The sequence below is a fragment of the Lepidochelys kempii genome, chromosome 6, assembly GCF_965140265.1.
Source record: "Lepidochelys kempii isolate rLepKem1 chromosome 6, rLepKem1.hap2, whole genome shotgun sequence".
Lineage (NCBI taxonomy): Eukaryota > Metazoa > Chordata > Testudines > Cheloniidae > Lepidochelys > Lepidochelys kempii.
In genome coordinates, this window is record NC_133261.1 from 74394531 (window position 1) to 74607878 (window position 213348).

Genomic DNA, 213348 nt, shown 5'->3' on the forward strand with positions numbered 1-213348 from the left:
TGATCTTGAGAGGTGCAGAGTGCCTCTGGCAAGTGCTAAGCACCTACAATTCCCATTTTTAATTTTTTATTATTTGTTGTACAGTACCACAGTTAGGGCCTGATCCAACACTCACAGACAGCAGCAGGAGTCTTTCCATTGACTTTAATAAGCATCTAATCAGGCACCTAGAGAGGGAGGATCCAATCCTGCAAACATTTATGCACATGATTATCTTTAATTCAGAAGTAGTTTCTTTGAAATCATGGTAGCAAAGTGAAACCCTTATGTAAGTGTTTGCAGGATTAGGGCATAAAATGAATTTAGCTTGCAGGATTGGGTCCAGACAATGAGAAAGGTGGGGACAGAATAGGCTGTCAGATGAGAAAAGAGACAACATCTAGTAAGAAGGAGAAGTGGGATAGTAAAAAGGGATGAGACAGGTTTAGAGAAGCAGAAGGTAAAGACAGGAGATGGGAAACAGAAGGAGATAGATGAGAAAGGGGAGGGGGAAGAATAAACTGCAGTTTATATAATAGTAAGTTAAATGTAAATGAATCGTTTTCTGATTCCAGATTTTTTCCATAGGTGAAGTAAATGATGAGAAATCTTTACTTTCTATAGAAATCAGTAGCATGCTATAGAAATTCTTCTCTATAGAAAGTCTCTACAGAATTGGGCCAGTTCCCTAGAGAAAATGGAATTCTACAGCAGAAGTCTGTGAGAATAGAGAGGAGAGAAAGAATAGGCAGAGGAGGGAAATCAATCTGACCGCAGGGGGCAATGAATGACATGTACCACCCTGACACACACACACACACACCACAATCAGAGTTGTATAACTTTCTTCAACAAGTTGCTTTTAGACTTTTTAGGCTGTGAGCTTGCACTGTTGCAGAAGAAGAAGAGAAATGCTGAATGGACATACAAGCTTATGTTTGCCCAGCTGACAATACAAACTGAGGGCCACTGCTCAGGTCTCATTTATCACAGGGCTTTCTGCCTTCCTTGGGACAGAATGAATGGCCTTTCAAGGGGATTTCCATGGCCTTAGAAAAATTAGGGATGCCAACTTCCTAATCACACAAAACTGAACACCCTTGCCCCACCCCTTCCCCAAGGCCCTGCCCCTTCTCTGAGGCCCCACCCCCATTCACTCTATCCCCCCCTCACTCCCTTGCTGGCTCTCGCCCACCCTCACTCACTTTCACCAGGCTGGGCAGGGGGCTGGGGGTGTGGGTTCTGGAGTGGGGCCAGAAATGAGGGGTTCAGAGTGCAGGAGGGGCGCTCCAGGCTGGGGCAGGGGGTTGGAGTGGGGAGGGAGGGAAGGGCTCCAGCTGGGGGTGCAGACTCCGGGGTGGGGCCAGGGATGAGAGGTTTGGGGTACAGGAGGGGGCTCTGGGCTGGGACTGAGGGGTTCAGAGTGCAGGAGGGGGCTCAGGGCTGGTGTAGGGGGTTGGGGTGTGGGAGGGGATGAGGGGTGTGGGCTCTGGAAGGGAGTTTGGGTGTGGGAGGGGGCTCAGGGCTGGTGTAGGGGGTTGGGGTGTGGGAGGGGATGAGGGGTGTGGGCTCTGGAAGGGAGTTTGGGTGTGGGAGGGGGCTCAGGGCTGGGGGGTGGAGTAAGGGCTCTGGAGGGGGGAGTTAGGGTTCTGACCTGGGACAGGGGGTTGGGGTGGGCTCTGGGAGGGAGTTAGAGTGCGGGAGGAGGTTCCAACCTGGGGCAGGGGATTGGGATGTGGGAGGCGGTTCAGGGTGTGGGCTCCAGCCAGATGGTGCTTACCTCAGGCGGCTCCCAGTCAGCAGTGCAGCGAGGCTAAGGCAGGCTCCCTGCCTGCCCTGGCTCCACGCGGCTCCTGGAAGCGGTGGCATGTCCCCCCTCCGGCTCGTGGGTGGAAGGGCCAGGGGGCTCTGCGCACTGCCCACGGCCACAGACGCTGCCCATGCCAGCAGGCGCTGCCCCTGCAACTCACACTGACCACAATTCCCAACCAATGGGAGCTGCAGAGCTGGCGCTCAGGGCTCAGGCAGCGCACGGACCCCTGTGGTCGCCTGTGCGCTCAGGAGCCGGACTTGCAGGCTACTTCCAGAAGCCATGCAGAGCCAGAGCAGGCAGGGAGCCTGCCTTAGCCCGCTGCACCGCCAACTGGACTTTTAGCGGTGCTGACCAGAACTGACAGGGTTCTGGTCAAAAACCAGATGCCTGGCCACCCTAGGAAGAAAAGAGTGTTTTTACTTTGCTGTCAGAAACATTTAAAGAGAGAGAAGCCCCTGAGACCTATGTCTTTTAAAATGTGGCTACGTTCAGAAAAAGGCCCAACAGAAACACCATCTCAGTGAATGTTTATTCTCTGTAAATGACTTCATTATCAAACTTGCTCAGTTCAAAGTGAGCAACACTTTTTTCTATCTATCAGCAAACCATGCTGAACCCAATGAACCCTGCAGTCTAATACAGACCAAACTCCCTTACCTGGGATGGAAGTTTAGCTTGTGTGAGGATTGCATGATCAGGGTCAAAGCCTGAAAATCAAGCTTGGTTTTTTTCTGCTTCCCACAACACAAGTAACAAAGATTCTGAAATGACAGAACTCAGATGGCAATTTGATTGTGATAAGGCAGAGCATAACAGTATTTGCCAACCCCAAGCAATCAAAAATCATGGTCCAGACCCACTAAAATCATGACATTTCTTTAAAAATCAAGAGATATTTTAAAAAATAATGGGGCGGTATTTGCCTTCTGATTTCTGAGTGCTTTAAGCTACACTCAGTTCATGTTTTCAAGCTTCTCACCACAGCCGTGAGGGCTAAACAGTTCTTTATGTCAATGGAAGCTGAGATGCACATGCAATCTCTTGATTCCAGTAGGTGGGGCTTGAAGAATAAACACCAAATCACAAGACATGCAATAAAAACATGAAACTTAGTCACACTGATTAATATAATATAATAATAACATTACTTATTACTTAACAGATAATAAAGCACCAATAAGTTTGGCCCAATCCAAATGGCATTGACAGCTTCAGGTCCTGCTCCTGCAAGCTCACCTGAGTGAGAGGACCTGTGTGCCTGCATGGAGCCCCACTGAAGTAAGGATCCACCCATGCAGAGCAGCTTGCAGGACTGGGGCCTAAGAATACAACTTATTCTGCAATTATTTTGTGCTGACAGTAGTATCAACATGTTTATTGTAGTAAAATAAGCAGAAATGGCTCTGAAGATACATCATGGAATAGATATGGGCAGTAGATATATAAAAAAGCTGTTCTCCCACCACTTTTCTAAGCGTCACATCAGTCTACCACTGAATGATTGTTCTCCACTGATCAGAATGGAATTTTGGGACATTTTTTCCTACAAATGTCTCAGGGACGCCATCATACATGATTTCAGATAAACCTCCGTGTATAAAAATACCATCATGTACGTTAATGAGCAGAAATTACTGACAGAATGTCTACCCCAGGGGGTCCAGTTCCCAGGTAAGGAGTTTGTCTCAGTGCTATTGTGGCAGCTCTATTAGCAGAATGCAGCAAGGTCACTGGTATAACTTGCCCTCAGTTCACAAATTTCCATTTCAGACTCTCTGTCTCTGTCTTGGTTTCGGTCTATTTACTCGGAGCCATTTCTTAACAATGTCTAATTTCCTCAAGGAATCCCTCTGAGTCCATTCTCTCAGATACGCTGCCATATCTTTTTTTTAAATCACTGAAAGGCACAAATATCCTTCCTGAGCTTTATAACCATCTAGCTGGATTATAGACATGAATTTCAGTTACCATACATTTTTGCACTGCTGGGGTTCCAAAAGTGCAGCCTTGGGGGATCTAAAATGTGGCCCCCTAACCACCTTCACCCACAAGATGAGGGTAAAGTAGATTGATACTGTTTTTTACTGCTAATAAGAACAATCAACAAGCATTTTTTATCATGGAAGATACAAGCTATGGGAATTGTGGTGCATTCATTTTTTATTTATATCACTGCACATGCAAATTAGATGCATCCCTCAGGTGTCTGGCAAGTTGCTGATGTCTGACAGTTGGTGTCGCAAAATTTGTACATCTCTAATAAATAGAAAGCTTTATGTTGCTGTTTTGTAGCAGTTTCTTCCAGGTTGTCTGATTTTCTAAGGTGGGGAAGTAGGCTTAATTAAATTAGGATTCAGTCCTTTATTGAAAATAAAAGGAATCAGTCCTTTCTCTTTCTCACTTGATAAGGATACACAACCCAAGCAGAGGTGCCTTAATCCCGCTGTAATGAGGAGCAGGATCAACCCTTCATCAGGCAAATAAAAGACTATGGAATGGACTTTGGAACTGGAGCCATAAAGAAATGTATCAGTGTTTCTTGGAGAGAGTGCACATTATTAGCACATAGATCTAGCCATGTCACTTGTAAATAGCCTCTCAAAAATCACTGAGAGTCTGGAGCGTTAAACTAAAGAGGATATCAAGGCCCAGTCAAGGGGAATGTTATATTAAGATCTCACAGTAACTTGCCTCACCTTTCTGGTAATCGGTTCCCAATCTAACCCGTCTCCTGAGTTTAGGTTACAAACCTCAATAACTCTGTGGCAGTCTTGACAGCAATTAACATTACTCAGCAGCCAGCTGGGTTTTAAAATCTCCCTTCCAAGTGATCTTGTTACCTAGGTTTTAAAGACAGCATGACACGGTCATTTTGTATCTAGGGGTCTGATCCTGCACTTTTGAAATCAATAGGAGTTTTACTATTGACTTCTATGGAAGCAGGAGCACACTCCAGGAAAGCAATCCTACAAGCAAGTAAAACAATAGTAAACTGCTGACTGTCTCCCAAATCCCAAAGTCTTTTCCTACCTGGTTTTGATATTGTTATGGGAAACAATGGATGGAGGGGGGTTGCCCAAAGGTACCTTCTGAGAGCTTTTCCTCGGAAATTAACCCCCCTTTTTCCTCCTGATTATTTAGTTTAGCATATTATGCACAAGTATCACAACAGTGTATTTCAGTGTTTCTCTTACCCTACTGTTGGAGCACTCAGACTTCAAAAGCCTATGGGAGTCTCATAAGTCATTTAAAACAAACAAACAATGGTTTTGTCTGAAAATAACTAGCTGCTGTTGGACTCTCACATCACTTTCAAACCCAGCCAACAAATTCCCAGCTCATCTGTTATAAGGACTCTACTGTCAGAGTCAGAACCACTGCCATGGAAGTGGCGGGCAGTGCAGGGTCCTAAGCACAGTGGGGTTTGAACAGTAAGATTGAATGAATGTAAAAATGAAAACATGATTTTTGGAAAAAACTGTTTCTCTGTAGTGTCTCTTTGCACCCTGTTCCCCTAAAATTACACAGTGTATTTATTGCTTTACATGCGTTAGAGATGTGAAAGACTTACTACTTCTAGGTTTCAGAGTAACAGCCGTGTTAGTCTGTATTCGCAAAAAGAAAAGGAGGACTTGTGGCACCTTAGAGACTAACCAATTTATTAGAGCATAAGCTTTCGTGAGCTGAGCTGTAGCTCACGAAAGCTTATGCTCTAATAAATTGGTTAGTCTCTAAGGTGCCACAAGTCCTCCTTTTCTTTTTACTACTTCTAGTGACTCCATTCTCCTATTTAACCAACCATAGCAGTGGTTCTCAACCTTTTGGGGTTCAGGACCCATTTGTAAATGTTTATGGCCTATCATGACCCAGTAAATAGTCTGGGGGTTGAGGCCCTGGGGTGGTTTTGATTGGAGCCCACCCCCCAGAGGGGGGTGGGATTGGGTCCTGCAAGCCACTCACCCCACAGTAGCAGCTCCTGTACTGCGGGGATGGCTGGGCTTGGCTCTCCGTTCCAGGCATTGCAACCTCGAGGGTTGCAGCGCCACTCAGGTTTGACCCCACCACCCTCGCTAGACCAAATTTGAGTGAGTGGAATTGTGACCTGGCTCATGGGATTGCAGTGCTATTCACTCAAATTTGGCCTACGTGGACTTTCATCATCATGACCTGAGTGGTGCTGGGACCCCACAGGTTGCAATGCCTGGAGCAGGAAGGCAAGATCAGCCAGTCCCACGGGACAGGAGCCACAGGAACTGCCACATGACCCTTTGAAACATTCTGGTGACCCACTTTTGGGTCCTGACCCAGGAGTTGAGAAACCCTGCTCTGGAGAATATTCTTGAGCAGTCCAGTCTAGTTGGGAGGCAACATGGTCTAGTTGATAGGGCACAGAACTAATAGTCAGGAGATCTGCATTCTCTTCCCAACTCTGCAGCTGACCTGCTGTGCTACTTCACCTGCCATCCTTTGTCTGTCTTCTCTATTTCGACTGAAAGCTTTTCAGGGCAGGAGCTGTCTGTTACTACTTGTCTATACAGCACCTGGAACAATGGGGCCCTGTTCTTGGTTGAGGTCTCTAAGTGCGATACAAATAATAAAATAATAATAATAGCTTTAAATGACTCAGGTAGTAGGCTCAGGGCTTCCACCACTTCCTTTGGGAGATTATTCAACACTCTAAGAGATCTCATTCTTAAGAATTTTCTTCCCGACGTTCAACCAAGATCTGGCTTTGGTTTAATTTCATGTCACTGGTTTTGTTTGTTTTTTTTTTGGGGGGGGGGGGGGGGTTGGGGCGGGGAGAGTTGGAGGATTTTTTTTTTCAGTATTCTTAAATCACAGGAATACTGACTATTTCTTGCGTGTGTGTGTAACTCTGGTAGTTTGGTTGTAAGAAATTTCCATTAAAAATAAACAGGGGGAAAAAACAAAACCCCAGAATAACTCGCTGAATGATGAAAGCGTCTTAAGGAATTCCCAGACTTCTCCAATAGGCGAAGAACAGGGCTTCAGCCTCATCTCCCCCCTCCCCTCCCGCCACCCCTAACGTACAGATGGCATACAGGCTCTTCCATATAACTGCAAAATGTAGCAGGTCTGATTCTGATCTCACATCAGTTTTATGCTGTAAACAGCAAGATGAGGCCTGGCATGTATTATCTGCTTACATCTCATGAAAGTTTATTGACTTCGGGGGAGTTCCCCTTTCTGAGTGGGTAGACTGGCTAGGATAAGCATGATGAGAGAGAAAGGAAGTGGAGCCCTCTACACACTGACCTGAGAGCCCAGTAGTTACATTTTGTACCATGCAGTGTATCTGGAGAGCCCCGTATTCATGATATGGGTGGAGGCAGCAAGTTCTCTGCAGCAAGCCCTGAGGGCCGATTTCTCTACTGCCCGCCTCTGGCCCCTAGAAAATACCCTCAGCACAGAAGGCCACACAGGTCAGCATACAGGGTAGGTTGGAGGTGGGCCAAGAGGAAACAGCTGTGCCAAAGCATTGCCTGCACATGAGCTATTATTCAAGGGGGCCCTTATCTACACTGGGAGCAAGGCAGGTCCCCAGATGGGCCCAGAATAAAGGGAATGCAATGGTAGTCCGAAGCCACTTTTGCCCTGAAGTTTGCTATGCTGAGCTGAGTGCAGAAATGGAGTACCAGAGACTGGGTCCCTAATTGCTATCCTTGGATAGAAAACTCTGCTAAAAGGATGGATTGATTCACACCTACTGCAGACAGTGTTGTGTCCTGGTACAAAGGAGGTCAAAGGTCCCAAAGGAAAAGCACCACATATCAGAAGGCCTTTAATCACCTCCTCCAAAGACCTGAACATTGTTCTTGACTGGAGGTTTAGAATTTTCCACAAGAAGCCCTTGCTGCCAAAAGTATGTAAAAGGACAAAAGCACTCCAGGTGTAATGTGGAATTGGGGAGATATCAGTGGCAATCCATTCCTTCATAACTTGGGCCTGATTTTCAAAGGGGCTAAACACGTCACAGTTCCCACTAAGTTCAAATGGGGTTGTGAATGCTCAACATTTCTGAAAATCAGGCTTAAGGTATGTCAAGTTGGATACCCAAAAGCTGAGATACCTCAAGTAGGGTGACCATTCATCCTGTTTTGGCTGGGACAGTCCCTTTTTTAAGCCCTGTCCCAGCTGTTCGGATTTTTTTGGCAAAAGAGGGCATTTGTCCTGGCAAGAGCAAAGGGGACAAATGCCCACATTTGTCAAAAAAGTGAGGTGTGGAGCGAAGGAACGTGCAGGGGCTGATCAGCAATGCCAGCCTGGTGTGGGGAGTGGGGGAGGCAGAGCTGGAACAACCTGTAACAGCATTGCGTGGTGGGGGGGAGGTGGGTAGGCAGGGCTGGGGTGAGTGGCTTGGGCCAGCCCCACGAAGGCGGGGGGAAGAATTTGGGTCAGCCCCATGTGGTGTCCTGTTTTCCCTTTGGGAAATATGGTCACCCTATATCTCAAGCCACTATCGACTTTTAAAAATATTGGCCTTGACTTTTTGGTGCCTCAGTTTCCCCATCTGTAAGAATGGGAATACTATTTATTAGTGCTGTCAAGTGATTAAAAAAATTAATCGCGCTTAATCGCACTATTAATCACACTGTTAAACAATAATAGAATACTATTTATTTAAATATTTTTGGGTGTTTTCTACATTTTCAAATATATTGATTTCAATTACAACACCAAATACAAAGTGTACAGTGCTCACTTTATATTTATTTTTGATTACAAGTATTTGCACTATAACCCCCCCCAAAAAATAGTATTTTTCAATTAATCTAATACAAGTACCATAGTGTAATCTCTTTATCAAAAAGTTGAACTTAGAAATGTAGAATTATGTAAAAAAAAACCAAAAAACAAACCTGCATTCAAAAACAAAAACAAAAATGTAAAAGTTTAGAGCCTGCAAGTCAACTCAGTCCTACTTCTTGTTCAGCCAGTCACTCAGACAAATAAGTTTGTTTACATTTGCAGAAGATAATGCTGCTTGCTTTTTGTAAATGTCATCTGAAAGTGAGAACAGGCATTTGCATGACACTGTTGTAGCCCAAGTTGCAAGATCTTTACATGCCAGATGTGCTAAAGAATCATATGTCCCTTTGTGCTTCAACCACCATTCCAGGGGACATACATCCATGGTGATGATGGGTTCTGGTCGATAACAATCCGAAGCAGTGCAGACCAATGCATGTTCATTTTCATTATCTGAGTCAGCAGAAGGTTAATTTTCTTTTATGGTGGTTCGGGTTCTGTAGTTTCCACGTCGGAGTGTTGCCCTTTTAAGGCTTCTGAAAGCATGTTCCACACCTCATCCCTCTCAGATTTTGGAAGGCACTTCAGATTCTTAAACCTTGGGTCAAGTGCTGTAGCTATCTTTAGAAATCTCACATTCATACTTTCTTTGCATTTTGTGAAATCTGCAGTGAAAGTGTTCTTAAAATGAACAACATGTGCTGGGTCCTCATCTGAGACTGCTATAACATGAAATATATGGCAGAATGCAGGTAAAACAGAGCAGGGAACATACAATTCTCTCCCAAGGAGTTCAGTCACAAATGTAACTAATGCATTATTTTTTAACAAGCATGGAAGCATGTCCTCTGGAATGGTGGCAGAAGCATGAAGGGGCATGTGAATGTTTAGCATACCTGGCACGTAAATACCTTGCAGTGCTGGCTACAAAAGTCCCATGCAAATGCCTGTTCTCATTTTCTGGTGACACTGTAAATAAGAAGAGGGCAGCGTTATCTCCTGTAAATGTAAACATACTTGTTTGTCTTAGCGACTGGTGAACAAGAAGTAGGACTGAGTGGACTTGTAAAAATCTACATTTACAAAATCTACATTTGTAAGTTTCACTTTCACAACAAGGAGATTGCACTACAGTACTTGTATGAGGTGAACTTAAAAATACTATTTCTTTTGTTTATCATTTTTACTGTCCAAATATTTGTAATAAAAAATAATAGACACTGATTTAAATTACAACATATATGAAAATGCAGAAAAACATCCAAAATATTTCATAAATTTCAATGGGTATTCTATTGTTTAACAGTGTAATTAAAACCGCGATTAATTTTTTAAATCATGATTTACTTTTTTTAGTTAATCGAGTGAGTTAACTGTGATTAATCCACAGCCTTACTATTTATGCCTCTTTCCATGGTACGTCAACATCCGTGGATGACTGCAAGGTATTACCATTGTTGTAGCAACCCCTGTCAGTTTGATGTCATTCCCTAATCTTACAAGCATACTCTCTGCTCCATTAGCCAAGTCATTAATGAAAAATAATGAATAGTACCTGACCTAGGACTGACCCCTGCAGGGCCCCGCTAGATACACCCTCCCAGTTCGATGAGGATGGTCTTTCAACCACTTGCGCACCCCACCTTATAGTAGTTTCAGCTAGACCACGTTTCCCTGCTTTGCTTATGAGCCCGTCATAGAGGACTGTGTCAAAGACCTTCCTGGCCCTGCAACCCCTCGGGCTAGCTGTAGCATTACAGCAGACGGAGCCTCCCTTCACCAGCCCTGCTGTGCATTGTGCGCTTCATGAGGGGCTGGGGATTTGCCCTGCCTCCCTTACTCTGGTTTACATGGAAGGCTGCACATCAGCGTCTGTCCCTGCTGCGGAGGCAGCGCGGGGGGGCGGGGGGCGCTCTTTCCGTATTGGCTGGTTGGCGTGTACGTCACTGGGGGGCGGGGCTCCTATCAGCTGTTTGGGGGATGCCAGGAAGCAAGTGTATTTTGGAAACAATGCGGCGCGGCGGCGCCTGAGGCTGCAGCTTGGGGACTCCTCGCTCTGCCCGGGCTCGGCGCCCGCGCCCCTCCGGCGGTGCCCTGCCCTGCCCTGCCCTGCCTCCCCTGCCACAGGTGAGTGCCCGCCGGGCCGGGGGCTGCTGCCGGCCGCCTTCCCGCTGCGGGCATGGAGCGGAGCGCGCCTCAGCTCTACCGCGGAAGGTGCTCCCGGGCGGGTCGGTCAGGAGGTCCCTTTTCACCCCGTGCTCCCCGGCTCCTGCCCTATCCGGGGGGGCAGAGACCCCGCACGCTCATGGCAGCGGCTCCGGAGCTGCTGCATGGGGGCTCAGTCCCGGCGGGCTCTGACCTAGCAGCCCGCCTCTGGTCCAGGCGGGGCTGGCTGGAAGGGGGCCGTGGATCAGGAGCCCGAGGGTGGTGGGGAGAGAGCGAGCCTGTGGCAGCTTCTCTCTCTGGTGCCTCTTGGCTGGGCTTGGGGCCGAAATCGAGCCATCCCGGTTGCAGCAGTTTGTGCCATAAGGGCCAGGAGTCAGGTAGGGACTGAGAAGGGTCGGGACCTGCACTTAAACCCATGGGGTTTGCAGTTACCCGCCTGGAGCGGGTGCCTTCCGTTCTCCCCGGTCTGGGTCCTGGAGACCCCAACCCTCATCACCTCAGCATGGAGAAATCCGCACTCTGTTGGTACCGTTTAGTTCTTCCAGTTCACTGCGCTGAGTGACCTTCTTCCCCCATCCAGGAAATGGCTTCCCCTGTTGGCATCAGGGAGATATTTATATTGTCCCCAACTGAGCCTGGGTGACATCTGTTTCTCTCTGTTCTGTGAGCTCATGAACCCCAAACTGGTGAGGGGGAACCTTCTCGCCAGTTACTCTCTGACTATAAACTGTACCTCTTTCACCAGAAAAATATTTGCAGTATCCTCAGTCCTAGTCATCTTGGTATCTGATTTACTTAAAATAAATAAAACTCCTCTTCTGTTGAGTTTCCTCAACCTGATGTGATCACTTCCTTATAGTTAGATTCATGCAAGTAGCTGTTGAAAAATACTTGTGCCTCTTTGGCAGTGAGCTAATTCAGTGAATTGATCACAAAGCAATTATTCGGGCACTTGGCAAAGGCAGAGACTTTTAAAAAATGGTGATTTGCATAAATGTTAATAATCATAAAGAAACAAGTTAGTGCTAGCATTATTCCAAAGCATATTGCTTTTTGGAAACCGTTACCTCTAGTCTGAAGTGCCTGTATAAGACCATGGCTCGTACATACAATGCTGAGTACACTCGTGATGCTAGAAATTATGCTAGTGTCCAATAGCCCAGATAATGTGTTTCCACTATTGAATCTCTTCTGGGCTTTAAAGTTTCTGTTTTAAACCTTGCTGGCCTCAAACATTGTATTTAAGTCCTCTGTACGGGTATAACTTTGCAGTACGTAAGCCCACAAAGGGAAGGAAATGAAGGAAAGAAATATGGTAGTCCTAAACTTAGACCAGCCAACTTTGTTTTGGGAAGCAGGCAGAGGCATGTGTATGTTGAACCCTCCCTCTGTTTTTACTGTCTGCTTATCTTGAGAGTAGCCTCTGATACTGTAATGTATAAGAATTCCACTGTCAGTGTACTCAGGCTTTCTCAGATAGCAGGTTTTCTTGTCTCCTCAGGAGAAAGCAGTAGGCAGATAGAAGGTATGATACTCCATGCATTTGTGCTCCCACAGTCCTAAACAACCCTTGCAAACTCTGATTTGTTTGGTGCATCTCCCTTTGAGAAACTCTATTTTTGCTGTTCTTGTTTTTGAAGGAGCTAGCAAACTTTATTTTGGGGTCATGAAGAAATTAAGTGGCTTTAGGGTAGGTGATGCTCTGGACTTGTCAAATGTCTTCTTCTTTGGGCCTCAGAACAAAGCATGAGCTCATCTTGGCCCACCAGAATAGGATGTGGACTAAGATTTCTGACTGTTCTGAAGCCCCTTTTGTTAAATGTTTTGTGTACCTAGTAAACTTCCTGGCTTTGGGGTTTGTCACATTTAGCTTTTTGTACCAAATGTAGCTATAATTCGAGTTATACATTTTAATGCTATTTGCAGTTGTAACCTCTTTTTGAGAGTGGAAAACCTTATTCCTTCCCATCTCTGTATCTTCTTTAGGACAGTGGTGTCCTGAGTTCATATTTACATGGGAGGAGGTACATGTGGAGAACGGTGAGGGAAGTACTGGATAGATTCTTTTTATTTCCTTTAAGCGTAGGATTCCTTTTACTAGTCTGCCATTCTGTTAAGTTTTGGTCAAAACCAGAGCAAAGGAGATGTGAAGAGTTGAACTTCACTTGTTAAAAACTGGGTGGAAATCCTGGGGATGGATCTCTTAGGAGACTGTCTTCAAATAGGGTTAGATGCATAGATAACAGGAAAGGATTGCTGGATTCATTGGCCAGGCTGCTTTTACTTATCCTGTGTTAGCAGAAGCTCTAAAAGAGTGGTTTTCATTTTCCTACCCTCTTTTGCCTGGTGTTAGGACATAATGGGGCTCAGGAATATACTTTGACGTGTATAAAAGCACTGCTTGCGATACTGACATGACCAAACACTCACTGACTTCTGTAATTCTAGGGTGAACTAAAGGAAGGGTGTTTTGGATAGATTCTGTAGTAGTGAAGGGTACATGGGGGTGGTGGGGCTGCATGAGTTTTGGGCATTTGCTTGGTTAGGTTGTGGGGCAGGGAATGAAGTAACCAGGGGTTATGGAGTGTTTGACAGAAAGCAGTATTGACAAGACTTATGGTTTAATGGCAAGTCTCTTACTATTTGGTGTAACCTAAAGGTTCTGAAATCAGAAGACAAATGTAAAGATTCCCAAAATGTATGTGTGTGTGGAGGGGGTTGGCTATGCAGGTTGGATTTGCTTTTTAAAACAATGTCCCTCTGTCTCGCCATGACTATTCTTTTATTGGGGAGGGAGCAGTCTTTAAGACTTCCAACCATATGTGGAGCCTTTTTGGCTTGCAGAGCTGTCTCTTCAAGGGCTCCAGAACTTGACCACAAGGCCTTAATTATCAGCTTATTTCTGATCTTTTCAGGTCATGTATGCATTGTTTTAGGAGGAAAAAGCTTGGGGAAGTAGGGAGAACTGTGTGTTCCTGGATGGAATTGGGGGTGAGGGGGTTATTCTGGACTGCACTCTGGTTGTATCTTAGCCATTTTTTCAAGTGTTCATTTGTTGCAGGAGCAATGGATCCCCCCAGCTACCTAGAAGAGGACTATTCCAGCTTGGACGGGCTGGACGATGACGTGTTTCACTCTGACTTTGGACTCACAGGTCAGCCTGGTGAGATGACCCCTCCTGGCATTTTCACACAGAACCAATCCTACAGCTGCCTGCTGGGGAGGTTTCAACTGTTCCCACTCACACACTGCTGTGGTCCAGGTATCAGGCATGCTGAGCAGCAGGACAAGGCAACCCAAACACTCAGTCCATCCTCTTCCACTCAGGATGTCATGTTGCCATGTGGAGTCACTGAAGAGCCCCAGAGACTCTTCTATGGTAAGAGCACTCCAGCATCACTAGCTTTGCAGAAGGGAAAACTGCCCCTCTAGCGCTTCCCCTCTTTCTCCCACTGGACAAGAGAGGGTTACTTATTCTGCTGCACCTGAAAGAAAGACAGCTCTCTCTGCTTCTCACCCTTGCCTACTCACTGCAGGAGCTGTCCCTTTTCTCACTGCTTCTGCCATTCGTTAAACACCAGCTCCTTCCCCCCCCCCCAATTCCATTATAAAGCAGTTGAAGTTATTGCTAGACACCTACAGCAGCACTTAAGGCTGAGACCCTCCTGCAGGCTTCAGAGGGCGATCAAGTGCTTCCCTCGCCTCAGTGCACATTCTGCCAATTTGCCTGCAAAGAGTTAAATCTTCCCTTTCTCCAGGCTGCCCAGGTGAATCTTGTCATGTGGATGGGACTGCATGAGTGTTGTCAGTGCAGAGACAGTAAACACAGAGGTTCAGATGTTGAGAGTCTTTTGTTGGGCTCTTGGCTGAGAAAAAAGTTGTCAGATAAATAACATGAACAGACAGTTTTTCAGTGGTAAAGAGGTAATTGGCTTGAATTTCTATTAAAGCTGAATTGGCGACATGAATCATTCCTGACTTACATTTCAGGTTTAAAAAAAAAAAAGCCATTCTCTCCCCCCACCAACAACTTTGAGTCAAATTCTGCCCTTGTATCCTCACATGTGGCACCTGTTATAAAGTGTATCCCAAGGTGAAACTTGGTCCTAAATGCTGGGCGGTTATGAGTGATGCCTGATTTGGAAGCTGCAGCAAGGATTATGCCAGGAGATTATTGATGTTTAGGAGGGACATAGGTACTGCATAAGTGTAAGACTGTCATTCCAGATAAAATCCCAACATTGACTGAACTATAAACAAGCCTGATCCATGTGTGAGAGCTTTCCCTATCTCAGTGTGGTTTTTTTCTTTCAGGTCACTCGGTTATGGGAGGAACATAATACACTCTGCTGGATCAATGTAAATCTACTTAAAACTCTGAGTGAATGTTTTACTGAATACTTAGTATGATTAGTCATTGTTTAGGCTGCAGAAACTGGACTTTAGCCTGAGTCAGAAGTTTGCAGTTACACAGGTTTTCCTTCATGATGTGTAATGGTGAGAAGGGGAACCAGGCTTTAAGCTGGGAGACCAAGCCATTGAGCCTTCTCATCTCTAATGTCTTGCAGGGAATGCTGGGTACCGTTTACATGTCCCCCCAGTTGGCTTTGCATTGAATCCACATCTCCAAGAGGAGCCTCGGGAAGGTCAACGGGAAGCACGTGCTGAGGTTCAGATTGCAAGGAAGTTACAGTGCATTGCAGACCAGTTCCACAGGCTCCACATACAGAGGGTAGGCGCTCTTTTTGGGGGGAGAAGGGGATTTGGTTATCCAGGTATGGCATCCAGGAGCCTCTGGCTCATCTGACCCTTCACCTCCCATCTCTGTTTAGTCATTGTCCATGCTGAATACACACTTGTGCCACTTGTTGTGACTAGAGTCTGCACCGTGAGCCAATCCTAATCGATGTCTGTCATATTTTGGCTAATTTCCATGCCACAAAAGGAATCTGTATGACACCATTCCGCCCTGCCTTCTAATCTCTGAGTAAGAGGGAACTAGAAGTCCCTGATCATCCAGGGTTTAGAATGGGCATGTCCAAAGTGCAGCCCAGCGCTGCCCTCCTCTTTGACATGAAGGTAGCTAACAGAGTGCACAGGCTCTAACGTGCAATACCTCATCATGATTTGAGCAGACTTCCACTAAGATCAAGGAGTGCTACATGCTGGAACTGGTAGCTGCTGATGCCTTCCTGTGGTCTTCAGAGGGCGAATGCTTCCCTCACCCCAGTGGAGTCATTTAAAGGTGGGCGCTGCTTTGGTCTTACTCAAGTTAGGTGAGGAATTTAGCTCCTGGAGAGTTGCTGGGATGGCCCTCGGTTGGGCAAAGTTTGGGTTCACTTAACTTTTGGAGATGAATGGTCCCAAAGTTTTCTTCTCATGACCCAACAGCAGAATTATTAAGGGAATGTTCTAGAAAGATCAACTGAAGAAATGTGAAAGTTGGCTGTCTGGACTGTAGGATGTCATTCTGACATCAGAAATACCATATCACAAGTTATTTTTGTGCATTGTTTGTTTATTTCCCCCCCTTCTAAATAGCACTCTCTTACTAGCTGTCCCTGTCTCACTGTGTGCTTGCTTCTTACAGCAAAGGGAAGGGTAACGATCTTTGCTGTCAGGGAAGCAGTGGAACTGGTTGTAACTTGACCCTTTCCATCTGGGGAGTGTAGCTATCCGATGTCTTTGTCAGGGAAATGCACCCAAGAATGCCCCCCTCAAAAAAACAAAAACAAACCCAATAGAAAATCTTGGCCTGTTCCCTCCCCTCTCCCCCAGGCAAGAAGCGTGTGCTGCTATGGCACTGCGAGAGCCATGCGACTGACTGCAGTGCAGGACATACGTGGGGAATGACTGAGCCAGGAGACTAGAATTGAATCGAATCGCGTGTCAGCCAAGCTTGTGGGAGAGTTAGTAAACAAAAGCATCCGCCTGCACCACCAGCTCCTGCAGCCAGCCAAGGAGGAGCTCCTGTGTCTTTGTTTGAACTGGAAGGACAGACAGTTGAAAAGGAGGGGGAGCTGTTCAACCATTTAAAAAACAAAACCAAAACCAGGTGTGAGAAATCTCAGCCAGTGGTTCTGCAGGACTTGACACTGGGATAGGTATTGACATTTAGAACTGCTCAGGGATTCTTTTCCTTGGGAGAGGGGTAGTACTGAGCCCTTGTGTTAATGTGGAGCTGTGCCTTCGACCACATAGAGTTTTAATGTCCTATCTGTGCCAATGCATTCTCTTCCCTACTGACCCTGCGTGGAGGACTTCCTTTGGCTGTTGGCACAATCCATAAATAAAGTCCTGTGCTCTTCTGTGCCTGCTGCTTAAAGGGCAGTTAGTGCCTAGAGACACACGAGCTGGCTCATGATGGGCTGTGGTTTGTCCTTTGGGGCAGTGGAAGGGGCAATCTCTGAGAATAGGAAACCTGAGCTGCCATTTATCTGTAAAGCTTCTATTTTGCTGTGAAACTAACCCCAAAACTGGGCGCCCTGTTTCAACAACTCAGAGTCTTGGTCACAGCCCACGATTCCAGGGTTATAATAGGAAACATTTAGAATATCATAGCATAGTCACAACCACACCTCCTGAACACCTGGAACAAAGAACAGAGCCAGTGGGATGTTCTTCCAACAGATATGAGTGTTTGGTGGATCCTGAGCTGGCAAAATAGGTGCCAGTTGCTGCACGAGTATGTAGGAAAAACTTCCAGTACTGGAGTTATTTGTCCTTTTAGCTGTTTGGCATATTCAGGCTTTTTATGCCTTCATTTGATGCAGTGATATATTCAAATAAAATAATTGCGTCTTCATCCCCAGTATGGAGTTACTACAATGATGTGATATTATGTAGCACTTCATGGTTTTACTCTTCAAAGTGCTTTTCAAATGTGGGCTACTATAGAAAATATTTCCACATGCAGGCTCTGCTACTTAGAATTGCTATGGTCAGTCCATGGTTCTGCAGGGCCCTTTTCAAACTATGCACAAGGGACCTTTAGTTCTCTCCTCACTCTTGCATGCCCCATAGTGCCCTCCATTTGTTTAAGGCTCCATACCTTCTGGTAATCTCCCCTCTTACCCCCCACCCCCCAATGCCCCCACCATGTACCAAGAAACCAGGAGGTGGAGCTAAAACGCAACTTTCTGTGTGCAGGAGAGACACTGGAGAACTCTCTTCTGGTTTACTGGAGGTAGACTGGACATGAATGGGAAATCTGGGATGTTGCTGTGATTGGTAGGTTGCGTGCACGCATATATGCTGTGCTGCTCGTGTGTGAGCACCTAAGTCACTTAAACCTGAGTTTTACTTGCTGTGATAACTCAGTGGAACACTTTAGCAATTTCCCACTGAAAAGGCACTTACTGAACAGGCTGCAATTTTGTGGGGTCCAGTTTTATTCTATCCCTCCCTCATCCCTTAAATCCAACATTGGCTACTGTGGACAACTGTAAGATCATGTCACAGAAGGTAAAATTGTCTCTTTAGGAGTAAAGACCTAGTAGCCCAGGACAGTTCTGGGCTTTATTCCAAGTGGAGCCACTGACTTGCTACATGTCCTCAGACAAGTTTCTTGACCTCTTTGTGCTCCAATCAAGTCAGCTGGAAGATTGGGTTAAAAAAAGCAGCACCTCAATGAGAACCAGATGCTGAATCAGAGCTGAGCTATCGTGGGTAAATAAGTACATTACAACCAACAACAAACCCCCTTCAAACACATTGGAAATCTCACCGTTGATTTAGGTGTGCTGACCATGTTCAGAAAACAATGGGACCTAGCAATAGAAATTTATTGCTACCCTATTTGGAAATTCCCCATGTATGTTAACAAATTGTCTTGATCTAATTGTGAGGAAGAAAACTGTGATTGGCCTGAGCATTGGCCCTGTGTATGAAACGTTTAGGACTAGATCCATACTGGTTGTGGGCAGGTCTCTGGAAATGAGCCCATTGCAGTAAAATTAAAAACAGCAAAATAAATTCTTCCTCCTGAAAACTTTCCACTTGAAAGTGAAACTTGTCATGTTTCACATATGTTTTTTCTTATACAAATTCATCATCTGAAGCCTTTCTTGAAACATTTTGGATTATCCATCCATTAGGGAGTCTGTGGTCTAAGACCCTCCAGTATAGGCTGTAGGCACAGGACATTCATTGTCCAAGATTTATCCATCCCTTTCTGCATCACAGTTGCTCACGTGTCTAGTGATTTTTTTTTAAATTTTTTTACTAAACATTTTTCATCAAAAATCCTGATATGTCAAAACTGAAACTGTTCTGGATCATTTTCAACAAATTTCCCATTTGGGGGATTTTTTTTTCAAAAGTTACCAAATTGTCAAAACATTCTACTTTAACACTTTCAAAATGAAAAGGTTAATTTTTGGTTCAAAACTGATATAAATATAATATAAAATATTTTTAGAAATATAATATATAGAAAAAAGCTTGAAATTAAATTTTTTTTAATGTTATCAAAATCCTTCAACATATTTTGATCTTTTTTTTTTTTTTGGAGGGGTGGGGGTTTGTTTTTGTTTTGCAAACATTGGAGACTTTGACTTTGTCTTGATTTGGGATGGGGGAAATTCTAGACCTCTCAAAATTCTCTTAGGATAGGGAAACTGTTTCCTGCTCTGTTCTAATTGCCAATGAAGCAGTGAGTAGAGGGTAAGAAAAGGCCTCGCTATGGGAAAATTGAGAGTTCTACATAAGTAACTGCAACAAAGGTTTAGCTTGGGATAAAAAGGGCCTAAGGGGGTGTCCTGGGGAACTCTGGAATAGCAATGGGATTGCAGCCTAAATATATGGTGCTTCCCCCACAGTAAAATGAAATAATAGTGCAGGACACCTCAAATGATGTGGGATGAATTTCAGAAAGTGGAGGAAGTAACCAGGGGACAGCCATTTTAGAGTTGATTCTAGCCAGCTGGGAGGAATTGGTTGCAAATCTGAAGCAGGAAGGCAGTTTGAGTAACGTGATCATGAATTTATAGATTTCATGATTCTAAACAAAGACAGGAGTGAGAGCTGCAGAATTAGGACAAAGGACTTGAAAAAAGCAGACTTAAATGAACTTGGAGAACTGTTAAGTAAAGTCCCATGGAAAGAAAATCTAAGGGATAAAAGAGTTCTGGAGAGCTGGCAGTTTCTCAAGGAGACCATATTAAATGCACAGCTGCCAACTATTCTGATGTAAAGGAAAGATAGGAAGAAGAGAGAGAGGCCAACATGGCTCCATCAGGAGATCTTTAATTTTCCAAAAAGTGAAATCACGGAAGAATTGCTAGGGAGGAGTACAAAAGAATAGCACATGCGTGTAGAGACAAAATCAGAGAGACCAAGGCACAAAATGAGTTACACCTAGCAAGGGACATTAAATAACCTCTTCCTTGTTGCCTTTAAATACATTAGGAGAAAGAAAAAGATGAAGGAAAGAGTAGGTCCTCTACTTAGTGAAGAAGGAAAATTGTTAATTGATGACATCAGGAAGGCTGAGATGTTTAATATCTATTTTGCCTCAATCTTTACTAAAAAGGTTAATGGTGACCAGATACTCAATACAATATAAACAACAAGGGGGAAGGAATGCAAACCAAAATAGGGATAACAGGTTAATTAAGTTAATGTATTGAAGTTGGAAGACCCTGATTAAATTCACCATAGGATACTTAAGGAAATAGCTGAAACAATCTCAGAACACTAGCTATTATCTTTGGGAATTCATGGAGGATGGGTGGGGTCCCAGAGGACTGGAGAGGGAAAAACATAGTACCTGTCTTTTAAATAGAAGACCAAAGGGGACCTGGGGATTTATAGAGCAGTCAGCCTAATTTGATACCTTGAAAGATATTGGGACAAATTATTAAATGATCAACTTCTAAGCACCTGGAGGATAAGACATTTTTACAGAATAGCCAACAGAGATTTGGCAAGAACAAATCATCCTAAACCAACCTAATTTCTTTCTTTGACCGAGTTACTGGCCTAGTAGATGGAGGGAGCAATAGACATAAATCTTGATTTTTTGTAAGGCTTTTGACACAGTAATACATGACATTCTCATAAGCAAACTAGGGAAATGCAGTCTAGATTAAATTACTATAAAGTGGGTGTATAACTGGTTGATAGACCATACTCCGAGTAGTTATCAATAGTTTGCTGTCAGACTGGAATGGCATATCTAGTAGGATTCTGCAAGGGTCAGTCCTGAGTCTGGGACTAGAAAATATTTTCATTAATGACTTGGATAATGGAGCAGAGAGTGCGCTTATAAAATGTGCAGATGACACAAAGCTGATTGCGTACACTTTGGAAGATAGGATTAATATTCGAAATGACCTTAACAAATGAGGAAATTGGTCTTAAATCGACTGGTTAGGTGGTAGTATTGCTGAAAAGGATCTGAGGGTTATAGTGGATAAACTGAATACGAGTCAACAATCTGATGCAGTTGTGAAAAAGGCTAATATTCTGGGGTGTGTTAGCAGTGTCATATGTAGGACACCGGCAGTAAATCTGCTTTACTCAGCACTGGTGAGGCCTATGCTGGAGAACTGTGTCCAGTTCTGGGTGCCACACTTCAGGAAAGATATGGAAAAACTGGAGAAATTCCAGAGGAGAGCAAAAAAAATCAGAAAAGGTTTAGAGAGCCTGACCCAGGAGGAAAGGCTTAAAAAAAAACCCAAAAAAAAAAAACAACCAGGCATATTTAGTCTTGAGAAAAGAAGACTGAGCAGGGACTTGATAACATATTTGGAGACTTAAGGACTGTTACATAGAGGATGTGCTCAATTGTTTTCCATGTCTGTTGAAGTAGCACAAGGAAAAATGAGTTTAATCTGCTGCAAGGGAGATTTAGATTACATATTGGGAAAAACTGTCTAACTACAAGGGTAGTTAAGCTCTGGAACAGGTTTCCAAGGGAAGTTGTAGAATCCCCTTCACTGGAGCTTTTTAAGAACAGGTTGGACAAACACCTCTCAGGGATGGTCTAGAAGATTTGCTTGGTCCTGCCTCAGTGCAAGAGGCTGAAGTTGATGACCTCTCAGGGTCCCTTCCAGCCCTACATTTCTGTGATTCTATAAACAGTGCAGGACACCTCAAATGATGTGGGATGAATTGCACTCACATTGCCTACAGCCTTGTTTTGTGATAAATAACTTACAATTTTTTTTGTGCTACCATAGGACCCCAAGGCACTCTATAAACTGAAGTGCATCCCTTTAAGAGTCATTGGGGACAATGGTCACCAGTAACTCAGCGCTTTTCAGTCATTACCACACCGTGGCATCTGAGATACTGCAGCTATTTCTTACTCTAAAAGTAGTAAAATCCCATTTTACAAAGGGGGATACAAAGGTAGTGACTTGCCCAAGGTGGCAGAATGACAGAGGAGCAGACCACTGAATAGGACCCAAGAGCTCTGGTTCCAGTCCCTTGCTCTGACTGCTAGATCTCACTGAGATCTCTCTAGGGATGGGGGTGATGTTTGGGTTGATTATTAATTGAGGAAGAAAGCAGGGGGTGTATGTGTACAAGCACATTTGTATGTCAATTAAACTCTCTAGTGAAGAGACAAAGTGAGAAACGCAAATTAAATTCCTCCTTGCTCCTGAAGAATATCCTATTAACTCTTTATGATCTTTTAGTAACTATTCTTGTCACTGGCAAAGGGAACTTGGTTTATTTACAAACAAACATTTTCTTTACTCTGCTGTATGCTGTCCCTTTAAAGCAGCAGAGCTGCTTTTATTCACCCTGATTAGGCAATGTGATGTAATGCAACCCCGTGATGAAAGGGAGCTGCACCTCTGGCAGCACAATGAAAAGTCTCCGGAGCAGACAGCCTCCCCTTGCAGGAGGGCTTGCAACTTCCAGGTTCAGAGAGAGTATGCGTGAGAGATGGGTCAGTTCAGCAGTGTTTGCTCTGCAGCCAGCTCTGTTTATATCACTCTCTATATTTAGCCTCTGAGTCATCAGAACTGCTGACAAGAAGCTGAACTAACCACAGGCTCCAGTTCTGCACCTGATTGCTTGTCTTTGTGCGTTTCCAGTGGAGTGGGGGCGTGTTGCTCTGTTCAAAGTTCCATTTCAGTCTCTTTGGGTATTTTCTTGCAGTAGATCTGAAAGGTTTACTTTTACCTCCTCTTCTACTTAATGTCTATATCTAGAAATAGGGAGACTAGTCCTGCCCCCTCTGCCCACTGTCTTCATCAGATACAGAAACTCCTTTGTAACTTCACCCTTTGTGAGGAAAGGATCTGTATAAAACAAAAGTCAGGCAGACCCTGATGCATATGCAGTAGAATGGATTATGAACAAGGTAAACCTAGAAAACAGGACTCTAGTAGCTAATCTTTAAGGTCTGGGTTAAGCCATAGTTCTCCTGACAACCAGCACCATGTCTCCAAATGGGAGGTTTAGTTTGTTTCACCCCAAATCAAATCAAAGTTTTATTCCAACCTTTTAGTAAGTTTAGTACTAAGTAAATTAGAAAATCTGCCTCCACTTTGACTGAAATTCTCCACGTGGGAGTACTCTGCTGATGTGAAGAGCAAAGGCATATTGGGCAGGCAGCACCCCACATGCTAGATTGGGACACTTTTTCAGAGAAGAGAAATTTTCCCACATCTCCTAGGGTTCAGTTTAGGGAGGATGCGGTGGGAGTGTCAGTCCTTAGCTGACACTTCTTGTCAGGGAAGGAGCTTAGGGAGGGTTTTGGCATTTTGGACCCCTGCAACGGATTTAGAGTAACTTGTAAAGGAATCCTGTCCCAATCTGTATAGATGGTGGTTATGACTTAGGGTCTCGAGGGCTATGGGCATAAAGCAGCAGCAGATGGAAAGATCCCATGAGTCTTGAAGAGCCTTTATTCTCTCTCCACCCTGAATAGAAAACACAACTAAATAACCTTGCCAGGTTGCATAGGATAGGAAGCCCTGGGGCCTGGGAAAGTACTGGCCAGCAGTTGCCCTTTCCAAGTTGAAAGTCAGTCGGTTGTTGCCATGGTTTTTGTCTGCTTCCACTTCCTGTAGGCTCAGCTCAAAGAGGAAAGCACAAGTAAATGGTGGTGGTTGTTTTGAATTAAAAAAAAGTCAAGAAATGATTAACCTGCCAAACCTTCCCCCAAGCTGGAGAACCTGTCTTTTTAATAAAGGTAGTTACTTGCCACTCCTGGCATCCCCTTTGTGGTGAGCGTTGGTGTTATTCCTTCCACTGCTCCTGCAGTTGGGCGTCTCTTCAACTTGTTTCCATGTGTCTCCTCCATCTCTGCATTTTGAACCCCCAAATGTTTAGTGGCTTTCTCTCTGTATGTTAACTGGCTTCTGATTTGTGCATGATAAGAACCAGATAGTGCTTGTGACTACTTCTCCCTCTTCCACAAATTTAATTTCTGCATGATGGTGCCATGGTGTCCATTATAGGAAGGATCTATCTTGCCTTCCTTTCAGAAATGCTGCATTAATTTAGATGGAGTAAGTGGCCCAAATGTGTTAACATGACAGTCCCTGTCCAACGTTAAACAGTGTTTAACAAGGTTTAGGGCTTGGTACACAGAGACCTCAGCCTGCTTAGCACCATGGCAAACATGCCATTAAAAATCTTTTTTTAACCTTTTATTAAAGATAAAGAAAAGAAGGGAAAACAGTTGAAGCATTTGAAATTAAATAAGGCTTTATTTTAACACCCTCCCTTTTTTCCCCAGCCCTGTTAACTGGAGAGAGTTTTTAGAAAGAAAAACTGTCAGTCTTAGATCAAAGAGAAAAGGAGTACTTGTGGCACCTTAGAGACTAACCAATTTAAGTTAGTCTCTAAGGTGCCACAAGTACTCCTTTTCTTTTTGCGAATACAGACTAACGGCTGCTCCTCTGAAACCTGTCTTAGATCAGTGGTTCTCAACATTTTTTCGTTTGCGGATGCCTTTGGAAATTTTGAATGGAGGTGTGGACCCCTTTGGAAACTTATTGTCTGTATGTATAGTTGAATTCTGTTGTTACTTTTCAGTCTGTCTTTTGCGGACCACTAAGACATAATCCGCAGACCCCCAGCAGTTGGGGGACCACAGGTTGAGAACCACTGTTTTAGGTGGTATCTAAGATGGTAATAACTGTCCTTGGGGGAGGAGCGGGGGGAAAGAGAAGAAGTGAGTTGAGATAGCAGCAATTACAACAGCTCCAGCCTGCGGCTAGAGTCCAATCCTGGTGTATCCCAGGTGGTGGTTGGGATTCAGCTGGAGCTGGTAGAGGTGGTGATGTCATCTGGGTTCCTCTCTGGCTTGGTCTGGTCAGGACATTTCTCAGAATCTGGGTGACGAAGGCCTGGGTGTGGTGGGAGCGGCAGCAATGTTGATGAAGCTCACTCTGGTAGCCTTCATCTGTTCTTCCTTATTTTTCCCCACAAAGTGTCTTTCTTTAAGGAACCAAAAAGGGAGTGATGGGTGAAATAGCCCATCCTCTCATTATTTTGTCCACCAGTTAGGCTTAATATCTAACATGCCAATTTTGGCTTATTAATTTCTGGACCCATTTTCTTGTTTCCCAAGGGTGATTTTAACACAATCCTTGAGTTACATTAGAATCATAGAATATCAGGGTTGGAAGGGACCTCAGGAGGTCATCTAGTCCAACCCCCTGCTCAAAGCAGGACCAATCCCCAATTAAATCATCCCAGCCAGCCCTTTTGGTTTAGATTGTCTTCCTCTCTTTTTCATACTGTGACGTGTTGGATCACAGAAACCCCCTTGGGCTGCCAACTGATGTGTCAAGACTACTTCTGCCCCTGTTTTCCCTGCCAGCTTGAGACTGCAGCACCCTGTCTTGCTGAGCCAGACACACCAGTCTGCTCCAACACAGACCCAGGGTCTGAACCACGTGCCCCAAAGCTGCAGACTAACTGAAAGCAACTTAGGAAGTGTTCCTGTCTGACACTCAGATGCCCAACTCCCAATGGGGTCCAAACCCCAAATAAATCCATTTTGCCCTGTATAAAGCTTATACAGGGTAAAACTCCTAAATTGTTTGCCCTCTAGAACACTGATAGATGCACAGCTGTTTGCCCCCCCCCCCCAGGTATTAATACATACTCTGGGTTAATTAATAAGTAAAAAGTGATTTTTATCAAATACAGAAAGTAGGATTTAAGTGGTTCCAGGTAGTAACAGATGGAATAAAATAAATTACCAAGCAAAATAAAATAAAACACGCAAGTCTAAGTCTAGTACAGTAATAAAACTGAATACAGATCAGATCTCACCCTCAGAGATGTTTCTTTCACAGACTGGACACCTTCCTAGTCTGGGCACAATCCTTTCCCCTGGTACAGCCCTTGTTCCAGCTCAGGTGGGAGCTAGGGGATTTCTCATGATGGCCACTCCCTTTGTTCTCTTCCACCCACTTATATATCTTTTGCATAAGGTGGGAATCCTTTGTCTGGGTTCCCACCCCTCCTTCTCAATGGAAAAGCACCAGGTTAAAGATGGATTCCAGTTCAGGTGACATGATCACATGTCACTGTAAGACTTCATTATCCACTTGCCAGCCCACAGGTATACAGGAAGACTTACAAGTAAAACAGAGCCATCTACAGGTAATTATCCTGGTTAATGGGAGCCATTAAGATTCCAAACTACCATTAATGGCCCACACTTTGCATAATTACAATAGGCCCTCAATTATATTTCATATTTCTAATTTTAGATACAAAAATGATACATTTATACAAATAGGATGACCACACTCAGCAGATAAGCTTTGTAATGATACCTTACAAGAGACCTTCTGCATGAAACATATTCCAGTTACATTATATTCATACTCATTAGCATATTTTTATAAAATCATATAGAGTGCAATGTCACACATACCTTTTCTCATCAATGTTTTTTATTATAGGTTATTGTGACATCTTATGAACTGTCACATACTTGTTACAGTTGAGCTCATAATTAGAGTAAATTTGCAGGCAGTAAAAATTACAGTAAATTTGCAATTATCACAACACAATCCTATTCTGAGTGTGGCAGCAAGAGAATGGAGCTCCTTCTAAATCAGTCAATTTTCTCTCTCCCACTATTTTTACTTTTTCGCAGGTGTATTATTCCCTAGTCATTAGGCGCTCACGAGGTTGTAGTGTGACTTCCTTTGTCCCCTCCCATCATTTCCTTTTCTAGCTGGTTTCAGAGTAGCAGCAGTGTTAGTCTGTATCCGCAGAAAGAACAGGAGGACTTGTGGCACCTTAGAGACTAACCAATTTATTAGAGCCTAAGCTTTCGTGCGCGTGTGCGCTCTCTCTATAGATAGATAGATATATAAATAAAATACAAACACACAGATAAGTTGTAAGTTACTATACAAACTGTGAGAGGCTAACTAGTTAATTAGTACTTTTGTAGATTATCACTACAAAAGTTTTTTTTCACCTGCTGATGATAGCTCATCTTAACTAATTAGCCTCTTACAGTTTGTATGGTAGCTTCCAACTTATCTGTGTCTGTCTGTTCCATTCTGTGCATCCGATGAAGTGAGCTGTAGCTCACGAAAGCTTATGCTCTAATAAATTTGTTAGGCTCTAAAGTGCCACAAGTCTTCCTGTTCTTTTTTCAGCTGGGACATCATCCATGATTTCTGTTGCCTTGGGGAATGTGACTTCCCAGTCTTACTAAACTCAAATCTGTTTTGGGGTAGCACAAATGTGCCTCTAGCCACCTGGAACTAAATGTAGCTTTCAACAGTGAATCAACAACTGCTCCTCGGTTGCAAGTGTTTTTTGCTTCTTTGCAAGAAGTAGCAACTTTTTGCCAAGATTTGTACTGGCCATTAAAAAGGGACGCACATCCTAGACACACATCCACTGATGTTCCTGTTTACCAGTGTTGCCACTTACTACCAAATCTTTGTCCCACTGACTTCAACAAAAGTTTGGCCACTGACTCTGGTGGGAACAGAATTTGGTCCTTGAAGAACCACTTGGGGTAAGAACTATGAAGCAAAGCAGAGAGCGACTGACACCCATACTGTGAACAAAGGTACATGGTCTTCTACAAAAGGTACCACCAATGGTACTTTCTCTAAAGAAATGTATGTGTGAGACAGTTTGTTTTGTAAGGAAGGAATCCACAGCTGCTTCTCCAGCATGGGGGGAAAAAAAAACCAACCTCTTCATCTACCAATCAGCTGCTACCTGTGATTCTAAGAGCCACATCCAAAGTGACGCATTTTGTCTTTAACTGTGTATCACATCCCCTGAAATCATCTTGAGCCACAGACTTGTATCCAAGGGCAGAATATGAATAAAAGTGCTTTGACACAAGAACTGGGATGCCGATTGGTTGGTTGACAGATGTTTTTATATATGAGACATATCACTTATTGTGCACACTGTGCAACACCCAGTAGGATATTGATTATCGAAAACATCTGTTGCCAATTCTTGTCCCTATTCCATTTTTGGCACACTTCCTCCCTCCCATCATGGCTCTTATGTTCTTTATTAACTTGTTTATGTAAAGGCATCCTGGCTGATATGAGCATGGTTCTGGGAATGGAATTTAGGTTTGTTAGCTGACTGTTGCTATATAGCACACATTTCTCGTAAAATTACCTTTCTTGTGACTTACTGAAACATCCATGATAACAGCTTGGACAGAGAGTCTCATAAGGATATCCTCCTTAAAAGGCTGCAGCTACAACAGGAAGCTGTTTCATCTGCCTCAACCTTTGTGTCACTCTAGTGTATAACTCTCGTCTGCTTTAGTCACAGACTAGTTCCCTTCTAGAGTCATTAACAGTTTATATTTCCCTAATATTTTCTCCCAGAGTAAGGTTACGAAATGAATTACTTTTGGCAGGGATATTGTGGGTTAGAATCAGCCTTGGGAAGAATATAAATCCTGCACCACGAGGTAGTGATGGGTAAATCTCAAGGCTGTGTGACTGAGAAATCCAACTGGAAATCTCATGAACCGGCTCTCCTGATATTTCTGGTCCTTTCTGGCAGGCAAACAGTACCTTGGAAAAAATCCTCTCTTGTGATATTTGAGTATTTTGCTCCCAGTTCTGGCAGAGGCATGTTACTTGAATTTGAAAAGTTACTTGAACTTACTGAAACTTCCAAGAAGGTCCTATTCAGGTTTGGGTAAGTTCTTTTTCTGAACTGGCTTTTCCATCCTTACTGCCGAGATCATCTGCTATCTTCCCTCCATGTCTCTTGTCTCACATTTAAATTGATACCGTTGATTTTTATCTGACATTCATCCTGTCACTGAGGAAGTGATGCTCTTGAATCTGACTAAATTGGAAAATATAAAAAGACAGTGAGGTCTAGAGCACGGGGACTCTAAAGATCTGGGTTCTATGCCTAGCTCTGCTGCTGGCGTGCTGGGTGACCTTAGGCAAGTCATTTCACCTCTCTGTGCCTTAATTTCCCCATGTGTGAATTGGGAATAATGATACCAACCTTCTTTGTAACACACTGAGATCTGCTGATGAAAAGCTTGGTGGCGTTATTTATTTTATTAGAGGGAGAAGGTGAAGAGCAAAATAAGGGAAGAGGGGGAGTGCAAATACTAAGTATGTGCCCTTCTTTTGCTGCTTTGACATAAAAAAAGGCTTGAGAGTTTTTTGTTAATAATTTAATACAGGGTTTTTTTGCACATTACCTACTCTGATTTTTTCCCCCACCTTTGTTTTGCACTAAGATGGCGTTTTCCTAGTGTTTAACTCAAATGGGTATCAATGAAAACAAACACAGAACAGAGTCTGGATAAAATAACTTCCTTGCTCAATCAGGTTTCACTTCTTTAGTTCTTGTGATGTCAGATTCTACTAGCTCTCCAGCTGTCCAGTGAGTCTTCCAAGGTAAAAAAGGCCTGAATTTCTGATGTATAAAAAGTAAGTAGGAAAAGCCATTTTTTGGTGGGAGGAAATAATTTCAGATTTCCTTTGCCCATCATAATAAAGCACAAACACATAATTATTTTTCTTCTGAAGTTTGCCTATTGAGCTGTGGGAAAGTGAGAAGATAAACATTTAGAAACATAATACATTGCATAAGAAACTCGAGCAAAACTCAAGGCAACCTCCTACCTGAAATAGGGCAGCAGTGTATGGGACTTGGTTTCATATGTACGCTAACCATTTGCGCCCATGTAAATGTATAGCAGTATAAATTGCATGCACTTTAAACTAGTGCACCTCTTGCCCCAAACTAAGCACTTTGACAAATGTCACTTGAGCAGATGGGAAAGGAGTGCCACCAGTTAAACTGTTCTATGTTCCAAATTTATTTTTGAGACAACTTAAGGCTATCTCTTAAATTTCTCTCCAGATTTCTTAAAGACCAGCCTATTTGTTTGGTCACAAATACAACGAAGTAATAAATCTTGATGAACATATGAAATCTGCCTGCATTTCCTTTGGAGCATCTTTAGTTTTTGCACCAGCTCTTTCCCATAGTTTGCTAAGTGGTGGAGATGGGGAAAATCTATTGCACCTTCATATATACTACAGTATGCTTACGGCAGGCTACTCTGAAGACCTTATTTATAATGCATTTGGGTTGGTGGTCTCAAATGAGTTGGTGAAAACATGTTTTCTGGATATGCTGTCAGGAGTCTTGGTTGCACATGCGTGTCAGAATAGGTTCTGAAATGTGGCTTGGGGTAGGGGAAGGAAGAGAGATCTCCAAAGTTTCTGACAAAAAGGAATGTAGGGTTGGTTATAAGAATAAAGGGAAACCAAACGCATCTGCCTCCTTAAGAACATTTTAGGGGTTCATTATGACATTAACCCAACACTAGAAGATAGTATTGTCAAGAGTTGCATGGTGGGAATGTTCTCACCTATGAATGTAACCACACTCTAGGACAGGTTGCTTGTGGATTTTAAGCCTGGGGCTGTTTGGAACGAATGATGCCAGTCTCCCGAATGGCTGTCGTGGGCCATGTTCTGAACAGAAAGACATTGGCACATTGTAATTAGAACAGTGTAAACCCTCCTAAATCTGGGGACACATTTAAGTCTTGTGGAGAAGAATAAAATATTGAACGAACTGCTGCTGGGTTAGGGAATCCAGCGCATATACTTTCCAAGGCCTAATTTGAGTGCATTTGAGGTTCATGTTGCACCTTTTCTGCAGTTCTAGTCTCCGGAAAGCATGAGCACAATATAAAGAGTTTATTGGAATGTTTTGGATATTTCTCTTGAAACAATTCTAGTATGCAAACTACAGCTAAGGTGTTCTCTCTTTTTCTAGCTCATGCTTATGTGAATTTGCCCTGTTGGACTAATTAAAGTTGAAACACCTTGTTTATATAGAGTGCTTCAGTACTCTGTAATGCTCTCATATGCTAAGGTGAAGTTGCTGTAAACCAGCTTTCTATTCCTTGTCTGCTTGGGATTTTTTTTTTTAAATGGTCACTAGCTTGGCTTAACAAATAGGTAATTCTGGATGAGAAAACAAGAACTGGCCTTTTAATTGAAGGTTGGTTAGGGATGTGAAATAGTATCCCAGATTGTGCAGTGTAAAGAGAAACCCACCTGTTTGTATGAGATGCCATTAAAGAACAAGGGGGGGGGGGGTATAATGGAGAACACTTTCAGAGAGGTGATTACATATAACAAAAGAGGGGACAGCATTCCTTCCCAAAAGCAGCATTATGAGGTCTGATGTCCCCTGAAACTTAACTTTCAAACTTCATTGCTTGACAGTGGGACCTGAAATAACCTCTTGCTTTTTTCTTTCTTTGTTTCTTTTTCTCTTTTCTCTTTTCTTTTTTTTTCTTTTTTTTTGGGGGGGGGTAAGTATGTTCTTGCTTAAGGTTTAATTGGCTCCAGTCGGTAGGAAAGGGCTCCAAGGCTGATTATTTATGGCTTACTGTCAAAAGTAGCTATAAAAAGGGCAGTATTATCTTGGAGATGCTGGGAAGGAAAATGTGATGGGGGGGAGGGAGTGGGGGAGTGTGTGCGCGCACGAGTGTTTTCTTGTACTGGATGAAATCAGAGTTTTGCTGCCTCAGCAGTGTGGTTTAAATTGAAGATTAACCCTTTGACCTTCACGGTGTCAAATCACTTACAGATGGATCACCAGTTACTTTTTTTTTTTCCACTTTTGGGGTGAAGAAGGGGGGTAACTTTTTTTTAAGAAAGTTGTTTGTTCATGCAGCTGGGCCTTTTGAGAGGCTCAGAAGCCCATCTGATTAAAAACAGCACTTGGCTAAACTCTGCAAAATCCTGCAAGCAAAAAAAGGTTTAATCCTCTTGTGCACAATGCATAAGGGTCTGCTCTTTTTTTTTTTTTTTTAAATTCTGATGTTAGAGCTATAATTATTTCTGGAGAACTTATCATTCTCCCCACCCCCTACCTCTTCTCCCCTCCTTCCCCCCCCGCCCCTTGTCGTGCTGATGGGATTAAAGTGTCTGCTCTTGAAAAGTAACTGAGTTTTTATTGGAAAAGATAAGTGGTATGTTGCAATTGTAAAATATAAATAACCTTGTTTCAATCATTCTCCTTTACAGCATCAGCAGAACAGAAATCAAGTGTGGTGGCAGATCCTTCTCTTCCTACATAACTTGGCCTTAAATGTGGAGGCGAACAGGAACCACGTAGGTCAGAGGTGAGACTCCTCCACCTGTTCCAGGTCACATCCAGCCTGCAGGGAGCACTGAACAAACACTGGTCTGGGGGAGAGAGACATGCACACCGCGGGCCGGATGTGAGGACTTTGTCAAACTCTTACTCATCTTCTCAAGCTTTTTTTTTTTTTTTCCCTCCCCCCCCCCCCCCGGGACTCTTCTTTACTGCTTCGTGCCTGATGAGGCTGGGAGCGCTTGTCCAACACTGTTGAAGGAAAGTCTTAGAACTTAGATGTGTTTGGTAAAGCTTGCTGCTGATTCCCCAAATCAGTAACCTCTATGCAAGTGAGGCAGGTAGTAGACAAACAGGTTCCTCTGCTCTGTTTTTGTTTTTTAATTGATAGAATGCAGCATTTTGTAATTTTGGCTGCTAGTTAATGATGGTGTCTGGGACTGATGGCTCTAAATGTACTTTAGGCTACTTCCGGATTAGAGACACTTGACTCCTCTATGGGATAACTTTGAAAAAAGTTCTTTTTAGAAACAATTACACTTAAGTAGTTTATGTACAGCAGCAGGTGGGTCACTGTTTGTTTATTTCCCTGAATTTTATTACCAGGGAGATATGTAAAAATCTAGCTTTGTTTAATGACTTAATTGGCCCAACTTGGGCCATTCTTCACATGAAGTCGCTCTTTGTCATTGCCACTAATAGATGGAATTGTTTCTGTTAGAGTCCAGAATCTTTCAGAAGATGTTGGTGACTCTTCAGTATCTTTGTGCAAAGGGCTGTTTGGTCCTGTACACTATATACTGTCCCCATAAACCAGGATAGAGCTGTTAAAGATGGAATATAATCTAAGCATCATTCTTCTGGAATTGTTAATCTGTATATTTTTGTTAGTGCTCTGGTGGATTTTTTCCCCCCTCCCTATCATATGCGCTGTTAAGAAGATTCAGATCCCAAGCATCTGATACGTTTGCTTCATGATTTGACTAGGAGATTAGTTAGTAATTACTTTGAACCCCTACACTGCAGGTTTGTACAAGTGATCGGTCTATTCTAATGAGTAATACTGGAAGTGATATTCGTGTACACTGACAACAGAAATACTACTTGGAGTGATAGTTCATTGTCATTCACTTGTGACTGTCTGGTGTTTTTAAATCTGTTTGGCTGCCACTCTTGGAACAGGGATGGGGAACTACCTACCCCAAAAATTTGGGTTTCGTTTGTTTATGAAGTGTGAAATACTAAGGGAAAAGAATATAGACTCTGCTTTCCACAGACTGTTTCCATACTTGCCCAGAGCTAATTCTAAATCACAAATTATAAAACTAACACTAGGAAAAATCTTTCTGGACAGTTGCCCTTCAGTCTTGCTACAGCTGTCAACACAGAGGGGTTCTGGAGCTCCTGGTCTGCTTTGAAGCCTAATGAACAGTAAAGAATCACTGTATTGGAAGAGTTTTCTTGCACATTCTCCTTCCCCTCCACTTCCCCTCCCCCCCCCCCCCCGCCTTTATTTTTTCTTGCCCTTCAAGTCTGTTTCCATCTCGGACATTTGTAATGACCCAGTTACCATGTACCCTCAGTAACCCCATTAAAGTGCCTGGTAATGATTTGTAGCACATATTTGTATTTGGATGCTTCCCCTCTATTTCTCAATCCCATCTCTTGACTGGCATTCTGCTTTTTCATGGCAGGAGTTGTCTAGCCCTCTCCAAACCAGCTCCCAGAACCCTCTCCGCTTACATAGCTCTGCTGCGATCGTTCAGTACAAATGGGGTTCCTCATGCAAACTGACTTTTTTGTTTCTCCACCCCCTAGCTAAAGCTACATTATGCAGAGTAATGTGTTCCTCTGGGATGGTCAGGAGTTCAGAACAATGATTCTTAAGTTAGCTTTGTTTCATTTTAGTTAAGCACGTGCACTATGGAGTTATGCAGTGGGATGTGAGTGGTACCTGTCATTGATTACTTTGTAGCGGTACTGGAAGCTGCTCCCTATTTCCTGAAATACCTTCCATGGCTCTGCAAAACAGAGTCACTTGGGGTGTGTGGTGCCTGGAGAACAGGGGTTTAAATAGGAAGCAAGCCTGAGGAGTGGGGTGAGCACAGACTGGATTGAGGGGAGTGAGCCCTCAGAATCTGGACCTTGGGGAGAGCCCCCTTAGAACTGAAGGTGTAGCATAGGCAGCAAGTGGAGCCCCCCTTTGGGGAAGTTAACCCCTGGCTCCATCCCTTCTGCCTGCAGCTGGAGCCCCAAGACCCTGTTGTCCTCCTCCCTGCTGCAGCCCAGAGCCACAAGACCCCTGCCCAGAGAAGCCCCAGGCATGCCCCTACCTTGGCCGGAGGAGCCCCGGGCTAGCTGCAGCCATGCCTCCACTCCCCTCCCCAGACCCAAGCAGCCTGGAGGAAAAGCGTCTCTTCAAAGATGCTTTTGATATGCCCCATGCAGGTTCTGGGGCAGCTGATGAGGCAGTATGTGCTATTCAGCTTCCTGGGTTCATCAGTAATTTCCCTGGAATCCAGAGAGATTACTGATAACCCAGGAAGCTGAACAGCACATACTTCCGGAACCTGCATGGGGCATAATAAAGCAAAAACTTCGCTGCCAAACCCCACAACTGGGGGTCCGGTTGCTGTGGCAGTGCCAGGGGAGGCCTATTATACCTATCACTCATGAGGTGTAGGCTTGTCAAGGAAACTGAGGGAGAGGGGAGTGGAGCTTTAGAGGTTGCAGTGGGGAAGGAATGAAATAAAGCTGTTAACCAGTATGGCGCAGACCTAGGTCATGCACACTCATTTCCCTACTGATTGGCTGAAATCCTTTCAACCGTCACAGAGGGGTCAGATTAATAACAGTCTTATGAAGTGTGCAAAAATTGGGCAAGCCCATCTGATTTTAGAACACTACTTCATCACCATATCAAGAAATCAAACTAGCATCATCTTTCTTCCTTAAATTCCAGCCTGGTCAGTTAAACCGAAAAGCAAATAAGTCTCCCTGGACTGCTCAGCCAACCACGACAGAAGTGTAAAATGGAATAGCAAGTTTGGTATAGGCACTTAATGATGGTCTGCCCTCATTAGCTTATTCTATAATAACACCCTTCTTAGTGGGGGGAATAAATTGCTGAAATAGTTTTGTAGTCCATCTAACTGTACAGAATTGTTTGGCTCACTGAGAGAGGGAGCCTTTCCTGGCCATGATGTCCACTGCTAGCAATGGATTTATCAAAACTGTCTCTTCCAAGGTCTTAAATTAGAATTCACTTGTTCTTGTATTTACAGTGAAGGCTGGATTATAAACCAGACTTCACTGTAGATACAGGACTAGTCCTAGACAAAGTCTGACTCCTGCAACATGCTGCCTTTAACTAGAGGTTTAACAACCACTGATGTTTTTCTTTAACATCTCATATTTGCATATCTTGGAGAAAGGAACCAGGGTTCTATCAACCCTAAACCTAAGGATCTTAATCTACTTCTTTGATGTCCAGGGGGATTCTGCTGTTGACTTCAAAGGGAGCAGGATTTGGTCACTACTTTTACCAGCTCATCATCTTCAGGAAATAATGGATTGTTATGTAGCATTGTCCCCTTCCATTGCCCATATGGAACATGTGCCCATTGTTCCATATGGGAACATATCAGGTACATTCAAGGGGTGGTTTTACTAACAGCCCTACTTTGCTTAAAGGGAAGGCTCATATTAATTACTATGAGCAACCTTGACAGGATATAATGCCCTTGATTCATCTCTGCAATGCCCATTCACACTAATGGGAGTTCTGCAGGTGGGTCAAGTGATACAGAGTATTAAGAGCTGACAGCAAAGCTATTCATAGTCATTCCAAAGAATATTGTTTTTAAATTGGCATTTGTGGTCATTTAAAAAAAAAACAAAAACCCAACACCTCCCTGTTGCTTTTGATTTGTTTCAGAAAGAAAAAAATACCTCAAGGAATTGGTGAGAGAGTGTTCAAGATCTCTTACAATTCCTAAAAAGCTCTTATGATCATTATTTCTTTGGTTTGTACACATTCACACAGGTAGAACACCACTTAGTTCTTGCCGATAAGGAAAAGCAGAAAAAGACTAAACACATTGAATGCACTGGAATGTAATTGTGTGTATGCCTGTATGTGTCTGTGTGTTTACATAAAAAGGCAGTCTGACATCCCCCCCACCCCTCCTTTTTTCTTCCACACCTCCCACCCCCTTCCCCCACAGATGGGAGGGTCTCTTCCTATGAATCCCATGCTGGAAGTTGGTTTCTGGGAAGTGAAACTTAAATCTGTAGAGTTTTTTAAAAGCCATTTTCCAGTTCTGTCTTCAGACGATTTGCTGCCTTTGGGGAGTGGAGGGAGGGGGTGGGAAGTGTAGATCTTTAAACTGTTTTAAATTTTATTATGAAGATTTTGCATGTACAAAGTTATCTTTAAAAATCAAGTGGAGTCTCCCTGATTTGTGGATTCATCCCCAGGAGAGCATCGCCACAGACTCTTCAGCTCCAGGGAGACTACTTTAGGCCTGCACCCCTCAGAAGACCACTCCAGTTTGGTTATACTACTCTGAGGAAAGGTTGAGGGTAGAAGGGGGATGTAACACTTCTCCCTTCTCACTGATGTGTTGTAGTCACATGATGTAAGAAGACAAACATGGCTATGATCTTACTAAATGGGTGCTTAAAGTTAGGCTCCTAGTGGGGGATTTTCAAAAGCACCTAAGAGAGTTTGGTGCTTTTGAAAATCCTGACACTAAATATGGACTTTTGGTGCCCAAAGTTAGACTACTTAAAAAAAAAAAAAAACAACCACCCCCCTCCTCCCAACTTGAATGTATCTCTTTCTTTTCCAAATCCTCTTCCTTTCCTTCTGTGGTATCAGAAATGTATTCAAATCTCCTCTGCATTTCTCTTTAAAGATCCATAGATGAGCATATTTTGACGTGCAGCTTCATTTCCCCCTGGACTTTTCTACTCTTGTTGGAGAGGTTTCATTTTTAAACTTTGGAGTAATTAATTGCCTCCAGTGGCTGCCTTGGAGAATCAAAAAGATGAGGGGGAGAGAGGTTCTCAATGTATTGTTTAAAATGCTCTTAACCTTTCATAGAGTGTCCCTGCTGAATGAATCTTATGTTCTCCCAGCTGAAGAAGTACAGCCGATGCTCTCCTGTGAAATCTTTGTCTAGACTAGTCCTGAAGTGCACACGCCCTCTCTGCCATGGACTGAGACCCAGTGAGAATGTAGCATTTTGTTTATCTTGGCTGTGTGCCTCCAGGACTCCTGCCTGTAGTGATGGTGACTGGGAGGAGCTCCTTTTTTGTATCTGTGCAGTATATTTGCTCTGTGCTTTCTCTCTGGTGCTTTTTAATACTTGGAATTTTTTTCTAATAACTGGTACAATTTTTAATAAAATTGTTAAATGCTATGTATTCTGTTCTTTTGCTTTTTGTATGGTTTAATGGCTGTATGACACTCCATTCTAGTGATCCGAACCTTCACAAATTGCCCAATAGGCCTGTAATTTGGTAAAATAATATGGAAGTACAACTTTGGTTGGTAAACTTTGTAAATGGCTGGTAGATCCATGTGTATACTCCCTGTTACCTACCCCATACCAACCTCTGCAGCTAAACCAAGATTTTCCTTTAATATGCTGTCTTTGTACAGGGGAAAAAAACAGGTTTTTCTAAGCCCACTGGTGACTGAATTATGAAATACGTGAAATATGAAGCTTTTGAGGCTGTATTATCACCACAGTACACTGGGCTTTACAAGGCTGTTGCTAATAGGAGCTGCACAGCTAAACTTTCCACTTCCATCCACAAAGTTGAAAATTGTATCTTAACACAGGTAACAATATGCTGCCTCCAGACTCTTAAAATGTGGCTTCTACTGGCTGTTTTTTGTACTTCCTATGCAAGCTCATTCAAAGATGATCAGGTGCAGGTTTTTATGGATGATTAACAAATGTATTTGCATTAATCTACCAAGGAAGATGCAGGTCTATACTACTAATTATGTATATTTTATGCAAATGAACGGTGACTCTAAGGGATAAGATGGTGTCACTGGTCCTAGTTGAGCTCCCTCTTTTGGCTACTCCCTAGACTGCTGTGAGGGAACAGAGCCTCCTGCTGCCTAGGTGTCTGTCTCCAGAGCCTGACTGGAGCTCAGCCACTGCCCCTAGGCACATACTTGAGGTACAGACCATTTCTCTAGTACCCCCTCTTGAGAGCTGGAACACTGGTGTTCACTTGCCTAGAGTGCTGACCCTTCAGACTCTTCTGCAGCTTATGCACCCGCTTCTGGAAGCCCACCAAAAGTGAGTGTCTTCTGGGTTACCATTTAACTCTCTCGGGAGACACGTGGCAGTTGTGAAGCATACAACACACGCAGACATTTTGACCAGAATCTAACACATTATTACTTCTTTACTTAATCACCTGAGAAATAGACAGAGTATAGATCATTTAGAAAACAAACATTCTAAATGCGGTGCTCCTCACTACTTCACCCTTCCCTTGCGGGACCAACTGTGTTCAGGCTGTAGGAGAGACTCTCATCGGGCCCCTACATATTGTTGAGTTGCTTCTCCCTCCTCTTAAATAGGAGAAAAATGGCCATTTGAGTAAAGCAGTTCCTGCCCTCTTAACTTTTTAGCCCCTTTATCAGATGTCCTGCTCAGCCTCCCCAGGTGATCTGACCCCTGGCAGGTGGTTTTGTTGCCAGTGACCTTCCCTGACAAACCAGTTCTCTAGGATAGAAACCAGCACTTTGTCCTTTCTGAGTAGGGGACCAGCATGATTTAACAACCCTCTCTTGTTAGGCCTTTGCCACTACTGCAGTTGGAATTTTGGTCCGACATGGAGGTGAAAAGACAATAGAAGACAAAGGACCACTTTTACAATAAGAGTTTTCAGCTTGGTAAAGATACATAGAGAATTCATAATCTCTCACAGAATTCATGAATTGTACAGATTCCCCAGGTTATCACAGATGGTAATGAATCTTCTCCCCCCCGCCCAGTTGCAAAGTCAAATTCCTGATTTCACTGAGCTAGTAAATTCACACTTATATTTGGGACCCTGATGTGTACCCCTCTGTGGAATTCAATTTTATTGAGTTCCTGTAAATAATTGGAGGAAATATTTCCATTGAATAATGGTAACCAGTCCAGGCAGGACAATGTATGAGTTTAATAATTTTAGTATACTTCATTAAAGCAATATTACTAGTGAGATTTTAATCTCCAAAAGGCTTAGGAAACTGAGTTAATATTCCCACTACAATGTTAAGTTGTCTTGTTTTGGTGTATGCCTTACAATAGGGTCTTTCATTTCATGAACACATGATGTATGCAGTAATATGAAAAGCAACATGCACATCTAAAATTATAGAAAAAAGTACAATTTATTTTCATTGTATTAGATTTGCTGAGAAATGTGTCCCCTGCCCAGTGTCATGTGATTATGAAAGAGCTTATTGTAATATACTCGTACAAGGGGACAGAGGTAAGATTGATGCAGCTGGGGGAATTAACTCTGAATTTCCTGACTCTTGTATGATTAAAATCTGAATTTTTTCATAATTATTTTATTAAAGTAAAATGTGGCCTTTAAAAACTAACTGTATGGTCGTAGCACTGACACGTAGCTGGAACAGCTGAAAGGGCTTTTACCTAACAGGAAACATAGGCTGGTGCACAAATGGCTGGAACAAAATCCTTCCTTGGAGATCTCCCAAAGGACTAAACCCAGCTTTGCTTAAGTTATGAAATTAGATGCTATCACAGCCTGTAGTCATATGACTGCAGCCAAGTGAGGTTTTGTTTTTTTTTAACTGTATACATTAGAACCTGGGGTGAAGAGAGATGATAAGATCAAGCATCAAAACCAAATCCAACATGCTCACACACAGGAGTACTCCCAGGATCAACAACAACAAGGTGGAGATTTCCTCCTCAGATCCTGACTAGACTTAAACGTGCATACTAATAAAAATTAGACAGAAGCAGAGTCCCTTGCACAGTCTGCTTCCAGCCACTGTCCCTTCACTTGTAACGGGGTGGGGCAATCGCGATATGTTCTTCCTAGGACGTATTTGCACCATAGTAACAGCTTTTAAAAAAATGTGTTTTAGTTTCATACTATTAACCTTAAATGGTATGCTTTAGTGATGAGATAAATAGTTTAAGTTAGGTTAGTGCTGCAGGAAAGTGTTTATTAAGAAGTGTTCGGCCTACCTATAAATAAAATGAGGATAAATACACTGTTCTGATGCTCAAAGTTCTTCTCTCCTTACACTACCAGATCCATAAAGCACTATATTCCCCTTAACTTCAGCAAAAAGAGGCACTGGAAGAATCTACTGCACTTAGTGGACTATGATTAAACATCCAGAAATTTTCAAAATGTAATACCTCGATATATGGCTAAAGTACTGGTCCTTGCTGAGCATGATTTACATGAATGCTGCCCAAAGCAAGCTTCTGTCTGCTTACACATCTGAATCATTCAGAAATAGATTGGTATTTAAAAGATACTTTAGAAAATCCATTCATTTCTGGTCTAGCACCAAGTCTTTTATGTTTATTTGGTTTGGGGGGGGGGGTCCAAAAAGTCAGTTTTTGAGACAGACCTAACTGACTGGGAAACAGTGGCTTAAAATGGGAGAGCTTCAACTGCATTGTCTCATTCAAGCAAACAAAAAAACAGCCAGGGACATTTTTAACCATGGGCAACAGAAGTGGCTTGGCCCCTCTGCTTTTGGGGGCATCACACAAGCTGAGCAATTTTCCACCACAGGTGAGGAGCAGAGGCAACTTGCCAACTAATTTCCTCCTTTCTGGCAGGTCAGGACAGCTGTTTCTGTTTGAATGATTATACATATACTTGCTGAACAGTAGGAGTTTGCTTAATGTCATATCATGACAAAGTCCCTGCCTCAAGGAGCTTCCAATACAAGCTAGGGAGCATTCAATACGTGTACAATACCATGTGATTGGAGAATGAAGTGGTATGTCTGAAAATGGAGGAGACTTTATATAAACATTTGTACATATTGCTAATTAGCATTAAAATGCTGCATGAAAACAAATATGCTTCCTTCCAACAGGGATTTGAATTAAAAAGTGGATGATAGTTCAGTGCTAATACCTACTTGTTGTTATATGCTACTGATGGGTGTTTGCTACTACTTTGACTTCCTTTACATCTGATGCAGGTATTGCTTTTTGTTATTTTGAGGTCCTGATGTCTGTCTGTCCCTTTAACAAAATTAAGTGTCTGACATCAATATAAATGTTCCATATGAAAGGTCTTTAAACCTTGATTTCTCCTAAATGATTTAATTCTCTCCTCTCTAAAATTATAATGGTCTCTTTTCTTTACTTATTGAAATCTGTGTCAGCATTCTCCCTCTCTGTTTTGCCTCAGGACTCTTGATGTATACAAAGGATCCTCTGTTTTTTCACTCTTAGTCACATGCTTAACCTCAATGCTGTAAACTAAACATCCACCCTCTGTGGCTGGAGATGACCCTATTTATGTCTGTAGCTCAAATCAAAACAGCAACAGTTGTGAAAACTGTGTATGATGGAGACAACTAGCTTTTAGTAAACGGACAACAAATCTCGATTTTTGGATAACTAAATGAGTTCCAGAGTTTATGGGAAACTTCAAACAGAAATAATAAGCAGGAGATGGCTAATGGGTTATATAAGGAAAAAGTTCTTTTGAGTCATTTTCCTTTACCACCCCTGGCGTTTATTGAAGATGATTTATTAGCATAGTTCTTCTGTGTGTTTGTTTTTAGGCAGTGTGAATTCTGTTTGAGACAGTGAAGTGACAGCCATGTTCAGGGGTGACTACTTTTAAATTCTTTAGTTAATTAACCACTGGTGAAAGGTGCCAGAATGATAGGTCTGAAGCATGAAGTCTTCTGTATCAACAGAGCAGGCAAAGCCCGTCAGTTATAGTTCAGGTTTCCTCCTCATACTGCCCTGCTAAAGTGCCACTCAACCCTGAGATGGCAGGACCATCTGTGTATATGAAGGGCTTTGGTTTCAGTACTCAGTCACTCTTCAACCTTTATGCTAAGACTGCCAACAAGGGTGCCAATTGTGGGGGGGCTTTTCATAAGGTGTACACTTGTCCATTGGGAACTGGCTGAGATGACAATCATATTTCACAAAGGCCATTCAACAGCCAACAGATGGTAACGTTTGGGGATAGCTTGGGTGGGAGAAGAAACATTTTATAGAGGAAGTGGGTCATAAACAACTGAAAAGCCTGAAGTCATGTTTAGTTCCATGCAGAGAGAACACAAAAGGACTTATAATGTCCACATACAAAGGACTATCGTTTTTTTTCTCTGTGTTTAATTCCCACCCATATTAATTAATAAGACCTCAAAAATAGACAAGGATCCTTCTCAGTGAGTGGTTCTTGCTCTTTTGCTACAACCTCTAAAGGTAGTGGGGAAGAGAAACATTCCTACAAAACACTCAAAGTTCTTCCAGTACAATCCCTTTCTTCCTCCTTACAGTCATCTAAAATGCTTTACCTTTTCTTTCAGAATTTGGCAAGAGTGCCAAGAAAAAACGTGTCTGTATGTTTTTAAAAAAGGATTTCAACAATCTCCTCAAGATCTCCTCTCTGTGACCCCATTTGCAGTTGCCGGCGGCTGTTTTACAGGCAAATTTTCTTGGCCACTCAGAATTTGTACCCTCTAGCACAATTCTTAGACCTGCTTTTCTTTAGTCAGGAATTCCTGAGGCTCTTCAGAAGGGTGAGAACAAATAACTTGCTCTGTCTTCTCCTCTGAGTCCTGATACAGACAGGCCGCTTCTGACAGTATTAGGTCATGTAGTCCATCCGCCTGTCAGTGCAGGCATGTTCCCTACAGCATATTCTCCAGTGCTTTGATTAGTCTAATTTTAAATGTCCCAAGTGACTGGCTTTCCACTACTTCCCTAGAGAGACTGTTCGACAACCTAATAAATCTCACTGACAGGATCTTTTCCCCAATATTCATCCTACATTTTCTCTTTCTTAATTGTATTCCACTACCCTAGTTATTTGCCCTTGTACCACCTTGTAAAGAGACAATACACTAAGCAACTGTTATAGCTAATACATGCTAATAGCCTGATCCAAAGTCCATTGAAATCTATGGAAAAACTCCCATTAACTTCAATGGGCATTGGTTCAGGCTCTAGAAAATCAGATCTACCTGGCCTATTCACCTCTGTGACAGATTAGTTTATGTCTGTCCATGTGTGGAGAAAATATTGGTAATATGGTTATGAACAATATGCATAAGTTAGTTTTCTCACTCACCTTGTACTGCTACTTATTGAGTCTGAAAGGGTTAATTTCTCCCTGAGGAGAAGGGGTAGTGAGGCATAGCTGTATGTCATGTGAGCCTGTCTGGATTAGATTTGGAACTGGTTATATTCTCAAGAACTGACTGGAATCAACACAGATGAATGGAGTGTGCTGGAGAGACAATAGAAGCTCCAACAACCAAACATTAGCTTTTAATGACTGGGAAAGGAAGGCAAGCTGAACATGGGAAGACAGCAGGGGCTGCAACTTGGGACAAATGGGCCAGGTGTGAACAGACTGTGTTTTAAGTTTCCGGCTACCCAAGCAGATACACCAGGTGAGAGGGAGACAGAAGATGAATCCCAGGAGACTATGGAACAGTGGGGTAATATGTGGGGCAAACTGACTTAAGCTTTGCTTTACCATTCAGACCTGCACTCTTGAATATTGTGCTACAGCTGACTAATAAATGCTGACTTGTTTATGAGGTTGCTGCTGTTACTTACTGGTTGCATTGCTCCCTGAAGGAGTAAAATTTGTAGCAGGAGTTTGAACTCATTTGGACTGGCTGTAAAGCCCCCGTGAGCAACAGGCATGCTGAACCCAGAAAGCCCAGTCTTGAAGTAATGTAGCCACATGGCTTGCCCTCATAAAAAGCTAAGCCAAGAGCTTTGCAAATAATAGGGGTATTCACAAAGAAACTCATAATGGTCCCTTCTGACCTTAGTATCTATGAAACTGTGTAAAGTCTGGGGCATTGCACACCCCTGTAATTCCATGACAATATGTCTGTATCAAACTACAAATCCCATTTTGTTTTGTGAACACCATTTTGACTTTAAAGTACACTGTACTTTCACTGTTGCCCATTTAACCTCCATCTTGAATTGGGCTTTCACGAGGTGTTAGCAGAGGGCTAACAATGGAGAGCAATCAGGAATTGTTAACCTGGATGATCTTCCATTCAAATTCCTACGACAATGAGTTGGCTATCTGCCCCCCAAGGAACCAGTTGTCCCAGGTGGGCATGTAACCATAGCAACAAAATACCTGATGAGTGACTTTGAAGCCACTCAGGAGAATCACCTGATGAGGGACTGGAACTTTTTATACAAGGAAGGCTCTCTCACTGGCCATTTGGGTGGAGACGAGAACACAAGGCTGTGCAGGTGCTAAGAAAGAATCCTGGACTTCCTAGAAGACACTGACTGAGACCCAGAGGGCTCTCTGGACACTGGAGGGAAGGTTTTGTCTACAGGTATTTATTATTACTCCCTGGATCTGTGTATCTCTTGTGCTTAAGTGTGTGTTAAGGTGTGATTGGTTTAGAAATTCCTTTGCAAAGTGTGTGTCCCCTTTGCTTTCACTGTCTCATAGTTCCTGAAGGAGGATACAGTAATTTTTTGGGTCCACAGCTTCAGTGGAGCTCTGGGAACATGCAAGGCTTGGGAGAGCTGGCCCTAGTTTCAGAGTGTAGACAGTTGGACTGCAGAGTCTCATCTTTCAGGAAAGCATGCTAGAGGATTGACACTGTGAAAGTGCATGTTGAGACCCAGAGACTGAGGCAGAGCCCAGACTCTACCCATCCCTAGCCATCCTAAGATGTGAGACCCAGGAGTGGGATCAAAATACAGTAACCTGAACAGTGTCCACTAGGGGGAGCACAATGTAATTGCCAGCTGTGTCTGATTTTCCCTTATGGCTGTAGTCCTACCTGGGACTACACTAATAATGTGATATCTAATACAGCACAAGGCCTTCATTCTATCTTCTTAGCAATCATGACTCAATTCACATGAGTAGAGGGCTCAAGTGAAACTGAACTGTGCCCACAAACAATGGTAAACTAATATCTATCACTCCCCATCTCACTCAAAAGCCACTTTAAAATGTCCTTCTATTTTAAGACCTAAAGGTCTATAGCCACAGCTTTCACCTTATTCCTGAGCTAAATGTCATTTCTCTAGACAGCCTCACACACAAAAATAACACTATCCACCTACGAAAAAATAGGCAGTTCTTAATACCTCTTTGAGCAAGTTACGCCACAGTGATGCTGCATTTCAGAGCCTGGATTGGAACAGCAAGAGTTCTCCTCCGCTGCATTGTCCAGATCCAAATCCCTGCTGTCGGAAATTGCACAGCTTCAGTGGTTATTTCAGAGAGGGTCTATTGAATCCTTGAAACTGTACAAGATGTGCCCTGGATTTATTTCTTATTAAATATGCATGTAATACTTACTCTTGGGTGTGCCCCTTCTAAGCTAGGTCTGGGGATGCAGAAGGGGGTTGCATTGCACACAGGTGCTGGCATGCAACTATTCTTCACCTTTGGTGATGATGAAGGTTGCCTTGTGGTACAGATATGCTTATTATATAGTCCTTGGAGCACGGCGCTTTTACACCATTCCCTACATGTACCGTATATCTTTATGCAAACCACACTAAGTGTGGCTCTCTCAAACCTCAGTGTGGTACAGAGGCTAATGAGTCTGCTATAGCCTTTGGGCAATGAAAGTCTCTTTTGGCTTGGGCAGCAGAAGCTCATTCTTCTACATCCAGAGATCCTGTGTTCAATCCCCACTGCCACTAACCAACCTGGAGTATTGGGTTATAAGTGGTGTCCCACCTTGGAATATGAGTTGGGTTGAACCTTGGAGTGAGCTTCTCTGGCTAGGGGAAATGTGTAACCCCTGCCCACACAGAGGCTGGACCACATGGGGGTTTGAACTAACAGGGATGGATCTTTCAGCTTAGACAGTAAAGGCTTATTCTCTTTGATCTGTTGTTCCCAGGGTTTGATTCCTGTTTCTGATGACCCATCCAGGAGCATCATGTTAAACTTGGAATGCCACTGATGTCCCAAATAGGCTGAAATCTCTTGATTAAAGGAAGGGTGTTTGGGCTGGGTCGCTCACCATATATGGTAATATGGTGCAGCCGTTAAAGAATACATGGGCAAAGGAAAGCTAGGTTTATTCCTGGATCTGATAGTGTTGTGTGATAGAGTAAGTGACTTGCAGTAAGTTATCTGGGCCTCAGTTTAGCCATCTGTGAATACTGATTTATTGATATCCCAGGTGAGGCTTAATCCCTTAGTGTGCAGGGAGCTTTGAAAGTCTCAAATGGAAGATGCTCTATAAAGATAAAGTAGTATTACTATAGTACAGGGGCTGGCAACCTTTGACAAGTGGCGTGCCAAGTCTTCATTAATTTAAGGTTTCACGTGCCAGTAATAAATTTTACATTTACAGGGCCCCCCCAACAGAACCCCAGGCTGGCAGCGGGCTGAGTGGGCTGGCGGCCAGTACCCTGGCTGGGAGGGGGCTGGGCAGCTGGAACCCCAGACCAGCAGCGAGGTGAGCGGGGCCAGCGGCTGGTATCCCACGTTGGCAGCAGGCTGACAGGGGCCAATGGCCGGAACCCGGCAGCGGGCTGAGAGGGGTGGTGGACAGAACCCCAGGCTGGCAGCAGCTCACCCGCTGCCAGTCTGGGGTTCCGCTGGCTCCTGCCAGCCGGGGTCCTGTCCGCTGGCCCCGCTCAGCCTGCTGCCACTCTGGGGTTCTGTTCGTCGGCTGAGTGGGGCTGGCGGCTGGGACCCTGGCTGGCAGCAGCGTGCCAGTAAAAATCGGCTCGTGTGCTGCCTTTGTCACGTGTGCCGCAGGTTGCCGACCCCTGCTATAGTACTTGGCACTTCCTTGCCTTAGAGGTGGGTTTTTATTTCTAATGTCTTGTCTCCTGAGAGGCAGGGGCCCCATGTGGTGCAGGTGAGGGCCACTTCTTTACTTTGCCAGGTAGTGCTTAAGGGGATATATTGATCGGTTCAGCAGCTTCTACAAGCCTAGCAGAGAAGCTGGAGGAATGTATGCTACATACAGTATAGAAAACTGCTCTCAGTGGTAATGGGCCTATTCTAGGACCTAAGCCCTTAACCTTTACAAGGAAAGGTGCACCAACAATTCAGAAACATACTTTCTTTTCAACAAATCTAGTGAAGACTTTAGCAAAAGTATGAAGTCCTGTATTTATCCTCAGAGCAAATGCTACACAGATAGCTGAAGTGCAAACTTCCTTAGCACCCCTCACAAAAAGATGTGGTCAAATTGGAGAAAGTCCAGAGGAGAGCAACAAAAATGATTAAAAGTCTAGCAAACATGAGCGATGAGAAAAGATCGAAAAACTTGGGTTTGTTTAAAGTCTGGAGAAGAGACGACCGGATAACAATTTTCAAGGACATAAAAGGTTGTTACAAGAAGGTGGGTGAAAAATTGTTCTTGTTAAACTTTGAGGACAGGACAAGAAGCAATGGGCTTACATTGCAGCAAGGGCGGTTCGGTCTTCTTAACTGTCGGGGTAGTTAAACACTGGAATTAATTGCCTAGGGAGGTTGTGGAATCTCCCTCATTAGAGATTTTTAAGAACAGGTTAGACAACACCTGTCAATAATGGTCTAGTTATTATGTAGTCCTGCTTTGAGTGCGGGGAAGTGGACTAGATGACCTATTATCCCTTCCAGTCCTACACTTCTATGATAATGCAACTTTGGCCCTGGCTGCAGGCAATCTTGCAATGATGCAAAAACTCTGGCCTTCACATAATTTTGGGGAAGCAAAAATCTCAAGAGAGACTTCACCATGCCTGAGAGACCATGAGTTCTAGTCCTAATTCTCACACTGCCTGATGTTTATATTTGAATATCCATCAAAACCTTATTATAAGCCACCATCTCATACCCTGAAGAGTAACTATCATTCATCCATTTCAGTATAAGATAACTGAGATCACTTCAAAGGAGCTAGGAACAGAATCCAAATCTGAGCCTCTTTGCCACATAGTTTTTCAGAAGGAAAATACCAAATTAGGTGTTTCGGTAACCCACACTAACACAATGCGCTTCTGTGTTTAGCAACAAACCACATGTAACAGTTTGACTCTCCTAGTGCTCCCAAGAGAGCTTCTTTAATTCAAGTGGTAGAGGTTCATGTTTTTATATCCAGATATCCCAGATTCACTCCAGGGAGATGACTCAAAGATGAGCGTGTTACATTTGGTTATGCTGTTTGTAGTTACTAGACTACAACCTGCTGAGCCAAGAATCCTGGTGCCCAGTATTCCATTAAATCTTTCCCAATAAACTTGGGAGAGTTGACAACCTGTAATTCTCTCTCTCTCCTCCACCCACACACACATACTGGGCAGGAAGGGCACAAGGTGGTCAAAACATTTTTTTAAATCAAGTTTTCTGAGCAAATAATGATTTATTTATTTATTTATTTATTTGGAGTCTGACTCATGATTTTTGAACTTTTGCTAATCTGCCAATATGTCTCAATCTTGGTCTACTGAGATCAGCTTTAGGTACAGAAGCAGTTTAGTTTTCATGCTGGTTCAATCCTTGGTTTGTCTTCTGTCTACAAGGATACCACTTAGTGGCAAATGTGGTGGTATTTGTGATCTGGACACATCTACAGAGAACTGTACTAAAACACCAACTCATGTCAGAGGCTCCCAAACGTTAGACAGCTAGTAGCTACTTTAGGTCCTTACCAGCCTTGGCTAGTTTTGAATATGTCCTCAACAGATAAATGCACCAAGACCCCATGCAGTGCTATTTCTGCCCCTACTTGTTTTGTTAATCAAGTGCCTGATAGTGTTCTCGGTGCTGAGAAGACACAGTCCCTGCCCCAAAGTGCTTACAATGCAAAATTAGACAGGAGTCAGCCCCGAATAGTGATTAATGTGACTTGGGAGGTGGGGGGCATAGAGAGCAGGAGCTTGAAGATACAAAAGATGGTCCTATAGGTACTTAGGTTTGTTATGTGCACATCCTGTTGGTCCCACCTGCTCTGCAGGTGTGTGCATTTTCTTTTGTAACCTGTGTTCAGAAATGGGCTTCATACAGGTGTCCAATGTGAGCCAAGTGACCAGAGCCTTGTTACCAATTTTTCAACAATACTTTTCAAAAATTTCTCCTGCATCAGAAATTATAACATTTCTGCACACACAAATTACGGGTTCTCCTTGAGTCATACTGCTAGAATGTCCATGCATAATAATGGCAATGTGGCTGTCCTTTTTTTAGCTCTGAGGGAGACAAATATATTGAATATTTTGAGACCAACATATTACTCATTAGAAGTAATAATGTAATGACTGAGAAACAGGTGGCTCCAAATCTTCACTTATTGGAAGAACTGAGACAATATCTTTAAATCTAAAGGAAGTGTTTAATAAATCAGTGTTTTGGGAAGGTATTTTCCTGAAGCTTCTATATTTAAGGAGCACAAAGTTTTCATTCTGATTTAAAGCCCTATAATTTTTTTCTGCTGCCTACCATCCTGCTCTGAGGTCTCCGTGTTACCATTCTATTCAAGTCATCTCCTCTCTGTAGATGCTAGTCTCTCCTTCTTACTCAGCAGCTCTGGATGTTCCTTTCTAGCTGACTAGAAATCCAGATTCCCCTTCAGGCTCCAGTTCTGTAATAGGTCTTTTTTTCTCAACCTCCTGTTCTGTAATTTAGGCTAAAACAGGACTCCATGTTTTTGTTGCTTTGGTCAACCACTATCCAGCTGTCCTATCTTGCCAAAGTCTCTTATAAGAATTTCATAAAATCACAGAAATGTAGGTGTGACATTATCCAGGGAACAATCTGGACCATTGAACAGCTGTGTCCCCTTAATTCTCTAGCCTGGGTTGCCTTTTACACTGCTTTGCTGTCAGAACATATACAAGTGGCCTGCTCACACAGCCTTCACCAAGCAAATTCACTCCCAGATAAATACATGAGCACTCTGAACATTACTCATGAATTACATAAAGGGTGACACCCACAAATTCTTAGTTCCAGCCTTGTCCCCCACAGAAATGTGTGTCTTGTACTGTCCGGCACACTACTAAACAATGCAAGCTCATAGAAAGTCTGTCATTTCATCAAAGGAAAATGATATATGCACCAGCCTTGTTATCCCAAATGGAGTTTCCCCACACTCTCTAAATCAAACATGCTGGTTAGGATAAAACAACAAGAAAGATATTAACTATCTTTATTAACTACAGAAAGATAGATTTTAAGTGATTGCAATGATGATGCATAAAATTCAAGTTTGGTTACAATGGAAAATAAAAGGAAAACACAAGCTAATACCTAACTTAACAAGCTAAGTGATCTTAAGAGCAAAAGGTTTTGTTTCACCATATACAGTAAATTTCATAGGCTGCTTTCAGCTTGGGGCCTCTCCCTATTAGCTCAGTTCTTTGAGAGTCGTTGATGTCATGAGGAGAGAGGTGAATGGGAGGCCACTGTCTCTCATTCTTATACCAGTGTCCCCTCTTTCAGGATTACCCCTAGCTGGGGTGCAGGTGAGAAGTAGTCTCTTGTGGACATGAGGTCTGAACTATCCCTGTGATGAAATATAAATTTCTTCCTGTGATGAGGTGTACATTTCTTGTGTACACCTTCCCATGTGGCTGGAGAATGGCTGCTTAACACCTGGCTTGGGTGCTAGTGTGTCTGTCTTTCTTTCTTTCTGAACAACTGGTCCGGGCCTACTTTCTTAACCTTGGAGCATGTTATAATAATGATACATTGCAGAATCTTATAACTTCACACACAATGTTGATACACACATTTTACCAGGACAATAATTATCAGCAGATTATGACTTTTCAAATGATACATCACTAGGCATAACTTTTATACAAAGTATCATAGTCTTGTAAAAGTGGGCAATAAAATAGTACAGACCCCACAGTATAAGGGACCTCAATACATCATCTACTCTAGCCCCCTACGTTGTGGTAGGACCGAGTAAACCTGGACCATCCATCCCTTACAGGTGTTTGTCTAATTTGTTTTTTAAAACTTCCAGTGATGGGAATTCCACAACCTCCCTTGGAAGCCTATTCCAGAGCTTAACTACCATTAGAGTTAGAAAGTTTTCCTAACATCTAACTTAAATCTGCTTTGCTATCTTGCCGTGTGTATTTTCAGTGGACATGGAGAACAACTGATCACTGTCCTCTTTATAACAACCCTTAACATATCTAAAGACTGTTATCAAGTCCCCCTTGGTCTTCTTTTCTTAAGACTAACTATTCCCAGGGTTTTAACCTTTCTTCGTAAGTCAGGTTTTCTAAACCTTTTTTCATTTTTGTTGCTCTCCTCTGGACTCTCTCCAATTTGTCCATTTCTTACCTAAAGTGTGGCACCTAGAACTGGACACAATAGTGCAACTGAGTCCTCACTAGTGCAGAGTAGAGTGGGACAATTACCTCCTGTGTCTTTCATACGACACTCCTGTTAATGCACCCTAGAATGATATTGGCCTTTCTCACAGCTGTCTCACATTGTTGACTCAGATTCAATTTGTGATCCACTATAACCCCCAGATCCTTTTCAGTAATACTACCACCTAGACAGTTATTCCCCATTTTGTATTTGTGCACTGATTTTATTTTTCCTTCTAAAGTGAAGTACTTTGCTCTTGTCTTTATTGAATTTCATCTTGTTGAATTCAGACCAATTCTTCAATTTGTCCAGGTCATTTTGAATTCTAACCCTGTCCTCCCAAATGCTTGCAACAGCTCCCAGGTTGGTGTCATCTGCAAATTTTAGAAGCATTCTCTCCACTCCATTATCCAAGTAATTAATGAAAATATTTACTAGTCCCAGACTCAGGACTGACCCTTGCAGGACCACACTGGATACATCCTCCCAAATTGACAGCAAACCATTGAAAACTACTCTTTGAGTACAGTTTTTCAACTAATTGTGGAGCCACTTCATAGTAATTTCATCTAGACACATTTATCAAGTTTGCTTATAAGAATGTCATATGGGACTGTGTAAAATAGTAAAAATAGTAAAATAAAGCAATATCATTTACTGCTTCCCCCCATCTGCAAGGCCAGTAACACTGTCAAAGAAGAAAATTAAGTTGGTTTGGCATGATTTTATTCTTGACAAATCCATGCTGGCTATTCCTTATAACCCTATTATCCCCCAGGTGCTTACAAATCGATTGTTTAATAATTTGTTCCAGTATCTTTCCAGGTATTGAAGTTAGGCAGACGAGTCTATAATGTCCTGGGTCCTCTTTGGTCCCCCTTTAAAAGACAACTATGTTTTCCCTTCTCAGTCTTCTGGGACCTCACCTGTCCTCCAGAGTTCTCAAATATAATTGCTAGTAGTTCTAAGAATACTTCAGCTAGTTTCTTAAGTACTCTCAGGTGAATTTCAACTTGACTTTCGAACTTGAATACATCTAACTTATCTATATATCCTTTAACTTGTTCTTTCCCTATTTTAGCTTGCATTCCTTCCCTCTTGTTAATATTAATTGTGTTGAGTATCTGGGAGCCATTAACCTTTTTAATGAAGACTGAAGCAAAATAGGCATTAAACACCTCAACCTTCTTGATGTCATTAGCTCTCCTTCCCCCCTAAGTAGGGGACTGTGACAGAATGCTGAGATCTGGATCAGCACTCTGATCACTGTAGCCTCAATTAGTTCCCCAGTTAGAGCTGATTGAATAATTAGTGAATCAGGAGAGACTGTGGAGGAAAGGAACTAATTAGCCCTCAGCTGAATAACCTGATAAAAAGACAGTAAGGCAGTCTTACAGGAGGGAGGACAGGACTAGCTGAGCCTCGAATGAAGGAGCTCCCTAGAGAGAAAAGGGGGAGACCTCCTTTCCTCCTACTTCTTTCAGTCCTTGCTAGGGCTCTAGAAGTTAAAATGGTGATATTGTACCCTACTGGTGTTTGTGAACAGGTTTAGAATAAAATATAGCCAACACATAAGACAAAAGTGGGTCTGAGGAAGTTCTGGGGCATCAGAAGACTGGGACAGAGCGTTGCCCTGTCAGAGACCTACACTTTCCTTTGACATTCTCTTGCACCTAATGTATTTAACAAACGGCGTCTTATTGTTTTTAATGTCCCTTGTTAGGTGTAATTCATTTTGTGCCTTAGACTTTAATTTTGTTTCTACATACTTGTGCTATTCTTTGTAGTCCTCTTTAGCAATTTGTCCATGTTTCCAATTTTTGTAGGATTCCTTTTTGATTTTCGGGTAATTAAAGAAGCTCCTGGTGGAGTCATAGTGGCTTCTTGCAATTCTTCCTATCTTTCCTTTGCATCAGGATAGTCTGTAGTTGTGTGTTCTTGAGAAACTGCCAGCTGTCCAGAACTCCTTTTTCCCTTTGATTTTATTCTCATAGGAGTTTACCTATCAGTTCTCCGAGTTTGTTGAAATCTGCTTTTTTTTAAAATCCCTTGTCCTTTATTCTGCTGCTTTTACTCCTTCCTTTACTTAGAATCATGAAATCTGTAATTTCGTGATCCCTTTCACCCAAATTGTTAGTAACATGTGACCCTTAGTGCTGGTAACTTCTTTAAAGTATCAGATTGAGGAAGCTGATGTTTGTCTGATTAAGTGCATAGCAAATCATGGAAGGGGGTGTTTTCTCACTAAGCAGAGAGAGATTTGCAACTTCTGATGAAATTTTCAAAAATGATGGCCTTTCATTTCCCCAACTCCTTCTGTGCCTCAGCTTCCCCTTAGGGGTCTCTCTCTGAGTTCTCCGTATAGTGGTAGAGAATCTTTGTTGTCTGTAGCAAACTTAGTTATGCTCTTCCTATTACATTTCACAGAATAAGTTTCTGCTCCTACTACCCGTTCTGTGTACTTCATACAGTCTCCTAGAAGATATTAATACAAGAAAGAGCCTTTTTCTAAAACCACTGACTATGGCCTTTGTTCACTGATCAAGGCAATACAGTGTCCTATATAAGGCAAGCCCTACTTAAAGAAAAGTAGAAACTGCAAGAGAACTGGGCATCAGAACTCTATCAGGATTGTAACACCAGCTTTGTCACTGATTCACTTTGTGGCTTAGGAAAGTCACTTAAGCTCAGATGTTTCAGAAAAGTGTGTGTGTGTAATTGTACCTCTAATTCACATGCATACTTGCTATGATTATATGTGCAATTGTGGTAAGTGCATGTAGAACTGAGGCACCCAGGTATACAAATGATCTTGAAAATCTAGGCCTTAACCTCCTTGTCTCAGTTTACCCATATGAAAAATGGCTGTGAAAACATTTAATAATGGAATTGTGAAGCTTCATTAATATTTTAAAATGTCTTGAAAGCCTAGGCTTAAAGGAAAATCATTATTATTTTTACTTCTGCTATTATTTACCATCTTGTTTAGCAAAATATCTTTATCTATTCTTGGTGCACTGAGGTTCAGATTCAACATGATGCTTAATGACTCCTGAGAGCTATTCAGCATCCTTAATCTGCATTTCTCAAGAAGCATCAGCCCATTGCAGGAATTAGTCTCGCACATTTTGGAGATTTTTTAAGTACCATATTTGTGTACCTGCAGAAGAAAACAAATTATACACAAAATGCTAATTCTGTGAACAGCACAGTGAGGGCCAAGGCAGAAGAGATGTGGGTAACCAGCAACATCTGATACAAAACTAAACACAAATTAAGCCTTTGCACAGCAAATAAAAATTTAAGTTAATAAAAGGAACCAGAACACATCAACCCCCTTCCCTCCACCACCCACCCACCCCTGGTTGTTTTTTTAAAAGGTCTGACTTTGAAGTGAATTACTGTTTCCAAACTGAAGCAGGTACATTTGCATCAAGCAGAAGCATGAGAATAAAGTCAGCAGTGAAGCAATATTAAAACTGAAGATTACAGACTGGAAATTGGGCTCAATGTAAAATCTTTTTTTAAAAGTTACTGTAACTATAAGCAAGAAGTGAGTGCCAGAGGAAATGAGAATTTAAGAAAATGCAGACATTTTGGCAGGGCTGCAAAACTGAAGGCTTTAAGGGAAGAAAACTCAGAGAACTGAAGGAAATATTAGTTGGAGAAAAGATAGAATTGTAGAAGCATCAAGCTTTGGTGAAAGAAATACGCCTGTACCCAATGCTTTACAATCAAAGGCACATACTGCATGAAAGTAGGCAGCCCTGTCACCAGCTGATCATGGGGGAAAATTTTAAGTGCAAGATTTTTTTTTTAACCATTTGAAGACTAAGCCATTCTGTACCATATAAACACATATGCACATAAAGAGAAGCATTCAGGGGAGTGGTAAAGGTGGGGGGAATCCAGTGATTTAAGGGTTAAGCTGTTGAAATAGTTACCAGACACCATTTCTGTAGAAATGATGAAGTTGAGATTTAGAAGATGTTGAAAGAATTGTGATTCTGAATGGCCAAATACACATTAGTGCCCCTACCTCGACACAAATAAACCACAGCTGCCTGGATAGCATAATTCCCCATGGTCTGAAACTGTATATGTTATTCAGAAGGATCTTCAAAAATAGAAGTAGTACAACGTGAGAGTCGCAGGGAAGCCAGGGATCTAGAGCTGACCCAGCAGGCTGCCACTCACTGCCTGCGCAAGAAAGCGGACATGGAGCCTACCTTTATCCAATGTAGCGCCAATGAAACGTGCGTTTAGGGTCTGATCCTGCTCTTGTAGATGCTAGCAGCAAAACAGTAGGTGCTCATATGCTACAGTGTTTTGCACAGTGTAAGAACCTTAGCAGAATACAACTCCCATTGACTTCCAGGAAAGGTGGGTTGCCCCTTGTTTAGGTACTAGTAGGGTGCCCACCCTTGTGGGCATGGAAGGTGGAGTGGTGGGTATCTGGCCTTACATGGGGCCACTCCTCAGTCTTTAATATGAAATATTTAATCATTCCAGTCTCTGTAGTTAATGAATTGCTGAGCTGTGCACTCAGTACTCCCCTGAGGCACCCATTTCTTTGCTGCTACATGTTTGAGAAATACTCCCTGCTCGGTTCTTTATAACATTTATTTATTATTCTGGTTTAGTCTTTAACTACCCAAGCATCAGCCCATCATTTACCAGCTGTCCACTTCCAAAGCTGCACTCTCTTCACTTCCCAACACTGCACCCACAATGTATTCTCTCCTTATGGGCTGTAAGTGCAGCCCCTGTCTTCGGTCTTATACAAAGCAAACATTACACACTAACTGCTACTTTTGACCTTTGCTTCTGGAACAGACATCTCCTGGCTGACAAACCAGACACTGAAGAAGAGGACATTTCACACCTATGCTAAATCACACTTAATGAAAACTGGTGAGTCTCTTGTTTGGGTCCAGCCAATTATAAGAACTCCCACTTCAGCAACTAGTTCAACCAGATGGTGTACAACCTACTACAGCACAGGACGCATTCTTTTAAAGAACAGATTTTACATGAATGTTGTGTTTGTCAGTCTGGCACCTTTCACATCTCTGCAAGCTGAGTCCTCCCCACAGAACAGGAATGACAAAGGCAAGCTTCCCCACGGTGACCTGTCAATATGCCTCAACCCTGACTTGGAGGGATCACCTCTAGTGAAGAGGGTGAAGTTTAGTCGCTATGTCTATTCAGTTATTGTCTTATTTTCTGAGACTACAAACAAGACTTCCAGTTAAAGTCAGTTGTGGTGGTGGTTGTAACATAGGAACAGCTGTTCACTAGGAAATGGACTACAAATTTTTTCACATCAGATACTAGACAGCCTTCAGATGGTATAGCAGTCTAGGCCAGATCTGAACTAGCAATCTAAAATGAAAGACTCTATATTCCAGCCCCAGTCGCTGAAGCTATTTGGGTTTGCTAGTGAACTTATCATAATGCACTGGCTAAAAATGTATTGTACAGTTGAGCTCCATGGTAGAGAATCAAACCTGTTCAGTGGCCTGTCACAGACACTATGCAAACAAAAGAGAATTTCCTTTGGTCCAAATGGTAGATGCCTGTGCTTTTGGTCCAGACTTCTTTCCTCACTATTGTGCTAAGTTCCAGGATGCCATGCACGTGACAACCAGGATGCAATAAGTGGCCACAATTTTGTAACATTAATGAGAAAAGCAATCACTGAATATGACATGTACAATGATGTCCCCTATATGCAGCTGGTAAAGCGCTTTGGGATCCTTCTCAACCAGGGCAGACATCATCTGTGCAAGCCCACTAGGTGTTTGCTTCAACCCACCAGCAACCTCTAACTTGTGTTGACTGAGTTTCTGCCAAATGGGTCTCATATAAGTCCCTGTGTTGGTCAGACATTTGGGAATGCAAAGAAACTGAACCCTGTAGCTCACTCTATGCAGAAGGATCCCAAAGCATTTTATAAACGGCTCTGGGTGGCTTGTAACAGCCGGGATAAAATTCCACCAACCGAGGGGTGGACGAGGCCCAGAGGCAGATCCCCTATTTCATGGCTTCATCAAGTCTGTTCTGATGTTGGACTCTCAGGCCATCAAGCCTTTGCGGTTGTGCAGGAACAGACCCAATGGCGAACGATTGCTGTGGTCGACTGTCTGGCTAAGCGCTGAAGAAGAAGATATAAGGATTCACTATCTGTATGTAGCTACCTCTGGGGTGGTATCCAGTAGCCATTCTGTGTAGAAATGTGCTAACCCCTTCAGAAACCTTGCCCCCACAGACCTCCTGATTGTCTCCCTCTTCCACTGCCACAGATGGAGAACAGAAGAACAGCCATCCTGGGTCAGACCAAAGGTCCATCTAGCCCAGTATCCTGTCTTCCAACAGTGGCCAATGCCAGGTGTTTCAGAGGGAATGAACAGACCAGGCAATCATCAAATGATCCATCCCCTGTTATCCACTTCCAGCTTCTGGCAGTCAGAGCCTAGGGATACCCTGAGCATGGCATTGCATTCCCTGACCATCTTGGCTAACAGCCATTGATGGACCTACTCTCCATGAACTTATCTAATTCTTTTTTGAATCCTTGTTATCGTTTTGGCGTTCACAACATTCCCTGGCAATGAGTTCCACAGGTTAATTGTGCATTATGTTTAGCAGTATTTCCTTCTGTTCATTTTAAACCTGCTGCCTACTGATTTCATTGGGTAACCCCTGGTTCTTGGGTTATGTGAAGGGGTAAATAACACTTCCTTATTCACTTCTCCACACCATTCATGATTTTCTAGACATATCCCCCCTCAGTCGTCTCTCTTCCAAGCTGAAAAATCCCAGTCTTTTTAAGAGCTACCTTCACTACTCAGGAAAGAGAGCGTCATTTTCAGTTCAATTGCATGTAGTCTTTAATGTGATACACATAAAGACTTTTGTTGTACTCAGGGATGAATTGGCTGGCACAAACAATGCAGGCAAATGCTAGAGCAGCTTATAGTATTAGTTTTCAGAAACCTGTATCCTTTGTCCAATTACCACTCCCTTCCACATACATATTTATAGTTGTCTCTAATGGAAATGCATGTGCAACGTGGTTTGCTGCAATGTCTGAGCATAAAATCTTCTATAAAATACATTTTAAAGTCATTTTCCCCTGCTTTCATTCTTTCGTCTCTTTTGTTCAGTCCTACACTACTTCCCCCTTTCCCTCTAAAATCCATGTTGGTGTGTCTTCCTTTTTCTTTCAGAGCCTGTTTTCACTCAGTCCAGTTTTTTTTCTGTTGAGGTTAGTAAAGTGTTCCCTCCTGATTTGCTATTTCTAGGACATCAAAACCCATACTAAGCAGTTATTTATTTCTATTTTGGTTTATTTAAAAATAGATCTAGAGCCCTGAGTGCATGTTTAAAAATTAACTAATACAATATACAAATTAGGACCAATGTCCAAAATAATGTAATGTCCTCCCCAATTCACCCCAAACTAGGCTTCCTATATGACTCAGTACAGCCCACCTGTCCCAATCTATCCCAGAAAAAGCATGGGAAATAAAGTGAACTTGCAGCATGCATGAGCTAAAGGTCAACAAATTTGGGCTCAAGTGAACCAGTGGGAGAGGCAAGTTATAGGGCTTGTTTACACTGGCAATTTACTGTGCTGAAACTTTCTCGCTCAGGGGTGTGAAACATCACGCCCCCAAGTGCAGCAAGTTTCAGCGCTGTAAAGCACCTGTGTAGACAGTGTCCCAGTGCTGGGAGCCACGCTCCTTGTGGGGGTGGGTTTTTTAGCGCACTGGGAGAGCTCTCTCCCAGCGCTGCACTGCGACAAACACAAGCCATGTTAAAGCGTTGCCGTCGCAGCACGTTAGCACTGCCAGTGTAGACTAGCCCATAGACTCTACCTCACAGAAGTACCCCTGCCCCCAGACCCCTCCCAGTTAAACTAAGAGGTATGTTGGTACCAGCATCTCAGATAATCTCAACCATTGCAGTATCACGCATCTGAGAGGAACCTAGGAGCTAACTGTTCGGGGGCTTATAAAGCTAAGAATAAACACTTCAAATTACATCCAGAAATGAACAGGGAGCATGAACAGTTCACACAGCACAAGTATAATGTGCTCCACACAGGAAAATACTGGTAAACAAATGAATGGCATTAGCTACTACACATATCTGGGCAGACTGCTTTGGCCTGTGGAAGAACAACACCACAGGAAGCAGCCCTTAGGAGAGTTGCAATGTATAAATAGCTCTGCTGACAGCACAACAAAGACTCGGCTGTGCTACTGTAGAGCACAGCCAACCATGGTATCACTGTGTCACTGAAACAAAACCAATGTGTTACCTGACGTGAAACCGTACCAGGAGTGGGGGCGGGGGTCAACTGGCAACCGCAGCTACAATTGCCAAACAGCACTGCAAACAAACATTACCACGGCAATGCAATGTAATGTCTTTCTGGGGACTCTCATAAGGGTAGATGCTATTGCAGGGCAAGATGAGCCCATGTGCACTTCTTGGGATTGTTCCCAGTTGATGTAACCCTCCCTTTCTTTCAGCTTGGACAGCCAATTGTTCTCATAGCTTCTGAAAGAATAGGAGTCAGGACCCCATCAGCAGATTTCATATGCGTGCCATGGTATTGATTGTTCATACACAAAGTGTGTGTGTGCAGGGTGGGAAGTGGTTGCTGATAGTGCTGATGAGCATGATTGCTGTTTTCACAGTAGGAGGCGTCTTACCAGTTTTGTTAAAAAGAACAAGACACAAATGAAGACATGGCCTGATTTGCCACTGCCCTGCTCCTTCTGTGCTCCTTTACACCTGTGCAAAGTGGCAGTAAAATGCTCCTATTCTGATCTGGCAGCACACGCCCCGCCCCCGGTCAATGATGAATCTGGCCCTTCGGGCTCAACAGCCATTCCTGTTTTAAATCAATGGGAGTTTTATCATTGACCACAATGGAAGGAAGATCAGGCTTTTAGTTTAGCGTTAACAGCTATTTCAAAATCCTCATGCTTTCCAACAACTGAAAGGCCCTTACAAAAACCCAAACAAACATTCACACATGCAACACTGGAAGTCAGCTTGAGTTACAAACACAGGAAATTAAATACAAAACTGTGTTACAATAGCATAGAGGATCTGACTTAAATCAACCCAAACAAGGGCATACACAGTTCAGGTTGCCACTCTGTCTCCCCCTTCCCCCAAGGGCCACAGTATGCATCCGATGAAGCTCACGAAAGCTTATGCTCAAATAAATTGGTTAGTCTCTAAGGTGCCACAAGTACTCCTTTTCTTTTTGCAAATACAGACTAACACGGCTGCTACTCTGAAACCATACAAACATTGTAGCACTTTAGATAATCCGCATACTGTTGCTACAGATATACCAGTAAAAGTGCTTTTATATGGTATAGCTATTCCCATTGGGGCCGGGTAGTAAGCTATAGCACTCTACGGGTGTCTCTATACTGCTGCCACTACAGCGGCACAGCGACGGAGCCGCCACTGTGCTGCTGTAGGGAGCATCTACACTACGGCGCTACGTCAACACAAGGCGGTTGCCCATCAGTATAGTTAACCCACCTCTGACAAGCAGTAGCCATGTTGACAGAAGAATTCTTCCATCGATTTAGATGCATCTACACCAGGCATTGCTTTGGCCCAACCACAGTGCTCAGGGCACAACATTTTTCACAGCCCTGAGTGATATAGCTAGGTCAATCTAATTTTTAATTGTAGAGTAGGCCTCAGTCACCTTTATACCAGCGTAACCGCATCCACGCTAGGGGTTGTCCTGGTATAACTATATCAGTACCCAAAAAAATCACACCACTAACCAAAATAGCCATCCCAGTACAACAGCTGTATGCGTAGACTGGGCCTTAGTGCCTTCCCCTGATGTGCCCTTAGACATTATAGCAAATATACTAGTGTCCTGTAACATCCCCTACCCATCTTAGCCCCTCCCCCCAAAATCCAAAGACACAGTTGCGTAGAGTTACCACATTTCTAATTGCTGGTAACCGGACCCTGAGGCCCTGCCCCCTGCCCTGCCTCTTCTTCCAAGGCCCTGCCCATGCCCCCACCTCTTCTCTGAGGCCCCACCCCTTCTCTGTCTCTTCCCCAGGCACCTGACAACCATAAGTGGCACCTGGACACAGAAGCCAAAAACCAGACTGTCTGGGTAAAATGCAGACAGGTGGCAACCCTACAACTCGGGTCAATTAAAGATAGAGTGTAGCCTCAGCTCTACATGTCCTGTCTTGTGGTTTTCTTTTAAGGCAGGAACTTAACCTAGCTTAGAGTTTGTATTTTATGTCCTTAGTTCTAGGCTACACACTTGCTTTTCTCCTTTTAGCTTCGATGAGACAAAACCAATCAAACATTTCATATGAGAACGTCGTTATGAGATTTCCTTTTATTACATTGTGCCACAATTCGGCAACTAGCTACCAGAGTTATCTGAGGCCATACTACTAAAAAAAGACTCACAAGTTCTGAACATTTATCTGGAGCCCTGCATAAGGTCACATTTCTACTCCAGCAGAAGGGCTTGCAAAGTTAAACAATGTCCCCTCGCTTGCTCTGTCTGAGTAAATACAGACCATATTGGAGTAAATAAACAGCCAGGCAGTGTCCCAGACAATGGGCCTTGGCGATGAATTAATAAACTCTGCCTCTTGCATTAGCAGAGTGTGACTGGAACTGGCAGTAGTCCCTGGCTGGACTCCAGAAACGATTATTACTAGACAGAGCCAAAGGAGACTTGGCACGAAGCAGGGCCCACAGCTGGAGATTAGGTAACAGAGTCAACGCTTTACAGAGCTGCCAGGGCGTTGGTCACCCTGTTTGAAAAGAGGGTCAAAATTTTGTTTTTGTGGCTCATATTCACATATACTGCCTACCTCCAAAACTCACACTGATTCAAGCTATAATTCTCAATGGATTTTTCTTTGTAGAACTGGATCTGTCATGCCAAACCCATAAAGCTACCAACACTACTGCTTAAACAAAGCATTATGGCATCCCCTGACATAAATGTGCACCATCCATTTTCTCCCTGCCAGCTGACATGAGACCCCATTTATCCCAAGGTATCTGATGCCCTTTAATGCAGGGTTGTGCCATATTGCAAAATGGATGGTGTCTCCATGAATACTAAGACTATGTCTTAGTGGGGAAAGGGGTGGCGAAGCTCCTTTTTTTTGTAAAGAAAAGCTTCATCCAGGCTGGCCTCTTGCTTCCTGGGGCTGACAGGACTTGGAGCACTACAGAGGCATTCGGATCAACCTCTGGGGGAGGAAGCACCTTATATGAGTCTGCAGTGATGCTTTCTTACTCATTTAAGAGTGGTGCTGTCGGACAATCTCTTGAGGAGAATCCTTGGCCCTCACAGCTGGAGGAAGGTCATCCCAAGGCACAGCCTTTAGGAAGAGAGTGGTAACTTGTAAATATGGAGAGCAGATTGTGGATCCTTAATAACAGAAGGTCCTCCCTCCCCCGACAAAGAAAACCGTGTTTGCAGCTGAGGTCTTTGCAATAAGTTAGGAACATTTTACCAACACCAAATATATCTTTCACTGAATCAATACTTACACACATGTGAGTAAAGACGATGATACTGACCTCTTCTGTAAAGCACTTCGAGATCTAAGAATGAAAAGTTTGATGTAAGAGCTAAGTATTATTGTTATTTTTTTCATGTTACATATCACACACTGGAAAATGTAGGGAGAAAGTATGGGACAGAGGCCTACTTCTTCAAGAAGTCATAGAGCAAATCTTAAAGCCACTTCTGATGCGGGGACGTTTGTGTGCAGCCACCTCCGTGCCAGGACTTAGAGAAATAATGGTTTTGTGTGAATGTAGGGGAGGGCAGTTAGTGGACTGCTGATCCCAAGCAGAAAGAGCTTCTAAGCAGAGATGTATGTGCCAGTTCAGTTGGGAAAAGAATAAACCTAAGGGCACAAAAAACAGAAATACCTGTTTGATGGAGCAGTGTTCCCTCCTTTTCTTACCACCTCCTAGGAGGACATTTGAACCAGTTTGGTGGAAATAGGAATAGGAAGACATGTTAAAGGAGCTTTTCTTTTCTTTTGACAATCTGTAGGGAGAATTAATCAGCAATTCTCATAAATGGTGCCCTGAACCTCTCTTCATCCATCCCTTACTCCAAAATGATCTTCTGTCTTTTGGTCATAACTAGAGAGAGGCTCAAACTAGATCCTGAAATTGAAATCCATCTTCTTCCATTCACATTTTGGTTGGGTATATATTTGGATTCTTGCATCAAAATCACTTTTGATTCCAGATTTTGATGGTTTTGGTTCCAGGTCAGATCCAAAACTAGGGGGGGCCTATTTTCTGATGTGCTTCTGGTGTGGCCCAAGATGGAGAAAATCTCACAAGAACAGCTGATCTTCATGAGATTGCCAACATTTTGGGTTGAAATCTCACAAGAAGGGTTTGCAAGTATTTGATGCCATCAAATCCAAATGCTAGACCTGGCTCAGCCTCTGACTCTAATCTAAACCATATGCACTGCAGAGCTGAATATCACAAGTGTGGCTCATATCTAATCAGACCACTCCTCTCTTCTACTTTTCGCTCCTTCTCTTTCATGTCCACAGTCTGACATGCTTTTCCTGCTCTCCGCATTTCTTCTTCTCGTATCTGGTATCTGTTTTTCTCTTCCCTCCTGTCCTCTAATTGCTTCTCTTCTTTTTTGCTACCCCACAATTGCTACCCTTTTCCCCCTTCCCTTTTTCCTTGCTCCCCAGTTGTTCCAGTCTCTCTTTTCTTTCCCCCCGCTTTACAGTACATCTTTATGCTTTGTTCTGATAAAGAGTGGGATGCAGCTTTTAAGATTTGTTTCTTGGATGCAGGCAGCACTATTTGCTTATGGCAATTCAGCTTCACTGAAGCTGAGGGATGGTCACTCTAAACAACCCTGAAAGTAATTTTTTTTAAGCTACATTTTACTTTGGTGAACATGGTGCTCATTAGAAAAGACTAAACTGAGGGAACTAAAAACTGATGTGTTCTATTTAGCTGCATAACACGTGGCAGCACAAGCTTTCCCCACACCAACCTACTTAAGAGTATCCCAAACCTGACCTGGACTGACCACCTCAAAGTAATAATACCACCTCGTTGTTATATAGCACTTTTCATCAGTAGTTCTCAAAGCACTTTACAAAGGATGTATGTTTCATTATCCTCATTTTACAGATAAGGAAACTGAAGCACAGAGCAGTGCATTGAACCCTGCCCTCCTGATTCCTAGTCCACTGCTGTATGCACTAGGTCACACTGCCTACACAGGATCATATTATGACCATGCTCATTCGCAGGGCCCTACCAAATTCACGGTCCATTTTGGTCAATTTCACCATCATAGGATTTAAATCTGAAATTTCATGGTATTGTAATTGTAGGGGTCCTGACCCAGAAAGGAGTTGGGGGAAGGGGTCGCAAAGTTATTGTGTGTGTGTGGGGTGCAGAACTGCTACGCTAACTTCTGCACTGCTGCTGGCGGTGGCTCTGCCTTCAGAGCTGGGCGCCAGGCCAACAGCCACCGCTCTCCATCCACCAAGCTCTAAAGGCCGCACAGAAGCAGGGCCGTCCCTAAGGGGGTGTGGGGCCCAGGACAACCCCCTGCTCTGGCCTAGGCCTGCCCCCACTCCAACCCTTCCTCCAAGCCCCCACCCACCCTGCCTCTTCCTGCCCTGCCCTGGCCCACCTCTCCCCGCCCCCATTCCACCCCTTCCCCCAAGCCCCTGCCCCGCCTCTTTCTGGCTTCCACCCCCTCCCTCGAGCGACGCCGGGAGCCAGTGGGGCAGAGCGGAATGGGGCAGGCTGGGTCTGGGTTGCTCGTTGTTGCCGGCACAAGGCCCCCTGCTTACTCCCCAGGCTGCCCTGGACCTTACGTTCCGAAGCGCAGGGCCCGGGACAATTGCCCCGGTCAGTCCTATAGATGGGACGGAAGTAAGGGTGGCAAACCATGACCCCTCTAAAATAAACTTGCGACCCCCCACAACTCCCTTTGGGGGCAGGACCCCCAATTTGAGAAATGCTGGTCTCCCCTGTGAAATCTATATAGTATAGAGTAAAAGCACACAAAAGACCAGATTTCATCCGGGGAGAACAGATTTCATGATCCGTGATGCGTTTTTCATGGCTATGATTTTGGTAGGGTCCACTCATTCAGTAGTTTGTGTGCTGAGACTGCAATCAAGAATCCAACTTTGTGCCAATTTGTGATCCGAGCCTCTGTCCACTACGAACTTCATTAAGGCCCCAAACCTATTTTGAATTGCTCTCTGCTCAGTAGCGAATGAAACAACTTTGGTTAATATCGACTTTAGTTGAAGACAAATTGACCCCCAATGGCAAAAAGCCCTATTCCCTTTTTATCAATCCCCTGAGCTATTCAATCCCTTGAAAGTAAGGGAGTGGAATTTTGTCTCTTATTTTTGAAGTTAAATACAAAAGAACTGCTTTCTGTTAGCCAAGAGTTAGATGTTGTTCTTTTCCTTAAATAACCCCCAATTTGATAAACATGGGCACTGCCTGCTGGTGCCTTCAAAGAGCAAGGCCTAGAGAGAAAACCCAAGTGGAAAATGAAATTCAGAAGAACTAATAAAACATTTTCTGAAGAGTCTGAATCTCCCACTCCAAAGAAAACAAAGAGGTCAAATGACCTTTCAACCCGATCCTTCTTTTTTTCTGAGACATTAAGAAAAACATTCTGAAAACAATGAGTTTTCATGCTAATTGTCCCTCCCCTACCTCCTAGCTCCTGCCAAAAGCAACATTTCAATGGCCATGGAGTGTGGGGGTTGAAAGCAAATGAATGAGCAAGGGAACACTGGCTTTCACACATCAATGACTACACTGTCAACCAGACCCATGGAGACTCAAGGTGAGGGAGTCAAGCACACAGACTATTACTGACTGACTTTTACTGAAGTGGGTACCTGAGATATTGTAATCAAAGTGGGCTGTTGAAAACCTTTGTCAACAGCATTCAAACTGAGAGGTCAAAGGGTAAGAAAAAGGGCTACACAGAGGTAAAGTGCAATTTCAAACTTAGCCCCTCTGCTCTGCACTAATAATTACCAAACATCTATTCACATGACTAGTGGAAATCTTCACAGATGAGATCTGTCCTAACCTAGGTCTATAATGATTTTGGTGACAATGTATTATTATTTGTTTGTATTACCGTGGTGCTTAGGAGCCCCAGTCATGGAGCAGGACCCCATTGTGATAGGCTCTGTAAAACACAGAACAAAAAGACAGTCCTTGCCCCAAGGAGCTTACAGGCTAAATTGGTGAGAGGACTGGTTTAAAAATAATGGAATGTGACAAAAAGTGGTGCTTTTCTATGCAAAAGGCTTCCTGGGCATTTAGCACCACTGTTTTCTTGCATTAGGAGCTGGAGTAGATCCGCTGTAACATGTTTCCAGAGGCAAAAGGAATCAAGGTGTTTCAGACTGAATTCACTCTAGCATCTGGATCATGTTCTACAGGGCAATCTTTTGGAATATTTCTCTGCAGTAATAGCACTGAGGTCTTCTAAGAGAGGTCTCCCCCTTTCACTTCCCAGGAAATGATTCCAACCTTCCAGCCCAATGGTCTACTCATATCCTGAACCATGCAGGGAACAAGAATATTCCTGACCCTGACACTAACTGGTTCTGTGATCTTGGGCAAGTTGCTGAGGCCTTCTCTGCGTTAGAGAATTTTTACAAAAAATCCACTGTTGCTCATGTTGGTGCAGCTGGTGTTAGCAAGGTTTGGAGCTCCTATGTAGACAGGTCTGTGCTCCAACAGCTGTTTTTGGTATTCTGCTGCTGAAGCTGGAGAGCTATCTGCATTAGGGCTTTTGACCTTGCTAACTCTGGAGCAGTTTCACCATTTTTGTAAAAATTCTCCAGTTTTAGACAGCTCCTTACCCTCTGGGTCCGCTTCCCCATCTGTAAAATATGGATAATAACACTTATGCAGCTTTGTAAAGTGCTTTGAGATCACTGGATGAAAGATGCTGTGAATGGTCTATAAGTGCAACATAACAGTAACTTGCTGTGGCTCCACTGAGACTTAAGCTATGCCTATATTTTCTCTTTTTCATTGTCAGTGGTGCTAACAAGTACAAGGAAAGAACAGAACAGTTTCTACACTTCTTTGGAACCACAATGTAAAAGCAGTGACCCTGGGAACCTACCTCATAATTCCCAATAAGCACATGAGTGGGTTTAGGTACTGGGTGGGAGCAGGGGAGGAGGTTAAGAAGGTTAAATAAACAATTCCTCTGGGACCTTTTTGTTACCTTTGGGATTTATTACTACTATGCAGTAGGCGTTTCTAAGGCAAAGTGCAATTTTGTGGTTCTTCATCAAGACTCACATTCAGTATATAAAAAAGAAACTCAGAGCTGAGCTTTTGTTGAGCAATGTTCAGTTCATTAAGCAATGAGTCAGCCTTGGTTTTGTGGTAGAGGATTCGGCTTTTCCTTAAAGGTGGGATCAAGATGCCCATTTCACCATAATTTACCTCTCATCTATGCCACATTACAAAATTCATATTTACCTTCATCCCACATAAACCCGATAATCTCTTACTTTTGTTAGTCTAAATTATTTATGTTAGAAATGCTGAATCATGACATTGAGGTTAGATAAAATGGTATTGAGGGTTAAAATAAAAATTATTCCCACATCACTGTAAGATCCCTGTACTATTATTTTCCTTGTGTCTTTATGTGTTATGTTTTGAATAGGGTTTAAGGGGTGCATTGACCTTGGTCCTCTGCACAGGGGTGAATTCCACCCTCAGTGAATTGAATGCTTGTAGATGGTGCTTGTTTAACAGTCTTTGGAATGGAGGTCTTTGGTAGACAACAAGAACCATATTGGGCCATAGTGCAAGCTTCCTACACATAGTCCTACCAATGTGCCAGCACCCTGTTACAGAGTGACCACCTCTCAGGGTGAGAAAGTAGTGACTCTCTTAAGTCCATTCAATCTTTGGCCTTATAGAGACTACAAATAAGGGGACAAATTGTAGTACTGTGACAAGGGCACCTGTCAGCCTAGTGATGGAAGAACCTCAAATGAGTCAGAGGTTCAATTCAGCTAAGCACCGCAATTTTGAAAGCATATCTGAAGCTTATTCTGACAGTCTGAATGTCCTGGTTTGCAAAAGTGGGCTAGAAATCTCATGAGAAAAATCTCTCTCGAGACTTCTAGTATTTCTGGTTTTTTTATCCAGCCAGAAATACTAGACGAACAGCCGTTCTCACTGTATTTTGGTACTTTGGCTTCCAGCAAGAAACCAGGTGTGCAGAGGCAGCAGTGAACATGAAAACTAAAACTTTATCATAATTTTTGAACCTCACAAAAGGTTCAGTTTGAGGTGAAGGTTAGGGTTAGTCTTACTTTTCAGAAGCAATTCATTAATTGTCCACAAAGAACTGGACTTAGACCATCAATTCATTTCACATATTCCAAATCACAGCCATCCCATAACAATTAAGTTAGATCATTACCAGTCTGGTGAGATTAGAATGAGTGATCCAGAGCAAAAGGTCTATTTCCTATCACCAATCACCTGAGCCACCTGTGTTTTTCATTTTCACATTGTCCTAAATTTGATCTCTGGCATCCTTTCTGTGTAATGAACTAGAGTCTCATCTCAACACACTCAGGCTGTCACTGCAGCCAGCTAGGCATTCTGACCACATTCAATGTTCTGTCAAATTAAGTAAGTAAAATGAATATATGCAACTAGATTCCAAAGTGATGTGTAAAGTGGTGCAAACTACATGTCAGTAAGTGGGTACAAGTGGGAGAAAGGGAGTCTAACTAAATGTAAGGTCGACCTCTTACTAAAACTTAGTGGGGATTTTTGGTTGGCCATCTGCCAGTACCAAAAGAAAGGGGAAGGGTTGATGGGACCAGGACCTGAGACTGACAGTCCCAGGGACAATGGGGAGAGGCCAACACTCCAGGTCAGCCTGATTGACAGGGTGGGCCGACTAATGAGGGAGTCAGGAGGCCAGGGGTCCCAACCTCCATGTGGGCTGGAGCCAGGGGTGAAAGTAAGTCCAGTGACTTACTGGTACGCTGGGGCCAGCTCTGGCTGCTGGAAGGGGCGGGGCCTTGGGCAGAAGGGGGTGGGGCTGAGGGGGTCAGAGCCAGCCCCAGCCCACCCTATAAGGTAAGTGCTCCCCCCTCCCCCACTGGGGTAGCAGCAGCAGCCTGGGGCTCCGGGGGCTATTTAAAGGGCCCAGGGCTCCCCTACTTCTACTGCCCCAGTCCTTTAATTAGCCGCCGGAGCCCTGGGGAAGCGGCGGGGCTCCAGCGGCTATTTAAAGAACTGGGGCAGCAGAGGCAGCTGGAGCCCTGGCCCTTTCAATAGTTCCTGGAGCCCCCGCTACCCCAGGGCTCTGGGGGCCATTTAGAGGGCCTGCGGCTCCCCTGCTTCTACCGCCCCGGTCCTTTAAATAGCCCCTGGAGCCCTGGAGTAGTGGCAGCGGGGCTCCAGCAGCTATTTAAAGGGCCGGGACGGTAGAAGCAGGGGAGCCCCGGGCCCTTTAAATAGCCACTGGAGCCCTGCAGCCGCTACCCCAGGGCTCCAGCAGTGGGGCTCTGGAGGCATTTTAAAGGGCCTGGGGCTCCAGCCACTGCTGGGAGCCCCAGGCCCTTTAAATTGCCCCCTGGGGAAGCCGGGCTGCCCCAGTACGGTGCACTGGCTCTTGCCGGTACGCCGTACCGGGGCATACCAGCTTACTTTCACCTCTGGCTGGAGCTGCCTCGGCCAGAGTGGGGCTGAGCTAAGGAGAGAGCAGGAGCCTGGGCTGAGCTGGGGAGCAGAGCTGCACCAGCCAGAGCCAGAAGGAGCAGCCCAGGGGGCTGGAGGCAGAGCAGCAGTAGTGCTGAGGCAGAGTGGAGCTGGGGCTGGAGCTGGTGTGAGCAGCTCAGAAGAGCGAGGGGGGACTATGGGCAGTGGGCCCAGTTCAGGGAGAAGCCCCAGCCAAGAGGCCTTGCAGGCCAACCTTGGAGGGGGATTGTAACTGTGGAGGAGGGATGGGGGCCCTGATGCTGGGAAGAGGGGCCCTGCCATCTAGAGACTGAAGGCGTGTGGCCACCGCCAGACTAAGTGTCTGACCCACAGCATCCCTGCAACATAACCAGGGCCCGGGCCGGAGGCCTGGGCCGTGTGAGGAACAGGCTGTCAACTTCCCTTACATTCCAGAGATGCTGGTTGTGATGTCCCCATGCCACAGAGCTGGGTTATGTGTTTTCCTTTAACCATTCCCATTTTTTCCTTATTTTTTAAATTGATTGCTGTTTAATAAAGCGTATTTGCTTGAACTATATGTAATGCCCAGTGGGTCAGGGAAGCATTCAGAATGGAGAGAGCACTATGGAGTGGGAACACCCTAGACCCTGACCTAAGTGACCATTGGGAGTTTAGCCCCCCAGGAATCCTGGGCCCAGCCTTGTCGGGGTTAGGATGACTCTTCCACACAGGAGAGTGAAAGAGGAGTCCTCGAGGTCAGGCAGGCCTCTAGGTAAAGGAGTGGGAGCGAAGACTCTGATCCTTTCACTAGCTAATTCCACCAAGGTAGCGTATAAGCCAGGAAAGTTACGCACAACAGTGGGACCAATCTGCCACTTACATAATTCTACATTTTTGTAACTTAAATGCTGATGGGCTGAAAGACAGAGGTGCATCAGGAAAAGCAACATGCAGGAGGAAAGGATTTAACTTATATTTTCTTACACTTTCTACCAACTTAAAAATCCCTTACGCCCTCTTAATGATGTGCAAGTTATATCACCTCACACATCACCTCTGACCTTGGCCCCTTGTTTCATGGTTTGTCACAGATGCTTAAGATCTACTAGTACCTGAACAGAGATAAATGAGGACCATATGGAGGCATATGATTGGACTCTAGTCCACACAACCTTCCAAAAAATTTCTCATCTTAATGAAAATGGAACATGAAAAATGAATACAAACGTTCAGTTCTAAATTGGCATGAGGCTCAGAGAACACAGAACAGGCCCAATTACCTTTAGCAGTAGCTATCTTCAAAAGGGCAATTTCAGACATTAATATGCCAATGGAAATTTTAGGTGTGGGGCATTTTACTGTAAAACCAACATTTCTTAAAGAATAAATTGAGTCAGCAAGTGTCAGACAGCCTGGAAACCACAGACAGAAGTGCTGCTCCTGACCTTCAGCTGACGCTTGGACCTTCTTGCTGGTGCTACAATGCCCTTTTCTCTGAGTAAGTTCATAGCCCTGAGTTTTTAATAAGATGGTTTCCATCTTAGTGTATCTCCGCTTCAGTTAGACAACACATAATGCACTAAAAGAGGCAGATGCGCGCAGTTAATTACAGTGTAATGAGTAAACAAACCACTTTTTCCAGCTTTATCCATGGTCACTCAGCCTTAGATGGGAGTCCAGTTTCCAGCTAAAGGGGCTCTTGTTCTAGTCTCTAGCCTAGAGGAGATAGTGACGAGGCTTGTTCCTTGAAGCAGAACACAGTTGCAAAACAAGCGAGCAGACTGTGTATAAGGCATGTAGAATTATATGTTGTGATGACTTTTTCAAGAGGATAATATAACTTCAGATGCACCTGAAAGTGTATTAAACTTCATTAATTGTTACTATCAATTATAATATTTTACATTTCTGTTGGCCTTGTCTTGAAAGCATCTCAAAGTTCCTAACAAAAGTTATTTATAAACATGAATTAATTAAGGCTCAGCACATGTCTAAAGTAGGGTTTTTTATCCCCATTTTACAGATGGGGAAAATGAGACAGAGAGAGGTTACAGTGAGTGACTTGCCCAAGGACATGCTGCAAGTCACTGATGCAGCCAGGGGTAGAACCCAACTTTCCAGTCTGTCTCATATTGTTTTTGTAATGATACATCATGTGTTTAACCACAGTAACTGTGTTAAGACATGAGGAGTTTAAATGGGGGTGGGAAAGGAACAGCATAGCAGGAGAGTCTGCTTGTGTGTGAGAGAAGCCCACAGGGATGCTGAAAAGCCTCTGATTTACTCAGGGGAAGGTGAATTTTACAGTTTGTAAACAGATCTGCATTTTACACCTCTTCCCACACTGCCATGCCCCTGTCCCCACCATCTTCATGGATGAAACATGGTAGTATTTGTATTTCAGAGATATAGCCATATGACAGGCCTCAATTTAGATTAGCTGTAAGGCAAGACCCTGGAGTACGGGACTCTGCAATTGCACTTTTTTTTTATCAGTTAATAATTTATCCTCAAAGTATGACTTCAGTAGCAGAATACAGTTCAGAGTAAAAATTCCCAAAGAGCATGCACATTTAGATGGATTTCCTTCGCAGGCGGTGGTGTTCCCTGCAGCTGGGGCTGTTGGACGATAAAGTGCTCCCAGGGGAGGAGAAACCAGTGGGATCCCTCGTGCTCAGAGAGACCTCATCGATTTTGTAAGAAATGGAATTATAGTAAACGGGATTGGTGTGGCAGCTGAGGGTCTCTGGATGGGAGGGGGCAGGGCTCTCACATAGCCGCGGTCTGTAGCACAAACACGTGCAGAAGGAAGGGACTCTGGCGGTAGAGTTTGAAGAGTGGCGTCTTGGTCTATCAGCATCTTCCTGCATCAGTGGGATGAGGTTCTTTTGACTTGTCCTGTCTTCTATGGGTAGAAAAATAGCATCTCTGATCTTACTGGCTTCCTTAGCTTTCAGGTGGATGTTGTTCCTGACTCTCCTCAGGGATGCCCTCTCTTCTGCATCCCGCCTCTCATCTTCCAAATTCATAGTCAAAAACGTAAGGACAACTAAGTTTAGGAAAGCACCCAATCACAGACAAACCGACCAAGATGTACATGAAGCTGAAAGCCTCATACGGTGGCTTCTTCTGCAAAGCTTCGTTTTTCTGCAGAGCTACAAAGTCCCCAAACCCAATAGTGGTCAGGGTTATGAAGCAGTAATAGTAAGTGTGGAAGAAGGTCCAGCCCTCAAAATAAGAGAAGGCAGCTGCTCCAACACACAGTGTTCCCATGCAAGACAGGAAGCCTGCAAGGCAGTCATATAGTCAATCTCCCTATTTCCAAGGCTTTATCATGAGGAGGTCAGCGCATTCTCTGCCATTCTGCATTTGAGACTTTGTCCTGATGTTAGTGAGTGAGTGGATAAGCACTCTCACCACCACCTTGAAAACAACACTGCAAGTATGCAGACAGACATTAGCCCATTGCTGAGACGGAACCAATGGTGGGATGAGGATTGTGTGCATATGGACAGTGACCTTTGAGCTGAACCAGGGCTCTGAAGTGGGAGTACACAATCAAAGAAGCAGGAGCCTGAGTCCAGGGTTAGTGCCACAATTCAGTGGAGAAAGGGACAAATCTAAAAGCACAATTAGAAAACTGCACTTTCTGACTGTCTCTACAAAGTGCTCTGCCATTCCCAACTGTGCTGGGGTGGAGGTGAATTTACAGTGCAGTGGGAGCACTAACACAGTTAATGTTTAACATTATTATTACCTCATCTTCCAGGGGCTCCTTTTAAACATAACAATTGACAACAGGCTCCTGACAGTTTGGAGGAGACCGACCTCAGCCCTAAGACTATGATGAACATGATTTCCCCTCCCCCTCTGTTTTGATTTTCTGCTCTGTTACCCCAGAGCCTTGGCTGGCCATGACCCCTGGCTGCTTTTTCTGTAATTACCAGCTCCTGCCAGATTTACTGTGGAAGTTAATGTCTGTTCCAGCCAAGTCAGCCCGCACTGTTACATTCTATGAGACTGTAACCCTTTCATTACAGGCAGCAGTAAAATATATGAAGTAATAAAGCTTCTAAAGGCCTTTGCAGAAGGTTTTATACTTTCTGATGAGGATGTTGAGTTAACACTGTCGCTCCTCACATAAGCTTTCCCTGTGTAGCTGTGTGTTGAGGATTCTGGCCTGAGGATTTTCTAGTCCTGAAAAGCACACACAGTAAGCGCTGATGAGCGAGGAGAAAGGAAATCTCATGGAGATCTTGAAAAATCTTCAGTTTCTCCCCAGTCTGTGAAATTCCTGCGGGTCTTTCCCTAATCAATTAACATTCTTCAGGTTTGTCCTCCAAACCTGCAGTGTTTTTATAGGGAATTTTTTTTAAAAATAACCCAAGAAGTATGCCATGCTAAAAATGGTGAGACTCAAGCTCCAATGGACCTCCAGCCGAAGCAAATGCCAGAATTTATGCAGCACAGCCATTAGGAACACCTCTCTCTAGCCCCACACATTTTGCCTTAGGTCTAGTTAATCAAGGCAACCCATGGATGGCAACTATTGCAACATTGCACAGGCTTTTAAACAGGTTTATATAAGATTAAGCAAGATTATACATGCTTGATTTTAGCCAAAAGTCCAAATGGATTCCAAACAAAGGCTAGATTCTGATCTCAGATACATTGGAGTAAATCTCCAGTCAATAGAGTTACTCCATATTTATAGTAGTGTAAGCTGAGAATCAGACTCAAGGCCTATACTTATGCTCTTACCATTGCTGCCAGCAATGGAGCAGAACCAATGACAGCTGTAGAGAGAAATGTAAAAAAACAAAAACAACCCCCAAACCCTAACATAGACGCAACCTGGGAGACAAAGGGATCACTGAAGTACTGGCTTTAGTCTGATCTGTTACAAGGGAAAGAGAGAGACACTATGAATTGTCCACACAGTTTTGTACCACATCAGTGACAAACTTTTCACCTTAGTGCTACAGATTGAGCACAGTTCATGGCAACTAGCGCATTGTTGGGAAAAACTAGCACTCAGCTTTTCAATGAGGCAATCAGAACTGACTTTGGCAGTTTGTGGGGCTTTGTGGAAAACTGGAATCCTGAGCTCACTGGAAGGATTGGGGTATGGGCTTCTTCCCATTCTGGCCTCACATCTAGAAGGGGAGATTAGGCAGGCTTGTGAATTGCCAAGACAGCACAAGGGCCTGGGGTCCCAAGTGGTAGTCTGATTTTTTGGTGCTTAAAACTGCCATGTAAATCAGAGCACTACAGATAAACTCTTTCCTTACCATCACATCCTTGAAATTAAGGAAATATGTCTGTGGGGTTGATGTGAATTTTACAAGTGCCGGACTGCAACCTGATATGGATGATGGTGATGTCACAGATTCTGAGCGAAATCTTCTTTTGTCATTCTTTGTTGTTTTTTCCCTCACACACAAGGAGGGAAATATGTATATCTCAGTCAAGGTGACTTATTTCTGATTTAGGAACTCAAACAGAGAAAGAACAAATATAAGGCCTCCATGGAGGAGGATGAGAGAGAGATATCAAGAGATCACAGTGACTTCACATGTAACATTCTGATCCAGAACACAGGTGGATGCTCCCCCTGCCCAGCCAGGAATACCTCTGAACAGCACAGTGGCAGAATAAAAGATCCTGTTGCAGTACTTGGTGCAGGGGAGTGTCAAGGGCAATCCTGAGGCTGATGGGGATATGGATAATGCTCTCTGTCTTCTGGGTATTTTGAACCAGTGTCCCATAGGTGGGTATGAGGAACTGCCATAAGCTAGTGTAGCCCTTGAGGCTGTTCTAGCTTATGTGGTGGCCAGGTAGACCTAGAATTGGAGGGTGCAGATGTTGTGCCCCCAGCCTGCACTGCTCAGGAGGGTGCAGGTCAGACTCAAGCTTGCTGCAGCATAACTGAAACACAAAATGGCAGTTACCTTTCAGATATCCCTGTAGCAGGCAGAGAATTGGCTCTCAGTTTAAGGCGGCAGTACATGAAACCCAGAATGGCAACAACTCCTGAACAGTTCCAAAGATGCATACGTCTCTTTACCCAAGCTAGTGAGGCTTGAAGTATTACATGCAGTATCACACACACACACAGGTGCACCATGGCCCAGTTATACTTTGGATGCCAGATAGCCTGAATCATAAGGATTTGTGAATAGATGTGGGATGGCATCATGGTACACAACCGTGTGCGACAAAAATGGAAAGACACTTTGGGCTAGTGAGCATCACAGACTGGATCATGAACATGGTCATACCCTCCATCAACCTGCAGGATTCACTGAAGTTTCTACAGAAGGAATCTTTTTAAACCATATGTATGAAGAAACATACCATAGGCCTTACCGTACCTGAACAGACCACTGGTCCAGTTAGTCTGGTGTCTTGCCTCCTATAAAGACTTAAACCAGGTGCTACAAAGAAGGAGAAAAATCCCACAATGTATTCAGCCAGTAATGCACATCTGTATTATTTGGGAGGAGAACTCTGTTCTAAACACCTCAAGTTATGTCCTGATACATGTTTTAAAAGATTATTACTTTCCCCATCCAGCCATTATAATCTGTTATGTAAATACCATATTTAATGGAGATGGGCCCAAACCAAACCACAGAACTTGGAGGAGATTGGAATCTGACTCTAGACCCAAAGATGCATTTCATATCTGGATCCAGTCTCAGTTTCATGAGAGGAAAGCTGGTTCAGTGTTTAGGTACTAGCCGAGGACTTGTGAAACACAGGTTAAGTTCCCTACTCGGCTATGGACTTTTTGAGTGACTTTGGACTTAGGCTGTTTCTCATTTTGATGGAAATCAGTGGAAATTAAGAGCCTAAATACTTCTGAGGATCTGAGCCTTAGCTCCCCATCTGTAAAATGGAGATAATAGTATTTCCCAACCTTATAAGGGTGTAGGGAGGATGAATACATTAAAGATTGTGAGGTGCTCAGATACTACCATACTGGGACAGATATTACAGACCCAACCTAAGCGGATCAAAACACCATCAGATTGTGGGGAGGGGAGAACTTGAAAACTAGATCCAAATTTTACAGGTTGAGCTCCTCTCAGATATTCAAACAATTTAAAACCTTGAGGTATGGGTTGGAGGTGTGGAAAAAAACTTATCAAAAGAGCAAATGAACTTTCTCAGTTTACACATCGGTGTCATTATATAGCTTTAAAGGGACATTTTCAACCTACATTTAAGGCCTAAACTTCTTGGTGTCCTTTTAAGTGCTCTGAGATGCAAGGAGAAGTGGGGGAGAGGGAGATATTCCTGTCAGCTGGTTGCTTTATTATATGGGCTGGGATTTGCTTGGGCTGAGGGAGGGGTGTGTGTGTGTGTGTTGTAGCAACTGTTAAAGTACCTAAGGCTGGGAACTGGGGTTTTTTGTGTATCTAAAGCTAAATACATTAATAAAATAAGTTCATGGAATGTGTTACTGTTAGAACAGTAGAGTAACTTTGTACTGTTTTAATGATCAACAGTTATCAGTATGTACAGACCTTATTATTAGCTATTATGTGCACTGGAGATTTTGTGTAATTAAATAGTCTACACTACAGTGAAATACAGTGAGCTGTCTGTGAATTAGGCTATGTTTCTTCCTTATGGAGATATAGGCTTAAAATTGACCCAGCCACAGAACAAAAGCTTTGTCAGAATGAAAGAGTTTTGAAGTTTATGATATTAGTTTTGATTCAGACCCGAGTTCTCATGTTGATTTGGGAAGTGTGTTCACTTTGGGCCTCCCCTTTAACTCTATAAACAGAGGCAGTAACTTGGACTGGAAGCACTAAAAGTGATTTAAGAGATTCAACCTGAGATTCCAGGCAAGCAGCACCTCCTTCTGTTTGGTGTGGGGGCTTTTCTCCCCTCCTCCATATGAGTTGCTTTTTCCCCCTTTTTTTCTTTGCATGCAAAATACTTTAAGACTATTTATTCTCTGAGACAGTCTCTCTCTCTGTTAAAAGAAAAAAGAAAAACCCCCTCTCCAGATGGACAGCTGCTCCCTGCTTCTTTTGATGTAGCTTATCTGTCAGGCCAGTGCTCTCTTGCTCTCTGTCCCATCTCCCCCTGAGGCAGTTTTCCATAGAGGTCTCAGGGGAGCTTTGTCTCTCACATGTGTTTAAAAAGAAATGTGGGGCTGGCACAATGGCTCCACAGCTTGACCTTCGCCCTTCGGTGTTATGAGGGCCATAAAGCTCAAGTCCCTAGTAACAGTGCTGGTGACCAGAGCAGTTCTGTACATAGACAGAGCTCCTTAGCAGAAAGTTGTTTAACTAAAAATAATTTAAGGAGGAAAATAAAAGGTTATACAAAGTAAGCAATGTCTTTTATTGTCTAATTTGGCATTACTTCCCTGTGTGGCCAGAGGCAGATGGCTTAGTGGCATAGCACCAGCTTTGAAACACATAGGGCCTGATTCTCCTCTTATTTATACAAGCACAAATCAGGAGTATCTCCAACTAAGTTACACTAATATAACTAAAAGGAGAATCAGACCTTTAAAAATCCATAAGCCACAAGTTAGATTGTAAGGTCCTTGGGCTGGGACCATCTTTTTGTTCTGTGTGTACAGCCCCTGGATCATGACTAGGGCTCCTAGGTAGTTTGGTAATATAAATAATAATAATCATCCTAGGACTGTTAATTCAAACCCTAGCCTTCCAAAGCAGATAAATTGAGAACCAGGTAGTGTGGTCAGAAATAAGAACTGTTATGTTTTCCCATTTATAAAACAGCCTAGGCGACTTTTATTTCAGATTAAGAAAAGCAAAAAACAAGAAAATACAAATATGAAGTCTTCATGAGAGAGAAAGAGAGAGAATAAGAAAACATAGAGGCTCCCTCTGTAACCCTTGTATTTTGGACCAGAAGCAAAAAAACAAAACTGTGCAAGCAGGGAAAATATTTTCCCTTCAAGGTGCAACACACAGAAAACAGAATGACAGCATCTCCTTCCATCTCCATAGCCTCATATAACATGAGTTCCTTTTGCTTGAAAATGAGATGCTGTCTTCATTGCATGGACATTAAGTAAAACTTCATCTTCAAAAGTGGAGCAGGAATTGTGTATGGTAATTTCATTTGTCTGCATTTGCCTGATTTGTGTATGCAGTCATGCCATATTTGGGTGCACATGTGCTCTTATTTTCTGGATGAAAGCCTCCTCTTTCTGTTTAGAAGGTGTAGCCCTAAAGATACCAGAACATTTTTACTAAGAATAGAGGCCTACACTGGTGCCTTTGGCTAAAAATTCCCCTAATAGCAGGGCATTCTCAGCTGGCATAAAGCCAGTGCATCTGGCTCACATGCCAATTGTCCCCACCCCACCATGGCATATGGAATGAGAGAGCAAGTAAAGAATAGCAGGGGGACTTTTCCTCAAGTGCTGATCCTTAGCTGGGGCATAGTCTCTAACAGAATCCTATGGCTGGCATAAACTAGAACCATCTAGCGGTTACTTTAACTCATGCCAGAGCTAGGGCCAAAGTAGATCAGTCCACAGAAACAGCGAGTTATAACCAGCTTCCTGATGAGCTCAACACTCATATTCCACTGCTCCTGCACCAAGCAGACCTCAGAAGCAGGAAAGAATCAAGCCCTTTTGCTGTCATTTTACTCAGAACATGTGACTCTAGTTTATAACAGATGATCCTAATTATTATTCCCTCTGCCCAGGGCTAGCAGACAACTCTCCCTTATAACAACTGACCCCAGTAATCCCCTGGCTGCTGTGAGCTAGCTGATATAGTTAACTATGGGGTTTAGCTGTTGGGATTAACAATTCTTTCCTTGCTTAAGGCTATTAGATAACTAACTATGGGAGCAGAAGGATGATTGAGTGACTAAAGCACAGGACTGGGAATCAGAAGATCTGAATTCCATACCTGGCTCTGCCACAGACTTACTATCTGTGACCTCAAACAACTTATTTAACCTCTCTCTAGCTTATTTTCCTCATCTGGACAATCAGGATGATAATAACAAATTTCTACTTCAAATGGGTGTTGTAAAGATGCATTAACTGATGTATGTAAAGTGGTTTGAGATCTTCAAATGGAAGATACTGTATTTCCCACTTATACAACAGCTGAGAATTGTGCTTCGTTGAAACTGCTCACCCCACAGAAATTGCTTCTCTTCTAAGATAGTAGTTTCACTGCCTCTGTACTAGCCCTTGAGGCTGCATTACCACTAAAGGGTAATCTCACAAACTCTCCATTTGCACTTTATAACCTCCATGTAGGCTGCAGAGTAACAGATGCAGCCGTGAGAAGAAACCACACACCACAGACCTGCAGGTGCATGTGGGCCCTAGCGGGGAAGAATATTAACTATTTCCTGGTAATAGGAACAGAGAGTCTCTAGCACAGATGAAATTATCTATTGCTGTCTCCAATACATACTCTGAGCATGAAAATGTGGGAGGCTACTGTCCAGTCAAATACAAAATCTACATTCAGCTAGCCCTGAGAGTCTGTTTTGTGACAAAAAGCAGAAAGAAGATCCAGGGCCTGATTCTCCTTCACACCAAGCTGATGAATTTACACACTTACATACCCTAAAACGTCAATGTAGCATGCAAGGTTTTAGCCATCTAACTCCCACTACTGTTAGGTTAGCACTTTATGTGCTGAGGTTGTGATTACCACCTGTTGCAAATTTTTCAGGATGACTCCCGTTTTAATAAGGTGATCCTATGTCTTACACACAGAGCTTGAGAGAGATTTGCAGATCACAAAATCACTTTTGATCTCCAAAACATATGGGAACTAGAGTTAGGAGAATAATTCCTAATGGATATTTTATCAGAAGAATTTAACATTTTTTCTGTTGGAAAATCATCTATGAGCACACAATGATTTTCTCTAGTTTATTCATTAATTATAATAAGTGTCTGAAATTAAATGTGACTGGTCACATAAATTACATGGTACGGCTAGATGAATGCAACTCAATCAGATTTCCAGTGTGAATGTTTGCAGAAAGTGAATTTTAAATTGATTTCCCTCAAATATTTTACTGAATTCCCTTAAATGTGCTGTTTCTGCAATCATCTTTGCCAATAAACTTGTTTGCTAGAATATTAGTGAGAAGCAAACACAGAAGGGGAATAAACAGAGTGAATTCTTTTACAAACAATGAATATTTGTGGACTTTCTTTGAGTATTGGCACAGCTATAGCAGCAACATTGCAACACCAGATGATGATGCTTTGCTGCAACACAATATGTGGATGCATTATCATGATGTTACACTAAAGTCACAACACAGGACATTGCGACATCATGCTGTAAATGTCATGATGTGGTGGCGGTTGAGTTTATTTCACTAGGCACACTCAAAACCCTGTCTGTAGTGCTCACAACAAGGATGGTGTTTCAGTGGATGGCCTAGGATGACTTCAGCTAGATCCTGGATTTTACTATGATAATCAGTGATGGTGGATGATCCTTAAAAGTTCAGTAATTTGGTTCACAAAAATACCCAGCAGGTTCAATACTTAGCCAAACTTCTAGCCGAACCATGTGGATTGATAAAACTCGGTTGGAAATCTCATAAGAACAGGCTTTGCACCAGTTTCCAGTTCCTTCCTGCTTGAGCAGAGCTGAAATACTGGTTCCATGAAAACAGCCTCTCATGATATTGACCCTTCCATTTTTAATTCTTGTGAAAAGCTGGAACTGCAGACCTGCTTAGTACAGAAATATAATTTTAGAAAAAAATTACCCATCATTTCTGAATTAGAAAAAATGTGGGTGGTTAGATTTGGCCCAAATCTGGGCAAAGTTTTGGGTTGGTTCTTAACAGAAGTTGCATTTAATCTAATTTTTCTTGGCATAGATCAAATATAAATGCGATTTCATATTTTTTTGTTTAGTTGTTTGGCACATTGGTCAAAACTTGTCTTTGCTAGGGCTTCCACCACTACTGTCACTAATAGAGCTGAAAATGTAGTAGCAAATGCAGGAATTTTTAGGGAGAAAATGTTTGTGTAGATTAATTCAGTTTCAATGACCATTCAGTACTTGATCTCCCCATTAGGACAGTCAATAAACACCTAATTGTCAATTAAGTGGCAGCTGTGACAGATTTTTGGGACATGGACATCTATCCACTGAATGGATATCAGAAAACTCATATCACCAAGGAACTGAAAAACCATCAGATGCTAAAATCCTTATGATCAACACTGTACAGAGCTAGACTTAAATAGGCAACCCAGTGGTAAAAAAATTCTACTAACCCATTACCAGTCTACTGAGCCAGCAATTCCCACAACGTGGGCGGCCTTAACAAATATAGGAGTATATAAGGCTCAGTACATACATTTTTGTTTCTCAGGAAGCCTAGATTTCATGAAAAAAGAAAAGGAGTACTTGTGGCTCCTTAGTCTCTAAGGTGCCATAAGTACTCCTTTTCTTTTTGCGAATACAGACTAACACGGCTGTTACTCTGAAACCTAGATTTCATGGACTCTGAATTTCTGCACTACAATTTTTTTATTCTGCCTCCTTATTTTTTAGTCGTACATTTTAAGGGGCAGGGGAAGAGAAGAAAACACCACTGGTAGGATTTCTGGCTGGGCTTTCATTTCCTCTTTCTTGTTTGTCACTTGGTGGTTCTTTAACAAGAGAAAAAATATATACATATGGGGGGAGTGGGGGGCAGGGGAAAAAGAGAGCAGCTGCACCTCCTTCATTCCAATGAATGTTCTCCTGTACTTCAACTTCTTCACCTTTTGGTAACACTGAACTCCTGAAAATTTAGAGCACTCTCCCTTTAAGAGGGGCTGATCTCTGCCCAGCTGTTGACTTGCCTGAAGGTGAGACCTCTGCTTAAATTCATGGCTCCAGCTGTCAAAAGCAAAGAAAAGCAGCTTTTCCTTGGCGGCTTTCTGCTTTGGGTAGAGTTTGACATCTTCCTCAGTCAGCAGAATTTAATCAGCATCGAGTACCCACAGCCTCTCAGCTTCTCCACAGCTCAGCTATGGGGGGGAGAGGAAGGGGAATCTTGCTAATAGAAAAAGGGGATAGTCCAAGCACAATATGTATAAACAGATACAGACATGAACATGATCTAAAGCACGTTGCTGTCTAGAGATAGTCCCATTATGCCCTTTGATTTAAGAATTGCTGCTACCATTAGCTATACGGGAACACTCCCACTTGCTTATGGAGGAAATTCTTTCCTTGCTAAGGTTTTGCCATGGCTTCATTATTTACTCTCAGCTTCTCATGAAACACAGCTGTAATTTGCAGTTGACAATGATACTGATTGCAAAAGAAAGCTGATGAAATGTGCATAGGGATATGGTTCCCCATATATAGATGAACAAGTGAACCAACTTCAGCGATCAGTAACAGGAATACCTTGTTTGCAACCTACCTAAATATTAGATGGAAAGAAGCCCCTCTCCCATTAATTCTCACTCATATCTCAGTGAATCAAATAATCCAACCCAGTGCACAGAGTTATGAACAATCAAAAAACATTCACATTGCACCTCAAGCCCACAGAGCCTTGGGCCCAAGAGTAGATGGATTATAAACTGCAGCCTGTGCTCAAAACAACTTGGTATACATAAGCTAAGGTTGCTTACACAGGTGAAAGCTCTCAAGACTTCTTCCCCACATATAGTCTTGATTCTCCCTCCCTGCAAGCAAGCCCCAAAATCCCACAAAGAGAACTAAGGTAAGAAAGGAGGCAGTTAGCAGTAAGGGAGAAGTTGATTATGGGGTGGCATGATAGTTCCTCTTAGAGGTTTCAGTTCTGTGCTGTATGTAACTATTGTGATTGTTTTCTGTGTACTACACTGTATAATTTCTAAGGAGTCTGCTTGCCTGCTTTCTGTGAGACCCTTGAGTTTAAGGAGCAGTTTTCATTCTAGATGGCTATTGTTATGGAGTGAGGTATGAACACAGTGTTCTCTCAAAGAGACTTTACTTTCATTCTTTCTTGTTTTATTGATTTCCTTTGTGTAAAATAAGAATGTCTTATTAAAATATCTATTTATTCTTATGTTTAGGAAAAACAAACTCCAGCAATTCCAAGTATCTGTTTCACTTCCAACACCTGCAGCTTGTTTATCCTTTCCTGACAATTGTTATGCCAATTGTGGAGAATGAAGCAGTTGTTTTTAATTCTTTTTAGAAATATCATGTGTATCCCAGTTTAACTGTTTGATATTATTCTGCCTGACTGCATGTATTTAAAGCACAGATGGCTGTTAGAGGGAAACAAATCAATAATGATAAAGGTAAGGGACTGGCAGAGAGACTCAAAGGTACTTAAGGAAACAGTGGGGATACCATTAATTGGGAAATGTCCACAAGCTTGGCTCCAAACAGGCTAGCAGGTTAATTTTCCTCAGGCCTGAACCTAGGATCAAAGGTGCACTAAGGGTTAGATTCCAAAGGGATTTAGGTACCTAAGTCCAAAATTTAGATCCTCAGAACTCCCACTCAGCTTCTGCCTAACCATATAGGTACCTAAATTTCTGCTGATTGAGTCCTGTAGGTGCCTAAAAATCTGACTTGGGCTGACTTAAGACCTGACACCCAGGCACTTAGCTCACACCTAAGCCTTGGTAGGATCCTCAACTAGGCATTACCCTGCCTCTTGCCTGCAGGAACTGAGCAAGTAGGTGTTCTTACAGGTAGCCTAATAGATCAAACCCTGCACAAAACACAGATGCAGGAGGGTAACCTAGTATTTAGAACATTCTCCTAGACTGTGGGAGAGCCAGGTTCAAATCTCAACTCCATCTGCTTTGGACTTACATCTTCCAACTCTCAGGAGAGTGCTTTAAACACTGGGCTATGGGATATTCTGGAGTGGGGGGTGTCTCAATCTGTTGAAGCTGTTCCATATTGCATAAATAGTCATTGGAAATTGGGCTTAAGTATCTTACATCATAGGTGAGTGACAAACCACTGAGCTAAAGAGTCATTCTTGCTCTTTCTCTGGCCCTTTCAGTGGTGTCTCATATTGGGAGAGAGGTTATAAACCCAATCCATATATATGCCAAATGTCCACCATTTAGAAAGGCCATTCTTTATACCTTAGCAAGCTGTTGATCATTTTCCTCACTCTTTGCCTCCAAAAAAATCTCTCATAGATCAATGAAGTTACATTCTTATTTCCCTCCTCAAACCTTTCTAGAGCGTCCCAATGTTAACAGGTACTGTATGGACCCCCTATAACATCCGGGGTCTCCTCTCCTCCAATAATATCTCTCATATGTAAATAGATTGAGAACATCTGTTGTCGGGAGCAATTATTTGTATATTATACATTTATATTACTCCAAGCTGCTTGAATAATAATTGCAAATAATATATCTGTTGACATTTTCTGTCAGCTATTGAATTAATAATAAGTGAATACATATTTCCATTATCCATTAAACTCCATGGATGGTCAAATAATAACTTTGACAAAAGGGAAAGTTTGCTAATAATTTATTTGACAAATATTATCTATGAACAATTATTTTAATGATTCAAATAATCCTTCATAACCAGAAGGGGTATAAACATATTTTTAAAAAAATGAGAGCTGAGAGTCTGAAACACTGTTCCGTGGCAAGTGGTGAATTCCATGGCAAGTACCATGCTTATGGAACTACAGAATACATAGGAACCTCCCTAGAAAAAACCTCCCAAATAATTATGCTAGGTTGAGGGGTAGATGGAGATTGCTGATACTGATTTTATGTCAGAGCCAGTTGAAAATTGTCCACAAACAGTTGCCAAAAGTTTCAGTTGTGCAAAAGATTTTAGTTGAACATTCAAATTATTTTGACCAACTCTATTTTATCTGTCTAAAGCCCTGGGTGAACTTCCTCACAACTCCCATTGTGCCTGACCCCGAGAACACAAGGGGCAGCATGAAGGCTCATTATTATTAGGAGCTGCAGTAATTCTGCTACTACTAGGAGCCCTAGTTGTGGACCAGGACCCCTCTCTACTAGGTGCTGTACAACCACAGAACAACAACAACAAAAAAGTCCCTGTCCCAAAGAGCTCCCTCCCTTACGCACGCCCACACAGGAGCTGGGCACAATCTCACCTTTAGATTGCAAACAACTTGGGCTTTGTTGTCTTCTATGCTTTGTACAGTGCCAAGCACACTGTCAGCTCTTACCTCCTACTTACTTTTATTTCAATCCACAACTTAGGTTGTGCACTTTGCTGAATGCAAAAGAGTCTTTGGCAGTCTTTAAAATGTTCATATAGTATGCAATAGAGTGTGGAGAGGGATATTTGAGCCCAGATTGGGGTTGGCCTTGCGTTGTGAGAAGCCACATGCAGTCTCCACCCAGTGCAACCCTGAGCCAACAGCTAGGCATAACCCCCTCTAGAATTTCTGAGCACAAGGAGAGGGAAAGACTAGCATTGCCCAGAGAGACAGTTGCCCAAAAACGCGGGGTGAGGGTAGAGCTGAGCTGGCACTGGGAGACTGGCAGGCTCCCATGTTCTGGTATGCACTCCTTTTGGAATCCTCACTGGGTCCGCTAGAATGTCTTTAAGGGTGGTCGCTGGTGTAGAGCGTCTCCACAGCCACCTCAATACAGGCTGTGGCGAAATAACGACCGTATTGCCCGTAATGGGAGGTGTACGAAGCAGCACACTAATATATGGAGAAAAGTTGTTGGTTTACTTTGTAAGAAATTTTCATTCTTTTTACCACACGCACTAACTGTGGTAAATCCTACTTGACTTCTTGAAACTTGCAGTGTTAGGATGAATCGGGGATATTTGTGTGTGTTTGAAGCCAAGATCCCTGCTTCATTCTACCTATGGGCAGATGCGAGAAGATGATTTTTTTGGACATTGTAGCATGTTCAGGAGCAAACTGACATTTTTACAGCGAAACACATTTAGTGTACCACCTGGGATTTCTCTGTTCCTTAACAGGAACTAAAAAGCTCTGCACATGCTTCATTTTCTCTAACTCCAGGTCCCACCTCAGGAGGGTGGAAGACCACGAGTGTCGAGGAAGCCCCCCCGCTCTGGGCCCAGGCTAGCCTGAACACTTCTCCCTTCTGAAGGCTGCTGTGTTATACCTTGTGTTTGCTTTTGTTTTGTTGCATAGTTTTGCTTTATCTTTTTTGGTGATTCTTTGTAAGTGTTACACAAATAAAATTCTCTCTTAAAAATAAATAAATAAATTAAAAAAAAAACTCCAGGTCCCACTGCTAAACAGTAATATGGACAGGGATTTAACAGCTTCAGAGAAGCTGTTTTCAAAACTGGTGTGGAATAGGCACACCGCATTTACAAAGAAGAAGAGCTCTTCGTTGCGTTCACGACTACCTTCGAAGCGAGCCTACAGCACAGCTCTATAACAGGTGTAGCATGATTTAAAAATTATGCCCTGGAGAACAATGTGTACTCCTTGAGCCTGATTTAAAATTGTGTTAAACTAGGAGTCTAGAGGCAGGCCTAGAATCTAACTATCAAAAGCTGAGAAAATTCTCTCTCTCACACTCACACACATTCTGATACATTAGTCACTGCTACAATTCTCATAGGCCATGTCTTCACCAGTAAAAAAGAGTATGTTCTTTATCTCAGGTTAACTAATGCACGTGAGCTACCATGACATAAAAACACAGTGAAGACAAGGCACTTCAGTTTTACTGTGAGAGAAATTAGGCAAGGTCAGCCCTAGGCAGGGGTATAGGGGATGACCTCACCTAATTTACCTCACAGAAAAAAACTAAATTGCCTGTTCTTCACTATGATTTTTGCCACACAATAGCTCAGAGTAACCAGCAACTGTAAGATTAAAAAACACACCTTTTTAACAGGTGAAGTCAAGGGCACAGAAAAACATGCCCTCTTGCAGACATACATCTATAGAGACACTCTTGGCAACACACAGTTGTTGCACACAGACCTCTTAGACCCCACAGGGCCATCACTTTAAAATGCAGAGGGCTAGCCAGTGCTGTTCTGTTTGTCTCTCCCCCCCCACCCCCACCCCGCTTTTTGCTGCAGGGTGTGCCAGCACTTGTCTTGGCAGGAACCAGCCTTGCACAGTAAAACTAAAGAAGCTTCCAGTGTGTTCGTGACTCACGCAGTCTTTAGCAGCCCTCCTCTCCCCTTGCTCCAGCAGACAAAGAGAAACAAACCTACATTGATACATGCTGGGAACATCCACACCTCCCTTCACAAAATGGCATGATCTGTGCTTCTGTAAATCAGGGCCTTGTCAAAATTATGCATGCATATATCACACAGAGTGAGTAGCGTACACACCAGCATCCACAGTAAAAATAACAGCGCCTTTTTACTGCATCCAGGCTTGTACGACAGTGTGGAAAGGACATTCAGATTCCGTGCTGAAAAGTAGCAAGTGCCAGGCTGACCGTCCTGGAGACTGAAATCCTTTATTTGTGCTCAGAGCAGGTAAAGCAGCAGCGTCAGCATCTCGATACAGCCCTGCCGACGTGCCTCTACCTTCTGGGGGGGGTGTTCCCTCTGACCAGTCCGTCTGTCCTTTTCTGTAGAGACTGCCAGCCAAAAGATGTATCCTTGATGGTGACTGTGTGACATGGCCACCTGCCCTCTAGAAATCACCCTGTGAACCTTCGATTTTCCACAAAGGCTACCAATCATCTGTCATATAGTGAAGAATCAATTTTCTGCCACTGCTAACCTTTTCTGGATTACAACCAGTGGCCTAGATGTTAAAGGCTCCCTATTCCATCACCAGTCCCCAGAGTGAACCTGTCCTGCTCTCTAAATAAATGAACAACTGAGTAAACAGGAAGATTTTATTGCCTTTATACAGAAACATCTACAGACTTTAATTTCTGCCTCTTATCAGCCCCGCTTGAGAAAGATGACAACCAGGCTCCTTCACCTCAGGACTTTAGCTATCACGTGTGGGAAACCTTTGTCTATAAGTTAGCGTACGGACCTTCTGCCATCCCTCTTTAGTTCATGAGCCTTGGAAACTAAATGCCTGCCCTTGCCTCTCTGTGTCTACTGGATTTTTGTCTCCTGCACAAAAACGGCAAGACCAAGGCAAATCGCTCCCACAGAAATAAGGAGTCTCGGATCTGTGGCTCATTCTAGAGCAGCATAGGAGCCATTATGGAGGCAGGGATCAATGGAGTGCAGTGTGCTCCAGATGTGCCTCCAGTATGTCCCCTATTCTAGAGCATCTGGTATGGAACCAACTAGAAAAGAATCAGTTGCAGACAAGCGATATAGTATGTGCCCTGGGACTAGACAAATCCAAGAGGGAAGTCTCAGAGAATATGTGTGCAACCCTGTAAAACTTCCAGAATAAACCCCCAGCATATATGAAAACCACACAGTTAATACACACAGATGTGCTGTCAGTCCCCACAGTATTGCATCAGAGGGGATGGGATGTTTTAAGTTTGGAATGGGAAGAGTTTGAAGAACAGTGATACACAAGGAGTTGCCTTTCCTCCATGAGGGGGCAGGGAGGTGTTATCATTTCTACATTAATCACTTGCACCTCCAACCTGCCTAGATCCCCTGAAAAGAAACAGCAAAGAAAACACCAGCTGCTGCAGCTTCTACTCCTCCTTCAGCACCCTGCAGTCTCTCTCCCCCCCACCCCACCCCCCGACTGTGTTTATTTTTACAGCTAGTCAATCAGCCAGAGGCTTGCATCCTGCAACAAGATCATCTGAGAACAAGCTGTAGTTTGTACGGCCCCTGAAACATTGGGTTTGTTTTCTAGTTTATGATCAACAGCAAAATACGTAGCTGAGAAAAGTGAGAGAAATCTTTTGTCACCCAGAGAGATGGGACTTTCATTCCACACCAGACACACAGAGGGATTTCCCCAGCCTGCTCCAAGAAAGCATTTCAGCCTTTCACTCAGGACTGTAATGTTCATGTAAGAAATGAATTTAGTCTCCACATAGATTGTAAGCTCGTTGAGCACAGACCATCTTTTATATATGTTTGTACAGCACCGAGCACAATGGGACCTCAATCCTTACTGGGGTTTCTAGAAGCTACTGTCATATAAACAATAATAATGTTCAGTCACTCACAGGCATCTGTACAGTTCTCCTCCAGTGGGCCCCACTGCTTCTTAACCCAATAGAAGGACTATTTTCTTTTTGAGTAAAAAAAGAGATTCACTTGTCTTGCTCATTCAGTCACTCCTCCACCCTGCTCTCCTGGTAGTCACCCCTTCCCACCCTCAGAGGAAGTGAGCACCTTTTTCTGGGATAAGAGAAATTCAGTCTCATTCAGCTACATTTATTCAGTCACAGGCTCTCCAACATGGCTACATGAACTGACTCTAAACCTGAGGGACAATCAGTGACAAGTATTACATTTTGCTCCATTAAAGAACACTTGCCCAGAAGAGAGACTAAAGGGAGTTCTCATTTCCTCTTTGCTTCACAGTTAGGAAAAAGCATCAGAGGGGAATGGAAAGAGACAAGACAGAGAATGCAGCAAAGAAAGACTATTAGGAAAGAAGGGGGTGATGGATGGGTGAGGGGGAGAGAGAGAGAGAGAGAGAGAGAGACAGGTCACTTGCTGGAGGATTCTCTGCTCCTTGAAGTCTTTAAACCATGATTTGAGGACTTCAGTAGCTCAGACATAGGTGAGAGGTTTATTGCAGGAGAGGGTGGGTGAGATTCGGTGGCCTGCTTTGTGCAGGAGGTCAGACTAGATGATCATAATGGTCCCTTCTGACCTTAATATCTATGAATCTGGGAGGAGGGAAGATGGGATGAGCGAAGATAAGGAAAGGAAACAGTACAGAAGAGCAGTGGCACCTGCAGCTGTAATGCATGGGGGGGGAGGGGCGGGGTATGTGTATGTGTAGACACCATGCTAAGTCAAAGTGAAAGTGGTTCAGGTGTGGGTACTATGTGAAAAATTGATCGAGGCTCCCTTACGGAAGAGACAGGAAAGAGGGGAGGGGAGAGACAGAAGAAAGCAGGAGGAAAACAAAAGAGAATAGATAAAGGGAGAACATGACAAAATCTTTCTTGCCAAAAACAGCACCTTGTAACAGTAGAGAAGTTTTGCATCTACAAATCTAATTCAGGCATCCAGAGCAATAAGCAAATCTATTTTGGGACAACTCTGCCATGTTTCATCCACGTGTGGGACATAAAAATCTCCAGCAAATTCAGCATCTTCCGCTGGAACAATTTCTTCCTCTCTTTATTGCATCGTCATTCAGGCAGCTGCAGTGGTACTTCCAGTGTCAGCAGCTCCTGGGCTTTGCTAATGGAGGCTTTCCAATCAAAGGCTTAAAGCTGACTACAACAGTCTGACTAAATAACATACCTCCAACATTTCAAATTGGTAAAGCCAGAGAAGTCTTACCTCTGCTGCATGGGAGGCCCGGCCGGTGTGAGGGTCAGGTGCATGCTACCCCTGGAGTGTGGAAGGCTCTGGGTGGTGTATCATGATCAGTGGAACTAGAGCCAGAAGGCCCATGTTTATTGGAGGGACTATTATTGAGAGGACACCAGTGGAAACAGGGGCTGTCTGGAAGCAATTCAGCCACCTGGACAGGACGATGGTCAGGGTTTGATAAAGTGCCATTTGTTCAGCTTCCCTTGCATTCAGGCTCACACAAACATGGTGGCAGCATCTGAACAGTGAGTTCATTTGCAGTGCAGCACCTGTCAGTGGGAGCCAGGGAACTCTATATGAAGTCCCCGGAGCCCTGGATTTTGCAAACAGAAACCTAGCCCAGTGATGGACCAGCAGAAGGAGGAATTTGAGCTGTTCGCGGGCCTGGCCATGCAGGATGACATAGCAAGAATGTAAAATTGTTGTTTGGCCTCACTGGGGAACAAGGCAGAGAAGTCTGCAGCACTGTGAAACTCACCCCTGCCTCACAGTAGTACAGTTCTAGGAGCCCTGGGGGCGTATTGCTCACCAAAGCAGAATGAAACTGGAGTGACACAGGCTTTTCACTAGAGACCAATCTGAAGGGGTGGGGAAAGACCCCTTATGTTACTGCCTTACACACACTGGCTGCTACATGCAATTTTGGGAACTTGAGAGTCTTCTCAATTCCGGACCGGATAGTCTGGCACTTGGGATCACCACCCTCGGGTGCGGCTGCTCTGAGAAGGTGGTGTCACATTAGACAAATGCTTAGACAAGAAAGCCCTAGGTGATAGAACACCCCCAGGAGTACATAGAGGGAGATACCAGCAAAGGAGAGCAGGTGGCCAGGGTTCCATATCCAGAGTGAGATGCATTTATTGTGGGAGACAGCAGGTAAAGGAGAAGTACCCCACACTATGACAGCATCGCAAGGAATGTGGCAAATTAAACCATTTTAGCAGAGTGTACAAGAGCAGAACCAGCTCTCAAAAAGATTCAGCCAGAAAAGGCACATCAGACAGTGGTGACTCATCATCATATCAGGTTTAGGTGGTCAGGACAGGAAACAACAAGGACAACACCAATCTCGGTGCATGCAACTATGGTGTGATTTCAGCTGGATAGCAGGGCCTCCTGCAATGTGATTCCTTGGGGTGAATTGGAGTCAAATGCACTGTGACACGCTGTACCTCAATGTAAGCACCCTGGAACCCCCATATTCATCACTGTCATAAAATTGAGATGTTTTGTACAAAGTATGCCTTGTGTGAGGTATCATCATTTTAAGTCTTGATCTGTTGAACATTAATACCCTGAAGTCCTTGTGGCACCTTAGAAACTAACAAATGTATTTGGGCATAAGCTTTCATGGGCTATAACTCACTTCATGAGATGCATGGAGTGAAAAAAAAGTAGGCAGGTATAAATATACAGCACATGAAAAGATGGGAGTTGCCTTACCAAGTTGGGGGTCAGTGCTAATGAGGCCAATTCAATCATGGTGGATGTGGCCCATTCCCAACAGCTGGCAAGAAGGTCTGAGTATCAACATAGGGAAAATTTATTTTTTGTAGTGACCCAGCCACTCCCAGTCTTTATTCAGGCCTAATTTGATGGTGTCCAGTTTGCAAATTAATTCTAGTTATTCAGTTTCTCGTTGAAGTCTGTTTAAGTTTTTGTTGTTGTTGAAGAATGGCCACTTTTAAGTCTGTTATTGAGTGTCCAGGGAGATTGAAGTGCTGCCCTACTGGTTTTTGAATATTACAATTCTTGATGTCTGATTTGTGTCCATTTATTCTTTTGCAAAATCAGACATCAAGAATTGTTCTGGGGAATCTCAGATCAGCTTACAAAGGCTGGTGCGTGTCCATTTTCCTATGAAGTAGTGGCAAACTGGGTAATGAGCTTACACTGGCCAGGCTTCTGACCAGTGCAAGATGATACAGTTCAGGGGTTCAAGACTTGGGAGCTGGGGGGAATTGATGGTTCATGAGTTGCTGGGAGATTACTCATGTGACTCAGTGGGGTGTGTCCCTGCCTGTGTAAGTGCGGGGCCTGTCAGAAGTTTGTAGCTTGACATCAGTATCACCATGTGAGAGGTTGGTGGGTTTGGAGAGCTCAGTGGTCCCACAGTCCAGGTTACACCCTGGGGACCCCATCAAACGTACCCATTACAAAGAGCAGGTACAAGTTAATAATATACATTGAGAGCATAATGCAGCCCATAGGAAAATGTGACCTCAGAGTAACTAACCTGAAAAATAACAGATGGTACCAACTGAAGTTTATGGCAGTGGAGGGAAGCACCACAGATCTCTCCTGGGGTCATACAACTGTGGTTTTGATCAGGGTGCAGCATCAGCATTTTATAGCTGCAGTGCAAGAAGCAAAAGGAGGAGTCCCATGGACAATTAAGACAATTTTAAATGCATATGGGAATGTTTTCAAAGGCAATGGTGTCTTAAGGGAAAGCTGCGACTTGAAGTAGACCTCCCAGTGGAACCTTTGTGCTTCCCAAGAAGGATTATGAAGTGCCACTGAAATTTTCTATCGCGCAAAGAGCTTGAAAGTCTGCAGAACTGGGGTATCCTAGCATCTGTGGAGGCCAGTAGAGCCTGGGTAAGCAGCCTGGCAATGGCAAAGAAGCCATTAGGCAAATTACACATATGCATAGACCCAAAACCAGGCATTGAATTGCTGCCCACAATTGATGATATTTTGGTATAACTCTCCAATACCAGAATCTTTACGGTCTGTGAGATGAGGAACAGGTTTTGGTGCACACGCCTGGATAAAGAGTTCAGCATACTGACAGTCTTTGTAACACCATTTGGTCACTGTAGATGGTTGCGCACGCCAATGGGCATAAGCCCAGCAAAAAAGATGTTCTGGAGAAGACTCACCCAAGTGCTAGAAGGACTGCGTGGGAGCATAATTGCAGGTGATTGCTATCTGCACCAGAATGGGGATATGATACAGAAGCTAAATAAGATCATGATGAAACTACAGGCTTTTCTACAGCAATGCAGGGACAACAACATAAAATTCAGCCCAGAAAAAAATGCAACTCAAAGCGTGTCCGGTGACATACATTGGACATCTAGTCCCATGGAGTAAAAGCAGATCCCAGCAAGATCAAGGCAGTCAGAGACATGCCAGCTCTAGTGGATGTGAAAGGGTTACAGCGCTTTGTAGGAATGATACATTTTTTTTGTCCCAGTTCTATCCACACCTGGTGGCAGTAGTGGAACCCATATGTCAGCTCACAAGTCAGGATTCTGATTGGGACTGGGCAGGTTCCCAACAGTAAGCATTTGATGCACTGAAACAAATGATAACAGATGCCCCTGTCCTGAAGTACAACCAGCCAGGAGAATTACTGACAATCTAGCGTGATGCGCTGGAGAAAGAACTGGATGTAGCTTTTTTGCAGGAGCAGCCAGTTGTTTATGCCAGCAGAACCCTGCCAGAGACTGAACAGGGGTATGCCCAAATAGAAAAAGAGCTACTCACTGTGGTTTATGGAGTGGAGTGATTCCAACAGTACACCTGTGTCCACCCGTAATAGTGCAATAGGACCACAACCCCTAGAGACAGTCATGGCAAAGTCCCTTCTTAGTGCTCCAAAGAGATTGCAGCACATGTCTCCAGTACTACCAGGCAGAGACCAGATATTATCCAGGATGATTACTGATGTAAGCTGGTGCTCTGAGCAGCAAGTTGGTGGGTGGGTATCAGGACACTGAATCCATTAACATGCTGCACTGTCTCCCAGTTTCATCAGTGAAAGTGATGAAAATCAAAGCAGTTATGGAAAAGGACATCCAACTACATGCAGTCGAGAGAGCAGCTGGAGCAGTACTGGGATAGGAAAGTTCCACCTCAGGCATTCTGCTGGGGAAAGGAGCAGAGTAAAGAGAGGTCCAGCAGCCCTGGCAAGGGAGAGGAAAAAAGCCATTTCCTGGAGGATCACTGCCTTGCAACAATAGGAGAAGAAGCTGTGAGCTTCCCCCCCACCACTTTTAGACATCACCCAAGAGATAGGGAGTTTGATATTATTGACATGAACTGTGACTGTAAAAATCACTGTTGCAACCATGGTCCTGTGGCTGCACCAGGTCTTGTACAGAGGACGTCAAGTGGGGTGTCTATGGAAAGGTTGTAGTTTGCTGGTTATGATTATGCTGTCTGTGTGTATCATATTTGTATTTGAAGTTATGAATATTGGCTATGTACTTGTATCTCAATGTGTTTGATTCTAAGTAGCCTCAGTGAAGCATTTGGTCAGCTTCTTGAGAATGGGCACTTACTGAGAATAGTCCTATCAAGAAACACTTAACCAACAATGGACTTTAGGAGATGCCAATCCACATCTGAGCCTTCCTGGGAATGTTCAAACTAACATGTAAAAAGCTGAATCATTCATAGACATGTGACTTGCCCAGGTAGCTACAAACTCTATCTTGTTGTTGTGACTTTGCACAGAAGAACAAAGGGGTTTCCACCCACAAGAGAGAGAATATAAAAGGCCCTGGAAGCCCTTCCATTTTGTCTTCAGCTGGCTCAAAAGATAGCCTCTCCACCCCAAAGAGATGCCTGAAAGAAACTGGAACAAAGGACAGTAACTATGGGGGTGTGAGCGATTGCTGGACCCAGACTAGGAAGGAGTCTAGTCTGTGAAAGAAGCTTATTGGAACATCTCTGAGGGTGAGATTTACGTGCATTTAGTTTCCTACTGTATTAGGCTTAGACTTGCATGGTTTTGTTTTATTTTGCTTGGTAATTTACTTTGTTCTGTCATTACTTGGAACCACTTAAATCCTACTTCTTATACTTAATAAAATCACTTTTTGCTTATTATTGAACCCAGAGTTAGTGACTAATACCTGGGGGAGCAAACAGCTGTGTATCTCTTTATCAGTGTTATAGAGGGAGGACAATTTGAGTTTACCCTGCATAAGCTTTATACAGAATAAAACGGATTTATTTGGGGTTTGGACCCCACTGGGAACTGGGTATCTGGGTGTTGGAGACAGGAGTACCTGCTAAGTGTTTTTTACTTAAAGCCTGCAGCTTTGGGAGACGTGATTCAGACCTAGGTCTTCGTTTGCAGCAGGCTAGCATGTCTGACTCGCCCAGACAGGGTTCTGAAGTCCCAAGCTGGCAGAGAGAACTGGCTCAGAGGTAGTCTCAGCAAATCAGGTGGCAGTCCCAAGGGGGTCTCTGTGACCGAACACGTCACAGGGAGAACCGCATGCAGAGTTACCAGAAGGTTACCTTCATTAGTCCCAAAACTTGTGCATTTTGAGCAAATCTGCTGCGTTTTTCCATACTGCCTCAGCAGGGGATAGAGTGTCCGAGGAAAAGCACAGCATGGCATCAGTGAGACATGGAGCAATGCTCTCTGGGATGTCCTGTTGTACATAGAGCTTTGAAGATTTCCTAGCTCAGTTACACAGGCATGGTTAGAGAGGTGCCATCAAAACAGCAAAGCAACAGATTTATTTTAGAAAGATGACCATGTGCAACTTAAGCCTCTTGCAAGGGTGACAGATAGCAGTCACTATTATCACATATTAATTATGTTTAAGGCTAAGATTTTTTTTTCACAGTTATTTTTAGTAAAAGTGGCTGGGGCACAGCCCCGACTCCAGTGGCCGCAGTGGGAAGAGCAGCCACGAGGGGGACACAGCCCTTGTTCCAGAGCTGGCCAAGCTGTGGGGCAGGAGTGTGCGGCCTGACGGCAGCCCCTACCAAGCCCCGGCTGCAGCAGGGGTGGGCACACCACTGGGAATCCGCAAGTGGAGCGTGTGGCCCAGCTGCAGCCTCTGGTGAAAGCCGTGGGGCTGGGATGCGCGGCCCCAGCTGCGGCCCCGCCAAGCCCGGGACACCGAAGGACTGGGGCGCTTGGCCCCAGCTGCAGCCCCTACCAAGCCCTGGACAATGCTGGGCAGGGGTGCGTGGTCCCAGGTGCACCTCCTGGTGGAAGCCACGGGGCTGAGGCATGCGGCTCCAGCTGCATCCCCCACCAAGCCTGGGATGCCATGGGTCTGGGGCACACGGCCCAGCTGCAGCCCCCGGAAGAAGCTGCAGGACTGGAGCTGCAGGGTCCTTGTTCCAGCCAGCCCCCTTTGCAGGGCAGTCCTGCCGCTTCCTCCTGAAGCCCTACAAGTAACAGAGGTCCAGCAAAGTCATAGAATCTGTGACTGCTGTGACCTACGTGACTAAATCGTAGCCTTAATTATGTTGTATGTAGACACAAATCTTGTTTAAAGCCAATCATGTCGCTATCTGGTTGCACACTCCACTAAAAGTTATAGTTTAAAGAGGCCTAAACAGGGCATTCTTAGAACTGACAGCAGTCCTCATAAATAGTTTATAATGCAATAAGCAATTCATCGTTGCAGCTAGAAACCTGCCCACTTGGTGATAAGCCTTAAGAGATAAGGCATAGTCTGTTGCATCTTCTCCATTTCTAGTTTAGGACTGGACATTGCATTCAGATACCTCTAAGTAAAAGGCTCTGCTTTGTTCCATAAGAAACAGCACAAATGGCTTTTCCGTATTTAACAAGCTTGTCAGAATTAAACTCTTCATACAGGTGTAGGCAGCTGCCATTTTATCATCGCAGAGCACCTGATTATCAGGATTATAATGTTATCTTTTGGCAGAGAACTCCTGGCAGCAAACAGCCTCTTAAATCTGAAGGAGATTAGCAGTTCTGCGCTAGACCTATGCCTAAGTGACAAATCAGTCTCAAAGCACAGTCTTTGGCTGAAAGCACTGTGTTATGGAACTGACACCTTTCCAAAGGTCAAGTGGTTTTCCATTCAGCTTGGAGCAGAATGTACCATTTAATTCCTTCCAAAGACCAAAGGATTGTATATAAGTATAATGTAAGTCAGCTGAGTCTAATGACAGATATCAGGGCCTGCCTTTGGTCAAACACCAACATCGGGCAAAGCCAGATTTTGGAGATGCTGTATGTGTAGAGTTCCAGCTGCTGTTAATGCTTGGGGCCCAATACAAGTCTCCCTGGAATTCCTGCAAAGTGGGGATCATGCCCAGTAGAGATCTCCCTAGAATCATTGTTTCCCTTACAGGGGTGGATGGGGAACAGCAACAGGACTGGTCTTCCAAAAATTCCTGCTGCTGTGGAGATTAGGCCCAGGACAGGCCTTGCTGGAATCCGTTCTGCCACAGGGTGGACTGGTGAGCACAAGCTCTGCCTTGAGATCTCTGTCACATGAGATTTACCAGTTTTCTTTCTTTCTTTTCTTGCTGCACAAACTTTTCATATCATGCCATGACCCTGCATTGCAATTAAATAAAGTCACACAGTGTTGTACCCTGAGTAGATTTGAGGACTTTCAAAATGGCTAGCAACGTGTGGGAGTGATCCATAAAAGTATGAGCTGCCTCATGAAAAGTGAATGAGGCAGTATTGTCCTTGCTCTCTGCACAACATTAAGAATCTGCAAAGACCCCATGGACATAGTTGAGTTCCAAATAACCGTGTTTACTAGCTATATATAAACAGCCAATGTCTACTGTGTGTGTATATATTATATACACACTTCTTCCCGGTTAGGTTCTGGGGGTTTATGCAGTAGAAATCAGAGAGGTCCATTAGAGAGCTCCCAAACTATTTTAAAAGGATACTATCCAGTTCCTATCCACTACAGGTAGGAAGCCACAAGCTAAAATTTCAAGGAAGACGGGGCCATCAGAAAAGGTGGTCTTATTTCAGATCTCCCAACAGTCCCAGATTTTGTGGGACTGTCCTGCTTTGACCCACAAAGCCCCCTGTCCCTTTTCAAGCAGCTCATGTCCTGAAGGGCTGGCTGGGCTCGCATCCTTGCACCAGGTATTTCAACCTGGCCCCGGCTCATTGGTTCACAGCACCACTTGCTCAAATTTGTCCCAGCCACCCCTGTTAGAGGAGCCAGGCCAAACCAGAGTGGCACAGCAACCTTGTGTGCAAGGGGACAGGTCACAATGCCTGGAGTGGGGAGCTGAGACATGGGATCAGCTGCTGTGCGATGAACAGTGGGTTGGCTCACTCTGAAATCTCCAGCTATTCCAACACAGCAGCACCCAAACCCGCAAAATCCCCCGTTTCACTAGCTAAGTGTGAAGCTGAATGCAAGTTAAGTTGAACGTGTGGAGCTTTATTAAACACTGCGCACTGCTCCGGCCATATGGCTGCATTGCTTCCAGCCCAACTCGCATTCCCCGATTTCCCGGTATCCCTGCAATAACAGTCTCTCCACACAACATGGTCCCTCTTACTCCAGTTCCACTGATCATGATACATCTTATCTATTTTACAAGCATTTTAATATAAACATAAAAACAAATAATTTGATGCCCAGAGCCCCACCCTGTGTCCCTGCAGCCAGAGGTTGCTAGCTGAGTTGGAGTCCTGTCTTTATCACAGACTCAGCTGGTAAATCTGGGAGATAGTTTGGTATTCTTAATAGGCAACTGCCACCAGCTGTGATCTATCTCTGGCTCCCTGGAGCAAGGTTGTCTGTTTAGTCAGCTGGCCTAGTGATCAGGTCCTGCTGCTCTAGCTCCTCTTTTTAGTTCAGTGTATCCCAAATTCCTTACCGCCTGCCCAAACCAGGGCTAGGAGAAGGGGAATTTGGCTCTCTCGTTCCACCAAGTCCTAGCCCACAGCCCTGAAAGTGTGATAGGTTAGGTTGGCCTACGTTTGGCAAAGCTGCTCACTCTCCCCTGGCCCTACCACACCCAATGCCTCGGTTTTGGGGTGTGGCTGCTGTTTAGTTATCGTCCTTTGCGTGATCAAGCAGGATAGGTATGGACACACAAACTCAGTTGACACGTGGCTGTGTTGTGAAAACTTCTGTGTGAACACAACTCAATCATGTTTGAAGAACTGGGATCAGAGGAGCATGTCATGGCTTGGCTACAGGCAATGTTGTATTTCGTGTAGATGGGGCCTTAACAAGAGCCTAGGTTGTTGTTTTTTTAAATACTCTTTCCTGGCATCCCTGGTAAAGAGCTAGAGATAAGTTTCTGAACATAATAACACTTTTTGGCTCTGTCTACACAGGCAAGTCCAGACAGTGATATAACATGGTTGGGCAATTACTGTATTTAAGCACGGTAGATTTCATAATGCAGTCTGGGTCTAAGATAGTTTTATTCTTTACATTCTCCTAGTACCTGATGCTATGCCCCAATCCATTTCATTCCTGGCACCCTCCGATTCTTTTTTCTTTTGCATTGACATTGTAACCCAGTCCCAACCAGTTCAGAACAACCCCAGTTGGCATCATAAGCACATTTCCCCTCACTGCACACTCAGACTTGAAGGTTCCTCTCCCGCAGTACTGTAACCCTATCTTAACACCTCATGGCTGTGCCCTTAAGGCAAAATCATTCTGGAATGTAGCTAAAAACTGCAGGATTTATTTATGATGATTCTGAAGTTCTTTAAGGTTATAGGCCTTTGTAAAGGAATTATATTTACAAGCTCAGTTTTGTCCCAGTACTGGTTTTTGACAGTGTTGTGCTTTAGGCTTTGCAGAGTTGATTGACAATGGCTGGGTTACCTGCTACCACAAATGGAGGTGACTCACTTGAGATTTCTGCAGTGCAGGTGCTGAAGAGTCTGCAACTTCTAATCTGCACCCGCAGGGGCCCTTGTATGCTCCTGCTCTCTACATGTTTGAAGACAGTGCGTGTACAGGAGTGCCAGGCAGGGGGGTGGGGGTGCAGAAATGAAGTGGGAGGGAAGGTGACAAACTCAAATTACTCTCTGGGTTTCTAGAAACACCTGTTTCCTGTTGTTGAATGGCTCCAGTAGAAGCTATATTGTTTACTTTAATTAACTTGTTCTTTACTCACTTGTACCCCAAACTCTTAGCCCCAGAGAACAGCCCTCTTTTTCAGAAAGTGAGGTGGGATTCCTAGATGGAGAGTCCCTGAGGACAACCTGCATGGACTGAAGTGAGAGATGCTATACAAGTATATGTTATGGGGAAGTAGAATGAGAGGGGGAAGGGATAAAGACATTCTGTGAACTGAGACAGATCCGAGGGGATTAAGGACTCTGCAGTAAGAAAGGTGATAAGAACTCTGTACTGAGGGGAAATGGCTAAGCACTTCCTACACTAATGTCCTTTCTACTCCAGTAAGCTGACCATTGCTGAAAATGGTTATCAGCTACTGGTCCCCTTCATCTGGTGCTGAAAACAATTTAACTGCTTAGTAGACAAGACAAAATGTTTTCACCACTGTCACAGAAAGCATGATTGAAACTTGCTGCACCAAGTCTCTGAAAGACCCACACATGGAGCTTAGCATAGCTCACTTAGAAGGAAGAAGGACTGAGAGATGAACCAGTAATTTTAGGCAGTCTAGTATTTCAAACTTGATGCTTAGGCCTTTAGGCCATTTATGGCAGAGACATCTATAAGTACCTGTTATCCAAGCCCTGACTGTCTCTTCCTCCTCTTCTCTCCACCGCTGCCTCCCACTTTTAGACTTAGGAACAGGAGATGGAGACAAGGGTAGGGGCAGAACAGGGAGATGTGCAGAGTTGTAATGTTGAAAACAATTTCCCCATGCTTAGATCCTGCAGTCTTAATGCAGCTTTCTTTCCCCCTATTGTTAAATGCATTGAATACCATCAAAACAGGAAACGGCTTCCTCCAACCTCTGACACCAGTGAATAAAGCCCAGCTGCTGATAGCTGAAGTGGCCTCACCACGGCCACCCGGTTCTTAGAAAATGTCTGCATGGAGGGGCACTAGGGGATGAGGGAGAAATACAAGTGAAGTCTGAATATGCAGGTAAATGCAGTAGCTCTTTAAAGAGGTCTGTAATGTCACTGGAAAACTCCGATGGAAACTTTTCAAAACTGCATTTCTGAAATTAGGGCACATTAAAGTGAAAGAAATAGTGTTCAGTATAATCTCTATCACTTCACTACTCTTGAATGCTAATGTTATCTCCCTGCTGCTCTGCACAGCTCTTACATCAGACATTATGTGTTCTCTGGGCTGTTGGGAAATTGTCTTATGGTCATTCCAACTTGTGCTGTGATCCTCTTAGATCTCACAAGTCAAGCCAGATTGGTATTGGGTTAGGAGACATCCAAGGAACACATAGGTGCTACAGGAAATGGTGTTGGTAAGTTAATAGGAAACAAAGCTTCAGCACTATGTTAGAGAGCCCTATGCAGCCAGTGTTCCATCTTCTCAATGAGATGTAACATAGAGGAGATTAAAGTTCTCATGGCACTTTTCATAATTACACCATCCCCTATTATTAACTGGCATCCAGGCCAAATCCCAGTTTATGGCTTTCTCCTGACCTTAACTTACCATTGCAATTTCAGTCGGATACAATATTCTCCATTTCATCTCTAAATAGTTGTGTTATATAAAGCCAATATGATGTGATCATTATATGTCCCCTTTCTGCCAGAGAGATATGGTGTGTGGTTTGGTAAGTATTTATGATTCATATCACATTCTCAGAGTACATAGTGCTATATGAGCCTGACCTGGCATCACTGAAGTCCATAGAATCATAGAATATCAGGGTTGGAAGGGACCCCAGAAGGTCATCTAGTCCAACCCCCTGCTCAAAGCAGGACCAATTCCCAGTTAAATCATCCCAGCCAGGGCTTTGTCAAGCCTGACCTTAAAAACCTCCAAGGAAGGAGATTCTACCACCTCCCTAGGTAACGCATTCCAGTGTTTCACCACCCTCTTAGTGAAAAAGTTTTTCCTAATATCCAATCTAAACCTCCCCCACTGCAACTTGAGACTATTACTCCTCGTTCTGTCATCTGCTACCATTGAGAACAGTCTAGAGCCATCCTCTTTGGAACCCCCTTTCAGGTAGTTGAAAGCAGCTATCAAATCCCCCCTCATTCTTCTCTTCTGCAGGCTAAACAATCCCAGCTCCCTCAGCCTCTCCTCATAACTCATGTGTTCCAGTCCCCTAATCATTTTTGTTGCCCTTCGCTGGACTCTCTCCAATTTATCCACATCCTTCTTGAAGTGTGGGGCCCAAAACTGGACACAGTACTCCAGCTGAGGCCTCACCAATGTCGAATAGAGGGGGACGATCACGTCCCTCGATCTGCTCGCTATGCCCCTACTTATACATCCCAAAATGCCATTGGCCTTCTTGGCAACAAGGGCACACTGCTGACTCATATCCAGCTTCTCGTCCACTGTCACCCCTAGGTCCTTTTCCGCAGAACTGCTGCCTAGCCATTCGGTCCCTAGTCTGTAGCTGTGCATTGGGTTCTTTCGTCCTAAGTGCAGGACCCTGCACTTATCCTTATTGATCCTCATCAGATTTCTTTTGGCCCAATCCTCCAATTTGTCTAGGTCTTTCTGTATCCTATCCCTCCCCTCCAGCGTATCTACCACTCCTCCCAGTTTAGTATCATCCGCAAATTTGCTGAGAGTGCAATCCACACCATCCTCCAGATCATTTATGAAGATATTGAACAAAACCGGCCCCAGGACCGACCCCTGGGGTACTCCACTTGATACCGGCTGCCAACTAGATATGGAGCCATTGATCACTACCCGTTGAGCCCGACAATCTAGCCAGCTTTCTACCCACCTTGTAGTGCATTCATCCAGCCCATACTTCCTTAACTTGCTGACAAGAATACTGTGGGAGACCGTGTCAAAAGCTTTGCTAAAGTCAAGAAACAATACATCCACTGCTTTCCCTTCATCCACAGAACCAGTAATCTCATCATAAAAGGCGATTAGATTAGTCAGGCATGACCTTCCCTTGGTGAATCCATGCTGGCTGTTCCTGATCACTTTCCTCTCATGCAAGTGCTTCAGGATTGATTCTTTGAGGACCTGCTCCATGATTTTTCCAGGGACTGAGGTGAGGCTGACTGGCCTGTAGTTCCCAGGATCCTCCTTCTTCCCTTTTTTAAAGATTGGCACTACATTAGCCTTTTTCCAGTCATCCGGGACTTCCCCGGTTCGCCACGAGTTTTCAACGATAATGGCCAATGGCTCTGCAATCACAGCCGCCAATTCCTTCAGCACTCTCGGATGCAACTCGTCCAGCCCCATGGACTTGTGCACGTCCAGCTTTTCTAAATAGTCCCTAACCACCTCTATCTCCACAGAGGGCTGGCCATCTCTTCCCCATTTTGTGATGCCCAGCGCAGCAGTCTGGGAGCTTTTTGCCATTGACTTCAATAGGGGCCTGATTGAGCCCCACATTAGGTGAATTGTTGAAAGCACCTAACAGTCTTTGCCAGAAAGAACTTACAGTCTATAGAACATGTCACTCTAAAGGTACAAGTTAATTAGTTGCTCTCTGCTACATCCACACAACCCCATTAACTTCAGAGGGCCTTCAAGGGTATAACTGAAGGGAGAATTTAGCCTTTAATGTTAATGAAGTGCTTTGAATGGATGACAGGCTGTCCAATAGCAGTGACTATTATTAATTATTGTTATTACTATAGTAGTAACTAGGTTTTACGCTCCTAGAATCTGGGGGTCTCTCAAGAAAGTTAAAAGTGAAGAAACTAAGAGACAAAAAGAGAGGAAATTGAGTGTGCGTGTGTATATTTGGGGGCTGGGGGGGGTGGGAAGAGAGAGAGAAACTTGTCTGATACAGTGACCCAGTGTCTGGAGCACCACATACATTTATGCATATCCTGACTCTAAGATCAGAGAGCATGAAGACCAGTGTTCCTTCTAATTTTTTATGTCCATGTGCGGAATGAATTTTGTTATGTGCACCAATATGTGTCACACATCACCTTCATATTGGTGCACATAACAAAATTCATGCGACGGGGGTGGGGCCGAGGAATTCAGAGTGTGGGAAGGGGGTCAGGGCTGGAGCAGAAGTTTGGGGTGCGGCGGAGTAGGTAAGGGCTCTGGCTGGGGGTGCAGGTTCTGGGGTGGGGCTGTGGATGAGTGCTTTGGAGTGTGGGAGGGGGCTGAAGGCTGGGGCCGAGGGTTGGGTGCAGGAGAAGAGGGCTCCGGCTAGGGGTGAAGGCTCAGCGGTGGGGGGTCATGGATGAGGGGATTGGGGTGCTGGAGGGGGCTCAGGGTTGGGGAAGAGGGTTGAGGTGTGGGCTCTGGGTGGAGCCAGGGATGAGGGGTTTGGGGTGCAGGCTTCCCCAGGATGGTGGTGAGGAGAGAGGACTTCCCCTTAGCCCTCTCTCGCCACAGCAGCTCGGGGCTGCGGGAGAGGTGCCTCTCCCCAGGTCGAGGCAGCTCCAGTGGGGCTGGGCTCGACTGAGGGAGAGGCTCCTCTCCCCACAGCTCTGGCGGACTTGAGCCAGGGGAGGCTTCCTCTCTCCCAGCCATGGCAAGTCCGGGGCAGGTCTGTGCTGGGGCCAGCGAGGAGGGGCATCCCTCCCCGCCGCAACAGGTACGCATTGCAGGAGAGGCACCTCTCCGTGCCACGGCACGTCCATGCTGGCGGAGAGATATCTCTGCCCACCGCAGCCCTTAGCCCCTGTCTGGGGCTTAATAGGCAGCTGCAAGGCTGCACAGCTTAGAGGGAACTTAGATGGAGACCCTGGTTTGAAAAAGGTCCTGGCATCCATCCCCATCAAGGTCAAGTAGCTGGCAGCTGTGAGAGTGAGGAAGGGGTTCCACCTTTTAATGTGAATGAGGTAATGGGATTGGATCTTGAAGCTGAAAGACAGCCTGAGGGACCAATAGAAGACAAGATGTAGGCCTCTTTAGGAAGCTCATGAGGGAAGAGCCAGGTTGCTTCTGCTCTTTTCATTAATAAAGACAGGCCAGTGAAAGCCACTTCTCTCTCTGGAGAGCTGGGAGCAAGAAATAATATAGCCAGAATAAGGAAAACTGATGAGAAGAGAGTAGGATGAAAAAAGTGTAATCAGTTTGTATAATAATAATGATACCATGCTCTGTAAAGAGCACGGTGTATGTACCGATGACTTCTTTGATGGCTGCTGAGTCCGATGTGCGAGTGACAGTCCTGTCCACAGGTAGGGCACGCTCATGCACTAGCAATGTTCCAAATCCGAGCAGCAGATTATTTTCTCCTCTGACGCCGGTCATCACGAACCTTGATCCAGTCCATCTCGCAGCGCGCCTCTCCAGCTACAAGCTGGCTCTGCCAACCAGAATGGCAATCTGAACTCCTTTCCCAATCCTCCAAAGAGATTCCAAAGGATACTAAATCATCCAAAATCTGTGCAGTGGTCTGCCTCTCTTTCTAGACCCTTTGTGAGCTTCAGAGTACAGCACATTCTTCAGGATCCTTTAATCCGGCATTCGCTTGACATGTCCAAGCCACCTGAGTCTTTTCTTACTAATCAGTGTTCCATGTATGATATATCAGCATGATTTAACACTTGCACATTTGTCACCCTGTCTTGCTGTCTTATTTGAAGAATTTTGCACAAGCATCTGATATGAAAACTGTTTAGTCTTTTGGTATGTTTGGCGTAAGTCATCCATGTTTCTGAGTCATATAGAAGAGTGGATAAAACACATCTTATAAATATGAATTTTCACTTTAGTTGACAATTTGTTTGTTCCAGGCTCCATCTTGCAAAAGACCAAAGCTTCTGGTTGCTTTGCTGATGCTACTAGTGATCTCAGCATCAAGATCTACATTGCTGGTAATGGTAGATCCAAGGTAGCAAAATTGGTCAACAACATTCAGATGAATACTGTTACCTGAAATTGGGCCAGCTAGTAAGCTTAGGGAGGACTAATGACCCACCAGAGTTCGGCAGAAAGCAGCACGTTTATTATCCTGATAGCTAAGCTCAAACGAAGGGGGAGGAGGGTTCCCACACTCACACTCGCATACTCACGCTCCCAGGACAGGCGCGGCACTGGAGATGTCAGGATCCTTCAAGGTAAGTGTCCCACAGCGCAGCAATGGACAGTGCGATGAAGGTAAGTCTGCCTGAGGCATGATGGAATGAAACGCAGCGAACCACTGGCCAGGCGGTCTGGGGGAAGGGCCTTCATGGGAGGTACAAGATTTGCCTTACCTACTGTTCACCTCTGCCTTGCATTCTCAGGATTAATCTACTCCCCCACCCTAACCTCCCAGGTAAAATATATTGGGGTAGGGAAACAGGTACAGTTAGAGAGAGAGAAGAAATATATAAAGGGAGCTCTAAAAGTAGCTGTATAGACAGCACTTTGAGTTGTGGCTCAGGCTACAGCTCAGGCTCTGAAGCCAGCCTTCACAGCCTGAGCTGCAACTTCAAAGCCTTGTTTACACTGCTATTTTTAGAGTGCTAGCACGAGCCCCACTAGCCCAAGTCTGTTGTACTCTGGATGTCCTCAAGAAAAGAGAACCAAAGTTCCTTATTTTTGTTTAGATGTTTTCTGTTCCTTCTGTAGGAGTGACCCACACGAGTGGTGAGGGCAGGGGTGGGCAAACTTTTTGGCCTGAGGGCCACATCTGGGAATAGAAATTGTATGGCGGGCCATGAATGCTCACAAAATTGGGGTTGGGGTGCAGGAGGGGGTGAGGGCTCTGGTTGGGGGTGCGGGCTCTGGGGTGGGGCTCGGGATTAGTTTGGGGTGTAGGAGGGTGCTCTGGGCTGGGACCAAGGGGTTTGAAGGGTAGGAGGGGGATCAGCGGTGTGGGAAGGGGTGCAGGCTCTGGGTTGGGGCTGGGGATGAGGAGTTTGTGGTGTAGGAGGGTGCTTAGGGCTGGGGTTGGGATGTGGGGAGAGGCTCAGGGGTGCAGGATCCGAGTGGCACTTACCTCAAGCAGCTCCTGGAAGCAGTGACATGCCCCTTCTCCGGCTCCTACACAGAGGCACGGCCAGGCGGTTCTGCACGCTGCCCCATCCGCAGGCACCACCCCTGCAGCTCCCTTTGGAGCATGTAGGAGTAAGAGCAGGGCCATGCAGCTGCTTCTGGGAGCCACATGGTGCGAACCCTGACCCTGTGCCCCAGCTGGAGTGCTGGAGCAAGGCAAGCCCCAGACCCTGCTCCCCAGCGGGAGCTTGCAGGCTGGCTTAAAAAGGCTTGCGGGCCATAGTTTGCCCACCCCTGTGTTAGGGTATATGACCTTGGTGCTGACGATACATACCTATTACCTTCGCAACCTGCCAGTCAATTTCTGTTTGAAATGTCATAGCCTCTCCCATTTGTAAAGACACTAACTGGCATTCTTGCCATAGTATTTCTTCTTCTAATTTTCTGACATATAGCTGTTCTGTAGCTACTTCAGGATTAATTGTCTTTTGCTCAAGAAATCTGTTAGATTTAAAAAGTTTTTTCTTCTGCCCATTAGTCTCTGAACTGGTGAGCTTAATAAAGCTGCGAGGTATGTTGCAATATTCTAATAATGCTAATTATAGACCCCTTGAACATGTTGGGGTTTTGTTGTTGTTATCAAGTTCTTTGCATGTGTACTAACTTTTCTGCTAGCCTGTTGGACTGTGCATAGTTAGGGCTTGACCGTGGTGTACCTGAATGATAGATCAAAGAGAACTACCAAAATGAACCACTTGTGAATTGTGGGCCATTATCTGTTATTAACTCATGTAGAGTCCCATGGTGAGAAAACTGTAATTTACAATATGTTGTTACATTGTTGCTCAATGTGGTATGAAACAGCTCAATTGAAATAATAATAATAATAATTAATAATTAATAAAAGACTGGTAGTCCACTCATGAGATAATCTTTTCCACATAATGCAAATAGATCTTTGCCAATGTTTGACCAAAGGTGATCAAAAATTTAATTTAGTTCTAGTAGTTCTTTCACATTCTGTTTCCTGGCTCTGATACTATTGCATGTAGCAGTGTAGATGATTTAACCTTTTTTGCTCCTCTTCAATATTGCCAGCTTCCAGGAAAATTTAGAAGCTCTGCAACCACCTATTCCAGTTCTCTGCCAGTTTTCCTTCAAGAGTCAATGATTCAGGTGGCTTCACTGCCTCTTAGGCAATCTGCGAAGAGACTGCAGCTGATACTAGGTGCTGAAAAAGATCAATTCTCCAATATTTATTGACACATAACTAGGGCCCTATCAAATTCAATCTGTTTTGGTCAATTTCATGGTCATAGGATTTTAAAATTTTTAAATTTCATGACTTCATTTTAGTTTTCTTCTGACACAATGTATAAAGGGTAGCAACCAGGAGTGCTGATAAGAGACTTATCTTTTTTCCCTCACCCCAGTCACATGACATGGATCAGGGTTACAAAAGGGCAATACCCCGTCACATGCTAGTATCCATTGATTCCTGTTGCTACTGTTACAGCTCCTACCTGTTGTCTTGGGGGTGGGGGGCAGCAGCAGAGTGGGGGCAAATAGCATGTCTCCCTTTCCCTCCAACTTTTTTACAAGCTGTCTCCCATTCAGTCACTGCAGTGTTTTTCCATTATTCTCTCCCTCTGTAATCTTTGATGTTCCCTTGTTCTGGAAGTTGCAACATTTCTCCCTGTGGTTTTTCTCTCTCATCTCTCCCATCTAAGGTGTTTTTCCTTTCTTCCCCATCTAGGGTTATCTTTCTTTTCCTTGTCTCCGGATCTCACTATTTCTTCCTTTCTCCCCATGCCCCTTGGTTGTTTTTCCCCTTGTGTTCCTCCTTCCTGTCTCCCTAACTGCCCTCAGGGAAGTTGCTTTCTTTGCTTAAGGTTGATGGGGTCTGGTAACACTCTGAGATTTCACTGAAACCTTAGAGCAGTGGTTCTCAACCTTTCCAGACTACTGTACCGCTTTCAGGAGTCTGCTGCTTTGTCTTGCGTACCCCCAAGTTTCACCTCACTTAAAAATTACTTGCTTACAAAATCAAACATAAAAATACAAAAGTGTCACAGTGCACTATTACTGACAAATTGCATATTTTCTCATTTTCATATAATTATAAAATAAATCAATTGGAATATAAATATTGTGCTTACATTCAGTGTTTAGTACTGCATATGGAGCAGTATAAACCAGTCATTGTCTGTATCAAATTTTAGCTTTGTACTGACTTTGCTAGTATTTTTTATGTAGCCTGTTGTAAAACTAGGCAAATATCTAGATGAGTGGATATACCCCCTGGAAGACCTCTGTGTATCCGCAGTGGTACACGTACCCCTGTTTGAGAATCACTGACTTAGTGTAGGGGCAGCAAGGGAGCAGAAAGGCAAATTCTGGCAGTTACAGCAGTGGCTCCTTGTGGCAGGATGAGAGAACTGTGGGCAAAAAAATCCCTTCTATGGAGCTTGTATCCTCTGAGCATTCCATAAACATTAATGAATTTACCTTCAAAACAACCTTGTGAAGAAGGGAAGTGTAATTATCTCCATTTTTTAGGTAGGGGCACTGATAGGTACTGGGAAGATAAGTGACTTATCCGAAGTCATAAACATTGGGGATAGATTTCAGTATCCACTGATTTAGGAGTGGATACTCCTAAATCCCAGTGCAATGCTTTGGCCAAAAGACCATTCTTAATCTCTGTTACCAGGCCTGTATGGAAATGGGCTTCTCTTTTCTCCCAGTGTCCATGATCACAGACATTTCCAAAAGGATATATATTGTAATTGCTGTGTTTTTTCCATTTCTGTTTTTCTCTTTCATCAATACATGCAGTATGCAACTACTGGACAATTTTCCATGGACCGGCACTACAAATGCGAGAGCACTGCTGCACCTTTTTCCATGTTATTCCTTATGCATGGAACGAGCTCCCCATAAAAATCCATCAGGCTATCACAGTGACTCCCTTCAAATTCCTGGTTGAAATTCTCCTCTTATGATTCTATGAATGTCTCTCACAATGGTTAGGCATCTGAGGTGCTGTGACTGCTGCTTATCATGATGACCAGCTGTGTCACTATTTCCTTGTGCTCCCTCTGTTTTCTCTTGTCTTATACTTAGATTGTAAGCTCTTTACGGCTGGGGCCATCACTTTGTTATATATTTGTACAGTGTCTAGCACCATGAGAAAACAATGCCATTGACAGAAGAGCTCAATAATGGAACAGAGTTTGTTTGCGTCAATGGCAAATACATGGCATGGTTTCCTGTTTCCATGGGAGTTCGGCAAGGATGTGTCCTGTCACCACTGTTGTTCAATATTGGCATTGATTGGTTGATGAATAAGCTCAAGGAGACAGGTGTAAGTTGTACTAAGCTGAATACCATTATGCTTTGACATTTCAAATATGAAATATGTTGATGATATTGTCTAATTGGCTCAGTTTGGTGAATCGCTGTAGCTAATAGCAACTCTGGTTGGGCAAGAAGCAGCATGATTTGGTCCAGATAAAATTAAGTCCCTCACCATTACCATCAAGCAGTTTCTAACTCCAAATTACAACCAGTGCAGTATTAACCTGTCTGGATGGGATACTTATCAATACTTGGGAAGCACCATAGACAGTCCTGAAGGATGCTCAAAAGATGTGGCTGCTCGTTTAGCAGTAGCTGCTGCCATATTTCAGGCCCTTCTGTGGCCTCTGTGGTGATATTGTGGTATCAAGCTTGCTACAAAGCTGTGGCTCTATAGAACCACAGTTATACCAACTTTACTGTACCTCTGTGAAACTTGGGTGCTGAGGAAAACTGAAGAGTACCAGATTTGTGCTTCTGTTTGTGATTCTTGTCATCTTCATCAGCTGCTCCATGTTAAATGGCAGGCCAAGATCAGCAATGAGGATACATGTAACTGAACTCACCAACTGCCTCCATCAACGCTGATTCGGTTTCAGTGGCTTTCTTTGTACGGACAAGTTATTAGGATGAAAGATCAATGAAATATGAAGCGTGTTCAGTTTACTAAGTCATGCTGCTATGCAGCCAGTGATAACATAGTCACCAAAAGCTTCGGTAGTGCAGTAAGATTGCCAATGCCAGATGTAGACTGAACATCCAGCGAGATTGTCTCGAGGACCTAGCTAGAGATCCATCTGGGTGGCACTCAATCTGCAAGGAGGCTGCATCCCTTTGAAATTTGCCATGATGATGATGGTAATAACACAATGGGGCTTTGGCTAGTACTACTACTACTGATTATGATGATGATGTCCCATTAGAAAACCTGTACTCAAAAGACTTAGAAAATATTTTTTCCTTCTGGTAAATATAACAGTTGAAAAGAGACTGGGACTGGGGACCCTTCAACATCAGAAATCCATGAAAGAGTGGTTGCATTACCTTGAAACCAGCAACATAAATGAGTGAATTGTATAGTGTGATAGATTTCATCTGAGCCTTGCCACTGCTGCGATTTCCTGTCTCTCTCATATATTTCTTCACTTGTACTTCAGGCCCACACTGTTGATCTATTTTGTCTGTGCAGTCATAGCACCCTCTACTGCTTCTGAGGCAATCTGCAGACAGACTGCAACTGATAATAGGTGCTGAAAAAGATCAATTCTCTAACATTTATTGACCCATAACTAGGGCCCTACCAAATTCACATTCCATTTGGGTCAATTTCACAGTCATAGGATTTTAAAAATCGTAAATTTCATGATTTCAGCTATTTAAATCTGAAATTTCATGGTGTTGTAATTGTAGGGGTCCTGACTCAAAAAGGAGTTGGGGGTGGGGAGTGAGGGGTTGCAAGGCGTGTGTGTGTGTGTGTGGTGGTGGTGGTGCGTTGGGTTCTGGTACTGCTAACCTTACTTCTGTGCTGCTGGCGGCGGCGGTGCTGCCTTCAGAGCTGTGCAGCTGGAGAATGGTGGCTGCTGGTTTGGAGCCCAGCTCTGAAGGCAGGGCCACCACCAGCAGTAGTGCAGAAGTAAGGATGGTATGGTATGGTATTGCCACCCTTATTTCCAGGCTGCTGCCTGAAGAGCTGGGCCCTCACTCAGCAACTGCCGCTTTCCGGCCACCCTGCTTTGAAGGCAGCGCAGAAGTAAGGGGGAAATACTGTGACCACCCCCTAAAATAACCTTGTGACCCCTCCTAGAACTCCCTTTTGGGTCAGGACCCCCAAATTTGAGAAATGATGGTCTCCACCATGAAATCTGTACAGTATAGGGTAAAAACACACAAGACCAGATTTCACGTGGGTGGGGAGGGAGACCAGATTTCACAGTCTGTGACGCGTTTTTCATGGGCACGAATTTGGTAGAGCTCTACCTATAACTCTCTAAGGCACTGTTGTGTAGTTTTTTTTCTCATGAGAACAGCTTGGATCATTTTACCATTAAAAAATTAAGTGCTGACCCTAGAGGAAACTTCATTTCTGGGTATGGGACTGTACACTCAGAGGTTTATCCATCTACTGAGCTAAAATATTTGGCATGCTTTTTTTTTTTTCTTTCATGCATTGGTGAAGAATCATTTCCTCAGTATTCGTTCTGTCAGGCCCATGAAGAGCAAAAGACAAAGTTTGTCAGTATCTGAGCTTTGTTAGAAATATGAAAAAGCACTAGATCAAATTTCACTTCCTGCACAAAACCCTACAATTATAGCTGAACTGTGTAGGACTGACAGGAAATTTCCACTCTTCAGAATTTTGACCTTAGTCAAGAACTACAAGTATTATGGATGGAAAGTGCCCTTTCTCTCCATCCTAATACACTTTGTTTTCACTTAGCCTTTTATTGTACAAGGCTAAGAGTCTTATCCTTTTCATATTCTGAAGTTACATTTGTCATTCCCTGAAACTATAATCAGTCATTCTCAGACATAACCCAAAATCCTTTCCATAGCACTTCAGAGAAAGTGTCGTGTCAGGCAGGATTTTATGTCCTTTAGTGGCAATTAGCATTAGCTGGGGCACGTGGCTTGTTGGGGGAGGCTGAGGGAACTGGGCTTGTTTGGTCTGCAGAGGAGAAGAGTGAGGAGGGATTTGGTGGTAGCCTTGGGCTACCTGAGGAGGGGTTCCTGGGAGGATGGAGCTGGGCTGTTCTCAGGGGTGGCGGAGCAGGGAGTGGTGGTCTCAGGTTGCAGTGGGAGGAGTCTGGGTTGCATGTTGGGAGGAACTGTTTCACTAGGAGGGTGGTAGAGCACTGGAGTGGGTTACCTGGGGAGCTGGTGGGGGTCTCCATCCTTGGAGGTTTTTGGGGCCCGGCTTGACAAAGCCCTGGCTGGGATGATTTAGTTGGGGTTGGTCCTGCTTTGAGTAGGGGCTTGGTCCCTTCCAACCCTAATCTTCTATGAGAAAACCTGGATTTGTGCTGGAAATGGCCCACCTTGATTATCATACACATTGTAAGGAGAGTGATCACTTTAGATAAGCTATTACCAACAGGAGAGTGGTTTTGGGGGGAGAAAAAACCTTTTGTAGTGATAAACACTCATTTTTTTCATGGTCTGTGTGTATAAAAACATCTTCTGTATTTTCCACAGTATGCATCTGATGAAGTGAGCTGTAGCTCACGAAAGCTTATGCTCAAATAAACTGGTTAGTCTCTAAGGTGCCACAAGTACTCCTTTTCTTTATATGAATGCTTGTTTGTTGTTATAGCTGTGTTGGTCCCAGGATATTACAGGGACAAGGTAGACTCTCTAATATAAATGTCTTATGTACTGGTCCATTCAGGAAGCTCTTTTTGATGAAACATTTATATGGAGAGTTCAGACTGGAAAGGAAATGGGTGCTAGCAGTGGGATCAGGGGAGAGCAGGGTTAGGAAAAACAGCATTGTGGGTAAGGCACAGAGAAGATTAAAATTGGAAATGAAAAAGATAAGTAGTATTCTTCAAGTTCCTGAATACATCAAGTGCTGCTCACTTGAGAAGCCAGAATGAGATGCCCACCATTGTTGTTCAGTATTGGCACTGATCCCCTCATATTGTAAATATGAATGCACTTGCTCTACTGGGCTCCAGTCTGAACTGCCCTTCAGTGCAAAAATGCACCCAAGGCTTCTGCTAGGCTCCTTGGGCTTTGTTTAGCTCCCTTCACTGGAGAAAAAAATAAGTGGGGATAACTTGTGGTGCCAATGAGGGGTCACTCACAATACATTATGCAAACCTTTGTAACGTGAAAAGGAGTACTTGTGGCACCTTAGAGACTAACCAATTTATTTGAGCATAAGCTTTCGTGAGCTACAGCTCACTTCCCTGACAGCAGGATTGTCTGGCTATGTAGACTCTCTCCTTAGGCCCTACGCTACCAGCACTCCCAGCTACCTTCGAGACACCACTGACTTCCTGAGGAAACTACAATCCATCGGTGATCTTCCTGATAACACCATCCTGGCCACTATGGATGGAGAAGCCCTCTACACCAACATTCCACACAAAGATGGACTACAAGCCGTCAAGAACACTATCCCCGATAATGTCACGGCTAACCTGGTGGCTGAACTTTGTGACTTTGTCCTTATCCATAACTATTTTACATTTGGGGACAATGTATACCTTCAGATCAACGGCACTGCTATGGGTACCTGCATGGCCCCACAGTATGCCAACATTTTTATGGCTGATTTAGAACAACGCTTCCTCAGCTCTTGTCCCCTAATGCCCCTACTCTACTTGCGCTATATTGATGACATCTTCATCATCTGGATCCATGGAAAAGAAGCCCTTGAGGAATTCCACCATGATTTCAACAATTTCCATCCCACCATCAACCTCAGCCTTGTCCAGTCCACACAAGAGATCCACTTCCTGGACACTACAGTGCTAATAAACAATGGTCACATAAACACCACCCTATACCGGAAACCTACTGACCGCTATTCCTACCTACATGCCTCCAGCTTTCACCCTGACCACACCACACGATCCATCGTCTACAGCCAAGCTCTGCGATACAACCGCATTTGCTCCAACCCCTCAGACAGAGAGAAACACCTACAAGATCTCTATCAAGCATTCTTACAACTACAATACCCACCTGCGGAAGTGAAGAAACAGATTGATAGAGCCAGAAGAGTTCCCAGAAGTCACCTACTACAGGACAGGCCTAACAAAGAAAATAACAGAATGCCACCAGCCGTCACCTTCAGCCCCCAACTAAAACCCCTCCAACGCATTATTAAGGATCTACAACCTATCCTGAAGGATGACCCAACACTCTCACAAATCTTGGGAGACAGGCCAGTCCTTGCCTACAGACAGCCCCCCAACCTGAAACAAATATTCACCAACAACCACATACCCCACAACAGAACCACTAACCCAGGAACCTATCCTTGCAACAAAGCCCGTTGCCAACTGTGCCTACATATCTATTCAGGGGACACCATCACAGGACCTAATAACATCAGCTACACTATCAGAGGGTCGTTCACCTGCACATCCACCAATGTGATATATGCCATCATGTGCCAGCAATGCCCCTCTGCCATGTACATTGGTCAAACTGGACAGTCTCTACGTAAAAGAATAAATGGACACAAATCAGATGTCAAGAATTATAACATTCATAAACCAGTCGGAGAACACTTCAATCTCTCTGGTCACGCGATTACAGACATGAAGGTCGCTATCTTAAAACAAAAAAACTTCAAATCCAGACTCCAGCGAGAAACTGCTGAATTGGAATTCATTTGCAAATTGGATACTAAGTCATTATGCAAGGTAGCCTATTTCCCCTTGTCTTTTCCTACCCCCCCCACCCGACGTTCTGGTTAAACTTGGATTTATGCTGGAAATGGCCCACCTTGATTATCATACACATTGTAAGGAGAGTGATCACTTTAGATAAGCTATTACCAGCAGGAGAGTGGGGTGGGAGGAGGTATTGTTTCATGGTCTCTGTGTATATAATGTCTTCTGCAGTTTCCACAGTATGCATCCGATGAAGTGAGCTGTAGCTCACGAAAGCTTATGCTCAAATAAATTGGTTAGTCTCTAAGGTGCCACAAGTACTCCTTTTCTTTTTGCGAATACAGACTAACAAGGCTGTTACTCCGAAACCTTTGTAACATGATCATCCCTTTCCTTTCTTACATGTTTTCATCAGCAGTTAAAATAGTTAACAATGCTGACATTTACATTGTCATTATGAAATGAAGTGGGGTAGTTCACACTTCTCAGAGCTTTTGTTTCAGGATGTTTGCAAACTCACATAACATTTCATTAGTTACACTTGACTCATGTAATCATTCTGAATGTGTTCTCCTCCCGACCATAAGAGATGTCTATGTCCCCCTTTGTCTCCCAACTCAAACCATGGGTTCTGGACTGGGAATCAGAAGATCTACATTCAATTCCCAGCTCACTACAGACTTGCTGAGTGATGCTAGCCAAATCCCTCATCTCCTCTGTGCCTCAGCTTCCCCAGTTGTCAAACGGGAATAATAATGGTTCCCTACATCAGAGGAGTGGTAGAAGGCTAAACTCACTGGAGATTAATATGGATGCCGAGAATCTCAACTTACTTTAGTAAAGCTTATTAAAAATTGTGGGAAGTATACAATCCTTTATGCTTCAGAATATAACCCACCTCTACTTTATAGGGCTTAGAAACTTTCGGTAGGAAGAGGTTATGTCATAACTCAGAGGTGGGCAAACTACAGCCTGCAGGCCTCATCCGACCCTCAAGCTCCAGCTGGGGAGCAAGGTCTGGGGCTTGCCCTGCTCTAGCTGGGAAGCGGGGTTGGCAGTTGCTCCGCATGCGCATGCCACAGCTCCATGTGGCTCCCAGAAGCAGCAGCATGTCCACCTCCTGCTCCTACATTTAGGGGCAGCCAGGGGGCTCCACACGCCACCCCCACAGCTCCCATTGGCCGTGAACTGTGGCCAATGGGAGCTGCAGGAGCAGTGTGCAGAGCCACCTAGCTGTGCCTCTGCATAGGACCTGGAGGGGAGACAAGCTGCTGCTTCTGGGAGCTGCTTGAGGTAAGCACCGCCTGGAGCCTGCACCCCGAGATCCTGCTCTTCAAACCCCTAGGTCCCAGCCTGGAGCACCCTTCTACACCCCAAATCCCCCAGCCCCACGCCAGAGCCCTCACCCCCCGCACTCCAACCCTCTGCTGCAGCCCTGATCCCCCTCCTGCCCTCTGAATCCCTCAGTCCCAGCCTGGAGCACCCTCCTACATCCCAAATCCCTAGACCCATCCCAGAGCCTGCACTTCTAGCTGGCGCCCTTGCCGTCCCACCCCCCCAACTCCCTGCCCAGCCCAGAGACCACCTCCTGCCCCCAAACTCCTCATTTCTGGCCACACTCCAGACCCTGCACCCCCAGCCAGAGCCCTCACCCCCCCCTGCACCCCACCCCCAATTTTGTGAGCACTCATGGGCTGCCATGCAATTTCCATACTCCGATGTGGCCCTTGGGCCAAAAAGTTTGCCCACCCTGGTCACAACTGCTTATTTCCTGCACCCTTCTGTGAAGCATCTAGTATTAGAGAGTTGCCAGTTTTGGGTGGCTGTATTCCTGGGGATTTCATCACATGCCATACTCTTTAATTCCTGGAGACTCCAGGCCAATCCTAGAGGGTTGGCAACCCGAGAGATTGAAGTGTTCTCCAACTGGTTTTTGAATGTTATAATTTTTGGTGTCTGATTTGTGTCCATTTATTCTGTTACGTAGAGACTGTCCAGTTTGGCCAATGTACATGACAGAGGAGCATTGCTGGAGAACACTTCAATCTCTCTGGTCACTCGGTTACAGACCTAAATGTGGCAATATTTCAACAAAAAAACTTCAAAAACGGGCTCCAACAAGAGACTGCTGAATTGGAATTAATTTGCAAACTGGATGCAATTAACTTAGGCTTGAATAGAGACTGGGAGTGGATGGGTCATTACACAAAGTAAAACTATTTCCCCACGTTTATTTCCCCCACCCCCCACTGCTCCTCCGAGGTTTCTACCAACTGCTGGAAATGGCCCACCTTGATTATCACCACAAAAGGTTTTTTTTCTCTACTGCTGGTAATAGCTCACCTTAGCTGATCACTCGGGTGGCAGTGTGTATGGTAACACCCCTTGTTTCATGTTCTCTGCGTATATAAAATCTCCCCACTGTATTTTCTACTGCATGCATCCGAGGAAGTGAGCTGTAGCTCAGGAAAGCGCATGCTCAAATACATTGCTTAGTCTCTAAGGTGCCCCAAGTCCTCCTTTTCTTTTTGCGGACACAGACTAACACGGCTGCTCCTCTGAACCCTGCAGATACACAGAGGCCAGCGGGCAGCGCCGACATCTCACAGGGGGGCGGCCCCAGCCCGTCCCCGCCAGGGGGCCCACACGCGGGCTCCCGCCCTGAGGCGCCCCGCCGCACAGCCCCCCCGCCCCGCCCCGCCCCGCCCCCAGGCGCTCTCACGGCCGCGGCTGGCCGCCCCCCCTGTGGCGCGGGGCCGCTGGGAGCAGCTTCGCGGCCCCGCCCCGCGCTCGATGGTGCGAGCTCGCAGCGGCTCTTCCGGTTCCGGGGGCGGGCGAGCCCAGCGCGGGGCCGGCGCGATGGTGCTGCTGGAGAGCGAGCAGGTGCGGGGCAGGCCGCGGGGAGCCGCACCGGGCCCCCCTTCGGCCCCTGTCCGGAGCGGAGCCTCTCCCGTGCGGCGCCTACGGCCCCCCCCCCCCCCCGGGCTGGGGCGGCCGGGCCGGGCCGGGCCGCTGAGGGGCCACCCGAGCACACTACTCGGGGCAAGGTGTCCCGTCCCCTGCCGATAAACCCCGGGGCCGGCAGGGCTCCGGGCCTCGCCTACACGCCCGGGGCTTCTCGGCGGCGTCTGGTTGCGGGCAGCGGTTGCTTGAAAGGACCTTGGCCAGCTGGAGTCCAGTAGCGCTGCGGACCTGCTCTTAGTGTCCCTTTCCCCATCTGCGTGGTTGGTTGCTCCCCGGCATTGCACTCAGCAGGGACCAGTGCCAGTAGTGGGGTCGGCCTGACTTTCAGGTTCTCGTGTGGCAGCAAATTGCTGTTCTGCGTGATTTGCAAACGCTCGAGAAAGTCTCAACCAAGCTGAAATGCCTTCCTCTGGTTTTTAAAATATAAACTTTTATAAAAGAACATAGTACTGATAATAGGAATGCTACGAACGTCTGTGTTAGATAAAAACAGTGTTCCCAACAGGGCTACTTTAAATAGCTTAGCTCCCTCTGTCTTCTGGGTGAAGGAAGCTTTATATAAATGCTTTCTTCAGACAACACCTGCACTGGTTTAACCCATGCAAGTTCCGTGTATAAGTTGTTGGGAAGCATTGTGGTGTAAGAATGCTACTTTAATGAGACATCTGCTGTTAATTACATTGAGAATGGCAATATTTGCTACCTAGCAGAAAACTTTCCTGTCTGTTGCTCCCCCCAGCCTCCAGTGGTAGTTCTTAACCAGAGATGGGTCTCTTCTTTCATTTACAGTTCTTGACAGAACTAACAAGGCTTTTTCAAAAATGCAGAACCTCCGGGAGTGTTTACATAACGCTGAAAAAATGTAAGTATCAGTGCCTTTATAGTGGATTAAAGGAACACTGTCAGTTTAAATCAAAGTTCTTCTGTTCCTAATACCGTTATCATTAAATGAGAGTTTAAAAAATCCACTTGTTGCTATTTATGCTCCTTGTATAGTTTTTGCATTTCTCTCAGCTTAGACAAAGAAAAGTCAAGTCGTTTCACTTTAAAATTGTTAGTGATGCGCTGTTTGAAATGTAAACGTTGCAATGAAATGTTGAAAAGCTCTCATTGGAACTTTTTAAATAGAGATATTATGGAAATTTTATTCTCAGATTTATAAATGCTGTGGAGAGGTGGTGAACTGGGCCAGCAAAATAGCTCACTGTCTGTTCCTGAGGGGAGGCATATGCTCCCCTCAGGAACATCTTTGATATGGTGTCTTGATTTCAAATTGCTATACAAGCTAGGGGTATACAGGTTGGTGGTGGTGGCAGGCATCCTCTTGATGCACTGAGATTTTGGAAAAAACGTTTTAATAAAATCTGGATAAACAGATTATGACATGCCTTTGGTTTTCAACACAGATGATGGTCGAACAAAACCCATTCCACGTAAGGGCCATGTGGAAGGTTTTGAGCCTGCGGACAACAAATGTCTTCTGAGAGCAACAGATGGGAAGAAGAAGATTAGCACAGTGGTAAGTAGCAAATCTGGGTCAGAGAGAGCATGTAAACTCATTTGTTCCTGAAATAATTGGCTGCATCATTCAGGCTGAAGGCCAACTTTAGCTAATGTAACAATCTGGAATTTTTACATGTGGTGGATAAACCATCAGTGTCAGGTCTGAGAGCAGCCACAGCTTGGGCATATGAAGATAGTGTGGGCATTTGGATGCTGGAAATATGGGGCTCAGTGTTCCTGAGAGAGTTTGAGTGTGCTGTGGGAGAACTTGAATGGATGTCACAAATGAATGAAAAGGAATCTGAAGAGAGTATGTTATGTTGAAAAACTAGCCAGGATAACTTAGTTTGTAATATAAACAGAAGTGAAAGGCACTGGAATAAGCAGACAATTAATTGGCTTTGGACTTCACATTGAGGATTTATTCTCTGTTTGAAAGTGTGTAGATTTGGAGAGGAAATGCTACTCTTTTACCGAGTTGTGACTTAAATTGGTGGTGGTAGGGGGGAGAATCGTCCTCCAAAAAACTAGATCTGTTACCAAGAGTACTTTCCTGTTATCCCTCCACACGTGGTCTCTCTAACTATTTTGATGCCAACTCTTCAATGTGATCACTTGATCAGACATAAGTGCGGCTAGGTGGGACCTGGTGTTTAACTGACAGGCAAATGTCTATTGAAATTTTTAGTCCTGGGATAAAATGTTTCCAGTATTTCAGCTTAACGCCCAAATTTGCTTTTCACAGGTAAGCTCGAAGGAAGTAAATAAATTCCAGATGGTAAGTTTCCTATGTTCTCTTTTTTCGTTCTTCTGTATTGTAAGGAAGAATATTCAATAATTTAGGATAAGCCATGGAAAGCTACAGATCATTCTCCCATCTCTAAATGGGTCGGTTGGTTAAATATTTAAAGTTATAGGACAGATGCTTACAACAAATGGAAGTATAGCTCCATATCTTGGTAAGTATATGGTCTCTCCATTTGCATGAAATTCTCCAAAGCATCTTATTTAACTCTTTTGTATCATTGTGGGGAAGAAAAGGGTGATTTCCTGATGAGTTTGAACATTCTGTAAAAGAGCTGTGTGGAGATATAGGTTATCTAAAATGGAGATTTTATACAATTTTTATTTTTTACTGTAGTGCACTGCCTCTGAATATTTGGTCAATCTTAAAGGTGTTTATTTCATGATTGCAGGCCTATTCTAACCTGTTGAGAGCTAACATGGATGGCCTGAAGAAGAAAGACAAGAAAAGCAAAAATAAGAAAAGTAAAGCAACCCAGTGATGGAACAGAATGTCTTTCCATCACTGCAAGGCTTGCATTCTAGTCTTCAAAGTCCATTTTTTCCTAAGTCAATGCTTTCTTTTGGCTGTAGAATACTGAGATGTGAACAATACCGGCACTTAAATAAAATGAAAATAAAAGGTGGTTTCTGTAGATTGTTTGGCAGGAATATTCACAAGATTAGACTGAAACCTCTTCACTCTCAGCTGCTGTGTTGTTACACAGGATGGTCAGTGTAAACTGTTTTGGGGGATGCAGTGGGTGGTCACAAGGGCAAAGAATAGATCTTAAGTAGTGAATGAAAGCCTAATTCTGTAGATAAGCCCCATGTAAACTAAGTAGGGAAGTTGAGAATTAGTGGGAACATTGCCTTTTTTTTTTCTATTAATTTAGCTTCTAGAAGTGATTGGAGGTTAAGAGGTCATGACAAAAAAAAAAAAAGCAAGTCCTAGAGCTTCACATGTTACAATTGCAATGACTGTTTTACTAAAAGTCTCATTCTTATGAATGTGTTCAGGGATTTGGTGCATCTTACTTTGAATGGTTATATTGTAAATATAGTATCTCTTGATGCTTTGTTGTGAAAAGGTAATGTTTACTTATTCCTATTAAACAATCAGAAGTGCATTTGGTTGAAATGACTACTGTAATTGTATTGGTCTTTAGTGAATGATTAGTCTGATCATACATTAGTCCATGTTTGCAGTGGGGATCCAAGCCACCAGTCACATAGGTCTTGTACTACTTACAAGTAGGGGATACAGGCGTTAGAACCCCTACTCCTGAACATACATAGTGACCTTTTGTACTTGTATAAATAGGTATGGAATTTTCTTGTAGCATTCTGTGCTGTCTATAATTTCTGTTCTAAACCACTAGTGGCCCCTCCCCAGGAGTAAGTGGAAGGTAATTCCTCTAGTCACTCTTTGCTGAAGGTAAAGGTTGATAGCAGCATGTAGGAGGGTCATACTCGGGGCCGGCTCCAGACACCAGCTTTCTAAGCAGGTGCTGGGGCAGCAGTCTGTGTCCCACGGCGGCAATTCGGTGGTGACTGCTTGGGGCAGCAAAATTGGTAGAGCCGCCCCTGGTCATACTAAGGCTAGCTATGTAATAAAGGGGCAGAGAGACAACAGCACGGGGAAGTTAATTTGAGTACAGGACTAAGATGGCATACCATAAGCAGCTTAAATAAAGGCACTGTATTTGTTGAAAATCTATCATCATGGATGGAACGCACTTATACCTGTGCTAGGGTCAGTTAAACTCTCAGAATGGGGAGAGCTGCTGGACTTTTGTGTGGCAGAAACCCCTGCCCTCTCCTCCCCCCCCCAACAAAAGACAAAGTTAAGCAATCCTCTAAATAAAGTTGTACCCGTAATTATAAGGGGAACTGGTATGAATGTCTATATTATTATCCCACTTAGGAGCCCCAGTTGTGGACCAGAGCTTACAATCAAAGAAGTTAGGATTGCCTAAACCTTTCTATCCTAAGATCCTGTTCTCACTTAACATTGCTAACCTTTTGGGCTTGAATTTTCCATGTTGGGTTTCTGCTTGGACCGTCCTTTTTTTTGTTGTTTTTGGTGGGGGAAGTTACAGCTAACACAGTTTAGCTGTTTCCAAAACTGAGGTTTAGGAAAGAGTCTTAGTTTCTCAATAGAACAGTTTTAGCACCTCCATAGTTTGGAGTAAGGACTTGAAATTTTGCAGGTGGTGGGGATCAGAGAGGTGTCTTTTAGTGTCCTGGAGAAATTTCACCCCACCTTGATTGGGTTATAGTAGGCCTGTCAAGCAATTAATCGTGCTGTTAAACAGTAATAGAATACCATTTATTTAAATATTTTTGGATGTTTTCTACATTTTCAAATATATTGATTTCACTTACAACATAAATATAAAGTGAGCACTGTATACTTTATATGGTTTTTGATTACAAATATTTGCAGTGTAAAAAACAAATTGTATTAGGTGAACTGAAAAATACTAGTACTGTAGTGCAATCTCTTTATCATGAAAGTTGAACTTAATGTAGAATTGGGAACAACAGCATACAAAAACAACCAATGTAAAACTTGAGCCTACAAGTCCATTCAGTTCTACTTCTTGTTCAGCCAATTGCTAAGACAAACAAGTTTGTTTACATTTATGGGAAATAATGCTGCCCTCTTATTTACAATATCACCGGAAAGTGAGAACTGACGTTCGCATGGCACTTTTGTAGCCAGCATTGCAAGGTATTTACGTGCCAGTGATGCTAAACATTCGTATGCCCCTTCATGTTTCAGTCACAATTCCAGAGGACTTGCATCCATGCTGATAATGGGTTCTGCTCGATAGCAGTCCAAACTGATGCATGTTCATTTTCATCATCTGAGTCAGATGCTACCAGCAAAGGTTGATTTTCTTTTTTGGTGGTTCGGGTTCTATAGTTTCTGCATTGGAGGGTTGCTCTTTTAAGACTTCTGAAAGCATGCTCCACACCTCGTCCCCCTCGAATTTTCAAAGGCACTTCAGATTCTTAAACCTTGGTTTGAGTGCTGTAGCTATCTTTAGAAGTGTCACATTGGTACCTACTTTGCATTTAGTCAATCTGCAGTGAAAGTGTTCTTAAAATGAACATGTGCTGGGTCATCATCCGAGACTGCTATAACATGAAATGTACGGCAGAATGAGGGTAAAACAGAGCAGGGGACATACAGTTTTCCCCCCAGGAGTTCAGTCACAAATTTAACACTTTTTTTTTTTTTAACAAGCGTCATCAGCATGGAAGTATATCCTCTGGAATTGTGACTGAAGCACGAAGGGGCATATGAATGTTTAGCATCACTGACACGTAAATACCTTGTAATGCTGGCTACAAAAGTGCCATGTCAACGCCTCTTCTCGCTTTCCGGTGATACTGTAAATAAGAAGAGCGCAGCATTGTTTCCCATAAATGTAAACAAACTTGTCTTAGCGAGTGGCTGAACAAGTAGGACTGAGTGGACTTGTGGGCTCCAGTTTTGTGTTTTATTTTTGAATGCAGTTATTTTTGTTCCCAATTCTACATATTGCAGTTCAACTTTCATGATAAAGAGATTGCACTTCAGTACTTGTATTAGGTGAATTGAAAAATACTGTTTTTCAGTGCAAATATATAGAATACAATGTGTACATTGCTCACTTTATATTTGCGTTGTAATTGAAATCAATATATGTAGGAAAACATCCAAAATATCTAATACATTTCAATTGGTATTTCATTTAACAGTGCAATTACAACTGTGATAACTAGGGCTGTCAATTAATAAGCCTCTAAAAATCGCCAGTGGCCCATGCTTAGAGGCATGTTAGCAAAATTCCCTAAATATGCTGCTGTCTGTACTGAGTATGCTCTTGGCTAAGACTTGCCCTGAAACTGGTCCTCCCTGCAGCCAGATACCAGAACTGAGAGAAGAGGCTGTCACTGTGGCCATATAGAGGAAGAGCAAAGGGGGCAGGGGGAGTTAAGGTTGCTTATACCTTTCTTTACTTTTAAAAATAATTCCTAAAACTCTCTCTCCCTCTTCCCCCTGATTTTGTTTTCCCTCTGTATTTAAGCTGTTGAGACACAATGGTATTTATTTTCAAAGCAAATGTGTCCTCCATTCCAAAAAGATCTGTTTTATATTAGTGTTGTAAAATTAATTCCTATTGATTCTTGATCCTTCACCATCTGAATATGCTATATAAGGGGATTGTAAGACCCCTTATTTTAAGATCACAGTTGAGTAAGAACATTCAGGGGGTTTTCATCCCATATACTGATGATTAATGCTATACATATTTGAAAAACACTGGCTCCTTAGTTTAAATTTCTTTTTAAAAAGCTATTTGAAGTTATAGTACTATTCAGTAGGCTGTAGCAAGGTAGCTGCAAATTATAGACATTCTGGAACAGCTCTGCAGTTCTTTTGCTGAGTCAGTTTCACTTTCCCATCCATTTTCCTTGCTTAACATTGATACTGTGCAAGCAAATACTATTACAAGAAAAAAAGTTTACAAGTGTAAGGTATGTCTTTCAGTAACCTGACTGTGCATTAAGAAACATGACCCTTTAACATTTATTTTGAACTTTTTTAATGACACTTTTAATAAGTTTTACATATAAAAATGCAAAGTATGAAGCTGGCCACTACACACTAAAAAAATAAAGGCAGTAATTGCCTGAGTCTCTTTATATCACAGCTTACTGAAATTTCACGAAGTATATGTTCCTATATCAAAGGTCATAATGAATGTGCAACAATTATTTGATGGTTTTGGTTTCAGATTATGTATCTTTTGGTAGTCACATGCTATTTAAGCATCCCACCAACAGATGCCTCTTTAGAGCTAAAACAGAATTTTGTAGTAGTCATCTCGATAAGAGTACAGGATAAGCACAGGAATTCTGTAGAGGAAAAAGGACAGTGTTAGAGTTTACCGCCAAGAGAACAGAGTAATTCATTCTAAACCCTCCAAAAATAGTAATTTCTAGAGACAACGTCTTAGAGTATGGCCTCTGAATTCTCTTAAGAGATTAGAGATGGGAAAGATCTTATTGTACATCATTAGTAAATCCTGCTGTAAATGCAGGATTGTTCTAAATATTTTTTCTTGTGCTATGTCCACTTATTTTAAAAGGATCCAAGTAATGGTACTTCTATAATTTCCCTGAATACACATCACTGTCAAAGCTTTTCCTAAAATTTAGCCTAAATTTTTACTTCTAATTTCAACCCTTTCTTTATTATACCTCTTTTTGCTACCCTAAACAACAATTACCTCCATCCCTTAACATGTCCAGATGACTAAGACTTTGAATTCTAGAACAGAGAATTATTTAATTTTCTTCCACTTAGGCAGAATGGGGGAGAGATTTAACTTTGACCATACAAGGGACTGTCTTACATAGAACAATATGCACCATCATTGGGGACAGGTAGCATATAATTTATGGAATGTCAGCATTTCAAAGAATACTGCCTCATAGAAACTGCTGAATATTTGTGAAAGGGTTAGTGTGTGTGTTGAAAAAACACCTGAACTTAAAAGGGCTAGGTTAGGATTGATAAAACTTCTCATTCTACAGTAGCTTAAACACTATTAAATTGGCTTTCAGTAGCAGTTAAGTGGCAAAGAATCAAGTTAGGAGCACCTCTACACAACTTTAATATAGTTAAGATTCTGCCTCAAATTTAGTTTTTTCTTCTCAGATAAAGTGGAGGTTGAGCGCAGAACTTTTAACAGAAGATCCTCTGGAAGTCTCCTGCTAAAGGAGAGAGTGCAGTCACTGGGTTTTAGTATTCAAAGCTTTGTAAGCTGTTGAGGAATACTGGAATTGGTCTGCACTGTTAATGCATGATTGGTGTGTGTTTCATTGTTTTCTAAAGTGTTTGATATCTCCAGTAGTGAAAGGCACTATTATTAGAAAGTCAAATTCTAGTCCCATTGAATGGCTCACCAAAGTTAACTGAACACTGCTCTCATGGTGGAGGGGGAAGAGTGGCTCTCAACAAAATGCACAAAAAGTTATTTAACTTTGAAACATTCAATTCTTAAGAGAATGAAATGGTTAGCGAAAAGCTAAACTAGATTTTTTGAGTTCTGAATTATTTTTTTCATCTACAGATTTCTTTTCTGCATTTATGCTGAGGGTATTTTAAGATAGGTTTTACTATATATAAATGGAAAGAGTTTGTTTAAAAAGGTCCTTAGCCTGTTCAGCTACGCCAAATACCCACAGCTTCCACCAAAATCTGTGGGAGCCATGGATACTCAAGAGTTCTGAAGTCCAAGTCAGTCTGTCAGAAGGGAAATTCTGCACAACTGACATAAGAGAACAAAGATTCCCAGCTATCAGAACCCACATCTGTCTAAATCTGTTACTAGTTATGCTGCCAAAAGCCAAATGTGTAAATTACCCAGAGAGGAAAATGTGATGATTAAATGTGGGCTAACATCTCTCTCAAGAATTTGCATATCCCACAGCTCAGTTACATACTTATTTATAGTTGTATACATTGTGGTGTTCAGCTGAACGTTAGGTCACACCTTAAGACTATACAAATGGAGACAAGAGGACCAGTCGAGTGTGTTCACCTTAAGATAAACTGGAGCAATTTTAGGAAATATTTATATGGAGTAAGACACTTTTCAGGAGGGTGCCTTCTTTGCCTTTCTCTAGAGAATATGTACAGCAGCCTATTTACCACAGTTCAAATCTGTGGAACAGCTCAATTGTTCCAATTACCGTAGGTGCTGCAACAAATATATTTACCTCTTTTCTATTTTGATACTGTAAATTTCATCACAGACAGCTTGTAGGTATCTCTGCTTTGGCAATCGTGACATCAGTTGTTTTACAGTCGTGTAAAAGGCTTGCTCATCTCCATCATACTGTAAGGAAAAGGGACGAGGAATTTTCGTATATATTACATTTCATTAGGAAAGAAAAACCGTGTCACTGTGGGGAGGGTTCACTTTTCTGAAGGTCATGCAGACAGAATAGCAATACTCTATTTCTTAACCTACCAAAGAACTAGCTTCTTGAAACAAAATGCACAAAACTGCATGTACAACTGACTCTGTTATAAACAGAGATCTTTGTAAGGAGGCTGCTGGTGATCAGCTTCTCCCTCCTACAGTACGACAGCAGCAGCATGCTGGGAAGGCTGAAGTGGCCCACTTTTCCTCTGCAGAGTTATCACCATTGTAGAAACACTTGCATCCTCCTGTCCCACCCGTGTTCTTTCACATGTACATGCACCAGAGCATTCTTTGGTCCCCTCTGCCACAGGATGGGCTTTTTCCCTTCTGAACTGATATTAAAAAGCATATTTGATATGAACATAATTTTGAGGTTTCTTTGATTTCCAGTATTTTGGCTACTTAACGCAATTTTGTGGCTAATTTAACTTCCTATGAGCATCTTTATGTGAGCATTACTTGATTTTATGTATGTACTTTACACTCCTATTAACATTTATCAATTTCCTGACTCAAAAATAAGTTCCCCCAGTACCCTTCTTCAGGTGATATGCAAATTTACAAGAATCGTTGCAGTTCTCTAGTCTCCCGAGCAGGTTGCACTACAGAATAAACACCCAGACCAGAGCATCAATTTAGCATGAGGCTCATGTGCTAGATTCAGCACAGCCAAAGTGCATTTTGCTGAAGCCTTTTGCATGTTCTGCTAATCAATTCTAACGCTACCCCTGATTTATGATTTATTTCAATATAAGTAGGTACTGTTTGATGTGGTTTCATTTTCTAAGGCATCTACAGTATTTTGACAGATAGGCTCATTAAACATTTTAAAACACATTATTTCAATTACTGCCGCTCATGCATGTTTAAAAAACACCAAATTTTCAGAAGTTTATCTGATAACTAATTGCCAGAGGACTGCCACTGAGAGGTAGATATGAAAGACAAGTAGGGCTCCACCAGGGAGGTCCAGCTCCAACCCCCCAAGCTGGTGAGAGAGAGGGGGTACTGATGGGATTTCTCTCAGGATGCTATCCCTAGACTGTGTTTAGGATCAATGTCTTTCATATTAACTTCTGTGTAGTAGATGTCTGCCAAATTTTAAGCCACCCCTTTCTCTCCCACTACTTCAGAGTCTTCTGACTTGTAGGGGAAGTCCACAGTACCATAATATATCCTCAACTCAACTTCCCAACAGCATTGAGGAATGGGGATAAGGTTTTTGCTTATTGACTCAGTTCCTCATCTTATGCTGTTTGGGTCACCCTCCCTCTCTAAGAACTCCATCACACACCTTTGCTGCGGTGCACTCCCATGCTACAGCAGAACAAAACTCACATTAAACACAGAGTTCTGAGCAGTAACCATAAAACTAATCAGAATCATGTTAATTTCAATGGCTGCTGCCTGAGAAACCCAAAAGCAGCCACAGCTCAAGACAGCACTGCTCTGTTCACATTCACCAGGGTATCTTCATGAACAAAGGCTAAAAACCTTTTCTTTATTTAAAACGAAAGCTCAAATTCTGCAAAAATTGTTGACGAAGGACTCCACCAGCTCAAGAGGAAACGTTTCCTACTTGTGCATTTGGCAAATGGAGTTTTCAAGGCTTATTCTAAACCCTTTCTGTCTGTACAGAATTTTTTAGCCTTTCTTAAACTCTTTAAAAGAAAAACTGGGTGAGAATTTCACCATTGACCTCAGTAAGGACAATTTCACCTCATTAACTTTAAATCTTTGAAAACCTACTGTTAAATCCAGATTACATATACACAACTTACTCTAAATTGCTTACCTCTAGTGACAAGAAGTGTATTATAGTTTCTTTTGACAGATCTACCTGCAAAAATAGCAGGGCAAAGAGGTCAATGTCAAGGAATCAAATGTTATATAGTTTAACAAGTAAAAGTAACTTCTTTTTCCAGTTCTATTCCTGTCATCATTCTGGCCATGTGAAGATCTCTGTTCTCAAAAAAGGGGTCAACATTTAATCTCTAATTTATAAAGAAGTTTTGCAAACACATTTGGACTGCATCAGAATTTTAGGCATTTCCGAAGACAAGTTATGTTTGGCAGAGCTCATCTGTGTACATGGAAAGTCTTCCCTTAATTTCAAAAAAGGTAAACATGCTTATTTCTAAAGGGCACATAGGAAAGATACACTGTAGTTAACCTCTTCAGAAAGTGTTGACAGGGAACCCAAAAAGTAACATTTAAATGTGCTTTATAGTGATAAGCTGCAGCAACAAATTACTATTAAATCCACCACCATACAGGAGTTAGAGGTGCAAGTAGTTAAAATGTCAACATTTTACTATATGTAGCAGTCTCAATTCATACAGCAGGAAGCATTTCTCAATATACTAGCTAAACATTGTGTGGGTTTTATTTTACAATAAATTTCAAAATTTGGTTACAATTGCCAATTCTAAAATTTGAGATTATGGCTGGTGACAGCTACCTTGCTAGCAATTAACATTAAAGACTCGAATGACCAAGCATTTGCATTTCATTTAGGCGTCAGCAAACAGACTTACAGCTAAAATTTCAATCTCACTGGTTTTCTGTTGCAGATTAGTAATGAACGTCTGGAGTCTTGTTTGTACCTGCAAATTAAAATTAATAGTGGATAAAAGTTGTATACAAATTTCTCCTGTTTCACGGAAGTTGGGAACCTTTGTATTCTGTTTCAAGAAACATAACATTTAATTCTCGATAATTAACTTTGATATTCCAGACAGTCAATTGTTAACGAGGAATATGTGGGCATCTTATATTAATGTCAGGAGAATGAGCACAGGGCTCATGCCCATTTATGAAGTATTTTTGCCAGTTATGAGTATAGTGGTAGGAGAGATGATATTAGGACTGAGGTTAGGCAGAATTAACACATGATTATGAATTTCCCTAGACAGAGTCAAAGTTATGTGTTCATGGGCACTAGTGGAGGCCACCTTTCACAAAGATAAGAGAAGACACCACTTTAATCAGAGACTGGCAGTAGAATCACAGAAGGCAGTCCTGGAATACACTGTAGCTCCTCTGCAGTTCAGAGGAGATGGCTGCATTTTGGGCAATAGTATATTGAACTGCTGGTGCATTCAGTCCCATTACATTACACTACTGTCTCCTCTCTGGAGCAGCATGAGAATCCAGCAATCTATAAAAATTGTTGCATTCTTGCATAAAAAATGGGTTTTGCTGCTATGGAAAGAAAGTTAGATCCCATCATACAATCCAAATATTTTGGAAGCCAGTAAATCCTGAATTTTCTATCCTCTTTGGATTGGAGCCTATTCTTTTTTTTCTTATGTTTGGTACATTGTTAGCATCCAAGTGAGGAAAACTCCATCTCTCTTTCATACAGTGGTCTAACATTAAACCACTAAACATTCTGTTTTAGGCAAAGTGGGACACTGTTTGTATGCATCATGTTGGAAAACTTTTGCTTGCACCGCCGAGCTTGAGGACATAATGAAACGTTAGACTATAGCGGGCATACATTTGAGTCCACTGCATACACATTAAATACAAAATCTATGTTTAACTTGTAACTTTAACATTTTCTTAAGCACTCAAAAGTCAGGAAGTGCCAGAATTAGGGTTCCCCATAGAGTCTTCACTGAGATCTCCTGTACACACGCATTATGAGAGCCTTGCCCCAAATCATGTGGGAAGTCTGTGTTAGAGCCAAGAACTGGTCTCCCTGGGTCTCATTTCAATGCTTTACACCCATGGAAAAATCCATTTTCCCCTTCTTGTAACCCTTTGCCTCATTCACTGTCCATTCTGCAGACTAAACAAGGCACAGATCCTGCAGGACAAACCATCTGTGATCATGATATTACAGCTACATGCAGGCAGAAAAAAAAAATTCAAACCAAAACTGAAAGAAAAAAGAACGACGTATACCTGAGTTTCATAACGCCGTCTGACACTGGCAGGCAATTTTTCAGGAGCTATGACACTCACATTTGGCACTACAGAAGTTCCATGTGGTTCAAATAAACCTAAAATGCAAACAGTTTGAGAATGTATTCTTTCTTCACATAAACAAGCATGATATATCCTGTTTTAAACAAAATTAACCCCCACTAATCTTAATGAGTCAAGACTTATTTACTACTCTGATCTGTGCTATTGAAGCAATTGTGTAATTTTTGTGGCTGCAATTTAAAGGGACTCATCCTGCAAAATCTTCTGATTCTTAAACCAACAGAAAAAAACAGGATGGAACCTGGTTGAGTGTGTCCTTCATTAGCTTTCTGCACTGTCCGCATTATAGGTCACATCACTTTGCAGCAAGATAGCCACTTCCAGCTAAAGAATCAGAAATGTCTACTGTAAACAAAGTTTTAGTTTATTCAGTCAGTCCTCTGTGCCTTGTGAACATTTTGACGGGTGGGCCAAGCAAAATGGTTGCATGTTCCTTGTAAGTTTATTATAAAATGACTTCTGCATTTTATAGGAAAATGTAATTTAAACTTTTCAAATTTTAGACACAGCATTTGAGATTAGAAAAAAATCACTCTAGCCAGGTAAAAGTTGTACGGAAAGACATTTGTGGTTTGTTTATAGTGATTCTTGTAATGTGATTAAAATATATACTACTTTATTGCAAAGAATGTTTATTGTATACAAAAACAGTCAATTTTAGCCTAGAATTAGTGATTATATACCTGAAGTATTAGCAAATGATCCTTTTAGATTTTGTACTGAGAGATTATCTGAAGTTTCTCTAAAAGCAAGCAAACAAAAACAGTTATAAAAATAGACACATAATAATGTAAAAGCAGTGCAGTAATGGAAGCAACTGTTAGCAAACTTTCACATACAAAGGTATTCTGTATTCTTTTCACGCCAATTAGCTGAAAAAAATGTAATGGAGATTTTCAGCTTACAAATATTTCCAAATTAAATCCTGTATTTTTGATTAGTTAAGACATGCCAACATACAATTAAACTTGTTAATTAAAAAAAAAACCTGTCTTCAGCAATCATAAGTAAATAGCAAAACTTTCCTTGCTACTTTCACTAATTGTAAATGGGAAATATTTTAGACACCAGGTTTCTCAATCATATAATGTTGCTTCTGTGACATAACAGTCATATTAACTTCAATAAATGAATGTCAAACAGGGAAAATAGTTGGACTTCATGGCCTGATCAAGCAGGAGGAGATGAGTAGCAGGGGAAAGGCAGAGCTTTTCTTGCAAATCAAATTGTTAAAAAAACACCCACATAGCTGGACTTTTCTTCAAATGCGTCCTAGTATGGAAATTTCCTATTACAGAGCTACATTTTGCAAAGCTATTCAAGAATAATACTGAAGGCCAATCTTTTGATAATTGCATGTACATCCGTGATAGTATAAAAGTAAAGACCTGATTATTCAGTCTGCGTTTCTACTTTCACACGCTCATGTGCGTACTTGAATGATTCTAATAAATGCAAGGATTTTACTGTAAGCTTTTTGGGGCAGGGAACTCTTTTGTTCTGTGTTTGTATGGCACCGAGCACAATAAGGTCCTGGTCCACAAGAGGGGCTCATGGGTGTTACTGCGATACAATTAATAAGTAGTATCAAAGTTCAGGCAGGTATGCTCACATGTTGCAAGTTAGAACAATTTTGCTCACATAGAAGCCCAGCTGAAAATCTGGCCCTAAATCTGTAAAGGAGTAGGAAGAATACTTCAAAATGTTACTTTCAGTTGCCTTTGGCAAATCTCAAGACATAACAGAAGTCATACCATCAAATTATTTTCCTTCTTTTTCAAAAAGGAATTTGGCAAATCTCTCTCAATGGTAATTTTAATTAAAAATCAATTTAATAGAAACCTCAACTGAAGTCTTATTTTGAAAGACTATATTTAATTTGATTTATGAAATGACCTTTAATTTGACTACTCCTGTTCACTATTTATGCAGCTACCTGTTACTTCTTTCATCACAGACTTTAGTCTTCAGTTTCTGGGCCAGGTGTTCTATTAGATCAGACTCTACAATCCTTTTCTCCGTCTGCCGTTCCTTCTCGAAGGATTTCACCTACCAAATGGTAATTTAACATTTTAATGAGTTTAATGAGACTGCTAAATCTAAAAAATCTACATAAATATACTGTGGAAACAAAGAAAAGTAAGTTTGAATAGGCTCATCACCTATTACAGATGCAATTATCAGATGGAATAAGACAGACTATCAGTTCATCTGATCACTGGCCAATTAAACCCCCTGGCATGGCTGATTAGATTTCTACAATCAAATAACTAATAATTTTTTTTGCATTTTCACTGCTTAGGTTTGGCCACTTGCACTTGTTAATATAGTTTAATATAGTTAAAAAGTAATAGTAGAGAAGTGGGGCAGAGTATAAAACAACAATTTAGACAATCAAAATCTCAGTTAAACACAGTGTTTTCTCTCTCTCTGTTTTAAATTAAAGGATTAATTTGGAATGTGGTTGTCTTTCACTGAATTTGCAGAGAGGTAACTCTCCAGCATTTGAACCTACACATATTTGGTCAGTCTTTATTTTATTAATTATGAAAAGACTAATTAAACTAGAGAATCGCTATGCCATTTAATATATTGACATGCTCTTTGTATTTCTGCTCTAACGTAACAAAATACCATCACTAAGTTTTAAAAGATTAAATGCATTTTTTCATTGTATCTTTAATGCCTAGATACAGCACTCTGTGATCAAATAATTGTCAAGATCAACTTGTTCTTACAGTTAGTGTAAGAGGAAGATTGATAATTGAAGTAAGTGAAATGTACCTTGATGTTATACATTATAGCTATGTTATACAACCATGCCATATAGGGGCAAATGATTTTAACAGATCACTGTTTTTTTATGAAAATGAATAAAAAGTAGCAGCAAAGATAATGGCCCAGAATCAGTGACAGCTTTGGGCACCAAAACCCTCTGTTTATGCACAGAAGAGATACATTACAGACAGCGGCAATTCAAGCTTCCTCACAATAACGCCTTTGCACATCAACCCTGACCTGGAGAGACAAATAGAAACGGTGGGTCATAGATCTATGTCTATTCAAACATTGTCTGTTTTGCCAGCTGCCAATAAGGCTACAGTTTTCTTGGTATTTGTTTTGTAATGTAAACAACTGCCCAGTTGGAAGAAGCCAGAGACCACCAATTCATTTCACAATGTCACCAAATAGCCATTACATAGTGGTAACACTTGGTCACTACCTTTTAAAAAAAATACACAAATACATCTTAGATGAGACTCAATCTAAGATACCAGGTTTGTATTTAAGCTACCAGATTCTTTTTTCCCCCCAAATAAAAGAGGAGGGAGACTGGGCCTGGTAAAAAACTAGCAAGATGGGTCTGCTGTGCAGCTACTATCCATTCTTCAGAGTAATTTTGAACTACTTATTAACTCTGAAACTGTACTGAGCTGAAATGCCAACTATTACATTATAGAGCACTTTCCCCAGAAAATATTGTATTAGCTCTACAAAAACACATAGAAGACCAGATTATTCATCTGAAGTATTTACAAAAATTCTCCCCAACCCCACCTTTACCTTTACATGACTTCCTTCTTTCTCAGAGACAAGAGCCACATATGTGATCCCAGAACATTTGCAATACTCTTGCAGTTCTTCTTGGGACTAAAACAAGAAAAAGTAATAGTAGAGAAGCGGGGAGAGTATAAAACAACAATTTAGACAATCAAAATCTCAATTAAAAGTTGACTGGAAATACATATATAGTGTACTTATTGACCTTCTGAGTAATGAAAAACTTTGTACATCAGTCCAGGAAGAACAATCTCCTTGTGGATTTATTTTCATGTTTCAAAGCGTATAACTCACTAAAGTGTTTCACCAAGATTTAGAAGTAGAAGCTGGATATTTGTGTCCTTTGCATCTATTAGCAAGAATGGGCTATTCTTCTAGTGTTTGTAACTTTCATTACGAGCCCCACTCCTGGACGGAGATCTGCCTGAATGGATCCCTGTCCTTGTGTGGAGCTCCACTGACTTCAGCTGGGCTTTGCACAGGGTGTCCGTCTGTGCAGTTTTCAGTGAAGAATCAGGGCAAATGCTTGCTGTACTGACATAAAAGGTTGTCAGCATTAGTTGTCGAGGCAGAAAACTGTCCAAGGTTAAGTGCAATCAAGAGCTTGCAACTCGCCATCTCTGAATAGCCTCAAGGAGGCCAGCAAGGGCCAATGTACACACAGGAAAAAACAAGTGACTTGAAGGGTATTAAACACCAGTTATACATGCACTTCAATAGCATACAGCCAGATGCAGAGAAAAAGTAGGGAAACAGTGGACAATACTAAGGCAATAGAATACCATAATGTCAGCAGCTAAGTGACTCAGAACTCTATGCTGTGGGGCATTCTGAGTGTGCAGAAGCACAGTTCACTACATTTGAGAGAATGGGCAATTCCACGGCATTTCCTTTGACATTCACCATTTAGCATATATATATATAAATAAACTGAACCAGATTGGCAAACTGTCCAGAGGGCTGTAAGGTGGGTAAGTACTTTGCTTATTGTCCCATAATCTATCTGTGCTGGGTACCTACTGTTTGGTTTGGGCTCACTGGGAGGGAATGAGAAGTCAGTCCTTAAGTAGCATTTCCAGGAATCTTGCAGCACTGGATATTCTTAAAGACTAACGCTGTGGTGACACTTCCAGAAGGAATGTTTTAGGTCAGTAATCCAACCATAGTGCCTATAGTCCCTGGAGTAACAGCTTCGTTATGCCACTGTAGTGGCCACTAGAGTGCAGAATATGCTCCTGCCTCACAGCCATGTTAGCCCGTCGCTTCCCACTTCTAAATACATGAAAACGCCTCCTGCAAAAGCTGTTTTTCATTATGGCCACTACTGGCCCCATATTTAGAACCTTTCCATTTCCTCCTATGAATGACTCCCTCTGTTTTATTCATTTTTGGGGGGTAAAAGTATACTTTCTTTTTATATTTTTGATGTATGTTGGTAAAATACATTTTTGGGAAAGATTTATGTCAAATACTTGTCCAGGATCTCCATAATCTTAGGTGCTTTTCAATAAAGCTGTCATCCCATGGAAGCAGCATAACCCAGTGGATATGGCACTGGATTTGGAATCAGGAGACTTGGTTCTTCTCTCACAGTTGGCCCTGACTCAGGACATATCCAAAGCCCCATGAATTCAGTAAGAGTCTTTCCAATGGCTTCAGTGGGCTCTGTATAATGCCCTCAGTGAGTAACCATGGGCACGTCACCTAACCTGTCTGTGCTGTAAAATGAAGATTATGATGCTTATTCACATTGTAAAGAGCTACAGAGGAAAAATAGTATAAAAGCAAATGTAATCTTTATTGATTTAAGGATCGCTGAATGGCACCCAGCAGCTCAATATTATGATTCTATAAATGAATAACCTCTGAGGCTGCTTTATCAATACCAGCCTTTATGAAACGGACATATAACTAACAAATATGTAGAAAGACTCTTTACCTGGGACCAGTCATACATGATATCAGCAGGAATTCCCGCAGTCCAGAGTTTTTGAACGATATTGATGGCTCTCGTCATTGACATCTGCCCAACACTCACAACCAACAGATCACAAGAGCCCATAGTAACCTGGAAGAAAAGTAGAAGTGAGAGGGGCAGTGTGAGCAACCAGAGCCTCTTTTCAGGTGTAAAAATGTTGATATTACTGGAGAACAAATACATTATTGTGCAGCTTTTCAAGCAAATTAGGCAGAGATTAGAATGGTTCATTATTAAGCATTTGTTTTAAATTAAGCTCTTCAGCAATTCTTACCCTGTTACAGAAAAAGCACTTGCAAAACCTAAACCAGTGAGTTACCTGGCTTTACCTCCTCTCATTTAGCAGTGTTAATTTACCTCTTCACAAAGAAGGATTAAATATACATATTCTGCTGCTGAGTGAAATTGTTATATGATTTATGTAAGGAAGCCCATTTCATGACGAAAAGAAGGACTAGGGACAAAAATAAGATTTTTTTTTTTTTTTTTTTTTTAAGGGGGAGAACATGACTCAACATATGAGAAAACAGTTCCTTTCCCCTTTCACAGATATCATTGAATACATTTCAAAAAGGAAAACTTTATGCCATTAAACAAGCCATGAACTACATTTCAGTTTACCAATTTTAAAAAAATCTATATAGATAGAAGCAAAGGAAAATGCACCATACCGTGAGGTTTGTCTGTTTTAGTATGGAATTATTTTGAGACAAAGCTGAACCTCTTAATATTTCTTGACTATCTCAGGCAACATACAGATTACTGAAATGACAGAAATACGAATGAAACAGGAACTGAAACTCACAGAGTCCTCCACACTGGAAACTGCAGCAGTTATTTTATCTATAGCTATACTGACTCCAACAGCAGAAGGAAGAGGTCCTACTGTTTGCGGCCCTCTGAACTGTGGAATCTGAAAAGACAAGAAATAATGCTTTTAGTACGGTATCAAAAAAGTATATGCTTAAAAAAAAAAAGTGAATTACACACACCAGATGATCATATCTGCCTCCAGCTGCAAGAATTTCAGGCACAGTTCTTTGTCTGCGTTTGATGTATGCTATAAATTGAAAGATGACTCCATTATGCTGTTGCACTTTGTAAACGAGTCCTAAATTTATAGACACCTGTAAAACAAAAATGAGTATTATGTCCTCACTAAGTCTTACACCAGTTCTAGTTACACAATTGTAGAGTATTAAAATGTACACATTAGTATATCATGAAAACTTAACATGGTTTCTCTGCTTTTGAGGACATTTAATGCTGCAATTAAAATATTGATCCCTGAAGAGACAGAGTCAGCCAAAAAGCGAGTGAGGAAAGAATGTCTTAAATCTAAAGCATCTTAAGGGTTATGAACTACTGAAGATTTGTGTGTACGTCCCAAATAGCAAGCCTTTAGAGAAAATTAGATATTTCAATTGTTACCATTTGTATTTTAGAAACTTTTAAAATTTTCAAAATATAAAATTTTAAATTTTTCAAAGAATCCCCTAGTGCTCTCAGTCATATGTATGTCCAGAAAATTATTTTTCAGCTAAGAATGCAACTGAAATAGTCCAATTACACAGATACAAGTATTCTTCAGCCGAAGGTCTCTTATCAACACATGCCCTATTCTGAGAGTGAGGATCTAAAAACAGGAGCCACTAGTATTTACCACATACAGTACCACAATTTGATGGTGCTTTTTTCTGTTCTTCAAACTATCAATGGACTGGTCTTGAGGGAAAAGTTTATGAAGACAGAGCAGTTGTACAGAGCTATAAATCAATGAATTTATAATCCGACTGCTTTACAAACCTGAAGTTTTATACCAAGCTTCTTTAAGATACCCATGACTTCCTCCAGATCTTTCATGCCGTGCTTTACCAGCTGGGTGACACCAGTTTTTTGTTTTATCATTGCGTTTATCAACGGGCTTAAATCATTCAACTCTCCCTTCTGCTCAATAAATCTGTACAGTCGAGAAAGCTGAAAATATACACAGATACAATACCATACACATGCTTGAATAGAAGGGATATGAACAACAACATAGCATTTGGTTTGTTGTGCCTAAAGGTTTACCATTTATACTCGTTTTGCAATGCAGACTAATAATTCTGCTTAAGGATTGGAGGAGGGAGTGAACACATGAGCATTCCTAGTCAGAGCATCAAAAAGTTGGCTTGTGAGAGATCTATGTCAACCCATTCTCTATATTCATTCACCTAACTTTGCATAATACTATTTAGCATCTCACACATTTTTCTTTTGGAAATCTCATTCTACAATACTCCATTTACCCTTTGAACATCTGCATAATCTGAAACACAAATATTAAAAAAGGGGAGAAACCAAGAAAATAGTAACGCTGAAAGAGACTAGTTAGACCATTTCCAAAGAGGTACGACAGCAAAGAGATCAATGGCATTTCAGTTGCAAATGCAGTGGCATCATCTCTATAGAATGAATGGCATATTCTTAGCTGAGGTTTTAATGGATTTCATAGTAAATAAAGTACTATAGACTTATAACAATTTATAGGGAAATACAAATATAATGTGTCGTCTTGAACTACTTACGCTGTTTGATGACAGAGACAGATTACAAAATTTGGCTTCCACCTCTCTTTTTGTTAACTTTTCGGTCTAAAGTACAACAAAAAACACATTATATTGTAGCATATTTTTAGAAAATTCACTTGAGAAAAAAAGTTTACTGATTGTTTGAGATGAGAATTAATAATGCAGCTCCTTGGTTACTTTTTTTCCCCTTTGATGTACCCATCTTCAATCAATTGCTCTCTGAAATATCACTGTAAACAATGGCAAAATGTTTACTTGTCTCTCAGTGATTCCATATCTGGTTTGGTCATTTTACAGGTAAAAAGTCTATTTAAAACATAGCTTTTGCCTGAAAAAAATACAAACCTAATGCTAAACGGAAATATTACATGAAGTAAAAAAAACCTATGGAAGTTCTTTGTTGGGATTTAAACATTCCTCTGCAGTGTTCACAAATGAAGCTGACTAGTCCATTTTCTCTGATCAAACTGTGTGAAGTAAAAGCAAAATATAAAACAATAAAAATATATCTGAATACAATGTTTTCAGTTTTAACAATCTAGGATGTTTTTAGTCATATAAGTAAAGAATTCCCCCCCCCCCATTAATCTGTGTTTTAAGATAACAGTTCTCCTATAAGGAGATAGCAGAAAAAGCTTTAATACAAACTGATAATCTGGAATAATCCACCACTTTTAATATATGGTTTAAATACTCTCTGGTAAATTACCAAAGTATTATTACTCATATTTAAAGATGGATCTGTAATTAATGTGACACTTTACAGTTATTAAACTGATCTCTGCATGAGTCATTAATATCTTACCATTGCATCATACAGAATGATGTAGACTTGATTGAGTTTATCTTCTGGTATCCCACAGTGCAAGAGGATAGCTTTCAGTAAGGCAGTGTGGTTCAAGTAAATACTATAGTTTCTTTCCTAACAGAGGAAAAAATATCCTATGTTTTATTGGCATTCCAATATGTAAAATAGCTTTTCTTTTCTGTTTCTTATGACTAACTTTGAATGTCCCCATCATCTTAACTCCCGTCTGTGTACTACAGAACTGGCAGGATTTGTGCCATTTTGTGATACTTTTAATGTCAGGATTAAGAGACAAACTCTCAGTCACCTAAAAGAAGATAGCCATTATTTCAAACAGTGCTGTAACAATGTTCAATAGCATATACATTGCAAACAGATTGTTCATTGGAAGTGTACTTGAAAAAACTTTTTTCATTTACAGTTTATATTATACTGACCGAGTTTGCAAGTTTTATCAAAAGTCAAAACATGGAAATATTTCGTGTGTTGCAAGGTGAGAAGGTCTTTTTCTGGTCATTGTTGCCTGCATATTTCCTTATTTACACAATTCCCTCTCTAATGAAACAGCTTTTTATGGTTAAAAAATAAAAAAGACAATGAAAAATGTCTATTGGTCAAGGAGGTAAGATGAGGGAACAACCTGTAGTACTGGAAATTCTTGGATGATTTCAGAAATAGTGTAGATTGTTTCTGCAATAGGTAAAAAGCTGTTTCCACTGGAAGCGATGATGTCAAATGCACATTCTAGGAGTTCTTTGGGGTGACAGCGGTCTAACTTCCGAGGTCTGTATACACGCTCTATACAATATCTACAAAAAACACCAAAGAAGGAATCAATACAATACATTCAGTGCTGTCATTTATTCAGTCATTGTGTAGAAAGTTACATGTGCAACAGGTGAATATTAGTCCTATTTGGATGAGGCATAATTCCTCCCAGCCATTTTCTTACCTTTTCAAGTTTGATATATTATTTCTAGCTACAAATCTTGCAAAAGGAATCTGAAAACAAACAAAAAAAGTGGTTGAGACAAATATGCATAACTTCATTCTGACGTATGCTCCTCGGCTAATGCTTAATTATACATCATGCAGTTACATATTTATTCTCCCATCTGTAATAATGTCTCAGAAAATGTGTTTTTGTCACAGCTAAATGGTTCTAAGCATCTTTGGTGTATGTTTTAGGAAAACGGTGTTCACCCTTTTTGTGGGGGAGAACTGAGTTTCTCAGTTATGCTGATACAGGAGGTATGTATTGCAAAAGCGAGTATGCATCTTGTTGTACTAACCAAGATTGTTTGCATGCTGGTAATAAAACCCTATTTCCAGGAACACAGGAGGAGATGATCAGCTGCCATATTCAGTCAATGCTTCTGTAACCAATACATTTTAGGAAACCACTCATTCCAGCAAAGAGATCAAAACTGTGGAGGCCCTTAGAGTATGGATAGCATTTAGTCTGATTCTTCCTTTAATTACACCAATGGTATCACACTGGTCTAAAACAGGGGTAACAGAGGCAGAATTAGACATTATAACTAGCACTATTGAAGGATGACACTCAAAAAGTCTTTAGCCCTTATACTTTGAAAATTTAGGGCTGTTGATTAATCACAGTTAACTCACACGATTAACTCAAAAAAATTAATCGCAATTAAAAAAATTAATCACCATTAATCGCTCTGTTAAACAACAGAATACCAATTGAAATTTATTAAATATTTTTGATGTTTTTCTACATTTTTAAATATATTGATTCATATTACAACAGAATATGAAGTGTACAGTGCTCACTTTATACTATTTTTGATTACAAATATTTGCGCTGTAAAAATAATAAAAGAAATAGTATTTTTCAATTCACCTTATACAAGTACTGTGTAGTGCAATCTCTTTATCGTGAAAGTGTAAGTTACAAATGTAGATTTTTTTTAACATAACTGCACTCAAAAACAAAACAATATAAAACTTTAGGGCCTACAAGTCCACTCAGTCCTACTTCTTGTTCAGCCAATCGCTAAGACAAACAAGCATGTTTACATTTACAGGAGATACTGCTGCCTGCTTCTTATTTACAATGTCACCTGAAACTGCGAACGTGTGTTCACATGGCACTTTTGTAGCCGGTATTGCAAGGTATTTACATGCCAGATATGATAACATTCATATGCCCTTCATGCTTCAGCCATCATTCCAGAGGACATGCTTCCATGCTGATGATGCTCATTAAAAAAAAAAAAAAAAAAAGTGTTACTTACATTTGTGACTGAACTTCTTGGGGGAGAATTGTAGGTCTCCTGTTCTGTTTTACCTGCATTTTGAATGCAGTTATTTTTTGTACATAATTCTACATTTGTAAGTTCAACTTTCACTATAAAGAGATTGCACTACAGTACTTGTATTAGAGGAATTGAAAAATACTATTTCTTTTGTTTTTTACAGTGCAAATATTTGTAATCAAAAATAAATATAAAGTGAGCACTGTACACTTTGTATTCTGTATTGTAATTGAAATCAATATATTTGAAAATGTAGAAAACATCAAAAAATTAAATAAATGGTATTCTATTATTGTTTAACAGTGCGATTAATTGCAATAAATTTTTTTAATCGCTTGACAGCCCTACTAAAAATATAAACTGGAAATTGGGTACAAGGTACTTAAATATGTAACTGACAAGCTGAAAATCTGGTTAATAACTAAGGCTAAGATTTATTATAGTTATTTTTAGTAAAAGTCATGGACAGGTCACAGGCAATAAACAAAAATTCAAGGAAGCCCATGACCTGTCACTGACTTTTACTAAAAACTGCTGTGACAAAATGGTAAGTGGGGAGTCCAGCACCCACCGCTGCTGCCGCTCAGGGTGGCTGGGAGCTGCAGGGGCCCCGCTGCCCATGGAGGCCAGAGCTCCGGGACTGGCGACTGGGAGCTGAAGGGACCACCCGTGGGGCTAGGAGCTGTGGGGCCCCAGCCACAGCTCTGAACTTTGGGGCCGCCCCCTGTGGCTGGGAGCTCTGGGGGCCCCTGCCATCTGCAGCGGCTCAGAACTACAGGGTCCCCTGGTGGTGGCTGGGAGCTCTGGAGGCCCCCCTCGCTGCTGCTGGGAGCTCCCTGCAGTAGCTGAGAGCTGCAGGGCCCCACCGCAGCTTCGAGCTCCAGGGCTGGCAGCTGCGGCAGTCCCTGAAGCTGAGAGCTCTATGGCCCCTAGTTGACAGGTCCAGCCCTGTGGCCTAGGGGCTGAAACAGAAAATGCCACGGAGGTCTCTGGAAATCACGGATTCCGTGACTTCTGTGACATAATCGTAGCCTTATTAATAACTATAAAGGAGTCAAAGATAGCAGAATGCTGTAGGTGAAGTAAAAGACCAGCTGTAGTCAAACAGTGCATGTTTTGTTGATCTAAGATGATTAGCAGCCTGGATTTTACATAGTAGATATTATGGTGAGAAAAAAAATGCACATGAATTTCTTGGAACTGTCATGTAGCCATGATACACAAAGGCTAATAGGCATGGTATGCAAGACTTGGTGAAAAGTGAATACCTCCACATGATAAACTATTCAAATAGTCTCAACAAGAAGCTGACCATTCTTGAGTAAAGACAAGACATTATCGCATGAGAGAAAGAGGGCTTGTAACTGGAAGGTGGGGACTGCACACAGACAATCTTGGGGATTCCACAGAGGAGCCTGTCTTTTCTGCTGTAACCTTCGCAGGCAAAGAGAGAGATTTATCCATAATATCTCAACCTACAGACAAGATAATCTTGTAATATGCTGTCACTTTAGGTTTAGTGCAGCTTCCTTTCGTATCAGTTTCTGTAAAACTACCAACAAAACCTTTTGTTTAAGCCAAACTGAACTGGGTATCTGATATCTCTGGAGCTGTGGCTGAAGAAAACAATCTGTGATCTCACTGGAGGCAGAGAAAGGTAAAGATAACTTGGTTGGCATACCAGTTCATCAGTACATACTGCAGTCATTCTCTGAAGCAGTACTACAGAATGTGCTTCCTGCAACTGAATGCAGTGGGTCTTTTTCCAGCTGACCAGAAGGAAAAAGGGGTTGTTGCTCTTTTCAGGAACACACTCTGCAACAGGGTTGCAGGGGTGGGAAGGAAGGGGAAAATTTACCTGGACAGAGCAGGGAGGAGCAGCAAGTGGTTGGATCAGGTGGGTGACACTGCTCAGAGGTGGGGGTATGTATATCCTGGAGAGTTCTGGAGAAGTCCCCTCTTGCAACAGCTGGGCTGTGGGGAAGCATCCAAGCTAAAAGTTGGTGCCTCTTCGTGGCAGGTGTCCGCTGCAGGTACTTGTTACAGCAGGGACAGAGTTCTATGATAAACTGGCTTTGGAGGGGGATTTAGGAGAAGGCATCCCCTTAAGGGATGGAGGGTTGGGATTCCTAATGTCCGATACAGCAGGGAGACAACCCCTCTCTTTTCCAGCCCCCTTTCACACTCATAGGAGGGGAGGGTAGCAGGTTTCCAGAAATGGGCTGGGACCAGGCTGAGAAGGGGAAGGGCTGACAGCGGTCCTTCCAAATAAGCAGAAACAATTAAGAAAATAATGATGTCCTTCACTGTATTCCCAGATATGTGAAGTCTGAATAAATTTTCAGCCTAATTAAACCACAGCCATTGCAGGGGTGCTGTACCAATTTGTATAGTGGGGGTGCTGAGAGTCACTGAACCAAACTGTAAACCCTGTATATGATGGAAACCACTTCAAGCCAGGGTGTGCAATAGTGCCCCTAGTTCCTATGATCCACTGCCTCCTGTCTTTCTCCTGCTGTGGCCAGGACAATGACTACTGAGAGCAGTTGTGAGTATATAGGAAGGTAAAATTACCAAATAGGTAACATAGGCAGCAGCCACATTAGGGCGATGGCAGTTACACACACAGTGTAAAAACAATAAGGAGTCCGGTGGCACCTTAAAGACTAACATGGCTACACCCTGATACTTGACACATAGTGTCGGCAGATTTCTGAAGAGGAAAGGAAGTGGGATGTTGTTATTCTCACTGGGTCACAAGTGCGAAGGAAGGGACCGTTAAAAAGTGAGTTACCAAGTGTTTTCCCTCACATGTGCATAAGTGAAAAAAAATATCTACAACACCGTCATCCACTATATTTGTAGTGTAGCATTTTTTCTTAAATTTGTTTTTTTAAGAAGTGTTTAAGTATGGAAAAAGTAGCAATGTTTTTCAATATTCAGTGTACTGCCACTCTTTGAGTAGTTCATTTTTGTGACTGGTGTGATGCTGACACTTGGAGACAAATGCAGGCACAGTTCTGACTGGACACACTCCTTGGAGTTGTGGGTGAAATCAATTATGATGCAAAAAAGTAAAGCACACTTGCAAAGGTTACTTTTTTCGAGTGGCCATTTTTTCTATCCTCTATCATTTCTGGAAATGTCATCAACTCAGCGTAGAGGAGAAAGATTGGCAGTCAAGGAAAAAAGAAATAGACACTATACAATCAGATGCCTGAGTGTTGGGAGAAAGAAGTAGACTGTGCCTAAAATTTGGTTAGTGAATGAAAGAATCATAGAAACTAAAACATTCCCCAAACCTACTAGCTTAAAGTATAAAGGGTATACCACTTACCCTGAGATCATAAGGAAGCATCAACAGCATCCCACTGTGATCCATGAAATATGAAGCTTCATTATGGTCATACAGTTTCCTATTTCTAGGCATTAGCAGTGGGGTATGCAGCTTGATAGCTCCTATGCAAAATTGGTAAAACACAATTCGAACAGAGGTCACACCCTCTTTTCAGAAGCGATTAAAAAGAAAAAAAAATCAAAACTCCCAAGTGTATAAGAATCTAAAAAGTAGTATTTGTAAAATCTGTTACCTTTTGAAATAGATTAATTTTGGGGTCTATGAATAAATTGATATACCTAAATGTTGCCTTTTTAATTTTTTTTCTTGGGGAGGGGGAGGAGAGGGAGAAGAGGTGTGTGAGGATAATTACAGAATCCCAAGACTAACTTCATACCCTAGACAGAATTCTGAAATCATCATCAGTTTTACCTCCCGCTTCAACCTCCAGCTTCCACAAAGGCTTACAAAAGGACAAGTAAGAGTCTCATTAAACTTGTCAATACTATTATATTTGTCAGGTATGGTTGCTGCTAAGGAAGGTGAGCTGAGGATCCTTCTTCCAAAGTACTGAAAGGCAAAGTCTAGGAATCTCACAGAGTGGCCCACATGGCAGCACAAAAGTTTACGGTTCAGTTGCTGGGCTAATGCTCTTAACACCTTTGTTTCTTTTTTTAAAGCCATCTTTAAAAATGGGTTATCAGAAAAAACAACTTTGTAAAATACTACTTTTTTCATTGTGTGTTTTTGAAGTCACAGCTACTGCCTTTAATGACTAGAGTAATTTATATTATCTTTTTACTACTGGATGTCCATACAAATACAGGACATCCAGTTGGATTATTTTCTGACTCACATATAATCAATATTATTGTCAAGTTCCAATGAAGAATTTTTATTACTTGCTATAATACGTGAGTAAGAACAAACCCAGCTTGACCTTAAGATACCTGGATTAAGTCTGCAGGGCTAGAAGTTAGAAAATCTTTTCAACTGTAAATGAGCAAAGTTGATCTGGAAGTCAGAGAGACTTGGAACCTCACAGTACCTTTGTTACAGAGTGTGTGGCACATTTCAGATTCATTACCTGTCTCTAATCAGACCTATAGCCTATATACCTTATAACAATATAAATACATCAAAACCTCCTTCCCTCCATCCTGAAAATATTTGTTTCAGCTCTAAAAATACTTTTGAGCAAATAAGTGTGTACCCATGAAAATCTGTACATGTTGATTCAGCTACAGCAAGTGTAAATATTAGAGATGTTTCCCGAAAACAGAATATTTTGTGAAAACCTTTAGATTTCTCCTGAATAGTCAGTTTAAGAAAATTTTCAAAAGTATGACATGCTTTAAATTTAAAAAAAACTGTAGCCATTTTTTTTGTTTGGCTTAATGTGGTCTCATTTTCTGGTTGCCACTGACTGGTCAGTTTAGCCATATGATAAGAGCTGATCAATTTTTTCCCCATTTCAAATGTTTAAAAAATTCAATTTTTGCTTTCTGGAAATAATTTAATGGAAATTTCAACAAGCAATTGTTATAATGTGACTGAAAAGGTTTCAAAATTTTCCAACATTTGTATGGATTCTTCCCCTCCCCCCCATTTCTTTGAACTAGCCTTAGCAAGTTTTATCTATCACTGTCTTACTATGGTCTACATATTAACCTAAAATAATATTCATATAGAATTCCCTACCCTGAATAAGCTCTGAAGTATTGGTCATTATAACAAAATCATTTAGTTTAAATTCAAAGACAAAAGATTTACATGGACTAAGATTTGAAATCCTCATCATATTCCATTTATGGTAGATTAATAATTGAGATTTGAAACCAGTTTCTCTTTTGGAAGCCAAAATGAAGGTCAATGTTCTAAATACACATCTATCATCCCATGCAACCTTGGGATTAGTTTTTTAATAGTTAAAACATTTCCCCATCTTTCAAATCCATTCAATACCATTTTCTGAGTGAGGAAAAAACAAAAGGAACAATAACATCGGAACATAAACCTACCATGTCTTCTAAAGATCCGGCTGACAGTCTCACATACATGCTGCTGTATTTTCGCTGCTCGAATGGAAAAACTACCCTGAAAACAACCACCACCCCAAAATAAGGAGCACTTAAGTATATTCAGATACAGAAGACATCAACATATAAATCAAATGACCACAGCAAACCACAATGAGCACTGTATACAACATAATGTCCTTATTATTTTCACACATAATCAGTGTATAATGGGAATAGTTAAAAAGTGCAACAAAAAGAAGGAAACAAAACACATTTAGAACAATCATTTTTAAGTGTTTTAGGATAACAGAGAAAATCTTGACTGCAGCCATTGAAAGTGATTGTCTGACAGGGTAGAAATGGCTGTTGCCCCAAAACAAGAATATTTTACTGACACTTAGATGTGAGTATCATGACTATTATAATAGCTAAGAGTAAGAAGCAATCATATGCACACAGGTTTGTGGCCATTTGTTGCCATAGCTAAATTTAGTTTAATTCTTCACTAAGTATGTGAAACTCAAATGGGGAATAGGATATAAATTAGGTTGAAGACATCAGATCAATGGTATTAAATTATCAGGGACGCTAAGCACTGAGGTAAAACATTATGAAGCACGGGTTTTGAGCTGAGTCACATCTACATTTTCTTGGTTGGAGTTATTAAAAATCAATTTTAAACTAACTTTCAGCATGTCGCTGTCATAGGTGTAATCCATTGCTGGAGAGATGCGTTGTGAAAATATCTGGCCCATCATAGTCCGGTAAGCTTTCCCATCTACATTTGCTAAGGTATGATGAAGCACTTCATGAAGTTCCGATTCTTCCATCTGGGGTGGCGGGAGGTGTTCACTTTTTAACAGCTCCACAGCAGTTGGTCGTGCGGCAGGATCATGGCTCAACAGCCAAGTAATAACTGATCTCTACAAATTAAACCAAAATATATTACGAATTTAACTTCTGTTAGAAATATCTCATGATATGAATATCTCAGGAAGCATTATCAGTTACATTATCATGTCAGTAAGATACTCATGTATTGAAAAGTTTAGATACTATTTGAATCTTGTGAGAAAAACTATTCTTTCCTCACTAGTTCTGAATATCTTTAACTGGGATATCAACAGAGTAAGAATTCGATTATCCCTAAAAATGTATCCTCCCCCTGGCAAGACTCTTGGGACACTATGTAATGATTTCATAACAAACACAAAATGATGCAAAAACTCAATACAATGTAAAGTAAGATACTAAATACTATTAATTTATAGAAGATATACAGGTAAAAAACATGCAATAAGGATTTATAAAATACAGATATAAAAGCAGGAATCTTACTGGCTAATGAAGATTCCATTTGCTGGCTATTTAGTATAACTTCAAGTATTGGGATTCTTTTAGTAAAGTGCTGCAAAAAAATAAATAGGGATGGTGTCCCTATCCTCTGTTTGCTTGAAGCTGGGAATAGGCGATCACTTGATGATCACCTGTTCTGTTCATTCCCTCTGAAGCACCTGGCATTGGCCACTGTCAGAAGACAAGATACTGGGCTAGATGGACCTTTGGTCTGACCCAGTATGGCCATTCTTATGATGCTCTAACGAAGAGCCATATCACTGTTCAGCAGGGCAAAGCAGCCAGAAAGCTGGTGTTACTGGCTACCCAGGGACTCTCCTAATGTAAAGAAAATCTCCAAATGATGTACAGGAGAATATGGTATCTCTGCAGCACCCCACTCCTGGCCCATGGAGTAGAGGCATGGTTGAGAGAAATAAGCTATAAAAAAAACTTAAGATAGCGTTTGAATCCACTAAGCTCCAGCTGTCCACAGCTGTCGGAGTGGGCCACTGGTGGTCACTGCCCCAGACACAACTTATAGCTATCATTTCACCTTACAAATCTTTTTTTCTACAATACATCCCATTATGTTTGAAACGAAGAGTTTTCAAAGGGTTAAATTAATTGCTGTACAGTGTAGCTTCAGTTTGTCTGAGCCTAGAGTCAAAAGAGTCCTTCAGAGTTTAAAAGGTATGCCAATGAACTCCGCAGTTTGTTAATCCATTATGACTGCTCTCAGGAACTTTGTGTTTTAAATATATTTCAGTGTCAGTTGTATTAATTGCTTTAGCCTTTTGAGTTTTCTTTTTTACTTTGTTCCAGTGTCATGTGATGACTTGGCAGAGATTACTAATTTAAAATGAAGTGAAAAAATAATCATTAACATTTCTTAACAGAGAACACCTAATAATTAAAATGTCTATAAAATTACCTGCTTTTCATGTTTCACTTCATCAAAGTCTTTTGGAAATTCAATAGTAGGCTAAAAAAGATAAATATATTTGAATTAGAATAAGGACGCAAACTTGAGCAAGCTAGCCTTATTAAAACATGTATATATCAGAAACAGTAAGTCTACATAGTTTTATTACTCAAAGCAAAAAAATTTAGTTAGCTGTTATAGTTAAGATTGCCAAGACAGTGTTCTATTATTATTCATAAGCATTTGTATGATGCTTTGTAACACACAGGATAAGAGTTTACAAAATACAACCATGGCCCCATACCCTCTGTGTGACAAGTTGCTGGGTGTGAACCAGGAAGGACTGATTGACCTCTTGATCTAAAAGCTTAAGCCTCTGATTCTTGTGCTTCCATTAACCTAGAGGCAACAGTTTACTCAAACCAAATACATAGTCCTGTCACTAGAAGGGGACAAATACCAACCACAATGGGTTAATGTGGTTTATACAGAAAACCCCAATTTTCTTCACGTGACAATTACGTATTTTCCTCCATTTAGCTTACTATGAAAAAAACCTTCAAACATTTGGTTGCACCATAAAACATATTCTTAATATTTTGAATACTTTTTCCTTCTCTATTACTCAATGAAGTATTTGATGGAGACCTTCCCCTCCCACCTTCCCCAACATTTATACATACTTTTCTTAGTTGGCTGAGAACAAAGATCCTTTCTGATGCAGTACTCATGGGATGGTAAGACATCTCAAAGAATATTATACCCAGACTGAAAAGGTCAACTTTCTAGGGAAGAAAAAAATAAAGTAAGTAGTAAACCTAACTGCAAGAGATGTGTTTCTGATCCATGATGATAGTAACTTATCAGCAGACAAAAATGAACATATTTTCCATTCTATTCTAAGTACTTATATGGCCTCCATTACTACAGTACGTGAGTGCTTCACGATCTTTAATGTACTTTATCCTCACCACACTCTCATGAGGTAGGTAGGAAGTACATTTTATTTTGAAAACATTCCTATTTAGAAAATATTCTGCTTATACACAGCACCAAATATTTCTTCTCTCAAACAACACTAGTAAGAAAACAGGATCTTTGTTTATCTAAGAATTTATCTACTCTTGATACTTGTTCTCCATCTTAAGTCCCTAGAAGGAGCTGCATCTTGTCTTCCTTTGCAAGAGGGCTCTTCTGTGCTCTGAGAAGGACTTAGTTGCCCTCCCTCAAAAGAAAACATCTGCTTTTTTTGTTCTCTTTTTATGTCGCTTTGTGTACAATTACACTGCTGCAGTCTATTTTTGCTCAACCCTATTAGCAATTATATTTTCACTTTCTCAAGCTAGTGGTTTGCCTATTCTTTAGCCTCATCATACATTCTCATAGTTTAGTCCTACTAAGTGAGTGATTAAAGTAGGCAAAGGACACAGTGCAAACCCATTTTTGGACATGTAAATTTTTTCATATGTAGAGAAGTCTAAAATGGAATTATGGGAAAGATATATTTCGCTGAAACCTATTTTGGTAACGAAGCATTTTCTAACTAGCATGACTAAAACTACAGACAACATCTCAAGAGGGACCAGTCATCTGCAGTTCTCACTAATTCCAGCAAAAGTTGCAGCACCTCTCAGAAAGTAGCCCTATAAAAGTTAGAGGATTTCAGCAAGTACTTTGGGGCTGCTTTTAAGAGATGATTTTTCACCACAGTACATTATTAACCCCCTCCTCAAAATCTTTTTTTTTTTTTGGAATATTGATAAATAGTCTTTCCTAATTCTCGAGGATTTTCCTTAATGAAAATACATCAGTTAATAAAATTGGCTAAATTTTGGGCAATGAGTCTATTTTGTCAAGCTTTTACAAAACCTAAGACAAACAGAAACGTTTCCATGAATTTTTTTTTTAATTGAAATATAAACACAATTTTTGAACAAATATTCTCCTGCAGTGTTTTAAACCCAAATGTGACAGCAGTGTGTGCTACTGCTTGTGAAACCAAGTCAAACATTTGGTAAAATTGTTAAAACACAAGTCAAACTGGCCAATCTATGTTTATTGTCTAATCTGAGAGAAATGCAAAAAAGTAAACAAACAAACACCAGTCTCTAAAAATGCCTATGCAGTGCACACTGCCAGCAATGCCACAAACCTGGCATGCGGCAGGAGGGCAGTTTCACCTTCAAGTTTCAAATACCAAGTGGAATTGATCATTATCGGATACTGATGCGTTAGGTCCAGAAAAATCATAAATTTGTAGTTATGCACTGAAATCATGGGGTTTTAACTGTGTGTAGGTAACCTGACACAGAAATGTCTATCTTTTAGTTAAATTTTCTAGTTTAGCATAAAAAACGCACCAAAAAAACATAACACTAGAAGTCTAGTAGATCAGTAAGTTGGGACCATTTTACCACACTGAGAATCCCCCCTACCCCTCCAAATATAAGCTTCATCCTAACACTTGAGAGAGGTGTTACAATATACAGAATTATCTTTTCGGATTAAGAATGTGTATTATTACAAGATGAATGCTAATACTGCTATAGGTGAATCAGCTACACAGCAAAAAACAAAACAAAACACCACACCCCTGTGGCAGCGAGTCTCAGGCAGGTCAACTGACTTGGGCTCATGGGGCTCATGTGTGGGGCTAAAAATAGCAGTTTAGCTGTTCAGGTTTAGGCTGAAGCCTGGGCTCTGAGACTCTCCTGTCTCACCGGGTCTTGGAGCCCAGGCTCCAGCCCAAGTGGAAACATCTACACTGCTGTGTTTAGCCCCATAGTGTGAGCCTGAGTCAGTTGACGTGGGCTCTGAAACTGCCATGGGTTTTTTTCTGCTATATAGATATACCCACAGTGGCTGGCGAGGTTCAGTTTTCAGCCCCAAAGTAAATTTTATTTAGTGGATAAAAATGGTTTTGGCAAAAATAGAGGCAAGGGAGAGACTCCAGAGGACTGGAAAAAGGACAAATATGGTGTCCAGCTATGAAACGGGAAATAAGGACAACCCAGGGAATTACAGACCTGTCAGCTTAACTTCAGTACCCAGAAAGATAATGGAGCAAATAATTAAATGAACACCTAAAAGATAATAAAGTGATAAGTAACAGTGAAAGTGGATTTGTCAAGAACAAATCATGTCAAACCAACCTAATATCCTTCTCTGACAAGTTAACAAGCCTTGTGAATGGGGGGAAGCGGTGGATGTGGTATATCTTGACTGTAGTAAGGTTTCTGATACTGTCTCACATGACCTTCTCATAAACAAACTAGGGAAATGCAACCTAGATGGAGCTACTATAAGGTGGTTGCATAACTAGTTGGAAAACCATTCCCAGAGAGTAATCAGTGGTTCACAGTCAAGCTGGAAGGGCACATCGAATGGGATCCTGCAGGGATCAGTTCCATGTCTAGTTCTGTTCAATAACTTCATCAATGATTTAGATAATGGCATAGAGAGTACACGTAAAAAGTTTGCGGACGATACCAAGCTGGGAGTGGGGGCTTGCAAGTGCTTTGGAGGATAGAATTAAAATTCAAAATGATCTGGACAAACTGGAGAAATGGTCTGAAGTAAATAGGATGAAATTCAGTAAGAACAAATGCAAAGTACTCCACTTAGGAGCACATACAAATGGGAAATCACTGCCTAAGAAGGAGTCCTGCGAAAAGGGATCTGGGGGTCATAGTGGACCACAAGTTAAATATGAGTCAACAGTGTAACATTGTTGCAAAAAAAAAAAAAAAAAGCAGCCATCATTCTCGGATGTATTAGCAGGAGTTTTGAAAGCAAGACACGAGAAGTACTTCTTCCACTCTACTCTGATTAGGCCTCAACTGGAGTATTGTGTCCAATTCTGGGCACCACATTTCAGGAGAGATGTGGACAAATTGGAGAAATTCCAGAGAAGAGCAACAAAAACGATTAAAAGTCTAAAAAACATGACTTAGAAGAGTGAAAAAATTGAGTTTGTTTAGTCTGGAGAAGAGAAGGCTGCGAGAGGACATGATAACAGTTTTTAAGTACACAAAAGGGTATTACAAGGAGGAGAGAAAAAATTATTCTCCTTAACCTCTGAAGATAGAACAAGAAGCAATTGGCTTAAATTGCAGCAACGGTGATTTAGATTGGACATTAGGAAAAACTTGCTAACTGTCAGGGTGGTTAAGCACTGTAATAAATTGGCCAGGGCGGTTGTGGAATCTCCATCACTGGATATTTTTATGAGCAGGTTAGACAAACACCTGTCAGGGATGGTCTAGATAATACTTAGTCCCGGTATGAGTGCAAGGGACTGGATTTACTGACCCCTTAAGGGCCTTTCCAATCCTACAATTCTATGATTCTCTGCAGTAACTTGAGTGAAAACAGAAATTAACTGAAATTCTGTTAACTGTGAATTTTGCAGAAAAGATATGATGAAATAATGCAATCTTTTTGAATGACAAATTTTAATAAGCTGCACCAAGCAAATTTAGCAAGACAAAATAGATATTTCTGTAGTCAACAAACAAGCGACAACAAATCTTACTTCTAAAGAGATTAATGTTTTTGAAGTGTCCCTAACTTTGACTAGTGTCTTGATTGTATTAATATAATGAAGTTACCCAAATAATCACATTACAAATGGGTACTGTGCACATTTTAAAAAATTACTGTACATGTAAGGACCTGTGGCATTTTAAACCTTTACAGTTAAATCACTCGACAGTCTATGGATGGTCAGATCTTACTTACAACAGGTGAAGATCATATATTATGCAACTCAAAATAGAAGCCTCTACTGCTATTCTCTCAAAATGCCCTGGTATTAAGTCCTATTAATATTACCTGATTATATGAAGATTTAGTATTTCCTTGGACCTCGGGGCTCACATATAGTGCAGTGCCAACCATACCTGTCAAATTATCTGTATGGATATAAAAGAGTTACTAGTTTCACAGAGCCTGCTAGTGGACTACAGCATCTAATGGTTAAGAAAATGCAGCTTTAAAAAAAACAAAAACAAAAAAAACACACCTCTTCTTTAAATAGGAATTCAGTCTTTGTGAAAGTTGAAGAGTGAAATATCCTACATATTTACAGACAAAACAGGCACAACTTGGACATGTCTCCTTCTTGTATGCTAATCACCCTGTCTTTATAGGATTCCATTATGATACTTTTCAGAGTAGCAGCCGTGTTAGTCTGTATTCACAAAAAGAAAAGGAGTACTTGTGGCACTTTAGAGACTAACAAATTTATTTGAGCATAAGCTTTCGTGAGCTACAGCTCACTTCATCGGATGCGTTCAGTGGAATGCATCCGATGAAGTGAGCTGTAGCTCACGAAAGCTAATGCTCAAATAAATTCATTATGATACTGTGACACAGTATGTTAATACTAAGACTAGAGTCACAACCAAATTAAACTACCATTATATTCATCCTCAACATATTTGCAAGATAGATCAAATGAGAATGTATAAAGAGTCCCCGCAAACACATACACACACTCTGTGGAGGTTTGTACCACTGAAGTCTTGCAAAAGTCCTGCATGGGTGGGGAAGGATCGGAGAAAGTACAAGCAGAGTGTCCACACAGGAATCTCTGCAACCCATGCAGGTCAGAGATGGGATCTGCCCTTACCTATAGAGTTAGGCTGAGAGAGAGAGTGAATTCACTTTTATGTAGCTCAAGTGGCAATGACCTCCTGGCAAAGAGGATACGGAAGGACAACAGCTGCTATTCCAGCTCATAGCATGGAGTAGAGGCAGACATCCCTGCCCAAAGCCAGATGATTTGGAAACTTATATACACACACCCTCCCCCGCCAAGGGCTTTTTGTGGTTCAAAATAAAATAAATAAATACAATTTGAATATAGAAGGGGCCTTTTGCTTTGCATAGGAGAGGGGCGGATTTCACTCCATTTGGGTATAGAAAGCAAGACTGTTGGATGTATGATTTTTCTTGGCACCAGTTAGAGTAAACAATATTTTTTGCACTTACCTGAAGTGTCAGACTTGGCCAGATGGTTTCCTGAATGATCTTCTCCTTGTTTAGTGTCCGCCTGAAACAGAAAAGTAAACACACACAAAGGTCAGATATTTTATAATTTTCATGATTGCAATGAATGTAGTGACTTAACTGAAAAGACTTCTTCAGAATAAAGCATTTTCACCGTTTATTAGCCTCTATTCACAAATCTAAATACAAGTCTAACTTTTGGCACCCAAGTTTAAATTTTTGGCTTAAACTTCTAAAGATCAAATACCACAATTCTAGACAACACTTTAATCAATTAATGAGTGTGAAATGCATTTAACCCTTTGGCATATGTATGTGTAAACACAGAAAATGTTTTATACAATTTATAGTCCTACACTAGAATATGCAATAGTGAAAATGATAAAGGAATTATGGACTGCACATTTAAATCTGCTGAACAACGTTAGGTTTTATTGACATTTTTCTTTTATATGTTACTCCCATACCAAATTAAAATTATTTCATTCACTTTCTATAATGGCCTAGATGATGTGTTACCAAGCTTAATTTTACGTAATACTTACTGCATATGCTGGGTGATCTGTAGCTAAACCAAAATCACCAATCTTCACATGATCATCAAAATCTAAAAAAATGTTCACAGGCTTCAAATCTCTGTGAATCATTCCCTGTTAACATAGTAAAAAAATGTTTGAATCAGAGGGGTTGAGAGAAAAATTCCTTCCAGGCTATAAAACAGTATCAGAAAGGGACCCCCTTTTTGGTTCTGTATACAGTACCAACCCATTCCACTAATTCACCAGTGATTGATAATGGGAAAATATTTGAAGGGGGTAGCCCAACAGCTAAAAATAATTTTAAGTGACAATAATATACCCAATAAAGTATTTTAAAACTAACTAAATTGTGGTAATAAAAAAACACATCTAGAACAATTTAAAAACACCAGTGCAGATTTATGATACACTATTCCAGAACCTTATAAAAACGGGCGTGAAACAAGAAAAATCATTGTATAGATCTGACAGTTGCTAACAAGTGTAGATACTGTAACATTCACTAACCTTCTCATGGATGTAAGCTAATCCATCCAAAATCTCTCGGAAAAGTCTCCAAAGCCGACTAGTATCTTCATACAATCCCTGATCAATAGTGTCCCGTAATGTGCTCTTTTCACAATACTCCATCTTCAGACACAAGGAAAGAGAGAGATGGTTGTAGTTGTTAAAAAAAATTGTCAGAAGATTTCCTCTGTCAATATGTTAATACTCAGCTCTGTACTACAACCAAAAACGGTCAAGAGCAACTTGTAAACACCATATCTCCATAACTGTGTAGTCCAACAATCTGGAATTTTCTGTGAGAAGTATTTCTACTAGAAAACAATTGTATTGTCATCTATGGATATTATCACATAATTTTCATTCCTGTACTAACAGAAACTTAAAAACCAATCCATCCCTGACCTTTAATTTAAAAAAAAAAAATCCAGTGGAACTCTAGTCTAGAAAAAATGCTAGTTTAAAATTGGCTTTTAAAATATTTCTGGGTTGATTTTGCTTAGGTCTTTAATTGCTTGTATTAAAATAGTGTATATCTATGTAAATACATGCAGGAATTGCCATACCAGAGAAGACCAGAAGTCCATCTAGTACAGTATCCTGCCTTCAACAGTGGCCAGCATCAGATGCCTAGAGAAAGGTGGAAGTAGGATAATCTGCCTCTCAGGGAAATCTCCTCCTAACCCTTAACAACTACAGATTGTCTTACGCACTGAAGCATGAGGCTTTTAGCACTTTCAAAAAACTCAGTTTTTGGATTTACTATTATAACTGTATAATAGTTTTCTAATTATTACATTTTCTTAATTAACTAAGCACATAATGCGGTAGCTTTGAAGAGAACACTTAACAGTTCACATTTATGAAATCTGATTTTCATCAGTGAAAGTAAACATAGTATGTTCCAATCCCATACTGGGATCCAAGTTAATCCATACAGCAGTTGTGGTACAAAGGGGGATATTGTGATTAGACATTAAACAGAGACCCTTTTTGTCAGCCTAATTAGAAATTAAATATTCCCAAATGCTTTCCATCCTTCCAAAAACTAGGGGATAACCCTCATGCCCTGGTTAACATTCCCTCCATTTAACTGATCTAATGTTCAAGGTGGTGGGCAAGACACTGCTGAACGTCCAATGGCTGTTTTGTTTGCTGGCATAGATACTGGTACTACAGTGACTAACTTACTGCTTTGTAAAGCCCCTTAACCTAGTGATTCCTTAACTGTGGTCCTGGTAGAGCTGACTGGTTCCATGATTCTATTGCTCCTTGTTCTCATCTACTAAATCACATGACAAGAAGCTAAAAAATATATCAGATGCTTTCCTAATATTTTTCAATGTAAGCAATTGCTTGTGATGAGGCTGCTTTTTAAAAATCCTGCTAAAAGTTGATCATCATTCTTTAAAAATAAGGAGGCAGAGTTGTCCCAGGCATCCAAGAATTAAGCTTCTTTTGTACCACTCTTAAGTATATGGCAAGGGGTTGTCCCCACTCTCATCTCATCACAGATAACAGCAACAACTTCAAGTGGGAGTGTTCAGCTCTACTTCATGAGGGGTCATCTTTCTTCCCAGCATATGCCCCATGTATCCCTTTCCCATCAATCAGGGCAGGGCAAATCACTACTAGTGAAGATGGCAAGCAAAAGTGATGTCACACTGACTAGTGGTGGAAATTGTTCCCGCTCTTTGATTATTAAGTGCTACATAGGCAGGGCTTTCCAGTTCCAATGACCACAGACTTCAGTTGGCTCCTTTCAGTGTAGACAAAGACTTTAAAAAGTCAACATATTATATTTATGTCAACTGGTTCGTTGTATTTCACATTCTTTTTTCCATAATAAGAATACATACGTTCATTGGCCAAACCTTTTTAAAAAACATCCTAGTTTTATATACTAAAGAAACATTAATCTTCAGAGTTTCATTTCAGCAATCTGATTCTGCTTGGTTACTTGTGCAGCTACACAGAGAAAGCAATTAATTTGTGTTTACACAGTGTATGGTTTATCTAATAACCTTGCTATTCTCCATAACCAAATACCACCCACACCAGCTGTCTAACCTGAATGAACAGACAGTGTACTGTCTGAACCACTGAAGTGCAGTCTTCTTTACTGTGACTATTCTTTTGATGGCATTCTTCATCCTATACCACAGAAACAAACAAAAAACAGTTAAGCTAACACAGAGTGGTCCAGTTCCTTAATCATCAAATCATTTTCGGATGGCCAAAATACATTCTTGCATTGTGACTTTCTGTGGCTGAATTTTGAGCATAGTAAGACAGGAAGAAGTGTCGTACGTTATCTATCCATTAACACTGCTTCATTTTCAAAATATTAATGAATATTCTTATTATTACCAAGTAATAGAGAAAGGGTACACAGTGGAATATCTCTATTTAATCTGAACCTCAAACTACCTTATCTTGTAAAAAAATTATTTGTGGAAAATAAGCATGGATAATATACTTAAAAAAGTATAATGTTACTATACAGTTCAGTGAACTATAACATAAAACTAATAAATATATTAAAAAAATCCAACCAAAAGTCTATACTTTAGTGACCAAAATGCATTGCACTGGAGTCTGTGTTTTTAACCATATCAAAGTTAGAGACTGAAAGCTATATTGATACAAGATGTCCACAGTGCCAAAAGAGCACAAACAGAAGGAGGAAAGAGTGATAGATTTAAGGTCATATAGCTTGTCAACCATTAAAACTAGAGACATATGCTGTCTGCTACAAAATAACTGGGAACATCAGTTTTTTAGTGACACTCCAGTGATATGCTGTAATGATTTCATGCAAGTGGTGAGGGGTTGGACCTTAAAAAACAAAACAAAACAACCCCACCCCCCCACATTATTCTGATTAATATCCTCTTTTCCCCCATTTCAATTGTTAAATTAAGAACTACTAGAACTATCATAAAAAAATCTTTGATTTATACCATCTAAAAGCAGCTCAGCATCCCAGCTTTCAAATGATATAAAGCATTCATTTTTAATTTTGGCAGTCAGAGATCAGCTACTAAAATTATGTGAATACTAAAACTCTGAACTTGCAAGTCCATGCTCATGAGTTTACAAACGAGTAATCTCACTTAACTCAATGAAAATAGGAGTCCTGATTCCCAGTTTCCATCAATAAGCAAGAGGCCATTTTCTCTTTATTTTATTATTGCTACAATACACTTTGGTTGCATGTAGTGTATGCTTTCAGGGAAGATCTCCAAAAGGTGTCCCTATATATCGAAGAGCCAGACTGATCTTTATGATTGATCTGCGGTTTGTAAATATATATTCCTACCTCCAAATGTTACTTTATCCCCTTTGTTCTTCCAGTACTTAGTAATTTTATATTTACCAGAGTAGGACTTTTACTGTTTTCATCCTCATTATCAAAAATTATATCGCTTTCAGAATCTGCAGCTGGTCTGTTTAGGAAAAAAGAAAAAAGTTGTATTTGTAATTAATACATTTACCATCCCTTTTGCAAGGATATTAGTATGTTATTTATCTAAACATAGAAAATCTGAGTTTAGAGTGGAGAGAGATTACATTCATGACAAAAAACTGCACCCAAACTGTGCAGTTAAATGCAGCAAAAATATTTATTGACAGATCATCATATCTCCAAGTTACTACAAGGGAGACAAGCATTTCCAACCATATATTTTATTTCTGCTCCTCTTAGGCAGATTTTATATATATTTCAGAAATGTGTCCCCAAAAAATCATGTCCCATCACTGACAAAAAATATAGTGGAGGAACACACCCCAGCTACTTTTCTTACTTGAGGTCAGATGATTTTATCTTACTCTCAGTCTCTTATTTGTCCTGCTACTTTCCTGGCATCGGATTTGACTTTTCTGGAGCCACTGCTTTTTGTCTGTGCCCAACAAGTAGCATTGTCTTTGATACAGGATAAAACTATCATATGGCCTGATCCTGCAAATGCATCAAGGGGACTACTCACGCGAGTGACTTTACTCTCATTCATGCTTGCAGGATTAAGCACTTGATTCTCCCTTTGCTTTTGTCTTCCAGTGTCTTATGCTGGTAGCACTGCTAATGATTTCTCCTGGACAGCATATCAGGCTTTTGTCCGTTAGAGGAAAAAATGTGCACTAGAGCAGGACTGAGCAATCTTATCTCCCAAAATAACTCCATTTATTAAAACGCTTAAGGCTGAACTTTCCACCCTCCCCCAATGCAAGCTGTCACTGATCTATTGTAAATTTTGCTCATCGCGGCTATTTAGCTGCTGCCAAATAAAGTATTATGCAAAATATTAAAATGTTCATTTGGAATAGCACAACATTATGGATAAATGTTATTTGCCAGACAGATATGGGATGTAAAAGGGAGATCAGAATTTGGACTTGACCATTTTCTTCCTAATGCTAAAGCCTACTTACAAGAATGACTGTGAAAACACTCCTCCACCATCATCATCTTCATCACTGGACTCCTGATCAGCTCCACTAAATTTGGTGCTAGAAGATCTCTCACAAGAGGTGCTCCACTCAACTGAACTTGTCAAAACAGGGGGAGGGGCATTGGCTTCCACATCATCTGTTGATTCTTCTTCATTCTTCCCATTCAGATCTAACTTAGCAGATGCTTTTTTCCCTTCTGTAGTTTCTGATGTTGAGGTACTGGGAGGGGGCTTTTCATGTTTTTCTATCCAAGCATTGTAATACCTCACAATATTCTCATGATTCAGACGAGAAAGCAATGTTACTTCGCCTTTAATTCTCCGGAACTGCTTGCTGGCAGGATTTATGTGAATACGTTTCACAGCATAGTAGCAGCCATCAAGTTTGTTTTGTACCTGCGAATTAAAATAAATCTAACCTTACAGGACTGTTAGTTCCTTCACAGTTGGAGCTCCTGAAAGGTGACAGAGTGACAGCACTGAAGAAGTCCCCCATTTATCTGTGAAACAAATGCAACCACAGTGTAAGCCTCCCCACACTACCTCACCAGTATACCTCTACCCTGACCCTAAGGATTAGAGCAAAAGTGTAGTTAGGCCTATTCAATTACTGGCCTCTGCTTAGGGCTATCAGTAAGGATACCAATTCTCATGAGAGTTCCACATACTTCAAAAATAAAATACACATAACATTTAATATACATTTCATGGAAAAAATGCATACACAAAAATGGTTCTATAAAACGAAGGGGAATGACTTTCCATACTGAACCTTGATGACTGCTCCAAAAGCCCCTTTGCCAAGTAGCTGTAACTCTTCAAACTCATTGTAGTAACGTGAAAATTGCCTCTGTGTTTCTGTGAAGAATGTAGCACTAGGTACGGGACTGCTGGCGATAACAGTCTCAATGTAATCTATTCCTGCTGAATCTGAAACAAAAGTAACAGTTGACCATAGTACAGAGTGTGGAAAAAAGCAATGCAATGTTAACCAATCATCAGAAGAAATAATGACACATACTTTAAAGAACCATGATCAAGTATGACAGGATGGCAGATTAAGACCTGGAATGTAGGGCTTTTCTGTTGGGTTATCCTAGGCTCAGCTACTAAAACCCTGCATTAAAGTTCAGGGTAATTACTAATGAATCATGCCGCTAGATAAGCAAAATTAGCTCCAACAATAACAGAAAGGGTTTGGAAAAAAGTGTCTTTGAGCCAGAGGAGGGAAATCCTAGGAACAACCTTGCTCAGGAGAAAGTTTAGGCTAAGGTTTTACATTGTTATTGTTTCTGAATTACCAGTAAAGCCAGACTCCAGGAAGGGGGCTGGACTGGACACTAACTCAGGGTCAGTGTGTTCTGTTGAAGGTGGGGTACAGACTGAGCCAGTTCACACCAAGTAACCACAAAACAAAGATACTGTGGTCTTTATCTTTTAAAATATTGTATACAAATAAACACAGGTTCTTGATATTCCTACAGCTCAAGCTACCTGCATGCACCTAATTTTATATATGCATTTGTGTTTACCTTCCCATCATTAATTACTTAATGCCAGGGTATAGCAGAAGAGACTGAATTCTTTACCATCTGGATTTTCTTCCACTACAGGTATTTTCATTTGCGGAGGGTTTATAAAACTGTGTTGTAACAACTGCTGAGGACTCCATCTTTCCTTATCTTCCAAGCAAACACATCTAGAAACCAACCAGAAACAAACCTTTTTTCACAAAACTATATATGGGCTCTAAACTACCAGAGAGCTTCCCTACATTTTAGAAACAGGAAAGGAAATACAATTAGCACCGTTTTACAGATAGAGAATAGAGGCACAAAGAGACTAAGTGATTTGCCCAAGGTCACACAGGAAGGCTGGGGTGGCACACGGAACTGAATCCACATCTCCAGAGTCCCAGGCTAATGCCCAAAGCACTGGACCATCATTCTTCTATAGAATTATTACTAGTAAGAAAGATGGATTTGGTTATACTGTTGAAAACCTGTTCCAGAAAACTCTCTTTTAGAAGTTAGAAAAGGAAAAAAAAATAAGACGGCAGAGGAAAGAAAGAAAATGGTGGGCACATACTTTTTCAGAAAATCTTCAAAGTCAGCAGGTAAGTCATTAGGAATAGTGACCGGATATTCCTTGGTTACGTGTCCCTGGCTGAGAGAAAGCAGTAGCAGGCCCAGACGCCATACATCCCCTTTTTTTCCAGGCTTGTTAGGCAGCGCGTCTTCACTAAATCGAACTTTCGTTTGCTCAAAAACATCCTCCTTACAGATATCAGCTAGGCGCTTTGAAATGCTGTAGTCTGTCACTTTGACATTTCCTTCAGTATCTACCAGGATACTGGAAGCACACAGGACTTTGTGCACCACTGAATTACTGTGCAAGTAGTCAAGAGCAGACAAAAGTTGGGTTGCATAGTGGCGCAGCTGATCAATGGGAATCGGGACCTCTTTGCTCAGGTATGTAGAAAGGTTAGATCCATTAATATGCTCCACTAAAATATCTACCACAATTGAATCATCTTGCTCTTTAAGGATCATGGACATGTAACGTACTATGTTTGGGTGATTTAGCTTCATCAGTGAGCTGAACTCTGTTTCTGCACCCTGAATCTGTTTAAGAGAAACAAAATATAACATGCATTAACAAAATACAGTAATTGATCTCACATTTCATGAAAGTGGCATTGAAAAAGTACATTTTAATAAGGACAAGTGAACTTGTATGAGCAAGAGAAGACCTAAACTTCATACCAAGACCTAAATCAATTTTTTTGAGCTTTGAAAAAATTTGGATAATTTAGGTAAGAGCTGTTTTGCGTTCTCATGCTTCTGCACTTCCTGGCTTCTAAATTTAGATGGAAAAGGAAGCATTGAAACACCAAAGGCTATTCTCTCAACAGCACCAACTTAAAATCTTACACAGTCAAGGGTTTAGCTCAAGTTTCAACCAACATCCAGATATTTGGGTGCTACCTGTAAAAAAGCCATCCTGGTGCCTTTTGAGATGATTCATTAGTAATTTTTAAATCCGTCTAACACAGAGTAACTCAAATAATACAAAGGCCCTGGGAGATGCCCAGATAACTTCTTATATTAAAAGGAGATGGCCAGCAGGCTGTAGAAATGTGTCCTGATGGGAACTGATTTAAAGCACACATTTCAGAATTGCTGACCAACTTACTCAGTGTAATGATACTGAATACACAGGATGTGACTACTGGAAAGATTAAAGGAATGCATAACCCTGAAATTCTGCTTCTGTAGTGTTTCTGGGAGTGGTAAGTTTGCTCCAGCTCCTTTTCGTGGCTCTTAGGCTCCCTTACTCAAGCACCTCTGTTCTGCCCCTCCTCTGTGGAGAATTGTTTATTCAAACCTAACTTATTCTGAAATGGGGTTGATGGACATGCCCTTAACTCAATAATAGGGTGTCAGCTGTATGAAGCTAGATAATAAAAGTTATTATCTACTACCGATTAAGTTATATCCTTTTATGTACAAAAAGATTCCCAAAATTCACTCACACTTCTTTGTGCCCCACATCTCTGTTTGTATACCTTGTTTCCACAAGGGAGTGCTATGTATTAAGTTCACAGTCCCAAATATTGTATTTTAAGTTGCAATAGCACTTCTGTAATAAATCTGTTTCCACTTGCTCACCCTTTATAAAAAAAATCCCCTTTTGAGCTGAAATGTCGTATTATTGGGTCTCAGCCCAATATTTGATTTGCAAGGGTTTCAAATCAGAGCAGAATTTTCCCCTTCAAGCCAAAAGACTTAACTATGTTCTACTGTGCACGCACAGCAGCACATTCGTATTTTAAAATTTTCAGATTGAGAGCCCTATCCTAGTGTTCATTGAGGACTTCACAGCAAGCTACCAAAGACAACATTTTCCTCTGCCATATGGCTGTGCCAGAGAAGCTCGATTTTCCCCTCCTCTAAATTTTTCCTTAATATTGTATTAATAGGTTTTACTTATGTATTATACAAAATTTGCCTATGACCTCTGAATAAATCAACGTCTTTAAGTGAATGATGCAAACTTTTCAAACATTGGAATTTTCAATCTTATCACCAGCATCTCAGTTCACTATACAATGTTACACAGTATAACTGACAGCCAAAGCAAAAGCATGAAAAAAAATCAAGCTGAATAGAAAATAAAAGTGTATTTATTACCTGTTTTTTGCATTTATCAACTTTTTCCTTTTCTTGAGTTGTAAGAAATCTTCCCATTTTTTTCTGCCATTGAAGAACCCATTCATATACTAAGACAAAGTTGCCAGTATATATTTCCAAGGCATTGTAGACTGATTTTCCAAGCTCTTCATCCTTGTCTACACATAAAGAGAGGGAGAGAGAGGAACATAACTTCTTTCACTTCTAGTGGGCCTGAAAGAGGTCCTACAAACGGTGAATAAACATTAAAAAGTTTGCTTTTTAGGTAATTCAGTTAAATCTTACAATATAAACCTAATCAAAATAAAAACAAAATCTGTAACTGAATTTGATATAAATTGCCTGCTTAATATCAGCTCCATTGAAATCAAATGACTGACAAAAAAATCAAACTACAGGAAAATGTACAACAAACTTTACATTAATATAAAATGACATATGTTTTACGTAAGAATTTGAGGTTTCTGTAACCAAACATCCTTTTCCTCTGACCAGATGCTTAACTCTCTATATAGTAGTTTGATCATGTGGCTTCAAAATGTACAATAAATAATGAAACTATGTTTGTTCAAAGTAAGTAGTATTTTCAACAGCAAATCCATTAAAGTGATATAGTGAGAGAGAATGCTGAAGAAGTTTGATGGTTAAATTCAGCAGACACTATAAAGCTCAGATGCTTAACTGAGCCTCCTAGCCTTGTCTACATCGAGGCTTTTGTGAAACTCTCCCATTAATGCTGTAGTACCAGAGCTAGCAATGGTAGGGGGCATCCTAGTATTGTCTAGCCCTACTATTATAATTGGTTTTAAGTATTTCATTAATAGCTGTAAAATTTCAAGTTTCGGAGCAATGTTTAACAAGCCTTCTATTTACAAATATAAAAACCAAACCCATTTATTGAGTATATTATTCAAGTAAAGAATAACAGTAAACACACTGAAATGTTTTCTCCCCTGGAAATGTTTATTTGCAGATCTAGATACACTTCACTTCAAATAGTCCTAAAACAAATAAACAATATTCACTCAATTAAAACCTCTCATTTCTCCCTCACACCCTTGACAGGGGCTCTCCATATCCCTATCGGAGCCATTGAACAACATCCTTCCCCTTCCAATCCCACCCTCCACATTTTACTCCTATTTACACCATTTAAAAGTCCCTGCAGCATGATTCCCTCCATGTGGCAAACACCTATCTACCCGATCCTCTTATGTGAGCAAAGCAAGTTTTTAAAAAGTAAAGCTTCAATTGCTGTTTTGCTCACCTATACATTTTCCTTTGTGAACAGTAAGCTGACCAGTGCCACCAGTACTGAAGTTCAAAATTTCATAATTTCCAGGAGAATCTTCACTACTACATACAGAATGCTGACGTTCTCGCCTGTAAATGTGAACAGTGTTATATTAAGTTGGAAATATATTACTAATACAATTGATACAGGTCTCAATCTTGTAAATGGATCTAGAGAAGCAGACCTTTACTCCCAATGAGATACCCATTGATTTCAACGGGACTGCATAAGTGCAAACATCTACTTGTATAAATCCAACTGCAAGATCAGGATTAGCTTACAGATAAGTTATCATATTGCACTGGGTCTCTATACTTAGGCCCCGATTCAGCAAAGCACTTAAGCTTATGCTTCCATGCTTAATAAAGGCCTTAATGCTTCTGCAGCCTCTGATGGCAATTCTACTCTGAATAGACCTGTAATTGATACTGTAGTTCTGAAAACAATAAATGAACACAGCTCTATTTTGCTATATCTTTCAAAATATTTGAAAGAAATAACCGATTTAATTTTGCTAAATTCAATGCCATCTTATATTAATTATTTTATGTGATATAAGGTGGGGTTTCCACTTATTTCTTCTATTTTCTCTTAAGTCCACTCTTTTTAAAGGGATGTCACAGTAGTCTAGTCCCTAAAACTTAGATGTTGTTCAAAAAAGGACTGGGTGTGGGCCAAATGTTTATAGAAATAGTTTTTTTAAAGGAAATATTAAGTGACAGGTTTATTTTTTAATTAAGCATTGCCTGTTTCACTGGAAACCCCAATACAATGGCCTTCTGCTAACATGTTAGAACCCCCATATGAAACAGACCAACCTAGTTTCACTGTCTGAGCTGCATGAAGCGAAACAGTATATAGTACCAGTTGTGAAGAGAAAATTAGGTTATTAAAGATGAAATCATTTTAAAAACAATATAAAGTGTTACTGGAAACACAAATAAGAATTTATTTCTTGCATAGAGAACGCTTTGCTTGCCAGTGGATACTGAAACAGCAATCACAGTAATATTATTCCCCTCTAGCCTCGAAGTACCTGGCACTCTGTGTTTTTCAAAAGTTAATATAAATATTGCTGTGTTTGTATAAGGTCACAAAGGACACTCAACAATGAGGCAGCCACCATTCAAAATCATTCAAATTATCTACATTTTAAAGTTCTTGCTCAGGTTTAATCAGCTTCAAAATTCTGTTAGCAAAAACACCAGCACAGAAAGCCCCTTCCAAATAACAATCAGTGATACTTAGAGATAGCAAAAAAGATGTTAGCACATACAGTTAGCACAAAGGCTAGAAGCCTTTTGAAATGTTCAGTTATGCAAAAGAAGGAAAAAAATAAGTTAATGAGAGGCTCCCAAATCATTTATGACACAAATGTTGTATAAAAGAAGATTCCTTTGATAGATGTACAGTAAATACTATTGCACAAAGAAATACACTGTTCATGTGAATATAGAAAGTGAAATATATTGTATGTGCCACTGTATTAGATGATCTTTACATTATTTAAATAAATTGATTAAATTGCACAGCTGCTCCTTGATGAGATGTCTCTTGGTGGAAAATATGAGGAACCTAAAACAATCAGAAGTGATAACACTTCCAGCCATGAAAACCACACTGCTGCAGAAAAAAAACAACAGTTATTTTGCAGGATGGTGCACTGAAAGCCATCTCAATAGATGGGGCTTCCAAGAATAGCACTTCAAATAGTCACTTGGACGTACTGCACATCAAGTGCTAGAGTTCAGAACAGCACAGAATTAAGGACAGAACAGTCAGAGTACCTGAAACTGTGGTATATCAACATCTCCTCAAGGCAGTTTCCCCAGCCAAACAGCTTTTGCTTCTAACCTTAAAGAAGAGCCAAACTCATAGGACAGCAACAGTCAGACAGCAAGACTGAGCTCTTTGAACACTACCAATAACTAGGTGGTAAATTTTCAATTACAATTTGTATCCAAAAACTGCACATAACTGGAGGCTAAGGGTAAAATCTCCAAAAGCGCCTAAGTGCCCGAGTCACTTTTGACAGTGGGATTTAAGCACTTTTGATTTGTGAGCAACAGCATAAAAATGAGCAAGCACGTTGCCAGGTCATTAATCTAGACAAATTGTCCAATGGCAATGTGATGTCCAACTCAAGACTTTCACAGTTTCCATCATCTAGCTAGGTATTTATACTGTTAGTAACCATGATATCCAAGCACCTACATTTCAAAAGGATTTTAAGACTATCAGAGGCTGCAAGTTCTTTTTTAATTTAATTTAGAGAAATTAATCATGTGAGTGCTTCCATTTTGTCTTAAGAGGTAGTTAATGTCACTGAAGATTTATAACCAGACAGCAAACATGGATGGCCTGGTCAGATTCAGATTTATTTATTTTTTACAAAAAGGGTCGATTATCGTTCTTCCCCATACGTGACTATCATTAATTACACTATTCACAAACAAAGATTAAGCACATTACTCATCACCTCCCTTCACTCCTTAAGTGAATATTTTTGACAAAGTGCTCCACAGATATTGGCAAAATAATCTGGATCCTATAACAACATATAGGAAATCTAGGGGTCTTTGGTTTCAGACAGGTTACTGGCCAGTGACCATGCGGGCACCAAAACTGTCAGATGGCACAATTAGATTGCTAGGGATGGACTGAACATCTAGCCAGATCACCTTTGGGCCTCACCAGAGATCGATCTAAGTGGTGCTCCGTCTGCAAGGAGGCCGTGTCCCCTTTGGGCTTTTCCATGGAGGAGGAGGAAGTTATGCATTTGGGTTTTTTATAGCACAGAATACAATTACTACAAAACTGTTCAGCCTATTTACTGCCTCTGCACAGATTTGTTTGTTTTTTCTTAAACAAGAATACATAACCCTCTCTTTCCCATGGTATTCCTCCCTCGTTCAAATGTAGTGTGTAGACATTTATTAACAGTGGTAAACTTAAAAGAACCTAAAGTTTGTAACTTACACCTCAGACAAATGTAGAGGCTAGTGTGTGTATTTACAACTGACCTTCATGAGATATAGGCCAAATATGTTCAAGTACAGAACAAGTTCCATCTACTGGTCAAGTAAAATGCAGTCTGTTGTCAAAATGCACTTTGACCACAAGGTGTACAGTGATTGCTCATCATTTCCCTTGCCTTGCTCAAGCTGATTATTAAGTACTACTCACTGCATTACGTTGATCTTCAATTACACTATTATGCATTACACACAAAAATCTGTTAAATCTATTTTTATGGTTGCACAATCAAGCACTCAAAAGTTTGGAAATGCAAGAATTAAGGTTGAGTGTGCAACTTTAATTTGGCCTCCTTGTGCCTAAGTATTACCATAAAGGCTTTAATTACATGATCACGCACTATTTTTAGTACAGGACCTCTGCCTCATTCAGTGCATGGGATGGATGGATATCAGCTAATGAGCAGCTATTCAATATTTTGTTTTATCCTCATTGTTCAACGTGTAGCCCAGGTCTTATTTACTGCATGCTATTCAAACCCTGATCTGAAAACAGAATTATAATTTTTCTCATGGGCTTTTCTATGGCACCCATAACTAGAGTCCTTCACAAACATGAATTTATCTTAACAAAACCCCTGTGAGGTGAGGTAGTGGCACAAAGAGATTAAGGTCAAAAGTATCCACTAATTTTGGGTGCCAATTTCAGATGACTAGGGCCTGATTTTTCAGAATATTTAGTATTATAAAGAACTTGATATGTTCATAGCACAGATCCCACTGATTTCAGTTGTAGCTTTGAGTGCTCAGATCTTTGGGAAATGAGACCCCAGGGTATCAAGTTCAGCAACCAGAAAATAAGAAACACACAATCAGTGACCACTTGGGAAAAGTGTGGTTTAAGTGACTTGCCTAGAATCATTGTGACAGGGTACTCTGAAGCACTGTGGAATTGTGTAAGTTGGAGGAGGTTTTTTCCTCTTTACTTTTAAGAAAATTCTGTATTTTATAGAAGTCTTGCACTGCACATGGTATGATTAAATGTGTAAATGTGATACAAATGGAGTATGAGAGAAACTCTCAGCTTGTCTCCCCTGCCACAGGCTTTATTCCTACTTATGCTGTACCATTTTCTTGTTCTAGTTCTTTTTCACTTTCTTTGGAAATTAAACTAGTTCCAGAGAGTGCTGACACTTGGAAATTAGTTGGAGTTGCCATGCCAACAATTAGGCAGAAGAAACAGGAATTAATTGCCCTAATTTGATTGTAGGGGATAGAAGAGAATGGTTATGCTTGGTGAGGAAAGAAGGCTCTGGGCCAATCAGCACAGGGGACGGGCCAGAAAAAAAACAGTTTTCCTGAATTTGTGACGAGTGGGTGGTTCAGAAAGAATGGGTACCTTGTGTGTCTGGTAAGGATGAAGCTTCTGAACTGGAACTGCTAATTTATGACCTGAAGTCAGGATAGGCAGATGAAAGCCATTTACTGGAGCAGTTATGTAGTCAATTTAAATTCTGAAAGCTGCAGGCATTCAGAATCCAGATACTGGGATGGTTAAACCTCATGAGCTGAGACCAAAGCTGGGAAGAATGCACATGGAATGCACTGGTAGTGAAGCAAATAAAAAAAAAACTGTAAAGGGCTTTGCACATGTCCTTTCCCAGTTGGAGGAAGAATGAATAAAATGTTTATGTTACCCTCAAGAAAGCAAGCACACACAACTGTTTTATTAAACCTAGATCCACTGATCAACAGGTCTACAACACACAGAGGAACTTTGTGGACAAGGTAGAAATATAATCCAATTCTTCAAGGCAGCACTCAACTGCCCTTAACTATGAGACCATCCTTTCACTTCCTGCACTCCCCTGCCTCATTCACTATACACCATCCTACTTCTGCAACAAACGAGGCAGGGTCCTACAAACAACAGCCTTCTTTAGTACACAGCCCCAATTCATCCTTACAGCAGGTCCACCCTGTGCACTGAATGAACTCAGGGGTCCTGCAGAAAAATAGCATGTGGCCACATAATTAAAGACTGTATCGTAATATATACACACAAGGGAAATGAATTAAGGTTGCACTAGCATTTTCTAATTTTTTGAGCGCTTGACTTTGCAATAGTAGTATTCTCGTATCATACTTTGTGTAGTTTCCTGGGTTTTTAAAAAAGCAAACTGAAAAAAACAAATTTAATCGTGGCCTCACGTTGACACCCTTTCTATCCACTGCACACACCTCTGCCACTTGAGCTAATGCAGTAACTGATAGCCCTAAGAAGTTATCCTCTACTTGGAGCAGCACAAGAGGGGAGACTCGACACACCATTTCCTCATAGGTTTTACAGATATTTGCTGACAACAAAGACATGTTGAGATTCAGGAATCCTGAGTTCCACTCCAGGCTCTGGAGGGGCACATGTTTTAGTGGAAACAGACTCTTCTGCCCATTCCCCACAAAGCTGATCCCTTCTGCCATATCCCTTCCCCACCCTTGGTTCGTCATCCCAGTTTCCTGGCCCAGCTAGCTCTAATCTGTCTCCTCCTCCTCCCTTCACAGGCTTCCAGTCCCAGTCTCCCACTCTACTGCATTCCCAACTCCTTGTCTCAGTCTCTTCAGTTCCTGGTCCATGTCTCAGTCTCCTTGCCCAACCAGTCCCAGACTCCCCTTCCCCTGCCCCCCAGTCCCACTTTCTCTTCCCTTCTCCAGCCACTGTCTCCCTACATTTACCACAATCTATTCCTTTTCCCTCCTGGCTCCAGCTCGTCACCTCTGCATTCATATCAGACAACATCCTCCTCTACGCTGCCTAGATCACAGCACAGGGTCACTGAGAACACAGGAGAGAGACTCCCTACTTGCAATTCCAGGATCTAGCTCCATCCTGACCTGGAGCAGCAATTTCAGGGAAGGTCCAGCATTGCTCCTGTAGTGCTGGGATGGAGGGACCATGCTCAGTTGCTCTGTGCGGATAGCATATGCACAGTCTGAACAGCACTAGGAGCTGTGAGAGGCTTTATGCCTAGTGAGGATGGAGCCTTCAGAAATTTTTAGCTCCTAAAATCAAAAATATATCTTGAGATTTTTCAAAGGTTTATAACTTAGCCAAGTTTGGGCAGATTTTCTCATGGAGGCAATAGACCAGGGGTGGGCAAACTTTTTCGCCTGAGGGCAATGTTCCCTCTAATTTTTAATAGGCCGTGTGCGCAAAGAATTTCTTCAGTGCCACAGCCGAAGCAAAACGAACAAACAAACAAACAAACAAAAAAAGCCGCCACCGAAGCCACAGTGCGCGTGGTGTTTTGTCGTGTGAGCGGGGTTTAAGATCCGTGTGCGTGCGCACACGCGCACAGCTTAGAGGGAACAATGCCCGAGGGCCACATTTGGGTATGGAAATTGTATGCCAGGCCATGAATGCTCATGAAATTGGGGGTGCGGGAGAGGGTGAGGGCTCCGGGGTGGGGCCAGAAATCATAGAATCATAGACTTTAAGGTAGAAGGGATCATTATGATCATCTAGTCCGACCTCCTGCACAACGCAGGCCAGAGAATATCACCAACCCACTCCTATAACAAACCCCTAACCTATGTCTGAGCTACTGAAGTCTTCAAATCGTGGTTTAAAGACTTCAAGGTGCAGAGAATCCTCCAGCAAGTGACCCGTGCCCCACGCTGCAGAGGAAGTCGAAAAACCCCCAGGGCCTCTGCCAACCTGCCCTGGAGGAAAATTCCTTCCCGACCCGAAATATGGCGATCAGCTAAACCCTGAGCACGTGGGCAAGACTCACCAGCCAGACACCCAGGGCAGAATTCTCTGTAATAACTCAGATCCCACCCCATCTAACATCCCATCACAGACCATTGGATATATCTACCGCTAATAGTCGAAGATCAATTAATTGCCAAAATTAGGCTATCCCATCTCACAAGGCACTGGTGAGACCTCACCTGGAATACTCTGTGCAGTTCTGGTCTCCCATGTTTAAGAAGGATGAATTCAAACTGGAACAGGTACAGAGAAGGGCTACTAGGATGATCTGAGGAATGGAAAACCTGTCTTATGAAAGGAGACTCAAGGAGCTTGGCTTGTTTAGCCTAACTAAAAGGAGGTTGAGGGGAGATTTGATTGCTCTCTATAAATATATCAGAGGGATAAATATCAGAGAGGGAGAGGAATTATTTAAGCTCAGTACCAATGTGGACACAAGAACAAATGGATATAAACTGGTCATTGAGAAGTTTAGACTTGAAATTAGACGACGGTTTCTAACCATCAGAGGAGTGAAGTTTTGGAATAGCCTTCCAAGGGAAGCAATGGGGGCAAAAGACCTATCTGGCTTTAAGATTAAACTCGATAAGTTTATGGAGGAGATGCTATGATGGGATAACATGATTTTGGTAATTAATTGATCTTTAAATATTCATGGTAAATAGGCCCAATGGCCTGTGATGGGATGTTAGATGGGGTGGGATCTGAGTTACTATAGAAAATTCTTTCCTGGGTATCTGGCTGATGAATCTTGCCCATATGCTCAGGGTTTAGCTGATCGCTGTATTTGGGGTCGGGAACGAATTTTCCTCCAGGGCAGATTGGAAGAGGCCCTGGAGGTTTTTCGCCTTCCTCTGTAGCATGGGGCACGGGTCACTTGCTGGAGGATTCTCTGCTCCTTGAAGTCTTTAAACCACGATTTGAGGACTTCAATAGCTCAGACATAGGTGAGAGATTTTTTGCAGGAATGGGTCGGTGAGATTCTGTGGCCTGCGTTGTGCAGGAGCTCAGACTAGATGATCATAATGGTCCCTTCTGACCTTAGTATCTATGAATCTATATCATCCTGTCCATAAACTTATCAAACTTAGTCTTGAAGCCAGATATGTCTTTTGCCCCCACTAGAAGGCTGTTCCAGAACTTCATTCCTCTGATGGTTAGAAACCTTCGTCTAATTTCAAGTCTAAACTTCCTGATGGCCAGTTTTGTATCCATTTGTTCTTGGGTCCACATTGGTACTGAGCATAAATAATTCTTCTCCCTCCCTGGTATTTATCCCTCTGATATATTTATAGAGAGCAATCATATCGCCTCTCAGCCTTCTTTTGGTTAGGCTAAACAAGCCAAGCTTTTTGAGTCTCCTTTCATAAGACAGGTTTTCCATTCCTCAGATCATCCTAGTAGCCCTTCTCTGTACCTGTTCCAGTTTGAATTCATTTTTATTAAACATGGGAGACCAGAATTGCACACAATATTCCAGATGAGGTCTCACCAGTGTCTTGTATAACAGTACTAAAACCTTCTTATCTCTACTGGAAATACCTCGTCTGATGCATCCCAAGACAGCATTAGCTTTTTTCACAACCATATCACATTGGTGGCTCACAGTCATCCTGTGATCAACCAATACTCCGAGGTCCTTCTCCTCCTCTGTTACTTCCAAGCAATGCATCCCCAGTTTATAACAAAAATTCTTGTTATTAATCCCTAAATGCATAACCTTGCACTTTTCACTATTAAATTTCATCCTATTACTATTACTCCAGTTTACAAGGTCATCCAGATCTTCCTGTATGATATCCCGATCCTTCTCTGTATTGGCAATACCTCCCAGCTTTGTGTCATCCGCAAACTTTATTAGCACATTCCCGCTTTTTGTACCAAGATCAGTAATAAAAAGATTAAATAAGATTGGTCCCAAAACCAGTCCCTGAGGAACTCCACTAGTAACCTCCTTCCAGCCTGACAGTTCACCTTTCAGTGTGACCCGTTGTAGTCTCCCCTTTAACCAGTTCCTTATCCTCCTTTCAATTTTCATATTGATCCCCATCTTTTCCAATTTAGCTAATATGAGGAGTTCAGGGTGCAGGAGGGGACTCCAGGCTGGGGCACGGGGTTGGGGTGCAGGGGGATGAGGGCTCCGGCTGGGGGTGTGGGCTGTGGCTGGGGATGCAGGAAGGTGCTCCGGACTGGGATCATGCGGTTTGGAGGGCAGGAGAGGGATCAGGGCTGGGTCAGGGGTGCAGGCTCCAGGTGGTGCTTACCTCAAGCAGCTGCTGGAAGCAGCAGCATGTCCCCTCTCTGGCTCCTACACAGAGGCACAACCTGGCGGCTCAGCGCGCTGCCCCATCCACAGGTGCTGCCCCTGCAGTTCTTATTGGCCGTGGTTCCCAGCCAATGGGAGCTGTGGGGGCGGCACTAGGGGTGGGGGCAGCGTGCAGAGTCCCCTGGCTGCCCCTGTGCGTAGGAGCTGGAGGGGGGCATGCCATTGCTTCTGGGAGCCGCGCAGAGCTGGGCAAGCCCCCAGCTGGAACACTGGAGCAGGGCAAGCCACGGACCCTGCTCCCTGGCAGGAGCTTCAGGACCATTTTAAAACATATAGAGGGCAGGATGTGTTCCTCCGGTCCGTAGTTTGCTCACCCCTGCAATAGACACATCCCTGAGAAAGGCCACTCCCTGAAAAATTTCATTGTCCTTCTCCAAAGCATGGGGGTAATAGAGGTTTTCATAGAAAAGATCACCAGATTTTAACTTTGGCAAAGCATCAGATTTTTCTCTAGCCTCATTCTCAGAAATGGCTAAGCCATTCTGGCTGAAATGCTGGGGGATCTAAATGAGATAATATGCTCAGTGAGTTTTCCCTTATGCTCTCTGCACACACTAATAGCATGAAGCACATTAGTGCTTAAGTAGTAAGGACAATAGAGTTAATGGAAACCACTGAGTAGAGGCTTTCATTTATAAAGTCAGAAGAAGCGTTCAACTATTGATGATGCATATAAAACTTCATATCTGTCAATCAATTCCTATCTACAAGTAGTTATGAATCATTACACATGTCCAGTGACAAAGCAATGCAGAAATTAATTCTAAGCACAGGGCCGGCTCTAGGTTTTTTGCTGCCCCAAGCTCCGAGACCGCAACTGACCAAGCAAAAAAAAAAAAAAAGAAGGGTGGCCGGAATGCCGCCCCTGGAATTGTGCCATCCCAAGCATGTGCTTGCTTTGCTGGTCCCTACAGCCGGTCCTGTCTAAGCAGAATCTGCACTATTTGGGACCACAGAAATATGTCAATTTGTTGTTCTTGTTTTGAAGTAGGGATGCTCAAAGCAAAAAGGCTGCATTTAGTTCTTGGCTTTAGTCCACACACTTCCTATAAATGCAAAGAGAAGATAAACCTGACCCACATCAGGTTTTCACTGACCCATTAGTAAGTCTGTAAAGCAATTTAAAGATTTAGTAGTGCTAAGTAGTGTTGCTGCTATGGCTGGTGAACCTACAAACAAGCAATCTTTATTCAGCAAGGGAGATGCCAAAGGAAGCTACTACGATTGTACACATTTACTTTTGCTAAAATAATTATGTAAAATTTATATGCATATTACATGCACCCTCAGTGTCACAAAGTTTGGGTACCCTCAGTTCAACTCACAGCAGAAAAAAAACCCCTACAGATGAAAAGCAGAATTCTGAAAATAAGTGTCACGCTACTCCCAAGATTACTGGTGTGCTGCTGAGATGACTCCATGGAGCTGCCACAGACAGACTATGGGGAACTGAATTCTCAATGCACTGTTCCCCTTAGAACTTCATTAACAGACCTAGGATTTAATTAGTGCAGCAAATTATTTTCCAAGGGACCAACAAACACATTTCCCCTTGGAACACTACTTGTGTCTGGCTGCTCCTTGGGCACTCGAGAAAGGTTGTGTTTAACAGTACTACCAAGTTATTCCTCCTAAGGGAGGGCTGACTAATTTACTGTGCTGATACTCATTTGCCCTATCAGATAAATACATCACGTTATTCTATTTGGTACAGTTTGAAAAGAAATCTTAAAAACAATCATAAAAGTCCCATAAGAAACTGCTCACTAATAGCTAGGGCCTCATGGATTCTGTGATGCTGTAGTGGCGGAATTTAAAATGGAATCCCCTCCATGCCTTGAAATCCACTTCCTGCTGTAAAATCTCAGCTTTCATTATTTAAAGATATGTTTCTATCCCTTCATTGGCTAGATGAGGATAACCATAAAAACACATGCTGAGTGTAAGGGCTCGTCTTCACGTACAGCGCCGCAGCTGTGGTACTTTGGGCTATGTCTGCACTGCCACTTTCGTCACTAAAACTTTTGTTCCTCAGGGTTGAGGTAGAAACAGCCTTAGTGAAGATGTTACTGTGCCAACAGGAGAACTTCTCCTGTCAGCATAGTTAATCCACCTCCCTGAGACACGGTAGACATGTTGGCAGGAGAAGCTCTCCCGCCAACACAGCGCGGTCTACATGGGCGGTTAGATCGGTATAACTACATTGCTTCAGGGTGTGGATTTTTCACACCCCTGAGCAACGTAGTTATACTGACTGTAGCGTTGACCTGGCCTTAGTCAATGTAATGTCTGAATTTGCACAGGCAGAAAAAAATAGCTCAGAGGTGTGAACTGCCCCATTCATTTAATTGGTCTGTTAATGCTAAAACCCAGAGATGACAATTTATGTCATCATGTAACTAGATCACTGCTAGTCATTTTGGCAGAAACATTCAGCAAATGTAACTATCATAAATCCAAACTACCTCCACAGCTCCCAAGGCAGAAAAATAGTAAAATAACATGGAGTTACTATACTATTATTAATTCTCGTATTAAATATTTATATAATTACAGTTCATATGGCAACACCCATTGTTTCATGTTCTCTGTGTGTGTATATCTTCCTACTGTATTTTCCACTACATGTTTCCGATGAAGTGGGTTTTAGCCCACGAAAGCTTATGCCCAAATAAATTTGTTAGTCTCTAAGGTGCCACAAATACTCCTGGAATGATCCCAGACCTGCAACACTATGCGGTCCCACCAGTCTGTGCTTGTTTCCTGGGCCCCGAATCGGGGTTCCATGGCATGAGCCTGCCCCATTGCCACCAGGATGGCCAAACTGCCAGGGCCCGTGCTTTGAGAGAAGTCTGTGTCCATGTCCTCATCACTCTCGTCACCGCACTGCCGTCACCTCCTCGCCTGCTTTTGCAGGTTCTGGTTCTGCATATGCTGCATGACAATGCGTGAGGTGTTTACAATGCTCATAACTGCTGCGGTGATCTGAGTGGGCTCCATGCTTGCTGTGGTATGGCGTCTGCAGGAGAGCAGAGTTGCAGGGGAAGCGGTGGTTGGATGACCAGTTTTGCAGACCTACTGCACTGTCTGCTGCTAGGACACAAAAGCTGAGCGGGCTACACACTTGCCATGGTATGGCGAGACAATAGCAGCCATGCAGAGTGGCAGCGGAAGCAGCCCTGCGAGACCGCCAGGAGAGCAGAGTGACAGCGGAAGCGGTGGATGACGATGGTCATATAGAGGACCTGCAAGGTGGATTCATAGCAGCAGGAGAGCAGAGTGGCAGCGGAAGCGGTCGTTCGATGACGATGGTTTGCAGCCCTACTGCACCATCTGCTGAAAGCAGTATGGCGCCCGCACAGAAAAAAAGGCGCAAAACGATTGTCTGCCGTTGCTTTCACGGAGGGAGGGGTGACTGACAACACGGGGCAAAAACATTGTCGCGGGTGGTTTTGGGTACATGAGGCATTGGGAGCTTAACCCAGAATTCCAATGGGCGGCGGAGACTGTGGGCTAGCGACCCACAGTGCAACGCTCCGAAAGTCGACGCTAGCCTCGGAACTGTGGAGGCACTCCGTTGACTTAATGCGCTTAATGGGGACACACACAATCGACTGTATAAAATCGCTTTCTAAAAAATCGACTTCTATAAATTCAACCTAATTTTGTAGCGTAGACATAAGAAGACAACACCGTATCATTTCACATTCAGAAGGTTTTTCTCATAGCCACAAAGGACAGAAATATATATTTTTAATTTAAACTGATGGATAAGCCTCGCACACACAAGGAAGTTTTCTACTTATCACTATCATGTTAAGCACTCCCAACTTAAACAAAACTTATAAATAGTGTTGGCAGAATTCAATTTTTATAATTTCGACAGATAATATCAATGTTTATCCTCAAGCATTTTTTCTAGATTTATTGATTTAAATTTTCAATTGCAGGAAATTATGGGGAAGAGATTAGATAATGGGGGGGCGGTCAGACAATAATTACTTAATGACAGTAATCACTGAGATTCAAAAAGTTAAAGCTTTATAACCATTAAATATAAACTGTCAACATCATGTCAAAATATAATATCCTTAAATCAATCTAATAAGTCCTCAAGCAGCATTTTCCTTACTTTGCCTATCTGTTTACATCTATTATCACTGATAAAAATATTTTTTCATGTGTGTGGGCGCGCGCACAGTGAAACAGATCATTAGATTCTTAACAGTAAAGGTCGATAATCCTTCCAAGCCTAATTATAAAGTATTCCATGATGCCCAAAGCACTTTAAAATCTAATATTTGCCAAATAGTAAAAAACCCTAACCACATTCAAAATGAAACAATACATACTTTGAACGCCCAGTGGAATTTGTGCGATGTTTATTGTTTCCTCCATGTTCCAGTGCACCTCCATTTAAACCGGAAGCAGATTTGTGCCCTACAGTGTCTCTTTTGAAAGAATTTTCTTGGCTTGTAAAAGTGGCAATTTCCAAACGTTCCTGGGAATAGGTGAAAGAAACAAACAAGTAAAGGGATTGCTTCTGTCCTCAAAATGTATGGATTAACTTCACTATGTATCCTATAAAGTCACCTCGATAAGGAAATGGTAGGTTTCCACAAGGAGTACATATTTGAAGTTGGGTAAGAAGACTGAGAATCGGAAGGTTTCAGCATTATGCACTGACATGCACATAAAGACATTTCATGTTGAAATTGAAGATTATAGATTAGTTTTATTTAATCTGTTTGATATCTTTCACTTGGATAAATTAATACAGAATGTCAGTGCCCTGAAAAGATGCCAATACAATAAGATAGATAAAATTCAGGATATACCAAATTAACTTCAGAAGCAACAGCTACACTTCAAGAACAAAAATCATTACTTAAATTTATGAATACCCATCAAAAATATTTCATCAAGAAAATTAAGAAAGCATGTGATACAAATGTATTCATTTTATTCTCCTTAGTTTTTATAATCATGTGCTATACTGCTTACAGCAAATATTACAAAGTGTTCTTGCACATTAGGTTAAAAACAATACCTGTTTTGCCATTTCTTTCTTTTTTCTTCCTTCTCTCTTCTCCTCCTCCCTTCTCTGAATCTCATCAAGAATTTCACGTTGCTGAAATACATTTTACTGCTATCAGAAACACAAACACAAAACAATCTTCATTTTTACTTCTGAGAAAAAAGCTAGAGTATTGATTTTTCAAGGATTTTAAAAAGGATCTACTGATCCCAGATGCATAAATAATTCAGTCAAACCAGTTTCTTAGCTACTTCAAGGGAATTATAACAATTCCATGTTGAAAGGAAAATTACTTCCAAAGACATAGCCTCTTAATCATAGAATATCAGGGTTGGAAGGGACCTCAGGGGATCATCTAGTCCAACCCCCTGCTCAAAGCAGGACCAGTCCCCAACTAAATCATCCCAGCCAGGGCTTTGTCAAGCCTGACCTTAAAAATATCTAAGGAAGGAGATTCCACCACCTCCCTAGGTAATGCATTCCAGTGCTTCACCACCCTCCTAGTGAAAAAGTGTTTCCTAATATCCAACCTAAGCCTCCCCCACTGCAACTTGGGACCATTACTCCTTGTTCTGTCATCTGCTACCACTGAGAACGGTCTAGATCCATCCTCTTTAAAACCCCCTTTCAGGTAGCCGAAAGCAGCTATCAAATCCCCCCTCATTCTTCTCTTCCGCAGACTAAATAATCCCAGTTCCCTCAGCCTCTCCTCATGAGTCATGTGTTCCAGTCCCCTACTCATTTTTGTTGCCCTCCGCTGGATGCTTTCCAATTTTTCCACATCCTTCTTGTAGTGTGGGGCCCAAAACTGGACACAGTACTCCAGATGAGGCCTCAGCAATGTCAAATAGAGGGGAACAATCACGTCCCTCGATCTGCTGGTAATGCCCCTATTTATACAGCCCAAAATGCCATTAGCCTTCTTGGCAACAAGGGCACACTGTTGACTCATATCCAGCTTCTCATCCACCCTAGGTCCTTTTCTGCAGAACTGCTGCCTAGCTGCTCAGTCCCTAGTCTGTAACATTGCATGGGATTCTTCTGTCCTAAGTGCAGGACTCTGCACTTGTCCTTGTTGAACCTCATCAGATTTCTTTTGGCCCAATCCTCTAATTTGTCTAGGTCCCTCTGTATCCTATCCCTACCCTCCAGCGTATCTACCACTCCTCACAGTTTAGTGTCATCTGCAAACTTGCTGAGGGCGCAGTCCACGCCATCCTCCAGATCATTAATGAGGATATTGAACAAAACCGGCCCCAGGACTGACCCTTGGGGCACTCCAACCCCAGTTGATACCAGCTGCCAACTAGACATGGAGCCATTGATCACTACCCTTTGAGCCCGATCTAGCCAGCTTTCTATCCACCTTATAGTCCATTCATCTAGCCCATACTTCTTTAACTTGCTGGCAAGAATACTGTGGGAGACCGTATCAAAAGCTTTGCTGAAGTCGAGGAATAACACGTCCACTGCTTTCCCCTTATGCACAGAGCCAGTTATCTCGTCATAGAAGGTAATTAGATTAGTCAGGCATGACTTGCCCTTGGTGAATCCATGCTGACTGTTCCTGATCACTTTCCTCTCCTATAAGTGCTTCAGAATTGATTCCTTTAGGATCTGCTCCATGATTTTTCCAGGGACTGAGGTGAGGCTGACTGGCCTGTAGTTCCTCAGATCCTCCTCCTTCCCTTTTTTAAAGATGGGCACTACATTAGCCTTTTTCCAGTCATCCGGGACCTCCCCCAATCGCCATGAGTTTTAAAAGATAATGGCCAATGGCTCTGCAATCACATCTGCCAACTCCTTTAGCACCCTCGGGTGCAGCGCATCCAGCCCCATGAACTTGTGCTCATCCAGCTTTTCTAAATAGTCCCGAACCACTTCTTTCTCCACAGAGGGCTGGTCACCTCCTCCCCATGCTGTGCTGCCCAGTGCAGTAGTCTGGGAGCTGACCTTGTTCGTGAAGACAGAGGCAAAAAAAGCATTGAGTACATTAGCTTTTTCCACATCCTCTGGCACTAGGTTGCCTCCCTCATTCAGTAAGGGGCCCACACTTTCCTTGGCTTTCTTCTTGTTGCAAACATACCTGAAGAAACCCTTCTTGTTACTCTGAACATCTCTTGCTAGCTGCAACTCCAAGTGTGATTTGGCCTTCCTGATTTCACTCCTGCATGCCTGAGCAATATTTTTATATTCCTCCCTGGAGGTCATTTGTCCAATCTTCCATTTATTGTAAGCTTCTTTTTTGCGTTTAAGATCAGCAAGGATTTCACTGTTAAGCCAAGCTGGTCTCCTGCCATATTTACTATTCTTTCTACACATCAGGATGGTTTGTTCCTGTAACCTCAATAAGGATTCTTTAAAAGACTGCCAGGTCTCCTGGCCTCCTTTCCCCCCTTCTCCTTTAATGATGCTAAGAAAAGAAGTTTTAGAAACGGATTAATTATACTCCAAAACAGAGGTACTGCAGGTATGTAGGGAGATGTGGTGTAAAGACAAGACCAGTATCTAGGGTATCTGGTGTTCTGGTCTGAGCTAACACACCGTCTCCCTTTGTAGTTGAAGATGAAATGCACTTCAAATATTTATATGGTCACACTTATAAATAAATCTTTATATAGATAATGGTTTACAATGGGTTAATAATAACTGATGTCCATAACAAGATCATAACAAGTAATTTGCATTACTGACCGTTATAAGCACACCAGAAAAAAAGGTGTTATTGATGACTATAAGTCATTGTTATAAGGAAGCTGTTATCCTGCTGCACTGTAACAATCTATACCAACTGATTAGCCACTTATTAAAATATCTATTAACTAGTAACCTTTATAAACTATTGTGACGCTCTGTACCTCGGGGGAACATCCAGCACCCCCGTGTTCATCCTTGTAAAATGATTGCGTGGTATCCAATGCAAAGTTTGTCATGTCGGGTGTCTTCGGAGGACTCATGATGCACTGAGCATTGTTGTTACAGTAATATTATAATAACGTTATAGGTTATAATTTCATGTATATAGTTATGAGGCTGAAAAATGTATCCTCATGGCTTAAAGCAAACCCAGGGAAAAATTCTCTAACAGCAGAGCGGCAGTTCACACCGCATCAGGGTATTTATGGGACAAACCCAGCCAAGCCCCGCCCTACAGAAACAAAGGACACTGGCCTAGGCAACAACAAAGGATCTGTTGGACTCTCAAGTGAGTCACTCCCCTTCCTTTGGTCAGTTTGGGACTGCAATGAGGTAATGCTCACCTGACTCTGAAGAGGGAAGAAAGGACATGATAAAAGGGAGAGATGTTTGCCATGCTCTCTCTCTTCCACCTACATCTACAGACACCACACCAAGCGACTGAAGCACTGATCAAAGGGGAGAGTCTGGCTGAAGAGCAACCAGCCAGCCTGTGGTGAGACGCATCTAAGTTTGTAAGGGCACTGAAAGTGTTAAGATCAGCTTAGAATGCGTTTTGCTTTTATTTCAGTTGACCAAATCTGACCTGTTATGCTTTGACTTATAATCACTTAAAATTTATCTTTGTAGTTAATAAATCTGTTTGTTTATTCTACCTGAAGCAGCGCATTTGGTTTGAAGTATGTCAGAAACTCCCCTTGGGATAACAAGCCTGCTACATATCAATTTCTTTGTTAAACTGATGAACTCATATAAGCTTGCACATCCAGTGGGCATAACTGGACACCACAAGACGGAAGTTCCTAGGGTTGTGTCTGGGACTGGAGATATTGGCTAGTGTCGTTCGGTTGCACAATCCAAAGAGCAACTTACATGCCAGAGGCTGTGCGTGAACAGCCCAGGAGTGGGGGTTCTCACAGCAGAGCAGGGTAAGGCTGGCTCCCAGAGTCAAGGACTGGAGTGACCTAGCAGATCACCAGTCCAGATAACTCCAGAGGGGAACATCACAACTAGTTATATATATACACAAGGATCCACTTATAAAGTTTACATATTCATAACAAACAATGAGAACATGAACATTTTAATTCTTTTACCTCCTGTTCCTCTCTTCTCTTAGCTTCTTGCATCCGACGCTGTTCTTCCTGGGCCAGTCTCTCTTGTTCCTTTTGCTGATTTTTTAGCATTTCTTCATGAAAAGACTTGGAAGGTGGCTTATTATATTCACTGAGAAATGACTGTATGTGGTCCGCAAGTTCAAATATCATCACCTAAAAAAAGAGGTAAACACAAATGACACCCAGTTTTCAAAACAGTTCAGAATACAAAATGATATACTAATGAGGCTTTAGAAAAAGCAATAAAGTCAGTAGATTCTCATTGATAGTGCTCAGTTAGTTATTAGGAGAATTTGACATATTTCTCCTTATACCACTCTTTGACAGAACTATGGTTATTAATGGTGACATGATAATCACTAACAGGGCAACAAAGATAGCTTTCTCAAAAATTTTCACTTATTTCATTACAAATATGCAAATGCTCTCCTGGATAAAACATAGTTTTTTCCAAACCAAATTATTTTAATGGTATTCTTCTGTACATGGTCAAAAAACATTTCAGATTACAAAATACAAGCGATTTAGTGTCTCTATAGCTGCATATTATCGTCCACGTTGCTGAGAACAAATTGTTTATTTATTTGCTGATATTATATTGTGATCTTCTCTCCGCAAGCCAAATCCACAGTTACAGCTGTAGAACCACTTTTGTGGTGACCACTTTTCATCATCCAGGGTAACTTGGCATCCTGATGAAAAAGACAGCTCATCTCAGTTCCAATTTTTATGCAGATTGACTGAAAATCAACACAGTCAAAGTCAGCAAGGCACAGTTCCCTCTCACTAAAAAAATATTTTCTATAAATAAAATAAAAAGGCCAGATGGATAGCTCTGATAAATGAATCCCTACATTCCTTAAACAAAGCAACATGGACAGTGAAAGGTAGTGCAAGCTTCCCCAGTATGCCTCAACCGTGCTCTGGAGGGACTGCTTCTGGGTGCTCAGAGAGCACATCAGTCTCTAAAGACCACACAGTTAGCCTTCCTGAGACTACCCAAAACGTGTCAATTGAGTTGATAATGATGATTATGTTGCAAACATTTACTACAAACATTAAGCACAGCAGTTCCTTCACCATCCAATAGGAATGGGATTGAGACTACTACCTAATTACACTGCTTGGCCTGTCAAATGATAATGATTTTCAGTCACTGCCAATTTTGGCTGGATATGAACTGATGACCAGACTGACCAAGTCTCCCAATACGTCAAGGACACTGCCGTTTGCAAGCAAAAAAACTCACAACCCCTGACTTAATGTTATCTCCGGCATAAAAACTACCTTACCCAGAATCATGTGTGTTGGCCACACGTGCATCACCCTCTTGTGCTCTTTCTGAGCCAGTGACAGAAACTGATACGCTGTGTAACTGACACACAAGATTCTGGGTAACATAGTTGTCCTTTGCTATGCTTCTGCCAATGGGAGCGGCAGCGTTGGCCGTCTCAGCAGCCAATGGTAGGACAAGGGGAGCATGAAGCGGGGGGCATGGTGGCAAAAGCGTAGAGCCCAGGCAGCGCAAGTTGAAGGTAGGTACTGGTAGGTGGGTCGGAATGTCAGTATGTTAGGGAGGGGATCATGCCCCATTCTTCTCCAGGCCTTGGCTGCAGGAGGGAGGGGATGGATGGCGGAGATTCAGGGATGGGAACAGCCCCACTCATCTAGGGCCTCAATGAAGCAAGGGAGGTTCAGAGATCAGGCAGGGTGGTTTCATGCCCCATTCTCCCCAGGCTTTTGGGTACAGCAGGAGGGGTAATGATCCCTCCTCTTCCAGGACACTGTGGAACAGGGACAGGGTGGGCCCAGGGGGTTTTGACAAGCGAGCGTCTTGTCTCCCCTTTACCAGGTATAATTATGGCCATGCCTTCCTGACCACTGCCAACAGCCATGGTTACTATAGCCCCACTGAGGAGGCAGCTGGAACTCTGCTCACCTTATTGTGTATTCTATAGAGTAAAGGGCGGTGCACTGGGTGGGATGAGAGAGACTGAATGGGGATATTAGTGGAAGGGCTATGCGGACATTGGAGGGACGGGATGCCCCTGGAAGTTAATCTGAAAAATGTTGCCCAGTAAGCTGATGACCTAGGATGAAAGGCCATTACCTGTCCCATATACCATCTAGTAATAGCCCTTTCAGTCAATTAATCCCTAGAGTGAAAAAGACTATCAGCTCTCCAAAATGAAAGCAACAGCACAAAGAGGGTTTCACCTTTTCAGCTGAGTGACCTACTGATAAACCCACAGCATAGGGTTTGGTTTCAATTCAGGTGTGCTTGTGACAACAGCACATTAAACTGTCTGTCTACAGCAGTGGTCCCCAACCTTTCTGTGGGAATAGCACATTCCTATTCCCAACAGACTGTGGCACCGCGTTGGGGACCCCTGGTCTACAGGGGATTGAAATTTGCAAGAATCTTAAATATTTAACCCCTGGATTGCTCATAATAATGAAGCCAGAAGGCAGTGTGGAACAGAAGGGATAGCACAACATGAACACATTTGCCTGTGCCATGCACAAAGCAAAACACCCTTCCTACGGAATCACTGAACTAAAAGCAAGTGCAGAGAGAGAGAGAGAGAGAGAGAGAGAAAAAAAATAAAGAAGGTATTTCTAAACAAACATTCTAAAAATAAAACTTTCCACCTACTATTTAACACACCCTTACTTAGCCTAGGAAGATAAGGACCCTGCTTTGGGGCGTCCACATAGCGGACCACATTCTAATAAGGAGGCTCTCAGGGATCACCTTCCCATTCCTGATAGTAAGGCTAACCCTGATTCATGATTGTATAATATATTTCTGTAGCAAGTACAGGAAATTGCTCACATGGAACAGTAATATTAGGAAATTATTTGATTATTTTAGCTCCTTTTAATGTGATACAGCAGCTAGAAGGAAGGAGGAATGACAACATGATGTGACCAGTCACTTCTCCATGGATCATCAGCAAGTGCACAGGGGACCATCCCTGCTGCACAGATCACAGTCTGAGAACATCTGCCTTAGTTCATTTACTGCTTTAATTTATCATTAACACTCTATTACAAAAATCAAGAGTACAATGTTGAACTGTTAATTCCTAGAAGGTACCAAAAAGTTTTGTAGTAACAATTCATTACTAAACACAATTTGAATGAAAAATTATCTAAAATAATTCTTATGAAAGTAGCTATCAGATAACATATTAAAAATAAAAGAACAAGAATATGCTGTATAAATAGAAAAAGAGGTATATGTGCCGAGAGAACTGGCATATGGACATAGAAAATTGGTAGCAAAAATATTCTCCTGTTTTAATACATTGTAGGAGTTACTGCTGCTTGATTTTTTTTCTTTTTAAAGGTTAAAACAAGCAAGTTAAACACAAACATATTTCTCTGTAAAATATGTACATGCACATAAGAAATGCATATTGCAAACACTATTTTTATAAAAGGCTTCCACATTCATTGTCAACTATTTGGATCATTTCAGTCCACATTCAGTCTACTTGGATACTGAGTTTGTAAAACATTTACATTGTTGCTTGTAGTTAACATACTTGAAGTGTTTATTAAAATCTGAATAAAGTAAATACAAAAAAAATCTATATTTTGTAGTATATAAATAATCAGAATATTCAGCTCCTGTCTAACTAGTACTTTTCATGCATAGATCTCAAAGTGCTTTACAAAAGAAGGTCAGTATTAATATCCCCATTTTACAGATGCGGAAATTGAGGCGCACAGCCATGACATGACCAGTAGAGCTGGGGTTAGAATCCAGGTCTCTTGTCCCACAATCCACTGTTGAGTACACCAGACCACCCTGCCTTTACTTCACCAAGTAAAAAGTGTTTTTGACTAAATAGTTACAGCGATTTTACAATGAAATTAAAATTCAACATAAACTGTATAAAATCCTCTCAATGTTATACACTGCTTGTTACTTTCTATAAGATGACAAACATTCTAAGGGTATGCACAAGAAACTCCCTGAAAACGCACAAGATCAAATCTGCACAGACACACCCCTGGAACCCCGACCTGGGATATACTATCTACTACCCAAGATCCATAAACCTGGAAATCCTGGGCACCCCAGCATCTCAGGCATTGGCACCCTGACAGCAGGATTGTCTGGCTATGTAGACTCCCTCCTCAGGCCCTACGCTATCAGCACTCCCAGCTACCTTCGAGACATCACTGACTTCCTGAGGAAACTACAATCCATCGGTGATCTTCCTGATAACACCATCCTGGCCACTATGGATGGAGAAGCCCTCTACACCAACATTCCACACAAAGATGGACTACAAGCCGTCAAGAACACTATCCCCGATAATGTCACGGCTAACCTGGTGGCTGAAATTTGTGACTTTGTCCTTACCCATAACTATTTTACATTTGGGGACAACTTATACCTTCAAATCAGCAGCACTGCTATGGGTACCCGCATGGCCCCACAGTATGCCAACATTTTTATGGCTGACTTAGAACAACGCTTCCTCAGCTCTCGTCCCCTAACGCCCCTACTCTACTTGCGCAATATTGATGACATCTTCATCATCTGGACCCATGGAAAAGAAGCCCTTGAGGAATTCCACCATGATTTCAACAATTTCCATCCCACCATCAACCTCAGCCTGGTCCAGTCCACACAAGAGATCCACTTCCTGGACACTACAGTGCTAATAAACGATGGTCACATAAACACCACCCTATACCGGAAACCTACTGACCACTATTCCTACCTACATGCCTCCAGCTTTCACCCTGACCACACCACACGATCCATTGTCTACAGCCAAGCTCTGCAATACAACCGCATTTGCTCCAACCCCTGAGACAGAGAGAAACACCTACAAGATCTCTATCAAGCATTCTTACAACTATAATATCCACCTGCGGAAGTGAAGAAACAGATTGATAGAGCCAGAAGAGTTCCCAGAAGTCACCTACTACAGGACAGGCCTAACAAAGAAAATAACAGAACGCCACTAGCCGTCACCTTCAGCACCCAACTAAAACATCTCCAACGCATCATCAAGGATCTACAACCTATCCTGAAGGATGACCCAACACTCTCACAAATCTTGGGAGACAGGCCAGTCCTTGCCTACAGACAGCCCCCCAACCTGAAGTGAATACTCACCAGCAACCACAAAGCACACAACAGAACCACCAACCCAGGAACCTATCCTTGCAACAAAGCCCGTTGCCAACTGTGCCCACATATCTATTCAGGGGACACCATCACAGGGCCTAATAACATCAGCCACACTATCAGAGGCTCGTTCACCTGCACATCTACCAATGTGTTATATGCCATCATGTGCCAGCAATGCCCCTCTGCAACGTACACTGGGCAAACTGGACAGTCTCTACGTAAAAGAATAAATGGACACAAATCAGATGTCAAGAATTATAACATTCATAAACCAGTCGGAGAACACTTCAATCTCTCTGGTCACTTGATTTCTGATCTCAAAGTGACTATCCTTCAACAAAAAAACTTCGAAAACAGACTCCAACGAGAGACTGCTGAATTGGAATTAATTTGCAAATTGGATACAATTAACTTAGGCTTGAATAGAGACTGGGAATGGTTGATTCATTATAAAAAGTAACCTATTTCCCCTTGTTTATTCCTCCCCCCCCCTCACTGTTCCTCAGACGTTCTTGTTAAACCCTGGATTTGTGCTGGAAATGGCCCACCTTGATTATCATACACATTGTAAGGAGAGTGATCACTTTACATAAGCTATTACCAGCAGGAGAGTGGGGTGGAGGGAGAGAAAACTTTTTGTAGTGATAAACACCCATTTTTTCACGGTCTGTGTATATAAAAACATCTTCTGTATTTTCCACAGTATGCATCCGATGAAGTGAGCTGTAGCTCACGAAAGCTTATGCTCAAATAAATTGGTTAGTCTCTAAGGTGCCACAAGTACTCCTTTTCTTTTTGCGAATACAGACTAACACGGCTGTTACTCTGAATTCTAAGGGTATGATGCCACAGTTCCTAGACAGGCAGTGAATGCAAACTCAGTCTCTGTGTGGTTTATTTTTGCTGGATGTGCACACTGAACTTTCCTGAGGTGGGAGACCATTATGGGAAGAACAGAATCCTGCTTTATTAGAATATATAATCACATTCTAGTTTTGATGTATTTGTAGTTCCTTATTTTGATAACATTTCACTATACAAAATTTTCACGACTATTTACGATCAATTAGGCTTTTCACAAAGAGAAAACTCTTACCTCTCCGCAGCGTTGTTTTGCCAATTCCTCTAGTCTGGATTTTAATAGATTAATGTTTTCATTTGACAAACCTTTTGCATTTTTCAGCTGTATTTCAGGGACACTGGAGAAAAAAAAATCACAAGAAATGGTCTCTTATGAAGGATAAGATATACAGACAGATAAGGAGACTCATATAGGTCACACAACAGGCCAATAAGAACTTTGTTTTTTTTGCAGCAACCCAACAATGGTCATTCAACACCCAAACAAGTAATACTCTATCTACATGATTATAAAAAAGTTCTGCTTTATATTCAACATAATCCGAATTGCTGACACACAAGTACTCAACAGTTTCAACTAGCAGAAGAACCATCAGGGTAACCCCATAGTCTGTGAAAACTACAGTTCTAACTTGATACATTACTTTTTTTAAAGGGATGTACTGAAAATGCAGTACATAGATCTGGCAGAAGATATGGCAGTTTGGGATTTTCTGATTTTCCTTTTACATTATGTAAGCAATATATAATTAATCTGAGGAATACATTCAATAAAGTACATTCAGATAAATAACCAACATTTTTTAAAAGCTTAGACATTTATAGGAGTAAGAAAAACATCTGCAGTTATATTATCTTAAACAAAAATTATAACGGTTATCAAGCTTCAGGGTATAATGAAATCATCACTTGGTCAGGAACAACATCTCCCTTCCCATATGTTAGATCATTGCATAATTGGGCATACTAATTTTCTTTGAGGTATCTGACACAGGCCACTGTTGGAAGCAAATGGAGTATTGGGCTATTCTGACACAACAATATTTATCCACAAAATTACTATCAAGACCATATCCCAGTAGCGGCTGATCACCCACAACAACAACCCTTTTCATAATTCAAAGGAAATATCCATTAGCCCTCCAAAAGGCTAATTCAGCACAATACAGGACCAGCAGATGATAGAACTATGACAAGCAGACAGTTTTAAAGATGAAGATTTTGTTCCCCATTCAGCAAGGTACTGTGCTAACATTAAATTCATGAGTTGTCTCAATGACTTCAGTGGAAGTACTCACATGTTTAAAGTTACATATGGGCTTAAGTATCTTGCTGAATTAGTGCCTAAATCTCCAGTTGGCAGATGTATCTCTATTACTCACTGGCAGCTACATCACAGAAGGGATGAGGTTGCTTCTATCTCAGATGCATGTTTTCGTATGGATTAATTATACAGATAAGGTTACCCACTTTTCTACTTCAACACTATAAGTATAACAAATATAGACACATTTAAATCAAGGTAAGAATAAGGGCAATGAACACAATGTTACACTTCAACTTCCATTTTTGTCAAGGAGAGAATAAAGAAAATATTAGAAGACTATATTTTGATTTTCACTCACCTATCAGGATAGGTTTGGGAACATTTGACCCACAAATCAACTTTGGCATAAACTTCATTGTCACCCGTCAAACCCTGAGGACGCAGAACCAAACTGATTTCCGGAGGCTGTTTTACCTAAAATATAAAACAAGGCTTTTAATTTAAGGGGAATTAATTCAGGGAAGTCCCATCCTGTGTTATGCAGGAGGTCAGACTAGATGATCCCAATGATCCCTTCCGGCCTTAAAATATCTATGAATTTTTTTACAATTGATTAGTGAACATGTGAACTAATACCATTGATGATCTTATTTTAAACAGTTCAACCTTAGTTTATCCAGCCTATGTGGGAAGATTCATGGAATAAGTGGAAATAGAGATATTCTGAAGAAGGAGTGCCCTACCATGAGTCATATTTAGGTAAGAGGGAGGTCTGTATTAATGGGTTAGGTTAAACAGCGGTTCACTATATTTTAAATGGAGAAAGGTATGTGAAAAGTGACTGTCATTTTTTTAAACGAATGGAATTCAGAGTTATTTGTGGAAGGTCACAGACAGCAAGTTAGAGGGGCATTCCACAAAGAAAGAAATCTAAATTTACACTTAGTGTTAGGCCTTCTAGGGTACAGAGAGCTTTTTTTATTTTAGGCATATAGGCAGAGTTTTGCTAACTACTGTTTTCTTTCTTTCCTTTTCACTTTTTTAAAACATTCTTTGTAAACTGACTTCAAAGTAAAATGGAAAAAGTACACAGGAACTTTTTGACACTGGGAGTTTGGATTTACTGAGGAGAAAAGCCAGAAGAAAGATGAGTCATAGATGACAAACATGGTGGTGGAAAGGAAAGAAGAGCTAGCTGGAATGACAAAGGAAGAGTGACAAGAGGAAGACAGGCTAGAAACAGCCCAATGCCCCCACCAGGTTCCTCAGGACAGGGAGTGTATGGGCTTGTCTACATGGGAACATTCAGGAAAGTTAATGTGAATCAACTAAAGATGTGAAGAAGTTAAAATATGTTAAATTACATGTGGATTCTCTAATCAAGAGTAAAGTAGACTTAGTTCACTATAATTTAGGAAGGGATTAAGTCCATATTGAAAATACTGACCAAGTTCCAGTGAGAGTCATGAGATATGGGGAGTGGCAGATATAAAAGGTCAGGGATGGCAGTGATACTTTCAGAGACATTGCAGGTTGAAACGTATGAATTCACCGTCTATGCAAAATAAATAATTCCTTCTTGTCAGAGTCAGATTCCAAGGCCAGAAGGGACCGCTATGGTCATCTAGTCTGACCTTCTGTATAACAGAGGCCAATGAACTCACCCCCCACCCCCCAAAAATGCCGTGTATGTGTAAATCCAATCTTGATTTTAAAATGGCCAGTGATGGAGAATCCACCATGACCCTTGGTAAATTGTTCCAACAGTTAATTATCTTCACCGTTAAAATGCTTTGGCTCCTTTCTTATTGTCGAATATGATGATCTGATGACTACAACAGGAATAATTCCTCCTCAGTGACTAGGTTTTTACACTGCTTCTTTACAGCTTTTCCTTAACAATCGAATGGAATGGGTATTTGTGAGTGGAATAATATTGCCATTTGTAATATCATTCCTGAATTATAGAAAAGTATAGCAAACATGGCTGAAACGTCACTGTATCTCCCAAAACAGCAGCAAAAGAAGGTGCTACTGTATCTTAATGTTCATTTAAAATGTAGATTTTTAAAAAAAAAAATCCATTTCAATCTATGATGCTCCAATTACTGAAAGAGTTCACAGGAATAGCCGCAACTCAAAAAAAGAGCAGAAGCCACCCTCTCCATCCAGCACACGGAGTGGCCAGCATGGAGCCACTCTTGAGTAGCAAAAGAAGGGAACAGGCATGGGTAGGGATAAGTGAGGTTGGAAGTGGTGAGTCCAGCAGAGAAGTTTGTAGGAGTCGGGAATGGTAGAAAGGAAGGGAGGGCCCGGGCTGGAGTTGATATCACTGGAGGTGAGGAGGCAGCAGCAGAGAATATGTGGGAAGAGACTATGACATCTAGAAGGGGAATGGAAAGAATTAGAGAAGAGTAGGCGACTGGCCATGATATTAATCAATCAGTTATCCTAAGAAACAGTTATTGTGAAATTGAAAGTTAGTGTGAGTCAAATAATCAGGGAAATGTTATATGGTGAATCAATTAGCATGCAACAAATATGCAGAGAAACAACAGTAATATGAATCAATGCAGAGAACCAGTTATGAAGTGAGTCAATTAAGCAAATAGGTATGCAATTAATCTATTAAGGAATGACTCAACTACAGAGGAAATAAAAATGCTGACAATTAATTAAAAAGCAAGTCACATATGCAGAGTATTAATTATAGCTTAAATTAAAAACGGGTGCTGAGGATTAATCATAAAGTCAGTTATATAGAGGGCCATCAAAGAGTTGGAAGGCAATGGGCGACCAGTAAGGAGGCTGAATGCTTCTGGTGTTCTTGAGAAATCAAGGACTTGGTAATGTCAGCAACCAAGTTCTACAAATGTTCTGAAGACGTGCCCTGCTCAAAGGGAGAAATGGTGGCTAATCCTGGCGGGCAAACGAAGGGCCTCTCTCAGAACACTGCTGAGAGACTAGCTAGGGTGAGAGAACTGAGTTACTCAAATAGGGAAAACTTGTGAGGATTTACCTCCTAGTTTCATCTAGGAGTTACTCAGACCATCACAAGGGAAACACCACCAAAACTTTGTTAATCATGAATAAAGGTATATTTGTTAAGGAACATATAAATTTAAAGACAATTTACACAGCACACAATCAGTATTTTTATACACAGAACTGTCAGTTCAGCAGCAACCTTTGTGGGGAACCAGTAATAAAAAGTTCTAAATGACAATCCAAAATGATTTGTACTTTACATAGGGTTCTGGAAGAGATGGATGACGTTTAGTTACACAGCAGGAGAGTGGAATTATCACATGCAAAGATGTATCAGTTTAGCAGCTGCAGGTGAGAATGGGAGAGACTTTCCTTTAAAGTCAACCCCAAATCATCCTTTTATTTCACTTACATCATTCTCGAGCATGCAGGTGATAATAATTCCCTGGTACCATTCTCATACACCTTAGAAAGACATCTTAGAAAGAAAAGGAGTACTTGTGGCACCTTAGAGACTAACCAATTTATTTGAGCATAAGCTTTCCTGAGCTACAGCTCACTTCATCAGATGCATACTGTGGAAAGTATAGAAGATCTTTTTATACACACAAAGCATGAAAAAATGGGTGTTTACCACTACAAAAGTTTTTCTCTCCCCCCACCCCACTCTCCTGCTGGTAATAGCTTATGTAAAGTGATCACTCTCCTTACAATGTGTCTGATAATCAAGTTGGGCCATTTCATGGGGGAGAAAAGGAGTACTTGTGGCACCTTAGAGACTAACCAAGGTGCCACAAGTACTCCTTTTCTTTTTGCGAATACAGACTAACACGGCTGTTACTCTGAAACCAGACATCTTAGGTTAGCAGCAGCTTGATGGGGAAGGAGTGCAAGGAAAACACATTCTTCCCTTGATAGATAATGAATTCATTAAGTATGTTTAGAAAGGGCTCTTGGTAGAAGAACAATGGGACAATTCCCTTTCCTGATCCCAGTCTTGCTCATTTCTGTTTAATGATTACTAGAGGAAAGGAGGAAACCCATTTTAGCCTTTACTACATTAGAGATTTTAGCAAAAACTTCCCCCCAACTTTCAATAGTAGCACCAGTGGCAACCCTAGTCTACACAAGGGATCAGCAGATTCTTAGTTAATTGTATTAGTTAAATTCAATATTAAAGCTGCTCCTTGAAAAGTTTAATTAATACTGTGATAAAAAGCCCAGCACTGGCTTGAGCTTTGGCTATAGCATGCAGCTAAACAAATAACTTTTACTACAACTCCCTAGCATAAACATGGCCTGAGAAGCCTGTCTGCTCAGTTTATCATTATTATTGTTTGAACTTTCCACTGTTCCTGTAGTGCCCACACAGCCGGAACCAGTGCTGGTAATGCTGGGTGTGCTAGCAGAGGCAGGCCCTGCCGCTTACACCCTGCTTCCCGGGGGAGGTCAGAAAACCTTTGCCAGGTCTTCAAGAAAGCCCCCGCTGTGGTACACGAAGCTGTGCGGGGGGTGGCAGCGCAGCGGCAGCCACAGACGCTCGCGCCAGGGCCAAGGCTCTCCCCCTTTACCTCGCACGGGGCTCTCGCGTTTGCACCAGCTCCGGGGCTGCATAAGAGCACGGAGCAGCGCACATCTGGCTGGGCAGGCCAAGCAGGGACCGCCTTGGCTGCCGTGCGAGAGGAAGGGGGGTAGCTCAAGCAGCGGGCAACTCACCCTCCATGCAGGTCTACGTGGAGAGCGGCAGAGAGACGCGGGGGCGAGGCGGGGGGACTGGAAAGGGCCCCCCCCCCCGGTAGGGGGTTAAGTAAGGAAATCCCGTCCCAGGCTCCTCCGGGGAGGGCAGGACAAGGGGACACCGCAGCAGGACACATTTTTGTCGCAGCAGTGCCAGGCTACCCGAGCTCCCTTCAGGGCACCCACCCTGCCGCCCCCCGGCGCCGGGGGCTTGGCCAGGCACCCATCCGCCGGGCTGCCCCGGGCCGCGCGGCTCGCTACCTTCCAGGGCTGCTCCTGCCGCAGGTCTCGGAAGTCCTGCCCGTAGATGGACTCCAGCACCTGCAGCTCGTTCTCCTGGCGGAGCAAGTAACTCTCCGGGGCCTCCTCCACCCCCAGCGCGCCGCTCACCCGGGCCATGTCAGCTCCGGCAGCTGCAGCCGCTGCCAGCCATGGCACGGCCGCCCCCGCCGAGCACTGGCCCCGGGCGCCCGCCAGCGAGAGCGCGGCCCTTCTGCCTTGGGAGCCGGCCTCTGCCGCAGGCCCTACCCGCCGCTGGTGCTGCCCCCCGCGGTCGCAGGAGGAGCTGCCGCCTCTCAAGCACGGTGAAACTGGGGCCTCCCGAGCTCCCGCAGCTCCCCAGCCCTGCCCGGCCTCCTCCCTAGAGCTCAGCCCCGGGACACCTCCTGCCTCTGCACAGCGCTTCTCCACCTCGGCCCCAGATACTCCCCCACCCCCTCCTGGCGTCTGACCGATGAAGGGGAAAGGAACAAGACTGAAGCACCCGCGGGGGAAATGATGCTCTGACCTCGACTAGCACTGGCTCTCAAAAAGTCCTCAGTCTAAGACTGGAAATGAAGTGAGCTGTAGCTCAGGAAAGCTTATGCTCAAATAAATTTGTTCGTCTCTAAGGTGCTACAAGTACTCCTTTTCTTTCAGTGCCTTAGGTAAACGGATAGGTTCTAGTGTTTATGAACCCTTGAGACTTCTCATACACTTTCTTTTGGGGTGGGGGGGGGTGGGCACAATTAAGATCGCAGCCCCATTTTGCTAGGTGCTGCATGAATACACAGAAAGACGTGGTCCCAGCCCGGAGAAGCTTAATACAATTATATTTCATGCAGTGCATAGTTAACCTGTGGAACCCATCTTGAGTCCAAGAATTTTGTAGGTTTCAAAAAATGGGTTAGACATTTATATGGATAATGAGAACATCTGCAGTTATATTCGAATAAAAAATGAGGACTAAAAACCCTCCTGTTTCTGGGTATACGTCAATCACTAAGATGACAGCTTTAGGAAAAAATCTGTCCTATGGATAAGTTAGTCTATATTTGCCCACTATGAAACTTCTTACAGCTTTTTCTGAAGCATCTGGTTTAGTCAGACTGAGGGACTGATTCCCTATGGCAAGTTCTGTGTTCAAACTTTATAAAAAATAGTCAAAGACATTGTCAAAGATAACAGAGTAAATAAAATTTGAAATGTTTAGGCACATTTTTTGTCGCAGCAGTGCCAGGCTGCTAATTTTGAGCTATGACAGCAAATAAAATAAAAAAACCTTTTGGAAACTTTTCAGCAAAAGCAAAATCCTGACATCATATGACATTACACCCTAAACATTCCTAATAATTCTCCTTTGCCACAAATCCATACATGACCTTTCAGACATCAGATGGGGTTGTCAAAATCAATCATTTAAGAGAAATGAAGGTAACTTTGGAGAAACTACTATCTCTGTATAGTAATGATAATATCCAAACCTTTCCTGAACACTGAACTACTTTACTATTAAAAAAATAACAAGGCAAACTGTCTTGATAGCAGTTCCGATTCTTTCTCAATACAGTTCATGCCTTTCAGATCACTGCTCTGAGGCATACCACTAATATTTGAAATAACACATACATGCTACACAATACAACCCCCAAAAGCCAAATTCCCATATTGCAAAGAAACTGAACACTGTACTATTAATTAGTACAGCATGAGATGGGGTGTGTTTTTTTATGGCATGATGTGCCATAAAACAATTACAGATGTGAACTGGAAATAAAAGAACAGTGGTTAACCTTCTCATTGTTTTGAAATCTAGTTGTAGCATTTATTTATCTGTCTTTTGCAAAATGGATAACAAATATATATTTTTTCCTTTAGCAAGTCAATTTATGTGTGCCAGTTTACTTAGGGTTGCCAACTATCTAATCCAACGAACCCAAACACCCTTGCTCTGCTCCTTCTCCGAGGCCTTCTCCGAGGCTACTTGAGTGCAGGGGGTTGGGGTGCGGGCTCTGGGATGAGGGGTGGGGATGAGGGGTTAGGAGTGTGGGAGGGGGCTCCAGGCTGAGCCTGGGGCAGGGGTTTGGGTGCAGGAGGGTGGGTGGCCTCTGGGAGGGAGTTTGGGTGTGGAAGGGGGCTCAGGGCTGGGACAGATGGTTTGGGTGCAGGAGGACGTGTGGGCTGTGGCCAGGCGGCACTTACCTTGTGCAGCTCCTGGAAGCGACCGGCAAGTCTGGCTCCTAGGCTCAGGGGCAGCCAGGCGGCTCTGTGTACTGTCCCTGCCTGCAGACACTGCCTCCGCAGCTCCCATTAGCTGCGGTTCCATGGAGTCAGTGCTCAGGGGGGTGGGGAGCAGCGCACAAAGACTCTCTGAACCCCCTGCACCTCGGAGCCAGATGGACGTGCCAGTCGCTTCCAGGAGCTGCGTGGAGCCTGGGCAGGTAGGGAGCCTGCCTTACCCCATTGTGCTGCTGACTGGACTTTTAGTGGTCTAAAATCTCCCAGATTAGCTTCAGTAGCCTTCGGGAGATCGAGCCCGATTCCGGGAGACTCCTGGCCAATCCGGGAGAGTTGGCAACCCTAGTTTACATATCCAAAATGGGAATAATGAAATTTAAGCACCTTGTGGAGGAGTAGGGAGATTATTTAATTGCAGTAGAATCTCAGAGATACAAACACCAGAGATAGAAACTGACAGGTCAACTGTGTCTGCAGATCTCATTTGGCACCAAAAGTATGCAATCAGGCAGCAGGAGAAACAAATAATAAAAATTAAAAAAGCAAATACTGTATGACTAAGCAAAATAGCAAGCAGTAAGTAGTGCAAATGTGTCACACCTTGAATTGATACAAAGCTAGAAATATTAAAAAAAACTCAAGAGTGGTGTTAGCCTCAGCAACATAGCAGTACAATATGGTATCAGGAAATCAACCATTACCATCACTCATCAACCATCATTTGGAAAAACCAGGAAAAAATAAAGCAATTTGCAAAAGAAGCCAAAAACAGCGGAGAAGTAAAAAGCAGGTGTATTGTGTGCAAAACTGCTGCTGCTGATTTTGATAAGGCAATGCATCTGTGGTTTGCACAAGAGAGATCAAAAGGCACTCCTATAAGTGGTGTGATGGTTACAGAAAAGGCAAAGTTACTCTACTGAGAAATGTATCCAGATAAAGGTGAGGAACATTTTAAAGCAAGCACAGGGTGGCTCTGCTGGTTCAAAAATCAGCATGGAATACGACCTCTTCCCCATGAGGTCACCCACTAGGTCTCCACAAAACCCCTGGGTGGGAAGTCAGCCCTCCGAGGTCCTCCTTCTTCTAATTTGGGTGGTTTTTCGCTTAGGTTCCTCCTGCGGTCCCTGGGGCTTCCTGGTTTAGGAGCTAGAAGTTGGGGCCCTTCTGCGGCCAAGTAATCTTCCATCAGGGACACCGCCTCAACGAGAGCCCTCAGCTGATGTCAGCAAACCCATCTGTGTAAACTGCTCTAGAACAATACCCTCTGCCACTTGAGGCGTGGTCAACTTCTTGGGTTCCAACCACCTCCAGCAGTAATCTCAGAGTCGCTGAGCCACTGCCCAAGGTCGTGCCTCTGGGGAATGCCTCTCCCGTCGAAACTACTGATGAAATGTTTCAGGGCTCACCCCGGTTTGGGGTAATATGGCGGCCTTCACTTTGGCATAGTTGAGGGCTTCTGTAAGGTCTAAGTTCCGGTAGGCCATTTATGCTGGTCTGGTTAGGTATGGGGCCACTAGAGAAGCCCAGTATTCTGGAGGCCAGTGGGCCACCATGGCAACCTGTTCGAACGTGACCAAGAAGGCCTCTGGGTCATCCATGAGCCCTATTTTGGCCAGCCTCACTGGTAACCCAGTAAGGGTGTTCTCTGAGCTCTGGCTCACCCCAACAGGTCCAGGTGGTCCCTGCGGCTGTAGGAGCTCCGCCATCTGCTGAACTAGCCATTCTTCCTGGGATTGGTGTTGTGCGGCTAGCTCCCTAAACAGCTGCTGCTGCTCTTGGTGCTGGGCCATCTGCGGTCGTTGTTGGGCGTCCATTTGCTGTAGTAGCTGCGCTTGTTGCTGTTTTTGCTGGGTAGCCTGCTGCTGCTGGCTTTCTAGCATCCATTTTAATATCTTGTCTGTGTCCATGAGGTCCTCGCATGTAGCTTCCTCGGATTAGTCCTCTTAGTAGGATCTGACCAGTGCCTGCATTCTCTACCATGTGTGATGGGCGGGGCCTTACTGGTTGAGTTAGGGCACCCCCATCAGCCCAGCATGGGAGTGGTCCGCTCTGACACTTGGTCATGGGCTTCCCCGTTAAGCAGGTGATTTCTGCCAACTGTGGCCCGGCCCGCAGATGGGGTCACCTAAACGGGTAATCCGTGGATTCTGAGTGGCAAAACAATCAGTCTGTAGAATTAGCTCCCAAGTCCCGGTGAAGCAGCAAGCAGGCTGCAGCCCCTGGGTGGGACAAAGTAAGCAATTAGTCTATAGCCCGGCAGCCTCCTGGCTGGGGCAGCAAACAATCAAACAAATGGAGGAATTAGCCCCTGGTCAGGGCGAAGCAGTAACAGGCTGCAACCCCTGGGCAGGACAAAGCAAGCAAGCAATCAGTCTATAGGCCTCACGTCTCTTGGGTCTGGGGCGTAGTTTAAGCAGCTGCCTTAACAGGTGGGGGCCCAGCTTCCATGGCGGTCTCTGCAGGCAGTGGGTCATCTAGCGTGTAGTCCCAGTCCCTGGGCTTTACCCCCAGGGGCGCTGCAGGTACCTCTGCAGGAGCCAGCAATGTATTCCCTGCCTCCTTCATTCCCTTCCTTGGCCTGCCTCCTTTTAGCTGAGTTCTCCACTTGGAGCAGATGCACCAGGGAAGAAGGGGTGTGGCCTCCTGAGCCCACAATGATTGGTCTGCCCCTTGTGGCCAGTGCGGGGCTGGTACACCCCCATCACAGCCATTATAGAGACTAGAGCAAGTACATTTTTCTACAGCATTTTTTTTTTTAGTGTTCTTTGAATGGACATTTAAATCGTGGGCTTGTGTGTTGGCATTTTTTTTCATGGCTAACAAACACTAAAAAAGAAGAAAGAAATTAAAATTGAAATACAGTATTGTGTTAAACATAAACTATTAATAGGAAAGTTTAAAAAAATTGACAAGGTAAGGAAACTGTTTTCTGTGCTTGTTTCATTTAAATTACAATGGTTAAAAGCAGCATTTTTCTTCTGCACAGTAAAGTTTCAAAACTGGATTATGTTCATGTTCAGTTGTAAACTTTTGAAAGAACAAACAGAACATTTTGTTCAGTTACAAACAACCTCCATTCCTTGAGGTGTTTGTAACTCTGAGGTTCTACTGTATTTTTAAGGTGCTTAGATATCCTCAGATGAAAATTATTATAGAATGGCAAAGTATGGTTACTATTAATAAACACTATATCGTGCAAAATCTCGTTACACTGAAGAGCTGTTAATTCATAAAATCTTATTATTCCTTAATATAAGAAAACTAGATAAAATTCAGTAGACATCAAAATCATTGCAGAAGCAATTGTTATATTTCAGAAGCAAGAATCACTCAAAACTGCAGATAATTATCATGCCTACTCTGTCCTGACACATTTTTCTCAGTACTCCTAGTGAATCTCTGCAGATCTTCCAAGGGATAGGCACCAACTCTGTGTGTGCTCCGGGGCTGGAGCACCCAACCCACTGAAAAAAAATAGTGGGTGCTCAGCACCCACTGGTTGGCCCCGCCGATCAGCTCCTCCCCTTCCCCCCTCCCCGTGCCTCCCGCCCGCTGCTGATTAGATGGTCAGCAGTAGGCAGGGGGCACTAGGGGATAGGGGGAGGAGCAGGGGCAGGAAGAGGTGGAGCGAGGGTGAGGTGCTCGGAGGAGGGGACGGAATGGGGCGGGAAGAGGCAGGGTGGGGGTGGATCGCACAAAGGAAGAGGCAGGGGTGGGAAGCAGTGGACTGGGGGCATGGCCTGGGGCAGAGCGTGGGTAGAGCACCCCCGAGAAATCAGAAAAGCGGTTCCTGGGTTTTCTGGGCATGCAGAAGTTGGACACACATTCTGCACTCTTTTCCTTGTCCAGGTGGTTACAGTAAGACTCACCAGCAGGTACTAGACAGCCACCCTCTAATGCCTTCCTATATAAGGAACAGCAGAATGTGCCATTTGGTAGTAGTTGTCTCCAGGGAATAAACAGAATTGTGAATATTTGCATCAGTCCCTCTTTATTTTCTGTGAAAAAATATTTATATACAGAAATACAAACAGTAATAATGAATAAATGGACATAGCCTTCTTTAGACACAATACAGCAGACAAGTCAGTTTACTGCAAATGTCATTTATTTAGCTGCAAACTTAGGTGGCATATGTGACAAGTATGGCAATTTCCTGACAAGTATGGCAATTGGGAGATCTTACTAGTTTATGTATCATTGTGGGCCACGAGTGAATGTAATTCCATGGGGGAGGAGGACCACAGCCCTCCAAGAACTAAGAAAAGTATGGGGGGGTTATAACAGTTGGGGTCCAGACACCCCCACGTGAGAGCAGAAGCTTTAACCTCCTCCCCCCAAGAAATAACCAGTTAAATCAACTGATTGTATACAAGAGAGACAGGGTGGATGTGGTAATATCTTTTATTGGAGCAACTTCTGTTGATGAGAGAGACAAACTTTCAAGCTTCAGGTCTAGAAACCCGAAGAAGAGTTCTGTGTAAGCTTGAAAGTCTGTCTCTCTCACCAACAGAAGTTGGTCCAATAAAAAATATTACCTCACCCATGTTGTCTTTCTAATATCCTGGGACCAACACGATTACAACAACACTGCATCCAAAGATTGTATTCAATGTTATTTTACTATACCAAATATTGAGTAAGGTCTTTTACGAAAGCTTGTAGTGTTCTGAACTTGATGGTCATTATAAGATATGAATACAGACCATGGTTATGAATGTATACGTGGGCAGATAGAGAAAATTATAAATTGTAACTGTGGTACAACTTTAGCATCATCTCACAACAGGATGGTGAAGCAATCAGGCAGGGAGATCCTACCTCTCAAACCAGTTGTTTACATGAAACCAGCTTCAAGTACCCATTCCCTGTACAACCCAGGAAAAGTCTAGGATTGGCCATTAACGTCAATAGAAAGACATTGTGACCACTGGGGATTTCCCCACTTTGAATAGGCATAGTGACTAAAGAAAAAAAAACCCTGCAAACCCTTTTAAAATGGAAGGAGTTTGAAGTGAAAGACACCCAGAAACTGAGGGACAGCCTCTAGGCAGGGAGCTGTCTGTGAAAGGTTAAAGGGTTATTGTTAAAGGGTACAGTGGGAAACTGTTCAAAGGCAATAGGTAATTTGTAGTAGAAAAGGGATTTCATCTGACATGGAAGTGTAAAGCCTGTGGTTGCATCTTTATGTTTATTTACTGTGTAACTTGTATGTGTTTGCTTTCCCTTATTATTTTGTCTTTGAATCTGTGGTTTTTCTATTAAATAAACCTTTTGTTTATTTTTACCCCAAGAACATCTCTGGTGTTCAAACTGGGTGGAGTGTGGGGACCAAAGTAAGCTGGTATCTGGGGAGCTGGTTTCATGCCATCGAGGGTGATGAACCAAAAGGGAAAAGTCTGAGTGTCTGATAGTTAAAAGAACTCAGGGAGGACAAATTTGTAGAAACTTGGGACTGGAAGGGCTGTTGGTGTCATTCTGCAAGGAGTAACTAAGCTGGTGGAAGCCAGGCTGAGACCTTGTGCTTATGGGAAGGCTATTCATTTATACTCCTCCTTAGCAATTTGTCCATGTTTTCACTTTTTTGTAAGATTTCTTTTTGATTTTCAGCTCATTAAAGAGCTATATACTTTAACATGAAGTAAGTTTGGCTTACCCCATGTAATTTTAATATACAATAAATTGATGGACTTTGCTTATGTGGCATACACAGAATAGGATAGAGTGCTAAAAATTGTATATATGTGTATGTAATGTTGTAGAAACAAATATTTCATATTATATTGCATCATTAAAGGCAGTGCTGATAGCACCACATATTAAGGTTGCCCAACATTTCCTATCATAAGACCCTGTTTTCAGTTGCTTATAACTTTGCCAAGGTTCATTCAGGTTGAAATTTTCTATGCTAGCTTGCAATTGCTAGATCTGTCTCATGCTGAATGGAAAGTTTTGGAAACTTTCAGCCAAAATCGTTCTGCCATTTCTGAGGGCAAGGCTCATTAAAAATACATTGTTTTGCCCATGTAAAAAAATTCTAGTGACCTTTTCTTTGAGAAGCTCTAATGCCCCCATGCTTTGTAGTAAGAACTTAAAATTTGGTGAGGAGGTGGCCTTTGTCTCAAGGGTATGCCTTTTGCTATTTCTGTGAAAATCCACCCAACTTTGTCCAAGTTACAAACCTTTGAAAAGCTGTAGTTTGCACATGCTCAGCAGAGGCTTACTTGCTCAACGGTGAAAATCTCTGAAAATTCCATTTTCACTGAGCATGCTCCAGTGCTAGGTTTAGCAGAACTACTCTGTGATTGCAGCTGTGGGCTGCTGAGGATCATGCTGTGGTGTGTCCTGGCACTAGAAATGAGAGCAGAGAACCTGTCCCACCTTTACTCTCAGTGCCCCTTCTGCTAAGTTGAGGCAGCATGAAGATGGAGCTGCCTGATTTGAATTCATAAGAAACAAGGGTCAGACCAGGGAGAGGGGTAGGTGGATGGAGAATTGAGGCTAGCAGTGGGTGGCGGATGGGAAACTGGAAGTGGGAGTTGGGATGAGGGGAGACTGGGACTGGGAGACGGGGAGGAAATAGGGAGGGGGACTGGAAGCCAGGTGGGAGGAAGATTGAAATTGGATGAGGAGACTGGAACTGGGAACCAGTTGGGGGGAGGGGAGACAGATATGATGGGGAGCCAACGTGCAGAGGGAGAACTGGCACTATCTGGGCAAGGACACTGCGACAAGAAGCAAGGGAGTGAGGAGATTGGAATAAGGAGCCAGGGAGAGGTGAGGAGAAGACAGCGATTGGATGGGGGGCGTGAAGAGGGAGACTAATGGGGTGAGCCAGTGAGGATAGGGAATGTGGGTGGTGAGGACAGCAAATGGAGGCTGGTTGGGAAAGGAGCTGGGAGTGGGGAGAACTGAAACTGTCTGGGCAAGGAGAATGGGACTGGGAGAGGGTGTTTGTGTGAAGACTGGGAATAAGGGCGAGACTGGGACAGGGAGTCTAGAGGAGGACTGGGTAAGAAGACTGGTACGAAAAGCCAGAGATGTGGAGACTGGCACTGGCTAGATGAGGACAATGGGACCGAGATGAGGAGAGCCAAGGACGAAGAAGAGACAGGACAAGGACAAGTTGGAGGGGATGGGGAAGAAAGAGTCAACAGTGGAGGGAAATTGGCAGAACAGCCTGGGACCACTAGAGTACACTCCTCTCTAGAGTTTGAAATGGAACCCAAGATTCCTTAGTCTCACTATTTGTTGTCAGCAAATGTTTATAAAACTCATGGGCACAGTGTGGGTCTGTTGTGACAACTGGGCGTGCACATTTACCGTAATTGGGAGCTCAACTTTAAAAAGTATGTGAAAGTTCAAAAGATGTCACAATGATCTATAATAATAAATATTGATGGGGAAAGGTGTAAAAGCAAGACAGAATGAATTAGTCCAAACAAAAAGGTCTACCAATATAACTCAAGGATTGTGTTAAAATCAGGCTTGGTCAACAAGAAAAGTGTGGAACCAGAAGTCAGTGAACCAAAACTGATGAGTTGAAAACTAGGCCTAATTGATGAACAAAATGGGAGCAAAACTGGCTACTAGAGCAAGCTTCACCATCATAGCTGCCACCCCCATCATCTCCTAGGACTCCAGGCTTTCATCATCCCGATTCTGAGAGATGTCCGAACCAGAGCGGGCAGACAAAGGGACCCAGAAGACACCACTACCTTTACTGGCTCCAGCTGAATCCCAAACAGTGCCTGAGATGAAACAGGAGTGGACTTTAACATCAATAGCTCAAGCCTGTCTCAGCTAACTTCCTTTCTTTTCCCCAAAAGGACAGGTATTACCATCTTTGATGCCATCTAAGACAGAGGCTCTCAACCTTTCCAGACTACTGTATCCCTTTCAGCAGTCTGATTTGTCTTGCATACCCCAAGTTTCACCTCACTTAAAAACTACTTGCTTACAAAATCAGACATAGAAATACAAAAATGTCACAGCACACTATTACTGAAAAAATTGCTCACTTTCTCATTTTTAGCCTATAATTATAAAATAAATCATTTGGAATATAAATATTGTACTTACATTTCAGTGTATAGTATATAGAGCGGTATAAACAAGTCATTGTCTGTATGACATTTTAGTTTGTAGTGCTTTTTATGTAGCCTGTTGTAAAACCAGGTAAATATCTTGATGAGTTGATGTACCCCCTGGAAGACCTCTGCATACCCCCAGTAGTACACATACACCTGTTTGAGAACCACTGATCTAAGAGACTGTCAAACAAGCGCGCTTTTCCTTGTAAAAACTCTCTCCAGCTAAAGGGAAAGGGAACAAGGGATGTTGTTAAAATGAAAGTCATATGTAATACTTCACATTTCATATGCTTTAACTGTTTTTCTTTCTTTTGTTTATCTTTAATTAAAAGGTAAAGGATTTTTAAGGGTGTGTTTGTCATGGTACTAAGCAGGCTGAGGCCTCTGTATACCAAACCCCGAACCCTGTTTAACACTGTTTCATGTTGGAAAGTGACTGTGTTATGTTAACATCTTTGACCTTTTCTTGCATTATATATTTCATCTAAATTAATACAATATGTCCCATTCCCATCTGATGCATACAGAGGATGACAACCTACAACTGGTGTCTTTCACTTGATTAGCTCAAGTGACAGAGGTCTGTGTAATATTGAATGTGAAACTGTATTATACTGTTCAGCTACTAGGTGGCGCTGTATATAACATACATTATTTAAACTAACCTCAGTCTTACCTGGCAGTACCTTAAAGGATCTCCGATGTCTCTCTCTGAAAAGAAGGCTCTGGTGCGGGAGCCTGATCTGCTAGTAGCAGACCTGCAACCTACTGAGTACAATGACATAGTATCAGGAGTAAACTAGTGCCAAAGGAGAACAGACACAGAAGGAACAAAGCAACAAAGGTTGCAGGATTGATCTCATCAACATGCCATTTTTCAGAACCCCAGAAAACTTCAGTTTTGATAAACCTACAGAATGGACAGACTGGAAGCAGTATTTTGCATTGCAACCAACTCCACAAGGAAATGGAGACATCTAGGTATTCTCTTTATTTATGCTCGGGAAGCAGGCAGAGCATATCCTTAAATCTTTTGCCTTTGCTGAAGACAATCACAAAGTTGACTATGAAAGGATTCTGACTATGTTTCATGCAGGCTTGATACCTCAGAGAAATGTGGTTTTTGAAAGAGCATATTTTCACCAGAGAATTCAAAGACCAGGGGAAAATGTTGAACGTTTTATAAGAGCTCTTCATGCATTGGCTAAAAGCTGTGATTTGGGGACTGCAAAACATGAACAATTCAGAGTCAGGATGGTTATTGGGTTAACGATTAAAATCTTTCAGAGCAGCTACAATTAAAAACAGACTTAAGCCTAAACACAGCTACACAGATAGCAAAGCAGTCTGAGCTAATTAAACAGCAGAACAAAAGGCAGGAGCAACTTGATAAACCTGAAATTAACTCAGAAGCAGTAAAAAGACTCAGCATCACCATTAAAAGTCATTACCATAAAAGTCATGAGGCTCTGAGGAAATTCGAGGCAAACTACAAAGCTTTTCAGAATAATGTACAAAAATGTCATAGCTGAAGATGTGTCCAGCTAAAAATGAAATATGTAATAAATGCACAAAATATGGACATTTTGTAGTTGTTTGCCACAGTAAGGCAGTGAGAGAGATAACTACAATTACAGAATACAGTCAAGAGCCATTGTTTCTGGGATTTGTCACCTTGTGATGACACAGAGCCTGCTTGGAGAGTGAAACTAAATATTCATGGAAAGACTATTGAATTTAAAATTGACTTTGGAGCTGATGTCACAGTCATTTCAGAAGGGATTTACAATCACCATCCACCCCTCTCAATGCTGAAATCACCTGACGCTGCTCTCACTAGCCCTAGAGGTATTCTGAACTGCATGGGCCAGCCACCAGAGAAACAACTTACAAATCCAACAGCTTTGCATTCAGAATTAATGTGATCAAAGGATCAAAGACCAACAACCTCAGACACAGTGTGGCCACCATGATGGGCCTAGGGAGAAAGGTGAAAGAACTTGACAGATTATTTGATTATATTGGACTTTAGAATGGAGATTCAGTACAAATAATCTTCAGAGACAATTCTGAACCATATAGAATAACAACATCTCTACCAGACAGATTTTGGAAGAGACTAGCTGCAGATTTATGTGAATTGAGAGGACATTAATATTTGGTTGTGGTGGACTATTTTTCCATGTATATAGAAATAATGTACTTGAAAGACATAGGTTGTTTCAGTGTTATTGAGAAACTGAAGTGCATTTTTGCTCACTTTTGTATTCCAGAGCAACTAGTGATGTACAATGGACCACAATTCACTGCAGCAGAATTTAAATCAGTCCAAACAAAGTATGATTTTGATCATATTACTAGCCCACATTACCCACAAGCAAATGGAGAGGCTAAGAAAGCTGTACAGACAGCCAAGAAAATCCTACACTGAGAAGATCCAATCCTTGCTCTTTGAATTACAGATCAACACCAATAACAGCTGAACTACTGGACATAGTCTGGCACAAGTCTTGAAGGGAAGACAACTGAGAACTACTGTTCCAACTTTGGAAAATAATCTATCTCCAAAGTGGCCAGGCATGAAGAGAGTAGGCAAATTGGATACAAAGGCAGAAAGAGTTTACAATCGTTTTTACAAAAGACATCACTCAGAGAACTAATGGGTCTAGAACTTGGTGACTGTGTTTATGTCAAACTGGATGGAGAAAAATGATGGACAAGTCCAGCTGTTATAAAGAAAAGAATTCAGTGCCCAGATCATATGTGATCAAGACTGACAGTGGAGAGTTCAAGAGAAACTGTTGACATCTACAGTTTGTTACTGAGATAGAACAATCAATGGAACAGAATCTGCAGATGGTATATGGAGAATGAAGAAGACTCAAAGATTCCAAATGGACAACAACTGCCAGTCATTGCAACTAATGGAGAGCCAGATGACCAAATAGTTATGTGTTCATGTTGTGTAATGAGAAATCCAGTATGATTCAGAGACCTTCAACAGACTGACACGTACTGAACTTTAAAGATGTTGTACATTT

The 213348-nt window shown here is 42.3% G+C and overlaps 3 protein-coding genes and 1 pseudogene across 7 annotated transcripts; 2 read left to right on the plus strand and 2 right to left on the minus strand.

Moving 5' to 3' along the window:
• The first annotated feature begins 10544 nt into the window (after positions 1-10544).
• BMF (Bcl2 modifying factor) lies at positions 10545-44118 on the plus strand. Of its 2 annotated transcripts, XM_073348808.1 has the most exons (5): positions 10545-10690; positions 13791-14108; positions 15298-15461; positions 32239-32336; positions 42885-44118. In XM_073348808.1, exons 2-5 carry the CDS (start codon positions 13796-13798, stop codon positions 43039-43041), a joined length of 732 nt encoding a protein of 243 aa, XP_073204909.1. In that variant the 5' UTR covers positions 10545-10690; positions 13791-13795; the 3' UTR covers positions 43042-44118. The 2 variants fall into 2 exon arrangements, with proteins under 2 accessions (XP_073204909.1, XP_073204908.1); XM_073348807.1 differs by lacking the exon at positions 42885-44118 and having other exon boundaries at positions 13791-13883; positions 32239-33918.
• A 29097-nt stretch (positions 44119-73215) lies between these two features.
• Positions 73216-107132, minus strand: LOC140913617 (potassium channel subfamily K member 9-like; annotated as a pseudogene).
• Positions 107133-120283: 13151 nt separating this feature from the next.
• On the plus strand, positions 120284-123888 carry SRP14 (signal recognition particle 14). Its single transcript, XM_073348809.1, has 5 exons — positions 120284-120391; positions 121262-121334; positions 121879-121991; positions 122721-122753; positions 123172-123888. The coding sequence occupies exons 1-5, from the start codon at positions 120302-120304 to the stop codon at positions 123259-123261; spliced, it is 399 nt and encodes a 132-aa protein (XP_073204910.1). The 5' UTR covers positions 120284-120301; the 3' UTR covers positions 123262-123888.
• Positions 123889-127342: 3454 nt separating this feature from the next.
• Positions 127343-200402, minus strand: EIF2AK4 (eukaryotic translation initiation factor 2 alpha kinase 4). 4 transcript variants are annotated; one of them, XM_073348810.1, is made up of 39 exons: positions 199980-200239; positions 195352-195467; positions 193962-194064; positions 187687-187860; positions 183686-183766; positions 182988-183136; positions 169536-169651; positions 168269-168426; positions 166164-166699; positions 165665-165774; positions 164848-165005; positions 164056-164471; positions 163001-163070; positions 161692-161775; positions 159625-159747; positions 159124-159228; positions 158561-158621; positions 157400-157479; positions 153250-153351; positions 152576-152626; positions 150993-151229; positions 150307-150382; positions 148286-148407; positions 143619-143668; positions 143307-143475; positions 142664-142780; positions 141856-141921; positions 141092-141262; positions 140278-140412; positions 140091-140198; positions 139247-139375; positions 137311-137397; positions 135683-135795; positions 134430-134488; positions 133663-133760; positions 132288-132356; positions 131546-131590; positions 129542-129660; positions 127343-127672 (listed from the first exon to the last, which is right to left on the minus strand). In XM_073348810.1, exons 1-39 carry the CDS (start codon positions 200115-200117, stop codon positions 127615-127617), a joined length of 4959 nt encoding a protein of 1652 aa, XP_073204911.1. In that variant the 5' UTR covers positions 200118-200239; the 3' UTR covers positions 127343-127614. The 4 variants fall into 4 exon arrangements, 3 of the variants coding, with proteins under 3 accessions (XP_073204911.1, XP_073204913.1, XP_073204914.1); XM_073348812.1 differs by lacking the exons at positions 148286-148407; positions 150307-150382 and having other exon boundaries at positions 199980-200402; XM_073348813.1 differs by lacking the exons at positions 193962-194064; positions 199980-200239 and having other exon boundaries at positions 195352-195435.
• Positions 200403-213348: the final 12946 nt, after the last annotated feature.

What these genes read in the sequence shown, in the direction of transcription:
- EIF2AK4 (XM_073348810.1), bottom strand. Translation starts at nt 200,117, where the DNA reads ATGGCCCGGGTGAGCGGCGCGCTGGGGGTGGAGGAGGCCCCGGAGAGT. An exon ending in TGTCTCTGTCATCAAACAGC is followed by an intron (nt 141,263 to 141,855) that starts GTAAGTAGTTCA and finishes GTATATTTTCAG; the next exon opens with CTTTCTCGACTGTACAGATT. An exon ending in TACACTTCTTGTCACTAGAG is followed by an intron (nt 129,661 to 131,545) that starts GTAAGCAATTTA and finishes TTTTCCTTACAG; the next exon opens with TATGATGGAGATGAGCAAGC.
- BMF (XM_073348808.1), top strand. Translation starts at nt 13,796, where the DNA reads ATGGATCCCCCCAGCTACCTAGAAGAGGACTATTCCAGCTTGGACGGG. An exon ending in GCCCCAGAGACTCTTCTATG is followed by an intron (nt 14,109 to 15,297) that starts GTAAGAGCACTC and finishes AATGTCTTGCAG; the next exon opens with GGAATGCTGGGTACCGTTTA. An exon ending in AGGAACCACGTAGGTCAGAG is followed by an intron (nt 32,337 to 42,884) that starts GTGAGACTCCTC and finishes CTTTTCTTTCAG; the next exon opens with AATTTGGCAAGAGTGCCAAG.
- SRP14 (XM_073348809.1), top strand. Translation starts at nt 120,302, where the DNA reads ATGGTGCGAGCTCGCAGCGGCTCTTCCGGTTCCGGGGGCGGGCGAGCC. An exon ending in AGAAGAAGATTAGCACAGTG is followed by an intron (nt 121,992 to 122,720) that starts GTAAGTAGCAAA and finishes TGCTTTTCACAG; the next exon opens with GTAAGCTCGAAGGAAGTAAA. An exon ending in AAGTAAATAAATTCCAGATG is followed by an intron (nt 122,754 to 123,171) that starts GTAAGTTTCCTA and finishes TCATGATTGCAG; the next exon opens with GCCTATTCTAACCTGTTGAG.